Raw genomic sequence first — 205,565 nt, forward strand, 5'->3', positions numbered from 1 at the left:
GATATACTTGTACAAATTAAAATTTCAATGATTTTCTTATCCATAAAATTATATGTCATAAATCACTCGTTTAACCACATGAAATATTCACACATGATTCGGTTTGAAAATTGAACAGCATGTTAATTTAACTTTTTATTTTTAAAATTTATACATGATGATAAATCCATAAATCTGATGCATATAAAAGTAGAAAAAGATTTCAATTCCAGCCAATAAATGAGGATCAGGATGGGGTCCTTCATTTCTGTATTCTTCCATTTTTTATTTATTTTTTCTCTTATTCTTTATATTTTCTACCAATTATTTCCTTATTCTTAATATTTTCTTATCCTATTATCCTCTATTCTTTATTTTTTCAGTCTGTTTTTCCGAGTCTATTCTTTATGTTTTTATATCTTTATTCTACACTTTTTGTCTATTATGCTCTATTCTGTAAGCCCCATCCAAACCCTCATAAATTGGTTTGATATCATACTTTTTTAATTGTAGTTATCACGATTTCGGCAGGTAACGAATTATTTAAAAGTACTGGTCAATTCTATTTAATTATTCTATATATCCTGGGAGATGATATATTATTATCTTCTCCCTAGAGTATTGGAAAACTGGATGAAATGATCGGCGAATTTCATATATTTTACACGAAATCTTGCAAAATGACTCCTACTAGTGTTTCATCCTAGAAACCCTACACGCACAAATTACACACTACATCCCATAGATTACAAGTTGGCTGATATCTGTTCGGTAAGTATAGTTTATGAATTGGTTCCAATTCATTATCTTATAGACACACGGACGTGCGCGCATCACGAATACTACATATATATATACTGATCTGAAACTGATCGGATCGGAAATCCATTAAAAATTCAAAATAAAAACAAATGTACTGGTGTACAGAATTGATTAAATTTTTGATCATTTGATACATATTTAATTTAGGACGGGTATCTTTTTCCTTGCTGGCTGTTCAGTTTTAAACATTTGACCTTGGCGTAAAACAAAATTAAAAAAAAAAAACCAGACACGGCCTAAAATGACGCCTTTACAAAACCTTTATTACCGTATCTCTTTTGAAACATTTTGTGCAATTGTTAGAACTTAAGAGTAATAGTCAATAATCATATCAAAGCGCAAAACTTTAATAATTGTTTGATATCGAATTTTGATCTTTTAATAAATTCATAAAATTGTATAACTGTAGTTTATTCAATATTCATTTGAATTAAACTGTTTAAAATAACTGATTTGAAACGAATGTTTAAAGTGGTTACAATTTAGATTTTTTTTCCCTTCAAACTGTGCTTTCCATCAATCGTCTACTGGAAATTAATTACAGAGCGGTTTTTTATTGGGGCTCCTTTTAGGATTAATGGTTCCTATACACATTTACTTTTTTCTTTGGTATTCGCATTGGGATAAAAAGATAAGATTAGTTTTAAATAATTAATATAAAATGTGACAAATAAAAGTTCCGAAACAATTTATTTTAATCATTAAGTATTTTAAATTGTAATAACCTAATTTTGAATTATCAGGCGTTTAAAATTACATTATCTAAAAACCCTTTGCAAGCGCCTTTTTACTTAAAGTTGGTCTCGATATATAGAACTATACCATATGAAGGCGTTAAATTAGTTTTCTAGCTTTGGTCTTTCCAGTGGTCTTTCAAAATAGTTTGAAATAAACCTTGGTGACCTATAGGTGAGCACTTACTTCTAAGTCATTTGGTGATGAGTTGTCTCATTGGCAATCATAAGGGTCTGGATGGGTGTTTACAGAATAGAGAATAATGGGCGAAAATAATAAAGAATAGAGAAAAATGGACCAAAAAATTAAAGAACAGAGAATAATGGAGTGCTAAAATATAAAGAATAGAGACTAATGGGCAAAAGTTATAAAGATTCGAGAAAAATGGCCTAAACTAGAGGCTCTAAAGAGCCTGTGTCGCTCACCTTGGTCTATGTGCATATCAAACAAAGGACACTCTCCAACATTGTAAACGAGAATAGACTTCATGACAAAAATCTCTATTTTGTTGATCTTGCATTTCTGATCTTTTAGTCTGTTTAGTTTCTCTCTATCTTCTTTAGTTTTTGCTCAAAACACAAAAGAAGGTAAAAAAAATCCTCATTTAAGGGCAATCACTCCTATGAAGAGTGACAGTCTACTAACTATATCGGCAAAATTTGACTTTTTAATAGATCTTTACTTTTGTGATTTAAAGTGTTTATTTATCTATTATAATTTTTGCTCCTTTCAGATTTTCTCTATTTATAACGGTTCAAAAAATAATAGACAAAACTTGCATTTTACTCCTATGTTCTATTTTTAGCCATGTCGACCATGTTGGTTGGTAGGCGGTGTCATCGGACACACTTTTTAATCTAGATACCCTAATGATGATTGTGGCCAAGTTTGGTTAAATTTGTCTCAGTAGTTTCAGAGGAGAAGATTTTTGTAAAAGATTACAAAAAAATTACAAAAAAATCTTAAAAATTGACTATAAAGGGCAATAACTCCTTAAGGGGTCAATTGACAATTTTGGTCATGTTGACTTATTTGTAGATCTTACTTTGCTGAACATTATTGCTTTTACAGTTTATCTCCATCTATAATAATATTGAAGATAATAACCAAAAACTGCAAAGTTTTCTTAAAATTACCAATTCAAGGGCAGCAACCCAACAATGGGTTGTCTCATTTGTATGAAAATTTCAGGGCAGATAGATCCTGACCTGATGAACAATTTTAAATTTTTGTCAAATTTGCTCTAAATGCTTTGGTTTCAGAGATATAAGCCAAAATCTGCATTTTACCCCTATGTTCTATTTTTAGCCATGACGGCCATCTTGGTTGGCGGGCCGGGTCATCGGACATATTTTTTAAACTAGATACCCAAATGATGATTGTGGACAATTTTGGTAAAAGTTAACGACGACGGACGACAGACGCCAAGTGATGAGAAAAGCTCTAGGCCAGGTGAGCTAAAAATAAAGAATACAGAAATGAAGGACCCCAGCATACAGACCCTCAATCATACCACATCTTCTTATTTTTATACTTAAATCTTTGCTCGTTTCAACTGAATTGTTTTTGCTTTATTTTGTTTACTCCAATAACCTCCAATCATTTTCATCTAAATCCAGCACTAATTATACAGAAAGCGAAACATTTATGCATGCTACACTAATGTAAAGTTGCAAATTTAAGACATTTAAAACGTGCGGAACAAGAACTGCTCACCCTTCCGGAACCGGAACTGATCACCCTTCTGGAGCACTCGAGTTCACCATCTTCGTATTTGATTTTTAGCCTTCCAAATGTTTTAGTTCGGGCACCACTAATGAGATTTATGTAGTCCGGCATATCAAATTAAAAGCCAGGGTTCTTTGATGAGTTTTTGTTGGACTTATGATTTTTAATTGCCCCTTTGGTGGCCCCTCTCTCTTTTTTGTTTATTTGTAAAAAAGTAAAAATAATGTTATTTGAATTTTAGAAGCGTACATACAAAATTGTTAGTAGGATGGCGCCACTGAACCTTTTTTTTTGGACATATTTCTAATCGATACAGACACGGATATAAATACGACCGAGTTTTTTTAAGTTACGTATCCTGCATAATCCCGTATTCTTCTCTTTCTTCTTTTCTGGTACCTGTCCTTTTCGGACTGTACCATATGTGATGCATGAAATTAGCAATTCTTTTGTCACTATTTTTCTGGTATTTTCACGGGTTGCTGTTTGTTTGGGAAAAAACAACTTTACATTGAAATAAAAACATATTGGCATTGAAAAACAAATCTTTACATTGAAAAACCAATACTTTACATTAAAGAAACCCATATACTTTGTATTGAAATAAAAACATATTGATATTGAAAAACAAATTTTCACGTTGAAAAAAGACTTTACATTTCCTGGAAAAAGTTTTACAGATCATAACATGTGGATTCTTGTGGATCAAAATTTATTGAATGGAATGGCAGACACCTAACAATTACAAGAAAACAGATTATGTCAGTCCCGCAGTACAATTGAAGACGAGAAACATTTCATTTTGTTTTGCATAAAAATATCTTAACAATAAGCAAGCTTTTATACACTGAAAACTATTCGTAAAAAATTCTATAGAAGATTTAATAACTTGCGGGATAATTGAAAAATAAAGTATATCACGTGTCCAACTCCTTAAAAAATACCGATTAAAACCAAAGTTGTATTTTTTATTTTTTATTTAAACAAAAGGAATCGGGTCCGTTATTAAATTACTACCTTATGATTAGTTTGTTTAATCATACACATGCGCGGACCAGCCATTTTTAACGGGGTTCCAACACATGCAAGTCATATAAACAGGGGGATTCCAACAATATGTCCCCATACAAAAGCATAAGTTGTCAAATAAAAAGGGGGTTCAAACCCCCGGAACCCCCCCCCCCCCCCCACCCCCCTCCCCTGGATCCGCCACTGATACATGCTTTATTCTTTTCATTAATCCACTATAAAGTGTGTTTTGGTTTTCTATTTCTATTTTGTTTTTTATTTGTCACAAAAATATCAGTTGATTTATATAAAAAAGATGTGGTATGATTGCGAATGAGACAAATAAAAATGAGAATGTGTCAAAGAGACAACAACCCGACCAAAGAGGAGAAAACAGCCCATGGCCACCAACTCTCCACTTAAGTCAAAATGACCTGAACGTAAGCAGATTCAAGATTCAAGATTCAATATTTTATTAGAGTCTCACCACATACAAACATAAAATAAGATTCACAGAATAACACATAAAACAGTTACAACATTTGCAATGCATGCACCAATCTTAAAAAGATTTATGAAAGACTTTTAAGACACAATATATATATATACATATTAACATTTTTGCACATTTACATTTGAAATTTACAATGAAGTTTATCAATACTACATGTATGTAAACAATTTTGTTTCTTTTAATATTAGTGAAATAAAATACTATTTCTCCTCAATAAAATGTTGTTGCAACATTCTCATTATTTAATAAAAAAAAATGTTCACTATCTGATGGTAGGTTAAAGCGTTCTTTAAATTTATAGCTTCATGTTTTATTATTTGTCCTAAATCTACATATAATGAGCATTTTAAAATGACATGAAGTTCATCTTCAATAATAGAGTTACAGTTAAACCATGTCCTCTCATAAACTTCTTTTCTTTCATACCTGGGGGCCTCAGTGGCCGAGTGGTCTAAGTAGTCGAACTACTGTATCACTAGCCAGTCAACACTGAGGTTGTGAGTTCGAATCCTGCACGGGGCAGGTTCACTCGACTCCAATCTAAATTGACTAGGATCGTCAGTTTTCCTACCGAAGGTCGGTGGTTCTTTCCGGGCACTCTGGCTTCCTCCACCAATAAAAAGTGACCGCCACGAAATAGCACAAAAGTGTTGAAAGTGGCGTTAAACACCAATCAATCAATCAATCTTTTATACCTTCCAGTTTCTATTTTAAGGGGAACTACCGCACATCTAAAGCGTGCAATAGCACTTCTGTGTTTAATTGACAGATTTTTTTTCAAATAAATGTCAGTATATTTTGTATTTTTAAACAATTTGTAGGTCCTCAATTAACTTCCATCTGCACAAACAGCAACTCTTGTACACCAGACTGACTTGAACTTATTACATACAGCTTCCTCAATTTGTTTAATGTTATATTTTTGTTCAATACATTTAATACGCAACTATAACCCATCGTATTACTTTCAACAGTGAGGAAACACCAGATCGTAAAGTCAGCTAGAACAAGCCCCAAATTACAAAAACCAACGAACTGATTTATGAATAAATAATTAGACAAATACGACAGACAGCAACCAACGACAGCTATTAAAATACAGGCTCCTGACTTGAGACCTTGAGACAGACACAAAAAGAATGTGAGAGCTCAACCACCATTATATTACATATACACCTTGTTTATTTAATAATACAGCAGAATTGTCTGATTTTTTACTAAAACATGCACAAGTCAGTCTTTGTTTAATACCATAAATTTTAAAATTAACGTACTTCAATTTAAAACCTATTATTCATTTTACATGTCAAATTTAAACAGTTTGTTTACCTAATTAAATCAATTTATCCTGTCATCAATATATTACATACAGTACATTGTTCAACTCAACACGCAACTGTCTGGAACCAACTGCAATACTGAAGTATATCTTGAAACCATAAAATTATAGTTCATTCTTCTTAAAGCTTTCAGATTAATGAATAAAAGATTTGGAGTTAAGCACCTGTCTTTCATCTCTTGGGGGAGGGGGTATTTTTGTTTTTAATAAATAGTTTGTTTTTAAATTCCTTGAAAAGGGAACTGAAAAGTAGTTTGTTTCCATTGAAAATCAGGGGGGAAATTAATACGACATTGGGTGATTAAAAAGTTCGTGTACCTATGTATAACTGAAACTGAAAATTATTCTAGAATAAAGCCGAGGGAAAAAACATTCCCCTTCAAGAAAAGATGAATGATTCGCGCCTAAACGTAGATACAGTAACACAGAATAAGTATTTAAACTTACAATTCTTGTTTGAAAAAGATTTATGTATTCGTGAATGTGCAAGATAACCAGGCATGGGGCGAATTACATTGCGATGTAATGCATTATATTACAATTACTTTGAAAAAACATGCATTAAATTACAATTACAATTACATGCATTTATCAAAGTAATGCATTATATCACAATTACTTTTGTAAAAAAAATTATCAAGTGAAAGGAAAAATCAAACTTTTTGAAAAACAACATTTAGTCACAAAAGATGCTAGCATTTGTATTAAATTAAAGTAGACATGTAAAAGCTCTATTCAATGTGAATATAACATTTTTAAATGATAAGGATTTCAAAAGGTTTCATCCTTCATGCACATTCTGTCAGGCCTGAAAACTTTCAAATAATATTTCTGAGTACCCTACTGTTTCACAAAACATATCTAAGTTGATTGCTCTTCAATCTTTGGTTTTAAGGTATTCGTCTCGGTGTTTTCTCTAAAAAGAAATATCAGAGATGAAGTTTAATGCTTATTTTACCTTAATGTTAACTTAACTATTATAAATATACATTTTTGTTTATTTCAATCAAAATATTTACTAAGAATTTCTTTACTAATTAAATTACAAAAATTATATAATAAAAACATAGAGCTTAATCTGTGCAAACCAAGTGTCAAAGTGGTGAAAAGATTAATTGTAAAACAAACTAATTAGTGTTTTATGTCAATGTTCAATTATCTTTTATTTAATCAAGAAAAGGTATTCATTGATCTTTTAACAACATTGGAACACTTTTACAGTGATGATTTCTATTATATTTTTTTTATGCTGGAAAATGTATGAATTAAAATGAAATACAAAAATACTTAATCTGATATACAGTATTGTGTTATTCCAGCTAGTGATTTATGTAAAGTGTGAAAAATAAATAGAAAATCAATATTCATATGATAATGTTTTTCAATAGTTAATCAAGAAATCTTAAATACAGTTTGAGTTAGATATCCAACAATCTGTTAAAGAGTATGTGAAAAAGTAATGCCATGTAATGCTATGTAATGCATGAAATTACATAACTTTTTGTTAAAGTAATGCATTAAATTACAATTACATGTAATGCAAAAATTGCTGCATTACACATTTCATGCAATTACTTAGAAAAATGTAATGCATTACCCTGCATTACAATTACAAATTTGCATTACCCCATGCCTGAAGATAACCAGTATGTATTTTTATTTGATGAGTTTCCTATATTCTATCTATATAAAAAAATAGGGTGGAATCGCAACCCTAGCGACATGTTTCAGGGTAAGCTTTGATAAGACAGTAAACCTTCAGTTTAAACGACATTTAGATCAACATCTAATCTCCCACCACTGACAAATGTCTCTACCATATGTCTGACATCTAGGTCACATCCAGTCTTCTATCACTGACAAATGTCTCTACCATATGTCTGACATCTAGGTCACATACATGTCTTCTACCACTGACAAATGACTGTTCTATATGTCAGACATCTAGGTCACATCCAGTCTTCTACCACTGACAAATGACTGTACTATATGTCTGACATCTAGGTCACATACATGTCTTCTACCACTGACAAATGACTGTTCTATATGTCAGACATCTAGGTCACATCCAGTCTTCTACCACTGACAAATGACTGTACCATATGTCCGACATCTAGGTTACATCCATGTCTTCTACCATTGATAAATGAGTGTACCACATCTCCGATATCTAGATCAAACCCTTCATCGATCGATCTAAAAGACAAGCAGTTTATTCAATATTATCCATGGCTTAGTATATTTCTCGGATTTTCATTGGCTTATGCACGTCGTTAAAAAAACCCATAGCCCCAGGTGTTGCTAACCCATATATTACCCGGGTGTTGCTACACATAACCCCGAGTAACTCCAAGCGTGTTTTCCTGTGTTCCACTAGCGATTTTATCTTTTTATGCCGATTATTGGCATTCATTTTAGTAAATGCATCACTTATATTATTTAGTTACCACATCGTCAATGAACGGGACTACTGACCTAGTTATGCAAATGACCCACGTTTACGTCCCGCCGTCTATGACGTAATGCTCGCGATATTAAGCGCAAAATTTGATTAACTCTAGTTTCTCTGTCTCTGAATTAAAAACGTCTTATACATGTATTTGTATTTGAATACATGTAGGGTTCTACCATAGAGTACCCTACACCCCGTAAAAATATGTCAAATTTCCAAGTTTCAATAAAACTTTTTTAAATAATAAAAAATACGTTGCTTTCACGTTACACTTTGTGTCCGAATTTCCCCCAAAATCGCTCGATTCGGACTAAGACCGTGGATAAATTCGTTATCTACGTCCATATCCGTAGATATCGGTATTTTAACACCCTTCAGTACCCTGTGCGCCCTTCGGCTTCGCCTCAGGATAAACTGGGGTACTTCAGAGTGTTGAAATACCCATATCTACGGATATGAACGTATATAGTACTATTGAAGATCTATACATTCCACAATGAAGATCTAAAATTATTATCAACAGGCGCTTGAGTAATGGACCCCCTTTTTATCAACTTTTTTTAATGTGTTTTTATTTTGTTCAAGATTATTTCTTTAATATTTTAGATTTATTTGGTGTGTTCTTGCTCTTGTCCATACGATATGACAATAACAGTAGTTTATATATGATGCCCTCTATCTTTATTTCCCACTGTCCATGCATTCATTCCCCAAGCGCCTGTGTTATTATCTACACTGAAGATCTTAACCACCCACACCAGATTCCATATATTATGGACATTGATTTGTCAATTATCTGCGATTCATTTCACTGTCTACTTAGTATGTTTGCCAGAAAGCTCAGGGGCGGATCCAGCCATTTATAAAAGGGGGGGTTCCTAACCCAGGATAAAGGGGGGGGGGGTCAACTATATGTCCCGATTCAAATGCATTGATCGTAAAAAAAAGGGGGGGTCCAACCCCCGGAACCCCCCCCCCCCCCCTTTTGGATCCGCCACTCGAGCTCTTCTACAGTTTAACCCCCATACTGTTTGTCTTTTGGAAGACGTGATTGACAAAATTGAGTCTACATCCGGGGTCTACATATTTGCTATTTGTTGTTACATAACATTAATTACACAACGAAATCTTTAATATTTTCTTAAACTGTTATTTCATATTGACAAATAGCTTTGCCATTCCAGAAACTAAAACGAATGTTTATTATAGCATAACATCGACTATTTGAATAAGCGGTCAATTTTCAGTATTACTATACTTGTTATTGGACTGGAGCCTGGGTACATGAGGGTCCGGATGGGGGTCCTTCATTTATGTATTCTTTTAGTCATTTTCTCTTTTCTTTATATTTTTTTTGCCCATTAGTCTCTATTCTTTTTATCATTAGCACCCAATTATTCTCCATTCATGCTTTTTTTTTTACCCTCTTTTTCTCTTTTCTCTTTTTTTTGTCATTTTTTCTGTATATTTGGCCCATTATTCTGTATTCTGTAAACCCCATCCAGATCATCTAACATGGTAACTAAACTACAACTTATAATAATCATCTGCCAGTTTAAAAATAGTAGCAACAAAATAAGTCAGAGCTATTACATGGGAATGTATTTTTTTAAAGGGGTTTGAACGTTAGTTTATAAAACATTTACACCAAAGAGACTTTTTATACCGTAACGGGTCTACACCGGAGTTAAATCCGTACATCCTGCCAAGATTTAAAAAAAAATACAACACTATGTTTGTAGATAAAAGAGTGGATAAAAGCTTTTTAGACTTTTGAAGTTCACAAAGAATAGACTATGTACATTTAGGGGAAGTATCGTATTAATTTTTAATTATAATACTTTAAATTTCGTCCTTTTGCAAATATTAGAGCAATATACACACAATTTAAATATTTTCTTATTCAAAATAATATTTGACATCTTATTTACTTTAAACATCTGTCCAATATACCTTAAAGTGTCGTATGTAGCAACAGTACTTTATATAAGTAAAAGTGCGTGTTTATAAATATTTGTTTAAAAGATTGTAATTTTCTTATACACGTACCAAACGGTATCCTTCACTTAATGTTTGGCCAGTATAACTGCTTACATTTTACGCCAAATAATTTAGATAGCGGGTTTTTAAGTTACTTATTTATAGTGTTCAATTTTTCCCACAAAAGTTTATGATATTAGTCAAAACACAATAGTTTGACACTTTAATCATGTTAATGCCAATTTTTTATTTGTTGATTTACTTTTCACATAAACTAGCTCATTGTCAATAACTCCTTTTTAATCTTTTCAGTATTGTAATCTGTATTTTAATAAATCGTACAGACAGCGGATAAATCAGTTTATAAAGCCCATCGAAAAATACATATTGTTAAACATGTTGAATGGAGAAAATTTCATGTCAGTTTGACTCGTGTCTTGTCCAATTTGTGTTTATGCAAATAGAATATGTTTGATTTAAACTACACATATACAATATACTAGTAAATTACTTAGCAGCCTTTTTCTGCTTTGTTGTCGGTTTGCTGTCTCGTATACGTAAGGTTGGTTCACTTATGCCTTCGGAATATTCAAATAAAACCTGTCGAAGTGGCTGGATACCAGTCTACATATACGTATTATGTTAAAAGTTGAAGTTCAAATATTTGCGTGACTGTCTATAAATGCACAAATCAATATTTCACAAACCACAAGTCTCTTAGTTTCTTAAGGGGGTCATCACGAATTTTCGGAAAAATAAACGCTGAATCCTGAATTTCCGATAAGGTAGCAATACACATAAATTTTTTTAAATACTACTCATAATTTTAAACCACCCTCTTTCCCTTGCTTTCTAACAAATAAGGCTTACTGTTTGTGTTGTGTATGTGCATACGTATGGAAATAATATCTTCCATAGATTTGATTTCTAATAGTTAAAATGGTGAAAAATAATCTCTTCTTGGTGTATCCATGACTACAATCTGCATTTTTTTTATACAAAATATTGCAAAAAAGGGGGGTGAAAATGTCACAATCTAGTCCCAATCCCGATGCCCCGAAAAAAAGGTCTTTCCGCTCCATTCTATGGAAGAAAATCACTAATTCATACCTCCAACACTTTCTATGTTAAATTCTGCAATTTAATGTCTGAAGTTGAAATAAAGTGACAGTCATATCGTGTCAAAACTATACCTTATCTTGACTCGTGCTGAAAAATTCAACATACTATTAATTGCATATCCCCGGAATTTTGAAAATATACAAACAGGTACTTCTGGTATGGGCAACAGGGCAAATATGCCCGCTTTTTTAATTTAATACATTTGTTTTATTATTTAAGAGGTTCTTTCAACAAGGAGTCTCTAGTGATCCCAAGTCCTAAAGCTTTCATTTGGTACTAAAATAACTCAAATGTTTTATACTTTTTGACAAAGTTACAGCAATGCATAGGAACTATTTTCTTTAAAATATGTATTACTTTCTTGTGACCCGAACCGAATTAATGGTTCTATATCTTATAAGTTAACTAGATATAAGAAGCTATGGTTTGAGTGCCAATGAGACAACTCTCAATCCAAGTCACAATTTGTAAAAGTAAACCATTATAGGCCAAAGTACGGTCTTCAACACGTAGCCTTGGCTCACACCGTACAGCAAGCTATAAAGGGCCCCAAAATTACAAGTGTAAAACCATTTAAACGGGGGAACCAGCGGTCTAATCTATATAAAAAACGAGAAACGAGAAACACTTATGAACCACATCAACAAACGACAACTACTGAACATCAGATGAATATATATGAAAAAAGATTTAATATGTACTAATTTTTGCGATCTTTATTTTTTGTAAGACTTTCTACAAACTGTCATGTAAAATAGGTATGTCTATGTTCCAGTTAACTTCTCTATGTACTCCAAAGAATAACAAATTATTCATTCAATTAACATAAGTCTAGTCTGTAATTGTTTCCCATACGTAAAAAAAGATAGTTGCATATCCTATCTTGTTTCGTCACAAAAATATCTGGACATGAGGGACTGGATGGGGTTTACAGAAAATAGAATAATTGACAAAAGTTACAGAATAAAGGGGAAAAATACAGAATAGAGAAAAATAGGCCAAAAATATAAAATAGAGAATAATGGGGTGTTTAAGTATAAAGAATAGAGAAAAATATGGGGGGAAAATAAAGAATAGAGAAAATTGGTCTAAAAATTTAATGATAAAGAAATGAAGGACCCCCCATCCAGACCCGGGACATGGTTCCACATACTAGATATTTAACGTTATTGTTAACAACTTGATTATATAAAGTAGTCTCCAGGTCTACGTGTTTTATTGACGTTTAATTATGATTCGAGAATGATATAATTTTGATATCATTATGTTGTAAATTATTGGACGTTAATCCCTCGTAATCCTTCGAAATCTTTCAAAATTGGATTAAACTATAATGAAATGTAATAATGCGACACAAAAAGAATTATGTTAATCCGTAACTGTCTCCAACTCGTTCGCTACTGCACTTTTAATATACTTTATTTATATGCAGTGCAAATTTATTTGTGCTTTCACAACATATGAGAAGGTTCATAGAAAAATCTAGGCTTTTCGTATTTTTTGAACATTTGAACATTTCTGTTTACTGAGTTTAACTTTAAGTTATAATTGACAACAATGTTGAAAAGGGCGGGACAACGTGTAATGGCAGGTCGGAAGACAGTACGCATTATGTAAGTCAATAAATCATATAATTCTATTGTATTTTTGTAGAGATTAGAAAAAATTACATATCTTATATTTTTCCGGTCTGTAATAGGCACTGGTGGATCTAGAGGACTGTTGTGGCTAGTTAGCTAGTAAATAAGTTAGTAAGTAAATATTTTATTTTAATGAAACATCGCGTTCCTCGGAAAGGAAAAGGTACTGCGAGACTCAAAATGATACTTAATTCTGGCTAAAATTTCAACACTTAAAAATGAAAATAACACTTTATTAATGTCATGCGTCAGAAGCGCTTTTCAGGATTTACCTTTATCACAACCGAATATTTGAAGGTCAAGGATGTATAAGAACCGAAGCAGTTGTTGACATGTATGCCATAAAAGGTCCTAAAACTAATAGCCAAATCCCTCTGAAAAATTAAATTCCACTTTATGAATTTCATGCTTCCGAAGCGCTTTTTCTGGATTTACCTTCATCAAAAACGCTCAAAGCCGAATATTCGAAAGTAAATTAGGATTTCAATGATCTTAATCTCAATCAATTGATAAAATAATGACCACTTAGGAAAAGGGTCCATTTGAAAATTTGTGCGTAACAGCGCTCTTTTTATGACGTCAAAATAAGCGTAAATTTCAAGGATGTATAAGAACCGAAGCAGTTGTCGACATATATAACTTAAAAGAACCAAAAACCAATTTTATATCTAGATCCAAAAAACATACCAATTCTATTTTTAGACCAAAGAAAGATCTTCTATAATTATGTTTGTTGTAACTAGTACGTACTATTATAGACTTAATTATTTATTTTGCGGAACATTGCATCTAAGTTGTAAGTGGCCTAGCTAGGTCTAAATGTGATGGAAACTCTTACCAAATGTCTATGTTTTGCGCACTTGGGTTGTATATTGAAATCAACATTGTTTAAAGCGCTGTACTGCGAATTGTGCGAGTTTTGATTTCTGTAGGTACAATCATTCTTTCATGATGATGACTATATATGTGTTTCCTGTATTTGTCCCCCCAAAAGTTAAACAAATACATTTTTATGTTCTTTTGTTTGTTTTGCGGCCGCACTTTTAGATTGTCATATTTTAGCATGTGAAAAAAACTCTGTCAACAACTTTTAAATGGGGTTTCCAGTGTCATTTTTGAAGTCTTATCATGAACAAATGCGATTACGTCCCCTTTGTATCTTCCGCCTCTTTTTATAAGAGATAGGTTGCAACTCAACTCCAGTAAATTATGTATTCATTATATAAACATACAGTCATTTAATTTTGAATGAAACACGACTTCTGATTGCATGGCTGAAAGTTTTTTGTCTATCAGATTATGTGACCGTGACGTCATCAACCTTTTTTTTTCATGATTTACTCCTTAAAAACGAAATTTAGAATTAAATTATAAGGAATGACTGTAATATTGTTTCTGTCCTTTCGAAATAACGCGGGTTATTCAGTGTGCACCACGTTTTTGATGTTATTTCTTCATAGACAGAAAAATATTACAGTCTTTTATATCTTAACTGTCGTGAATTTTGTTGTTAATACCACAGGCTCTTCATGAATGGACATCTCACAACTCTATTATTTTCGAGCAGCGACATTATCATTAAAATATCCTTATAATTTGATTCTTTCTTGCTCATACCAAAGCAATTTTGCAATTTAAACAGTTTATATACGATGCCCTTGTCATATTTTCCCAAATTATTCATGATTTAAAAAAAAGTTAGGACAGAACTCACCGTATAATTCAGAGACTGCGTTATAACGGGTGTATTCTTTGCACTGATCGTGTCAATAATAGTTCTAGATCAGAGTGCTTGGGTTCGGCCCCGACTTCGCTTGTTGAACCTCAGTAATTCCCCCACATCACACGTAAGGCTCATGATCATAAGTCTCCATTACAGTAAATATACTTCCTGTCTATTGATAGATTTGTACCACCCATGAAACAGAACTTCTCATAAAAGACCAGACTTTTGTGTTATATAACGCAACGTTGTTCAAGTACGTGTTACTGTATTCATTCTGATGATTAATTTTCTTCCGAAAAACAATTAAAAAAGATCAAAATTCTGATATTTTACACTCCTTTTAAAGGTTATGGTGGTGTAATGTTTAATTTAGCTTTGTTTAATGAACTGAATTCTATGTTAGGTAAAATATATAAACAAATACGATAATTGTTTATTTAATTGAGTAAAAATTCTTGGTCTTTAAAAGATGTTCCGTTGGTCACGTGATTTAGATTCGATATTTAAAATAAGTTGATGCAAATTCTTATCACATTGATTCAGAAGTTTGTTTTAAATCTAGCAGAGTATTTGAGAGGACATTTTTAATTCACCACTAGATAGATAGTAAGTTTGTACATATATACATTATGTTTAAATCTTTACTGACAAATTTTAGCTAAATCGTTTTATTGATTAAAATATGAAGAAGTTAGACAACTGGCAAAATTCACAAAATAATGCATTTTCTTCTTATCTCATTTTCTTGTATTTTTTTTCAATTTCACTTAGTTTTTCAGATTTTGTAAACTATGTATTGTTTTTGTTGATATTAGGAGTGTAATCAATTTATTCAATGTCAAATGGGACACATAAATGCAATAGTTTAAAATAAATATCAAAAGTAATGCAGCTGAAGTGAGGTGAATTAGAGTATATGTATTGGATTGGAACTTCGTTACATTATATGCTATATTGTTTTATTTTCGTGGTACGCTCTCAAATTTTAATCCGTTATGTCCAAAATAAAGGTCCGACGATTTCTTAAGTTATTTCATACCTAATTTTACTCTATTGTATATGTTTAAGTTCTTGTGATATATGCAAAACGAATGTTTTAAGTTCGGGAGCTGGCAAAAAAAAACCCAAAAAAACGATGATGTTAAGAGTTATGAATTTGAAAATTGAATTTAAACGAAGAGCACAAATATGTAGATCATTAAACGTGAGTTGATAAACGTGTTTTTAATTCGTTATTTTATTATACCAAAAATATATACATTTGCAAAGGGACCGTGGCGAAAATACTTTAAATGGAAAATTTAAATATTTCAAATAAGTCAATTTAAAGACGTCACTGATATGATTTGAGTCTGCGAATCACTAACTTTCTCAAACGTGAAAGTATCACAGACACCTTTGATTTAAAACATTGGACTAAGTTCAAAAATGTGTTAAATAAATGAATTGCACTTCAACACAAATGATAATCTATATGCATATCTAATGGTTTTAAACAGATACATAACAATTTCATTATCTCCGCTGACATTTTACTTCTAGCAATTAACGATCAATGAATATTAAAGCAGATTTGATACGAATGAAAAAATATCATACATGTCATATACACCGGTCTCAAAAATGCCATTGAAACTTCGTCATTTGATTAACTGTAATGTAAAAACAAAAGATTTTACTCTCGATCGATCGTGACCGTTGAAAGAGTCATCTAGTTGTTTTTGTACGCCAGTAATTCATAAGTGCATGACAATCTCCGTACTGCGCTCGTTTCCGTTCTGTATACTCAGTACACTACACTACAAATACAATGTCATATCCAGTGTAGTGATACGAAGTAAGTACGGAACGGATGTGAGCTCTGCGCCGGAGATTGATTGCATGACTGATCGGAGAAAATTAGTAAAATGGACGACTTTCAATGGTAATTTTGAACGCGATGTATGTAAATTTTAAAATCCAACATAGACAGATACCAAACTATGATAGATTTTAATCTTAAATCGATCTTTATGGATATATATCTCAGCCTAGTTTACGTCTTATATTTACAAAAGTATTTAAATATAGTTCGATAAATATTAAGTTGTTTTCTTTTAATACTTTTCAAAGCTGATTTCTTTATCCCTGAATTATTGATGTTTGCTTCTCAGAACCGGATTCTTTTAAAACTATTTGTATCTGTTTGGGACTTAAAAACTCATTATAGTTAATAATGGAAATGGAAAAATATTACCAGGAAACAATTTTTCTACAGCACATTATTTAAAAAAAATCAATCTATTCTTGAACGGAAAATGCACAGCTATAGTTCATATAACTTGAACATGGAATATAATTTATACATATAGATAACGGCATAGATTTGTACCACTGAAGATACTTTTTATAAAGATTTGCCACAGCGGACTAATATATTAGTAAGAAAAAAAGCGATTTTACAGGTGAATAAATAAAAAAAATCATATATATAAAAATAAGAAGATGTGGTATGATTGTTAATGACAACTCTCCACAAGAGACCAAATGACACAGAATTTAACAACTATAGGTCACTGTACGACCTTCAACAATGAGTAAAACCCATACAAGCATGTAAACACATACTAGTACTGAAAACCTTTGAACGCAAATAGACTATAAAAAATCTACAAAAACAATAGACGAGAAATAGAACTGAAAGTCTACACTAATCTTAGACTGAAATCAAACAATCAGCTGATTAAATGTCGAAACGGGAGAGCGAATCCATTTATATTCCGATAAAGAGGCGTTTTCCTAAAATATAATTCCCCATATTTGATTTCAATTCGTATAAAGTTCCGCAACCCTCAGTGTATAGGAACATTTAAATGAACTTATTTTAGGACTGAGAAACGAGACAGTGATTAATAACCGTTTGTTGTGTTAGTGAATTACTACATTGTAGACAAGAGGCAATATTTTATGTTATTGGCTTTAGTGACCGTTAAACAAAATGGATACGTGTCTTTCTAGGAAGTTACAGAAACCGGAGAAAAAGATGGAAAGTTGGGAAAAAGAGGAAGACGATGCATCTTTACCGTTCTTTAACAGACAGGAAGGTAACAATTATTTCATTTACGTAGAAGATATCACTGCGAAGGCAGAGGCGGATTAGGGGGCGGGGCAGGGGCCCAGGCACCCCTTATGGATCTACATTTATGGTCAATGTATACATAGACTTTTTCACATGTCCCAATCCAAACGTTGACTGGTTTTGGGGCTCCGGGCCCCTTTTTCATTTTCCAGGATCCGCAGCTGGAAGGTTTTTTTATTTTTTATTTTTGTGACGTTGGGTCAATGTCTCATTGTAGTATACCCTACATCTACTTTTTTCTTAAACACGGTCTTCACTCAGAGGCAATGGCGTTTTATGTGAAGTGTATGTCATTGTCTTGTCTGCCATTTGATTTACGACATAGCATTTCCAGTCTAATAGTTAATATAGTACAGCAAAAAGTAAAATAACAAAAATACCGAACTTCAAGGAAAATTCAAAACGGAAAGTCCCTTATCAAATGGCAAAATCAAAAGATCAAACGAATGGAAAACAACTGTCATATTCTTGACTTGGTATAGGCAACACAAAGAGATTTATTTTATAAGCACAGCCTTCACTTTTGGGGTTGTTGACGTTGTTGTTTTTGTGGTGTTTTTTTTTAGTAGTCTTGTCTGCCCTTTGGCATAGTTCAGTGGTGGATTCAGATAGCGGCGAAGAGGGCATACTCTCCCGCCAGCTCTGGATTTGCAAAAATTTAGTTTTCGACATAAAATCGTCAAAACAAAATTGCCCTAGCTATTCTAGCCTCTATTTCTTACCATTACACACTATTCCCCAAAAATGAAATTTCTGGGATAAAGAAACAAATATCTTAGATAAAGCCAAGGAGTACAAATTACCGTAACTATTTTTTGCATGGTATAGTTTAGATGACGTCTTCTGTTACCCTGCCCACGTTAGGTCAAGGCCTATTTTGTCTACAGTTTCTGTTTCCAGAACAACCACATCTTTACATGTTTGGATAACAACCTTGTCAAACACAAATGACAGACAGTTAAACTGTTTTACAATAAGACACGAATCATATAAAAAAAACCATACAGACAGGAATTTATAATTAATTTATTTTTCACATCCCCACATTGAAGATCTTAATACATACATGTACAATAAAACACAATTTATATTTTAACATACTTTGACTTTTGATCAAGATCACTTTTTAAATGCTTGTTTAAAATATTGAAAATTGTTTGATATATATATCTTATCATTTGCTATATGCGCAGTGATTTGCGTGCTTCCATGCAATTTGAATCATAAAGATTGGCTTTAACAATAGTATTTGTGACCAGAGGAAAATTTGTCAAGATTGATATATTTTTTTTTTCTCAATGATGACGTGTCTATTAGAATGCACGTCCAACAGCTACTATTTTGGTCCAGATTTCTTCTTTCTTTTTTCGTCTTTATTACTATTACAGACTAAAACGACCACATCTTACTAGCATTTAGATTTTGATACACTTTGATAATGTTTCCCTCATTCTCAAGAGATTTAGTTTTAGATAAAATCTTTGGATAACAAGTCCAGATACGTAGCAACCAAAGTGTTAGTGAAAAATAATATCATTTTTTCTTTCTAAATTCCATAAATTAAACTAGTGAATCTGTAGCTGGTTCTCAATTATTTCAGTTGTTTTATAAATTCTCTTATCAATTTAGTGATTATACAAAATTCCTGAAATTTCAGGGATTTTACAAAATCCATAATTTTACAAATTCACTGTAACATATATGCCGGGAATTTGTCTTTAATACAATTCATTGTTTTTATATTTTTATTTTTTCTGTTTAGTGTTAAGCTTTCATTGATGCTATTTTTCATAGCTTGGTATTTTGCACTGGTTAACTTGACAAGTGTATTTAGTGTCTCATGTTTTTGACAAGACTAAGTGCACGATCCAAACCTGTTTTTAAGTCTTTAAACCAATATTTTCTATTTAACATTATGAAAAAGTTTAAGTAAAAAGTATTCTTCAATTTTAGTAATTGAAGTATTTTAACCCTTACGCTTCATTTGTTTTCAAAATTTGTTAAAACTTTTTATAAATTTAATAGTCTTGTTTTGGTGTAATAGGCCATTTAAAGTCAATAAAGATTCTATACATAAAATCAAAGTGTTTATTCATTCCGGTAACGGTTGGATATGACAGGCTTTTCATTACTATAATGTAATTTAAAGGATTTTAGTATATGTCTACCGTGACATGTAATTACAAATTGGATACATCTTGAACATGCAACTTAAAGTATTTATATTCAAAGTGCAATTGTTATAAAGGTGCATGCATGTCGAAGTGAGATTAAATTTCCATGTTTAATATAAGTATTGAAGCTTACAAACTTCAAAAACTTTACAACCCAACAATTATGGGTCAATTGGGGCTATATACGAGGGTGAGGATGGGGGTTTACAGAATAGAGAATAATGGGCAAAAAATATAATGAATAGAGAAAAATGTACCAAAAAATAAAGAATAGAGAATAATGAGGTGCTAAAATATAAAGAATAGAGACTAATTAGGTGCTTAGTTATAAAGAATAGAGAATAATGGGGTGCTAAAATATAAAGAATAGATAATAATGAGCAAAAAGTATAAAGAATAGAGAAAGATGTCTAAAAAATTAAAGAATATAGAAATGAAGGACCCCTATCCAGAGACTTATATATAATACGTCATTATATGAATGGAATGAATTCATTCCAGTACATTTCAACAAAAGTGTTTTCTTCTGATGATAGTTTTAACCAAAATTATCTAAAGCATACTAAATGAAAATGTAATGCTTCCCGGCGAAGCGATTGCTTAAGTACTTCCTGAATAAAAAGAAATAATTTCATTTAAATATTTCAACCGAAAAATTAGAAAGGACTAAGTATAGCCGTCAGTAGGTGGACTTTGCAAGACACAATTACTGCCCCTATCCAGCATATCCTTATTTCCAGTGGCAGTCCAATTTCCCCCCTCTTTCGTCCTGGTTGTCCGGATACCTTGCAGAACATACTAATTGCTCTATATTGATTATTTGTGCTCGTCCTGAATGAGGGTATGGGAGGGGTCCTCCATTTTCTTTATTCGTTATACTTGTTGCCCATTATTGTCTATATTCTTTATATTTTAGCACCTCGTTATTCTCTATTCTTTAATTTTTTTGGTCCATTTTTCTCTATTCTGTAAACCCCCATCCACACCCTCCTGAATATACTTGAAATATTTGCCACTGAACGTTAAACAAGTAACAACCAATCAATCAACCGATGTATGTATAGCCTTGTGACTATAATCCTTCGTTGTCGCCTACATTTAAAACCCATGGGTAGGGTGTGTCTGTTTCTTATTCTTCAATCTTAACTAATTACAAAACCTATAATAACAGGTTATCTATAGGTTAATTGCTAACTTTTAAAAACGTTAAATAAGAATTACTTTTAAAAGGAAAACAAGTTTGCACAAGATGTGGCAATACAAAAGTCAATTTGTAATTTACAGAGTACAATGCGATATATCAAAATATAAACATAATTAAGAATTGTATTGGGGTATTTCAAACCGATACAATCGCCAAGTTTAAAGATCTGACTGAGATCTTTCAGCAAATAAATTGTCAGTCATTTTTAAATTTCAAATTATTTTAATGTTCTAAGATGTGTCATCTTGTTACCCGATATTTGATGTATATACTATTTATTTTGTGGCAAAATGAATAATATATTATCCTGGTTGATAGAATTTTAAAGTGACACATTCTATTTCTAATCGACCTAAAAATTTACAAAAAATATTGACTTTCTTCACTTTTTACATTTGTTTAGTGATTTTTTGTTTCATCAAAGAAGAATATTGTTGTTAATATTTTCAATTTTATTGTTGAAAAAAAAACTTTTTTTAATATTATATCTTAACAAGAAATATCTTTAAAACTTTTCATTTTCACAACCAAATAACAAATATATATATAGAAGGCATGATTACTTTAGAATTAACACGCTGACAAATCACTATCCTGGCGATGAAGATCTCAGTTTGTCGAACCACCACCGTCACCACCCTACTATATGGGCATATTTCAATTAGTTTATACTGCTTTTGATAATCTCAATTTTGAAATGTGGGTAGCCCTTTTTTTTATATCTGTTATATTTGTTTGTCGTAAATTGTTTTATTATAAATTAGGCTGTTAATTTTTTAAATTCAATTGTTTCATATTTTTCATTTCGGGGCCTTTATAGCCGACTATATGGAATGGGTTTTTCTCATTGTTGAAGGCCGTACGGTTTCATGCCTATAATTGCTTACATCCTCTTCATTTGAACTTTAGTAGATAGTTGTCTCATGGGCAATCATGCCGTGGCACATCTCCTTATTTTTTTATTTTTCCAATCAGTGATTAGACGAAAACTAAATGATATAGACAAACCCTATGGCTTTGACCATAGACAATATTTATTATTTTGCTCTGAGTTCGATGGCAATCCAGATCTAGGATTTGATATCAATTGAAAGTCGACTTTGACATCACCTTTCTATAGATGTAAAGTTTGAGCCAATTTAGGATTATTTCTTTCCTCTTACGACAAAGCAACTAGTACCATTAAGAGTCTTAAACATGTTTTTTTTTCAGGTGAAGTTGGAATATACATGACCATTTACGATGCCAAAGCAGAAAATCCGAAGTCTTATGGATCTGAAAGATTTTATTACATGGATTTGACAGATAGGTTATTCGACCACCTATCGTCGGCCGACGTCGTCAAGCTTAGAGAAGACTTGGAAAAGAAGGGCGCTCTTCATGGAGCTTATATTGAACGTTTTTCTAGGGGTAATTATTCATTTTATAAACTAAGAAGTTTTTTTAAATTAGTACAAGGCATCTTGAACATCACAGGTGCGGATCCAGGATTTTGAAAAAAAGGAGGAGGGCCGTAGTTAGCCAACGTTTGGACTGATGCTTGTAAAAAGTATATGCATTTATCATATATTTAGCTCCATAAGGGGGGCCCGGGCCCCCTGCCCCCTCCCCCTAAATCCGCTTCTACATCATTGTCATATATCATTAAAGATCGGAATTACAATAAGCAGATAGTCTTTTTGTTATCTATAGCTCTTTACGTACGTACGTAAGTTTTTTATGCATACTTGGCTTACAATCGTTTTGGGGTTGGAGCGTTCCTCATGAAGATAAATCCGCAAATCGCTACGAACTCAAGAAAATTATAAAGACACGATATAATCATTTTCCGAGGTAGTCCTAAAATCAGCTTGCTTTTAATTTCACTAAAAGACAAATAGTTCCAAGAGAGTTAAAGAAGTTGAAACAGTTGATTTCAGCATAAATTTCAACTATTCGCATACACAGGATGCCAATTATTTAATAGGAGTAATAGAAAACTAAGTCAATCCGCTGTCATTTGATACCAGGTTTTCTACAATATCTTTCAAAGTTTAAAATTTTATGACGGTATAATACTAAACCCCTAACACAGGAGGGATTGTGCCTGATATTCATATGATGAAGACATAATCTTTCAATCAGTTTAATTGAGGTCTGGGGCTGGCATGTCAGTAACTGCTAGTAGTCTGTTGTTATTTATGTATTATTGTCATTTTGTTTATTTTCTTTTGTTTCCTTTTCTGACATCGGACTCGGACTTCTCTTATACTGAGTTTTACTGTGCGTACTGTTGTGCGTTTGTTTTTTCTACATTGGCTATAGGTATAGGGGGAGGGTTGAGATCTCAAAAAACATGTTTAACCCCGCCGCATTTTTGCGCCTGTCCCAAGTCAGGAGCCTCTGGCCTTTGTTAGTCTTGTATCATTTTTAATTTTAGTTTCCTGTATATAATTTGGAGTTTAGTATGACGTCCATTATCACTGAACTAGTATACTTATTTGTTTAGGGGCCAGCTGAAGGACGCCTCCGGGTACGGGAGTTTCTCGCTGCATTGAAGATCCATTGGTGGCCTTCGGCTGTTGTCTGCTCTATGGTCGGGTTGTTGTCTCTTTGACACATTCCCCATTTCCATTCTCAATTTTATTAAAATATTTACCAAAAGGAAAGTAATACTTTATATCAAAAGATACTTTATAGTGGGTTTACCTCAATGCGATAAAAGCACTTTATCCAATAATATCGGCATTATAGCACGAACAAAAAAGACACACAAATATACTTTTTTCCTCTTATGAATAAACAATTGTCATAATTTTTTTTATATACAACAGTGAAAAAAATTCTACTCGTTGAACTGTTTTGTAGTTGTTAAAAGCTATAATTTGCAATTGCAATTGTAAATGCAACCTGCAATTAATTGAACAGTACTCTATAACCGTAGACAATATATAATCGATTTAACTTTTAATGAAGTCTTTTGTCATGAACAAACAAATATCTCTGAAACCATCAGAAATGAAATCAGATTTCGTGTGAACCATATTTGTCAATGTTATCTAGAATGTCAAAAATACGAGTGAAATCGACATGATTAGCGCCGTTATCAAATGGAATTCAAATATAACCGATTTTATCAGATACTAAAGTGATCCATCAAAACACACTATAACGGCAACACACGGATTCTGGAGAAACTGAGGGTAGAAAAGGGACTGTTTGACATGCCTTTATATATTTTATCATCATGGTGGGTTTTTAACCCGAATAATTCAGTCGTTATATTTCGCTTCTCATAGATTACGGGGAGGTACTGAATTATTCGGGTTAGTTGGATTTAAGGATTTGAAATTGTAACCTTTTCCACCAATGATGAAAATGAAAACATTGCCGTTAAACGAATGTAGGGAAGTAACAACTAGGAATTTGGCACTCCACGTGACTTATTATGCAAATAAACTCATCAAAGATTCCAGGATTATAATTTAGTATGCCAGACGCGCGTTTTGTATACAAAAGACTCATCAATGACACTCGAATTATAAAAGTAGAAAAGGCCAAATAAACTACGAAGTTGAAGAGCATCCATCTTATTAATTTTTACATTATGCATATACCGGTATTTGAAGGTTTGTGATAGAATGGCACTGAGAAAATAATTGAGAGATGAATGTGTGGTCATTGCTTCTAAGATAACAAGAGAGACAGCATTCTAATATTTTATTTCTACTATAAGATCGTAAACCAGAATCAGACATACATAACTATAGCTGCTCGCATCCGTTTGCGTTGGCGGAACCCCCTTTTTTCGATTTTTTTTTAATTATGTGAACGTTTCATGGTGTTCCGGGGGTTAGAACCCCCTTTTCAAAATGGCTGGACCCGCGCCTGATTGAGAACTATAAAGTCTGTGCGAATTGAGTTGAATCTTGGAAAAAAAGCCTTTAGAATTATGAGCAATCCCATTTAATTTAATGATGCATGGTCAATATTTGTTCTGCTAATTAAAGTCACTTCAAAGAAACTCAATACAGACACATTCGTTAGCAAAACAACCATCAATTGAAGACATTAAATGGGAAAATAATTTAATTTCTTCATTTTATAACCCTTTCAAAGGCCCTCCCTCGATTCCTGGTGACAATTAATACTAAATAATTATCAATATTTGAATCAAATCACTTCATTAGTGCCATAACACCCAGATAAACAGAGCTAAATTGTCGATTTTACCGCCATTAAACAGTATCAAATCTATATATTCCATCAGAGATTGAAAACAAAAGAATAGATTTGATTGAAATTATAGAATACTAGATTAATTCTTATTTAGAAATAATTGTAAAACAACCTTCAGAATACTTCCTGTTTTTGTTTTGATTTCTTGTACCAGTTAACGGGCGAAACCGTCGGTCTTGAATCATTTAAACGAAAATTAAAAAAAAATACGTAGGATATATAATGCAGCAGTGGAACTTGTTATCATTTTAAATCTTTTTTTTTTTAATTCACGCAGATTTTTATGGGGGTGTTGAAAATCTTGCAAAAATCCACTCACACCAACTAAAGAAAAAACATATACTATTAAACATACACTGCTTTCGCCAAATGTGAAAAATGAGTGGTAGGCACGTAGCTCTTATCAGAGTGAGACAAACTTCATATATCTGTCATATTTTTTTCGTAAATTGTTTTGTTAAAAATTAGGTATTAGGTCGTTAGTTTTCTCAATTGAATTGTTTTATGATAATTGTTTTTCATGTCGGGGTCTTTTATAGCCGACTATAAGGTATGGATTTTTCTCATTGTTGAAGGCAGTAAGGTTGCCTATAGTTGCTTACGTCCACTTCATTTTTAACTTTGGTGGATAGTTGTCTCATTGGCAATCATACCACACCTTTAAAGTGCCTTATAAGTTTGAAAGAGTTTTCCTTCGATCTCTTGCGTAATTGATAGACAGGCGATCTAGCGACGGCTATGTGTAACGTGGTTTGCTAGAAAATCCGTCGATCAAAGACGAATAAAACAAATCACCCATGTTAAAAATGAGTGGAAATGAGTAAAATGTAGTCACGTGGATTTTTATGAGACAAACTTTCAATGGTATTTTTAAACGCGTTGTGAAATCTACGACCAGTTTTATTATCAATTTCTTACAATTTCAGGAATAGTTTTAGCTGTAGGATTTGATGATATAGGAGCATTAGACTCACTCTGGGGTCTACATCAGAGAGGGAAACTGAGTATGACCTTCCAGGACGTTATCATCAATAGCACTGTATTAAAGAAGCTAAAAACGTCCAAGATTGTACTCAGATCTAAAATCTTGGAATCTGAATACAACAATTGTACAAACGAACTGTTAAGTAGAAAAATGAAAAGACTGGAAATTAAAACTAGAGGTAAATATCTTAATTTGACCAATTTCCGTGGTAGCGACATGGAATACCACGTTTAAAGATTCCGTTGAATAATATATTAATACAGATTACAAATAATTCTTGAATTTCCCATGCCAAGAGTTATGGCTATGGCAAAAGATTATGATTGCATTGTATTAATATAATAACTTTAATCGCATTGTATGTCCGAAACATATTGCCTATGAAGAGCCCTCCATTGGAGCATCAAACATTTTTTTTATTTATTTATTTGAAACGCAGTGTGCCGGATTCGTGTCCACAATGTAGATTTATTGCGATTTTGACCAAAGTAAGTACAATAAACCACAATTAACTGTAATGTCAAACAAATGAAGGGTCAAAGTGAATGAGTATTTCATTGTAAAAAGATATCCTATACGACACGTCCGTTATATTTGAGGTGTACGTTAGATATATACTTTTCATCTGAATAATTCAAATTCTTTTATTTTTTTTTTGTCAGAAAAGACTTTGTGTACATGTTTGAATGGTATTTTAAACATGCATATAAATCTGTACTATAATATTTCCAGAAGTAGACAAGAAAATGGTTCTAAGATTGACAGAACAACAAAAAAGTTTCACCGATAATGTGCAATCCTTGAAGGATACTGAAGAAGACATAGAATTATCGTTAGGAGAATTTGCTCTTACAATGAAACAGATTCTACCACAAGGTGTACTCGAATTAAAAACTATACGAGAGTTCGAAACAAATTACAAAATGGCCAAAGGAACATCACGTGTCAAAAACACCAAAATTATTGACCAGTTCATAGACATGTTAGGGAAGTTACGAACCACGTTCACAGAAGCGTTTACACAATTATATGTACCATTGCTTCAAGTTCATTCCATTTGTGAAAGCGAAAAACAAAAACAAATAAAAAGAGACATACGCAAGAAAATTAATAATGGACAAGAATTAATGAAACCGGAAGCTCCGCTCAAAATTGTGATTCATCCCGTCTGGGCAAGAAAGATACTTCCTCGAGAGCAGTCATTATTCCGTGGACTTGTGTGCGTACTCCCGCTTGCCGTTGAAGCTCTCAAAGACATCGACTTCATGATTGATGAATATATTAACGATTTTGTATTGTAATATGTATTTATTTCATATCATTAGTCCATCCATATAACATTAAATAATAAAATATACCAGCCAAAATTAATTCAAACCCCTGCCCTTGACAATGTTCAAAGAGACCATATAAATCTCTCGAGCATCTGCATGGCATAGTTCTTTCTCTTTCTTCTAATCTTGGTTCATCTCTCAACAAGTTCGTCAAATATACACATACAGTGTACAACATTTCATAAATAACATAAATTATGGCTGATATAGTGATAGAGCAATCGTTACCCCGAGAATAACATTTTCAACCCTGGCTTCGTCTCGTCAATATGTCTTTTGCCAGTTTTTATGCCCCACCTACGATAGTAGAGGGGCATTATGTTTCCTGGTCTGTGGGTCCGTTCGTTCGTCCGTCCGTTCGTCTGTCCCGCTTCAGGTTAAAGTTTTTGGTCAAGGTAGTTTTTGATGAAGTTGAAGTCCGAACAACTTGAAACTTAGACTAGTACACATGTTCCCTATGATAGGATCTTTCTAATTTTAATGCCAAATGAGAGTTTTTATCCCAATTTCACGGTCCACTGAACACAGAAATGATAGTGCGAGTGGGGCATCCGTGTACTAAGGACACATTCTTTTTATTGTTTGATATAATAGGGTAACACTAGGAAGAAATCAAACCACTAAGCTACATGTATGTGTGAAAGTATATATAGATAGCTGAATGTTACTATCTCCAATAAAAACCTTGCTTTGAAAATAAAGTATTCGGTATTCTTTTCTATTCCTATTTGATTTTTGGGACTTTACTAAGTTATAGCTACTAAAGTGTGAAACTTTGTTATTTCTGGATAGCTGAGTGATTGCTCATAAAACCACCAACACTACCGAAAAAGTAAATCTGTGTTTAGTTGATGCTTGTATCATTTAATGGAAATATGGTAGTTAAAATATGTCGGAGGCGAGCAGATATACGATATTAAGATTTCCGATCTTTCCTTGCCACGTGGAAAATGATAATAGAGGGGCATCATATAAAATCTACTGTTCTTGTAAAATCGTATGGAAAACAACATAGTCAAATTTAAAAAGTGAAAAATTTTAAAACATAAGAATATTCACCAAAAAATCAAATCGCTAAAAAAAATTATAGAAAAAGAGGTCTATTCACCAAGCGCCTGTGTTTGAAGTTATATTTAGAAACTAACTAATTAACATCATTTAATATCTTCTTATGACTCTATACTACAGAAAAGGTTTGTCTGATTTATTGTCAGGGCGAATATTTTTTTTTTATAAAACACACAAACAATTCTATACACATATTACTCGGAAGGGCAGAAAACGGGGAACTCACAAAAAAGTCGCAATGGATTTCCCCAAAAATGTAAGTGAAACAACTATATTCAAAGAGGGACAACTCAATTTGTTAAAATATAAATCTGCACCCAGAACCCATTGTATACGCTGTCATTAATTATACAATATCTATACATAATATATTTACGTAATTTTCAACAAATAAGAATAGTATTTATGACTGTAAACAAATGGACTAATCAGAAATAATGTATAAACGACCAATTCACAAATTGATGACCCAGATTTTATTGGATAAATCTTAATTTTTCAACATTGTATTTAATTTTAAAAATTCAATTTTTGATATTCAAATAATTTACATAGACAAAGTCAAATTAAACTTGAAATATGTGTCAATAACATTTACAATGACTATTTGATTGTCTGTTGAAACATTTTCTTCATATCCACGTTAACTTGCTTTTAAATTTATATTTTTGAACTTCGACTAATCAAAATAGTGATTTTATTTTACCAATGAGTTAATCAAAAATAATTATCCATGTCTTATGTAAATTAAGGATATAGAAGCTCTAGGATGTGGTTTAAAGAGGAGGTGTGTGGTATGCGTCACTGTAAGAGAAGCACTTTCTTAAGCCTAGACAAACCCCTTCACCTGCATATTTTGACTGTCTGCTCTACAACATGATAGAGAGATGTATGTTACGCTGCTTGGCGTCTAATTATTCATATACATACATCGTACACTATTTCAAAGAAACTGAAACAACTTTTAAAGCGTTGTTTACTCTCAGCCACGTCTAGTTTTAGAACAATAAAATTTGTTTTCATTTATATTATTACACATTGAAGTTTGATGATACTCATTTTAGCGACAAGTTTTGTTGTTGCGATGTCCTAATCGTTTTTCTGTAAACAAAACTATTTTTTTTTGTAATAGAAGACAACATAATCAGGTACATTTTAATATGATCCCTAAACAGCTATTTATAGAAGAAGTAAAACCTTGAAAGAATTTCCATTATCTGTAATAATTGTAAGAAAGTGATTTAACCTCCTAAGTGCATCACACATTTATGGTAAAACAGGGTTTGAAAAATATGTGGGTATAGAAGAAAACTTTACATCTGACAAAAAAAAACAATTTCCATAAATACAGAAACACAATCTATTTCAATTTGTAGGTGTCTCCTTTTACCAAATGTTAGTAGATCTTGATTTTTTTTAACATTATGGATGTCCATTTGATATTCTGTGGGGTAGGGGAGGTGTGGAAATATTTTGGAAATGATTATTCTGGCCTAGTAACTTCGTCCAAGAAAGGATGAAAATGAATCTGTCCAAAAAAATTGCTGGACAATGCAGGAAATATTTGTACTAACGAATGAACATAAACTTTCGCGCGAAATAAACAACCCATAACAGTAAAAATTGAAAAATGAAAATTCCATCCGGGAAAAACTAAAATAATGGTCCTTCTCTTAGAATATTACTTGCATTTTACCGTTATAAAAATAAGAAGATGTGGTATAATTGCCAATGAGACAACTCTCCACCAGAGACCAAATGACAGAGAAGTTAACAGCTATAGGTCACCGTACGGTCGTCAACAATGAGCAAAACCCATACCGCATTGTCAGCTATAAAAGGCCTCGAAATGACAAATGTAAAACAATTTAAACGAGAAAACTAACGGCCTGATTTATGTACAAAATAATGAAAGAATAACAAATATAATATACAGCAAAATTCGACAACCACTGAATTACAGGCTCTTGAGGGACAGGCACATATAGAATGTGGCGGGGTTAAACTAGTTTAAAAGCGCCAACCCTCCAACCTTGGAAGTAGTGTAACAGTACAACATAAGAACAAACTATAAAAAATGTTCTATTTAAATCATGGCGGCCATATTGGTTGATTGGCAGAACTAAACAACACAAATTGTGTTCTCGAATACCGAAAAATCATTCAGCCCAAGTTTGCATGGTTTGGTAGAAACTGTTTTAGAGGGCAAGATTTTTGAAAATATTCCACTGACGACGACGGACGCGAAGTGCTAGCAATTTCTAATGAGGTGAGCTAAAAAGCATTTTATACAAGTAATCACTGTATCCTAAGCGACTTCAAAATATCCGTAAATGTTCCGTTTGGTTTACAGAGAACATGTCAATTAATACGGATAAATTCAACAAGCTTCGTTTTTTTTCTGTTTATATAAAAAATGTAGTTTCTATATGAATATTTTTCATTGCTTTATTATTGGTGGAGAAAGTCGGAGCACCCGGAGAGAGAATCACCGACCAATTAAGATAGGAAGCGAATGCACCTGCCAAGAGCGGGGTCCCAACTCTCAACCTCTGTGTTGACAGGCTAGTGTTTGCTGATGAAGTACATCTATACCACCATGACCACTTGGCTACAGAATATCCTTTTATAAGTATATATGCATATGCATGTAGTGTGGCACGGACGTTATCGACCATCTCTGATTTACTTTAAATTCAGGAATTATTGCGAGTTTTTTTTTTTTTATTATTTGAGAATTATACGACCGACCGTCGATCCGCGCAATAATTAAACCTCGCATTCTTACTTTCTTTTTTCCTGGTCAGTTTGTGATTGATTTATCTCCCCTTGTTTACAGATTTCCATTTAATTACTATATTTGTTGTTTCGTTGTCTTCCAGTGATAATTTTATCTTAATTGAAATTGCCTAAGTGTGCAATATTTAACTATTGTTAACTGTGTGTCTATAAGATCTCATCATATTTTACGGTCCATTTCCCCAGTTTATATTTATAGACATGTAAAGCTGTAAACCCAACTACATTGTGTATAGTTATAAATATAGACATTGTAATTTTAATCCACTTTCTGAAAGTGGTCACATGTATCTTTTAATATAAAACTGCACCTCAATTTCAATACTTCGTGGATTTTGTACAATGTAGGACATTTAAGTGTTTATATTTACCGATAAAGACCGTATTAGTTTTAGTGTATTCATTATGCAGGTAAGATAATTGTAAATGATATTGCAGAAATGATCAAATTAGCTAACATAATTAGAGTGTAAATGATTTATGATAAAATAAAAGAAGTTTGAGCGTATACACAGTTTGGCACTACACATCGATAACAACTATAAACATAAGAAGACACGCACACCTAATATTGGAAAAATGGCAAAAAATGAGACCTTCGTATATATGTTGTGATGTATGTCTCATTGTGTGTAATAATCGGTAAATCAATTCTGCGTCTTGCTTTTTTGCTTGACCCCGCCTCAAGATGAAAATAGATATTACCCCATTTGGAAAACCTTAAACTATTAGAGAACAGCTAGGTATCCATTGTCTTTGAGGTTTTAACAATATCACAGCTCTATGTGTTGTCTTTGAGGTTTTAACAATTTAATGGCTTCTTTCTAATAAAATGACCAAATTATGAACGCCTTAAGGTACTCCAATACCTCTATTTTGACAGATTTTGAGTACTTACAATTCTTCCACCAAAAGAAAAAGAATGTTATAAGAATACAGATGAATTCATTTTGAAGAAAGATTTCCTTCGATGAAAAATTTTACAAAACAACATCTAACATTTGCAGTTATGCATGATGCCTTCAACAGCAATTTGCATCGTTTGACAATTTTTCAATATCATGGTATGATGTTAAATTGTTGTAAAAGGTTTAATTATATGATGTGAACTCTTATTATATAATATATATATTTTTCAGTTAACAGATGAACAGTTTCGATATAATTTTAATGAATAATGATGTATAAGATATTTTATTTCCAATTATGGGCCCCAAAGGGCATAAACATTACAACATCAATAATTTTTCATAATACAATACAAACAATGAGATAAAAAAAAAAAAGTTAAACGAGAACTATTTAAGTTCTTAAAGAATACGTAGATAAAGAATCTATAGTATGTTGTTTTTTTTTTTAATACTAATGCATTTTATTGCAAGTGTGGTTGATATAGATAACAAACAAGCAGCCCAAAAAGAAAAAAAGAAAAATAGATATCCACATATGTATAGTACACAAAAAGTTGGATCAATTAAATATATAATAATTAGCCAAAAAGAAAGTAGAAATTAAACATGTCCATGACTCATCCTGTGTCAGCAGCAAATAGGAAAGCATTATGGTTTCCTAAAGGCAGCTGACACCAGGGGGCGATACCTTATGGGCCATAGGCATGTAAAATGTGTGTAAATGTCTCTTTCCTACCTGTATCAAAAGCAAACAAGGAAGCATCATAGGTAACTTGAATGCAGTTGATACCAGGGGACGATGCCTCAAGGATATAAGAGAACATTTGAATAAATAATATATCTTAACAATTATTTTTTTTTTCAATCGGCTAGTATGTTTGTGATATTCAGATGAATATAATTTTCTATGTCCAATCAAATGTATATACACACATAGATTTCCTTTAACTAATCTTCACTAAGGAAGATGTTTGTATATAAAATTACATATTATTTTAAGTAACTCAACATTTTCTACACTAAATAACCAGATAAGTTTGCTTTGACTGCTCATATGATTAAAATAAGAATTATATTGTGCAATACTAGCTAACATACAATTTCTATCATCCTCAAATTTGTTACAATCAAATAGAAAATGAGCCTCATCTTCGACAGTATTGGAAGAACATTTATTACATATTCTGTTAATTCGGGGAATACCCTGATATCTACCTAATTCTATTTGTAATCTATGAGAAGATACACGTAATTTAGTAAAACTTCTTCTAAGTTCAAAATTCTTGATCAATGTTAGATATTTTTCAAAACCAAAATTTGTTTTATATAAAAGGTAGGTTTTCAGTTTACTGTCTGAAAATTTATCTATTTGTATATAAACTGAGTTATTAATTCATTTATATAGTGACCTTTAAATTGACTTAAGTTAATATAGTTGAGTTATGAAATTTACAGGTCAGTATAAAAATAAGGAGATAAGGTATGATTGTCAATGAGACAACTATCCACCAAATTTCAAATAAAGTGGATGTAAGCAATTATAAGCAACCGTACGGCATTCAACAATGAGAAAAACCCATACCGTAGAGTCGGCTATGAAGGCCCCGACATGAAAAATATGAAACAATTCAATTAAGAAAACTAACGGCCTAATTTATAACAAAACAATTAATGAAAAACAAATATGGCAGACATGAACCAATGTATTATTATATCACCTGGGATATTGTTCTGCATCTTGACTTTTCAATTGACATTACATTGCGATTAATAATAGCATTGATAAATATTTTATCTGATTAAAGATAATTATAACTGAACTTGTCATCTCGACCGCTCGCGATCATAGTGTTACTGGACGAGTTGCCTTAGTCCATAATTATAGTTGTTATATATAAATAAGAAGATGTGGTGTGAGTGCCAATGCGACAACTCTCCATCGAGTCACAATGTATAAAAAGTTAATAATTATAGGTCAAAGTACGACCTTCAACACGGAGCCTTGGCTCACACCTAACAGCAAGCTATAAAGGGCCCCAAAATGACTAGTGTAAAACAATTCAAACAGGAAAACCAACGGTCTAATCTATATAAAAAACGAGAAACGAGAAACACCTATGAACCACACCAACAAACGACAACGACTGAACAACAGGCTCCTCCTGACTTAGGACAGGTGCATAAAAATAAGCATGTTCTAGTAAGCTACTTATGTAATCTAGCTCGTTACCTAAGCAGCTATTAATTAAAAGTTTATCTTCAATTACAGACCCTCTGTTTCTAAATTTAGCAAAAGCAAACAACTCCTAAGTAGGACAAAGGGTATTCATGGCCTCTACAAAGCAAGTGTTATATTTGTTGGATCTGAGAACATTGAGGATATTTAACACTTGACAACTTCCAAAGTAAGGAAGTCGGCTTTCCGAACAGGCATCTCCATTGGTTGCCGAGTATGCGAACTTTGAACCTTGCTTTCATGTTTTAAATGTTGCCTTTTAGAATATGTTGGTTTCTTGATATTAAAGTATAGACTGTTAATAATTGTAGATGCCATAGAGGCACTAATCAGTATAATTAACTATTCAACAATGGCAGATCTTGAAAACGATTATATAGGTGCACAAGTACAAATATCCACTCCTATGAGTATAAAGCAGTTGAAACCTGTCTTAAAGACAAACTTAGCCGTACCTATACCTTTGGATGGTTGTGTTAAAATAACTGGCTGTCAAGTACTCTCCGATGAGCAGTTTTTACTACTTGACCAAATAAACCGACGTCTACTGAACTTCAACGCAGATGGAGTCCATACTAGAGATGTTATAACGTTTAATGGAATTCCATTTGACATTTGTTTGTTTGGAGATCAAACGGTCGTTGTTTCTATTTTGGATAAGAATCAAATACTGGTGGTAGATATTGAAAATAGTATCATTCTTAAGTCATTTCCAGTAGAAGGTTCATGTTATGGGTTGGACAGCGATGGCGAAACATTGATTGTTCGGTTACAAGATAAAGACATAGTGATCATTACAGATATTGATGGAAGTATTCAAATAAAGGTTAAGATACCAGGATACTATCTTATTCGAGTGGCTTTATTCAAGGACAAAATATACAGTACAAATGTGAATGAAAACACAGTATCCTGTTACACAAGAGAAGGTCAACATATTTGGACAATCAGAAACAATGACATCAATAGACCATTTGGTCTTTCCGTTGATATAAATGGAATGGTATATGTGGCATGCAATCCGACAAACACAGTTGTAGCTATTTCCCCTGATGGTATCTCAAGTAGGGTTATTTTATCCGCCAAGGACGGATTGGACAAGCCTTATGCTGTTCACGTTGATAAGAAATCATCAACTTTATTAATTTGCAATGAAGACAATGCCAGAGCTTTAGTTTATAGCATAAGGAAATGAAACTTCGTTCAATATAGTACCGTTTCTGAAAGGCATTATTTAACTTGTGGTAACATATATTGTTTAAAGTCCCTGCATGACTTGTGTATTTGGAGTTGGCACCACTTTTTTTATCAAAGGTCTAGACAAAGAGTAGAAAAAGCAATTATCTTACCTCCTATACGCTTCTAGAAATATCATTGGTTGAAAACGAACACGTGGAGAACTTGTATATTTAATATTCTGTCAGTGAGCGTGTTTTATTTTAATACACGGTTAGTAGTGGTGTTACGTTTCGTTATAAAAACAACTTAAAGAAAAATCTGAAACGTTTCGCCCAAACAACAAATAAAGAAACAGATAATTACCAATTGAAAATAAATGCAGAAAACACACCAAAAGCTAAAATATTGTTAACGTCGGCATTTTTTTTTGTATAGACTGAATGTATGTTCTTAATATTGCACACTTGATCATTTTAATAGGGGACATATTTAAACATCGTGTCCAGGGCTCATAAAGGGTATATACTATATTGTATTATATAAAGTATACTATAATGTTGGTATGGAGTTCTAAACTAGATGATATGAAGCGTCAATGTTTTTTTTTTTATATATAATCTAGAACAGCATGGATTTAAAGTAGCTTTGGTGTCAGTGAAAGATCATCCTCCGGCCTCCGGCCATCGGGTTGATCTTACACTGACACACCGCGTCACCATGAGATAACTATAACATTAAATGTATATCTTGATGAATAATTGTTATTACATCAAAACCAAGCTGTTTTAGAAGTGGTCATCTACAAATGATCACATTTTTTCTCTGTGTGCTTTATTTGAGCATTTGTGGATTAAGAGAAGGCGCTTGTCCATATATCTATACCCCAGTCAACATGGTCAACCCTTGAGGTGTTTTTAGCAATGACACAGCATTATGTGCAATAATGTTTACTTCGCATCTGTAAACATTACAATGGTTTTTATACGACCGCAAAAAAATTTTGTGGTCGTATATTGGTATGACGTTGGCGTCGTCGTCGTCGTCGTCGTCGTCGTCGTCGTCGTCCGGCGTCGTCGTCCGAATACACAATGGTTTTCGCACTCTAACTTTAGTTTAAGTGAATGGATCTCTATGAAATTTTACCATAAGGTTCAATACCACAATAGGAAGGTGGGGATTGATTTTGGGGGTTATGGTACCAACAGTTAAATAATTAGGGGCCAAAAAGGGGCCGAAAATAAGCATTTTTGTAACTTCCAGACATAACTTGTGTGTTATTGTATGGATCTCTTTGACATTGTACTACAAGATTCCATATCACAAAGGGTCGATGATGGGATTGATGTTGGGGTTAATTTCTTCAAAATTTTAGGAATAAGGGGCCAAAAGGGGGCAAAAAACAAGCATTTTTCTAGTTTCATGACAATAACTTGTGTGTAAGTGTATGGATCTTTCTGAAATTTTACTACAAGGTTCCATTTCGCAAAGGGAAAGCTGGAATTGAGTTTTGTGGTAATTGCCCAAAACGTTTAGTAATCAGGGGCCTAAAAAGGGGTGAAAAATAAGCATTTTTTAGTTTCTAGACAATAACTTGTGTTCAAGTGTATGGATCTCTCTAAAATTGTATTACAAGGTACCATACCACAAAGGCAAGGCTGTTATTGAGCTTGGTTTGGGGGGGAAGGGGGGGTGATGAATCATAGAGGGGGGGGGGGGGGGTCAAAAAAGGGGTAATTATTTTTTTTCGTTTAAGGAATAAGGGGAAAAAAGGTTAAAAAACTAGGGTTTCCATTTTAATAGACAAATAATTGAGTAAAGAACATTATTTAAAAGCAGTGTAAGGTTGGTAATTCAAACTCATTTAAATATCTCACCTGCACTATGTTTGAATTATGTAAATTGGAAATTTGCCAATTATTTTAGTATAATAAACTTCATTGGAAATTTGCCAATATAAAATTTTGCTGATGAAGGTTTTTTGTTTACCTTTAGTCTGACTATGATGTCATTTTCTATTTTAATAGCCTTATGATGTAGTTAAATTTTTTTTAATACTTTTATGATGTATTTTAATGCGCTTTTATGGTTGCAAATTTATTGTTTTAATATAATAAACTCCATTGGAAATTTACCAATAGTTTGTTTATTTTTAGCTATGACTATGATGTCATTTTCTATTTAATTTTAAGGTTACAAATTAATTTCAGTTTTAAATATTATTGTAAAATGTTTGCCCAAAACATTTATTAATAAGTGGCCAAAAAAGGGGGCAAAAATAAGCATTTTTTTAGTTTCCAGACATTAACTTGTGTTCAAGTGTATGGATTTCTCTGAAATTGTACTTAAAGGTACCATACCACAAAGGGAAGTGGGTCAAAAAATTTGGGGGGGGGGGGGGGATTTTTTTTCCTTTTTTTTTTCTTTAAAATTTTCCATTTTTAGTTGGTTAATTCTGATCACAAAGAGAAAGTTGGAATTGAGTTTGGGGGATAATTGCTCAAATGTTTAGGAATAAGGGGCTAAAAAAGGGGTTAAAAATAGGCATTTTTTTTTAGTTTCCAACAATTAATTGTGTTTAAGTAATTGGATCTCTGTGAAATTGTACTGCAATGTACCATACCACAAACTGAAGGCTGGGATTGAGTTTGGGGGGGCGTGATGTGTGAAAATTTTCCACTTAAAGTTGGTTAATTATTTCTGATTTAGATATAAAAGCAAATAATAATGATGTGGTTTGATTTTATCAAAAACTTAAATTGAAGTTATGTATATTGTAAATTTAGGTTACATTGGAATTTAAGAATTGGCTTTGGGGTAGGGTTATGGCTCAAACCTTTAAATAATAAGGGAAAAAAAGGTGAAAAAACAAGGGTTTCCAGGTTAATAGATAAATAAGTACAAAACATTATTTAAAAACAGTGTAAGGTTGGTAATTCAAACTCATTTAAATATCTCACTTACACTGCTTTTAAATTATGTAAATTGGAAATTTGCCAATAACTTTATTGTTAATAAATGCATTGGAAATTTGCCAACAATTTTAGTATAATAAACTTCATTGGAAATTTGCCAATATAAAATTTTGCTGATGAAGGTTTTTTGTTTACCTTTAGCCTTGACTATGAAGTCATTTTCTATTTTTATAGCCTTATGATGTAGTTGAATTATTTAATACTTTTATGATGTGTTTAAATGGGGTTTTATGGTTGCAAATTTATTGTTTTAGTTTAATAAACTCCATTTAAAATTTGGTAATAAAAAAAATTTTAGTTTATTTTTAGCTATGATTATGATGTCATTTTCTATTTTACTTTTATGGTTGCAAAGAAATTTTTATTTTTAGATATTACTGTTAAATGATGCTGATTAAGGTTTTTGCTATGTTTAGCCATGACTATGATGTCATTTTCTATTTTAATATCTGTCATGATGTATTTAAATGGGCTTTTATGGTTACAAAGGAATTTTATTTTTAGATATTACTGTAAAATGTTGCTGATTAAGGATTTTGTTTATTTTTAGCCATGACTATGATGTCATTTTCTATTTTAATACCTTTATTATGTAATTTCCATTTTTAGATATTACTGTTAAATGATGCTGATTGAGGGTTTGAATGCTGGGATTGATTTTGGGGGTAATTGCCTCCAAATTTTAGGAATTAGGGGGCAAAAAACAAGCATTTTTCTAGTTTCATGACAATAACTTGTGTGTAAGTGTATGGATATTTATGAAATTGTACTACAAGGTTCCATATCACAAAGGGAAAGCTGGAATTGAGTTTGGGGGTACTTGCCCAAACGTTTAGGAATAAGGGGCCAAAAATAAGCATTTTCTAGTTTCCAGACAATAACTTGTGTTCAAGTGTATGGATCTCTCTGAAATTGTACTGCAAGGTACCATACCACAAAGGGAAGGCTGGGATTGTTTTTGGGGGTAATTGTCTCAAAATGTTAGGAATTAGGGGCCATAAAGGGGAAAAAAACAAGCATTTTTCTAGTTTCATGACAATAACTTGTGTGTAAGTGTATGGATCTTTATGACATTGTACTGCAAGGTTCCATATCACAAAGGGAAAGCTTGGTTTGAGTTTGGGGGTAATTGCCTTAAACTTTAAGGAATTTGGGGCCAAAAAGGTGCAAAAAACCCAAGCATTTTTCTAGTTTCCAGACAATAATTTGTGTTCAAGTGTATGGATCTCTCTGAAATTGTACTGCAAGGTACCATACCACAAAGGGAAGGCTGGGATTGAGTTTGGGGGTGATGAATCATAAGGGGGTTTCAAAAAATTTGGGGGGGGGGATTTTTTTTTCCTTTTTTTTCTTTAAAATTTTCCATTTTAAATTGGTTATTTCTGATTTATATATAAAAGCAAATAATAATGATATGGTTTGAATAGGTAAATTAAAATTTTTTAAGTTCTTAGACTACTTTCATTCTGTGTGAGAAACCTATGCTGTGTCAAATATTTAATTACAATCCAAATTCAGTGCTGTATCAAGCTTGAATGTTGTGTCCATACTTGCCCCAACTGTTCAGGGTTCGACCTCTGCGGTCGTATCAAGCTGCACCCCAGCGGAGCATTTTATTTAAAGTTATAATAATAATTTCTAATTCTTGAACTAGTAGTTTAGTTGTTATTTTATTTAGAAAACCTGGCTAAGGTATTTCGAAAAGCTATTGAATAGAATAAATATCTAGAGACTAAAAGTATTGTAAGAAAGATTGAGAACAATCTTTACAACTAGAAAAAAAAAATGACAAAATTAATGGTCATGACACTTTTGGAATAATTTATAAAAACAACATCATCGTAGGTGTCATAATTTTATGAATATACCTGACATTACATCAAAAATATTACTTTGAATGGTGGGGAAAAAATCAGCACAAGAAAATAAATTTCTTGTTGCCTAATTTATGCGTGCATTGTTTTTTAACCGGATTTTCGAAGTAAAAATAGGTTATTGATTTGGGGATGTATGGCGGGCGGGCGGCTGCCAAACAGTGTCTGTTCATTTACATGAATAAGCTTTGAAGAAATTTATTCAAATTTAGATAGGTTGTTTTTTCATGATTTTAGCTTTTCTTGTTGTTCAGTTATAGCCCTTTCCCAAGAATTCAATTTTTGATGAATTAATCCATTTCTGTACAAAGGGAACTAACTCATTTTTTAAAAGATTTTTAAAAGACATTGTATTAATGATAAATGATAAATGACATTTTGGATTTTTTTTCTTTTCTTTGGTAAATTGTTTGAAGAATTTTGTGGTAGGTTTGTTTGTAATTCTGTATAAACTAATTTTCTGAATGCTATATATATAAATTTTTTTTTATGAAGTGAACTCCTTTAATTAGATAATAATCTATTTTTATTAAAGGACATATTACATTACATTGTGTAGGTGAAGTTGATAGATAAGTTGCAGATCTATATTAGTTTGTGACAAATGAATGAAAAAATATTTTGAACTATTAATTATATTTGATTATAATTTGAAAATAGATATATATTGTGTTACATCATATCTAATTTTAGAGAACTATTTTTAGTGAAATCATATCTAATGTTAGAGTACTATGTTAAACCATATTTCTGTTCAAAGAGAAATAACTCAAACTTATTCCATGAACCAGTAATAATAACATCCAAATTTCTTTGAATATTTGCATAACTTACATGTTAAAGTATTGCTATTTTAATTTCAACATTTGCATTATCAAAATTACAAAAAGGCGAGATAACAGTTTATTTCATTATCTTTTTCATGTGGAATATATGATTTTAAACAAATGATTGTTTCAACTTTTTTGTTTTGCATATATGCAGCTTTCAGACTAATATATCGGACCATGTGAACTTTAGCTATAACTTTGCATCCATTGTCCGTACATGTATGTCTGTTTACAGTAATTTTTTCTTTTTGAAATTTTCACCTCTAAAAATGCTCAATGGATTGATATTTATTTATAGCAGGTCTTGGCTATTGTGTCAAATACTATAGGAGCTATGTTAAAATTGACCTGAAAAGTTTCAGAAAAACCTGAAGACCCTATATGGTTTTTACCAATTTTCAGAATTTTTGTTATCTATTAAACTATATATATATATATATATATATATATATATACATAGGAGCTAACAATAGTTTAAACCTTGAAATTGAAGAAATGATCAGCACAACAAAATGTATCAACCCTGAAAATCGAAAAAAATTCCATCAGCCATTTTTGGGGTTATTGCCCCTGAAATATCCATTTTTATACGACCGCAAAAATTAAAAATTTTTTGGTCGTATATTGGTATGACGTTGGCGTCGTCGTCGTCGTCGTCGTCGTCGTCTGGCGTCGTCCGGCGTCGTCCGAAGACACATTGGTTTTGCACTCTAACTTTAGTTTAAGTGAATGGATCTCCGTGAAATTTTACCATAAGGTTCAATACCACAAAAGGAAGGTTATGATTGATTTTGGGGGTTATGGTACCAACAGTTAAGGAATTAGGGGCCAAAAAGGGGCCAAAAATAAGCATTTTTGTAACTTCCAGACATAACTTGTGTGTTAGTGTATGGATCTCTCTGACATTGTACCACAAGTTTCCATATCACAAAGGAAATGCTGTGATTGGTTTTGGGGGTAATTGCCTCAAAATTTTAGGAATTAGGGGCCAAAAAAGGGGCAAAAAACAAGCATTTTTCTAGTTTCATGATAATAACTTGTGTGTAAGTGTATGGATCTTTCTGAAATTGAACTACAAAGTTCCATATCACAAAGGGAAAGCTGGAATTGAGTTTGGGGGTAATTGCCCAAAACATTTAGGAATAAGGGGCCAAAATGGGGGAAAAAATAGCATTTTTATAGTTTCCAGACAATTACTTGTGTTCAAGTGTATGGATCTCTCTGAAATTGTACTGCAAGGTACCATACCACAAAGGGAAGGCTGGGATTGATTTTGGGGGTAATTCCCTCAAAATTTTAGGAATAAGGGGCCAAAAAGGGAAAAAAACAAGCATTTTTCTAGTTTCAGGACAATAACTTGTGTTCAAGTGTATGGATCTCTCTGAAATTGTACTGCAAGGTACCATACCACAAAGGGAAGGCTGGGATTGAGTTTGGGGGTGATGAATCATAAGGGGTTTCAAAAAATTGGGGGGGGGTTTCCTTTTTTTTCTTTTTTTCCTTTTTTTTTCTTTTAAAATTTTCCATTTTAAGTTGGTTATTTCTGATTTATATTTAAAAGCAAATAATAATGATATGGTAGGAGATACACACCAAACAGGATGTGTAAATTATTATATAATAAGTATTGTGCTATAGCAAGAAATTTTCAATTGCACAGTATTGCACAATAGCAAGAAATCTTTCATTGCACAGTATTGCGCAATAGCAAGAAATCTTCAATTGCACAGTATTGCGCAATAGCAAGAAATATCCAATAGCACAATATTGCGCAATAGCAAGAAATTGTCAATTGTACAGTATTGCGCAATAGCAAGAAATATTCAATTGCACAGTATTAATTGCTTATATCTTGACCAATTTCAATGGGGTTTTATTCTTGAATTCTTGGGGTTCTTTAATATGCTGAATCTAACCGTGTATTAAGTTTTTGGATTTTGGGCCCCGATTTTAAATTGGTCCACATTGAGGTCCAAAGGGTCCAAAATTAAACTTTGTTTGATTTCATCAAAAATTGAATTATTGGGGTTCTTTGATATGCCGAATCTAACCGTGTATTTAGATTCTTAATTTTTGGTTCCGTTTTCAAATTGGTCTACATTAAGGTCCAAAGGGTTCAAAATTAAACTTAGTTTGATTTTAACAAAAATTGAATTCTTAGGGTTCTTTGATATGCTGAATCTAAACATGTATTTAGATTTTTGATTATGGGCCCAGTTTTCAAGTTGGTCCAAATCGGGGTCCAAAATTAAACTTTGTTTGATTCAACAAAAATTGAATATATGGGGTTCTTTGATATGCTGAATCTAACCATGTATTTAGATTTTTGATTTTTGGGCCCCGTTATCAACTTTGTCCACATTGAGGTCAAAAGGGTCCTAAATTAAACTTTGTTTGATTTCATCAAAAATTGAATTCTTGGAGTTCTTTGATATGCCGAATCTAACCGTGTAGTTAGATTCTTAATTTTTGGTTCCGTTTTCAAATTGGTCTACATTAAGGTCCAAAGGGTTCAAAATTAAACTTAGTTTGATTTTAACAAAAATTGAATTCTTAGGGTTCTTTGATATGCTGAATCTAAACATGTATTTAGATTTTTGATTATGGGCTCAGTTTTCAAGTTGGTCCAAATCGGGGTCCAAAATTAAACTTTGTTTGATTTCAACAAAAATTGAATATATGAGGTTCTTTGATATGCTGAATCTAACCATGTATTTAGATTTTTGATTTTTGGGCCCCGTTATCAACTTTGTCCACATTGAGGTCAAAAGGGTCCTAAATTAAACTTTGTTTGATTTCATAAAAACTTGAATTCTTGGGGTTCTTTGATATGCTTAATCTAACCATGTATTTAGATTTTGGATATTGGACCATAATAGGTGAATGTCCAATTTAATAAAAAAAAATTAAGTTCTTAGACCACATTCATTCTGTGTCAGTAACCTATGCTGTGTCAAATATTTAATCACAATCCAAATTCAGAGCTGTATCAAGCTTGAATGTTGTGTCCATACTTGCCCCAACTGTTCAGGGTTTGACCTCTGCGGTCGTATCAAGCTGCGCCCTGCGGAGCATTTTATTTTTTTATATAATCTAGAACAGCATGGATTTAAAGTAGTTATCCCATTCGGACTTGGTGTCAGTGAAAGATCATCCTCCGGCCTCCGGCCATCGGGTTGATCTTACACGGACACACCGCGTCACCATGGGATAACTATAACATTAACAGTTTATCTTGATGAATACTTGTTATTACCAAGCTGTTTTAGAAGTGGTAATCTACAAATGATCACATTTTTTCTCTGTGTGCTTTATTTGAGCTATTGCCTTTTAAAAAGAAAAAAACTTCATTGTGCATTTGTGGATTAAGAGAAGGCGCTTGACTTTATAAAAATTCGTTAGTTTGTAAACTTTTACAAAATAATATAAATGGTAGATTTTTACTCATTATACAAAATATGTATGAAGGGATTAAATCATATATCAGACATAATGATGAATGTTCAGGTTTTTTTTTATATAAATGTGAACTAGGAGTTAGACAAGGAGAAAATCTATCTCCTGTTCTATTTTAATTGTATCTTAATGATCTTCAATCATATTTAGAAGAAAATGATATATAAGGTGTAGAATCTATCAGTTGCGATATAGGAAATGAGTTAATGGTTTCTCTTAAAATTCTATTGGTTTGTATGCAGACGTAGAGGTAGATAAATTCTATTTTGTAATAAAAAAAGATTGAAATTGTTACAAGTATCTTAGTGCATTTTTTGCTAGAAGCAGATCTTTTTGCCCCCCGCGCAATGCGATGCGGGAGTACATAGATATACCAGGCATCCGTTCGTCCGTCTGGTCTTGTTAGCGCTCTCACGTATACAATTCTTGTCGGATTTTTATGAAATTATATCATAGGTTTATAGAAGTAATGTCTTGGACGAGTTCGAAAATCAGTGCCGATTAATTATTTTCAAAAGAGGTATGCCCCTTGGAAACATTACTTATAAAGAAAATTGTATCATTAGCGCTCTTTTTTGTACAATTCTTGTCAGATTTTTATGAAACTTATATCATAGGTTTATATTAGCAATGTCTTAGGCGAGTTCGAAAATCAGTGCCGGTCAATTATTTTCAAAAGAGTTATGCCCCTTGGAAACATTACTTATAAGGAAAATTGCATCATTAGCGCTCTTAATTGTACAATTCTTGTCAGACTTTTATGAAACTTATATCATAGGTTAGGCTTACATCAGCAATGTCTTTAACGAGTTCGAAAATCAATGCCGATCAATTACTTTTAAAAGAGTTATGCCCCTTGGAAACATTGATTTTATGAAAAATTGCATTGTAAGTATTCTCGCATGTACAAATTTTGTCAGATTATGTTATCAAATTCATATCAAAGGTACATAACAGCAATGTCTTAGATAATTTCAAAAATAAGTCTTGATCAAATATGTTTAATGAGTTTCCCTTGGTAATATTAAATATATCGGAAATTGCTCTCTAGTAAGATCATTTTAAAAAGTTTAAAAAATCATTTTTTTTAGTTATTGTCCTTGGACAGAACATATAAAATATGTGCAACGCGGGGCGGGGGACATTGGAACTTTTATTAACAGCTAAAAATATTATTAGATCAGGGAACAGAAGCAAAGTATTGTCGAAAACATAATTTATCAATTGAATGTCAATAAGTTATGTTTGATGAAGCCATTTTACCAGTTTTACTCTAGGTCAGAGGTCTGGAGTTTTGAAAATCTAGATATATTACCAAATTACATTTGCGATTTTGCAAGATCATATTAAACTTAAAGCAGACAACACCAAATAGCATTATTTATTAAGAACTCGGACGATTTCGGATTTCACTCACAGTTGAAATACGAATAATAAAATTCTGATGCAGATTAATAAATGGTGAAGGGGGAAAGTTCTCTTTAATTTTTCATAAATTTCTGTTGTATATATTGATAATCGGCATGGCTTTGAAAGCAAATAGTTGAAATTTTTTAAAAGTATTTTTGATAATTGTGGTCTATCAAATGTATGGAGATCCCAGTGTCATTTTTTCTCGGATTGGGTAGAAAATTATGTAGAAGTTAGACTTAAATACCAATAGATGATTAATTATCAAAAGGTCAAATGTGGACTGAAAAACCAAAGAACATCGTTTAAGTTCAGAATAAAGCAAGCCAAGTCAAATATGTATATATGGGTCTAAAATATTTCTTTTATTGCTTAGGATTTTTCAAGCAACTCTTGGATTCAATTTAAAACGAATACTAATACACCTAAAGAAGAATATTTTTTCATAATATTTATTTTTGGCCAATGCTGCTACAGATTATTTATGTTTCTTCCCTTTGGAATCCGAATATTTTTTCTTTCAAAAATACATATGTTGGTAGGGGCGGATCGAGCCATTTTTAGAAGGGGGGTTCCAACCCAGGAGAAAGGGAGGGGGTTACAAATATATGTCCCCATTCAAATGCATTGATCGTCCAACAAAGGGGGGTTCCAACCAACGGATCTCCCCCTGGATCCGCCACTGGTTGGGCAGAATTTAAGTCATGCAACAGGTCACATACGGACCCCTTAAGAAGTTGCTTCAAGGGTTATTCAATGTGCAGAGATCCATTTTGCTTTCTCTACACGAGGCATCGAATTGAACATCCCAATTCCGTCCGGATGTGGCTGTGTAATTATACATACGGTCGCTTCACTTCAGCAAGGGTTCAAGTTTCTACCGGAACAGGCGAAGTCCACGTGTCCATATATCTATACCCCAGTCAACATGGAGGGGCCTGGTGGGTTATTTTCGTTCTTCGTGATCGGCGCATTTTCGCTATCGTGATCCGTTTTTCTACAGATTTATTTTCTGTGAATCGTGATGAGACCCCCCCCCCCCCCCCCCATCAGGCCCCTCAACATGGTCAACCCTTGAGGTGTTTTTAGCAATGACACAGCATTATGTGCAATAATGTTTACTTCGCATACACTATGAGTGGTGGTTATAACACAAGAGATTTTATTGCAGAAAGTGTTGAATATATACATAATTAAAGCAGACCCCTTTTTTTTTGAAATTCATGGCTACAGGATTTAATAAACTATGTATCCATAATCTCTACTTTTATAAGTAAGTAAGTAAATCATTTATTATAGTGACGTGTAAAAATGTAAAAATTATAAAGATATAATATACGAGAGATATTGATATATGCTTTTTAATCATGCCCTCGATCTCTGAATTGGGTCAATAAACACATATTCATATTAAATACCCGTATGTAAAAATGACGTGGTGACAATCGGCTATATCTCTGTGATTTTATATGAAACGAAAGTGGAAATTCCTCTTAACCAAGCGGACAACTTTTTTTTTAAATTTAAAAGGTAATTTTAATTTATTTCTGTTATATTCCTTATTCAGACAGCAATTTAAGTACCGTTTAATCTATATTTATGTGTTACATTAGTAATTTATGATCTTTATGATAAAAATATAATATTGTAGATTCGTAAACATGGGCGTATCAGCCGGGAAGCACCTTGTGGCCGAAAATTGTATTTTAGTGCATTTTCAGTTTCTCACCTGCTGGTCCCCTGGTTTTTATAATGTGGTACATTAATAATATATGATATGTATGAGAAGAATATAATATTGTAGGTTCGTAAACATGGGTCTCAGGGAAACACCTTATGGCCGAAAATTGTGTTTTAGTGCATTTTCTGCTTTTGACTGCCGGGTTCCCTGGTTTTTATAATGTGCCCCTCTTGGACCACTCCCTTTTCCAAAGTCCTTGATCCACCTTTACGGTGAAAGTATCATATGTTACACGTTTATGCCCTCTTTGAGGGCCTCATTCAAAAATTATTCAGTAAACATGCTGCATTGTATAAAGTATTTGTAACAAGCATTCTCCTCTTTTTGATGATCTTTTGGGCGTAAAAGGTTTTTTTTTTTAGTTTTTGAGTACATTTTTTTTCAGATTAATGACAGCCGGATCCCCTGGGTTTTTTAATGTGCTCCTCTGGCCAACCCCCTTTTCAAAAGTCCTAGACCCGTCCCTAGTGAAAGGTATCGTAGGTTTAACATTTCCCCCTGTCCTATGTATGGGGACCTAATACGGAAATTATATAAAAAATATTGTATTGTATATGGTATTTGCAACAAGTAATTAAGCATACTCTTTTGGCCAACTGTCTTTTAATAGTTGAACATTGCTACATGTACCTGGTTGTTAGGGCCTACGTCCTTGTCACCATATCTCTCTCCTTGGTATACAAAAAAAAATCCTATTTATTATCGAAGACAACTGCCAAGACTAATTGGCCAGTAGGACAACTTATCAAGTAAGTATTTTTCAAAATGATTTAATTCAACACATTGTAAACAAAATAAAAAAAACTGAACTTTATAATACAAGCTTATTTGTGAGATGCACTTATTAGTTATTTGCTTAAAATATATAACCGGTTTATAAACTAGTCCCAACAGGTTTTGAAGTCGTCTTTGGTTACCGTCCCGTTAAATGATTTGTTTGGCCAAAAATAGCTATAAAGTAGCTAACATAGGTACATATCTTTAAAGGTCCATCTAACAAAGAAGTAAACATATCTTCCTTATTCATTTTACATGCACAAGCATCATTGATTATAATATTTAAATGATCCAGTCAAGTCGCATAGACAGAAATTATAAACTTTTTTTGCATGACAAAACACCTGCATTACGCAACAAGTAAAACTGATCAAAACTTTGGACACAAATCATTCGTCTCTTTCTGAGAGTAAGGAATGAAAAAAAAAAGTTTGTTAAATAAAAATGATTAAAATAAGGTAAACAACACAGAAACAACATAGTAAGCTTAGTAAATATGTTTAGAAAATCAGCAACCTGAGTGTTGTATGTCATTAATCTTATCATATGTATTTGGGGACAGAACATTTTTTGCCCCCCTCCTCCCCCCCCCCCCCTTCCAAAATTCGTTATTTCTTGTGTTTTTTTTAGTTTCGATTATTTTCGAAAGCTTCTATTTTTTATTTACATTAATATACTACATCATTTGTTTACACATTGTTATCAATTGCTAGTTTATCATGTTTATTATCCACAGCAGTTACTGATAAAAAGTAGTAGTAGAGACTATCCCGGTTTATCTGCAATTATTAATATTCCGAAAAATATCCTGCATCATCAACAAATTTCCAAATTAATGAAAGATAGTAATATAATCCGGGATCAAACAGAGAACAATCATATTTTAAGTCAGACAAACTAGGATTAATAATAAAAGTGGTTATGACGTGCATGTCTATGACATCTTTATATTATATTGTTGTCTGCCTTCATATGGTACCTTATGCTACCAGTCTTGTATTACAATTGCAGTTTGCGGTCCATGGAGTGAAATGAAATACTCCATTTGTTCAGATTTTTTCCTGGACTTGATATGTTCAGCTTGATAAAATTTTTTGGTGAATTGAAACATATCTAGTTGAATGTAAAACAGAGCTCCAGATAAGAATTCACGGATCCGCCTATGCATTGCAGTCTTTAATGTAACAATAACGCAATGTAACCGTAGACCCAAATATTATTGTTACATTCGTAATTAATCGGTTCCTTACCCAACCCTGCATTCCGGTAATTAGTCTCCAATGTAACAATAATTTTTACATTCTTTTATTTGTTTTTGAAGATTAGCTGTTAGCGGAGCTAACTAACTCATCTAAACCGTTGCCCTGCATCCGCCACTGTGACCACAACCTTTACTCATCATAAAAAAACCCGGAAACAAGTCCTGAAACGAGTTGAATATTATATGCATTAGTTTCCCGCCCTTTCAAATTATGTTTCCTGTAACAAATGGCAAAAACAGACGTGTTTTGGTGAAACACACTCAAAAATATATCCAAGATGTTGTGACTACACAAACAAAGTAAGGCGTGCATTTTGAAAATATCATGATTTACCAGTATATGACCAGAGATACTAAGATAGGCACAACATGTGCGAGAAGTTTTCATATCAAGACTACATTTATATGAGTTGTCTCCCCATAAGGGTGTTAGGGTGATCATGACTGATGAAGTTTTTTACTGGTCCAAGACAGGGACTTAGTATAGAAAGTCCCTGCCCAACACAGTTATTTCATAGTGCATTTCTTTTAGTCCGAGATTACTCTGACGTCCAACGGCTGTTTTGCCAGACAAGCTAGGGCCATGGGACGTCAGAGCTCGTCCCATATCAAAAAGTGGATATTTGCCCGTCCAAAATCGATGCGCTGCTTCGTCGCTTCTAGTGCCAAAGTACGGCCTTGGAATTATATGAATCGGGTATCAATTTGTTCATTTTTCATTTATCTCTTCATTTATGTAAGTTTTACCTACCTGCCACCCTTTATTTTCTCATATTTAGACAGTTTTCACAGTGACCCACCAATTCTGGCATTTTGATACCCGATTTATATAATTCCAAGGCCGTCCTACGGCACCAGAAGCGACGAAGCAGCGCATCTATTTTGGACGGGCAAATATCCACTTTTTGATATGGGACGAGCTCTGACGTCCCACGGCCCCAGCTTGTCTGGCAAAACAGCCGTTGGACGTCAGAGTAATCTCGGACTAATTTCTTTAAGACGATAATCGCGCCAGCACTTGCTCTATATTTACTATAATATTTTTACAGTATGGTCAGATATGTTTTCGTACGTCATATGAACTCGTACTATGCATGCTTTTTCAATGGAAATTGTGACGTCAAGATGCATTCTTAATAGCACAAAAACCTATTAAGAGTCCTCGTCTCGTGGGTTTTTGTGCTATTAAGAATCCTCGTCTTACGGGTTTTCATGATGACCCAAGCCCCCTCCCCTAACACCCTAATTTGCACCAATGACCATAACTCAAAAGACCTAAACAGACGGATCATGAGTACTCCCCAGGCCGATATGACGCTGTGGTCCGGTAGTGCCAATAAAAGAGAAGAATGGTCTATTTAAACACGACTAATGAACATGACAAATACACGTGATAAATTTGAATACACGTTACTAAAGAAAGTTATGATGAAATTTATGAATGAGCGTATTTGTACGTCAAAAAAGTAAAAAAAACTTTTATTAAAGATATTAACAAGGAGTGATTTATTTTATTAGAAAGTGAAAAATTGTTGCTTGTAAGTAAAATTCGTCTGTCAACTGTCACGTTTTAGAAATAAAATAATTTTTTTAACATCAATCGTTAATTTGTCCATCGGCATCAGGAAATACATGTATATGTACGGAATCGCTGCAGCATTCGCATTTGTATAATGTCACTAGTAAAGGAATTTCACTGGTTTTAACTTTGACGAATTTGTCAAGTTTCGTTTATACCTAACATTACCTGACAAAAGAAACGTTTTGACAATTATACACTCGTAAGCGTAATGTCAAACTACGGAAAGTGGTCAGCTGGTGCATTACAATTTTTTTGTTTTAAAAAGTTGTATTCCAAACATCTTAAACATAATCAATTTTAATGCTGAATAAGTCAAAATGTTCTTTGCAAAGAAAAAATGGGTTAAGCGAAAGGCAGGTGATGTTTTCAAACCTAAAGAGTATAAAGACTGAGGAACAGGCTGTCCAACAAAATTACAAACTGTCTTGTTACTATATCTCTAGAAGGAACATAGAGTAAAGAAATAAATATTTCTGAAGCTGTCCAGAAATGGAATGCCCAGAAGAACATGAGGATTTTTCTTGAACTATATATACATTTTGACTTATTTAATTGACTGTGATATAAATGCTTTTTGTGTTTAAAATGAATTTATTTCATATATATATTCTTATTCTTTATCATGTTTATTAATACTGTGCATTATTGCATGTAATGATTTATGACCGATTGCTTCAGGTCACAATAGTTCACTCTGAAATAGAGTTACGCGCCCTTGAAATTTTGCGCCTTAAAAAATTTCTGGGGAGAACACTGAGTAGGTACATGTATTCAGGAACATATATATTGACGGGACTTGACACTACCTGATTGTAGTCGATTTTATCGTCGTGCCATAGTTAATAAAGATACAATACAGAAACGGATATGTGTTAAAAACGGACTTGCTATTATCCTAATAATTTCTGATATTATCAATAAAATGTCATTCAAATTAGTTTTAAAGTGATGCTAGTGTATCAAACTTGTATTCTTTCACTTCAAATTTGTTAAAATCGCAAGCATTTTATCACAGAATTGGGCAGAATGCAAACCAGGTAATAAAAAAATGGCGGCCATTGCCGTGATGATTTACAAATTCCCAAACTATTATAAAACACTTCACATCAAATAAATCAAACTTATTTTGGTAATTTTATATGACAAAATATATCTACTAAATGATAAAACTTGTATTTATTTACAATTAGAGTTATGTGGTTTATTTGTTGAGCAGTTCTGGTAGTTTTTCAGTCAGACGCTACCAAAATCCGTAAATCTCGGGAAGTCTCGGGGAGTCCGAGATTTTATCAATTTATACTGAAAAGCGTATCAGATTCATTTCCCGTTAGATATACTGTTCCCAGATGTATTTCAATACTAGGAAACATTATAATTGAGTTATCTTTCTTGTATTCGATGTGCTCCAACTCTTCCGAGGAATATACACAGTAGAAGCACATACAGTTAAAATGGCCGCCTGTTTTGTTATTCTATATAGATATTCAAAGTGAGGGCAGGCAAAGACGAAATACGTCTGAATTTAACATTTTTAAAGGAATTCAAGAAAAACAATGTGTTTGAATAGCCTTTAGGTTCATTATGGTTTTCGTCTGTCTGTCTGTCAATAACGTTTTCTTTATGAAACTACGGTAAAAGTGTGTCATGAACAATTTCATACAGAATCGAAATGACAACTGACCAATTCTATGATATTTCAGGGGTGTGCTGAAATTTATTTTTATCTTAGTGATCTACTTCATGGTTCATTAATAGTACAGCGTGTCAGATAACAATTTTTATGGATGCTTTTTGTCGAGGTCCGCGTTCGTCATATTAACGCATGTGGTTGTCAACGTTGCTAAACCAAAAGTTTGTTTCGCTTTAGCGACACATCTTCTAAGAGAAAAATGGAAGAGGCAGATGAAATTCTGACTACTTCGGGTGTAGCTAAACAAAAGAAGTCCAACAACGAAGCCATGAAAGTTTAAACTAACATGACTAAAGCACTAAGAGCAAATGACAAGCGGTAAACATATTCATCAGGTTAAGATCAATCTGTCCTGAAATTTTCAGACGAATCAGACAACCCGTTGTTGGGTTGCTGCCCCTTGAATTGGTAATTTTAAGGAAATTTTGCAGTTTTTGGTACATGTACATGTAATTATCTTGAATATTATCATAGATATCAGAGAAATGCTCTCTTTTAGACTGACACCAAATTTATTTTGCTTTCTCGGCTATGGTTTGTAGTGCCCATAAAATGAAGCATATGCATTGGTATGCAACACAAGTATTATGAGTACAGAGTGAAATGAAAACTCAACCTGTGTTGAAAATACTAGGGTTTATATGCTTTTAAGATTCTTATGCAAGGTGCAAATATAATTACAATGTGGAACATGAACTTAACCAAAAAGAAGAAGTTGTTTATTGACTCTATTGGGGGCTGGGGACAGAGGGTGTTTGCTGTTTGTCGACAAAAAAAAAAACGACAGCCTAGGGGTAATTCTAAGGGCTTGCTACAATAAATTTTGTACGTTGACCAACTTTTTGTACTCAATATACGGTCATACATCGCACAAGTTCGTGCTTGTGTCAATTTCTTTTTTCCAGTAATGTTTTTTGTACTAATGTGTTCCACAATTCTTGCGCTTTGGATATCATTCACAGTCCAAATTTCCTGACACAAAGTCACTGTATAATTAAAAAAATCCACCGGTTTTTCTAATCACAGAAATTTGTGACATATCGCGATTTGCGTTCTTGGACACCGCCTATTACTCGTAAACCGAATATTTCATGCCCTTCTCGTATTCAATCTCTATTCTCGGAAGATAATGTTGCCATCATAGAGCAGCAGAATATGTTGTCTTAATCATTTTGGTTAAATTACTCGAAGAAATACGAAACCCGAAATTTTCCGAAATTATCAGCGGTTACCGGTAACGGAAATGAACAAAATCCGGAAATCGTAAATTTTTTAAAATAAAAAAAATCTGGGCGGAACGAATTCAGAGGGGCGGGTGGGGATGAAAATCTTATCAATTAATTTTAATTGGTAAGTGAAAAAGTCATCCTATCTTCTTTTCTTGAATTCTTAGGACTTCTTTGCTCTAATAGAATTTTAAATTGTCTGTCCTTTGCAGATGTCTTAACTTATAATTTAAGTGTAATTTCATGGACAATGAAAATCTCATTTGTCTGTTATCTTCAGAATACTGCTCATTTACAAGCCCCCAAAGAGCAATTTTTGAAGGCCTTGCGCAAATACTTAAGATCTTTGCACAATCAGTTTCTTTGTTGAATTAATGAGATGAAACATTGAACTCTAATCAAAAATTATGAGCTTACCTGGGAAAAATCATTAAAGGCATGTTTTTACATCTCAAAACTTGAGAATTTTTGTGGGATTGTAAAAGAAATTTACTTATACAAGTGAATTTTTGAGAAAATTAAGGGGAGATTATTCAATCATTATAATTAACTTATATAAGTATATTTTTTTTACTTCTTCAAGTGAATAAAGATTACTTGTACAAGTAGTACCCCTGACTGATCAATGGACTATCAACATAAAATCAATTATTGTAAGTTACGCAGGCAAGACATTTAAGCGTGTGCACTCTTCATTTAAATCAATAATTTAGTGACAAGAAAACAAATTTAGCTTCAAGAAATCTAAATTATTTCAAATAAATTATTTTAAAGAAACTTGCATTAAAGCCACAAATAATTGTTTAATATGATTGTCCTGCTTGTTTGTGGACAGTTTAAATTTTCAGAGGCTGAAAAATTTATGAATTTAATATTGTGCATATGTTTGTCTTAATACTTGTACATAAAACTTATAATTTTTAGGTCTGCGGAAGTGCAATTGATGTTTTGGTGTTTAATGGAAAAAGATCACACCCTGTTTGTAGAATACTTCATTTAGGTGTGTAATCAGACAAATATACAAGGTTTTGAGTTTATTTTTTAGCTCACCTGGCCTAAAAAGCCATGTGAGCTTTTGTCATCCCTTTGCGTCCATGGTCTGTCCGTCTTCCAGTTAAAACTTTTTGAGAGATCTACTCCTCTGAAAATACTGGACCAATTTCAACCAAACTTGGACTGAATGATCCTTAGGGTCTCTAGTATAAAGTTTGTGTTTTTTTTTCTATCAAGTAACATCACCACCATGACAAAAAATAGAAAATGATGGAAAGGGGGGGGGGGGGGGTGCAGTTTTTTGTGTATACTAGTATCTGAAAAAATAAAGCAGTTCAAGCAAAACTGACATGGATCAAAGTGATAATATAAAGATAAGAAGATGTGGTATGATTGCCAATGAGACAACTCTCCACAAGAGACCAAATGACACAGAAATTAACAACTATAGGTCATGTATGGCCTTCAACAATGAGCAAAGCCCATACTGCATAGTCAGCCATAAAAGGCCCCGAAATGACAAATGTAAAACTATTCAAAAGAGAAAACTAACGGCCTGATTTATGTACAAAATAATGAACGAAAAACAAATATGATCTACAGCAACAAACGACAACCACTGGATTACAGGCTCCTGACTTGGGACAGGCACATACAGAATGTTACGGGGTTAAACATGTTAGCGGGCACCCAACCCTCCCCTAACCTGGGGCAGTGGGGTAAAAGTACAACATTTGAACAAACTATAAAAATCAGTTAAAAAGGGCTTAACTCATCAGATAGATACAAAGCAAAAACAAGTAACAAAAACACAGAGTGGATGTGGCAGGGTACTTATACATCCTCACAACAAAAAGACACTAAGTTCAGATCTGAGAGTACTCGCAGTTGCTGACAGCTAGTTCTAAGCCAATAACAACTAATAAAAAAATCATGCATCTAAGACTAAAATAAGGATGTAATTATTAATCTGCCATGAAATTTTAAGACCAATTGTACATGTTGTACAACCCTATAGCTATTTGGAGTTGTTAGCCCTGAAAAAATGAACTTTTCTGTTTTTGGTTATAATCTTGAAAAGCAAGTCAAGTTCTGCATATAAGTTTACTGACCAAAATTGTAAATTGATCCCTTAAATGAGTTGTTTCCCTTAAAAGACACTTTTTGATAAATTTTCAAGTTTTTTGTAGAAACTGTGATAGATAGATAGAAACTTTAAGTGGCAAAAATGTTCCACAGAGTAAGATATATACGAAAATGTTACCATGATCAAAATGGCGATTGATCCTTTATAGCAGGTATTTCCCTTGAAAGATTAATTTTACCAAATTTGTTTTTGTTTTTTGTAGACACTATGATAGATACCAATAAACTTTAAATGGCAAAGGTTAGACCTACAAATAAGTCAACGTGGTTGAAATTGTCAATCGACCTCTTAAGAGTTTGAATATCCCTGTGATATCTTTTGCTTCTTTTGTAGGAGTTATTTCCCTTGTTTGGCATTTCCTTGCCATTGTTTTAATATTATAGAAACTGGGTTAATGGGTGCTATAAACAGTTTCATATAAAAAACTAGGGGTTATTCCCCCGACTAAAAATAACGATTTTTATTTACATAATTGGTGAAACAGTATCATGCTTTTTGTATTTGATGGTAAAAATTTGTTGATTAGCTTTCAATTTTTCAATTAAAACAGGTTGAATGATTAAAATAATTTCATAAATAAAATTAGATTGAATACACATGTTTTAAGGGGAGACAACACAATAAATTTCCTGTTTTTTTGGTTGTGAAATTTGAAAACTTTTTTGTAATTACTGTACATGTAGCTCTATTAAGCAGGAGAACTTACCCTGAAGCGAGATTTGTTTTAAGACCAAGTAAAAATCTATGAAATTCATATGTACAGTTTTGATTATCTGAAATGGGTGCGAGACAAGTCGGCCCGAGACAACTTGGACTGTCTATGAAGACAACTCTGACCGTCAATAAGTCAACTCACACCATCTATAAATCAACTCAGACCGTCTATAATTACATCTCAGACTAAATATAAAATTAAAGTTTTGACCAAATACATGATTCAATGAAATAGACTGTCTGAAGAGAAGTCTCTGATAAAGTTTTGGTGTGATTTTGAGGCCTTTATGATTAATTTCTCAACAACCTGTAATCATGGTAATCAGCTTGTGTAATTTGATTATCACTTTCTTGGTCATTTAATTAGAATAATTAAGTTTACATTATTGATTGTTGATAAAATTTAATTTAATCATTATGACCAAAGAAAGAATTTAATCAACAGATTAATTTTAAAAGTTTGTTTAATGAATTATGAAGATTTTATTCAAAATGTAGAATCACCATGAGGTAGTAGAAATGATAATCTACACTAAAGGGATACTTTGATGTAAAATATAACATGTTATCATAGAAATAGCACACACTATGTTTATATTTTATTGGCACTATAGACGGCCCGAGTTGACTTTAAAATAATAAAATAAAGAATTCAACAAATTAATAAAACGAATTTAACCTATCATTATAATAAGACGTGGTATAATTGTCAATGAAACAACTCTACACCTAGGCTTTTTTTGCCCCAATTAAGTTTTAAAATAAATTATAAAGATAAGTAAAAATTTGAATTCACATTAAACAACATTTTTTTTTATTATGTTTTGCAAATTCAGCAACATACAAATGATATTGTCACGTAAAACATAACATTTAATAATTTATAATCATTTATATAGTTCAAATCCTCTTTTGTTTGAGTTGTCTTTATAGACGGTCCACGTTTACTTATTGACGGTCCGGGCCAAGTTGTCCTGCTTTCTCTGAAATGTGCCTGTACCATGCCTACATGGGTATGCACATGACCTGATTTCAGGTTTTTAAAGGCAGTGCCTTTAGTGGTATCGGGCAATAACCATTTTGTTTCTACGTGGGGGTAAATACGTCATCACAAATTACCCGAAAAGTGGAATTCTTTCTTCTTCTATTCTGTGTTTTTTAGCTCACCTGGCCCAAAGGGCCAAGTGAGCTTTTCTCATCACTTGGCGTCTGTCGTCCGTCGTCGTTAACTTTTACAAAAATCTTCTCCTCTGAAACTACTTTTTACCAAATTAAACCAAACTTGGCCACAATCATCATTTGGGTATCTAGTTTAAAAAATGTGTCCGGTGAACCAGCCAACCAACCAAGATGGCCGCCATGGCTAAAAATAGAACATAGGGGTAAAATGTAGATTTTGGCTTATATCTCTGAAACCAAAGCATTTAGAGCAAATCTGACTTGGGGTAAAATTGTTAATCAGGTCAAGATCTATCTGCCCTGAAATTTTCAGATGAAACTGACAACCCGTTGTTGGGTTGCTGCCCCTGAATTGGTTATTTTAAGGAAATTTTGCCGTTTTTAGCTCACCTGACCTGAAAGGTCAAGTGAGCTTTTCTCATCACTTTGCGTCCGTCATCCGTAAACTTTTACAAAAATCTTCTCCTCTGAAACTACTGGGCCAAATGCACCCAAACTTAAACACAATCATCATTCAAGTATCTAGTTTAAAAAAAGTGTCCGGTGACCCGGCCAACCAACCAAGATGGCCGCCATGGCTAAAAATAGAACATAGGGGTAAAATGTAGATTTTGGCTTATATCTCTGAAACCAAAGCATTTAGAGCAAATCTGACATGGGGGTAAAATTGTTTATCAGGTCAAGATCTATCTGCCCTGCAATTTTCAGATGAATCGGACAACCCGTTGTTGGGTTGCTGCCCCTGAATTGGTAATTTTAAGGAAATTTTGCCGTTTTTGGTTATTATCTTGAATATTATTATAGATAGAGATAAACTGTAAACAGCAATAATGTTCAGCAAAGTAAGATCTACAAATAAGTCAACTTGACCAAAAAGGTCAGTTGACCCCTTAAGGAGTTATTGCCCTTTATAGTCAATTTTTAACCATTTTTCGTAAATTTTTGTAATCTTTTACAAAAATCTTCTCCTCTGAAACTACTAAGACAAATTTAACCAAACTTGTCCACAATCATCATTAGGGTATCTAGTTTAAAAAATGTGTCCGATGACCCCGCCCGCAAACCAAGATGGCCGACATGGCTAAAAAATAGTACATAGGGTAAAAAGCAGTTTTTGGCTAATATCTCTGAAACCAAAGCATTGAGAGCAAATCTGACAAGGATAAAATTGTTCATTAGGTCAAGATCTATCTGCCCTGAAATTTTCAGACCAATCAGGCAACACGTTGTTGGGTTGCTGCCCTTGAATTGGTAATTTTAAGAAAATTTTGCAGCTTTTGGTTATTATCTTGAATATTATTATAGATAGAGATAAACTGTGAACAACAATAATGTACAGCAAAGTAAGATCTACAAATAAGTCGACATGACCAAAATTGTCAATTGACCCCTTAAGGAGTTATTGCCCTTTATAGTCAATTTTTTACAATTTTCATAAATTTTGTAAATTTTTGTAAATTTTTGCAAAATATTTTCCACTGTAACTACTGGGCCAAGTTCATTATAGATAGAGATAATAGTAAGGAGCAAGAATGTTCAGTAAAGTAAGATCTACAAACACATCACCAAAACACAATTTTGTCATGAATCCATCTGTGTCCTTTGTTTAATATGCACATAGACCAAGGTGAGCGACACAGGCTCTTTAGAGCCTCTAGTTGGTTATTATCTTGAATATTATTATAGATAGAGATAAACTGTAAACAGCAATAATGTTCAGCAAAGTAAGATCAACAAATAGGTCAACATGACCAAAATGGTCAGTTGACCCCTTAAGGAGTTATTGCCCTTTATAGTCAATTTTTAACCATTTTTTGTAAATTTTTGTAATCTTTTACAAAAATCTTCTCCTCTGAAACTACTTAGACAAGTTTAACCAAACTTGTCCACAATCATCATTAGGGTATCTAGTTTAAATAATGTGTCCGGTGACCCGGCCAACCAACCAAGATGGCCGCCATGGCTAAAAATAGAACATAGGGGTAAAATGTAGATTTTGGCTTATATCTCTGAAACCAAAGCATTTAGAGCAAATCTGACATGGGGGTAAAACTGTTAATCAGGTCAAGATCTATCTGCCCTGAAATTTTCAGATGAATTGGACAACCTGTTGTTGGGTTGCTGCCCCTGAATTGGTTATTTTAAGGAAATTTTGCCATTTTTGGTTATTATCTTGAATATTATTATAGATAGAGATAAACTGTAAACAGCAATAATGTTCAGCAAAGTAAGATCTACAAATAAGTCAACATGACCAAAATGGTCAGTTGACCCCTTAAGGAGATATTGCCCTTTATAGTCAATTTTTAACCATTTTTCGTAAATTTTTGTAATCTTTTACAAAAATCTTCTCCTCTGAAACTAATAAGACAAATTTAACCAAACTTGTCCACAATCATCATTAGGGTATCTAGTTTAAAAAATGTGTCCGATGACCCCGCCCGCAAACCAAGATGGCCGACCTGGCTAAAAAATAGTACATAGGGTAAAATGCAGTTTTTGGCTCATATCTCTGAAACCAAAGTGTTTAGAGCAAATCTGACATGGGGGATAAAATTGTTCATTAGGTCAAGATCTATCTGCCCTGAAAATTTCAGACCAATCAGGCAACACGTAGTTGGGTTGCTGCCCCTGAATTGGTAATTTTAAGAAAATTTTGTACAGCAAAGTAAGATCTACAAATAAGTCAACATGACCAAAATTGTCAATTGACCCCTTAAGGAGTTATTGCCCTTTATAGTCAATTTTTTACAATTTTCATAAATTTTGTAAATTTTTGTAAATTTTTACAAAATATTTTCCACTGTAACTACTGGGCCTCGTTCATTATAGATAGAGATAATTGTAAGCAGCAAGAATGTTCAGTAAAGTAAGATCGACAAACACATCACCATCACCAAAACACAATTTTGTCATGAATCCATCTGTGTCCTTTGCTTAATATGAACATAGACCAAGGTGAGCGACACAGGCTCTAGCCTCTAGTTATTGTAATTCAGTGACATTTGGAAGTAAGAAATCAAACGGTGTTGTCTGTCTTGCGGGTATCTGACCTTGACCTCATTTACATGGTTCATTGGTCAATGATAAGTTTTTGTGTTTTGTCTGTATTTGATGCCCCACCTAGGGGCATTATGTTTTTCGGTCTGTGCGTCCGTTCGTATGTTTGTCTGTCCGTTCGTCCATCTGTCCGCTTTAGGTTAAAGTTTTTGGTCGAGGTAGTTTTTGTAGGAGCTAGGTTAATCGTGTAAATTGCAAAAATTTTCAGCAACACAAAGACTTACTGTAGTATGTGCATATATATTTATATATAAACCATAAATAGCAAACTGGTGATATTTTTACCAGGTGAGCGATACAGGCATAGATGTGCCTCTCGTATAATTTCAAACAGCACAATAGTGCAGAAAAGTTAAGATTTAAGTCTTTTTAAATGCTAGTACTACCGGTACATGTATTTGAATTAGATTAATATCTGAAAATTTTAGGTCAGTAATTTACAAGTCCATAAGAATCATGTAATTTAAATTGGCAGTAACAAAAATAACTTAATGATAACTCAACCGTATATATTTGAAAAAGCTTTTTTTTTCTATTTATAGGATATATTAGTAATGGAAAATTGGAATAAGGTAAGATTAACTTTTAAGTCCAGTTGTCATGTGACCTTTTGTTTTCCATTTTTGTCGAGCCTGCCACTTCTGTCGCAGAAAGCTTGACATAGGGATAGTGACCTGGCGGCCGTGGCGTTAACTAACTTCTTAAAAGCTAAATATTTTAGAAGATAGAAGACCTGGATCCTTCATACTTTGTATATAGATGCCTTATGTTATGAAGTTTCTATCTGTCATATGTCCATTGTCCTTGACCTCATTTTCATTGTTCATTGACTACTTGAAAAAAAAAGTTCAGATTTTTAGTATTCTTAATTTCTCTCTTATTATGAGTAATAGGATAACTAAATTTGGTATGTGCGTACCTTGCAATGTCCTCATGCCCATCAGACAGTTTTCAATTGACTTCAATCTCATTTCATGGATCAGTGAACAAGGTTAAGTTTTCGTGGTCAAGTCCATATCTCAGATACTATAAGCAATAGGTCTAGTATATTTGGTGTATGTAATGATTGTAAGGTGTACATGTCCAACCTACAGGTGTCATCTGACCTTGACCTCATTTTCATGGTTCAGTGGTTAAAGTTAAGTTTTTGTGTTTTGGTCTGTTTTTCTTATACTGTATGCAATAGGTCAACTATATTTGGTGTATGTAAATATTTTATCATGTATATTTAAGTCTGGTATGTTTTATTTGACCTTGACCTCATTTTTACCGTTCATTGCTCAATGTTAAGTTTTTGTTTTTTGGTCTGTCTGTCTGGCAATTATCAATTGACCATGACCACATTTTCATGGTTCATTGGTCAATCTTAAGTTTTCCTGGTTAAGTTTGTTTCTTTAATAGATACTATATGCAAAAGGTCAACTATATTTAAAGCATGTAATGATTGTACGGTGTACATGTCTGTCTGGCAGGGTTCATCTGACCTTGACCTCATTTTCATGGTTCTTTGATCATTGTTAAGTTTTCCTAATTAAGTTTGTTTCTTAGATGTGCAATAGTTCAACTATATTTAAAGCATATTTAGTGTATGGAATGATTGTAAGGTGCACATGTACTTTCAGTTTGGTTATCAGACCTTTGACCTCATTTTTCTTGGATCATGTTAAGTTTATGTGATAGTTGTTGTAAAGCTTTATATTTAGAACTATCAACATAATATCATTGGTTAGTAAAGAAGGCGAGACATTTCAGCGTGTTCACTCTTGTCTTACAGAAAATACAAGTAAGTGATAAAAACTCGTAGAATTCTACGTGAACTCCAAAAATAGATATTCCAAGAACACACATCAAACAAATATTATACAAGACTTGGACAAAGAAAGGTCTGCTACAAAGTCTTACGTGTTAAGGGACTTTCCATTTTGAATTTTCCTTGGAGTTCAGTATTTTTGTTGTTTTACTTTCTACTACAAACATTTGTCAAACTAAGATGTTGCTAATAACAAATCATAGCGAAGATAGGCATGAACTACATGAAATTTATTACCTGTTTATGTTTTGTTGTTTATAAATCATTAGCAACTTGCCAGAAATCCTCTTGAGTTCATGGTGTCAGTGAACTTGGAGCTGATTTTCATACATAATTTAGCGGCAGTTTAGTTACCCAAAAAGCAATTGAATCAGTATTTAGTAACTAATGACAAGCAAAAATGCAATTTAGGTTTTTTCAGTTTCAGAAATTTATCAAATGCTTTTCAAATATAAGTGTTTAATTGGTACCGGTACATATCCTCTCTTCATGAATGATATTTGAGGGGTGGATACTACTTATTTATATAGTCATTTCCAATACAAGAGAATATATATACTTATTGCCAGACTTAATAGTTATTTCATTTATTTTTCATTACAATCTATTAAATGTAAAAAAAAATTTTTTACTTACAGAAACTTATTACAGCTGCTCGGTATGGAAATGTAAAAGATCTGAAAATATGCCTAGAGAATAAAGCAGAAATTGATTATCAAGATGTAAGTAAAATAGTCTCATTCGAAACAGTAGTAACATCCAAACCATTAGTTCTAGAGCAAAATACTTATGTACAGAAAAAAAACATACTATAGATAACTTCAGAACATAGTAGATCTTACTTAAGGAATATAAATAAAATAACTACAAGTTACTTCAAAGTACTGCTAATTGTAACAGAATAAAACACAACTACATGTAACTGACCGTTGAACATAAACAATATAAAACACACACTTTAAATAACATCAAAGTAGATTGTTACAGTATAAAATCATAACTACAAGTTACTTCAAGTTGCAGTTGTACATATAAAGTATAAAACACACAACTACAAGGTTGTACATATAAAGTATAAAACACACAACTACAAGGTTGTACATATAAAGTATAAAACACACAACTACAAGGTTGTACATATAAAGTATAAAACACACAACTACATGGTTGTACATATAAAGTATAAAACACACAACTACAAGGTTGTACATATAAAGTATAAAACACACAACTACAAGGTTGTACATATAAAGTATAAAACACACAACTACAAGGTTGTACATATAAAGTATAAAACACACAACTACAAGGTTGTACATATAAAGTATAAAACACACAACTACATGGTTGTACATATAAAGTATAAAACACACAACTACAAGGTTGTACATATAAAGTATAAAACACACAACTACAAGGTTGTACATATAAAGTATAAAACACACAACTACAAGGTTGTACAAATAAAGTATAAAACACACAACTACAAGGTTGTACATATAAAGTATAAAACACACAACTACAAGGTTGTACATATAAAGTATAAAACACACAACTACAAGGTTGTACAAATAAAGTATAAAACACACAACTACATGGTTGTACATATAAAGTATAAAACACACAACTACAAGGTTGTACATATAAAGAATAAAACACACAACTACAAGGTTGTACATATAAAGTATAAAACACACAACTACATGGTTGTACATATAAAGTATAAAACACACAACTACAAGGTTGTACATATAAAACACATAACTACAAGGTTGTAAATATAAAGTATAAAACACACAACTACAAGGTTGTACAAATAAAGTATAAAACACACAACTACAAGGTTGTACATATAAAGTATAAAACACACAACTACAAGGTTGTACAAATAAAGTATAAAACACACAACTACATGGTTGTACATATAAAGTATAAAACACACAACTACAAGGTTGTACATATAAAGAATAAAACACACAACTACAAGATTGTACATATAATGTATAAAACACACAACTACATGGTTGTAGATATAAAGTATAAAACACACAACTACAAGGTTGTACATATAAAGTATAAAACACACAACTACAAGTTTGTACATATAAAGTATAAAACACACAACTACAAGGTTGTACAAATAAAGTATAAAACACACAACTACAAGGTTGTACATATAAAGAATAAAACACAACTACAAGGTTGTACATATAAAGTATAAAACACACAACTACAAGGTTGTACATATAAAGTATAAAACACACAACTACATGGTTGTACATATAAAGTATAAAACACACAACTACATGGTTGTACATATAAAGTATAAAACACACAACTACATGGTTGTACATATAAAGTGTAAAACACACAACTACAGGGTTGTACAAATAAAGTATAAAACACACAACTACAAGGTTGTACATATAAAGTATAAAACACACAACTACAAGGTTGTACAAAAAATGTATAAAACACACAACTACATGGTTGTACATATAAAGTATAAAACACACAACTACATGGTTGTACATATAAAGTATAAAACACACAACTACATGGTTGTACATATAAAGTATAAAACACACAACTACAAGGTTGTACATATAAAGTATAAAACACACAACTACAAGTTTGTACATATAAAGTAAAAAACACACAACTAAGTTTGTACATATAAAGTATAAAACACACAACTACAAGGTTGTAAAAATAAAGTGTAAAACACACAACTACAAGGTTGTACATATAAAGTATAAAACACACAACTACATGGTTGTACATATAAAGTATAAAACACACAACTACATGGTTGTACATATAAAGTATAAAACACACAACTACAAGGTTGTACATATAAAGTATAAAACACACAACTACAAGTTTGTACATATAAAGTATAAAACACAAAACTACAAGTTTGTACATATAAAGTATAAAACACACAACTACAAGGTTGTACATATAAAGTATAAAACACACAACTACAAGGTTGTACATATAAGTATAAAACACACAACTACATGGTTGTACATATAAAGTATAAAACCTGTAATCAAAGCACATCACTAAATGTGAAACACTGTAATCGAAGTACAACACTGAATATGAAACACTGTAATCAAAGCACATCACTGAATGGGAAACACTGATATTAAAGTTAAACACTGAATGTGAAACACTTATATCAAAGTAAAACACTGAATGTGAAACATATCTGATATCAAAGCACATCACTGAATGTGAAACACTGTAATCAAAGTACAACACTGAATGTGAAACATACCTGTTTTCAAAGCACATCACTGAATGTGCAACATACCTGTTTTCAAAGCACATCATTAAATGTGAAACACTGTAATCAAAGTACAACACTGAATGTGAAACATACATGTTATAAAAAACATCACTGAATGTGAAACATACATGTTATCAAAGCACATCACTGAATGTGAAACATACATGTTATCAAAGCACATCTCTGAATGGGAAACATTGTAATCAAAGTAAAACACTGAATGTGAAACATACCTGTTATCAAAGCACATCACTGAATGTGAAACATACATGTTATAAAAGCACATCACTAAATGTGAAACATACCTGTAATCAAAGTACAACACTGAATGTGAAATATACCTGTAATCAAAGCACATCACTGAATGTGAAACATACCTGTTATCAAAGCACATCACTAAATGTTAAACACTGTAATCAAAGCACATCACTAAATGTTAAACACTGTAATCAAAGTACAACACTGGATCTGAAACGTACCTGTAATCTAAGCACATCACTGAGTGTGAAACATACATGTTATCAAAGCACAACACTGAATGTGAAACACTGTTATCAAAGTACAACACTGAATGTGAAACATGCATGTTATTAAAAAACATCACTGAATGTGAAACATACCCGTAATCAAATCACATCACTGAATGTGAAACATACATGTTATCAAAGCACATCTGAATGGGAAACATTGTAATCAAAGTAAAACACTGAATGTGAAACATACCTGTTATCAAAGCACATCACTGAATGTGAAACATACATATTTTAAAAGCACATCACTAAATGTGAAACACTGTAATCAAAGTACAACACTGAATGTGAAACATACCTGTAATCAAAGCACATCACTGAATGTGAAACATACCTGTTATCAAAGCACATCACTAAATGTGAAACACTGATATCAAAGTACAACACTGGATCTGAAACGTACCTGTAATCTAAGCACATCACTGAGTGTGAAACATACATGTTATCAAAGCACAACACTGAATGTGAAACACTGTTATCAAAGTACAACACTGAATGTGAAACATACATGTTATTAAAAACATCACTGAATGTGAAACATACCTGTAATCAAAGCACATCACTGAATGGGAAACACTGATATTAAAGTATAAAACACACAACTACATGGTTGTACATATAAAGTATAAAACACACAACTACATGGTTGTACATATAAAGTGTAAAACACACAACTACAGGGTTATACAAATAAAGTATAAAACACACAACTACAAGGTTGTACATATAAAGTATAAAACACACAACTACAAGGTTGTACATATAAAGTATAAAACACATAACTACATGGTTGTACATATAAAGTATAAAACACACTACTACAAGGTTGTACAAAAAACGTATAAAACACACAACTACATGGTTGTACATATAAAGTATAAAACACACAACTACATGGTTGTAGATATAAAGTATAAAACACACAACTACAAGGTTGTACATATAAAGTATAAAACACAACTACAAGGTTGTACAAAAAACGTATAAAACACACAACTACATGGTTGTACATATAAAGTATAAAACACACAACAACATGGTTGTAGATATAAAGTATAAAACACACAACTACAAGGTTGTACATATAAAGTATAAAACACACAAATACAAGGTTGTACAAATAAAGTATAAAACACATAACTACAAGGTTTTACATATAGAGTATAAAACACACAACTATAAGGTTGTACAAAAAACGTATAAAACACACAACTACATGGTTGTACATATAAAGTATAAAACACACTACTACAAGGTTGTACAAAAAACGTATAAAACACACAACTACATGGTTGTACATATAAAGTATAAAACACACAACCACATGGTTGTAGATATAAAGTATAAAACACACAACTACAAGGTTGTACATATAAAGTATAAAACACAACTACAAGGTTGTACAAAAAACGTATAAAACACACAACTACATGGTTGTACATATAAAGTATAAAACACACAACAACATGGTTGTAGATATAAAGTATAAAACACACAACTACAAGGTTGTACATATAAAGTATAAAACACACAAATACAAGGTTGTACAAATAAAGTATAAAACACATAACTACAAGGTTATACATATAGAGTATAAAACACACAACTATAAGGTTGTACAAAAAACGTATAAAACACACAACTACATGGTTGTACATATAAAGTATAAAACACACAACTACAAGATTGTAGATATAAAGTATAAAACACACAACTACAATGTTGTACATATAAAGTATAAAACACACAACTACAAGGTTGTACACATAAAGTATAAAACACACAACTACATGGTTGTACATATAAAATATAAAACACGCAACTACAAGCTTGTACAAAAAAAGTATAAAACACACAACTACATGGTTGTACATATAAAGTATAAAACATATACCTACATGGTTGTACTAATAAAGTATAAAACACACAACTACATGGTTGTACATATAAAATATAAAACACGCAACTACAAGCTTGTACAAAAAAAGTATAAAACACACAACTACATGGTTGTACATATAAAGTATAAAACATATAACTACATGGTTTTACTTATAAAGTATTAAACACACAACTACAAGGTTGTACATATAAAGTAAAAAACACACAACTACAAGTTTGTACATATAAAGTAAAAAACACACAACTACAAGTTTGTACATATAAAGTATAAAACACACAACTACAAGGTTGTAAAAATAAAGTGTAAAACACACAACTACAAGGTTGTACATATAAAGTATAAAACACACAGCTATATGGTTGTACATATAAAGTCTAAAACACACAACTACAAGCTTGTACATATAAAGTATAAAACACACAACTACAAGGTTGTACATATAAAGTATAAAACACACAACTACATGGTTGTACATATAAAGTCTAAAACACACAACTACAAGTTTGTACATATAAAGTATAAAACACACAACTACAAGTTTGTACGTATAAAGTAAAAAACACACAACTACAAGTTTGTACATATAAAGTATAAAACACACAACTACAAGGTTGTACATATAAAGTCTAAAACACACAACTACAAGTTTGTACATATAAAGTATAAAACACACAACTACAAGTTTGTACGTATAAAGTAAAAAACACACAACTACAAGTTTGTACATATAAAGTATAAAACACACAACTACAAGGTTGTAAAAATAAATTGTAAAACACACAACTACAAGGTTGTACATATAAAGTATAAAACACACAACTACATGGTTGTACATATAAAGTATAAAACACACAACTACATGGTTGTACATATAAAGTATAAAACACACAACTACAAGTTTGTACATATAAAGTATAAAACACACAACTACAAGTTTGTACATATAAAGTATAAAACACAAAACTACAAGTTTGTACATATAAAGTATAAAACACACAACTACAAGGTTGTACATATAAAGTATAAAACACACAACTACAAGGTTGTACATATAAAGTATAAAACACACAACTACAAGGTTGTACATATAAAGTATAAAACACACAACTACAAGGTTGTACATATAAAGTATAAAACACACAACTACATGGTCGTACATATAAAGTATAAAACCTGTAATCAAAGCACATCACTAAATGTGAAACACTGTAATCTAAGTACAACACTGAATATGAAACACTGTAATCAAAGCACATCACTGAATGGTAAACACTGATATTAAAGTTAAACACTGAATGTGAAACACTTATATCAAAGTAAAACACTAAATGTGAAACATATCTGATATCAAAGCACATCACTGAATGTGAAACATATCTGATATCAAAGCACATCACTGAATGTGAAACACTGTAATCAAAGTACAACACTGAATGTGAAACATACCTGTAATCAAAGCACATCACTGAATGTGAAACATACCTGTTTTCAAAGCACATCATTAAATGTGAAACACTGTAATCAAAGTACAACACTGAATGTGAAACATACATGTTATAAAAAACATCACTGAATGTGAAACATACATGTTATCAAAGCACATCACTGAATGTGAAACATACATGTTATCAAAGCACATCTCTGAATGGGAAACATTGTAATCAAAGTAAAACACTGAATGTGAAACATACCTGTTATCAAAGCACATCACTGAATGTGAAACATACATGTTATAAAAGCACATCACTAAATGTGAAACATACCTGTAATCAAAGTACAACACTGAATGTGAAATATACCTGTAATCAAAGCACATCACTGAATGTGAAACATACCTGTTATCAAAGAACATCACTAAATGTTAAACACTGTAATCAAAGCACATCACTAAATGTTAAACACTGTAATCAAAGTACAACACTGGATCTGAAACGTACCTGTAATCTAAGCACATCACTGAGTGTGAAACATACATGTTATCAAAGCACAACACTGAATGTGAAACACTGTTATCAAAGCACAACACTGAATGTGAAACACTGTTATCAAAGTACAACACTGAATGTGAAACATACATGTTATTAAAAAACATCACTGAATGTGAAACATACCCGTAATCAAATCACATCACTGAATGTGAAACATACATGTTATCAAAGCACATCTGAATGGGAAACATTGTAATCAAAGTAAAACACTGAATGTGAAACATACCTGTTATCAAAGCACATCACTGAATGTGAAACATACATATTATAAAAGCACATCACTAAATGTGAAACACTGTAATCAAAGTACAACACTGAATGTGAAACATACCTGTAATCAAAGCACATCACTGAATGTGAAACATACCTGTTATCAAAGCACATCACTAAATGTGAAACACTGATTTCAAAGTACAACACTGGATCTGAAACGTACCTGTAATCTAAACAAATCACTGAGTGTGAAACATACATGTTATCAAAGCACAACACTGAATGTGAAACACTGTTATCAAAGTACAACACTGAATGTGAAAGATACATGTTATTAAAAAACATCACTGAATGTGAAACATACCTGTAATCAAAGCACATCACTGAATGGGAAACACTGATATTAAAGTATAAAACACACAACTACATGGTTGTACATATAAAGTATAAAACACACAACTACATGGTTGTACATATAAAGTGTAAAACACACAACTACAGGGTTGTACAAATAAAGTATAAAACACACAACTACAAGGTTGTACATATAAAGTATAAAACACACAACTACAAGGTTGTACATATAAAGTATAAAACACACAACTACATGGTTGTACATATAAAGTATAAAACACACAACTACAAGGTTGTACATATAAAGTATAAAACACATAACTACAAGGTTGTACAAAAAACGTATAAAACACACAACTACATGGTTGTACAAATAAAGTATAAAACACACTACTACAAGTTTGTACATATAAAGTATAAAACACACAACTACAAGGTTGTACATATAAAGTATAAAACACATAACTACATGGTTGTACATATAAAGTATAAAACACACAACTACAAGGTTGTACATATAAAGTATAAAACACATAACTACAAGGTTGTACAAAAAACGTATAAAACACACAACTACAAGGTTGTACATATAAAGTATAAAACACACAACTACATGGTTGTACATATAAAGTATAAAACACACAACTACAAGTTTGTACATATAAAGTATAAAACACACAACTACAAGTTTGTACATATAAAGTAAAAAACACACAACTACAAGTTTGTACATATAAAGTAAAAAACACACAACTACAAGTTTGTACATATAAAGTATAAAACACACAACTACAAGGTTGTAAAAATAAATTGTAAAACACACAACTACAAGGTTGTACATATAAAGTATAAAACACACAACTACAAGGTTGTACATATAAAGTATAAAACACACAACTACATGGTTGTACATATAAAGTATCAAACACACAACTACAAGTTTGTACATATAAAGTAAAAAACACACAACTACAAGTTTGTACATATAAAGTGTAAAACACACAACTACAAGGTTGTAAAAGTAAAGTGTAAAACACACAACTACAAGGTTGTACATATAAAGTGTAAAACACACAACTACAAGGTTGTACATATAAAGTATAAAACACACAACAACAAGGTTGTACATATAAAGTATAAAACACACAACTACAAGGTTGTACATATAAAGTATAAAACACACAACTACATGGTTGTACATATAAAGTATAAAACACACAACTACAAGGTTGTACATATAAAGTATAAAACACACAACTACAAGGTTGTACATATAAAGTATAAAACACACAACTACATGGTTGTACATATAAAGTATAAAACACACAACTACATGGTTGTACATATAAAGTATAAAACACACAACTAGAAGGTTGTACATATAAAGTATAAAACACATAACTACATGGTTGTACATATAAAGTATAAAACACACTACTACAAGGTTGTACAAAAAACTTATAAAACACACAACTACATGGTTGTACATATAAAGTATAAAACACACAACTACATGGTTGTACATATAAAGTATAAAACACACAACTACATGGTTGTACATATAAAGTATAAAACACACAACTACATGGTTGTACATATAAAGTATAAAACACACAACTACATGGTTGTAGATATAAAGTATAAAACACACAACTATAAGGTTGTACAAAAAACGTATAAAACACACAACTACATGGTTGTACATATAAAGTATAAAACACACAACTACAAGATTGTAGATATAAAGTATAAAACACACAACTACAATGTTGTACATATAAAGTATAAAACACACAACTACAAGGTTGTACACATAAAGTATAAAACACACAACTACATGGTTGTACATATAAAATATAAAACACGCAACTACAAGCTTGTACAAAAAAAGTATAAAACACACAACTACATGGTTGTACATATAAAGTATAAAACATATACCTACATGGTTGTACTTATAAAGTATAAAACACACAACTACATGGTTGTACATATAAAATATAAAACACGCAACTACAAGCTTGTACAAAAAAAGTATAAAACACACAACTACATGGTTGTACATATAAAGTATAAAACATATAACTACATGGTTGTACTTATAAAGTATTAAACACACAACTACAAGGTTGTACATATAAAGTAAAAAACACACAACTACAAGTTTGTACATATAAAGTAAAAAACACACAACTACAAGTTTGTACATATAAAGTATAAAACACACAACTACAAGGTTGTAAAAATAAAGTCTAAAACACACAACTACAAGGTTGTACATATAAAGTATAAAACACACAACTACATGGTTGTACATATAAAGTATAAAACATATAACTACATGGTTGTACATATAAAGTATAAAACACACAACTACAAGGTTGTACATATAAAGTATAAAACACATAACTACAAGGTTGTACATATAAAGTCTAAAACACACAACTACAAGTTTGTACATATAAAGTATAAAACACACAACTACAAGTTTGTACGTATAAAGTAAAAAACACACAACTACAAGTTTGTACATATAAAGTAAAAAACACACAACTACAAGTTTGTACATATAAAGTATAAAACACACAACTACAAGGTTGTAAAAATAAATTGTAAAACACACAACTACAAGGTTGTACATATAAAGTATAAAACACACAACTACAAGGTTGTACATATAAAGTATAAAACACACAACTACAAGTTTGTACATATAAAGTATAAAACACAAAACTACAAGTTTGTACATATAAAGTATAAAACACACAACTACAAGGTTGTACATATAAAGTATAAAACACACAACTACAAGGTTGTACATATAAAGTATCAAACACACAACTACAAGGTTGTACATATAAAGTATAAAACACATAACTACAAGGTTGTACATATAAAGTATAAAACACACAACTACAAGGTTGTACATATAAAGTATAAAACACACAGCTACAAGGTTGTACATATAAAGTATAAAACACACAACTACAAGGTTGTACATATAAAGTATAAAACACACAACTACATGGTCGTACATATAAAGTATAAAACATCTAATCAAAGCACATCACTAAATGTGAAACACTGTAATCTAAGTACAACACTGAATATGAAACACTGTAATCAAAGCACACCACTGAATGGTAAACACTGATATTAAAGTTAAACACTGAATGTGAAACACTTATATCAAAGTAAAACACTGAATGTGAAACATATCTGATATCAAAGCACATCACTGAATGTGAAACATATCTGATATCAAAGCACATCACTGAATGTGAAACACTGTAATCAAAGTACAACACTGAATGTGAAACATACCTGTAATCAAAGCACATCACTGAATGTGAAACATACCTGTTTCAAAGCACATCATTAAATGTGAAACACTGTAATCAAAGTACAACACTGAGTGTGAAACATACATGTTATAAAAAACATCACTGAATGTGAAACATACATGTTATCAAAGCACATCTCTGAATGGGAAACATTGTAATCAAAGTAAAACACTGAATGTGAAACATACCTGTTATCAAAGCACATCACTGAATGTGAAACATACATGTTATAAAAGCACATCACTAAATGTGAAACATACCTGTAATCAAAGTACAACACTGAATGTGAAATATACCTGTAATCAAAGCACATCACTGAATGTGAAACATACCTGTTATCAAAGCACATCACTAAATGTTAAACACTGTAATCAAAGCACATCACTAAATGTTAAACACTGTAATCAAAGTACAACACTGGATCTGAAACGTACCTGTAATCTAAGCACATCACTGAGTGTGAAACATACATGTTATCAAAGCACAACACTGAATGTGAAACACTGTTATCAAAGCACAACACTGAATGTGAAACACTGTTATCAAAGTACAACACTGAATGTGAAACATACATGTTATTAAAAAACATCACTGAATGTGAAACATACCCGTAATCAAATCACATCACTGAATGTGAAACATACATGTTATCAAAGCACATCTGAATGGGAAACATTGTAATCAAAGTAAAACACTGAATGTGAAACATACCTGTTATCAAAGCACATCACTGAATGTGAAACATACATATTATAAAAGCACATCACTAAATGTGAAACACTGTAATCAAAGTACAACACTGAATGTGAAACATACCTGTAATCAAAGCACATCACTGAATGTGAAACATACCTGTTTTCAAAGCACATCACTAAATGTGAAACACTGATTTCAAAGTACAACACTGGATCTGAAACGTACCTGTAATCTAAGCACATCACTGAGTGTGAAACATGCATGTTATCAAAGCACAACACTGAATGTGAAACACTGTTATCAAAGTACAACACTGAATGTGAAGGATACATGTTATTAAAAATCATCACTGAATGTGAAACATACCTGTAATCAAAGCACATCACTGAATGGGAAACACTGATATTAAAGTATAAAACACACAACTACATGGTTGTACATATAAAGTATAAAACACACAACTACATGGTTGTACATATAAAGTGTAAAACACACAACTACAGGGTTGTACAAATAAAGTATAAAACACACAACTACAAGGTTGTACATATAAAGTATAAAACACACAACTACAAGGTTGTACATATAAAGTATAAAACACATAACTACATGGTTGTACATATAAAGTATAAAACACACAACTACAAGGTTGTACATATAAAGTATAAAACACATAACAACAAGGTTGTACAAAAAACGTATAAAACACACAACTACATGGTTGTACAAATAAAGTATAAAACACACTACTACAAGTTTGTACATATAAAGTATAAAACACACAACTACAAGGTTGTACATATAAAGTATAAAACACATAACTACATGGTTGTACATATAAAGTATAAAACACACAACTACAAGGTTGTACATATAAAGTATAAAACACATAACTACAAGGTTGTACAAAAAACGTATAAAACACACAACTACAAGGTTGTACATATAAAGTATAAAACACACAACTACATGGTTGTACATATAAAGTATAAAACACACAACTACAAGTTTGTACATATAAAGTATAAAACACACAACTACAAGTTTGTACATATAAAGTAAAAAACACACAACTACAAGTTTGTACATATAAAGTAAAAAACACACAACTACAAGTTTGTACATATAAAGTATAAAACACACAACTACAAGGTTGTAAAAATAAATTGTAAAACACACAACTACAAGGTTGTACATATAAAGTATAAAACACACAACTACAAGGTTGTACATATAAAGTATAAAACACACAACTACATGGTTGTACATATAAAGTATCAAACACACAACTACAAGTTTGTACATATAAAGTGTAAAACACACAACTACAAGGTTGTAAAAGTAAAGTGTAAAACACACAACTACAAGGTTGTACATATAAAGTGTAAAACACACAACTACAAGGTTGTACATATAAAGTATAAAACACACAACAACAAGGTTGTACATATAAAGTATAAAACACACAACTACAAGGTTGTACATATAAAGTATAAAACACACAACTACATGGTTGTACATATAAAGTATAAAACACACAACTACAAGGTTGTACATATAAAGTATAAAACACACAACTACAAGGTTGTACATATAAAGTATAAAACACACAACTACATGGTTGTACATATAAAGTATAAAACACACAACTACATGGTTGTACATATAAAGTATAAAACACACAACTAGAAGGTTGTACATATAAAGTATAAAACACATAACTACATGGTTGTACATATAAAGTATAAAACACACTACTACAAGGTTGTACAAAAAACTTATAAAACACACAACTACATGGTTGTACATATAAAGTATAAAACACACAACTACATGGTTGTACATATAAAGTATAAAACACACAACTACATGGTTGTACATATAAAGTATAAAACACACAACTACATGGTTGTACATATAAAGTATAAAACACACAACTACATGGTTGTAGATATAAAGTATAAAACACACAACTACATGGTTGTACATATAAAGTATAAAACACACAACTACATGGTTGTAGATATAAAGTATAAAACACACAACTATAAGGTTGTACAAAAAACGTATAAAACACACAACTACATGGTTGTACATATAAAGTATAAAACACACAACTACAAGATTGTAGATATAAAGTATAAAACACACAACTACAATGTTGTACATATAAAGTATAAAACACACAACTACAAGGTTGTACACATAAAGTATAAAACACACAACTACATGGTTGTACATATAAAATATAAAACACGCAACTACAAGCTTGTACAAAAAAAGTATAAAACACACAACTACATGGTTGTACATATAAAGTATAAAACATATACCTACATGGTTGTACTTATAAAGTATAAAACACACAACTACATGGTTGTACATATAAAATATAAAACACGCAACTACAAGCTTGTACAAAAAAAGTATAAAACACACAACTACATGGTTGTACATATAAAGTATAAAACATATAACTACATGGTTGTACTTATAAAGTATTAAACACACAACTACAAGGTTGTACATATAAAGTAAAAAACACACAACTACAAGTTTGTACATATAAAGTAAAAAACACACAACTACAAGTTTGTACATATAAAGTATAAAACACACAACTACAAGGTTGTAAAAATAAAGTCTAAAACACACAACTACAAGGTTGTACATATAAAGTATAAAACACACAACTACATGGTTGTACATATAAAGTATAAAACATATAACTACATGGTTGTACATATAAAGTATAAAACACACAACTACAAGGTTGTACATATAAAGTATAAAACACATAACTACAAGGTTGTACATATAAAGTCTAAAACACACAACTACAAGTTTGTACATATAAAGTATAAAACACACAACTACAAGTTTGTACGTATAAAGTAAAAAACACACAACTACAAGTTTGTACATATAAAGTAAAAAACACACAACTACAAGTTTGTACATATAAAGTATAAAACACACAACTACAAGGTTGTAAAAATAAATTGTAAAACACACAACTACAAGGTTGTACATATAAAGTATAAAACACACAACTACAAGGTTGTACATATAAAGTATAAAACACACAACTACAAGTTTGTACATATAAAGTATAAAACACAAAACTACAAGTTTGTACATATAAAGTATAAAACACACAACTACAAGGTTGTACATATAAAGTATAAAACACACAACTACAAGGTTGTACATATAAAGTATCAAACACACAACTACAAGGTTGTACATATAAAGTATAAAACACATAACTACAAGGTTGTACATATAAAGTATAAAACACACAACTACAAGGTTGTACATATAAAGTATAAAACACACAGCTACAAGGTTGTACATATAAAGTATAAAACACACAACTACAAGGTTGTACATATAAAGTATAAAACACACAACTACATGGTCGTACATATAAAGTATAAAACATCTAATCAAAGCACATCACTAAATGTGAAACACTGTAATCTAAGTACAACACTGAATATGAAACACTGTAATCAAAGCACACCACTGAATGGTAAACACTGATATTAAAGTTAAACACTGAATGTGAAACACTTATATCAAAGTAAAACACTGAATGTGAAACATATCTGATATCAAAGCACATCACTGAATGTGAAACATATCTGATATCAAAGCACATCACTGAATGTGAAACACTGTAATCAAAGTACAACACTGAATGTGAAACATACCTGTAATCAAAGCACATCACTGAATGTGAAACATACCTGTTTCAAAGCACATCATTAAATGTGAAACACTGTAATCAAAGTACAACACTGAGTGTGAAACATACATGTTATAAAAAACATCACTGAATGTGAAACATACATGTTATCAAAGCACATCTCTGAATGGGAAACATTGTAATCAAAGTAAAACACTGAATGTGAAACATACCTGTTATCAAAGCACATCACTGAATGTGAAACATACATGTTATAAAAGCACATCACTAAATGTGAAACATACCTGTAATCAAAGTACAACACTGAATGTGAAATATACCTGTAATCAAAGCACATCACTGAATGTGAAACATACCTGTTATCAAAGCACATCACTAAATGTTAAACACTGTAATCAAAGCACATCACTAAATGTTAAACACTGTAATCAAAGTACAACACTGGATCTGAAACGTACCTGTAATCTAAGCACATCACTGAGTGTGAAACATACATGTTATCAAAGCACAACACTGAATGTGAAACACTGTTATCAAAGCACAACACTGAATGTGAAACACTGTTATCAAAGTACAACACTGAATGTGAAACATACATGTTATTAAAAAACATCACTGAATGTGAAACATACCCGTAATCAAATCACATCACTGAATGTGAAACATACATGTTATCAAAGCACATCTGAATGGGAAACATTGTAATCAAAGTAAAACACTGAATGTGAAACATACCTGTTATCAAAGCACATCACTGAATGTGAAACATACATATTATAAAAGCACATCACTAAATGTGAAACACTGTAATCAAAGTACAACACTGAATGTGAAACATACCTGTAATCAAAGCACATCACTGAATGTGAAACATACCTGTTTTCAAAGCACATCACTAAATGTGAAACACTGATTTCAAAGTACAACACTGGATCTGAAACGTACCTGTAATCTAAGCACATCACTGAGTGTGAAACATGCATGTTATCAAAGCACAACACTGAATGTGAAACACTGTTATCAAAGTACAACACTGAATGTGAAGGATACATGTTATTAAAAATCATCACTGAATGTGAAACATACCTGTAATCAAAGCACATCACTGAATGGGAAACACTGATATTAAAGTATAAAACACACAACTACATGGTTGTACATATAAAGTATAAAACACACAACTACATGGTTGTACATATAAAGTGTAAAACACACAACTACAGGGTTGTACAAATAAAGTATAAAACACACAACTACAAGGTTGTACATATAAAGTATAAAACACACAACTACAAGGTTGTACATATAAAGTATAAAACACATAACTACATGGTTGTACATATAAAGTATAAAACACACAACTACAAGGTTGTACATATAAAGTATAAAACACATAACAACAAGGTTGTACAAAAAACGTATAAAACACACAACTACATGGTTGTACAAATAAAGTATAAAACACACTACTACAAGTTTGTACATATAAAGTATAAAACACACAACTACAAGGTTGTACATATAAAGTATAAAACACACAACTACATGGTTGTACATATAAAATATAAAACACGCAACTACAAGCTTGTACAAAAAAAGTATAAAACACACAACTACATGGTTGTACATATAAAGTATAAAACATATACCTACATGGTTGTACTTATAAAGTATAAAACACACAACTACATGGTTGTACATATAAAATATAAAACACGCAACTACAAGCTTGTACAAAAAAAGTATAAAACACACAACTACATGGTTGTACATATAAAGTATAAAACATATAACTACATGGTTGTACTTATAAAGTATTAAACACACAACTACAAGGTTGTACATATAAAGTAAAAAACACACAACTACAAGTTTGTACATATAAAGTAAAAAACACACAACTACAAGTTTGTACATATAAAGTATAAAACACACAACTACAAGGTTGTAAAAATAAAGTCTAAAACACACAACTACAAGGTTGTACATATAAAGTATAAAACACACAACTACATGGTTGTACATATAAAGTCTAAAACACACAACTACAAGTTTGTACATATAAAGTATAAAACACACAACTACAAGTTTGTACGTATAAAGTAAAAAACACACAACTACAAGTTTGTACATATAAAGTAAAAAACACACAACTACAAGTTTGTACATATAAAGTATAAAACACACAACTACAAGGTTGTAAAAATAAATTGTAAAACACACAACTACAAGGTTGTACATATAAAGTATAAAACACACAACTACAAGGTTGTACATATAAAGTATAAAACACACAACTACAAGTTTGTACATATAAAGTATAAAACACACAACTACAAGTTTGTACATATAAAGTATAAAACACAAAACTACAAGTTTGTACATATAAAGTATAAAACACACAACTACAAGGTTGTACATATAAAGTATAAAACACACAACTACAAGGTTGTACATATAAAGTATCAAACACACAACTACAAGGTTGTACATATAAAGTATAAAACACATAACTACAAGGTTGTACATATAAAGTATAAAACACACAACTACAAGGTTGTACATATAAAGTATAAAACACACAACTACATGGTTGTACATATAAAGTATAAAACACACAACTACAAGGTTGTACATATAAAGTATAAAACACACAACTACATGGTTGAACATATAAAGTATAAAACACACAACTACATGGTCGTACATATAAAGTATAAAACCTGTAATCAAAGCACATCACTAAATGTGAAACACTGTAATCTAAGTACAACACTGAATATGAAACACTGTAATCAAAGCACACCACTGAATGGTAAACACTGATATTAAAGTTAAACACTGAATGTGAAACACTTATATCAAAGTAAAACACTGAATGTGAAACATATCTGATATCAAAGCACATCACTGAATGTGAAACATATCTGATATCAAAGCACATCACTGAATGTGAAACACTGTAATCAAAGTACAACACTGAATGTGAAACATACCTGTAATCAAAGCACATCATTAAATGTGAAACACTGTAATCAAAGTACAACACTGAGTGTGAAACATACATGTTATAAAAAACATCACTGAATGTGAAACATACATGTTATCAAAGCACATCTCTGAATGGGAAACATTGTAATCAAAGTAAAACACTGAATGTGAAACATACCTGTTATCAAAGCACATCACTGAATGTGAAACATACCTGTTATAAAAGCACATCACTAAATGTGAAACATACCTGTAATCAAAGTACAACACTGAATGTGAAATATACCTGTAATCAAAGCACATCACTGAATGTGAAACATACCTGTTATCAAAGCACATCACTAAATGTTAAACACTGTAATCAAAGCACATCACTAAATGTTAAACACTGTAATCAAAGTACAACACTGGATCTGAAACGTACCTGTAATCTAAGCACATCACTGAGTGTGAAACATACATGTTATCAAAGCACAACACTGAATGTGAAACACTGTTATCAAAGCACAACACTGAATGTGAAACACTGTTATCAAAGTACAACACTGAATGTGAAACATACATGTTATTAAAAAACATCACTGAATGTGAAACATACCCGTAATCAAATCACATCACTGAATGTGAAACATACATGTTATCAAAGCACATCTGAATGGGAAACATTGTAATCAAAGTAAAACACTGAATGTGAAACATACCTGTTATCAAAGCACATCACTGAATGTGAAACATACATATTATAAAAGCACATCACTAAATGTGAAACACTGTAATCAAAGTACAACACTGAATGTGAAACATACCTGTAATCAAAGCACATCACTGAATGTGAAACATACCTGTTTTCAAAGCACATCACTAAATGTGAAACACTGATTTCAAAGTACAACACTGGATCTGAAACGTACCTGTAATCTAAGCACATCACTGAGTGTGAAACATACATGTTATCAAAGCACAACACTGAATGTGAAACACTGTTATCAAAGTACAACACTGAATGTGAAAGATACATGTTATTAAAAAACATCACTGAATGTGAAACATACCTGTAATCAAAGCACATCACTGAATGGGAAACACTGATATTAAAGTATAAAACACACAACTACATGGTTGTACATATAAAGTATAAAACACACAACTACATGGTTGTACATATAAAGTATAAAACACACAACTACATGGTTGTACATATAAAGTGTAAAACACACAACTACAGGGTTGTACAAATAAAGTATAAAACACACAACTACAAGGTTGTACATATAAAGTATAAAACACACAACTACAAGGTTGTACATATAAAGTATAAAACACATAACTACATGGTTGTACATATAAAGTATAAAACACACAACTACAAGGTTGTACATATAAAGTATAAAACACATAACAACAAGGTTGTACAAAAAACGTATAAAACACACAACTACATGGTTGTACAAATAAAGTATAAAACACACTACTACAAGTTTGTACATATAAAGTATAAAACACACAACTACAAGGTTGTACATATAAAGTATAAAACACATAACTACATGGTTGTACATATAAAGTATAAAACACACAACTACAAGGTTGTACATATAAAGTATAAAACACATAACTACAAGGTTGTACAAAAAACGTATAAAACACACAACTACATGGTTGTACAAATAAAGTATAAAACACACTACTACAAGGTTGTACATATAAAGTATATAACACACAACTACAAGGTTGTAAAAATAAATTGTAAAACACACAACTACATGGTTGTACAAATAAAGTATAAAACACACAACTATAAGGTTGTACATATAAAGTATAAAACACACAACTACAAGGTTGTACATATAAAGTATAAAACCCACAAATACAAGGTTGTACAAATAAAGTATAAAACACATAACTACAAGGTTGTACATATAGAGTATAAAACACACAACTATAAGGTTGTACATATAAAGTATAAAACACACAACTACATGGTTGTTCATATATAGTATAAAACACACAACTACAAGGTTGTACACATAAAGTATAAAACACACAACTACATGGTTGTACATATAAAATATAAAACACGCAACTACAAGCTTGTACAAAAAAAGTATAAAACACACAACTACATGGTTGTACATATAAAGTATAAAACACACAACTACAAGGTTGTACATATAAAATATAAAACACACAACTACAAGGTTGTACACATAAAGTATAAAACACACAACTACAAGGTTGTACATATAAAGTATAAAACACATAACTACAAGGTTGTACATATAAAGTATAAAACACACAACTACAAGGTTGTACATATAAAGTATAAAACATATAACTACATGGTTGTACATATAAAGTATAAAACACACAACTACAAGGTTGTACATATAAAGTATAAAACCTGTAATCAAAGCACATCACTAAATGTGAAACACTGTAATCGAAGTACAACACTGAATATGAAAGACTGTAATCAAAGCACATCACTGAATGGGAAACACTGATATTAAAGTTAAACACTGAATGTGAAACACTTGTATCAAAGTAAAACACTGAATGTGAAACATACCTGATATCAAAGCACATATAAAGTATAAAACACACAACTACAAGTTTGTACATATAAAGTAAAAAACACACAACTACAAGTTTGTACATATAAAGTATAAAACACACAACTACAAGTTTGTACATATAAAGTATAAAACACACAACTACAAGTTTGTACATATAAAGTATAAAACACACAACTACAATGTTGTACATATAAAGTATAAAACACAAAACTACAAGTTTGTACATATAAAGTATAAAACACACAACTACAAGGTTGTATATATAAGTATAAAACACACAACTACAAGGTTGTACATATAAAGTATAAAACACATAACTACAAGGTTGTACATATAAAGTATAAAACCTGTAATCAAAGCACATCACTAAATGTGAAACACTGTAATCGAAGTACAACACTGAATATGAAACACTGTAATCAAAGCACATCACTGAATGGGAAACACTGATATTAAAGTTAAACACTGAATGTGAAACACTTGTATCAAAGTAAAACACTGAATGTGAAACATACCTGATATCAAAGCACATCACTGAATGTGAAACACTGTAATCAAAGTACAACACTGAATGTGAAACATACCTGTAATCAAAGCACATCACTGAATATGAAACATACCTGTTTTAAAAGCACATCATTAAATGTGAAACACTGTAATCAAAGTACAACACTGAATGTGAGACACTGTTATCAAAAAACAACACTGAATGTGAAACATACATGTTATTAAAAACATCACTGAATGTGAAACATACATGTTATCAAAGCACATCACTGAATGTGAAACATACATGTTATCAAAGCACATCTCTGAATGGGAAACATTGTAATCAAAGTAAAACACTGAATGTGAAACATACCTGTTATCAAAGCACATCACTGAATGTGAAACATACCTGTTATCAAAGCACATCACTAAATGTTAAACACTGTAATCAAAGCACATCACTAAATGTTAAACACTGTAATCAAAGTACAACACTGGATCTGAAACGTACCTGTAATCTAAGCACATCACTGAGTGTGAAACATACATGTTATCAAAGCACAACACTGAATGTGAAACACTGTTATCAAAGTACAACACTGAATGTGAAACATACATGTTATTAAAAAACATCACTGAATGTGAAACATACCCGTAATCAAATCACATCACTGAATGTGAAACATACATGTTATCAAAGCACATCTGAATGGGAAACATTGTAATCAAAGTAAAACACTGAATGTGAAACATACCTGTTATCAAAGCACATCACTGAATGTGAAACATACATATTATCAAAGCACATCACTAAATGTGAAACACTGTAATCAAAGTACAACACTGAATGTGAAACATACCTGTAATCAAAGCACATCACTGAATGTGAAACATACCTGTTATCAAAGCACATCACTAAATGTGAAACACTGTAATCAAAGTACAACACTGGATCTGAAACGTACCTGTAATCTAAGCACATCACTGAGTTAGAAACATACATGTTATCAAAGCACAACACTGAATGTGAAACACTGTTATCAAAGTACAACACTGAATGTGAAACATACATGTTATTAAAAAACATCACTGAATGTGAAACATACCTGTTATCAAAGCATATCACTGAATGTGAAACACTGAAATCAAAGCACATCACTGAATGGGAAACACTGATATCAAAGTAGAACACTGAATGTGAAACATACCTGTTATCAAAGCATATCACTGAATGTGAAACACTGAAATCAAAGCACATCACTGAATGGGAAACACTGATATCAAAGTAGAACACTGAATGTGAAACATACATGTTATCAAAGGACAACACTGAATGTGAAACACTGTTATCAAAGTACAACACTGAATGTGAAAAATACATGTTATAAAAAATCATCATTGAATGTGAAACACTGTAATCAAAGTACAACACTGAATGTGAAACATACCTGTAATCAAAGCACATCACTGAATGTGAAACACTGTAATCAAAGTACAACACTGAATGTGAAACATACCTGTAATCAAAGCACATCACTGAATGTGAAACACTGTAATCAAAGTACAACACTGAATGTGAAACATACCTTTAATCAAAGCACATCACTGAATGTGAAACATACCTGTAATCAAAGCACATCACTGAATGTGAAACATACCTGTAATCAAAGCACATCACTAAATGTGAAACACTGTAATCAAAGCACAACACTGAATGTAAAACATACCTGTAATCAAAGCTGTACTCAAATCACATCACTGAATGTGAAATATTCCTGTAATCACAAAGCATCACTGAATGTGAAACCTACCTGTAATCAAAGTACAACACTAAATGTGAAACATACATGTTATCAAAGTACATCACTGAATGTGAAACACTGATATCAAAGTACAACACTGCATGTGAAACCTACATGTTATCACAGTACAACACTGAATGTGAAACATACCTGTGATCAAATGACAACAGCGTAATCTACTTCCTATAATCCAACATTATTAAAAATAACACTCAAAATGAGTTTGATTTTCTTGAAAACGTTATAATTTTGATAATTCATAAATATGTATTAACAGGAATTGCCTAAAATATAGGATACAGGCCTCTACAATAACTTTTTTTTCAACTTGTCCAGTAGGACAAGTACAACCCAAAACTTACTTGTCCGAATGAAATTGTAACTTGTCCAAAATAAATCTTAATAATAACCTTTTTTGCCTTATAAGTTGATTCAAGGAACAAAATGAATTAAAACAATAGAACAGAATTTGATTTATATCTTTTGAAATACTTTTCAAAAATATGAGTCGAGAACAACTGAATCTAGTCATGTCACAGGGTTTAGGTTCTAGTTTTCATCAATGCCAAAGTCTCATCAGACTCTGCACATGAGGCACCGTCTGATAGGCCTGTCAATGTACACTCATTGGATTTGCATCCTGGTTGTTTAAGTTGAAAAAAGATTATTCAAATGCAATCAATAAAAAAAAGAAGATGATGTATGATTGCCAATGAGACAACTCTCTGCAAGAGACCAAATGACACAGAAATTAACAACTATAGGTCACCGTATTGCAAGTATTGTTTCTTTCTACATATGATCAAATATGATTTTGTGAATTTCATGGTAAATAATTTCTTCATTTTTATTTAAAAAATATTTTTGTTAAAAAAATTACCGGTATGGTATTTATTATAAAGCAACAGAATAAGGTGGGAAACCAGGTACTGATTTGTCTTGGTCCCGAATGTCTCCTGCGTTGCCAAACTGTCTATTAATCATATCTATTAAATATGTCTCCTACGGTGCCAAACTGTCTATTAAACTTAGGAGCCGAATCGTTTCCGAGCTGGTGAAGAACTGTCTTGTAAAGTTACCTTTTTTTACAAAGCGCATCGCTGATTCGGATCAGTAAAACTGGTTTCCGAGAATAGTATGCCTTTTACCTATTAAAAAGTACCTGACAAAGAACCAGTTTAATATTATCGGTTTGCAAGTAAACATGTCAAATTAATACTTGTTTTTATCTTGTTTTCTTGTTTTTTGTTTATAATTACTTTGTTAATCAAAGTTGGATTAAATTTATTTTCATGCAGAATAATTTTACTTGTCCCGTCGGACAAGCTTAATATAGCTTTTACTTGTCCGACAATTTTTTCCTCTGGTACCGGACAATCGGACAAGCGTTATTGTTGAGGCCTGGGATACAACAGATCACAACAACCACAAACACCTTACTACTACTCAGAGTAAATAGACAAACAAGTAACTAACAATTCATGGCCTGGGTTGTCTTATCTGGTACCAGCACTTAATGGGGAGGGGTTAAACCATATTTGCTATGCACAATCCACCTATCTAGACTATTGGTAATAAGAGTAAAAATCTAAACAAAAGCCTGCAAAGTTCAACTACCATAGGTCTGTATAGAAACTGATAATTATATCATTATACTGAATCAACATTAAATCAAAATTCTGTTTTTAATCAGACAGTTTTATTGGGAAAATATGCATGAAGGGATTCTCTTTAAAATATTTATCTTTTTGTTCTGAATAATAGATGGTAAAGTTCTTATTTGGCTTCTTAACAAGAAACAATTTTTTACACTAAGGTTTTACTTGGATTTGTTAACTACTTTAGTCAGATAGTTATATTTATAAAGATCTAATATAGAAACATCTTATAAAAATTATAAATAGTCAGTAGTATTTGTAATAACTATATCAAGTGGGGTCTCATTTTACTCATATTATTGTTCTGAATCAGAAAATATTACTTTTTTTCATGTTTCTTTAAAAAAATTATTTTATTACAATGAATGATTATACTGAATCTACACTTAATCCTGATGTTAATCAGACAGGTTTAATGAACAAATATTTGTCAGAATCATATAAAGTGGGGTCTCATTTTACTTGTTTTGTTCTACTGAATCCATTGATATAATTATTTTACACATTTCTTGAAATTTTTTTTTTTTTTAAGATATCAGGTTTAATGGAAGTTTTGACATTTCACAACAAAACATGTTTATTTATTGTTTATATAGAATATAAATACAAGTGTGACTGGTCATTGTATTCAGTTTTGACCACTGATTCATGTGATATATATTTTGTTTATATTTATTACACAACATTGTCCAGTTTATCAGACAAGTTTTGATGTCAGTTGTATTATTCCAGGTTAATGGAGTGACAGCATTAATGTTTGCTGCCCAGGAAGGACACCTGGAGGTCTGTAGACTTCTCATTGATACAGGATGTAAGATCGACAACACAGATGTATGTTATCTACTTAGTCTGATCACATTACTATTAATCAACACTAAATCATGTTGTTAATCAGACAGGTTTAATGAACAAATATTTGTAATAATTATATCAAGTGGGGTCTCATTTTACTCGTATTAATGTTCTGAATCAGAAAATATTACTCCTTTTCATGTTTCTTTAAAAAAATTATTTTATTAAAATGAATGATTATACTGAATCTACACTAAATCATGTTGTTAATAAGACAGTTTTAATGAACAAATATGTGTAAGAATCATATAAAGTGGGGTCTCATTTTGCTTGTTTTGTTCTACTGAATCCATTGATATAATTATTTTACACATTTCTTGAAAAAAAATTTTTTTTTAAGATATCAGGTTTAATGGAAGTTTTGACATTTCACAACAAAATATGTTTATTTATTGTTTATATAGAATATAAATACAAGTGTGACTGGTCATTTTATTCAGTTTTGACCACTGATTCATGTGATATATATTTTGTTTATATTTATTACACAACATTGTCCAGTTTATCAGACAAGTTTTGATGTCAGTTGTATTATTCCAGGAGTATGGAGAGACAGCATTAATGTATGCTGCCGAGAGAGGACACCTGGAGGTCTGTAGACTTCTCATTGATACAGGATGTAAGATCGACAACACAGATGTATGTTATCTACTTAGTCTGATCACATTACTATTAATCAACACTAAATCATGTTGTTAATCAGACAGGTTTAATGAACAAATATTTGTAATAATTATATCAAGTGGGGTCTCATTTTACTCGTATTAATGTTCTGAATCAGAAAATATTACTCCTTTTCATGTTTCTTTAAAAAAATTATTTTATTAAAATGAATGATTATACTGAATCTACACTAAATCATGTTGTTAATAAGACAGTTTTAATGAACAAATATGTGTAAGAATCATATAAAGTGGGGTCTCATTTTGCTTGTTTTGTTCTACTGAATCCATTGATATAATTATTTTACACATTTCTTGAAAAAAAATTTTTTTTTAAGATATCAGGTTTAATGAAAGTTTTGACATTTCACAACAAAATATGTTTATTTATTGTTTATATAGAATATAAATACAAGTGTGACTGGTCATTTTATTCAGTTTTGACCACTGATTCATGTGATATATATTTTGTTTATATTTATTACACAACATTGTCCAGTTTATCAGACAAGTTTTGATGTCAGTTGTATTATTCCAGGAGGATGGATGGACAGCATTAATGTTTGCTGCCAGTAGAGGACACCTGGAGGTCTGTAGACTTCTCATTGATACAGGATGTAAGATCGACACCACAGCAGTATGTTATCTACTTAGTCTGATCACATTACTATTAATCAACACAAAATCATGTTGTTAATCAGACAGGTTTAATGAAGAAATATTTGTAATAATTATATCAAGTGGGGTCTCATTTTACTCATATTATTGTTCTGAATCAGAAAATATAGCTTCTTTTATGTTTCTTTAAAAAAAATATTTTATTCAAATGAATGATTATACTGAATCTACACTAAATCCTGTTGATAATTAGACAGTTTTAATGAACAAATATTTGTAAGAATCATATAAAGTGGGGTCTCATTTTGCTTGTTTTGTTCTACTGAATCCTTTGATATAATTATTTTACACATTTCTTGAAAAAAATTTTTTTTTAAGATATCAGGTTTAATGGAAGTTTTGACATTTCACAACAAAACATGTTTATTTATTGTTTATATTGAACATAAATACAAGTGTGACTGGTCATTTTATTCAGTTTTGGCCACTGATTCATGTGATATATATTTTGTTTATATTTATTACACAACATTGTCCAGTTTATCAGTTTTAATGTCAGTTGTAGGATATGTTGTATATTATTGATATTGATAACAAAGTATTGTCCATAATATTTACATGTTATTTGGTTATATTATAGAGAGACGGAGAAACAGCTTTACACCTGGCTGCTCAGTCTGGACATCTTCAGGTCACAAGATATCTTGTAGAACAAGGAGGTATCAGTCCCTTGGTTACAACACCTGAGGTAATATTTTATAGTATATGCCCAGTGTTCAATTAATTTATGGATCACTTAGATGATGTGTAAAATCTGTTTGGTACAAGGTTTTTATTGTTATAAATGTTAACCAAGATACAACACTTAAGTGATATTTCTGGCAAATTTGAGTTAAGATATTATGGACCTGTCTAGATACATTGCTTTAAATTCAGAAATTATTGCGTGCATTTATTATTGCGATTTTTCAGGAATGGACAAAAATGCGAGTTGAATTATTGTGATTTCCAAAAAATTTGCATACAGGTCTATGTTTCAGTTATCAGAATACGAGTTCATATTAATGCGATACTCACCCGGTCGCATTATTTGCATTAATAAAAACTCGCAATAATTTCTGAATTTACAGTATAACATTGCTGTTTGTATAGAATTCAGTTACTGGTGAACTCAGGTGTGTAAATAAATGTCCTTCTGCCAATTCTACATCATTTAGGGAAAAAAGCTTAGACTCTTTGGCTCAGAGTCAGAATAATATATCAGAGTATGATGACATTTATTCTTGTAAACTGGGGCTATTTGAGCTAGCTCGCTTGAGTTAACATGTCAGTCGAATACAAAGTCCAGAATAATGGTGGTACTGTAACATTTACAATCCTTAATATGCATTTAATATTTGCCGCTGGACGATACACAGCAATCAACACAGAGACACTAATTTACATGAATATAAAATGTTTATCACTTTTTTTTTCTCAGCAACTGCAATTTTTTGCTTGTTGAAATATGTAACTAAGTTCAAGAAGTAATAATCAGATCTGAGGGGTCACAAAATAAAATAAAATTCCACATGGCTGTTACTGGTATGAAGTGATGATTAGAGCTGAGGGGTCACAAAATAAAATAAAAATTCCACCCAGCTGTTACTGGTATGAAGTGATGATCAGATCTGAGGGGTCACAAAATAAAATTAAATTAAACCCAGCTGTTACTGGTGTGAAGTGATGATTAGAGCTGAGGGGGTCACAAAATAAAATAAAATTTCACTCAGCTGTTATTGGTATGAAGTGATAATCAGAGCTGAGGGGTCACAAAATAAAATAAAATTAAACCCAGCTGTTACTGGTGTGAAGTGATGATTAGAACTGAGGGGGTCACAAAATAAAATAAAATTTCACTCAGCTGTTATTGGTATGAAGTGATGACCAGAGCTGAGGGGTCACGAAATGAAATAAAATTCCACCCAGCTGTTACTGGTATGAAGTGATGATAAAAGTTGAGGGGGTCACAAAATGAAATAAAATACCACCCAGCTTTTACTGGTATGCAGCGATGACCAGAGCTGAGGGGTCACAAAATGAAATAAAATACCACCCAGCTTTTACTGGTATGAAGTGATGATCAGAGCTGAGGGGTCACAAAATGAAATAAAATACCACCCAGCTTTTACTCGTATGCAGCAATGACCAGAGCTGAGGGGTCACAAAATGAAATAAAATACCACCCAGCTTTTACTGGGATGAAGTGATGATCAGAGCTGAGGGGTCACAAAATGAAAAAAATACCACCGTGCTTTTACTGGTATGAAGTGATGATCAGAGCTGAGGGGTCACAACATGAAATAAAATACCACTCAGCTGTTTAATGGCAAATAGATGTTGCAAAATAGATCTGTTTGATAAATATAAATATATATTAATATTTTTCACTGATTTCAGGGTGAAACTCCATATGATCTTGCAGCATCAAACCTGAAGGAATATCCAGATATGTATAAAAGTAACAAAAAAGTAATGGAATACTTGCAGGTACGTATATTACCGTACAAGTTCTTACTTTTAAACAGAATAACCTGAAATCAATATTTATTGATGCACCATACATAAAATAAGAAGATGTGGTATGATTGCCAATGAGACAACTCTCCACAAGAGACCAAATGACACAGAAATTAACAACTATAGGTCACCATACAACCTTCAACAATGAGCAAACCCATGCCACATAGTCAGGATATGGACATTTAAAACAACAATATCACTTTGTGCATTCACAATAAAATTTTCAAAATATCAAAGTGTAAAGAGTTATAACACCAAATAAAGCCAAAAGGAGGACACTGAAAGCAATTGTTTTTCATTATTTAGTCCTGTTTATTTCTCAAATTAAAAGTAAACTCAGACAGTTGAGTAGGATTTGCTGCAAGGTTCAAGGTATTCATGGGGACTCGTACCCAACTGAAAGTGTCCAGTCAAACTGAAGAAGTAAACAAAATAACGGCATACTGATATCAAACCGGTCTTTAATATTTTCTTCTTGGCTTTCGTGAAAAACACTAAACACTGTCTACTGGATAAATAGGTTTTCTTACGTGCCGTGGTACAAAACACTGTCTACTGGATACATGGGTTTTCTTACGGGCAGTGGTACTAAACACAGTTTACTGGATAAATGATTTTTTTTACGGGCAGTTGTAAAAAATACTGTCTACTGGATACATGGGTTTTCTTACGAGCCTTGATACTAAACACTGTCTACTGTCTACTTGGGTTTTCTTACGGGCAGTGGCACTAAACACTGTCTACTGGATACATGGGTTTTCTTACAGGCAGTGGTTCTAAACACTATCTACTGGATACATGGGTTTTCTTACGGGCAGTGGTTCTAAACACTGTCTACTGGATACATGGGTTTTCTTACGGGCAGTGGTTCTAAACACTGTCTACTGGATACATGGGTTTGCCTACGGGTAGTGGTACTAAACACTGTCTACTGGATACATGGGTTTGCCTAAGGGCAGTGGTACTAAACACTGTCTACTGGATAAATGGGTTTGCCTAAGGGCAGTGGTACTAAACACTGTCTACTGGATACATGGGTTTGCCTAAGAGCAGTGGTACTAAACATTGTCTACTGGATACATGGGTTTGCCTAAGGGCAGTGGTACTAAACACTGTCTACTGGATAAATGGGTTCGCTTACGGGCAGTGGTACTAAACACTGTCTACTGGATTAATGGGTTTTCTTAAGGGCAGTGGTACTAAACACTTTCTACTGGATACATGGGTTTGCCTAAGGGCAGTGGTACTAAACACTGTCTATTGGATAAATGGGTTTGCCTAAGGGCAGTGGTTCTAAACACTGTCTACTGGATAAATGGGTTTGCCTAAGGGCAATGGTACTAAACACTGTCTACTGGATAAATGGGTTTTCTTAAGGGCAATGGCACTAAACACTGTCTACTGGATAAATGGGTTTCCTATGGGCAGTGGTATAAAACACTTGTCTACTAGATACATGGGTTTCCTATGGGCAGTGGTGCTAAACACTGGATACTGGATACATGGGTTTTCTTATGAGCCATGTACTAAACACTGTCTACTGGATACATTGGTTTTCCTACGGGCTGTGTTACTAAACACTGTCTACTGGATAAATGGATTTTCTTATGGGCAGTGGTACTAAACACTGTCTACTGGATACATTGGTTTTCTTAAGGATGTTTGCTACTCTGTTTCAAAATAACAAGCTTTGTAAAAGACTGTTATAAATTAATAGTATATAAATAAAGGAACTAAAAAAGCAGAAAAAAATTAAGGGTCCGTGTGCTTGTTTTCGAGATATAAGCCATTGAAAATTTGGCAGGAAATAATTCTCTCTAGACTTTTCATACATTTAACATTGGCACCCTTTTTCTTTAAAAAATTATGAAAAAATAACAAGGATTTTATAGCATTTTCAAATATGGCTATTTAAACTATATGTAATAAGATTATGAAAAGAAAATTAGGGGTTAGCGGGCAACATTTTTATTGGTACTAACATGGATAAAACTAGAGGATTCCGAATATCTGACAAAAAGTCAAAAACAAGAGTAGCGAACATCCTTAAGGGCCGTGGTACTCAACACTGTCTACTGGATAAATGGGTTTGCCTACGGGCAATGGTACTCAACACTGTCTACTTGATAAATGGGTTTTCTTACGTACGGGCAGTGCTACTAAACACTGTCTACTGGATACATGGGTTTTCTTACGGGCAGTGGTACTAAACACTATCTACTGGATAAATGGGTTTTCTTACGGGCAGTGGTTCTTAACACTGTCTTCTGGATACATGGCTTTTCTTACGGGCAGTGGTTCTAAACACTGTTCTTACGGGCAGTGGTTCTAAACACTATCTACTGGATAAATGGGTTTTGCTACGGGCAGTGGTTCTAAACACTGTCTACTGGATAAATGGGTTTTCTTACTAGCAGTGGTACTAAACACTGTCTACTGTATACATTGTAAATGAGTTTGCTTACGGGCAGTGGAACTATACACTAGCTAATGAGTAGATGGTACTCTTGGGTACCTTAACCACAATGGGAATAAACACATTAAAGTACCCTAACAAGAAGTAGTACTGATACTTGTCCACTGGTCAGAGTTGTACCCTTTACAGCAGTGGTACTAAACACTGTCTACTGTGTAGGTGGTAGACTTGGATACCTTTATAGCAGTGCTACTAACACTGTTTACTGAGTAGGTGGTAGATTGGGATACCCTTACAGGTAGTGGTACTTAACACTGTCTACTGGGTAGATGGTACACTTGGATACCCCTACCAGCAGTGGTACTAAACACTGTCTACTGTGTAGGTGGTAGACTTGGATACCCTTTACAGCAGTGCTACTAACACTGTTTACTGGGTAGGTGGTAGACTGGGATACCCTTACAGGTAGTGGTACTAAACACTGTCTACTGGGTAGTTGGTAGACTTGGATACCCTTACCAGCAGTGGTACTAAACACTGTCTACTGGGTAGGTGGTAAACTTGGATACCCTTACAGGTAGTTGTAATAAACACTGTCTACTGGGTATGTGGTAGACTTGGATACCCTTACAGGTAGTGGTACTAAACACTGTCTACTGGGTAGATGGTAGACTTGGATACCCCTACCAGCAGTGGTACTAAACACTGTCTACTGGGTAGGTGGTAGACTTGGATACCCCTACCAGCAGTGCTACTAACACCATACTGGGTAGATGATACACTTTTAACCAGTAGTGGTACTAAATAGCGGTTACATTTGGTTAGGATTACCGGCAGTGGTTCTAAACAATTATCTTTTAAGTTGGAATAACCAGCCTGTACTGGGTAGAGTGTAAACTTGGATAACCATACTGGCAGTGGTACTAAACAGCATCTACTGGGTAGACAGGTTCCCTTTCTTGCAGTGGTACTAAACACTGTCTACTTGGTAGATGGTACATTGGGGTATCCTTACCAGCAGTGGTGCTAAACACTGTCTACTGGGAGTAAGGGTACCCTTACCAGCAGTGGTACTGAAAACTGTCTACTAGGTAAATGGATAATCTTAACAGCAGTGGTGCTTAACACTCTCTAGTTGATAAATTGAACATTTAGGTACCCATATCAGCATTGGTACTAAACACTGTCTTCTGAGTACATGGGTACCCTTACCAGCAGTGATGCTTAACAATGTCTACTTGGCATATTGGACTTTTGGATACCCTTAGTAGCACTTGTCAGCAGTGATACTAAACACTGTCTGCTTGGTTGATGTTACAATTGGATACCCTTATCAGTGCTTATCACTGTCTTCTGAGTACATGGGTACTCTTACCTGCAGTGGTGCTTTACATTGTCTACTTGGAAGATGGTACATCTGGGTACCCTCACCAGCCGTCTACTTGATAGATAATACACTTCAATACCCTTACCATCTACCAAGTAGACAGTGTTAAGCACCACTGCTCGTAAGGATACCCAATTATATCACATATCCTGGACTGTGCTCAGCAACACTGCTGGGGTAGATATCCAAGTATATCATATACCTAAGAGACAGTTTTAAGCACTACTGCTGGTAAAGTTATCTACATGTAGTGTCTTGGGGGTACACAGTGTTTACCACTGCTGGTAAGGACAAGGTCAAAAATCGGGAAATACTGGCAAATACTGGTCAATACTGGTAAATACTGGTGGTACTTACACTGTCTCCTTGGTAGATGATAAATGTGTAGACCTTTACCAGTGGTGGTACTTAAACTGTCTCCTTGGTAGATGATACAGTTGTATACCTTTACCAGTGGTGGTACTTACACTGTCTGCTTGGTAGATGATACAGTTGTATACCTTTACCAGTGATGGAACTTACACTGTCTCCTTGGTAGATGATACAGTTGTATACCTTTACCAGTGGTGGTACTTACACTGTCTGCTTGGTAGATGATACAGTTGTATACCTTTACCAGTGGTGGTACTTACACTGTCTCCTTGGTAGATGATACAGTTGTATACCTTTACCAGCAGTGGTACTTTAACTGTCTCCTTGGTAGATGATACAGAACTTTAAATACCTTTACTAGCAGTGGTACTTAAACTGTCTCCTTGGTAGATGATACAGTTGTATACCTTTACTAGCAGTGGTACTCAAACTGTCTTCTTGGTAGATGATACAGGTGTAGACCTTTACCAGTGGTGGTACTTAAACTGTCTCCTTGGTAGATTATACAGATGTGTACCTTTACCAGCGATGGTACTTAAACTGTCTCCTTGGTAGATGATACAGTTATATACCTTTACCAGTGGTGGTACTTAAACTGTCTCCTTGGTAGATGATACAGTTGTATACCTTTACCAGCTGTGGTACTTACACTGTCTCCTTGGTAGATGATACACTTGTATACCTTAAATTTACCAGCTGTGGTACTTACACTGTCTCCTTGGTAGATGATGCAGGTGTATACCTTTACCTGTGGTGGTACTTTAACTTTCTCCTTGGTAGATGATACAGTTGTAAACCTTTACCAGTAGTGGTAGTGAAACTGTCTCCTTGGTAGATGATACAGTTGTATACCTTTACCAGTGGTGGTACTTACACTGTCTCCTTGGTAGATGATACTGTTGTATACCTTTACCAGTGGTGGTACTTACTCTGTCTCCTTGGTAGATGATACTGTTGTATACCTTTACCAGTGGTGGTACATAAACTGTCTCCTTGGTAGATGATACTGTTGTATACCTTTACCAGTGATGGTACATAAACTGTCTCCTTGGTAGTTGATACAGTTGTATACCTTTACCAGTGATGGTACATAAACTGTCTCCTTGGTAGTTGATACAGTTGTATACCTTTACCAGCAGTGGTACTTACACTATCTCCTTGGTAGATGATACAGTTGTATACCTTTACCAGCATTGATACTTAAACTGTCTCCTTGGTAGTTGATACAGTTGTATACCTTTACCAGTGGTGGTACACAAGCTGTCTCCTTGGTAGATGATACAGTTGTATACCTTTACCAGCAGTGATACTTAAACTGTGTCCTTGGTAGATGATACAGTTGTATACCTTTACCAGCAGTGATACTTAAACTGTCTCCTTGGTAGATGATACTGTTGTATACCTTTACCAGTGGTGGTACTTACTCTGTCTCCTTGGTAGATGATACTGTTGTATACCTTTACCAGTGGTGGTACATAAACTGTCTCCTTGGTAGTTGATACAGTTGTATACCTTTACCAGCAGTGGTACTTACACTATCTCCTTGGTAGATGATACAGTTGTATACCTTTACCAGCAGTGATACTTAAACTGTCTCCTTGGTAGATGATACAGTTGTATACCTTTACCAGCAGTGATACTTAAACTGTGTCCTTGGTAGATGATACAGTTGTATACCTTTACCAGCAGTGGTACTTACACTATCTCCTTGGTAGATGATACAGTTGTATACCTTTACCAGCAGTGATACTTAAACTGTCTCCTTGGTAGATGATACAGTTGTATTCCTTTACCAGCAGTGATACATAAACTGTCTCCTTGGTAGATGATACAGTTGTATACCTTTACCTGCAGTGGTACTTAAACTGTCTCCTTGGTAGATGATACAGTTGTATACCTTCACCAATGGTGGTACTTAAACTGTCTCCTTGGTAGATGGTACAGTTATATACCTTTACTAGCGGTGGTACTTAAACTGTCTCCTTGGTAGATGATACAGTTGTATACCTTTACCAGTGGTGGTACTTAAACTGTCTCCTTGGTAGATGATACTGTTGTATACCTTTACCAATGGTGGTACTTACACTGTCTCCTTGATAGATAATACAGTTGTATACCTTTACCAGTGGTGGTACTCAAACTGTCTCCTTGGTAGTTGATACAGTTGTATACCTTTACCAGCAGTGGTACTTACACTGTCTCCTTGGTAGATGATACAGTTATATACCTTTACCAGTGGTGGTACTTAAACTGTCTGCTTGGTAGATGATACAGTTGTATACCTTTACCAGCAGTAGTACTTAAACTGTCTCCTTGGTAGATGATATTGTTGTATACCTTTACCAGTGACGGTACTAACACTGTCTCCTTAGTAGATGATACAGTTGTATACCTTAACCAGCAGTGGTACTTAAACTGTCTCCTTGGTAGATGATATAGGTGTATACCTTTACCAGTGGTGGTACTTACACTGTCTCCTTGGTAGATGATACAGTTGTATACCTTTACCAGCAGTGGTACTTAAACTGTCTCCTTGGTAGATGATACAGTTGTATACCTTTACCAGTGGTGGTACATAAACTGTCTCCTTGGTAGTTGATACAGTTGTAAACCTTTACCAGCAGTGGTACATAAACTGTCTCCTTGGTAGATGGTACAGTTGTATACCTTTACCAGCAGTGATACTTAAACTGTCTCCTTGGTAGATGATACAGTTGTATACCTTTACCAGTGGTGGTACATTAACTGTCTCATTGGTAGATGATACAGTTGTATACCTTTACCAGCAGTGATACTTAAACTGTCTCCTTGGTAGATGATACAGTTGTATACCTTTACCAGTGGTGGTACATTAACTGTCTCATTGGTAGATGATACAGTTGTATACCTTTACCAGCAGTGATACTTAAACTGTCTACTTGGTAGATGATACAGTTGTATACCTTTACCAGTGGTGGTACATAAACTGTCTCCTTGGTTGATGATACAGTTGTATACCTTTACCAGTGATGGTACATAAACTGTCTCCTTGGTAGATGATACAGTTGTATACCTTTACCAGTGGTGGAACTTACACTGTCTCCTTGGTAGATGATACAGGTGTAGACCTTTACCAGCAGTGATACTTAAACTGTCTCCTTGGTAGATGATACAGTTGTAAACCTTTACCAGTGGTGGTACTTAAACTGTCTCCTTGGTAGATGATACATTTGTGTACCTTTACCAGTGGTGGTACTTAAACTGTCTCCTTGGTAGATGATACAGTTGTATACCTTTACCAGTGGTGGTACTTACACTGTCTCCTTGGTAGATGATACAGTTGTATACCTTTACTAGCAGTGGTACTTAAACTGTCTCCTTGGTAGATGATACAGTTGTATACCTTTACCAGTGGTGGTACTTAAACTGTCTCCTTGGTAGATTATACAGATGTATACCTTTACCAGCGATGGTACTTAAACTGTCTCCTTGGTAGATGATACAGTTGTATACCTTTACCAGCAGTGGTACTTTAACTGTCTCCTTGGTAGATGATACAGAACTTTAAATACCTTTACTAGCAGTGGTACTTAAACTGTCTCCTTGGTAGATGATACAGTTGTATACCTTTACTAGCAGTGGTACTCAAACTGTCTTCTTGGTAGATGATACAGGTGTAGACCTTTACCAGTGGTGGTACTTAAACTGTCTCCTTGGTAGATTATACAGATGTATACCTTTTCCAGCGATGGTACTTAAACTGTCTCCTTGGTAGATGATACACTTGTTTACCTTTAATTTACCAGCTGTGGTACTTACACTGTCTCCTTGGTAGATGATGCAGGTGTATACCTTTACCAGTGGTGGTACTTAAACTGTCTCCTTGGTAGATGATACAGTTGTATACCTTTACCAGTAGTGGTACTTAAACTGTCTCCTTGGTAGATGATACAGTTGTATACCTTTACCAGTGGTGGTACTTACACTGTCTGCTTGGTAGATGATACAGTTGTATACCTTTACCAGTGGTGGTACTTACACTGTCTCCTTGGTAGATGATACAGTTGTATACCTTTACCAGTAGTGGTACTTAAACTGTCTCCTTGGTAGATGATACAGTTGTATACCTTTACCAGTGGTGGTACTTACACTGTCTGCTTGGTAGATAATGCTGTTGTAGACCTTTACCAGTGGTGGTACTTAAACTGTCTCCTTGGTAGATGATACAGTTGTATACCTTTACCAGTGGTGGTACTTAAACTGTCTCCTTGGTAGATTATACAGATGTATACTTTTACCAGCGATGGTACTTAAACTGTCTCCTTGGTAGATGATACAGTTGTATACCTTTACCAGTGGTGGTACTTACACTGTCTCCTTGGTAGATGATACTGTTGTATACCTTTACCAGCAGTGGTACTTTAACTGTCTCCTTGGTAGATGATACAGAACTTTAAATACCTTTACTAGCAGTGGTACTTAAACTGTCTCCTTGGTAGATGATACAGTTGTATACCTTTACTAGCAGTGGTACTCAAACTGTCTTCTTGGTCGATGATACAGGTGTAGACCTTTACCAGTGGTGGTACTTAAACTGTCTCCTTGGTAGATTATACAGATGTATACCTTTTCCAGCGATGGTACTTAAACTGTCTCCTTGGTAGATGATACACTTGTTTACCTTTAATTTACCAGCTGTGGTACTTACACTGTCTCCTTGGTAAATGATGCAGGTGTATACCTTTACCTGTGGTGGTACTTAAACTGTCTCCTAGGTAGATGCTACTGTTGTATACCTTTACCAGTGGTGGTACTTTAACTTTCTCCTTGGTAGATGATACAGTTGTAAACCTTTACCAGTAGTGGTACTGAAACTGTCTCCTTGGTAGATGATACAGTTGTATACCTTTACCAGTGGTGGTACTTACACTGTCTCCTTGGTAGATTATACTGTTGTATACCTTTACCAGTGGTGGTACTTGCACTGTCTCCTTGGTAGATGATACTGTAGTATACCTTTACCAGTGGTGGTACATAAACTGTCTCCTTGGTAGATGATACAGTTGTATACCTTTATCAGTGGTGGTACTTAAACTGTCTCCTTGGTAGATTATACAGATGTATACCTTTACCAGTGGTGGTACATAAACTGTCTCCTTGGTAGATTATACAGATTTATACCTTTACCAGCGATGGTACATAAACTGTCTCCTTGGTAGATGATACAGTTGTATACCTTTACCAGTGGTGGTACTTACACTGTCTCCTTGGTAGATGATACTGTTGTATACCTCTACCAGCAGTGGTACTTTAACTGTCTCCTTGGTAGATGATACAGAACTTTAAATACCTTTACTAGCAGTGGTACTTAAACTGTCTCCTTGGTAGATGATACAGTTGTATACCTTTACTAGCAGTGGTACTCAAACTGTCTTCTTGGTAGATGATACAGGTGTAGACCTTTACCAGTGGTGGTACTTAAACTGTCTCCTTGGTAGATTATACAGATGTGTACCTTTACCAGCGATGGTACTTAAACTGTCTCCTTGGTAGATGATACACTTGTATACCTTTACTAGCAGTGGTACTTTAACTGTCTCCTTGGTAGATGATACAGAACTTTAAATACCTTTACTAGCAGTGGTACTTAAACTGTCTCCTTGGTAGATGATACAGTTGTATACCTTTACTAGCAGTGGTACTCAAACTGTCTTCTTGGTAGATGATACAGTTTTATACCTTTACCAGTGGTGGTACTTAAACTGTCTCCTTGGTAGATGATACAGTTGTATACCTTTACCAGCTGTGGTACTTACACTGTCTCCTTGGTAGATGATACACTTGTATACCTTAAATTTACCAGCTGTGGTACTTACACTGTCTCCTTGGTAGATGATGCAGGTGTATACCTTTACCTGTGGTGGTACTTTAACTTTTTCCTTGGTAGATGATACAGTTGTAAACCTTTACCAGTAGTGGTAGTGAAACTGTCTCCTTGGTAGATGATACAGTTTTATACCTTTACCAGTGGTGGTACTTACACTGTCTCCTTGGTAGATGATACTGTTGTATACCTTTACCAGTGGTGGTACTTACTCTGTCTCCTTGGTAGATGATACTGTTGTATACCTTTACCAGTGGTGGTACATAAACTGTCTCCTTGGTAGATGATACATTTGTGTACCTTTACCAGTAGTGGTACTTAAACTGTCTCCTTGGTAGATTATACAGATGTATACCTTTACCAGCGATGGTACTTAAACTGTCTCCTTGGTAGATGATACAGTTGTATACCTTTACAAGTGGTGGTACTTAAACTGTCTCCTTGGTAGATGATACAGTTGTATACCTTTACCAGCAGTGGTACTTACTCTGTCTCCTTGGTAGATGATATTGTTGTATACCTTTACCAGTGGTGGTACTTACACTGTCGCCTTGGTAAATGATACAGTTGTATACCTTTACCAGCTGTGGTACTTACATCGTCTCCTTGGTAGATGATACTGTTGTATACCTTTACCAGTGCTGGTACTTAAACTGTCTCCTATGTAGATGATACAGTTGTATACCTTTACCAGCAGTGGTTCTTAAACTTTCTCCTTGGTAGATGATACAGGTGTAGACCTTTACCAGTGGTGGTACTTACACTGTCTCCTTGGTAGATGATACAGTTGTATACCTTTACCAGCAGTGGTACTTACACTGTCTCCTTGGTAGATGATACAGTTGTATACCTTTACTAGCAGTGGTACTTACACTGTCGCCTTGGTAGATGATACTGTTGTATACCTTTACCAGTGGTGGTACATAAACTGTCTCCTTGGTAGTTGATACAGTTGTATACCTTTACCAGCAGTGGTACTTACACTGTCTCCTTGGTAGATGATACAGTTGTATACCTTTACCAGCAGTGATACTTAAACTGTCTCCTTGGTAGATGATACAGTTGTATACCTTCACCAGTGGTGGTACACAAGCTGTCTCCTTGGTAGATGATACAGTTGTATACCTTTACCAGCAGTGGTACTTACACTGTCTCCTTGGTAGATGATACAGTTATATACCTTTACCAGTGGTGGTACTTAAACTGTCTGCTTGGTAGATGATACAGTTGTATACCTTTACCAGCAGTAGTACTTAAACTGTCTCCTTGGTAAATGATATTGTTGTATACCTTTACCAGTGACGGTACTAACACTGTCTCCTTGGTAGATGATACAGTTGTATACCTTAACCAGCAGTGGTACTTAAACTGTCTCCTTGGTAGATGATATAGGTGTATACCTTTACCAGTGGTGGTACTTACACTGTCTCCTTGGTAGATGATACAGTTGTATACCTTTACCAGCAGTGGTACTTAAACTGTCTCCTTGGTAGATGATACAGTTGTATACCTTTACCAGTGGTGGTACATAAACTGTCTCCTTGGTAGTTGATACAGTTGTAAACCTTTACCAGCAGTGGTACATAAACTGTCTCCTTGGTAGATGGTACAGTTGTATACCTTTACCAGTGATGGTACATAAACTGTCTCCTTGGTAGTTGATACAGTTGTATACCTTTACCAGCAGTGGTACTTACACTGTCTCCTTGGTAGATGATACAGTTGTATACCTTTACCAGCAGTGATACTTAAACTGTCTCCTTGGTAGATGATACAGTTGTAAACCTTTACCAGTGGTGGTACTTAAACTGTCTCCTTGGTAGATGATACATTTGTGTACCTTTACCAGTGGTGGTACTTAAACTGTCTCCTTGGTAGATGATACAGTTGTATACCTTTACCAGTGGTGGTACTTAAACTGTCTCCTTGGTAGATGATACATTTGTGTACCTTTACCAGCGGTGGTACTTAAACTGTCTCCTTGGTAGATGATACAGTTGTATACCTTTACCAGGGGTTGTACTTACACTGTCTCCTTAGTAAATGGTGAGGGTAGTGAAGTGTATGATTTATACACTAGACATTCTTAGTAGCACTGCTTGTAAGGGTAATTCAGTGTATCATCTACCCAATAGACAGAGGTCATCTTGGTAGATAATTCACTTAGATACACTTAATAGCAGTGGTACTCTTGAATACTCTTACCAGCACTGGTTTAAAACACTATCTACTGGGTATATGATACATTTGTATACCCTTACCAGCAGTCACTATTATTTTTATGCTCCTGCCTCTAAGTGCAGAAGCCATTAAGTGTTACCCTTTTCTTTCTGTCCTTTAATTTGTCCTTTCCTCCATCCCATTTTTGTTTCTGCACTGTTACTGAAGTTTTGCTCATCTTAATTTCATGAAACTCAACCCCAATGCTAAGAATCAAAACTCTCAGACAGAGTTTAAATTTTGGCAGTGAGTCATTTATCGTTCTGGAGTTATGTCCATTTATAACTTGGAAAATTCCAATATTTTTCATTTCCCCATTCTAACTTTAGTTTTCCTCATCCATATTTTATGAAACTCATTCACAATGTTAAAACCAAAACTCCCAGACAGAGTTTGATTTTGGGCAGTGAGTTACTTACCGTTTTAGAGTTATGCCCCTTTATAACTTGCAAAATTGCAAAAAAATTTCGTTTAATCCACACAATAACTTAAGTTTTCCTTATCAAAATTTTATGAAACTCATACACATTGTTAAGAACCAAAACTTGCAGACAGAGTTCGAATTAGGGCAGTGAGTCACTTACCATTCTAGAGTTATGCCCCTTTATAGCTTAGAAAGTTGCAAATTTTATGAAACTCATACATAATGATAAAGAACCAGTGTCCTCGGACACATTCTTCCCATATTTTTGTTTACAGCTTCTATCTATCTGTTATAGTTTATGAGATAATGGGCAAGCACTTCAAAAATTAATTAAATATCATCATTTCAGTGAAATAAATACTATAAGATGCCATCCAAAATGTTTGGTTATTTTGGCAATTTTGAAGATCTAGCATATTTGGTCTTTTCTGCTGTATACATTTTTTACTTTTCTATTGTTGTTTTTTTTTAGATAATATGCAAAAAACACTAAAATTTTTCAATAATTACCATGCAAGGTAAACAAAAACTCACAGTGCATATTCCTTCTTTATTTAGATAGTCATGTCAGAGAAATCCTCAAGTACTGCTGGACCAAGGATGGAAGGTATTATCTTATACATTATTTCATTATTAGAATTAACACATGTAAATATAATGAGAGGGAGATCCCTATTTATTTTTAGGTCACAAAGTCAAATGACAAGGTCAAAGTTATTTTGAATAGGCTGAAATCAGTTCAGAAACGGGTTGTCCAGATGCTAGGGTTCAAATTTTAATTAGGCAATGGAAGGGTCAGGACCTTTGACCAAAAAATACTAAAAGGTCCCTCCTTCATTCTTAGAAAGTATAATATTAATTGAAAACTCGAGCTAGAAAAACAGAATATGCTTACCCTTCCAAAGCACTCATCATATGTAAACCTCATTTGTTTCTGAATTTTAAAAAAAATGCCAACGCTAAATGCTGTGTTAAATAACACTGCGTACCTTTTTAGCTCACCAGGGCCCAAAGGACCCCATGTGAGCTTATGCCATCACTTGGCGTCCGTCTAAGTCCGTCGTCTGTCATCTTAAACTATTTCAAAAATCTTCTCCTCTGAAACTACTGGGCCAAATACCTTCAAACTTTAACTAAATGTTCCTTAATGGTATCTAGTTTATAAATTGTATCCGAAGTTTTGATCCATCGACAAACATGGCCGCCATGGCTAAAAATAGAACATAGGGGTCAAATGCAGTTTTTGGCTTATATCTCAAAAACTAAAGCTTTTAGAGCAAATCTGACATGGGGTAAAATTGGTCAATTGGTCAAGATCTATCAGCTCTGAAATTTTCAGACGAATCGAACAACCCATTGTTGGGTTGCTGCTCCCGAATTGGTAGTTTTAACAAAATTTTGCAGTTTTTTGTTATTATTTTGAATATAATTATAGATATATATAAACTGTAAGCAGCAATAATGTTCAGCAAAGTAAGATCTACAAAAAAGTTAATTTGACCATAATTCTCAATTGACCCCTTAAGGAGTTATTGCCCTTTAAAGACAATTTTACACAATTTGTTCATCAAGTTTGCTAACATTTAAAATTCTTCTCCTCTGAAACTACTGGGCCAATTACCTTCAAACTTTAACTAAATGTTCCTTAGGGTGTCTTGTTTATAAATTGTATCCGAAGTTTGTATCCATTGACAAACATGGCCGCCATGGCTAAAAATAGAACGTAAGGGTCAAATGCAGTTTTTGGCTTATATCTCAAAAACTAAATCTTTTAGAGCAAATGTGACATGGGGAAAAATTGTTTAATTGGTCAAGATCTATCGGCCCTGTCCTGAAATTTTCAGACGAATCGAACAACCCATTGTTGGGTTGCTGCTCCCGAATTGGTAGTTTTAACAAAATTTTGCAGTTTTTTGTTATTATTTTGAATATTATTATAGATATATATAAACTGTAAGCAGCAATAATGTTCAGCAAAGTAAGATCTACAAAACAGTTAATATGACCAAAATTGTCAATTGACCCCTTAAGGAGTTATTGCCCTTTAAAGACAATTTTACACAATTTGTTCATCAAGGTTTGCTAACATTTAAAAATCTTCTCCTCTGAAATACAGGTGAGCCTTTTAGGCTCTTGAGAGCCTCTTGTTAATTGTTCTGATTTCAATTGCTGCTTAAGAACACACTTGCCTAACTTGTCAGATAACAGCTCAACTTTGTTTTTAAGTTTCTTTTAACCACTGATTTTGGCAAGATAGATGCTGAGAGGTAGTTTCATGATTTTTTATGGGGTCAAGTTTTAAGTTTAGTGTCCAACAAACCAGAGCATTTTCTCTTTCAGTGTGTGAGGAATAAATCAGTTGAATCATCGAAATTCACCCAAGGATGATTCACCTTCCGTTGGGGCAAAAATTTACGTTTTTGCTTTTCCCTGTCATATCTTTTATCTTTAGCTGTCAGAACCTGTCTTTTAGGCTGCATTTCATCAATCAGCCCAGCTGTATCACCTGTTTCTTAAGATTTTCTTTATGTTTGTATACCCCGGTTATATATTCTCGAGTTTCCCGGTATCTTGTACGACTATCGGTCACATGACTGCACAGTGATATTGTTTGCCTCAAATTACATCCAAAATTCGGCTTTTTCCCCAAGAGAAAATTCCCAATTACTAAAAAAAAATGGCTTAAAATTCTTCCCAATAAGTTTTACATTTTTCCAAAAAGTGATGGCATTGGTATAAAATGAATGTAAATTTCGTATTCATGTTATTATTTTGATATTATGAAAGCGCTTTTGAGATCCAGGTTTCTGATCAGAATCATCATGGTGTGTGTAACACGTGGTTTTCAATGCATTAAGTACCATCATCATTGTTTCCATCTCTTTCCCCTCCCCAAAAAGTACCTTTCAGGTTTAAAATGTCTGACAATCAAAATATGTGATAAAACTGCAAAACAGACAGTAAAGTTTAGCAAAAAATCGGAGATGTGTTTAAAAAAAAAATAAACCAACTTCCCAATTTCAATAAAAATTATGCATTTTCCCAAAAAAAAAACGGTACAGGTAGTTTTGAAAAAAGACAACAATATCACTGCTGCACTTAAAATCAATTGTGAAGTATTTAAGCAAAAATATGTTTCCTTTTTATAGCAAGGTTACATATTGATTTTTTAATACTAGGTTTTTTATGACCGCAAAAAATTTTGTGGTCATATATTGGTATCACGTCTTCGTCAGCGTCATCCGATTACATTTGGTTTCCGGACAATAACTTTAGTAAATGTAAATAGAAATCTATGAATTTATGGATCTGTCTGAAATTATACCACAAGTTTCCATACCACAAACATGACAAAGGGATGGTTAGGATTGGCTTTAGGGGTTATGGCTCAAACCGTTTAGGAATTAGGCCTTAGGGGCAAAAAGGGGGGAAAACAAGGGTTTCCTTGTTAATGGACAATTAAAAAAAGTACAATGTTATGTTTTGATTACCTCCCTTACACTGCTTTTAAATTATGTATAAAGAAATGTTGTATTGTCTTGAGGTGATTAACTGTCAATTTATTTTTAGAAGTTACTATTTAAAAATGCTGATTAAGGAATATTAATTTTAGCCATGATTATGTATGTCATTTTCTATTTTAAGACTTTTATGATGTATTTAAATGGGTAATTATGGTTGCAAACTCCATTGGAAATTTGAATTGAAATTATGACCATATCTTGAGGGAAAAAATTTTTTTTGGAAAAAGGGGGGGGGGGGGGGGGTGGAGGTGAAAAAGAAATTGTGAGGGGGGGGGGACAGTTTTTTTCTCATTTCAGATTTCAGAAATTAAAAAGAAAATTTCCTCAAATATTTTTTTTTTGCAAAAAAAAGGGGGGGAGGGGGTACAACTTTTTTTTTTTTTGGGGGGGGGGGGGGGGGGTCAATTCGCAACAGCATATTGTATTGCACAAAAGCAAAAAATTGAATATAAATTCAAATCATATAACCAATTGTAAGTTCTTTGACTACAGTTATTCTGTGTCAGAAACCTATTATATGTCAAATATTTAATTACAATCCAAATTCAGACGTGTATCAAGCTCGAATATTGTGTCCATTTTTGACCCAACTGTTCAGGGTTGGACCTCTGCGGTTGTATCCAGCTGAGCTTGGCGAAGCAATTTATTATTTATTGTGTTTGAAATGCTTTTGTAATTTTTTCAACCTGCAACAATATGAAAGTTCAGGTATAACTAACTACAGAGGGGAAGATCAAACCTGTAAATGGAAGTCGTCTGTCGTCGTTAACTTTTACAAAAATCTTCTGCTCTGAAACTACTGGGCCAAATTTAACCAAACTTGGCCATAATCATCATTAAGGTATCTAGTTTAAAAAATGTGTCCGATGACACAACCTGCCAACCAACATGGCCGACATGGCTAAAAATAGAACATAGTGGTAAAATGCAGTTTTTGGCTTATATCTCTGAAAATAAAGCATTTAGAGCAAATCTGGGTAAAAATGTTCATCAGGTTAAGATCTATCTGCCCTGAAATTTTCAGACGAATCAGACAACCCGTTGTTGGGTTGCTACCCCTGAATTGGTAATTTTAAGGAAATTTTGCAGTTTTTGGTTATTATCTTAAATATTATTATAGATAAAGATAAACTGTAAACAGCAATAATGTTCAGCAAAGTAAGATTTACAAATAAGTCAACATGACCATAATTGTCAATTAACCCCTTAAGGAGTTATTGCCCTATATAGTCAATTTTTAACAATTTTTCATAAATTTTTGTAATCTTTTACAAAAATTTTCTCCTTTGAAACTACTGGGCCAAATTTAACCAAACTTGGCCACAATCATCATTAGGGTATCTAGTTTAAAAAATGTGTCCAATGACCCTGTCTGCCAACCAACATGGCTGACTTGACTAAAATTAGAACATAGGATGAAAATGCAGTTTTTGGCTTATATCTCTGAAACTAAAGCATTTAGAGCAAATCTGACATGGGGGTAGAAATGTTCATCAGGTTAAGATCTATCTGCCTTGAAATTTTTAGATGAATCAGACAACCTGTTGTTGGGTTGCTGCTCCTGAATTGGTAATTTTAAGAAAATTTTGCAGTTTTTGGTTATTACCCGGTATCTTAAATATTACTAGAACACACCTGCGAAATCGCGGGCATTTAGAGTGTGGTTGAAAGTATGTAAACTGTAGTAGGATGAATTTTTGTAAAAGATTTTCAGGAAAGGTATCAAAAGCCATAGGCACTGCGACAATATTTTCTAGCCCGCTCCCTTTTTTCCAAAACCTGTTATTTTTTTGTTTTTTGTTAATTTCAATTTTTTTCGCGTTTTCTGTATACTATGAACATACATAACTGTTTATCATAAATAAAGTGTATTTGCTATTTACTATCAATTCCAACTTTATCATCCACGGCGGTCACTGATATATTATATAGAGAGTCTCTATATTTCATAGTAGTATGATCATAGTATACATGCAGATAAACGCGAAAATAATTGTCCTGTCCCCGAGTACTTGTGAAAATTATGTGTAATTTTAAAACAGTCCTAAACGGAAGTCTTGTCTATGATTTAAAAGTCCGTCCGATGACGGAAACAATATCCGGACGACTTTATTTTCGTTTTTCTCCCAAAATAACCCAAACTGAATAATCATTAGAATAGATGACAAATGCGACTATGCATGGTACCTATAGGACACAGAGGCATGATGATTAATTTATTGTGGAAGGAAGAGAAGTGACACACAAAATGAGGTCTTTTCATTTAATACATGTAGTATAGATTATAGATTGAGATAAACTGTAAACAGCAATAATGTTTAACAAAGTATGATCTACAAATAAGTCGATATGACCAAAATTTTCAATTGACCCCCTTAAGAAGTTATTGCCCTTTATAGTCAATTTTTTCGTAAATTTTACAAAAATCTTCTCCACTTAATCTACTGGGCCAAATAGAAAAAAACTTAGCCACAATTTTCAATAGGGTATCTTGATTCAAAAATATATCCGATGACCCTGCCAACCAACCAACATGGCAGCAATGACTAAAAATAGAACATAGGGATTTACTATGGAAGTCTAAAGGAAAATTGTAAAACAACAAATTCAAAAGGTCACAACTTGAAAACTAATTTAAATATTGATAAGGGGTCTTCAGTAACTATTGTAAGTCTAGTTACTAGTGGGATGACCTGCTTTTAATTTAACTACTGTGCCAAATTTAACCAAACATGGCCTCAATCATTATTAGGGTATCTAATTCTATTTATTATGATTTAAACCTTATTTTACATGATTTCCAAAACCACAGTAGATACAGGTGAGCGACACAGGCTCTTGAGAGCCTCTAGTTTAAATTAAACCAATAAATTGCATAATTAAATGATTCTTTATTAGTCACCTGGTCTGAAAGGCTACGCGAGAAAAAACAATGTCTAAATATTCTTCCCTAGTACTAGTACTTTATGTTTGCTAGATAAATAGAATTGCATTAGCATAGATTAAGTACCTGGACTAGAAATCAGAAATCTCAACAATATAATTGACAAATCAATTCGTCATGACTGGGAAGAGGCAAGTTCAAATGACTGAAATGTGATTTTCTGTACCTACAATGTATATAAGAGGAAGTTTATTTTTTTAATCGAAGAATGTGTATCATATAAAAAAAGTCTTATGAGTTGGCTGTTTCTGTATCATCCCTTTTTGTCTCGCCTTGACGGAGTCAAAAAGCGAGTCATAGGTATGCTGTTTCCGGCAGCGTCAACAATGTATTAGTTTGTGCTTAGGTCTAGTTTATGGTGAACTACTAGTGGTAGGTCAATGATATTTGGTATGCAGTTGTATTAGCATTGGCACATCTCATTACCATGGAGATTATTTGGCCCTGCCCCCTCAGTCAGGGTCTATTGACTTCTAAACTTTGCTTCGTTTACATGTATTAGTTTGTGATTAGGTCAGTTTATGGGGAACCACTAGTGGTAGGTCAATTGTATTTGGTATGCAGTTGTATAAGCATTGGCATATCTCATTACCATGGACATTATTTGGCCCTGCCCCTTCAGTTATGGTCTATTGACTTCTAAATTTTGCTTAGTTTACAGGCATGTATTAGTTTGTGATTAGGTCAGTTTATTGGGAACCCCTAGTGGTAGGTCAAAGATATTTGGTATGCAGTTGTATAAGCATTGGCATATCTCATTACTATGGACATTATTTGGCCCTGCCCCTTCAGTTATGGTCTATTGACTTCTAAACTTTGCTTAGTTTACATGCATGTATTAGTTTGTGATTAGGTCAGTTTATTGGGAACCCCTAGTGGTAGGTCAATGATATTTGGTATGCAGTTGTATAAGCATTGGCATATCTCATTTCTATGGAGATTATTTGGCCCTGCCCCCTCAGTCATGGTCTATTGACTTTGAAACTTTTGCTTAGTTTACATATGTATTAGTTTGTGATTAGGTCCGTTTAAGATGAACCACTAATGTTAAGTCAATGATATTTTGTATGCAAATGTATTGGCATTTGCAAGTTTCATTTCCTTGGAGGTTATATAACCCCAACCCCTCATTATGGTTCATTGACTTTGAAACTTTTACATAGTTTACAAGTTAATGTTTGTGTTTAGGTTTGTTTAAAGGGAACGACTTATGAAAAGTCAATGGTATTTGGTTTGCAGTTGTATTAGCATTGGCACATCTCATTTCCATGGAGATTCTTTAGCCCTGTACCTTCAGTCATGGTTCATTGACTTTGAATATTTGCATAACTTACGTGTTAAAGTATTGCTATTTTAATTTCAACATTTGCAATAATTAACAAATAGGCGAGACATATCTCTGTGTTAACAGTTTATATATATTCATGATCATATGTATTGGCCCTCAATCCTTCGAGCAGTCAGGGGTACTACTTTTTAACTTGAAGAAGTAAATATTTATATACTTATGTAAGTAAATTTGTAGGATACTTATACAAGTGTATTTTATTTACTTGTATAGGTAAATTATTTTTTGGCTTAGTTATGTCCCTTAGACATTCAGATTTTTTTACTTATACAAGTAAAGTATAAGTAAAAAAAGTCATCCTATCTTCTTTTCTTGAATTTCTTAGGACTTCTTTACTCAAATAGAATTTTTAATTGTTTATACCTATTACTGTCAAACGGTAGATGTCTCCTTATAACACTGACAAGTCTCATATACCATACCACATAGAAACAGTAGAAGTCTCCTAATAAAACCTAACAAGTCTCATATACCATACCACAAAGAACAGTAGATGTGTCCTTATAGACAATAACTAGTCTCATATACCATACCACATTGAACAGTAGATGTCTCATTTTAGACAATAACTAGTCTCATGTATCATACCACGTTTATCTATACTGAGAGTAGAAAAGGAAATGTTGAATGGAACCCTTATCCTGCCATACTAGATACTTGATATCATACGCAAAACTTTATAATAACTATTCTAATTTTATTAACAAACTAATATACTAAGACACCATTGTATACACAGTATACTAGTATCATATTCACAATCAATTCTAAATCTATTATACTGAATACATATGAAAATAATAATAAATGTATCATTTGGCTTTCTAGGGGGCTACTCATTAAAACTTACAATAATACTAATTAAAATAACCAAATCAAAAACACTACCTACTCAACACAATTTAAAATTAATTAAAAAATAAATTGCCTAAATTATGCAATTTTAAGAACCTGCAGTAGAGCCCTGACAGGTGAAAAATTTATTTTAATACCTGACTGGTAGAACCCAGACAGGTATAAATTTGAAAAATGAGAATACCTGCGGTAGATCCCAACAGATACTTTTAGAACCTGAGTGGTAGAGCCCAGACAAGTATGAATTTTGAAAACTGAGAATTCCTGTGGTAGATCCCAACAGGTACTTTTAGAACCTGAGTGGTAGAGCCCAGACAAGTATGAATTTTGAAAACTGAGAATTCCTGTGGTAGATCCCAACAGGTACTTTTAGAACCTGAGTGGTAGAGCCCAGACAAGTATGAATTTTGAAAACTGAGAATTCCTGCGGTAGATCCCAACAGGTACTTTTAGAACCTGAGTGGTAGAGCCCAGACAAGTATGAATTTTGAAAACTGAGAATTCCTGCGGTAGATCCCAACAGGTACTATTAGAACCTGACTGGTAGAGCCCAGACGGGTATAAATTTGAAAAAAGAGAATTCCTGCGGTAGATCCCAACAGGTACAAAAACTAACTTAATTATCACCCTGAAATAAAACAAAGCCTTAATAATTTATAAGATGTATTAATGAATATAACCCCACCCCCTCATTATGGTTCATTGACTTTGAAACTTTTACATAGTTTACAAGTTAATGTTTGTGTTTAGGTTTGTTTAAAGGGAACGACTTATGAAAAGTCAATGGTATTTGGTTTGCAGTTGTATTAGCATTGGCACATCTCATTTCCATGGAGATTCTTTAGCCCTGTACCTTCAGTCATGGTTCATTGACTTTGAATATTTGCATAACTTACGTGTTAAAGTATTGCTATTTTAATTTCAACATTTGCAATAATTAACAAATAGGCGAGACATATCTCTGTGTTAACAGTTTATATATATTCATGATCATATGTATTGGCCCTCAATCCTTCGAGCAGTCAGGGGTACTACTTTTTAACTTGAAGAAGTAAATATTTATATACTTATGTAAGTAAATTTGTAGGATACTTATACAAGTGTATTTTATTTACTTGTATAGGTAAATTATTTTTTGGCTTAGTTATGTCCCTTAGACATTCAGATTTTTTTACTTATACAAGTAAAGTATAAGTAAAAAAAGTTTCTTGAATTTCTTAGGACTTCTTTACTCAAATAGAATTTTTAATTGTCTGTCCTTTGCAGATGTCTTTACTAATCATTTAAGTGTAACTTCATGGACAATGAAAATCTCATTTGTCTGTTATCTTCAGAACACTGCACATTTACAAGCTCTCAAGGGGCAATTTTTGAAGGCCTTGCGCAAATACTTAAGATCTTTGCACAATTAGTTTCTTTGTTGAATTAATGAGATGAAACATTGAACTCTAATCAAAAATTATGAGCTAACCTGAGAAAAATTGTTAAAGGTATGTTTTTACATCTCAAAACTTGAGAATTTTTCGGGATTGTAAAAAAAATTACTTATACAAGTACATTTTTGAGAAAATTAAGGGGAGCTTATTCAAACATTATAATTTACTTATATAAGTATATTATTATTTACTTCTTCAAGTAAATAAAGATTACTTGTACAAGTACCGTAGATACTCGCCTAATAGTCGATCCTACTATAAGTTGGGGTCCCTTTTCAGCTCCAAATTCTAAGGATTTAGTCTTGACCCTCGTATAAGTCGGACAAAATTTGGGCATTTTTTTTTCAGCTGACAGTAACTGAACGCCCGTAAAACCAATGCAAATCCAGGAATAATATTCATTTCTGCATTAATGTTTGTTTGGTTTGAATTTAGTTGATGCTCATCATGATAATTTATATTGCTGTTAATAATAAAGATGTATTCATTTCTCTTGTTTTGTTCACTGTTCAAATGTTAGATTAGCCATGTGTTGTTTACGTAATGCATCAATGATTTTGTAGGGTATGACTAACAACCTATTGTTTGAGAAAAGCGAATATAAACCAATATGAACCTGAAAAATTTAAAGTCAATCAACACTTGATGAAAATATTTTTCACAGCATACATAACTCGGTGTTAAATGAGCATGTACACTTCATAATTCTTATTATATTGTGATGATTAAAGGATTAAAAAAATTAAGTGAAGCTAATCAATATATTAAAATAACTAACTCCAACTCATTAGTGTCATCTGTTTACCTATCACTGATAGTTTTCACACCTTTAGTGAATACAACTCTTTGTCTCTTAATTGGGGTTATCAATGGATTATATTGGCTTGTCAATCAATGTTGTAATTTTTGTTTACCTGAGACACTATAATGAATAATATTTTGATTTTGGGAATGAATCTTAAAATTATTTTTTGATTATTATATGATTTATAAGCATTGAATTGATATCATGATATCACAATAATGACACAATAACTCCGCTGAAAACATCCTTTCACATATTTGGTACATTGTTATCTCCTTTTCATTTTTGGTTCTTGGCTCTTCTTTTGGGTTTATAGGAAAACCATGTGACCATGAAAATCAATACACAAACCGGAAACAGTAGAATTTCAACACGAATTTGCAGAAAATGTTTACCAAAGAACAAATAAAACACAAAGACAGTATTGAAGTCATTTATTTTCAACAAAAACTTTTTATTTATTGATTTATGTAGGTTTGGCAATCAAAAACGTAGTTTTGGCCAGGAAATTCACTCCTGACCACTTTTCTCAAGCTTGGATTTTTCCTCTGGTCGCTAGATCTCGTCTATTAGTCGGCCCTCCTCTCTGGATTATGAATTTTACTCCCAATTTTCCGACTAATAAGCGAGTAGGAACGGTAGTACCCCTGACTGTCGAGTCTCAGGGCCCATAAGCTAATATAACCTTGACAGTGATGTTCCTTTGGCACCATCATACGGTGTATATATATCACAACTCGTTCGCTATGCCTGTGTCTTTTGTGACGTTTTGGATTTCAATGAATGTAATCTATGAATTACTGGTATATTATTAAGTCAGGGATTTCATTACCTTAAATTTCTTAAAGTCTTTACTCAATTCTTCCATAGATATAAAGATTTGGTTTTGAAGTTTGGTTATACCTGTAGAAAACTTATTTCAAACTGGATAGCACATCCTAATTTTTACAGAGATGTTGTTTACCAAGCCCCGAAATTTAGAAACAATCTGGGTAAACTTATCGATCCTTTAGATAAACTAATTCTTAAAGGTTACCAAATCAACACTGTAATTAGATCTTTGAATATTGTTTCTATTGATGTTGATATTGTTTTTTTAATATCAGTGATGTCTTTAAACTAAATCCATAGGAAGTTGGATGTGTACTGATTGATATTTTAGTCTTAGATGCGTAATTTTTTTTATTAGTTGTTATTGGCTTTAAACTAGCTGTCAGTAACTGTGAGTACTCTCAGATCTGTACTTAATGTCTTTTTGTTGTGGGGATGTATAAGTAACCTCTGTGTTTTTGTTACTTGTTTTTGTGCTTTGTATCTATCTGATGAGTTAAGCCCTTTTAAACTGATTTTTATAGTTTGTTCATATCCTGTACTGTTCCACCACTGTCCCAAGTTAGGGGGAAGGTTGGGCGCCCGCTAACATGTTTAACCCCGCCACATTCTGTATGTGCCTGTTCCAGAGGAGCCTGTAATTCAGTGGTTGTCGTTTGTTGCTGTATATCAAATTTGTTTTTCGTTCATTATTTTATACATAAGTCAGGCCGTTAGTTTTCTCGTTTGAATTGTTTTACATTTGTCATATTGGAGCCTTTTATTGCTGACTATGGGCTTTGCCTATTGTTGAAGGCTGTACGGTGACCTATAGTTGTTAATTTCTGTGTCATTTGGTCTCTTGTGGAGAGTTGTCTCATGGGCAACTATACCAAATCTTCTTATTTTTATACTGAATCTATAACGGGGTCAATACAGAAACAGACAGTATTAAAGTATTGAGAAATTTGTCGGGAGTCCAGAGGGGTGTTGAAATATTCATGGTTTTTGGAAGAGGGTCTTGAATTTATTTTCCTTCAAGGTCCCCCCTATGAAATAAAATGATCAGTCTCTTAGATCATAAGTATATTATTCAATATTCATTATACCTTGATCTTTTTGTCTCACATGTGCAATCTTCCTGCTCAACCACAGGCCCACCAGCCCAGGCTTGTAAAACTTATGTCGGGCCTGTAAAAATCATCTCCACAGGCCAATATAATTTTAACTAAAATTTTCTTAAAATTCAGCTTTTAGATTCAAAAGTCTATTGTGAAGATTGCATTCGAAAGTCACAGAATGCAAGACATAGGGATTACAATCCAGCGGCAGCAACAGCATACACTATTTGTATATAAAGCACTGCATGAAAAGGTTGATTTGCATTTCTTTACTCGTGTATATAAAGGCAAGGCAAAGATAGGCACTTTGTTGCACCACATATCTCAATAACCATTATTTGGCGAATAAATACATGATAAGTTTGCATTCGTACATTATATATGCAAAGAAATTGCAAAAAATATTCTAATCTTTCCTTAACTTTCAAACAACGTTAAATGTAAGTAAAGTTAACGGTCTTATTTACTTACATTTATAAAGTATTGAAACGTATTTAAATGTTAACCTTAATTGGTTGTTTTGTCGTCCTATCTAAATATATGAAAGGCCGCCTTTTACATTAAATTTACAAACATCATAAACATAAGCAAAGTAGATACTTGTATTTGCGTTTTATTCGCATTGTGTGTTAGATATATGCAAAGCTTTTCCATGTCTTTGCAAATGTTCATATAGCTTCCGAAATATATTTAAATATTAATCTAAATTTGTTGTTTTGTCGTCCTATTTAAAGATATGAAAGGCTGCCTTTTACATTAAATTTACAAACATCGTAAAACATATGCAAAGTAGACACTTGTTTTTGCGTTTTATTCTCAAAGTGTGTTAGATATATGCAAAGCTTTCCCATGTCTTTGCAAATGTTCATATAGCTTTCGAAATATATTTAAATATTAATCTAAATTAGTTGTTTTGTCGTCCTATTTAAAGATATGAAAGGCTGCCTTTTACATTAAATTTACAAACATCGTAAAACATAAGCAAAGTAGACACTTGTATTTGCGTTTTATTCGCAAAGTGTGTTAGATATATGCAAAGCTTTCCCATGTCTTTGAAAGTGTTCATATAGCTTCCGAAATATATTTAAATATTAATCTAAATTAGTTGTTTTGTCGTCCTATTTTAAAGATATGAAAGGCCGTCTTTTTATAATAAAATTACAAACATCGTAAAACATATGCAAAGTAGACACTTGTATTTGCTTTCTATTCGCATAGTGTGTTAGATATATACAAAGCTTTCCCATATCTTTGCAAATGTTCAGAATAATGGACAAAATGTGCAGAATAAAGGGCAAAAAAAAATAAAGAAAAGAGAAAAAATGGCAAAAAAAAAAAAGAATAGAGAATAATGAGGTGCTAGAATATAAAGAATAGAGAATAACAGGCAAAATTTATAAAGAATAGAGAAAACTGGCATAAAATGTTTTACAGAAATGAAAAACCCCCAATCCAGACCCTCAAAATGTGTTTTACATTCTTGAATAAACATGCATAACCAAATCGTATGCAAGTTTTTAATACGTACATATTGATATTAAAGCCAAATACATGTAAAGTTTTTCAATTTGTTTGCATGTTTTAAGTACTAACTGATATTCACTCAGGCCAATTGACGTTTAGCGCGACGAACTTCACTTTTTTCAAATGAATGTGCTGTTTTATGCAAAATCCAGTTCATATAGAAAAACGTACTACAATAATACCAATTTAGAATAATCTATTATCAATTTTCATTTCTATATTTTATGCTCTTTTGGTCGATTATTCACTATTATGTTCTCATACATGACTTTTTATTACATGTAAAACTTTTGGTGTTTTTTCTATTTTCATGGTTTCCAAATATTGTCGTGCATTTCAACATGGAAGTATTATATTGACTTTCATTTTACTTCCATGATTTGAATAAATGGTATTTACTCCCAAAAATACACATTGCAGAGAAAACATTTTGACAATATTATAATTAGATAAAAATAGGGTTAACTATTAAGACAAAACTTCACTATAATTTTGAAATAAATCCACTTGTTTTGAGTTTTATTTACATGATATACAGAACCTAAAGGTATCAAGATTTCGTAAAAAGAAAGAAAATACAAGATATTCTTTAATTGATAAATCCGGGAACCAACTCACAACTTGGTCATCTAATTTCAAATGTTCATACGTTTTAAGCAGTTTTTGTATTGTTTATTCAATAATAGCAAGTCAAGAATAATTTTGCATGTAGGACAAATGTAAAATCACGATAAATATAGAGAAAAAGGAAGATATATATTTATAATGGAGACTTTAAAATCTTGTATTTCGTTCGTTGTGTCCATAAAACCATTTCTATTTTTCTGATATGGGCAATGTCATTACGTAACCAGACGACATGATTTTACTGACTGTTTCACACGGGTGTTAATTGTTAAGCATCTCTGCATGTTCTGATGAAAATTCAGTTTTAAGTTTTTGATGTTAGTATATAACAGTGGGATATCACTTTGTTGTTTTATGAAATTCACACCTCTGTGTACACAATCTTGTACGATTTAGAAGTTAACAAAAGATATTAACATAATTATGCGAAAAATCTTAATTGAGCCATGGAACTATTATAGTCAAAGTATAATGCTTCAATAATTGAACTTACTTGTCCTGCTGTGTAGAAAATATGGGCGAAAGAATAAGAGAATACAAAAATTGGAAATAAAAATGAAATAAGATGTTGTAATCTCCCTGTAATGTATTTGCATACATTTTTTTCTAAAAACTATATTGAAAAAGAAACTGAAGTAAAAGTAACCAATGCCGTGCTTTTGAGAACCCTGGTTTATATATGTGAGATATGAAACTGATCAGAGTGAATGTTACCATAAAATAAAAATTCAGAATAAATTGGCATTTCACATGATATGCATATAGATTCATACAGCTTAACTTTTATATAGAATAAATACTGGATAAGTGTTTAATGTCCAGTGCTAAAAATCACAGGCAGGGTTCCCTTCACACACACACCACATTATTATATAATAAGTATTTTATAACACTCGTTTTATTGTGTAAATCAACATAATATTTTCTAAAGAAGTAGGGCCAAATTCCCCTGATTTTATTTACACAATTGCCATTCTGAAAGTCTTTCAATCTTCACTTAAATACATAGAATCAAAGCCCAATGTATGAACTTTAAGGTTCTTATACTGTTATGGCTTATTCCTGAACAGGCTTCAAAACGCTGAAGACAAATTTTTAGCATTTTTTCCCAAAAATGTATATGTTAACCACTATAAAAATATGTTGGAAGTAAAGGTATCTATTGACTTTTGGATACACATATATTTGTTATGGATAGCGATGTCTTTCGATCGGCGCTTTGCATTTACGTCAATCGGCATTTCATTTGCGCCAAAAATCTTTAGGTGAAATAAAAAAAATCTAGAATTGATACTATAAGTCGGAAGAGCATTATTATGTAAGGAACAAAATAGGCTAAAAATATTGATAGGTTATGGAGCTCCTTTTCGAGATATTCTTTTTTAAATGGCAGGAAAAGGCTGACTTGGACTTTTACCTAATATTTACAATTTGGTATTATTTGGGTCTCAAATCGAAAAAAAAAAAAAAAGAAATCTAGAATCTGCTTAAATTTTGGTAAATGACCTTTTATGAGCTATTGAAGTCTTATATGAAAAGAAAAATGGGTGTTATGGGGCAAAATATTTACCCTGTATCGTAGAAAAAAAACAAGGAGTCCGAACATCTGACAAAAATTCCCAAACCTGACCTAAGTACATCCTTCAAACAGTATCTACAGATTTTTTTTGCATCATAAAACTATGTGCATCTTAATCTGTTGTCGCAAAAATTCTTTTTGGCATCTATGGTATACAAATAAGGAGATGTGGTATGATTGCCAACGAGACAACTATCCACCAAAGTTCAAATGAATTTGATGTAAGCAATTAAAGGCAACCATACGACCTTCAACAATGAGATAAACCCTTACTGAATAGTCGGCTTTAAAAGCATATGCATAGACTGTTTAATATTCAATTACCAGCAGAACTTGACAACTTATAGATTTTGACCTTGTGAATGAAACGCACTAAACAGCTATTTTTCAAATCTTGTTAACTATGCATAGGAAAAACCAACAGCATCCCGCACTCACGGCGAAATCGCTTCCAAGGGACTACCAAGTCGGTATAAACATGGAAGTATTATATTGACAATATAATACTTCCATGGTATAAACAACTCTCAGGAGAATAAAAGAAAAAGTAGACTGCTAGCAAACCAGAAACTGATTTTCTTAGAATATATTCCCAAATAGTTTCAATTGTATTGTATTTGCAATACAATCGACCAGAATAATTCTATAACTTATTTATAATCGACTGACCTTTCATGTATTGAATCATAGATTTTCTATAGTGATATAATGTTAATTAAGATTAGATTACTTTTTCTTATACCAATACTCTTTTTTATGATTAACGGGGATTTAGTGTTATCTGGCCTGTGTGTTCGTCCGTCCCGTAGCAGGTTACATTTTTTTTTGTGCATTTTTTTTTAACATGAAGGTATATTATCACATGTGTGTGTGGTGCTGGTGGGGGGTTGGGGGCATGGGGTTTTAAACAAATTATTTGGTTATACATGTCTTGAAGAAAATAATTTGTTTCAGGAGGGAGGAGAAAACAATAGAAAAACACAATATTGAGTGTCCCAAAAAAAATATTCTTGTTCCTGTATGTCATTGAAAAAAATAGTTTCATTTTGATTTTAGTTGAAAAGAATTGTTTGTCCCGAGAAAAAAACCAAGCCCCCCCCCCCCCCCCCCCCCGGATTTTGCCCGATTTTACGGTATACTAAACATGGACGTAAGAGAGTACCAGTTGGCCATGATGTTATATGGACAGATATATTTAATGTACATTTTAATGTACATGTAGTTTTATTTTAGTGTGAAAAGGTTTATTCCATCAAAGTATATTTTTATGAAGCAAGGAAGAGCTTTTACTTAAAATGTGCTTAGACTATTTTAAATTTGTGAACAGTAATCCAATTACTTAGTTTTTTTAGTTGAATCATGAAAATTGGATCAAATGGACACATGACAGACGGAAAGGTCGTAAAATAGGGCATCGATATACAAGGTATGAAGCATCCATGCCTTCAACCTTCTGACATATAAAGCTTTATACAAATAGTTTACGTTGCCTCCGCCGCAAGATAAGCATCCCTATGTCTCGCACTCTGTAACTTTCGTCGAAGGGGAGACAAAACGGCTAACTGAGTAAAATACTGTCGTATTTAAATAGTCTAAGATCTTGACCAAGACAATTGTAAAATATTGACCACACTTTAAGCTGTCTTTCTGCTCATGAAAAAACGGAAACAAGGGCTTTAAAACATTATAATATTTTGTGCATATGATATATACAGAACTAGATTAATTTGACTCCGAAGCAGTGCACAATTTATATATTACTACTCTAAGGGGCCTTTGATTGTGCCGGGTTATTTTGTTGAATAGGATGAATCTGAAAGTATGGAACGGAAAACAAATATGGCAGACATGAACCAACTATTATAGTTTTAAAGCTGGTTGTATATGACACAGTACAAATGTATCTTTGTCACTGCTCTGTTGCCTTTTCAGTAACAACTACATCTTAGAAAGAAAAATGGGACTGAGTGCACACACATGTTTAACCCTGCCAAATTATTAATGTCCGAAATCAGGAGTCCTTAATTCAGTGGTTTTCGCTGTTTGCTGTCTGTCATATATGTTTTTCGTTTATTTTTCTGTTTATAAATCAGGTCGTTGGTTTTCCCGTACATTTCAATTGTTAACATTTTGTCTTGTCGGGTCCTTTTAAAGCTTAATATTTTGAGTATATAAAATAACAAAGGAGAAAGAAAAACAAAATAATAAAAGTCAGATCAGTTGATATATTAATATCTCTACACTAGACCTAGAAAAAAGCTTACTTTAACATTATGTTTTATTAATTAATAGTGTATAGTTACTTAAAAGCGCATTTAAAGTAATGACCAGCTAATGTCCTACTCTTTAATATACTAATATAGGCTGCTTAACATTCTTCTGAGTTTATTTCATATGAGTACGCCAACAAAAAAGATCTTGCTCAAAGATTAAGTTATCTCTTGCCATCACGAATATAGCATAAGTAAACCATACACGTGATTTCAGTAGGTATTCTGTGATGGCCCTTTTAAATTTATTCATATGTGTATTAAGTGTTAGGTCTAATCAATGTGGTTCTAATCCTAATACAAACTTATTGGTCTCATTATTTACAAATATGGGTGTGACATAAAAAGATATAATTGGACAGACTTGCTGCTATTTTGACATCCATGTAGTCGTCTCTCTGTACATTTGCTTTTATTGGTATTTAGTGAACAAAGTACTGTATAATATTAAGTGTGCGACCCTACCCCATATGAGTCTAAAACTTAGATATTTAAGGAATGACTGTAATATTTTTTCTGTTTATGAAGAAATAACATCAAAAATGTGGTGCACACTGAATAACCTGCATAGCGGGTTATTTTAAAGTGTGCACCACATTTTTTATGTTATTTCGAATAGACAGAAAAAATATTACAGTCATTTCTTATAATTTAATTCTAAATTCCATTTTAAACCGGAGTAAACCATGAAAAAACGCTGATGACGCCACAGTCACATGTCAAAGTAATGTCTATGAGCTGATAAACAAAACAACGTCAGCCAATCAGAAGCTGCATTACATCCAAAATTAAATTATTCACAGATAAATTTTTTTTTTATGTTATTGGGTTGGTGGTTCTTTGGCACACTCACTCAAACACATATAATACATGAATGTTAAATAGCTATTTAGTATAGTTTGTCAAATCGAACAATTTTATCTAACCGCTAACTAGGACAATCTTTCGACCGATTAACCGGTTAACCGATATTAAAGTTGATGTTCATAGACTATGTCTACAGTATACTAGTATACTTTAAGAATCTATTTAGATTTATCGTGACATCCTTTACTAGATCATTCTGTATTGTCTGCATGTAAATGGTACGATTGATCGATTGATTATTTGGTTTTACGTCAAGTGGCAAATATTTCATATGAAAATAAGAAGATTTGGTATAATTGCCAATGAGACAACTCTCCACCAGAGACCAAATGACATAGAAGTTAACAGCTATAGGTCACCGTATGATCTTCAACAATGAGCAAAACCCATAGCTCATAGTCAGCTATGAAAGGCCCCGAAATAAAATGTAAAAGAATCTAAACTAGAAAACTAACGGACAGTGTTGTAATGACACAGACCAAGAGCAAACTATGCAAACCAATGAACGAAAAACAAATGAGAAACAGCAAAAAAGGACAACCACTCAATTACAGGCAATATAGAATGGACTAAACTAGTCTGAAGGCGCCCCCCCGCCCCTTAACCTGGGACAGTGGTGTAACAGTGCAACATAAGTACACACTATAAAAATCCGTTGAACAGGGATTAACTCATCAGATCAATACAAAGCAGAAATACATCTAACAAAAACACAGACCAAACGTGGCAGGGTACTTATCATATCATCCCCACAACAAAAAAGACACTATAAGTACAGATCTGAAAGTACTGGCAGTTACTGACAGCTAGTTCAAAGCCATTTACAACTAATAAAAACATCTTGCATGTTCAGGACGAAAACAAATTTTAAACAATGAATTCAATAAGGTGTTATTATCTTATTAGATAACCCTTTAATTATTGCTGATCATTCTTTAAAAATCTTCCGGCGACAACATATCAATATTAAAAAAAAATCTATGTTGCATTAGTAGTTTTGAGGATATGAGAAAATTCTAAAAGTGGGAGGCGGGAGGTGGGAGGGGGAGAAGGGAACCCCCCTGTCCACCGCCTCTTATAAGCAGCGTTACAGAAAAATTCAGATTGCATTAAGGGATTGATTTTTGTTTGCAAGACGTCGTTTGTCAAATTTTAGTGAATATTCAAAACAGAAATATAATGCATTTAAGGAACAACCCTTCATTTAAAAGGGGGGGGGGGGGGGGGGTTTGTATAGTATTTTGAAGAAAAAAAAAACGAATTCTTTAGGGAAGAAAAATAAATAAGCTGTCGCAGCATTGACCACACTATTCTGTTTTACAAAAAGAAATAATATTTTGTTTCAACTTGGGTTGAAGTTAAATCTTCTATTTAGCTAAAAATAAAACTGGTATTCAGTATATTCAAACCAGTAACCCCAAATGACCAATCTGACTTGCAATTTGTTAGCAAATATATCACAAACACAACCACTCAATAATGTTGATAACATATTTGACTCAATGAACCATAACAAGTTTTTACAAATTGATTTGCTCGCGTAATGTAATGTGAGTTATGCATTTTCTTACACAATTTAATGTTCTCACAAATATTCTTTCATGTACCATCGATACGTTCGAAAACGCTTTAAACGCTATAAAACCCCTTAGCAACATCTAGGACTAATATATTTAGTCAAAATGTCCCAGGTTAAACAACCAAAGACAAAGTAATAAAAAAATAATGGTTAAACTTGTTTCAGTTTCATGCAATTCATATAACTTCAAACTTAAAATTATCATATAAGACAAACCACAAAAAAAATTGCAAAAATTGTCATTATAGGGCAATAACTCCAATAAGGTGTCATCAGACGATTTCCTCCATATTGTCTTAATTGTAGATTTGTCTTGCTGGTCATTTTTGCTTATTAAAGTTTCTATCACAATTTTTAAGATATAAGGCAAAAACGCCAAAAAAGTGGTAAAATTGTCATCAAAGGATAATAACTCTAATAAGGAGTCGACTGACGATATTGACCATTAGACTTATTTTTAGAACTTGTCTTGCTGATTATTTTTGCAATTTAAAGTTTCTTTCTTTTTTTATTTTCAAAATAATAGCTAGGCAAAAATGAAAAAATGTTAAAATTTGTCGGCCATAACTCCTATAAGAAATCGTCTGACAGTTTTGATTTATACAAACAGCTGAACATTCTGAACATTTTTGCTCCTGTCAGATTTTTCTCTATTTATAACGGTTTTCAAAGTAATAGACAAAACTTTCATTTTATCCCTTTGCTCAATTTTTATACGCCCGTTTATGGGACGTATTATGGTATACCGTTGTCCGTCCATCCGTCGTCAACATGTCGGATATTAATTGTTTTGGTTTTTTATAAATTTTAGATTTTACGTTTCGGAGTTATGGGGTTTTATTCATTAAGAAAGGGGGATTTTCCAGTTGTCAGACAATAACTTAAAAATACTTTCACCGATTTGCAAGAAACTTTGGTGAATTGTTAATATCTATTGACATTAGCTTCCTTTCAATTTTTATAAATTTTACATTTTACGTTTCTGAGTTATGGAGTTTTATTCATTACAAAAAGGGGGATTTTCCAGTTTCGGACAATAACTCGAAAATGCTTTGAGCAGTTTTCATGAAACTTTGGTGAATTGTTTATATCTATTGACGTAAGCTCCCTTTAGATTTTTATAAATTTTAGATTTTACATTTCAGAGTTATGGGATTTTATTCATAAAAAGGGGTGATTTTCCAGTTTTCGGACAATATCCTTAAAGTGCTTTGAGCAGTGTTCATTAATAGTTATCAAAGGTACCAAGATTATAATTTAATACGCCAGACGCACGTTTTGTCTACATAAGACTCATCAGAGACGCTCAGATCAAAATAGTTATAAAGCCAAACAAGTACAAAGTACAAAGAGCATTGAGGACCCAAAATTCCAAAAAGTTGTGCCAAATACAGCTAAGGTAATCTATTCCTGGGATAAGAAAATCCTTAGTTTTCCGAAAAATTTAAAGTTTTGTAACAGGAAATTTATAAAAATAACCATATAATTGATATTCATGTCAACACCGAAGTGCTGACTACTGGGCTGGTGATACCCTCGGGGAAAAAACGTCATTAAACTTTGGTGACTGATTTATATCTATTAAGATAACCTCCCTTTAGTCTTTCATAAATTTCTGATATGACATTGAGAAGTTATTGAACTTTATTCTTTGAAAACGCGACGGTCGTATCATCATTTAATTTGGCCCAGTAGTTTCATGTAAAATTGTTGAGGACGGACAACGGTGGACGCCAAGTGATGAGAAAGCTCACTTGGCCCTTCAGGCCAGGTGAGCTAAAATGGGGCATTTTATCTACCATGGAAACATATTGACAATATATTGTACATTCATATATATTTTACTGAATATTAATTATTTTAGTTGAAAATTATGTCTGATTATGCTGATTCTTATAAATAAAAAAGATGTTTTGTAAAAGAAAATTAGTATAAAAATTTTGACATTTTTATTGCAATTCAAAAATTACTACCTCAACGTTCTATGATTCATTTAATACAATCATTGTATGCATAGAAGTGTCAGCAATACCTTGATACTAACAATAAAGATAAGCAATCGTATTGGATTGTAAGTATGCTTTAAATCTGACAGTCAGAAAGCTAAAATTTACAGTTTATCAAAATTGTCACATAATTTGAGTTATTTCCCTTTAGCTAGCAACAGTTTAACTAAAATGTAGGATAAAGATAAGAATATCCATGAATGCTGAGGAATGATACTATTTAGTCACTATTTATAAGGTGTAAGCACAGATTTCTTGAGACATCATCAGCAATACATCAATAATTGACCATTTGGAAAAAATTATTTCCAGATTCTGTCAGATCTGCCATGTTAAACAAATTGCTTGGCAGTGGAAGCTATGAATCATTTGACATGCGCTGCATGGTTACCGGGCAATTCGCAGTTGGGAAATCAAGTCTGGTCAAGCTTTTAGTAGGGGATAATGTTCCAGAAGGGAGACGTCCCACTGATGGCATTTCCCTCGTAGAAGGTCGCTGTGGACTTGATATTGAGACCAGAAATTGGATCATGATTGATCCAGGTAAGAATGCACAAATACACACATAGATTTATATCCGAGGAAGGTTCAGTGTTTGCCAAATGGCAATGTGGGGGAATGGGGTTTGTGGATGTGCTCACGAAGGTTCTGTCATTTTACATATTTATTGTCAGTCTTAAGTTTGAATCAATTCACATTATGAAATTTCTTTTTTTCATACATTGTGGTTGGTAAGTATTTAGAAACTAAATTTACACCTGGCAGATAATGAAAATAGACATTAACAAACTAAATATCAAATCATGACATACTTTAGTTCTTCTTATTTTCATGGATTTTTGTTTAGCATTTTGATGCCTTACTAATGCGCTTTGCAGGGATTTATTTTTTGTCTAGATTTGTTTAATTATTCACTTGAGATAACGAGGTTGCCTCTTTAGGAGCTAAATTTATTATAAAATTATTTGACAATTAAAATTGATTATGTTTTTATGCCCCCGCCATAGCGGTGGGGGCATTAAGTTTTACCCTTGTCCGTCTGTACGTACGACGTACGTCCGTACGTCCCAAAATTGGTTCCATTCTCTAACTTGAGTTTGCCTCAACCAAATGTTATGAAACTTATACACAATGCTTATTACCACAAAACACAGATCAAGTATGAATTTTTGAGGCGTCACTTTAACCGTTCTAGAGTTATGCCCCTTTATAAATGGAAAAATTGCAAAATTTTTAGTTTCCGTTCTCTAACTTGAATTTACCTCAACCAAATGATATGAAACTTATACACAATGCTTATTACCACAAAACACAGATCAAGTTTGAATTTTGGTGGCATCACTTTAACCGTTCTAGAGTTATGCTCCTTTATTAAGTTGAAAAATTGCAAAATTTCTAGTTTCTGTTCTGTAACTTTAATTTGCCTCAACCAAATGATATGAAACTTATACACAATGCTTATTACCACAAAACACAGATCATGTTTGAATTTTGGTGGTGTCACTTTAACCGTTCTAAAGTTATGCCCCTTTATAAATGGAAAAATTGCAAAATTTTTATTTTCTTCTAAATATCAAGTAATTTTTAAAATTGGAGTTATCTTCCTTTGTCCAGGATTACAGTTGAATCAACTACAATCAATGCTTTATACAATGCAGCGATTAATTATTTTGACTTCCAAAAACACAGATCAAGTTCAATTTGGGTAGTGTCACTTTAACCATTATTGAGTTATGCCCCTTTATAAATCGAAAGATTGCAAAATTTTTAGTTTCCCTTCTGTAACTTAAGTTTGCCCCAACCAAATATTATGAAACCTATACACAATATTCATTACCACAAAACTAAGATCAAGTACAAATTTTTTGTTTCCGTTTTCTAACTTTAGTTTGCCTCAACCAAATGTTATGAAACTTATACACAATGCTTATTACTACATAATACAGATTAAGTATGAAATTTGGTGAGAACACTTTTACCATTCTTGAGTTATGTCCCTTTATAAACATAAAAATTGCTGAATTTTTTTTCGTTTCTGTTCTCTCACTTTAGTTTGTCTCAACCAATGTTATAAAACTTATACACAACTGTTCTAGAGTTATGCGTGTTTACAAATAGAAAAATTGCTGAATTTTTAGTTTCTGTTCTCTACTTAAGTTAGCCTCAACCAAATGTTATGAGACTTACACACAATGCTTATTACCACAAAACTCAGATCAAGTTCAAATTTGGGTAGCGTCACTTTTACTGTTCTTCAGTAATGTCCCTTTATAACTATATGCTATGCAAGCGGGGGCATCATCTGTGTCCACATGTGGACACCATCCACATTTGTTTTTTTTTCATTTTGGACAAACCCTAGAAGGTGACTAGTGCTAAGGGGCTTTATTTAATAAGTAGGTAATTTAGTGTCAGTCTTTGGGTCATGTTAGTCGTTATTGCTATTTCTCGCTCAATTCTGACAAAAGAAGATGTAAAAAGAAACTGAAAGCAGTTTTTGTCGAGCCTGCGACTTTTGTCGCAGAAAGCTCGACATAGGGATAGTGATCCGGCGGCGGCGTTAGCTAACTTTTTAAAAGCTTTATATTTTAGAAGCTAGAAGACCTGGATGCTTCATACTTTGTATATAGATGCCTCATGTTACGAAGTTTCCGTCAGTCACATGTCCAATGTCCTTGACCTCATTTTCATGGTTCAGTGACTACTTGAAAAAAAAGTTCAGATTTTTTGTTACGTTTAATTCTCTCTTATTATAAGTAATAGGATAACTATATTTGGTATGTGCGTACCTTACAAGGTCCTCATCCCCATCAGACAGTTTTCACTTGACCTCGACCTCATTTCATGGATCAGTGAACAAGGTTAAGTTTTGGTGGTCAAGTCCATATCTCAGATACTATAAGCAATAGGTCTTGTATATTCGGTGTATGGAAGGACTATAAGGTGTACATGTCCAACTGGCAGGTGTCATCTGACCTTGACCCCATTTTCATGGTTCAGTGGTTATAGTTAAGTTTTTGTGTTTTGGTCTGTTTTTCTTATACTGTATGCAATAGGTCTACTATATTTGGTGTATGGAATGATAGTAAGGTGTACATGTCTAGCTGGCAGGTTTCATCTGACCTTGACCTCATTTTCATGGTTCAGTGGTCAAAGTTAAGTTTTTGAGTTTTGGTCTTTTTTTCTAATACTATATGCAATAAGTCAACTATATTTGGTATATGGAAATATTTTATGATCTATATGTCGGTCGCACAGGTTTTATTTGACCTTGACCTCATTTTCACGGTTCATTGCTCAGTGTTAAGTTTTTTTGTGTTGTGGTCTGTTTTTCTTAAACTATAAGCAATAGGTCAACTATATTTGTTGTATGGAAGAATTGTTAGCTGTACATGTCTGCCTGGCATGGTTCATCTGACCTTGACCTCATTTTCATGGTTCATTGGTCAATGTTTAGTTTTTTGGTTAATGTTAAGTTTATGTGACAGTTGTAATAAAGCTTTATATTTAGGACTATCAACATAATATCAATGATTAATAAAGAAGGCGAGACATTTCAGCGTGTGCACTCTTGTCCCAATGTGAACAAATAATATTGACATATTGTGACCAAAAGTCATCCCTGTATTGATTCTACATGTCATTAAAGTTACCGCTAATTTCAAAGTTTTATCTATTATGCATATATATATATTACCAATTAGAAATGTGTCCAGTTTTGCGATTTGATAACAACAAAGAGATGTCAGTATATATTCAGGAAACTTCTAGGGCATAATATATGATGTTTTTATCCCCAATTGGAACCTCATGAATGTTATTGTAACACATGTTACTATGTGGCGTAGTCTAAAGTTACAAAGAACACTACAAGAATGTCAGAGGCTCACAGAGGGAAAATAATAATGTGCATCCGTCAATAAAACATGTTTAATTTAAAATCACACTCGAAATACTTAAAATTAATGTTTTAAAGTGTTATTATAAATTATTACATACACGATAAAATAACAAAATCCTTCCATGTATGCGGAAAATATCAGGTTGGGTTTTTTCACTCTATTTGTTATGAAAAATTGTCAAACAAACATACAAACAGTAAACAAGAAATCTTAAAACTTATTTGAAAATATATTTGTATAAAAAAAGTGCATTTATAAGAATTACCCAAAACAATAAGAAGAAAAAAACCACGGTAATGAAGTTATATATATACTGCATTGTGAATGTTTAACAAATACCTTGTACTGAAAAAAAAACCAACATAAGGCAGGGGTAATCAGTAATATAATAGTAATTCAGGTCTCAGACAGGGTATATAATGTGACATTCCCGGCTTAGGGTTAATATCACCTTTGCCTACTGCTCAGGGAATATGAACTCTAAGCCGGGAATGTCACATTATATACCCTGTCTGAGACCTGAATAACATATACAAGTAATATATAGAAAAGATTATATCAGTTATTTGTTTTTTTATACAGCAACTTACAATGCCTTGGATGTTGTATACAATAAAGTGTTAATGACCTCCGTAGAAGAAGATGAAAGTAAACAAACAAAAACACCAGGAAAACATGAATCTGATGCCAAACCTGTTGATAGTCAAAATAAAGAAGATAATCGTTCTCAGAAGTCAGAAGTTACCAAGTCAACAGCTTCCCCTGTGAACCTCTCGGGTGAACCCTCTACACAGCCACAAGCAGCCCAATCTTTCTCACCACAGATGTCCTCTGGTGAGTCTAAAAAACAGCAAATGAAGAAGAAAATGACAACCAAAATGACCAAAAATGAAATACGAAAGAGAATGGAAAAAGTCCTCAAAAGTGGGAAATATAAGATGAAAGTTGGCAGACTCATCTTCTGGGACTTTGGTGGACAGTATGTCTATTATACAACGCACCAGACATTTATGACTTTCAGGGCTTTGTTTCTAGTAGTTTTTGACGGAAGTAAAGGATTGAATGAAGTAGTCCCTGATGTACTGTGTTTTCCTGGGCAGCACATGACACCAACCCCAGCAGGTAATTTATGTTAATCAAAATTGTAACATCTCTATTACTGAACTTTGTCATGTTTATATGAAAATGCTTTAAAATATATTACTTGAAGGCAGACTACAGTATTTTTAATGTTTTCACTTTTAACGGAGATTGTTAGCAGTTAAAAAAATACAAATCCGTATGTACTTCACATCTTTGTTCATTTACATGAGACATATCAATGTAATAAGAAAAAGGATTGGTGCCAATATCGGGACATGCTTACCATCCACACAGGAGAACACTAGTCCACACCCTGTTTTAGTGGTAATCGTGTTGATCAATCTATAATTTTCTGTGAAGTGCTTGTTGACTGCTGGTTTGTCTTGTTGTCATTTTTATTTTGGAACATGGTGTTTGTATTCTATTATTGAACTTCTAGTTTTTGATTGCTTCTGTTTTTAGCTCACCTGGCCCAAAGGGCCAAGTGAGCTTTTCTCATCACTTGGCGTCCGTCGTCCGGCGTCGTCCGTCGTCGGCGTTAACTTTTTACATTTTGAACTTCTTCTAGAGAACCACTGAATGGAATGAAACCAAACATGGCATGAATGTTCCTTATGAGGTGCTGACCAAGTGTTGTTACTTTGTAGCCGATCCATCATCCAAGATGGCCGCCAGCGGGGGACTTAGTTTAACATAGGACCCTATGGGAAATGCATACAAATGACTTCTTTTAGAGAACCACTGAATGGAATAAAACCAAACATGGCATGAATGTTCCTTATGAGGTGCTGACCAAGTGTTGTTACTTTGTAGCCGATCCATCATCCAAGATGGCCGCCAGCGGGGGACTTAGTTTAACATAGGACCCTATGGGAAATGCATACAAATGACTTCTTTTAGAGAACCACTGAATGGATTGAAACCAAACATGGCATGAATGTTCCTTATGAGGTGCTGACCAAGTGTTGTTACTTTGTAGCCGATCCATCATCCAAGATGGCCGCCATCGGGGGACTTAGTTTAACATAGGACCCTATGGGAAATGCATACAACTGACTTCTTTTAGAGAACCACTGAATGAAATAAAACCAAACATGGCATGAATGTTCCTTATGAGGTGCTCACCAAGTGTTGTTACTTTGTAGCCGATCCATCATCCAAGATGGCCGCCAGCGGGGGACTTAGTTTAACATAGGACCCTATGGGAAATGCATACAAATGACTTCTTTTAGAGAACCACTGAATGGAATAAAACCAAACATGTCTTGAATGTTCCTTATGAGGTGTTGACCATGTGTTGTTACTTTGTAGCCGATCCATCATCCAAGATGGCCGCCATCGGGGAACTTAGTTTAACATAGGACCCTATGGGAAATACATACAAATGTCTTCTTTTAGAGAACCACTGAATGGAATGAAACCAAACATGGCATGAATGTTCCTTATGAGGTGCTGACCAAGTGTTGTTACTTTGTAGCCGATCCATCATCCAAGATGGCCGCCAGCGGGGGACTTAGTTTAACATAGGACCCTATGGGAAATGCATACAAATGACTTCTTTTAGAGAACCACTGAATGGAATAAAACCAAACATGGCATGAATGTTCCTTATGAGGTGCTCACCAAGTGTTGTTACTTTGTAGCCGATCCATCATCCAAGATGGCCGCCAGCGGGGGACTTAGTTTAACATAGGACCCTATGGGAAATGCATACAAATGACTTCTTTTAGAGAACCACTGAATGGAATAAAACCAAACATGTCTTGAATGTTCCTTATGAGGTGTTGACCATGTGTTGTTACTTTGTAGCCGATCCATCATCCAAGATGGCCGCCATCGGGGAACTTAGTTTAACATAGGACCCTATGGGAAATACATACAAATGTCTTCTTTTAGAGAACCACTGAATGGAATGAAACCAAACATGGCATGAATGTTCCTTATGAGGTGCTGACTAAGTGTTGTTACTTTGTAGCCGATCCATCATCCAAGATGGCCTCCAGCGGGGGACTTAGTTTAACATAGGACCCTATGGGAAATACATAAAAATGTCTTCTTTTAGAGAACCACTGAATGGAATGGAACCAAACATGGCATGAATGTTCCTTATGAGATGCTGACCAAGTGTTGTTACTTTGCAGTCGGTCCATCATCCAAGATGGCCGCCAGCGGGGGACTTAGTTTAACATAGGACCCTATGGGAAATACATACAAATGTCTTCTTTTAGAGAACCACTGAATGGAATAAAACCAAACATGGCATGAATGTTCCTTATGAGGTTCTGACCAAGTGTTGTTACTTTGTAGCCAATCCATCATCCAAGATGGCCGCCAGCGGGGGACTTAGTTGAACATAGGACCCTATGGGAAATACATACAAATGTCTTCTTTTAGTGAACCACTGAATGGAATGAAACCAAACATGGCATGAATCTTCCTTATGAGATGCTGACCAAGTGTTGTTACTTTGTAGCCGATCCATCATCCAAGATGGCCCCCAGCGGGGGACTTAGTTTTACATAGGACCCTTTGGGAAATACATAAAAATGTCTTCTTTTAGAGAACCAATAAATGGAATGGAACCAAACATGGCATGAATGTTCCTTATGAGATGTTGACCAAGTGTTGTTACTTTGCAGCCGATCCATCATCCAAGATGGCCGACAGCGGGGGACTTAGTTTAACATAGGACCCTATGGGAAATACATACAATTGTCTTCTTTTAGAGAACCACTGAATGGAATTGAACCAAACATGGCATGAATGTTCCTTATGAGTTGCTGACCAAGTGTTGTTACTTTGCAGTCGATCCATCATCCAAGATGGCCGCTAGGGGGGGGGAGCTTAGTTTAACATAGGACCCTATGGGAAATACATACAAATGTCTTCTTTTAGAGTACCACTGAATGGAATGAATCCAAACATGGCATGAATGTTCCTTATGAAGTGCTGACCAAGTGTTGCTACTTTGTTGCCGATTTACTGTTCAAGATGGCCACCAGGATATTTTATTAAATAACGGGACCAATATTAATCAAAATTTGGCCTCAATCATTATTTGGGTATCTGTTATGATTTTTATCTATCTTTACATGATTTCTAAAACCAAAGTAGAGTCAGGTGAGCGACACAGGCTCTTGAGAGCCTCTAGTTTCAAAACTAATCAAATCTTACAAATAAAACCATTTACGTTATTAGGTAACAGGAATTAAAATATGATTGAGATGCATTACAACTCATATCACATATTATATTTTAGTTTTATTCTACTTTCAGTCTTCTTACTGCACTGGGTAAACTCAATCCTAACCTATTGTAAAGTGGTGTATGCTGGCATCCCTAAGATCTTGTTTGTTGCCACCCATAAGGACAAGGTACCAGTGGTAAGTGAAAAAGATATAGATAGGTCTTTTAGACAGGCATCCCTAAGATCTTGTTTGTTGCCACCCATAAGGACAAGGTACCAGTGGTAAGTGTAAAATATCTAGATAGGTCTTTTATACAGGCATTCCTAAGATCTTGTTTGTTACCACCCATAAGGACAAGGTACCAGTGGTAAGTAAAAATAAAATAAATAAATTGGACTTTTATACAGGCATTCCTAAGATCTTGTTTGTTACCACACATAAGTACAAAATACAAGTGGTAAGTAAAAAAGATATAAATAGGTCGATTATACAGGGCATTCCTTAGGAGATCTAGATATTTATCAATAGTATATTAAGTAATTTGTATATTAAAATGGTGTGGTAGACTTCTTTACATCTATCCATGTTTCCATTTGTTCCATGAAATTTTGATTTGGTATTAAGCTTCATGGTAATGATCTCCTTTGATTTTTTACGCATTTTTTATGTTGGGGGGGGGGGGGGGGGGGTTATTTCAGCATATACTCTATGGGTTTTTCTTACAGTTGTATGCCATACTTACATCTCCTTATTTTAATATAAGGCAATTTTTTTGAACAGATAACTCCCATCAACCTTACCATTATTTCGCTCCATGACATTATGTATCTTATGAATTTATTGCTTTTGAAATTATTTTTAAAAAAATGTATCCCTATATTTTGAGTAGACAAAATCTTACAATCAGAGACTATCGCCACAAGAAATACACGATAACTATATACAATAATTGTCCCGACATGTTGTGGGGGACATGGAAATTGCGGCGTCTGTTAGTCTTGTTAGTGCTCTGACATGTACACGTCTTGCCCATACCTGTCAACTGACCTGGATCCTGCGGGTGTGACCCGAGATTTTCACAATTCTGATGGGTCACCCGGGACATCCGCCGGGTGGCCAAATAACCCGGAAATTCAGAAAATGACCAGCTTTCACCCAGATTCCTAATCCTTCAGACTGATTTCATAAGTGATTTTCATTTGAAATACCGGCAAATTCGTAATTCTCCCTGGACATGAAGTTCAACTGGCTGTGTAAACTCAAATTAAGTGACCCATTTCAGTGCATGGGTTCACTTGACAGCTTTGGTGTCAAACACACTGTTAATTAAAACCAATTACCATAGCTTTAGGTCGTAAATAATTTGTGTATTCCAAAGTTGGTTTAAAAACAATTTGAGTTACTTCCCCTTTTTGTCACTGTTCACAATATACTCCTTAAACTTTTTGTAAAAAGATTAAATTTAAAATGAATTGAATGCAAAAACATATCAGAATAACATTTTTACTAATTTTTATACGACCGCAAAAATATTTTTGTGGTCGTATATTGGTATGACGTTGGCGTCGTCGTCGTCGTCCGAAGACACATTAGTTTTCGCACTCTAACTTTAGTTTAATTGAATGGATCTCAATGAAATTTTACCATAAGGTTCAATACCACAAAAGGAAGGTGGGAATTGATTTTGGGGGTTATGGTACCCACAGTTAAGGAATTAGGGGCCAAAAAAAAGCATTTTTGTAACTTCCAGACATAACTTGTGTGTAAGTGTATGGATCTCTCTGACATTGTACCACAAGGTTCCATATCACAAAGGGAATGCTGGGATTGATTTTGGGGGTAATTGTCTCCAAATTTTAGGAAAAAGGGGCAAAAAACAAGCATTTTTCTAGTTTCATGACAATAACTTGTGTGTTAGTGTATGGATCTCTCTGACATTGTATCACAAGTTTCCATATCACAAAGGGAATGCTAGGATTAATTTTGGGGGTAATTGCCTCCAAATTTTAGGAATTAGGGGCCAAAAAGGGGCAAAAAACAAGCATTTTTCTAGTTTCATGACAATAACTTGTGTGTAAGTGTATGGATCTTTATGAAATTGTACTACAAGGTTCCATATCACAAAGGGAAAGCTGGAATTGAGTTTGGGGGTAATTGCCCAAAATGTTTAGGAATAAGGGGCCTAAAAGGGGCCAAAAATAAGCATTTTTCTAGTTTCCAGACAATAACTTGTGTTCAAATGTATGGATCTCTCTGAAATTGTACTGCAAGGTACCATACCACAAAGGGAAGGCTGGGATTGATTTTGGGGGTAATTCCCTCAAAATTTTAGTAATAAGGGACCATAAAAAGGCAAAAAAAACAAGCATTTTTCTAGTTTCAGGACAATAACTTGTGTGCAAGTGTATGGATCTTTATGAAATTGTACTGCAAGGTTCCATATCACAAAGGGAAAGCTGGGTTTGAGTTTGGGGGTAATTGCCCTAAACATTTAGGAATTTGGGGCCAAAAAGGGGCAAAATAACAAGCAGTGGTGCGGTGGGTGGGAATAAAAAATTAGTTTCTGCATGAAACTTTGCTGCGTTCAACCACGCTAAATTTTCTAATTGAAGTGAGCGCACTACAATCACAAACCAATCAGCTAATTAGTCATGTGACTGGTCATCACTGGAAGCCCCCTTCCCATTGGTAATGCCAGTCTCTTGACCAAATAAGGACTGTCGTCCGAGGGCAGACGAGCACAGCGGCAATCCAACACCAGTCTGGCATGTAAAGATAATTATTGATCAATACTCCCCTATGATGCAACGGCAGAGTTAATTTTATTTTGATTAATAATATATTTAAAATAAATACCCCATTAATCTAATCATAACTCTTAACCCCCCACCCCCCTCCCCTTAACCCCACCCTTTTTTGCCCCCTGGTAAGATTTGCTGTGCTGCTACCATCTCTCAGACAAAATCCTACATGTATATTTAATGGCTATCTCTGCTTGTATTTTCCTAGTGTAAAAGTGTGAGTATACAACTTCTGTATGAGGAGTCTCAACCAGGTCCTGAACCAATTCAAATAACTAGTTCAGAGTCTAGTGAAGAAACCATTACATTTACTTGAGGCTGAATAAAAACTAAATACAGGTTTGGGCCAAGTAAATCCACAGTTTAATTATAATTCCAATTAGATGCAAACATAATTGGCAAATATAGCCAAAGACAAAATTACATAGATCTGCAAAACTGTGGTACTCCAAAAATTTGCCCAAACCTGTATAGTAGTGAGTAGAAATTATTTTAAGGAAGATGAGGTAAAGGCTGTAGCAAAAGCATGCATCACCTGATGACGGTAAGACAAGGATGGGTCCAAATAGGATTTGTAGGCATCGCTACACCAGTCTCCATGCGCTTGGATGACCTCACCTGGCAGGCCACACTCCAAGGCAAAGGAGGCCCCATCTCTGCGAAAACTATGACCTGAATATTGGCTGCTGTCAATACCTAAAAGGAGTAAAGCGTGTTTCAAACGAGCCAAAAAGGCTGGATATGTGAGTGGGGTAACTGAATGTTTGTGTAAATAAATGAATGCAGGACATGGTGTTGTATTATTTGGAACCATATTATGTAACAACAACAACGCCCCTGCTGGACAAAAAGGGGAATCAGGAATTCTGGGTAGAGGAATCTCAAGCACTCTTTGTGCATATTGAATGGTCTTGGTTTTGCGGATTCTCAAAACAACCCCTTTGGGTTGAAAAATAATATCCTGCCTGCTTAAGTGCACCTTTGGGTCAAACTGGGATGGAGACGGGATCAAAAGATTTGACTTCCTAAGAAATGAGAAAAATGCAACTAAACAGGCTGCCCAGAAAGCCAAGTCCCCGGTACATGACAGATTGATGGTGGTAAAAATTCGTCTCAGAATAGATGGGGTGATGGGTAACTTCCTATTGCTAACAGTTCCAAGTACTCTTTTTGCCCCCTGCAAAACAGAATGTACAAAATGACCAGCTAATGGATCTGGTAATCCTGTTTCAACATGAATTAATTTAATAATAATCAAATAATTTGAAATAGAGTTATATTGCAGCCTGCGAGATAAAAATGCAATGTAACGTGCGGCATTCTCATTTGATAAAGGAAATAGAGGTATTTCAAACATTTTACAAAACTGTACATAGGATTTTAAATAAGTCATGTATGTCTTTTTTGTTGATTCAGCAAATGTATTACCCCGAAAATGGAGGACCAGATCATCAAGTTCCTTTAGATCCCTGGTGCCCTGTATGCCTAAACAAAAGAAAAGAAAGGGCAGCATTAGACATATGTTCGTACAATTGGGAAATAAACAGGGGCTGGGGTAAACAATATCTCATAAAAAACTCAAATGAACTCGATTCATGGAGCCTTGAAATGTGGTCTGCTAACACATTGCTAGAGCCTGGGACATGAACAGCCTTAATGTGAAAATTGAATGAGGCTGACAACCAAAAAAGTTCCCTTAAAAAACCCTTTAAGATCTTGTTACGAGATGTACATTTATTAATGCAGGCAACTGTGGCCATATTATCACACAGAACAATAACTCTTTTATTTTCCCAACTACTAGACCAGCGTTTAGCAGCTAAAATAACTGAAAAAGCCTCAAGTTCATTGATATGGAAACTAGAACAACGAGGGAAATCTTGTTCCCAATTGACATAGAACCAGTCTAAATCATGGAAGCCGCCCCCTCCGCTTTTACAAGCATCTGTTATAACAGACGTAATTGGTATCTTATCTAAAATAAGGGATTTCCCATTGAAGGAAGCAATAAAATCCTGCCACCAAGTGATATCTGCTAGAAGTTCACCCTGGACGCGTATTTTGTGCCAGTCTTGCTTAAGACATGTAAAGCTATTAATGATCCAGCGAAGAAATACTCTTCCGCCATGAACCACTGCGGATGCCCAATTTAATTTGCCTGCTAAAGATTGGAGCTGCTTTTTTGATGCGCGCTGGCGCTGCTTAAACTCTGCTAAATCATTCTTCAAGGCAGAGAGTTTTTCATCAGGAAGGCGCAATTCCATAAGCGTGGAATCTATTTCAATCCCCAAAAAGGTTATTTTTTGACAAGGGCCTACAACTTTGGACCAGCTGATCAAAAAACCTAGAGAACACAATAGGCGAACTAGTGTGTTTAGCACTTCTAAACATCTTGCTTGTGTTGGTTCGCATATCAAGAAATCATCTAAATATGCGACAATAGTAAAGCCTCTACGTGACATCATACGTTTGACAGACTGAGACAATCTATGAAAAATATTAGGTGCTAATTTTGCACCAAAAGGTAATTTGCAATCATATAAAGTATGCTCAATGCCATTAGGAAAAACCCATTTAAATCCAGTAACTTGTTGACTTTGCTTACTAATTCGAACAGATCTATAGGCAGATTTTAAATCCACTTTTGCCAAAAAATAATTTGGAGCCACCAATTTAGCAGCATCATCAATAGTGTCAAAACCATTTTCAATACCGTTTAGTAAAAAGGATTTATCAAAGTCATTTTCCAGTTCCAGCTGCCAAACTTTTAGATTAAGATCACGTAGAGACTTTACCCTGAGTTTTTTGGAGGGCCACCAAATGAGTGTGATTGTGCTGAGTGATCCCGGTTACAACCTGGTACTGAACAGATGTGTTCAAATTTACAGAAGGTTGACTGACAACCCCTTCTCCCATTAAACCGTCTGCATATCTCCTTTCCTGCATGAGAATGGGATGCATACCCTGCAGGTTTTGAAGTGCCTTTCCCCCAAGACTTTGAATTATTTGACATATTTACATTGTTAGGTTGCTGGAATCTAGGGCGTAAGAACACTGTTTGAAGATGGGGAACATCATTGCACCAGCGAAATTTATGTTGATGTTGTAAACACCTGTACTCTCTGTCATAAAAGAAGACAGAGACCATGTCATAACAAGTAATTAATTGGTATATGCGCTTTGAATACGACATATAATCTAGATAATTTTGAGGGGTAAGAGCCCCAGTTTCCAGCAACTTGTACATAATAGAAATATTGGCCATTGACCACTGACAAAGTGTTATTGACTCCAATTTGGGTTTTACAGGGCCTGACTTGAACACCAATTTCCCCCCGTTAGCCTGAGAAATTAAACTTTCATTGTTATCAGATTGAAAAACATTGGAACAAACAAAGTCAATAATATCTAAATGTTTAGAGTCCACTATTGGCACCGATTTTAGGCATAATTGCGGGTCCTGCCACGAAAAAATGTCACTGACTCCAGGAACTGTACCTTTCTGTGTGTTGCTCTGGGAAGTTTCTGGTAATCCTGTCACACTCAGTTTATTGGTCTTTAGTTGATCCATCGATGCCCGGATATAAGGGTCCTCTCCGTCTCGTTGATGGGGATGCATTTCTAATCCACTTCTGGTTATTGAACTTCCGGCTCTGATATCGGATTGAGGCTCCGCGTCATTTGCCGCCATGTTTGTCGCTCCGTTAACTTGCGTTTCCTTCACAAATGTCTTCTCCACCGCACGCATTAACATCTTTTCTTGTCCTAGCGGAATATGGAAAGTTTTGAAGTCCTCTAATGTCAACAAGGACAACGATTCAATGCTGTTGAATCCATTCTTCAGCAATTCGTCAACGGTACTTTCGTCTAGTTTTTTGGCGGTTGCCCACGCTTGCACCTTTTCGATATCTTCCATTGCTGATTGCTAATGACAAAAATGCGTCTTTGTCGATTTTGTTCGAAATTTGATCAATTGAATAGTCTGAATCGTAAATGTCAGTTTACAGCGATAATCAATTCTAATCTGTGCGTGTACTTTTGCATGGTACACAAACGGGCACAACGGCAGAAAAGTTACAAAAAATACACCCACTGCAACATGCGGCACAATCCAATTTTAATGACCACAAAGCCCGATTGACATCGTTCTCGGTTTCAGACAAGTAAGAGTTCAAAGTAGAAATTTCTTCGTCCGACAGTTGGAACCACTCGGGAAATCCCAGTATAGCTTTAAATTGTTCAAAAACTGATGCCATAATAAGCAAGAAACGTGACTTACATATGTATGTTGATAAAGCACTCAATAAATAATCCAAGCGTTTATATAATAAAAAATTAGTTTCTGCATGAAACATTGCTGCGTTCAACCACGCTAAATTTTCTAATTGAAGTGAGCGCACTACAATCACAAACCAATCAGCTAATTAGTCATGTGACTGGTCATCACTGGAAGCCCCCTTCCCATTGGTAATGCCAGTCTCTTGACCAAATAAGGACTGTCGTCCGAGGGCAGACGAGCACAGCGGCAATCCAACACCAGTCTGGCATGTAAAGATAATTATTGATCAATACTCCCCTATGATGCAACGGCAGAGTTAATTTTATTTTGATTAATAATATATTTAAAATAAATACCCCAACATTTAGGAATTTGGGGCCAAAAAGGGGCCAAAAAACAAGCATTTTTCTAGTTTCCAGACAATAACTTGTGTTCAAGTGTATGGATCTCTCTGAAATTGTACTGCAAGGTACCATACCACAAAGGGAAAACTGGGATTGAGTTTGGGGGTGATGAATCATAAGGGGGTTCAAAAAATTGGGGGGGGATTTTTTTTTCCTTTTTTTTTCTTTAAAATTTTCCATTTTAAATTGGTTATTTCTGATTTATATATAAAAGCAAATAATAATGATATGGTTTGAATAGGTAAATTAAAATTTTTTAAGTTCTTAGACCACTTTCATTCTGTGTGAGAAACCTATGCTGTGTCAAATATTAAATTACAATCCAAATTCAGTGCTGTATCAAGCTTGAATGTTGTGTCCATACTTGCCCCAACTGTTCAGGGTTCGACCTCTGCGGTCGTATCAAGCTGCGCCCCAGCGGAGCATTTTATTCTACTTTAAAACAATTGAAAAATAAAAATTTTGAAAATTTATTTTTTCATCTATAAGTATTGACTGGGAGGTTTGAGATCTCAAAAAAACATGTTTGACCCCGCCGCATTTTTGCGCCTGTCCCAAGTCAGGAGCCTCTGGCCTTTGTTAGTCTTGTATCATTTTTAAAGGCAGTGCTTTAATGCCTTTCTAGTTGCCGTGTTAATCTTTCTTTCCGCGATATCCAACTCATCTACGTGGGGGGTCATTAGGCTCCAAGTAGATCCGGAAAATGTTGATTCTCTCCTCTTCTTATTGTGATATAAAATGTTTTTTGTTTCATTTCATTTACATTGGGAAATAGAGAAACGATCATCGTGTTTTGTTAGTTTTAAAAACTTTTGATATATTTGTATTTTACATTATAAGCAGTCAACCGATTGACAAACTAGAATTATTTGAATTCCGTGTGGAAAGAGGTCGGGTTAATTTCGAGTGTTATCTGCAATCTAGATGTTTATAAATCATTTCAGTCGTTGATATAATAATTAAAGGTCGACTGAACATGAATTATATTATACAATTTAAAGCGCATTTCTGTTTATGCACGCGAACCCGTCTAACGTTATTGTTATTTCGCAGTTATATAAAGTAGCAAATTATCGTTCCTGAATAGGTGGCGCCGTGGTAGCCTATCCTGTTCTTCAACTTCCGGTTTCTGCACTGTGCAACTATTACAGTTGCATTTTTAATTAACGATGCCAAGTACTTGTTGTTGTGTACCTGGATGTCATTTAAGAGGAGGACATGCATTTCCAAATGACTCAAAAAGAAGGAAAAGTTGGATCAACGCCATGGCCCATACGCAGATTGGACGAGAACACGATGAAATCGTTGAGTCCATCTCAATCAGCTGTTGTTTGCAAGGCACATTTTACTGAAAAAGACTACGTGCAGGAAACTATTCATGGTAAAACTCTATTTTCTTTTTAAGATATATAGTTATATATGTAATCGCCATGCGAATAAACCAAAGTCTGTTTACAACCGCAATTATCGTTTTAGAATAAAAGGGGGTGGTTAATTCAAGACGTCATAATTTTTTGGATTACGATTCAATGTGATCTGTTTGAGATTTTTTGGTGCTTGCTACAATTATAATGATTTCTTACAAGAGGTATATCATACTGAGAATTATTTTAGCAGTAATTATGCTAATGTAGGGATGACAGGAATGCATAAGCTATGCCTCATAGACTTTCTTGAAAAATATCAATGACAATGTTAACAGGAACAAAACAATGACATGCTCTCATCTATATTATAGCTATTTAGGTACAAACAATGTATGTTTGTTGCATATGTCTCTCATTGTTTGTCCTTTGGATTTACATAACATACATTTTGATGTACATTGAATCAGGCTAACATAGTTTTATCCAGATTGTTATGAATAAATCTAGTTAATATTTTGCCAGGTAGTACAAAGTATGCATTGCTAATGGAAGTTCATTTAATTATCAAAAAACTAATGTTTTATAACCTTTTTCAGGGCGCAAACCCACCATACAGAGACTTAAGTCTACTGCCATTCCTAGCCTATTTTCCTGGACCAAGCAAGAGACTGAATCGTTCGCAAAAAGAAAAATCAGGGCAGTTTCCTGTGAAAACAAAAGAACTAAACTTGATGAATAATGTAGTAGAAATCTAGAGGAAAGTTTTGATTGTAAAGTTGGTTTTCCTGAAGAAGTCATTCATACTGCAGACAGGATTTATGACTGTCCACCACCAACTGCCGAGCTAATGTTGAGCTTCACAGATGGAATTACGCAAACACCATCAATGCCTATATTTTCAGCAGAGAATTTTGAAATGAAGACACGTGACACAGCCATGCATTTTTATACCGGTTTAGAGTTGTATACTAAATTTTTATTTGTTTTGACCACACTTGGTCCAGCAGCACATTGTTTGAGATACATATATTTTCAAATTGATAGGGTGTCATTTGAAAATCAGTTTTTTATGACTTTGATGAAATTGAGGCATTATACAACCAACTTTGAACTGTCTAGATTCTAGATTGAAACTAGTGTTAAGAATATTGTGTAAACACGGATTGTTTTTATGTCTAAACAGTGGCGTGAGGCTAACACTTGGCCATTTAGTGGTTTAGTCATGTATTTTTCGCCATCCAACTTCAAATTAAAGTTTCCTACAACTTGGATTATTATCGACAGCACAGAATATCCCATGATAAAACCTAAAGCTCCTAGAGCTCAGGCAACCTTTTCATCATATAAAAACAGAAACACTGAAAATACTTGTATGTTCGACACCTGGTGGTTTAGTCAACTATGTCTCTAATGCATATGTTGGTTGTACCAGTGACTGTGAAATAGTTGAAAGATGTAGAATAGTTCAGTTATGTGATCCAGGTGACAGTGTGATGGCAGACAAAGGTTTAAATGTGCAAGATTTGTTTGCTCACTTTTTTCAAAAAAAGAAACAGAATTAGTTCCAAAACTCTTATACGGGATAAAAAAGTCTCCAATTAACACATGCACATAGAGCTAATTATTGGACTCGGCAAAACATACAAAATTCTAATAAATCCTATGAATGGAACTGAAACAAAACTTTCATCTGATATAACATTTAGTTGTTTTATGTTGTGTAATTTTAGAACTTGTATTGTGCCAAAGGATGCATAAATAAAAGTGACACAATGAAGTTTGTTCTAATATATATGTATAAATATTATTTACAATTACATGCACATGTAAATTGTAATGCATATAAAAATAAAGAGATGTGGTATGATATTCAGTGAGTTTATCTAACCAAAGTGCATAAGAAATGGGTTAAGCAGTTACAGGTGTTACTGTCACCGTACAATCTCCAACAATTAGAAAAACTTGTACCGTGTAAAAAATTTCAGAGATCTTACAACTAAGTTTTGTTGTCTCACCTTGACTTTGGTGAATTGTTTATATCTGTTGATGTAAATATAAAAAAGATGTGGTATGATTGCCAATGAGACAACTCTCCACAAGAGACCAAATGACACAGAAATTAACAGCTATAGGTCACAGTACGGCCTTCAACAATGAGCAAAGCACATACCGCACAATGAGCTATAAAGGCCCCGTAATGACAATGTAAAACAATTCAAACAAGAAAACTAACGGCCTAATTTATGTACAATAAATGAACGAATAACAAATATGCAACACATAAACAAACGACAACTACTGAATTACAGGCTCCTGACTTGGGACAGGCACATACATGTACATACAGAATGTGGCAGGTTAACCATGTTAGCGGGATCCCAACCCACCCCCTAACCTGGGACAGTGGTGTAACAGTATAATATAAGAATGAACTATAAAAATCAGTTGAAAGAGGCTTAACTCATCAGATGGATAAATACAAATACAAGTGGACGTGGCCGGGTAGTTGTACATCCAAACAACAAAAAGACACTAAGTACAGATCTGAGAGTACTCGCATTTACTGACAGCTAGTTCAAAGCCACTAACAACTGATAAAAAAATCTTGCATCTAAGACTAAATTATCAATCCGTAAGCTACCTTTAGAATTTTATAAATTTTAGATTTTACATTTCTGAGTTATGGGGTTTTATTCATTAAAAAAGGGGGGATTTTCCAGTTTTTGGACAACAACTCAAAAATGCTTTAAGCAGTTCGCATGAAACTTTGGTGAATTATTTATAGCTATTGATGTAATCTCCCTATTGATTTTCATAAATTTTAGATATGACATTGAGAAGAAATTGAACTTTATTTGTTTATAGTCTGGCAACAGATTTATTAAGTATTGCGCAACAGCACAGTGTATTGCACAACAGCAAGAAACCTTTAATTGAATATAAATTCAATTCATATAACCGATTTCAAGTTCTTTGACTACATTTATTCAGAAACTATAATATGTCAAATATTTAATTACAATCCAAATTCAGACCTGTATCAAGCTTGAATATTGTGTCCATTTTTGCCCCAACTGTTCAGGGTTGGACCTCTGCGGGTGTATCCAGCTGCGCTCAGCGAATCAGTTTATTTCTTAATTAAGAACTCCTTTTTGTCGAGCCTGCGACTTTTGTCGCAGAAAGCTCGACATAGGGATAGAGATCCGGCGCAACGTTAGGTAACTTCTTAAAAGCTTTATATTTTAGAAGGTGGAAGGTCTGGATGCTTCATACTTTGTATATGGATGCCTCATGTTACGAAGTTTCCGTCAGTCACATGTCCAATGTCCTTGACCTCATTTTCATGGTTCAGTGACTACTTGAAAAAAGATTTTTTGTAATGTTAAATTCTCTCTTATTATAAGTAATAGGATAACTATATTTGGTATGTGCGTACCTTGCAAGGTCCTCATGCCTGTCAGACAGTTTTCACTTGACCTCGACCTCATTTCATGGATCAGTGAAGAAGTTTAAGTTTTGGTGGTCAAGTCCATATCTCAGATACTATAAGCAATAGGTCTGGTCTAGTATATTCGATGTATGGAAGGACTGTCCAACTGGCAGGTGTTATCTGACCTTGACCTCATTTTCATGGTTCAGTGGTTATAGTTAAGTTTTTGTGTTTTGGTCTGTTTTTCTTATACTGTATGCAATAGGTCTACTATATTTGGTGTATGGAATGATTGTAAGGTGTACATGTCTAGCTGGCAGGTGTCATCTGACCTTGACCTCATTTTCATGGTTCAGTGGTCAAAGTTAAGTTTTTGAGTTTTGGTCTTTTTTTCTAATACTATATGCAATAGTTCAACTATATTTGGTGTATGGAAATATTTTATGATCTATTTGTTAGTCACACAGGTTTTTTTTTACCTTGACCTCATTTTCAAGGTTCATTGCTCAGTTTAAAGTTTTTGTGTTTTGGTCTGTTTTTCTTAAACTATAAGCAATAGGTCAACTATATTTGTTGTATGGAAGAATTGTTAGCTGTACATGCCTGCCTAGCATGGTTCATTTGACCTTGACCTAATTTTCTTGGTTCATTGGTCAATGTTTAGTTTACTTGGTTAATGTTAAGTTTATGTGACAGTTGTAATAAAGCTTTATATTTAGAACTATCAACATAATATCAATGATTAGTAAAGAAGGCGAGACATTTCAGCGTGTGCACTCTTGTTTTATTCATAAATTACTTTATACTTGGAAATATAATTTTGCTTGTAGTTATAATTTCTAAAAAAAAGTATTGTCATTGAAAGAGTTGACATGTTGCAATGTACATTTATTCTACATAGTTCTATGGTACCAAATCAAAAGTTTATATAAAAGAAGAAGTCAAAGGTTTCCCATCATAGTTTAGTTACATACATTTTTTTTGTACCTGAGGTCGTTGAATATAGATCATTATATAAATAAGGAGATGTGTTATGATTGCCAATGAAACAACTATCATCCATACATTGTACTAACCAGTAACAAACCACATTTGCAAAGTTGAATAAAATACAGTTGATAACATTTACTTATTACTAAAAAGAAAATGCCAAACTATTTTAAACAGTATTTGACTATAAACATAGATAAAAAAAGGTACAAACTGGACATAATGCACTAGTTCATAAACAAGTGAGAACAATCGCCTTCATATAGTGCTCAGAATATGACATTCATAAAACTTGTTCAATATCATTAGAGAACTCTAAATCTTAAATACTGAAAGCCACCTCTGGTAAGTACAATGTACTATGCAAGATAATGATATAACTGGACTAATAATACACACAACCTGTAATTAACTGCCTTTACAGCGCTTTCGCGCTTTGATTAATTTTAGTTTCCTGTGTATAATTTGGAGTTTAGTATGATGTCCATTATCACTGAACTAGTATACATATTTGTTTAGGGGCCAGCTGAAGGAGGCCTCAGGGTGCTGGAGTTTCTCGTTGCATTGAAGACCTATTGGTGGCCTTCAGCTGTTGTCTGCTCTATGGTCAGGTTGTTGTCTCTTTGACACATTCCCCATTTCCATTCTCAATTTTATCTCCTTTAAATGTTTAACTTTATTTTATTATAATCTAATTTCAATATCATATAATTTTTAATGGTTAAAAGTTGCACAATTGTATGAAAAGAACAAACAAATTAAATTGGCACATTGTATGTCATTGAATGAATATGAATAGGAATTAAGCCAGTGTAACACAAATCTATCAATGACCATGAAGTATGGTATGGTCTTGCCACAATTTTGTCGTGCCTGCGAAATTTAGAGAGACATAGCGATCCTAGATTCTGTTGGCGGCGGTGTCAACATTTAGGTTCAGTCTGTGGTTGAATGTTTTTTTTAGAAAAAAATTGCAGGTTATACACTGTCCACACTCTATAGACAACGAAAACCAAAGGACGATAACTGTTTTATATTGTTTTATATTTTTTTTATTTTGGGCTTTTATAGCCAACTATAAAGTAGGGGGTTTTCCCATTTTCAAAAAGCGGTTTGTCTGCTTATTATTACTTACATCCATGCCATATGAACTTTGGTGGATATTTGTCTCATTGGCAATCATACCTCATCATTAAGAAGATGTCCTGACTATACAAGGTATCAAAGGTCTTATATTAACACTTACAATACAGGCCTCTACATTATCATTTTTTCTAACTTGTCCCTTCGGACAAGTTGCAAGAAAATCAACTTGTCCGAACTTCTAACTCACTTGTCCGAATTCATAAATGAAAATCTTACATATTGATGATTTGCAATAATAACACTTGCGCTTTGATTGTACCTAATAAAGGGAGCATTTTGTTCATTTTATTATTTCAGACTGAAAGATTATTTGCAAGACTGAGTTGTCTGACTCACTGTCACTATCATGTGTCGATCATTAAATCATCATTTCTTCCCAAACCACTAGGTTGTCCTATGGACCTATTTATTCTGTAGTAGTGGTATGGGTTAAACCAAGGATTTAAATACACCTGGCCACCTTGTTAATAATTAAACCTTTTTAATTTATTGATGGTGTCAAAACAAGCTTTTACAATTTATTTTGATTTTTATATACATTGATATATGATCATGAAGCTAGTACATAAAATATTTCACTAAAAAATCTGCCTTTTTAGATTTTATTTAATTTTTACATCTTAAGCATTATTTTAATATATATAGATCTTATCAAATAAAACCTCTTTTAATGTATTGTTATGCATAAAAGCAAAATCAAATGAAACATACTTTAATTTAAAATTTTAAAGTTAAGGTAAAACTCCATATGGAGGTGCTCCTAATTCAAGGAGGCTTATACTAAGAAGAAGCATTAACATTGGTTTCTTTCCCCCTTACTTATATTCCCATGGTCAATGGCTGCCAGCATGTTCAAATACGTTCAATCAGAGACATATAATACAAGTATTATATGTCTCTGGTTCAATCAATGAATATTTATTTCATTTTGTATCAACAATAAAACAATCATTCATATTTTTGGGAATGTATAAGTCTTGAATTTGATCTATTTTACATATGACCTCGGTTGTTCGCTTGTCCCATCGGACAAGTAGTATGGTGAATCTACTTGCCCGACGCCTATGTCCACTTGTCCCGGACAATCGGACAAACGGTAATGTCGAGCCCTGCAATAGCTGTTTTAATCATAACTGTATTATTTGTTGTTTCGTATTCATTTAAAAAGAAATTAGATATAATAAAGTATGATGTCCACCATTTTTTTCGAGCCTTCAACTTTTGTCTAAAAAGCAAGACATAGCGATCCTACATTCCGTCGTCGGCGGCGTCCACAAATATTCACTCTGTGGTTAAAATTTTTAAAATTTTAATAACTTTCTTAAACTATCCTGGATTTCTACCAAACTTGGAAAAGAGCTTGTTTATGATCTTAAGATAGTATCCAGAAGTAAATTTTGTTAAAAAAAATTCCATTTTTTCCGTATTTTACTTATAAATGGACTTAGTTTTTCTGCCAGTTACTACATTCACTCTGTGGTTAAAATTTTAACAACTTTCTTAAACTATCCTGGATTTCTACCAAACTTGGACAGAAGCTTGTTTATGATTAAAAGCTAGTATCTAGAAGAAATTTTGTTACAATTTTGTTCCATTTTTTCCGTGTTTTACTTATAAATGGACTTAGTTTTTCTTTTAGTTAACATTGCATACAGTCTGCAGTTTAAGTTTTTAAAACTTTTATTAGATTCATAAACTATCCTGGATTTTTACCAAACTTGGACAGAAGCTACTTACAGTCAAAAGATAGTATAGAGAGGAATATTTTTATTAATTTTTTTTCTCATTTTTGTTGAGCCTGCGATTAACAGCAAAAGTAGGCGAGACACTGGGTTCCATGGAACCCTTACAAAATTTTTAAAACAACAACCTGTCACGTTTCAAAATTTGAAAACTAAAAAGTATATTGTAGTCCTACATATATATATATATATACATTAAATGTACTTCACACACGTGATTGTTCATGTTATTCCAATTTTACCTACAGATACTCTATGTGTTTACTTAAATATAATTTACAATATAACTAAAGTTTAATGTTATAGCTTTGCTTACCAAATACAACAATGACTGTGTTAATGAAACAAAGTGGTAACACAGGTAACATAGGTCATGATTAAAATAAGAAGACTAAAAATAAAGTAAAAAAAAATAAGAGCTTTAGCAGCTCAGCATTTATGTCTGTAGTCATTGTAAGCTGTACTCAGAATGAAATAACTGAATTTGGATGAGAATTATGTTGTGCCATTCCATGCAATGATTATTTCTTCATTTTAACATTTAGTTTGTTATTTTGCAGGAGGATGTGGAGACCAGACGTGCACTATTGTACGGTGAAGTAGAGGAATTGTTTAAGGACCATGAGGGACGAAATCATCTTGTTCTTGACAAACAAATATTTGTCAATGCAACTGATAAAGATGATCTAGAAATTGAAGCCCTGAAGAAAGCCATCACAGAGCTTACTTTCGACCATCCGTGTTGGGGGGAGAAGATGCCAAATGCCTGGGTCCCCCTTGAACTGGAGATGGCTGAGTTGGTTGCTGCTGGAAAACAAATCCTGTCATTGGAAGAATGTGAAGAATTAAATGCAGTCAGCACGGTGTCAGTTCTGGATTTAGAACAACTTCATGATTTCCTTCATTTCCAGCACTCCCTGGGGAAGATCATCTACTTTGATACCCAGCAGCTCAGAGATTATGTCATAATCAACCCACTACTCATGGTGGAGGTTATGAGGTCCTTTGTGACAGGTATTTATGTTAATACTTATTATGGAGGTTATGAAGTCCATTGAAACAGGTATTTATATCAATACTTATTATGGAGGTTATGAGATCCTTTGTGACATGTATTTATGTCAATACTTATTATGGAGGTTATGAGATCCTTTGTGACAGGTATATATGTCAATACTTATTATGGAGGATATGAGATCCTTTGTGACAGGTATATATGACAATACTTCTTAAGGAGGTTATGAAGTCCTTTGTGACAGGTATTTATGTCAATACTTATTATGGAGGTTATGAGATCCTTTGTGACAGGTTTTTATGTCAATACTTATTATGGAGGTTATGAGATCCTTTGTGACATGTATGTATGCCAATATGTATTATGGAGGTTATGAAATCCTTTGTGACAGATATTTATGTCAATACGTATTATGGAGGTTATGGAGTCCTTTGTGACAGGTATGTATGTCAATACGTATTATGGAGGTTATGAGATCCTTTGTGACAGGTATTTATGTCAATACGTATTATGGAGGTTATGGAGTCCTTTGTGACAGGTATTTATATCAATACTTATTATGGAGGTTATGAGATCCTTTGTGAGAGGTATTTATGTCAATACTTATTATGGAGGTTATGAGGTCCTTTGTGACAGGTATATATGTCAATACTTATTATGGAGGATATGAAATCCTTTGTGACAGATATTTATATCAATACTTATTATGGAGGTTATGAAATCCTTTGTGACAGGTATATATATCAATACTTATTATGGAGGTTATGAAATCCTTTGTGACAGATGTTTATGTCAATACTTATTATGGAGGTTATGAGATCCTTTGTGACAGGTATCTATATCAATACTTATTATGGAGGTTATGAGATCCATTGTGACAGGTATCTATATCAATACTTATTATGGAGGTTATGAGATCCTTTGTGACAGGTATTTATGTCAATACTTATTATGGAGGTTATGAGATCCTTTGTGACAGGTATTTATGTCAGTACTTATTATGGAGGTTATGAGATCCTTTGTGACAGGTATTTATGTCAATACTTATTATGGGGGTTATGAGATCCTTTGTGACATGTACTTAATAATGGAAAAATTATCTAAAAATCCTATTTGGCAAGATGTCATTAATTTTTACCATTGTTGTCATTTGTGACATCATAAATGTAAAAAGAGAGAAGACCAATAAAATTATACTTTGCATAATGTCAGCATATGTGAAATCTTTTAAATGATATATTAAATCATGAAATAGATTTTGTTAAGATAAAATATTTTGATTTAAGCAAAGAGTCCTTAAATTGTCATGTTTGCAAGTCCTTTTCCATTTCTATATTGAAATGACTTAAATGATACTCCGATATATGGTCAAATGAAATTTGAAATTTCCAAAAATTGGATATTTTGATTGCTTTTTTCTCAGAATGACAATTTTTAGCCATTAGCCACATAATCCTGATTGCAATGTTTTTTCAGTCGTAGAATTACAGCTAAGCATGGTTTGACATTAACGGCTGTCTTATTTGCCAGGACAAGTGAAAAACAGGTTATTTGGTAGTTTGTTCTTTTGCTGTCAAATTTAAAGATTAATTTTATAGATATCAATCTGAATTTAGTCCAAACTGAAAATTTTAGCTTTTTTTACCTATTAATTTAATCCTTTAAGTTCACAGCAATACACCAAACTACCAAACAACCTGGCATCCTGTAAGATCAATATATAATTGAGATAGCTGTATAGTTTTATAAAAAAAATTATAATTAAATCCTTATATTTGACTACCAAATAACCTGGAATTTTAGATGTAGATTTTGATGAAAATTCAAGTTGATTTGCAAAAGTTATAGAAATGTTTATAGGTGACTATCTGAATTTACTACGAGCTGAAAATTCCAGCTTTTTTTACCTACAAATTAAATCATAGAATTTGACAGAAATAAACCAAACTACCAAACAACCTGGCATTCTGTAAGATCAATATATAATTGAGATAGCTGTATGGTTTTATGAAAATTATAATTAAGTCCTTATATTTGACTACCAAATAACCTGGAATTTTGTATGGTCAATATATAATTGACATAAGTGGGCTGATTCAGACAAGTCTAGAAATTTAAAGGTCAAGACTGAGACAAGACAGGTCGAGACTGGTCGAGACCATATTCAGACTTTACCAAAATTATCAAATATTTAATTAGACTTATTGAGTCAAGTCGAGACCAAAGTCGAGTACAGTTAAGTACTGTTGAGATTATGTTGAGTCTTTGTCAAGTAAAATCTGTGCTTGACCTTTCTGGTCAAGCACAAAATATGGTCTTTTCAGTCTATTAGCAGTTTGAAGTGATGGTCACATGCAATTGGGCAAGTTGTTCAAAAGTTAATGTCAAACCCTGCTTAGTATTGTATTAATTTCAATCCAAATGACTCACGAACACATTATTTCATTATTTGACAATTTTTCATCAATGCTATCAACAATTTAAAAAGATTTAAACTGTAAAGAAAGATTTTCCCAAGTTGACCATTATATATACAATTATCATACCTGTCAACTTACCCCTATTTTGCGGGTCAAACCCGTTAATTCCCCTCTGACCTTGGATTTTTTTAATACCCTACGTGTGATCAACTAACCCACGAATTCAGAAAATGACCTGTTTTCAACCATATTTCTGACCGTTATTGTATTGGTATTCACCTTTCTCTTTCTCAGGTAAAGTAATCAATGAGTGATGGATTTCTCTTAGAAGAAATTTAAGGATATTAGTGAAAAAACAACACAGAGAACAATAGCTATTGTAATTATTCAATAGGACAATAGAACTGACAAAAGTTTTAATAGATTGACCAATAGGAGATGCATGAATCTGTATGAATGGTTCGCAATAATTAATGATGAATATTTATATAATGAACAAATACAGTAGTGAATAATTGTAGGAAATTATTGGTATATGTTATAGTATATATTATAAAAAAATCAACTGGAAATAGTTTGTACGCGTTATAAATGACCTGCATTTTCAGTTTCAGAGGTTGCCAAACATTTCTATCCTGTTTTTAGCGGAGTACAAAAAAAAATTATATTTCAAGACAGATGTGGTTATTGCTCTTAAACTATAACTCTTACAACTGCTTCAAATGAAATATTTTGGTTAAAAACCATCATTTTTGTCGAGCAGAAAGCTTGACATAGGAATAGTGATCCATTGGCGGCGTTAACTAACTTCTTAAAAGCTTTATATTTTAGAAGGTGGAAGACCTGGATGCTTCATACTTTGCATAAAAGCTTTATATTTTAGAAGGTGGAAGACCTGGATGCTTCATACTTTGCATAAAAGCTTTATATTTTAGAAGGTGGAAGACCTGGATGCTTCATACTTTGCATAAAAGCTTTATATTTTAGAAGGTGGAAGACCTGGATGCTTCATACTTTGCATAAAGATGCCTTATGTTACGAAGTTTCCGTCTGTCACATGTCCATTGTCCTTGACCTCATTTTCATGGTTCAGTGACTACTTGAAAAAGATTTTTTGTAATGTTAATTTCTCTCTTATTATGAATAATAGGATAACTATATTCGTTATGTGCATACTTTGCAAGGTCCTCATGCCCGTCAGACAGTTTTCACTTGACCTCGATCTCATTTCATGGATCAGTGAATAAGGTTAAGTTTTCGTGGTTAAGTCCATATCTCAGGTACTATAAGCAATAGGTCTAGTATATTTGGTGTATGGAAGGATTGTAAGGTGTACATGTCCAACTGGCAGGTGTCATCTGACCGTAACCTCATTTTCATTGTTCAGTGGTCAAAGTTAAGTTTTTGAGTTTTGGTCTATTTTTCTAATACTATGCAATAGGTCAACTATATTTGGTGTATGGAAATATTTTATGATGCACATGTCAGTCTTGCAGGCTTTATTTGACCTTTTCACGGTTCATTGCTCAGTGTTAAGTTTTTGTGTTTTGGTCTGTTTTTCTTAAACTTTAAGCAATAAGTCAACTATATTTTTTGTATAGAAGGATTGTAAGCTGTATATGTCTGTCTGGCAGGTATCATCTGACCTTGACCTCATTTTGTTGGTTCATTGGTCAATGTTAAGTTTTCATGGTTAAGTTTGTTTCTTAGATACTATAAGCAATAGGTCAACTATATTTAATGCATAGGTTGTTTGTAAGGTGTACATGTCTGCCTGGCATGGTTCATCTGACCTTGACCTCATTTTCATGGTTCATTGGTCAATGTTTAGTTTTCTTGGTTAAGTCTGTTTCTTAGAAACTATAAGCAATAGGTCAACTATATTTAGTGTATTGAATGATTGTAAGGTTGATAGTTGTAGTAAAGCTTTATATTTAGGACTATCAACATAATATCAATGGTTAGTAAAGAAGGCGAGACATTTCAGCGTGTGCGCTCTTGTTTTAATTTGAGGTGGATGACATACACATTCTGTGAGCCTGTATTGTGTTGCCGTCATAAATTAAACTCTACGGAAACACATTGTCAATGTAATAGACAAGGCGATATGGTTAAAGACTGTATATCACAAATGAATTTACAATCAATACAATTTGATGCCTAAATAGCACATTCGCAGTATATAAATTAGTTATTTATAGTTCATGTCCTTAAACTTATTTTGTGAACAGGATGCAGGTAGTAGTATTATTTGTAAGTCCAGTAGAATTATGTATCACTTGAAACAATCAGTAATGAAAATGGTACAAAAAGTTCATGTTAATATCCCCAGAAAGTATTTTACCTCTGTCTATTATCTTTTTCAGACAAATTATTTTGGCCAAAGAAAAGAAGAATGCAGGAAATTTTCAGGAGAATGTCAGACAGTGGGATAATATGCAGAGGAGACCTGTACAACATTTGGGAACAAAAGGACTTCCGGGCAATCCTTCCATACAGGGAGTTTATATTCAACATCCTCATTCATTTAGACATTCTTGCAGAGCAACGTAGGTATGATACAGCGACAGGAAGTCGGTTACCAGTAGAGAACTTCTTTGTTCCCTGTATGGTCACAGAAAGAAATACCACCAGCTTCATGGACAAAGAATGTACACCTGGGAGAGCAATATGTTTAGCGTTTGTTTTTAAAGGGACTGTCATACCACCAGCTTTGCCCAATCGTCTGATCAGTGCATGTCTGAGCATGTGGACTTTGAAGCAGTATGAAGGGAGAAAGCTCCTCTTTTCAGGATTTATTGTAGTATCATTTGACAAGGCACATGATATTGTAGTATGCGTTGAAGGCAACAAGATTATTCTATATGTAGTCCATAAAACCTCTGCTGGACTTATAGTACCAGATATAGCCACTGGAGTTAAGGAATGCTTGGTTATTACAATGGAAAGAATTTCAGACTTTTATCAGTCCACGATCCATGAAAAACGCAGCCAACAATTACCTTTCCATATTGAATATTCATGTTCCAAGTTAAAATGCTTCATCAGTGAAGAAGAAGCTTTGCAGACAAATGAATGGGTTTGTGACGAGCATAACCTAACACATAGAGCAGGAAACTACACTGTTTGGAACCAAGATAAGGTATATAATATGATATGGTATAGTCAGAAGGCAAATTACACATCAAAAGATAAAACGAAATAGAACAATGCAGATGCCATATGTTCCAAAATTTCTGTTAGTCATATGTCTATTGTCGAGTTCATTTTCATGGTTCAGCAACTGCTTGATAAAAATGTTTAGCTTTTGTCATATGACATTTTCACTTTAAGTTATTTAAAGGGTAACTATATTTAGTATATGGGATACTTGCAGAGTTCTTATATCCGTCATACAGGCTTCTTTCTACCTCAACCTCATTTAATGGATCAGTGATCAAGGTTAAGTTCTCATGGTGATGTTGGTATCTCAGATACTATAAACAATATATCAACTAAATTTGGTGTATGGATTAAGTGTAAGGTGTAGATGTCTGACTGGCAGTTTTTATTTGACCTTGACCTGATGTTTATGGTTCAATCATTGGTTAATGTTAAGTTATTGTGGTTTGGTCTATTTATCAGATTCAATAAGTGATGGGGCCATTATATTAAATGTATGAAATTATTGTAAGGTATATGTAATTTCTCAATTTTTTAGACTTTTTGACATGTTTAATTTGTATATGTTCTTGAATTCTAATGAAACTTGAAAAGAAACTAATCTGTAAGCTTGCGAAATAGCATATAAAAAAGTTTTTTTTTAAAATTATAAACAAGATGAAGATAAAAGGATTCACTTTGGCTGTCACTCTGGTATCTTTCGCCCCTCTTTTTAGCTCACCATTCCGAAGGAATGTTGAGCTTTAGCCATCACTTGGGGTCCGTCGTCGTCGTCCATCTGGTGTAAACTATTTCAAACATCTTCTCTGAAACCACTGAATCAATTCCAACTAAACTTAAACTGAATGATCCTTAGGGTATCTAGAATAAAGTTTGTTTTTTATTTTCTGTTTTGTCAAAAAAATGGCCGCCATGGCTAAAAATAGAACATAGGGGTAAAATGCAGTTTTTGGCTTATATCTCAAAAACCAAAGCAGTAAGAGCAAATCTGACACGGGATAAAAGTGTTCATAAGGTAAAGTTCTATCAGCCCTGAAAATTTCAGATGAATCTGATAACCCATTGTTGGGTTGCTGCCACTGAATTGGTAATTTTAAGGAAATTTTGCAGTTTTTGGTTATTATCTTGGAAAGTATTAATGATAAAGATAAACTGTAAACAGCTAATATGTTCAGCAAAGTAAGATCTACAAATAAGTTTAAAATGACCAAAATTGTCAATTGACCCCTTAAAGAGTTATTGCCCTTTAAGGACAATTTTACACAATTTGTTTATCATGTTTTCAAACTTTAAAAAAAATCTTCTTCTCTGAAACTACTGAACCAATTCCAACCAAACTTAAGCTGAATGATCCTTAGGGTATCTAGAATAAAGTTAACCCGAATAATTCAGTCCCACCCCGTGATCGACTCTCCCACTTGCGAGGGCCTGAATTCTTTATACAATAAAAACGCGTCACGAATCGAGGATTTTGATTGGTGCCCTCTGGGTGAGAGAGCCAATCAGCTAATAGCTCAATGTTATCGAGATAGGTAAATCCCGAGCTAATTCCGAATGATTATTTGACGATTTTTTATTGACAAGGCCTTCAGGCGTTAATGTAGCCATCGTAGAGCAGTGGAATATAACGACTGAATTATTCGGGTTAGAATAAAGTTTGTGTTTTATTTTCTGTTTCGTCAAAAACATGGCCGCCATGGCTAAAAATAGAACATAGGGATAAAATGCATTTTTTGGCTTATATCTAAAAAACCAAAGAAGTTAGAACAAATCTGAGGAGGTAAAAGTGTTCATTAGGTGAAGTTCTATCAGCCCTGAAATTTTCAGATGAATCTAATAACCCATTGTTGGGTTGCTGCCACTAAATTGATAATTTTAAGGAAATTTTGCAGTTTTTGGTTATTATCTTGAATAGTATTAATGATAAAGATAAACTGTAAATAGCAAATATGTTCAGCAAAGTAAGATCTACAAATAAGTTTAATATGACCAAAATTGTCAATTGACCCCTTAAAGAGTTATTGCCCTTTAAGGACAATTTAACACAATTTGTTTATCATGTTTTGTAACTTTAAAAAATCTTCTCCTCTGAAACCACTGAACCAATTCCAACCAAACTGAAGATGAATGATCCTTAGGGTATCTAGAATAAAGATTGTGTTTTATTTTCTGTTTCATCAAAATAACATGGCCACCATGGCTAAAAATAGAACATAGGATTAAAATGCAGTTTTTGGCTTATATCTAAAAACCAAAGGAGATAGAACAAATATGACATGAGGTAAACATTAGGTGAAGTTCTATCCGCCTTGAAATTTTCAGATGAATCTAATAACCCATTGTTGGGTTGCTGCCACTCAATTGGTAATTTTAAGGAAATTTTGCAGTTTTTGGTTATTATCTTGAATAGTATTAATGATAAATATAAACTGTAAACAGCAAATATGTTCAGCAAAGTAAGATCTACAATAAGTTTATATGACCAAAATTGACAATTGACCCCTTAAGGACTATTGCCCTTTGAGGACAATTTTACACAATTTGTTTATCATGTTTTCTAACTTAAAAAAATCTTCTCCTTTGAAACTGCTGAATCAATTTCAGCCAAACTTGAGCTGAATGAGTTTCAGAGTATCTAGTCTAAATTTTGTATTTTATTTTCTTGTACGTCAAGAAACATAGCCACTACGGGTAAAATGTATTTCTTTGCTTTTGGGGAAAATATGACAGATACAAAGAACATCTCAATGGAATTTTTAAGCCACTCATTAATATATACTAAAAAGCAGAAATAATCGTTGATGAAAGATTTAAGCAAAAAATTACAGGTGAGCGATTCAGGCTCTTGAGATCCTCTTGTTTTACATAGATATAGGAAGATGTGGTATCAGTGCCAATGAGACAACTCTCCATCCAAGTTACAATTTATAAAAGTAAACCATTATAGGTCAAGGTACGGCCTTCAACACGGAGCATTGGCTCACACCGAACAGCAAGCTATAAAGAGCCCAAAAAAATTACTAGTGTAAAACCATTCAAACGGAAAAAACAACGGTCTAATATATATAAAAACAAGAAACGAGAAACACGTATGAACTACATAAACAGACGACAACTACTGGACTTAGCAAGTCAACATTACACTTAACACTAAAAGCAGCCAAGACATAAAAAAAAAAAAATTGTGGAAAGACCTTCAATTGCTCTGTAAACTAATGTTTTTTTAATTTGTATATATTTTATTTCTACAGAAGAAGGAACAATGTGAGGAGAATTGTCCAGGTAAGTTTTCTATGGGTTTTAAACTATCATAGGCTAAAGTGTATGTTTTTGTAAAATTTGTAAATATTTTATTCTCTGTTGAAACGTTTGTCTAAGAGAAAGTGTACCATCATCCGACTTTTTGAAGTATTGAGACTTTTATTCATAAAAATAGTGGAGATTTTCCAGTTTTTTGGCAATAACTCAATAACACTGAGCAGATTCGTGAAACTTTGGGGACTTGTTTATATCTATTAAAATAAGCTCTCTTGTTTTTTTTTATAAATTTCTGAAATGATATTGCAGAGTTATGGAACTTTATTCTTTAAAGAGTCGTCAAAAACTGTCCATTTTTCACACTTTGGACAGTTCTAGAATTTTATTCGTTCAAAAATCATGGCCACAAATTATTCATATATCATGTATAATTTTTGTCAATAGGTACCACTTTGTGTGCATGTCTTTTTTTTTTTTTGGCGGGGGGTCAATTTGAGCAGTGCTCACAATATTTCTAGTTGATCATATACATATAGATTCATTTAAAGCATAAAGACAAGCTAAAAGAGAGACGGGCATAGCATGTGCTCATTGCACAGCTTTTTTTGGGGTCTGTTAGACACTTAATTTATGTCTTCTAATACTTTGAATTACAAGTGGGGGTATGCTAAGCACAACAATTATGTATACAATCTTATTGTGAATTGCATGTAATTATGCAACCAAGGACTACCAATCCAATATTTCTGTATAAATGTTACTGCATATTTTTTTTTCAAATTATCTCAAGTTGACTTCTTTTAAAATATCAGTTTTTTACTTTTTACCTTCTCCTTAGCAATGTTTAAGGTAAGATGGTACAAGATTGTTTTTCAGAAGTAATGTAGAACCGCACAGGTAAGATGGGGACAGGGAACCCTTATACGATTTTCCTTATACAATTTTTGTGTTGCCTTGACAGAGTCAAAAAGCGAGACACAGGTACTGTACATTCAGAAATTATTGCGATGTTTTAAATATGGCGAAAAATGCGACAGGATTATAGTCGCAATAATTTAAACTCGCATTTTGAAATTTTTTATATGAATTAAACAGGATTTGTCTCAATATCGCAAATATTAAAATCGTATTTAAGTCTTAAATGACAAAATCGCAATAATAAATGCATGCAATAATTTCTGAATTTACAGTATGCTGTTTCCGGCGGCGGCGGCGGCAACAATGTATTAGTTTGTGATTAGGTCTAGTTTATGGTGAACCACAAGTGGTAGGTCAATGATATTTGTTATGGAGTTGTATAAGCATTGGCATATCTCATTTCCATGGAGATTATTTGGCTCCACCCCCTTAGTCATGGTCTATTGACTTTGAAAATTTTGCTTAGTTTACATGTATTAGTTTGTGATTAGGTCAGTTCAAGGGGAACCATTAGTGGTAGGCCAATGTTAATTGGTATTCAGTTGTATAAGCATTAGCACATCTCATTTCCATGGAGAATATTTGGCCCCTTCCCCTCAGTCATGGTCTATTGACTTTGAAACTTTTGCTTAGTTTACATGTATTAGTTTGTGATTAGATCAGTTTAAGATGAACTGCTAATGTTAAGTCAGTGATATTTTATATGCAAATTTATTGGCATTTGCAAGTATCGTTTCCATGGAGATTATATAGCCCACCCCCTCATCATGGTTCATTGACTTTGAAACTTTTACATAGTTTACAAGTAAATGTTTGTGTTTAGGTTTGTTTAAAGGGAACAACTTATTATAAGTCAATGGTATTTGATATGCAGTTGTGTTAGCATTGGCACATCTCATTTTCAAGGAGATTTTTTAGCCATGTACCTTCAGTCATGGTTCATCGACTTTGAATATTTGCATAACTTATATGTTAAAGTATTGCTATTTTAATTTCAACATTTCCATTATCAAAATTACAAAAAGGCGAGACATATCTCTGTGATAACAGTTTCTGTTTTTTTCTAAGCATTTATTTATATGATTCCCACGTGTGGTGGTCTATGTAGACTTGCATCTTTTTGTTCTTTATTTCTCAAAACAAAAAAAGAATGAACGTTATGAAATTTAAAAAAAACAAAGCTGTCTTGGTTTTATCTTTTTTGATATCTTAAAGGCGAGATATCTCAGCATGTGCAATCTTGTTGAAATAATGAACAAATATAATATTGAAAATAGACAAGAAGCTGATATCTTATATGTAACTTTATGAATAAATGTTTTCGCAAGTCAATCAATTCCATCATGTTTTCTTTTTGATTAAACCTGTATGCAATAACTCATTTTCATCTAGGTCATAAGTCATAAGACCTGAAATTTTGTAGCTAGACAAATAATGCCACTAAATTAAATACACAAAACATTTGATAAACAAAACTTATTCTAATGCAACATCGTTTGTAACATTGATTTTGATTGGATAACGTCACCAATTTTCATGGCATCAATTCACAATTGATGCTATGAAAACATACACGCAAGCGCAGATGACGCATGACAGATTTCAAATGTATGTTTTAAAGTTGTTTTCTGTCAGCTTCATTAGAATTATGGAGATAACAATATTGTGTTTTAAGCTCCGACGGCATCAATTGGTGATTTGATGGTCGCAAATACCTGTTTACTGGCTTAGCTAACGTGTCACCAGTAAACTTAATTTGCAACCACCAAATCACCAATTGATGCCATTGGAGCTTAAAATACAATACAGTTATCTCCTAATTTTATATACTTTCAATTCTTTTATAGGACTAACTAAAACAATGTATTAAATGTTTTATGTCTGGCAATGTTTTTTCCAAACTTAACACAATCAGTCCAAATTTGGGAATCTTGGAAAAGTTCTTTTTGGATTCGGCTTCCTGTAATGAAAATAAAATAAACATGATAACAATTTTCATTTTCAGGTCTTAGTGATGATGCTTTGAACAACAGACCAAGTGATATTGAATTGTTGCGTTTTTCAAACAACTGTTCTCCAAGCCAAATGGATGAATTAGTAGTACATCTAGATATGTTTGAGAAATCAGAAAAGATAAAAAAAAATTATCCAACAGATACAGAGGTTGCAAGTTTTTTGGTATTAGCAAAATGGAAAGAGATAAAACATGAGTGCAATTTCAAAGCCTTGGCAGAAGCTCTGAGCAAAATGGATATATCAACACATGCTTTGTGCCAAGTAAGATTGTCAAACATTTTATAAAGATAAAAAAATTAGCTTTACTTTTAGAAAATGTTTTAGGTTACAAAATCCTTTTGATATCCCCACGCCGTAGGCATTTAGTGCCACCCTTGACTTTCCATATGTCCATACTTCCATCTGTTCTTCTTAAATTTAATGAAACTCGTTCACAGTGCTAAGAACCAAAATTCGCAGACAGAGTTTGAATTTGCATGGGCACTTACCGTACGAAATTTATGCACCCTTATATCTTGGAAAATTGCAATTTTTTGGTTTCACACTCTAACTTAAGTTTTACTCATACAAATTTTGTTTTGAAACTCATACACAATGCTAAGAACAACAACTTTTAGACAGAGTTAAAATTTGGGCATTGTGTAACTTACCGTTCTAAAGTTATGTCCATTTATAAATTAGAAAATTGCAAAATATTTTGTTTCCGCACTCTAACTTAAGTTTTTCTCATCCAGATTTTATGAAACTCATACACAATGCTAAGAACCAAAACTAGCAGACATAGTTGGAATTTGGGTTGTGTGTCATATAATTTACCGTTCTAGAGTTATGCCTCTTTTTAACTTTTGAAATTGTAAAGCTTGAGCCGGGGCATTAGTGTCCTCCTACACATTCTTCTTTTATTAAGTCTCCCAAACAAAGTTTGGGAAGACTTATTGGTTTTGCTCAGTTCTTATTATTATTATTATTATTATGTCACCCGATCGACAATGTCGGGTGACATTACTTTTCCTCTGTTTCTTTGTTATTATTATTATTCTTTCAATGATTTTTGTCCGGCAGTTTTTTTGGAGCCAATGGATCCAATCTTAATGATTGTCTACTATAATGAGGAACACAAAATTTCGAGTTGCAGTAGGTCTTAAGAACATAAAAAATGGCTGCCGTTACCATGGAAACAGAACAAATGTGAAAAAATCTAGTTTTTGGTTTTGGTGAACTATTTGGATATGCTTAAACTTAGAATCATTATATTTTAATACAATGTAGGTGCCCACTATATACTGGTGTTGGATGATTTTGGCAATCATTGGAACTACAATGTTGCCATGGAAACTACACCAAAAATTTCAAAAATATCAAATTGGTCCAAACTTAATGAAACTTCACAGTAACGATGAGCAACATTGGAAGATGTGGCATTTGGAGTTAGAATTTCCAAAATGGCTGCTGTTACCATGGAAACAATGCAAAAAGGTCAAAATGCTCCAAAAACTTCAGGGTTTGGTGAATAATTTTGGTATGCTTTAACTTAAAATCATCAAATTTTTATACAATATAGTTGTCCATTATATACAGGTTTTGAATGATTTTGACAATCATTGGAACTACTATGTTACCATGGATACAGGAGCAAAAATTTCAGAATGCTTCAAACTTAATGAAACTTCACAGTAATGTTGATTGTCATGTATGGAAGCGGCAATTGGTGTTGGAATTTCCAAAATGGCTGCCGTTACCATGGAAACGAGGCAAAAAAGGAAAAATTATGCGTAAAATTTGTAAATCCGCTAAATGTTCTAATAAAATTACGGAAAGATGTATAGCCATCAGTATATGTGCATTAACTGTTTAAAATTTTAAAACTGGCTGCAATCTAGTAGCAATGGGGGAAGGGTGACATCAGCTATTGCTTGCAATGGCAAATCTAGTTATTCTTCTTCTTCTTCTTCCTCCTCTTCCCCTGCTTTTAAATTTGAACTTGTCAGCACCTGTTCTCCAAAACCACTTGTCAGATTAACTTAAGAGTTTCACAATATGTTAGACTAACATGTCTAGTGGTGCAATCAGGGTTTTGTTTGTGCAATGGGGTTTATAAAGGGGTACTTTGAGGGGCAAAAAGAAAGGAGTGTTTTACTATAGAACCCTATGGGATTTTATTTTTTAAAATTTTCAAATGATTATAAATTGAAAACCGTTTGTGATAGACACAATCTTTTTACTGGAAAATGTTCTAAATGATAAAGCACATTAAATGAAATACAGGGTTAGTCCCCAGGGGTCACCCCCACCCCCTGCCATTTAAGAAAGTTCTAATATCTTGTAAGTGGTCAAGATCCCCACCCCTAAACCATATATATTCTGTTTTGTCATGCTAAGATGGTTTGAATGATATACAGGGTTAGTCCCCAGGGGTCATCCCGACCCCCTGCCATTTGAGAAAGGTCTAATATCTTGTAAGTGGTCAAGATCCCCACCCCTAAACCATATATATTCTTGTTTGTCATGTTAAAGCACATCAAATGAAATACAGGGTTAGTCCCCAGGCGTCACCCCCACCCCCTGCCATTTAAGAAAGTTCTAATATCTTGTAAGTGGTCGAGATCCCCACCCCTAAACCATATATATATTCTGGTTTGTCATGCAAAGATGGTTTGAATGATATACAGGGTTAGTCCCCAGGGGTCATCCCGACCCCCTGCGATGACCCCTGCCATTTGAGAAAGTTCTAATATCTTGTAAATGGTCGAGATCCCCACCCCTAAACCATATATATTCTGGTTTGTCATGATAAAGCACATCAAATGAAATACAGGGTTAGTCCCCAGGGGTCACCCCCACCCCCTGCAATTTAAGAAAGTTCTAATATCTTGTAAGTGGTCAAGATCCCCATCCCCAAACCATATATATTATGGTTTGTCATGCGAAGATGGTTTGAATGATATACAGGGTTAGTCCCCAGGGGTCATCCCGACCCCCTGCCTTTTGAGAATGTTCTAATATCTTGTAAGTGGTCAAGATCCCCACCCCTAAACCATATATATTCTGGTTTGTCATGCAAAGATGGTTTGAAAGATATACAGGGTTAGTCCCCAGGGGTCGTCCCGACCCCTGCCATTTGAGAAAGTTCAATTATCTTGTAAATGGTGGAGATCCCCACCCCTATACCATATATATTCCTGTTCGTCATGTCTCGAACATTTGAATGACGTATAGGGTCAGTCCCCAGGGGTTCCCCCCACCCCCAATGTTCTAGTATCTTGTAAATGGTTGAGATCCCCACCCCTAAACCATATATATTCTGGTTTGTCATGCCAAGATGATTTGAATGATATACAGGGTTAGTCCCCAGGCATCCTTAATGCATATAACTTTACTGGACCAAACCAATTTTCACTGGACTTTGCCCAATGTCAGGCGACCCTGGGAATTACGAATTATGGGAGCTTCGTTTGGGAGACTTCGTAACAGCATCCTGTTACAATCATTTCTTGTTTAGTTGTGTAATCATGGTTATGGAAACATTACTTGACTTGTTTAATAATCCGAAAATCAAAAAAAACATTTCCTAACTTAGAACGAATTGACTTTAATACTATATAGATGTTTGTCAGTTTTGTAAAAGTTTGTCTTAAGATTTCCTTGTTTTTTTTTGTCTCACTTGATACAAATGTCACAGAATGAAAGGCATAGTGATGCCTATCCAGTGAAGTCAGCATCAGCTCTGTCAATGAAGCAGTATGTATAAGAAGGTTTAAGTAGATATAAGAAGATGTGGTATGGGACAACTCTCCTTCCAAGTCACAATTTGTAAAAGAAAAACCATTATAGGTCAAAGTATGGCCTTCAACAGGGAGCCTTGGTTCACACCGAACAGTAAGCTATAAAGGGCCCCAAAAATGACTAGTGTAAAACAATTCAAACTGGAAAACCAACGGTCTAATCTATATGAAAAACGAGAAAAGAGAAACACTTATGAACCACATCAACAAACAACAACTACTGAAGGCCTGGATACTTCATATCCTGTATACACATGCCTTATGTTCTGAAGTTTCTGTCTGGCATATGTCTTCTTGTCCTTTACCTTATTTTCATTTTAAAAACTCCATATTTTTCAAGTAACTTTTTTACTCTCATCTAAGACTGCACATATTTGGTATATTGAAGTCTGCTAGTCCGTCCATTTGTGCATTTGTATGTTGAAACTTAGTAAAATAGCTCAAATTTGCTTTAACTTATTCTGATGAAATTTTAGTACAACATTTAATTTGACGTAAGAAAGCTCCTTTTGATTTTGACGATTTCATGATTTTATTTTCCAACAGTAAATCTGACCTTCGTCTTATTTTTATGGTACTATAACCAGTATATTCTAGATGCCAGCATGTTAAAATGTGGAATTCTAATGATTCTAATATTTCAGTATAAGTTAAAGTTATTTAGCATCTAAAATATACTGGTTATACCCTTTTCCTCGTCGCCAAGATTGCTCCTGCAATCTTCAGTTAAAATACAAAATGTATTATGAAAAAAAAATCCAAAATATTATACACATATCATGAGGCAACAATTAAAATACTGATTTCTGTCAATAAAACATTACAATCTATTGTGAAAACAATTGAATAACTGATTCCTGTAAATAAAACATTACTATATATACATTTTCTTTTGGAATGGTCAAGTTTAGATTGTCCATATCAGAAAGTTCTCTGAAGTTCACTGATCATGATATTGACAAGTTCAACTTTCATATAATCAATGAGCTCATTGACATACTTTATGAAGTATTTCTTGGTGCATAAAGGGGTATAAAAATAGCAATATATAACTGAAATATTAGAATAATATATTATCCCTATTGGTCATCAGCTGCAATTTAAAAACATTGGTTATCAAATCATACATTATTCATAAAAATAAAATTACTTTATACCTAATACATTGGTATATAACTAGGGCCTCGCCGAAAGGCGGACACCCTATAGTGATCAGTCTGTCCGTCCGTCTGTCCTTAACAAATTGTGTCCGCTCTATATCTAGAGAACCGTTATGATTTCAACGTTTATACTTGACATGTATATTAACCAACACCAGAGGGTGTGTCATAATGTATGTACAACTTCATATGTCAAAGGTCAAGGTCAAAAACTCTCTGTTTTAGTTGACAACCCCATGTCCTATGGTAAAGATCGTGTCCGCTCTATATCTTGAGAACCGTTATGATTTCAAAGTTTATACTTGACATGTATATTAACCACCACCAGAGGGTGTGTCATAATGTATGTACAACTTCCTATGTCAAAGGTCAAGGTCAAAAACTTTGGTTTTAGTTGACAACCCCATGTCCTATGGTAAAGATCTTGAAAACCACTTTAGAAAAAGAAAATCTGACTGAACAAAAAATTAAGAATATTTAATTTCTACTTTTTAGTTCACCTGGCCCAAAGGGCCAAGTGAGCTTTTCTCATCACTTGTCGTCCAGCGTCGTCCGTCGTCGGCGTTAACTTTTTACATTTTGAACTTCTTCTAGAGAACCACTGAATGGAATGAAACCAAACATGGCATGAATGTTCCTTATGAGGTGCTGACCAAGTGCTGTTACTTTGTAGCGGATCCATCATCCAAGATGGCCGCCAGCGGGGGACTTAGTTTAACATGGGACCCTATGGAAAATACATACAAATGTCTTCTTTTAGAAAACCACTGAATGGAATGAAACCAAACATGGCATGAATGTTTCTTATGAGGTGCTGACCGAGTGTTGTTACTTTGAAGCCGATCCATAATCCAAGATGGCCGCAAGCTGGGGACTTAGTTTAACATAGGACCCTATGGGAAATACATACAAATGTCTTCTTTTAGAGAACCACTGAATGGAATGAAACCAAACATGGCATGAATGTTCCTTATGAGGTGCTGACCAAGTGTTGTTACTTTGAAGCCGATCCATAATCCAAGATGGCCGCCAGCGGGGGACTTAGTTTAACATGGGACCCTATGGGAAATACATACAAATGTCTTCTTTTAGAGAACCACTGAATGGAATGAAACCAAACATGGCATGAATGTTTCTTATGAGGTGCTGACCGAGTGTTGTTAATTTGAAGCCGATCCATAATCCAAGGTGGCCGCCAGCTGGGGACTTAGTTTAACATAGGACCCTATGGGAAATACATACAAATGTCTTCTTTTAGAGAACCACTGAATGGAATGAAACCAAACATGGTATGAATGTTCCTTATGAGGTGCTGACCAAGTGTTGTTACTTTGAAGCTGATCCCTAATCCAAGATGGCCGCCAGCGGGGGACTTAGTTTAACATGGGACCCTATGGGAAATACATTCAAATGTCTTCTTTTAGAGAACCGCTGAATGGAATGAAACCAAACATGGCATGAATGTTCCTTATGAGGTGCTGACCAAGTGTTGTTACTATGAAGCTGATCCATAATCCAAGATGGCCGCCAGCAGGGGACTTAGTTTAACATTGGACCCTATAGGAAATACATACAAATGTCTTCTTTTAGAGAACCACTGAATGGAATGAAACCAAACATGGCATGAATGTTCCTTATGAGGTGCTGACCGAGTGTTGTTACTTTGAGGCAATCCATAATCCAAGATGGCCGCCTGCAGGGGACTTAGTTTAACATGGGACCCTATGGGAAATACATACAAATGTCTTCTTTTAGAGAACCACTGAATGGAATGAAACCAAACATGGCATGAATGTTCCTTATGAGGTGCTGACCAAGTGTTGTTACTATGAAGCTGATCCATAATCCAAGATGGCCGCCAGCAGGGGACTTAGTTTAACATTGGACCCTATAGGAAATACATACAAATGTCTTCTTTTAGAGAACCACTGAATGGAATGAAACCAAACATGGCATGAATGTTCCTTATGAGGTGCTGACCGAGTGTTGTTACTTTGAGGCGATCCATAATCCAAGATGGCCGCCTGCAGGGGACTTAGTTTAACATGGGACCCTATGAGAAATACATACAAATGTCTTCTTTTAGAGAACCACTGAATGGAATGAAACCAAACATGGCATGAATGTTCCTTATGAGGTGTTGACCGAGTGTTGTTACTTTGAAGCCGATCCATAATCTAAGATGGCCGCCAGCGGGGGACTTAGTTTAACATGGGACCCTATGGGAAATACATACAAACGTCTTCTTTTAGAGAACCACTGAATGGAATGAAACCAAACATGGCAAGAATGTTCCTTATGAGGTGCTGACCAAGTGTTGTTACTTTGAAGCTGATCCATCATCCAAGATGGCAGCCAGCGGGGGACTTAGTTTAACATAGGACCCTATGGGAAATACATAAAAATGTCTTCTTTTAGAGAACCACTAAATGCAATGAAACCAAACATGGCATGAATGTTCCTTATGAGGTGCTGACCAAGTGTTGTTACTATGAAGCAGATCCATAATCTAAGATGGCCGCCAGCGGAGGACTTAGTTAAACATAGGACCCTATGAGAAATACGTACAAATGTTTTCTTTTAGAGAACCATTGAATGGAATGAAACCAAACATGGCATGCATGTTCCTTTTGAGGTGCTGACCAAGTGTTGTTACTTTGAAGCTGATCCTTCATCCATGATGGCTGCCAGATGGGGGCAATGTTTAACAAAGGACCCTATGGACAATACATACAAATGACTTCTTTTAGAGAACCACATACTGAATGGATTGAAAACAAACATGGCATGAATGTTCCTTATGAGGTGCTGACTTAGTTTTGTTACTTTGAAGCTGATCCTTCATCCATGATGGCCGCCAATGGGGGGACTTCCTTTAACATAAGACCCTATGGGAAATACATACAAATGCTTCTTCTAGAGGTGCACTGAATGGAATGAAACCAAAACATGGCATAAATGTTTCTTATGAGGTGCTGATTAAGTGTTGCTACTTTGTTGCCGATTTACTGTTCAAGATGGCCACCAGGATTTTTTATTAAATTACAGGACCAATATTAAACCAAATTTGGCCTCACTCATTATTAGGGTATCTGTTATGATTTTAATCTATTCTTACATGATTTCCAAAACCAAAGTAGAATCAGGTGAGCGACACAGGCTCTTGAGAGCCTCTAGTTATGTACACCAAAACTGTCAGAAGTCTCTATGTAGGAGTTATTGAATTTGAATTACTAATTCTTTTTATTTTTAAGCGGATTTGCGAAGGAAAAATAGGTTATTGATTTGGGGATGTACGGTGGGCGGTTGAGTGGTCATCCGGACTGGGCTGCCAAACAGTATCATTGCATTTACGGTTCATCCAAAGCTTTTCAAATTTTAATGTTGTTACTGATGACACAATGGAGGTCAAGTTCGATATTGACGATTTTCACTTTCACAGTTCAGGAGTTATGGTTCTTGAAAGACGTAAAATGGTGTATCCAGTTGTGTCCGTGCTTTAACTCATGAACCGTTCAACCAAAGCTTTTCAAATTTTAATATGTAGTTACTGATGTTACAAAATGGAGGTCAAGTGCACTATTGGTGATTTTCACTTTTACTGTTCAGGAGTTATGGTCCTTGGGATTTTGAAAAATGCCAGGACAAAAATCAATGTTAAAAAATCCACTTTGCTGTCACTCTGACAGTCTTTTGTTGCATATTATCTTGAAAACCATAAAAAATAGAGAGAAATGTCGAATGGGCAAGACAAGATCTACATAAACGTCAAGATGATCGAAATTTTCATTTGTCTCCTGATAGAAGACTAGCAAACATATCCAGCAGGAATAGATCTACAAAGACAAACATATCCAGCAGGAATAGATCTACAAATAAGACAATAAGTCCACTTCGTATAAAAGTTATTGCCATTGAATAAGATTTATTTTGTATTTTGGGCAACAACTCTAGTAGATAGCTATAGGGTTAAACTGAAAACAGAAGAAATGATCATCTAAAATTTAAAAAAAAAGAAATCTAAGTGATAAATTATTTAGTCTAGTCTTGCAGAGTGGGCATGGTTGAAAATACACATGGATCCAGGTGAACGACTCAGTCTGTATTTTTTTTGGTGGTTAGTTTTTTTTTTGTTTTTTTTTTTCATTGAGAACTTGACTATACATAACTATCTTTGTAATTAATAAGTAGTGAAATAAACTTCAATGTTAATTTTGTTACTTTCTGAGAGAGTACCCTAGGACAAAGACTTATCTTAACCTTTGTTCTATTGAAGGTTAAGGTTATTTTCATGTCCCTCAATTGATGTGGGAAAAGGGGAATATATGTATTCCACTGTAATTTTTAGTCCCCTACCGACGAAGTGGAAGGGGACTTTAGGTTTGCACTCCGTCCATCCATCAGTCAGGCAAATCAGTTTTCCAAACTTTTTTTCTTCATGCTTGAAGATATTGATTTGATATTTGGTATATAGTTTTATCATGACCAGTTACAGATAAAGTTTGAATTTTGTTTCGGTCTGATGATTTTGTGCAGAGTTATGGTCCTTGGACTTCGACAATTTTTGCAAGTAATCAGTTTTCCCCACTTTTTAGCTCACCTAGTGAGCTTTTCTCATCAATTGGCGTTCGTCATCCATCGTCGTCCGTCGTCGTCATTAACTCTTTACATTTTGAACTTCTTCTAGAGAACTACTGAATGGAATGAAACCAAACATGGCATGAATGTTGCTTATGAGGTGCTGACCAAGTGTTGTTACTTTGTAGTCGATCCATCATCCAAGATGGCCGCCAGCGGGGGACTATTTTAACATAGGACCCTATGGGAAATACATACAAATGTCTTCTTTTAGAGAACCTCTCAATGGAATGAAACAAAACATGGCATGAATGTTCCTTATGAGGTGCTGACCAAGTGTTGTTACTTTGCAGTCAATCCATCATCCAAGATGGCTGCCAGCAGGGGACTAAGTTTAACATAGGACCCTATGGGAAATACATACAAATGTCTTCTTTTAGAGAACCACTGAATGGAATGAAACAAAACATGGCATGAATGTTCCTTATGAAGTGCTGACCAAGTGTTGTTACTTTGCAGTCGGTCCATCATCCAAGCTGGCCGCCAGCAGGGGACTTAGTTTAACATAGGACCCTTTGGACAATACATACAAATGTCTTCTTTTAGAGAATCACTGAATGGAATGAAACCAAACATGGCATGAATATTCCTTATGAGGTGTTGACCAAGTGTTGTTACTTTGCAGTCAATCCATCATCCAAGATGACTGCCAGCGGGGGACTTAGTTTAACATAGGACCCTATGGGAAATACATACAAATGTCTTCATTTGGAGAACCACTGAATGGAATGGAACCAATCATGGCATGAATGTTCCTTATGAGGTGCTGACCAAGTGTTGTTACTTTTCAGTCGATCCATCATAAAAAATGGCCGCCAGCGGGGCTCTAAGTTTAATATAGGACCAATTGGAAATACATACAAATGTCTTCTTTTAGAGAACCTCTGAATGGAATGAAACAAAACATGGCATGAATGTTCCTTATTAGGTGCTGACCAAGTGTTGTTACTATTCAGTCGGTCCATCATCCACGATGGCCGCCAGCGGGGGACTTAGTTTAACATAGGACCCTATTGACAATACATACAAATGTCTTCTTTTAGAGAACCACTGAATGGAATGAAACCAAACATGGCATGAATGTTCCTTATGAGGTGTTGACCAAGTTTTGTTACTTTGCAGTCAATCCATCATCCAAGATGGCTGCCAGCGGGGGACTTAGTTTAACATAGGACCCTAAGGGAAATACATACAAATGTCTTCTTTTGGAGAACCACTGAATGGAATGAAACCAAACATGGCATGAATGTTCCTTATGAGGTGTTGACCAAGTTTTATTACTTTGCAGTTAATCCATTATCCAAGATGGCTGCCAGTGGGGGACTTAGTTTAACATAGGACCCTATGGGAAATACAAACAAATGTCTTCTTTTGGAGAACCACTGAATGGAATGGAACCAATCATGGCATGAATGTTCCTTATGAGGTGTTGACCAAGTGTTGTTTCTTTGCAGCCAATCCATTATCCAAGATGGCCACCAGCGGGGGACTTAGTTTAACATAGGACCTTATGGGAAATACATACAAATGTCTTCTTTTAGAGAACCACTGAATGGAATGAAACCAAACATGGCATGAATGTTCCTTATGAGGTGCTGACCAAGTGTTGTTACTTTGCAGTCGGTCCATCATCCAAGATGGCCACCGGGGGGGGGGTCACTTAGTTTAACATAGGACCCTATGGGAAATACATACAAATGTCTTCTTTTAGAGTACCATTGAATGGAATGAAAACAAACATGGCATGAATGTTCCTTATGAGGTGCTGACCAAGTGTTGCTACTTTGTTGCCGATTTACTGTTTAAGATGGCCATCAGGATATTTTATTAAATAATGGGACCAATATTAAACCAAATTTGTCCTCAATCATTATTTGGGTATCTGTTATGATTTTTATCTATCTTTAAATGATTTCTAAAACCAAAGTAGAGTCAGGTGAGCGACACAGGCTCTTGAGAGCCTCTAGTTTTCTCTTATGCTTGAAGATATTGATTTGATATTTGGTATATAGTTTTAACCATGATAAGTTACAGATCAAGGTTCAATTTTGTTCGGTTCAGATGATTATTTTGCAGAGTTATGGTCCTTGGACTTTGAAAATTCATGCAAATAATCAGTTTTCCACAATTTTTTCCGTCATACTTGAAGATATTGATTTGTTATTTTATATAAAGTTTACATCATGACAAGTTATAGATCAAGTTAGCATTTTGTTTCAGTACAATGAATTTTTAACCGGTAGGGGACTATATATTGCCATGCAATACTCTCAGAATGCTTGTTATAAGTTAAATAGGTATTTCTGAATTTTATGCCGACAGGCAGGACATATCTCTGTGTAAACAGTTTATTATTAATTACTGTAAATTCAGAAATTATTGCGTGCATTCATTATTGCGATTTTGTCTCTTTAGATTTTAATTTTTGCGATATTGAGAAAATCCTGTTAAATTCATATCAAAAATTTCAAAATGCGAGTTTAAATTATTGCGATTATGACCCTACTGCATTTTTCACAATAATAAAAACATCGCAATAATTTCTGAATTTACAGTAAATAGGTGTTTTAGGAAAATGCCTTCTTTATAAACTTAACGTGACCAAAACCTGAGTACATGTTTTGTAGAGCAGGATAACATGACCACTACTTTAACTGTCCTGATGTACTTTTGATCTCACTCGGTATTAATTATTTTTTGCAGGTAAGAAGAGTCAAAATAGCAGAAACAGGTATGTACTGGGTAATTGGGATCTGCTGAATGGTTACCAGGTATGTATTGGGTAATTAGGATCTGTTGAATGGTAAACAGGTAAGCACTGGGTAATTAGGATCTGTTGAATGGTAAACAGGTAAGTACTGGGTATTTGGGTCTGTTGAATGGCAAACAGGTATGTACTGGGTAATTAGCATCTGTTGGATGGTAAACAGGTATGTACTGGGTAATTAGGATCTGTTGAATGGTAAACAGGTATGTACTGGGTAATTAGGGACTGTCGTATGGTAAACAGGTATGTACTGGATGATTAGGATCTGTTCAATTGTAAACATAGCAGACACAGGTATGTACTGGATAATTAGGATCAGGTCAGTGGTAAACAGGTATTTACGGGGTAATCAGGATCTGTTGAATGGTAAACATAGCAGAAACAAGTTTGTACTGGGTAATAAGAATCTGTTGAATGGTAGCCATTGCTGTTGTTTGAAGGTATAAAACAGAAACATTTGGATGTGTCCTAAAGTGATGACAAGGGCTTTTTTTATGCCAAAAAAATCATCAAACTATTTATCTAAATATTGTTTAAATTTTTCCAAGTACAAGTAGTACATAATTATAATTCCTATTGTCTTATTATTTGCGGAGGACAAATGTGCATTAATTTTTGATAAAACATATATTCTAAAATTTTAATACAAATCCTCATGGGTTCATTAATAAGATGATAATACTTGAGATAATCATTTCATGGTTTATATATTTCCATCACCTGGGTTGCGTTCAATATCGTAGCTACTAAGTAGGAATACATAGATTGTGACTACTGAACGTGTAGCTAGCCTAGCTGCTAAATAAATCTAGATAGTCTAAAAAATTCATGCTATCTGGAGAATCGAAAATGGCGTCGAAAAGGTTATTAATCGTGAGGTTATTACTCGAGATGTCACTTTGATAGGCTAGATTCGTAGCATATTGTTCAACATAGTTAGATATCTAAGACATAGCGGCTATACTAGCTGCTACGATATTGATTGCAACCCTGTAGTCTGTTAGATTTTTTAAAAATCCTCTACTCAAAACTATATAACAAATTGAACAGAAGGTTCTCAACTATCATTGTGTGGACCAAGTGAGCTTTTCTCATTACTTGGCGTCTGTCGTCGTCGTCGTTGTTATTTTTTACAAAATTCTTCTCTGAAACTACTGCATGTTCTACCAATAAGTCTACAAGGTCGAAATCGTCAGTCCACTCCTTTTAAGAGTTATGGGGGGGCTAATGGGTTATTTTCGTCCTTCATGATTGTGGTATTTTGCTTTTCGTGATTCGTTTTTGCATTGATTTGTTGTCCATGATTCGTTTTTGCATTGATTTATTGTCCGTGACTCGTGATAAGTGCATTTTTCGTGACTCGTTTTCAATTCAATTTTATATACGTTCTGAGTGATGAATTTGTTAAATCGTCGTTTTTCGTGAACAGTTTAACTTTTGTGGTATTAAGATAGAAACCACCCTTATTTATCTTAAGAGTTGTCTTTTTTAAACTCTATTTATAAAGGACTGGTACTATTGGAAGCAATGTACGGAAACCAGTCTCTAAGGTAGCACTCCACAGTTAGGTGTGTAGTTTCGCATTTTGGCCCCTGTGGATTTTTCAAATATGATAGCTAGTGTAGAATAAAATTCATTTTTGGATAGCTGAAGATTAAAATAGCCTTCATAGTGGGTTTATAGGAACATCAAGATTATGTAATGTATGTAATATGGGCTGTTTTCTGTATGACAGTCCGTATTTTCATATCCATACCAAATATTGGTCCGGCAATTATTGTAATGTTTTTGTCGCACGAACTTTGCAATTAAATTTTACGAAAAAATGAGGCGAAAGACACCCATTTTTAGCTCACCTGGCCCGAAGGGCCAAGTGAGCTTTTCTCATCACTTGGCGTCCGTCGTCCGTCGTCGGCATTAACTTTTTACATTTTGAACTTCTTCTAAAGAACCACTGAATGGAATGAAACCAAACATGGCATGAATGTTCCTTATGAGGTGCTGACCAAGTGTTGTTACTTTGTAGCCGATCCATCATCCAAGATGGCCGCCAGCGGGGGACTTAGTTTAACATAGGACCCTATGGGAAATGCATACAAATGATTTCTTTTAGAGAACCACTGAATGGAATGAAACAAAACATGGCATGAATGTTCCTTATGAGGTGCTTACCAAGTGTTGTTACTTTGTAGCCGATCCATCATCCAAGATGGCCGCCAGCGGGGGACTTAGTTTAACATAGGACCCTATGGGAAATGCATACAAATGACTTCTTTTAGAGAACCACTGAATGGAATGAAACCAAACATGGCATGAATGTTCCTTATGAGGTTTTGACCAAGTGTTGTTACTTTGCAGTTGGTCCATCATCCAAGATGGCCGACAGCAGGGGACTTAGTTTAACATAGGACCTATGGGAAATACATACAAATGTCTTCTTTTAGAGAACCACTGAATGGAATGAAACCAAACATGGCATGAATGTTCCTTATGAGGTGCTGACCAAGTGTTGCTACTTTGTAGCCGATCCATCATCCAAGATGGCCGCCAGCGGGGGACTTAGTTTAACATAGGACCCTATGTGAAATGCATACAAATGACTTCTTTTAGAGAACCACTGAATGGAATGAAACAAAACATGGCATGAATGTTCCTTATGAGGTGCTCACCAAGTGTTGTTACTTTGTAGCCGATCCATCATCCAAGATGGCCGCCAGCGGGGGACTTAGTTTAACATAGGACCCTATGGGAAATGCATACAAATGACTTCTTTTAGAGAACCACTGAATGGAATGAAACCAAACATGGCATGAATGTTCCTTATGAGGTGCTGACCAAGTGTTGTTACTTTGTAGCCGATCCATCATCCAAGATGGCCGCCAGCGGGGGACTTAGTTTAACATAGGACCCTATGGGAAATGCATACAAATGACTCCTTTTAGAGAACCACTGAATGGAATAAAACCAAACATGGCATGAATGTTCCTAATGAGGTGCTGACCATGTGTTGTTACTTTGTAGCCGATCCATCATCCAAGATGGCCGCCATCGGGGAACTTAGTTTAACATAGGACCCTATGGGAAATACATACAAATGTCTTCTTTTAGAGAACCACTGAATGGAATGAAACCAAACATGGCATGAATGTTCCTTATGAGGTGCTGACCAAGTGTTGTTACTCTGTAGCCGATCCATCATCCAAGATGGCCGCCAGCGGGGGACTTAGTTTAACATGGGACCCTATGGGAAACACATAAAAATGTCTTCTTTTAGAGAACCACTGAATGGAATGGAACCAAACATGGCATGAATGTTCCTTATGAGATGCTGACCAAGTGTTGTTACTTTGCAGTCGGTCCATCATCCAAGATGGCCGCCAGCGGGGGACTTAGTTTAACATAGGACCCTATGGGATATACATACAAATGTCTTCATTTAGAGAGCCACTGAATGGAATGAAACCAAACATGGCATGAATGTTCCTTATGAGGTTTTGACCAAGTGTTGTTACTTTGCAGTTGGTCCATCATCCAAGATGGCCGACAGCAGGGGACTTAGTTTAACATAGGACCTATGGGAAATACATACAAATGTCTTCTTTTAGAGAACCACTGAATGGAATGGAACCAAACATGGCATGAATGTTCCTTATGAGATGCTGACCAAGTGTTGTTACTTTGTAGCGGATCCATCATCCAAGATGGCCGCCAGCGGGGGACTTAGTTTTACATAGGACCCTTTGGGAAATACATACAAATGACTTCTTTTAGAGAATCACTGAATGGAATGAAACAAAACATGGCATGAATGTTCCTTATGAGGTTTTGACCAAGTGTTGTCACTTTGCAGTTGGTCCATCATCCAAGATGGCCAACAGCAGGGGACTTAGTTTAACATAGGACCTATGGGAAATACATACAAATGTCTTCTTTTAGAGAACCACTGAATGGAATGAAACCAAACATGGCATGAATGTTCCTTATGAGGTGCTGACCAAGTGTTGTTACTTTGCAGTCGGTCCATTATCCAAGATGGCCGACAGCAGGGGACTTAGTTTAACATAGGACCTATGGGAAATACATACAAATGTCTTCTTTAATAGAACCACTAAATGGAATGAAACCAAACATGGCATGAATCTTCCTTATGAGATGCTGACCAAGTATTGTTACTTTGTAGCGGATCCATCATCCAAGATGGCCGCCAGAGGGGGACTTAGTTTTACATAGGACCCTTTGGGAAATACATAAAAATGTCTTCTTTTAGAGAACCAATAAATGGAATGGAACCAAACATGGCATGAATGTTCCTTATGAGATGTTGACCAAGTGTTGTTACTTTGCAGTCGGTCCATCATCCAAGATGGCCGCCAGCGGGGGGACTTAGTTGAACATAAGACCCTATGGGAAATACATACAAATGTCTTCTTTTAGAGAACCACTGAATGGAATGAAACAAAACATGGCATGAATGTTCCTTATAAGGTGCTGACCAAGTGTTGTAACTTTGCAGTCGGTCCATCATCCAGGATGGCCGACAGCGGGGGACTTAGTTTAACATTGGACCCTATGGGAAATACATACAAATGTCTTCTCTTAGAGAACCAGTGAATGGAATGAAACCAAACATGGCATGAATGTTCCTTATAAGGTGCTGACCAAGTGTTGTTACTTTGCAGCCGATCCATCATCCAAGATGGCTGCCAGTGGGTGACTTAGTTTAACATAGGACCCTACTGGAAATACATACAAAATGTCTTCTTTGAGAGAACCTCTGAATGGAATGGAACCAAACATGGCATGAATGTTCCTTATGAGGTGCTGTCCAAGTGTTGTTTCTTTGCAGACGATCCATCATCCAAGATGGCCGCCAGCGGGGGACTTAGTTTAACATAGGACCCTATGGGAAATACATACAAATGTCTTCTTTTAGAGAACCACTGAATGGAATGAAACCAAACATGGCATGAATGTTCCTAATGAGGTGCTGACCAAGTGTTGTTACTTTGCAGTCGGTTCATTCATCCAAGATGGCCGCCAGCGGGGGACTTAGTTTAACATAGGACCCTATGGGAAATACATACAATTGTCTTCTTTTAGAGAACCACTGAATGGAATGGAACCAAACATGGCATGAATGTTCCTTATGAGTTGCTGACCAAGTGTTGTTACTTTGCAGTCGATCCATCATCCAAGATGGCCGCTAGGGGGGGGGGGGGCTTAGTTTAACATAGGACCCTATGGGAAATACATACAAATGTCTACTTTTAGAGTACCACTGAATGGAATGAAACCAAACATGGCATGAATGTTCCTTATGAAGTGCTGACCAAGTGTTGCTACTTTGTTGCCGATTTACTGTTCAAGATGGCCACCAGGATATTTTATTAAATAACGGGACCAATAATAATCAAAATTTGGCCTCAATCATTATTTGGGTATCTGTTATAATTTTTATCTATCTTTACATGATTTCTAAAACCAAAGTAGAGTCAGGTGAGCGACACAGGCTCTTGAGAGCCTCTAGTTTATTTGATCATTTGGTAGATTTATATCAACAGTTTCTGAAAAGGTATCATTGAAAGGCATTGAAATTCTAGTTTGAACCAAATTTTTGGGAAATATGTGACATATTTACCTCCCTTTTTGCAATATTTTATGGTAAATAAATGCAGAATGTTGCCATGGATACACAAAAAAGGAATTATATTTCACCATTTTAACTTTTGAAAATCAAATCTATGGAAGATACTGATTACATACATATGCACATGTATAACACAGACAGTTAGGTTAATGTATTAGAAAGCCAGGAATAGAAGATGATAAAACATTTTGTGGTTTAATTTTAATGTTTTTTTCTAACTGTGGAGTGCTACCTTATGGCACATCAGAAAGAACAGAAATGCACTTTTTAAGATAAATTTTACCACAAATCTTTAGTCTGTTAGGTTCTTAATGTAGTTCTGAAGGGAAAAAAATTGCTAGGATTGCAATACATGTTAATTTTATTGTTTACTGTCCTTAGCAACCAAATATACACATTTTGACACTAAGACATGTTTCTGTCTTAAATTTGTACTCCATTAGCTTCGCCCTTCTAACCAAATATTGCGCTTTATATGATAGCCTCAGAATGTATCGCTTTATATTTTTTGATGCGAATAAGTCAAATAAACATTTTTAGCAGGATTTTATATAATAATTTGGCATGAATGAAATTTAATGATGCCAGTACTGTTAGATATTTATACCCTGCTTGAGAGTTTCTAAAACAAGGTTTGGTATGCTATTTACAGCAAAATTGACCTATAAATGCTTTCAAATACCTAAAAATTGTACATTTTTTCTTCTTTAAAGGTTATTTTATGATTTCAAACAGAAAAAAGGGAAAAGTTTTAGAAATTTACCCCAAAAATGTGACAGGATTGAGGTTTTACACTTTAATCAAGCATTTTTTTTAAATGACTTTTTGTCGCGTTTTAACATCAAATGCTAACCTTCATAAAATCTTTATTACTGAACCAATTTTAAAAACTAAGGTACCATTTTAATCGTTACAGCTAGTAGAACACAGGAAATGAATTTGAATTTGAGGCAGGGAAAAAAAATTTCATATTAAGGTAGCACTCCACAGTTAGGTGTGTAGTTTCGCATTTTGGCCCCTGTGGATTTTTCAAATATGATAGCTAGTGTAGAATAAAATTCATTTTTGGATAGCTGAAGATTAAAATAGCCTTCATAGTGGATTTATAGGAACATCAAGATTATGTAATGTATGTAATATGGGCTGTTTTCTGTATGACAGTCCGTATTTTCATATCCATACCAAATATTGGTCCGGCAATTATTGTAATGTTTTTTTCCAACTTTTTGTCGCACGAACTTTGCAATTAAATTTTACGAAAAAATGAGGCGAAAGACACCCATTTTTTATTTGATCATTTGGTAGATTTATATCAACAGTTTCTGAAAAGGTATCATTGAAAGGCATTGAAATTCTAGTTTGAACCAAATTTTTGGGAAATATGTGACATATTTACCTCCCTTTTTGCAATATTTTATGGTAAATAAATGCAGAATGTTGCCATGGATACACAAAAAAGGAATTATATTTCACCATTTTAACTTTTGAAAATCAAATCTATGGAAGATACTGATTACATACATATGCACATGTATAACACAGACAGTTAGGTTAATGTATTAGAAAGCCAGGAATAGAAGATGATAAAACATTTTGTGGTTCAATTTTAATGTTTTTTTCTAACTGTGGAGTGCTACCTAAAGTTTAAGTAGCGCGGAGCTGGTTCCTGGCAGTTTGATCAGGTTTCAGAGTTTGATTCTGACTCAGATGCTTACGTTGTGGCAACCAAGGCAACTAACTGAGGCAGTTAAAAATAATTAAAAAAATAAAAACAACTTTTCTTTATATTCTTTTAAACAATTTTCACAAAATGCAAAAGTCACTCCCTACTTAACGCTAATATACAGACTTCTTGTCGTTATTGATGATACCCTTTTTCGAGTTCAAGACTTGTGGAAACATTTATTCCCTCCCCTAATTGGAAATCCCGACCCCTTTACAGTAGTTTTTAGTAATCTGAATATGTCGGAGTCAAAGAAATCGACACAATGAAAGCTGACAAATTTCTATAGTCTATAAGCTACCACAAGCAAAATTATTATTTTTGTGTGAGAAAAATTTCTAGTATTTGAGGGTCTTGGTGAGGTTTACAGAATACACAAAAATGCCCAGAAATTAATTTAAACTTTAAAGAATAGAGATTTAAAATGGTGCTAAAATATAAAAGAAAGGAAAAAAATTATGGATAATAAGAATTAATAATAAATATTTGAAGACCCCCATTCAAACCCTCATATAAAAACCGGTAACGTCTAAAATTGAAACATCGTTGTGTGTTGACATTCACTACGTGTACACAGGTGTTTGTTACTATTTGCCGGGTTTACTATCCAGGGGAATCCCTAAAAAATCGCTAGCTGAGACCCAGAATATTTTTGATTCTTTAAGTCAGCTGTTATGGTTTCTTGGTGGATTCACAGATGTATTATTGACTTGCTGTGTCATTAAAGTATACCCCATATCCATCTCCTTCAATTCATAAAAAATTCAAAACCTGGGAAATTCACTGCAATTATCCGAACATTGAAAATAATGTAGGTACCAGTAATCAACTCATAAATCTGTAGTATAACTTAGTGTAAGACATTATTGACATTATTATGATGAAATAAAAAAAAAAAAAAAACTGCTATCTTAATAGATTCTTTTTGTCCTCTACAGCTAATTATGGGAGCTTCGCCCCTCAGACCATCTGCCTAGGTAATAACAGAAGGCAAGCTACGCGGCCTTAGGGAGGACAATAAAAATGTGTAGCAAATATTGCTAGATTCAACTCCGATATAAATATTGTGTATGCGTTAATATCATAGAAATGTGCCACCAGAAGAATAGCCATATATAATTTTAATACTAAAATTGTATATGTAAGACTCGGATCGACGATCCTCAAATTGACGTCCAATTTCAACGTCAAAGACCTATATCTCAGAACTATGTCCTTTTTCGAAGTTTTCAAAACGGCATCAGATTTTCAAATCTATGGCAGTTTCTCACTGTCTCAAATTGACTAACGTATGTTTACAAGAATCGTTAGAATTCGATAAGTCGGCTACTCAGGCCTTGAAATAACGAATAAACTAAACAGTTGATCTACATAAATTAATAAATGGAAAGCAATAGATAATAAAAATGTCGATGGTTTGTGAAGTTGCTGTACACAGATGCAATAGAATTTGATAAGGACGTCGATTTGATAATAAAGTTTATTCTGACCATGATTTCAGATGTTGACGTCAGTGGACACTGAATTGAAAATAGGACGCCGATTTGAGTCGATACGCTGATCTGAGTCAATCGTATAATCACAACATTAACAGGACATGCTTAACCTTATTTGTTTTCCTAAGTTTCACCCGAAAATTTTGCTAATAATTTATTTAATACTTATGGTTTCATCCAGAGCACCTAAGTGACACCAAACTTTTCGATGGGTCTGTGTAATTCAATTTCTAGTTATATGTGTCATGTTTTTTTCTTGTCTACTTTTAAACATTGCTATTGAAATTCAAAGTATTGTCTTTCCATCAGTTTTTGGTAGGCCTGCTGGTACCTTGAATCTTTTGTTATACCTATATGAATTTCAACGGTTTTAAAAACATTGCACTATGAAATGCTTGTATATTGAACACAAGTTATCACCGTGCATTTGCTTGGTCTTTGGGACTTGTGTTGGTTGTCCATTGCTTTATCGTGAAAAATAATCAAAGATTTTTTAGGTATATGGATGTGGATAGTATAATGCACCTTGATAGTAAATACTGAAATAAAGTCATAGATTGAAATCATTTGTTGAAAGAAAAAAAAATCTCCAATATTGCGAGTCTGTGTAGGTACACAAGTTCAAAGATGCCAAATGTACTCGGAGTACATTCAACTTTTGCAGTTTAAAGGCATACCACACAATTGCAGAATGGCACGTTTTCCCCAATATTTTAACACTTCCATGAGAATGTTCTTTCCCAACTGGCGGCTTCTCAGCCTTTCCAACAAAGACTCGTGTTATAGTAATAATTAACTTTAGTATGGTGATATCCCATGAAACTGATTTTAAATATAGTATACCTACTAAAACTTTCCCAGAAATGAGTGAACAATGTACTTAATGATTATCAAATTAGTTGTGAACTGTGATCAGGAAAATTATTTCCTGTGAACTGTGATCAGCAAATTTAACATTTTGTGAACTGTGATGAGACCCCCCCCCCCCCCCCCCATTACCCCCTCAGTTATTGCCCTCTGATGATGATTTTTTTAATTTTTTTTTTTGCTTTTTTGCTTAAAATGTTAAAAATATAATAGATAGAAGGAAACTTGAATAAGCAAAAATAATCAGCAAGACAAGATATACCATTAAGACAATATGGCAGAAATCGTCCGACGATTCCGTATTGGAGTTATTGCCCTTTAATGACAATTTTTACCCTTTTTTTGCGTTTTTGCAATATACGATAAAAATTAATATAGATAAATAGACACTTCAAATCACAAAAATTATCAGCAAGGCAAGATCTACTAAAAAGTCAAATTTTGCCTATATAGATAGTAGACTGTCACTCTTTAGAAGAGTGATTAACATTAAATGATGTTTTTTAGCTCACCTGACCTGAAAGGTCAAGTGAGCTTTTCTCATCACTTGGCGTCCGTCGTCCGTAAACTTTTACAAAAATCTTCTCCTCTGAAACTACTGGGCCAAATGCACCCAAACTTAAAAACAATCATCATTCAAGTATCTAGTTTAAAAAAAGTGTCCGATGACCCCGCCAACCTACCAAGATGGCTGCCATGGCTAAAAATAGAACATAGGGGTAAAATGTAGATTTTGGCTTATATCTCTGAAACCAAAGCATTTAGAGCAAATCTGACGAGGGGTAAAATTGTTAATCAGGTCAAGATCTATCAGCCCTGAAATTTTCAGATGAATCAGACGACCCGTTGTTGTTATTTTAAGGAAATTTTGCCGTTTTTGGTTATTATCTTGAATATTATTATAGATAGAGATAAACTGTAAACAGCAATAATGTTCAGCAAAGTAAGATCTACAAATAAGTCAACAAGACCAAAATGGTCAGTTGACCTCTTAAGGAGTTATTGCCCTTTATAGTCAATTTTTAACCATTTTTCGTAAATTTTTGTAATCTTTTACAAAAATCTTCTCCTCTGAAACTACTAAGACAAATTTAACCAAACTTGTCCACAATCATCATTAGGGTATCTAGTTTAAAAAATGTGTCCGATGACCACACCCGCGAACCAAGATGGCCGACATGGCTAAAAAATAGTACATAGGGTAAAATGCAGTTTTTGGCTCATATCTCTGAAACCAAAGCATTTAGAGCAAATCTGTGAACGATAAAATTGTTCATTAGGTCAAGATCTATCTGCCCTGAAATTTTCAGACCTATCAGGCAACACGTTGTTGGGTTGCTGCCCCTGAATTGGTAATTTTAAGAAAATTTTACAGCTTTTGGTTATTATCTTGAATATTATTATAGATAGAGATAAACTGTAAACAGCAATAATGTACAGCAAAGTAAGATCTACAAATAAGTCAACATGACCAAAATGGTCAATTGACCCCTTAAGGAGTTATTGCCCTTTATAGTCAATTTTTTACAATTTTCATAAATTTTGTAAATTTTTGTAAATTTTTACAAAATATCTTCCACTGTAACTACTGGGCCAAGTTCATTATAGATAGAGATAATTGTAAGCAGCAAGAATGTTCAGTAAAGTAAGATCTACAAACACATCACCATCACCAAAACACAATTTTGTCATGAATCCATCTGTGTCCTTTGCTTAATATGCACATAGACCAAGGTGAGCGACACAGGCTCTTTAGAGCCTCTAGTTTTTTACCCTCTTTATAGGAGTGATTGCCCTTAAATGATGATTTTTGTTACCCTCTTTTGTGACTATATTGAGGAAATTGTCCGACGACTCCTTATTTGAGTTATTGCTCTTTAAGCCATTTTTTTACCATTTTTATTTACGTTTTGCCTTGTATGATAAAAATTACAATAGAGAAATAGACACTTTAAATCACAAAAATGATCAGCAAGGCAAGATCTACTACATGTACTAACAAGTCAAATTTTGTTGATATAGTTTGTACACTGTTAAAATTAAATTAAAATACTTGTTTAATATCTTGAAAATTGTCAAACATTTTATGTACATAAAATCTGGCAGGGAGCTAAATTCTTACAAAGTCCAGATCTACCTTCTATCTATTTCACAATCAAATTTCTAGATGAATATATTATGATGACCCATTGATCTTTAATAAGGGTTTCATAAGACATAGGTTTGAAGCTTGTGTATTGTCAATGAAATGACTGAAGACTTATTTTACTAGCATTTGATCTGAATGTGCAATTTTAATCCTAATTGGCAATCACTTTTATTTGCATTGATCATATCAAAATGATTTAATTTAAAACCATTTCAGCTTTAATTTGAGCTATTCATCTTGAACATTTTAGTAGACTCTAAAGAAATAAAAACAGCAAGACCTGCGACTATTTTCACGAAAATTCTAATGAAAAAAATTGATCATAAGTTATACTGAATTGTTCATAACTAATGAGCGTTTTCAATTATCATTAATTTAATAAAAGTTTTTTAATGAAAAGAGTCACAGATCTCCTTAGGTTAAATAGGATTGAAATCCAATTGTCGACTCTCAATAGGAGTTATCCCCATTTTCATTTTTGTTGGCTACTATTCTGAAATATAAAAGTATATATATGTGAAACAGTTAACAGTTAGAGTTGAAACTTTGTCATAATCTTTAAGATTTTAATATTAGCAATGCAGTTTTCTCATGGCCTCTATTTTTCAAAATGCATCTGACACACAATATTTCATAACATGCTTTCTATCAATTCATTCTTATTTTCCAGACATTCCTTTAGATTATCTAGATTGTATTCCAACAGATGAGGTTTTGGATGCATTATCATCACGAATTGGTCAGGTATACTTTCAACTTGGTACTGAAGTTGGACTCTCTATTGCAAACTTGGAAAATATTCAGACCAATGTTCCAAGAGACTTAGAAGCTCAGAATCGGGAAGTCTTGTTCAAATGGAGAGAAGACCGAACAGTAACACCTACAATAAGGGTCCTTGTACAGGCACTAGTAAACATTGGGAGGGGAGCATATTGTTTACAGGAAATTCTTGAGAATGTGGATCTTAATACCCTCAGACTCTTTGAAGAAGAAAGAGATAAAGATAAAGGAGCAATTAGCAAGAAACATCAAAGTCGGCAAAATATGTCAAAAACATGTCAAATTTCTTGAAATGAGGCACCAGAACAACTATGTAATGTGAAGGAAAAGTAATGATAGACAATAACTGAGGTGAAAGCTATCAAGTTAAATCAAAACTCATTATTTTGAGATGTATTATTGTAAAGATTTTGAACTTTAAACACACATCTTAATCCTCACCGTGGCAGGAACAATTTCTTTGCAGTGTAGCAATTTTTTGCAGTTCTTTTAGATAAGAAGACTACATACATCTTGTTTTATGTAACATTAACTACTTTTAGTTTCAACTTTGTTTTTCAATCTAATCAGCTGTTTTGGTCGAAAGTTATCGCGGAAATAGAGACATAGGGATTGCTTTTCCAGTGTAATGACAACAGTGTTTACAATTGCTAAGTTTTCTGCTTTAGTTATTTTGAAAGGAACTACTTGTAATAGATCAGTGATATTTTATATGAAGTTGCATTACTATCAAAACGTATCAGATTGATGACTATTTCGAAACCCTGCTCCCTAAGTAATGGTCCAGTGACTTTAAGTTAATAACCAATTTTGAATGTTAAGTTTTCTGCTTAAGTTAGTTTGATAGGAACTATAAACTACTTGTCATAGATCAATGATGTTTTCTATAAAGTTGCATTACTATCAGTACATATCAGTTTGATGACTTTTTCGTCTCCCTGCCTCTGTATATCATGGTCCTGTGACTTTCAATTAATTACCAATTTTCAATGTTAAGTTTTCTGCTTGACAGCTTCAGTCAGTTTGATAGAAACTACTCACAATACACAACAATATATTCGATAAAGTTACATCACTGTCTGTACATCTCAGTTTGTTGACCATTTCCAGGCCCTGCCAACTAGTTCATGGTCCAGCTTCTTTTATTTAATTAACAATGTTGCTGTCCATCAGATTGGTTTTTTTTCTGAATTTTATGCCAACAGGCGAGACATATCTCTGTGTCAACAGTTTCTTTTAAATGTTCAGCTCTGATACACTATAATAAATCAGCAAAAGGAGGACTACTTATCACTTTCAGGTACTCCAATATGACCATTTATTAAGTAAGACAACAAACTACCCAGCAACAGTTGATGTATTTACAGTGTTTACTTTAGACCGTTATACAGAATGTGTAGTTTTACATTACAAAATGACTACCCTTTTAGATATTTTTGTTTTTTTCAAAGATTCAAATTTGAAAGGTTTGTGCTGTATGCTCAGATTCAGATAAAGATAATTGGTTAAGTGTACTTGTTTAAAGGTCTCCCCTCATATAGGACACCATAAAAAATGTAAATTATATATTATCACCATTATAAGAACATATTATTATTCTCAAACAAGTTATTTTTTTCATAGTATAAAAGTGTTATTGTATATTTGTCATGTATAGTATTACACATTTTATAAAGAGTTTTGTAATTATCATGTATAGTATTACAAAAATTTATAAAGAGTTTTGTAATAAAAATTATCAACATGTGAACATTTTTCCTTTACCTAGATATCCTTAATGCACCTTTGTTGCATAACAAAAAACCCACAGCTGCTTGATATGACCCTTTCAAATATACGGCCTGATTGAAGCTTATAACAAAACATAGATATAAGGGAGAGAACTCAATAATAATGTCAAGACTAGATTACACTACATACAGGTTTCTTATGTTTTCTAAATCTCGAATGGCAAATATTTTATGCATATGCAATATGAGAATAAATAAGAAATACATACATAAGATCTGTTCGTATATAAAGGATAGAGAAGATACTAATGGGTCAATAAAACAACCATAAGTGACATGGCTGCCAAGTCTCACACAATTCATGCATATTTGGCGGCATTTTCCTTTGATCTATTGTTTTTTTTCTTTGATCTTTACAATTTTGGCCAAATCTCACGCATTCAAGTTGCTTCATGAAAACTTGGCAGTACTGTAAGTCATAAAAAGACAGTACCATGGCTAAAAAGAAAAATGATAAAAAGACCGTGCAATGGCTAAAAAGAAAAATGATAAAAAGACAGTACCATGGCTAAAAAGAAAAATGATAAAAAGACTGTGCAATGGCTAAAAAGGAAACTGTTAAAAGAGACAACTGTCCACGAAACAATACACAAAAATCGAAGATTGATCCCTGGAAGTATAATCGATTTCATATCACCTATTGTGACTATTGTCACTCATGACAAGTAAGTTAATATGTGTATTCGGTGATGTCGCTGTGACTATAACATGTAAACTGTAGTATGACATGAACACGAAAGCAAGACATGTTGTTACAAAATTACTGAAATCCAAGGTCAATCTAAAAGATGGGGGAGTCCATTAAAACTGAAAACCAAACACTCGACTTTATCAACCAACAGATCAACTAGAACAGTTTCACATTTGTAATATTCCTAAACTAAGTTCAGGCATTTTATGAAGAAAACGGTGCATTAAACCTAGTTTATGAAGGTCAGGTAGGGGGATTTTTCTCTATTCTTTATATTTTAGACCCCCATTAATCTCTATTCTTTATTGTTTTGGCCCATTTTCTTTAACCTTTATGTCCTTTGGCTTTTATTTTTTATCCTGTAAACCACATCCAGACCATCATTTATAGTCCGCACTTTTGTGTTGGTATAGCATATCACTGGTATGCTCTTTTTCTGTAAATTTACTGTTTATGAAATGTTGAATTACTCAAGACTTTTAAGGTTTTTTGTCCCCTGATATATAAATTGCTTTGGCCATATTTGGCATAACTTTTCTGAATTTTCAGTTTCTAATGCTTTTCTACTTGGTATTAAATTTGGCCTTCAAACTGTTTTAATTCGAGGGCCACTGATTAGTCTTGTGTAGTAGAAATGTGCACCTGGTGTATCAAATTTATAAGCCCAGTATATTTGATCAGTTTTCCTTCACAGCTAGCTGAACCTTAACAGGCCTCCAGAAAGAGACATTGCAAGGGTTTTTTTTTCAAAGGCAAAGAGATTGGTGTTCCTACACATCATTGATTGATTGATGATTGCTAATTATAAACTCGCAAAAAAGGCTACATCACGACAAGTTATTATAATGCAGCCTAGGGTCCGAAAGGACATGGCAACTTCATATTTGTCTATCCATAACTGGACAACAAAATGATACTTTTTTTTTTCATCAGCTCTTAAACGTTTGTATAAGGTTTTGGACACTTTTTTTTGTAGTAATGCGCATCTGATAATATCAAATTTGAATAAAACAATATCCAAATTGTCATGCCAGTACCGAGTAAGCTGAGAATGAGTAAAAAAGTGCACAATTTTAAATGACGTAATACAACTTTCAATGGGATTATAAAATCTTTCCATTGAAGAAATTTAAGTTGGGAGTTATTTTACTTGGCTGATATGTTCGAGGAAAATCTGGTTGATTTTTGTTGAGGCTTCGACTTTAGTCGAAAAAGCGAGACATAGCGATCCTACATTCCGTCGGCGTCGTCGTCGTCGTCGTCGTCGGCGGCGGCGGCGTCCACAAATATTCACTCTGTGGTTAAAGTTTTTGAAATTTTAATAACTTTCTTAAACTATCCTGGATTTCTACCAAACTTGGACAGAAGCTTGTTTATGATCATAAGATAGTATCCAAAAGTAAATTTTGTAAAAATAAAATTCCATTTTTTCCGTATTTTACTTATAAATGGACTTAGTTTTTCTGCCGGGAAATATTACATTCACTCTGTGGTTAAAGTTTTTAAAATTTTAATAACTTTCTTAAACTATCCTGGGTTTGTACCAAACTTCAACAGAAGCTTGTTTATGATCATAAGATAGTATCCAGAAGTAAATTTTGTAAAAAAAAAAATCCATTTTCTCCTTATTTTATTTTTAAATGGACTTAGATTTTCTGCCAGGAAACAACACATTCACTCTGTGGTTAAAGTTTTTAAAACTTTAATAACTTTCTTATACTATTTTGGATTTGTACCAAACTTGGACAGAAGCTTGTTTATTATCAAAAGCTAGTATCTAGAAGGAAATTTTGTAAAAAAATAAATCCACTTTTTCTGTATTTTACTTTTAAATGGACTTGGATTTTCTGCCAGGAAACAACACATTCACTCTGTGGTTAAAGTTTTTAAAATTTTAATAACTTTCTTATACTATTTTGGATTTGTACCAAACTTGGACAGAAGCTTGTTTATGATCAAATGCTAGTATCTAGAAGGAAATTTTGTTTTCTTCCAGTTGACATTACATTCAGTCTGCAGTTAAAGTTTTTAAACATTTATTAGATTCATAAACTTTCCTGGATTTTTACCAAACTTGGACAGAAGCTTCTTACAATCAAAAGATAGTATCAAGTGGAATATTTTTATTGATTTACTTCCTCATTTTTGTTGAGCCTGCGATTAACAGCAAAAGTAGGCGAGATGACGAACAGGAATATATATGGTTTAGGGGTGGTGATCTCGACCGTTTACAAGATAAAAGCACATTCTCAAATTGAAGGGGGGTGGGGTAAGAATATAAGTGGGGTGATCCCCAGGGTACTCGCCCTTTATTTCATATGATTTGTTTTTTTGTTCCATACAAGAATATATATGGTTTAGGGGTGGGGATCTCGACCATTTACAAGTTTTCAAAAAGAAGGGGGTAGGGGGTTACCCTAGGAGATTTCCCCTATATTTCATTTGATTTGTTTTATTGTCCCATACAAGAATATATATGGTTTAGGGGTGGGGATCTCGACCGTTTGCAAGTTATCAAAAAGAAAATGGTGGGGGTTATCCCCATGGACTTCCCCTATATTTCATTTGATTTGTTTTATTGTCCCATACAAGAATATATATGGTTTAGGGGTGGGGATCTCGACCGTTTGCAAGATAATAGCACATTCTCAAATTGAAGGGGGTGGGGTGACCCCAGGCACTCACCCTATATTTCATCTGATTTGTTTTATTGTTCTGTGATCTTTTCTGAAGACTGCGTGTGTCTATCACTTACAATTTTCAAGTTATAGTCATTTGAAAATTTTAAAAAATAGTAAACCCCTCCCTTCTTTATGCCCCGTTAAAATACCCCTTAATAGACCCCAATGCACAAACGATTGGTTGATGGCTCCCCTAGACATGTTAATCTAACATTTTATGAAACCCTAAGTAAATCTGACAAGGGGTTTTGGAGAACCGCTGCGGACAAATTCATCCTTAAAGTGGCGGAAGAAGAAAAAGAAAAAGAACTAGATTTGCAATTGCAAGCAATAGCAGATGGCACCCTTCCCCCGTTGCCAGGTGAGTGACAGCCATTTAGAAAATTACAAAATCAAAGAGTGCATTTACACATGCAAATTATCCTTTTTGTAAAGTTTCATTAAGTTTGGAGCATTTTGAAATTTTGGACATTTTTGCTGTTTCCATGGTTACGGCGGCCATTTTGAAAATTCCAATTTCAAAATGCAACTCTTCCTATGCCAGTTACCATTTCTGTAAAGTTTCATCCAGTTTTTGCAGCATTTTGATTTTTTTTGTAATTTTTGACATTTATGCTGCAGCCATGGTTACAGTGGATAATTCCAAAATTCTAAAAGCAGACATCTCATTGCCACATGTCATGTTATATATCAATACAGTTTCATTGACTTTGGTGAAATACTCTTTTAGAAAATGCTGATTTTATGCATTTTCCCATAGGGTCAATGTTAAACTTAGCCCCAGTTTCCATGACAACAGCGGCCATTTTGGAGTATCCAAATATTGTCTTGGCATCTTGGCATACTGGATAACGTTTTCATTAAGTTTCATCCAGTTGGGTCTTATAACGGAAGAGTTAGAATTTTTGATATTTTAGCTGTTTCCATGGTAACGGCAGCCATATTGAAAATTCCAAAGTCAAACTGCAAATCAGCACATGCCAGTTACCATTCCTGTGGAGTTTCTTCCAGTTTGGAACACTTTGATTTTATTGGCCATTTTTTACCATTCCATAGCAAGGTGCACAACTTTACATGGGGTCCTCATTATAGTAGAGTTCCATCAACATTGGTCCATTGGAATCCAAGAACTCGCGCGGACAAAATTTGTGCAAGAAAGATAATAAGAAAAAAAAGAAACGTAGAATAACAGTATGTCACCCCAACTCCGTTGAGGGTGCCATAAAAAGAAGAAGAAGAAAAATAATAAGAACTGAGCAAAAACAATAAGTCTCCAAACTTTGTTTGGGAGACTTAATAAAATTCGTAAGGGTTCCGCGGAACCCAGTGTCTCGCCTACTTTTGCTGTTAATCGCAGGCTCAACAAAAATAAGGGAAGAAATTAGTAAAAAATATTCCTCTCTATACTATCTTTTGATTTTAAGTAGCTTCTGTCCAAGTTTAGTAAAAATCCAGGATAGTTTATGAATCTAATAAATGTTTAAAAACTTAAACTGCAGACTGTATGTAATGTTAACTGGAAGAAAAACTAAGTCCATTTATAAGTAAAATACGGAAAAAATGGATTTTTTTTTTACAAAATTTACTTTTGAATATTAGCTTCTGTCCAAGTTTGGTAGAAATCCATTATAGTTTCAGAAAGTTATTAAAATTTCAAAAACTTTAACCACAGAGTGAATATTTGTGGACGCCGCCGACGACGACGACGACGACGCCGACGGAATGTAGGATTGCTATGTCTCGCTTTTTCGACAAAAGTCGAAGGCTCGATAAAAACAATATCCAAATTGTCATGAGTACCGAGTAAGCTGAGAATGAGTAAAAAAGTGCACAATTTTAAATGACGTAATACAACTTTCAATGGAATTTGAAAATCTTTCCATTGAAGAGTTGGGAGTTATTTTACTTGGCTGATATGTTCGAGGAAAATCTGGTTGATTATGAAAATCAAATCTAATTTATGTTGTACATCGTGTATAAGCAAGTATGATACACGGTCCTTTAAAGATTGTGGTTTAAATAACATTACTGGTACCAATGTTTCTGCACCAGAGAAACGAATATGTTTCAGAAAGTAGTGATCAGTATTTATCATAAAAATGTTGAATCTGATTGAAGTATGATGGAATTTTGTTGACATTGTCCTACAATATTGCCACAAAGGGAAATAACTCTATTGTGTAAATCAACCTACAGTGCACGACAAAAATCGTCAATTCCATGTCCATTTTTTCTGTATATTTCATATAAAAGGTCATTTTTCAATAATAACTTTGGAGGCATTTATGGTTTAATTTTAACAAAAAATTGTGTTGAAAAACGCAGATTTATGTGTACTATACATGTATATGTTTATTCAGTCATACATTCTTTTGGGTTGTCTTTGTTCGTTTTTTTTTTTCCTTTTGTCAACTTTATCATAATTCGGGATAATCTTGTCTTATGCAATAAAAACTAAGATTGAGGTTTACAAGTTTATTTATACTTTTTTCGGTTTCGTACAAGGAAACTGAGTAAAATTTTATATTGTAAAACATACACAACCACTGCTAATGAGTAGTAACGATGCACGTAAGAAAAACATAGTAAATGTGGTATGGCTTCAATTTTTATTTACAAGCATTTATGACCCAAGCTTTGACCCAAGCTAAGTACGTCATTATTCTTTTGATGAATTCATAAACAACTATTATGTGCATATCATTGAAATACAATAATCAATTATAATGATAACGATTTCCTTGAAAATCACACTAGTTAGTACTTTATTCAGATTTAAAATATTAAATTGTCATGAAATACTAACCTAATATCATTCCCAATATATTTTTCTTCCCAATTAATAAACCGTAGAATTTTTTTTAGATAACTATTTCTATACATTTTATATAAATGCAGCATTAAAAATTAAAATAATAAGGCTATTTAAATGGTTAATATTGTTTAATACTGTTCTTGAAAAAGTTGGAACGAACTGACCAAGCAACTTGGGACGAATTGGTTGGTACGAATCGGAGTTGGAACGAATCATCCAGATACCCTATTATTTTTCAAATAATGTCAACAGAAACTGACTTATACAAAAGAGAGAAATTGAGATAATCACTGCATAATCCAGTTTGTATCCTGATTTATAACATGAGAAAACATGAAATAGTCAACATCATGAACTGGTTGACAAATGTGATGTGTCAGTGTCTCAACTCACTAGCGACATGTTTTCACTGTCTTAGATCTTGAGATTCCAGTATAGTTATCCGATTTGTAAATTTACTGATTGGGACATTTTGACTTTGTGTGAATTTGGTTAGAGGGTGATGCATGCATAGCAAGAGGCAATTATCCTTTCAACTTACCAGGTCTCACTCCTTTTGGTGTTCATTGGATTCCCTCAGTTTTTGTTTGTTAAGTTGATTTGTCTTTTCCAAATCAATTTACAAGATTTGATAAAATAGAGAATGGAAACGGGGAATGTGTCAAAGAGACAACAACCCGATAAAGAGCAGAAAACAGCCAAAGGCCACCCATGGGTCTTCAACACAGCAAGAAAATCCCGCACCCAGAGGTGGGCTTCAGCTGGCCCTTAAAAAATGTATAATAGTTCAGTGAAAATGGGGGGCCTCGGTGGCCAAGTGGTCTAGGAAGTTCTACTACTGTAATCACTAGCCAGTCAACACTGAGGTTGTAAGTTCGAACCCCGCTCGTGCGGGTGCACTCGACTCCAATCTTAATTGACTAGGATTGTCAGTTTTCCTATCGAAGGTCTGTGGTTTTCTCCGGGCACTCCGGCTTCCTCCACCAATAAAAACTGGCCTGCCACGAAATAGCCCAAAAGTGGCGCTTAAAAGTGGCGTTAAAACACCAACAATCAATCAATCAGTGAAAATGGACGTCACACTAAACTCCCAAACATAAATGAACTAAAATAAAATAAATGGGGAATGTGCATGGGACACAGATGATGCCCCCGCTTGCATATCATATAAAGTTATAAAGGGACATAACTGAAGAATGGTAAAAGTGACGCTTCCCAAATTTGTACATGATCTGAGTTTTGTAGTAATAAGTATTGTGTATAAGTTTCATAACATTTGGTTGAGGCCAACTTAAGTTAGAGAACAGAAACAAAAAAAATTCAGCAATTTTTCCATTTGTAAAGGGCATAACTCTAGAACGGTTAAAGTGACACCACCAAAATTCAAACTTGATCTGTGTTTTGTGGTAATAAGCATTGTGTATAAGTTTCATAACATTTGGGCAAACTAAAGTTAGAGAATGGAAACCAACTTTGGGACGTACGGACAAATGTAAAACTTAATGCCCCCTCTGCTACGGCTGGAGCATAAAAAAACATACAAGACTCAAAAAAGCCTGAGGTTCCCGACTTGGGACAGGCGCAAAAATGTGGTGGGGTTAAACATGTTTTGTGAGATCTCAAACCCCCCCCCCCCACCTATACATCTAGCCAATGTGGAATAAAAAAAGCACACAGCAATATGCACAGTAAAACTCAATTTAAAACAAGTCAGACTTACATCGGTTAACTACTGTTACCTTAATTTGAAAGCAGAATTTAAGCTTGAAACCACAAATCAGCAAATGACCTATCCAACATTTTTATTCAGTGAACAGATATAAATATTCAATCGAAAATATACAAAGACATTAATATGAACAATTAATCAAATAAAAATATATATTTTATGTACATTAAATAAGTCATTACAGTATTTCACTTGACAAAAAACTATTTTTTGCATGCAGTCGTTGAACCATGAAAATGAGTTCAAGGACAATGAACATATGGCAGACCAAGTTCGACTTGAATATATTCTGTTAGGAAAATAACAAGAGGCTCATGAGAGCCTGATAACGCTCACCTGTAATTTCAGTTTCAGGCATTTGACTTTTTTGTAGATCTTACTTTGCTGAACAATTTTGTCATTTACACTTTCTCTCTTTCTATAATAATATTAAAGATAATACATAACCAAAAACTGTAAAATGTCCTAAAAATTAACTATTTCTGGACAGTAACCCAACAAGAAGTTGTCCTTTTGGTCTGAAGATTACTTGACAGGTAGATCTAAACCTGTTTAACACTTTCACCTATGTCAGTTTTGCTCTTACTGCTTTAGTTTTTGAGATGAAAACCAAAAACTTCATTTGACCCCTATGTTCTATTTTTAAAAAACTGCCGTCATGTTTTTGAATGGATCAAATCCCTGAATAAAATCTATAAACTAGATACCCTAAGGAACATTCAATTAAAGTTTTTAAGTATTTGGCCAAGTAGTTTCAGAGAAGAAGATTTTTGAAAAAATAATTCGACTTTCACAAAAAATGTAAAAAAAAAAAAACGTTTTAAGGGCAATTACTTCAGAGAAGAAGATTTTTTAAAAAGTAATAGACTTGCACGAAAAAATGTAAAAAATATATGTTTCAAGGGCAATAACTCCGTAAGGAGTCAATTGACTATTTTCATCATTTGAATTATTTGTAGATCCTACTTAGCTGAACATTTTTGCCATTTACACTTTCTTTCTATCTATTATAATATTAAAGATAACCAAAAACAGTAAAATTCCATAAAAATAAACTATTTCGAACAGTAACCCTACAATGGGTGGTCCAATTGGTCTGAAAATTTCATAGCAGATAGATCTTGACTTATTCATCACTTTAACTCCTGTCACTTTTGCTCTAACTGCTATAGTTTTTGAGATAAAAGCCAAAAACTGCATTTGACCGCTATGTTCTATTCTTAGCCATGGTGGTCATGTTTGTTAATGGATCAAAACTTCAGATACATTTTATAAACCAGTTACCCTAAGGAAAATTCATTTAAAGTTTAGAAGTATTAGGCCCAGTAGTTTCAGAGGAGAAGATTTTTAAATGTTAGCAAACATGATGAACAAATTGTGTAAAATTGTCTTTAAAGGGCAATAACTCCTTTAGGGGTCAATTGACAATTTTGGTCATATTGACTTTTTTGTAGATCTTACTTTGTTGAACATTTTGCTATTTACAGTTTATCTTTATCTTCAAAAATATTCAAGATAATAACCAAAAACTGCAAAATTTCCTTAAAATTACCAATTTAGTGGCAGCAACCCAACAATAGGTTGTTTGGTTCTTCTGAAAATTTCAGGGCTGATAGATCTATACCTATTCAACATTTTTAAACCCTGTCAGATTTGCTCTAAATGCTTTAGTTTTTGAGATACAAGCCAAAAACTGCATTTGACCCCTATGTTCTATTTTTAGCCATGGTGGCCATGTTTGTTGATGAATCAAAACTTCAGATACAATTTATAAACTAAATACCATAAGGAACATTCAGTTAAAGTTTGAAGGTATTTGGCCCAGTAGTTTCAGAGGAGAAGATTCTTGAAATAGTTTACAAAGACGACGGACTCCAAATGATGGCATAAGCTCACATGGGGCCCTTTGGGCCCGGTGAGCTAAAATGCATTACACTTGTTTAAGAAATGAATAAGTAAAAAGTGACAAACATGACAAAGGTAAACATCTATAAGAACTCTATAAAGTAAAAAAAATAAGACATCTAGTTATCAATACAACATGCCAAGAAATACCAGTGGCGGATCCAGAAATTTTCATAAGAGGGGGCCCACTGACTGCTTAAGAGGGGGCCCGCTCCAGTCATGCTTCAGTGATTCCCTATATAATCAACCAAATTTTTCCCACAAAAGGGGGGGTCCGGGCCCCCTGAAAAACCCTCTAAATCCGCCTCTGAATACATAATCCTGAACTAGTACAATTTGTTCAGGAATCCAACTTACAAATGTTAATTACTGGTTTGTGTTTTTGTTAGTTGTTTTTCTGCTTTGTATCGATCTGATGAGTAAAGCCCTTTTTAGCTGATTTTTATAGTTTGTTCTTATGATGTACTGTTACACCACTGTCCTGGGTTAGGGGGAGGGTTTGATGCCAGCAAAAATGTTTAACCCCACCACATTCTGTATGTGCCTGTCCCAAGTCATGAGCCTGTAACTCAGTGGTTGTCATTTGTTGCTGTATATCATATTTGTTTTTCATTTATTGTTTTGTACATAAATCATGCAGCTAGTTTTCTCGTTTGTCCTTTGGGGCCTTTTATAGCTTACTATGTGGTATGGGTTTTGCTCATTGTTGAAGGCCGTACAGTGACTTACAGTTGTCTACTTGTACTTCATTTGGTCTCTAGTTGAAGAGTTGTCTCATTGGCAATCATACCACTGTGGGACATCTTCTTATTTTCATATTAACAGTAATCTGCTATCTAAATGATTTATCTTTGCAAGTTTCTGTTCAATTCAAGACGAGAAAAAAAAACAAAGAATTATCTGCCACTGCCATTTTTTAAATTAAAATTATGAGACAATTGCCTGATAATTATATAAAGATTCTGGCTTGAAAACTGTAGGAGGAATTAGTCTGACAAACCATGTAGCCTGCATGTATAATATCATCCCAAAATGACAAAGGTCAAGATCATATCATTTTAGTGAAATTTAAAAAGAAGCAAAATCCTGATAAAAAATGAAAACAACACTTTATACATTCATTAAATGCACACATATACTATAGTATATGTACTTACCACATGCTGTATTTGAAAGTTCTAGCGGAGTTCACTTGATAAGTAATGTATTCTTTGTAAGCAGGATGGATGGACAGAGAGGGATAAGGGTAAAAGTTCTAGCCGAGTTCACAAGATAAGTAATGTACTCTTTGTTGGCAGGATAGATGGACAGAGAGGGATAAGGGTAAAATTCTAGCCGAGTTCACAAGATAAGTAATGTACTCTTTGTTGGCAGGATAGATGGACAGAGAGGGATAAGGGTAAAAGTTCTAGCGGAGTTCACAAGATAAGTAATGTACTCTTTGTTGGCAGGATAGATGGACAGAGAGGGATAAAGGTAAAAGTTCTAGCAGAGTTCACAAGATAAGTAATGTACTCTTTGTAGGCAGGATAGATGGACAGAGAGGGATAAGGGTAAAAGTTCTAGCGGAGTTCACAAGATAAGTAATGTACTCTTTGTAGGCAGG

At 33.6% G+C, this 205,565-nt stretch overlaps 2 protein-coding genes and 5 long non-coding RNA genes across 30 annotated transcripts; 6 read left to right on the plus strand and 1 right to left on the minus strand.

The window, feature by feature from the left end:
• The first annotated feature begins 15,502 nt into the window (after positions 1-15,502).
• LOC127732174 (uncharacterized) lies at positions 15,503-28,101 on the plus strand. Of its 2 annotated transcripts, XM_052241236.1 has the most exons (5): positions 15,503-15,651; positions 18,043-18,128; positions 22,754-22,951; positions 26,686-26,922; positions 27,477-28,101. In XM_052241236.1, exons 2-5 carry the CDS (start codon positions 18,068-18,070, stop codon positions 28,043-28,045), a joined length of 1,065 nt encoding a protein of 354 aa, XP_052097196.1. In that variant the 5' UTR covers positions 15,503-15,651; positions 18,043-18,067; the 3' UTR covers positions 28,046-28,101. The 2 variants fall into 2 exon arrangements, with proteins under 2 accessions (XP_052097196.1, XP_052097195.1); XM_052241235.1 differs by lacking the exon at positions 15,503-15,651 and having other exon boundaries at positions 17,866-18,128.
• Positions 28,102-32,152: 4,051 nt separating this feature from the next.
• Positions 32,153-36,557, plus strand: LOC127732175 (uncharacterized). The gene is made up of 2 exons (XR_007996104.1): positions 32,153-32,356; positions 35,147-36,557. It is a non-coding gene; the product is annotated as an uncharacterized LOC127732175 (long non-coding RNA).
• Positions 36,558-43,116: 6,559 nt separating this feature from the next.
• Positions 43,117-45,700, plus strand: LOC127732176 (uncharacterized). Its single transcript, XR_007996105.1, has 2 exons — positions 43,117-44,505; positions 44,632-45,700. It is a non-coding gene; the product is annotated as an uncharacterized LOC127732176 (long non-coding RNA).
• Positions 45,701-48,233: 2,533 nt separating this feature from the next.
• Positions 48,234-194,098, plus strand: LOC127732177 (uncharacterized). Of its 19 annotated transcripts, none has more exons than XM_052241246.1 (17): positions 48,234-48,343; positions 62,726-62,755; positions 64,632-64,715; positions 90,940-91,038; positions 91,600-91,698; positions 92,320-92,427; positions 94,119-94,208; positions 107,482-107,530; positions 130,531-130,761; positions 134,703-135,242; positions 138,480-138,586; positions 155,111-155,564; positions 160,352-161,127; positions 164,399-164,429; positions 167,329-167,600; positions 179,623-179,650; positions 192,239-194,098. In XM_052241246.1, the coding sequence occupies exons 2-17, from the start codon at positions 62,738-62,740 to the stop codon at positions 192,637-192,639; spliced, it is 3,387 nt and encodes a 1,128-aa protein (XP_052097206.1). In that variant the 5' UTR covers positions 48,234-48,343; positions 62,726-62,737; the 3' UTR covers positions 192,640-194,098. The 19 variants fall into 19 exon arrangements, 13 of the variants coding, with proteins under 13 accessions (XP_052097206.1, XP_052097207.1, XP_052097209.1 ...); XM_052241247.1 differs by lacking the exon at positions 48,234-48,343 and adding an exon at positions 48,922-49,303; XM_052241240.1 differs by lacking the exons at positions 48,234-48,343; positions 62,726-62,755; positions 64,632-64,715 and adding exons at positions 90,012-90,378; positions 155,690-155,711 and having other exon boundaries at positions 155,111-155,542.
• LOC127732180 (uncharacterized) lies at positions 135,665-138,353 on the plus strand. Its single transcript, XR_007996113.1, has 3 exons — positions 135,665-135,988; positions 136,321-136,818; positions 136,985-138,353. It is a non-coding gene; the product is annotated as an uncharacterized LOC127732180 (long non-coding RNA).
• On the plus strand, positions 145,211-149,019 carry LOC127732182 (uncharacterized). The gene is made up of 2 exons (XR_007996120.1): positions 145,211-147,256; positions 147,839-149,019. It is a non-coding gene; the product is annotated as an uncharacterized LOC127732182 (long non-coding RNA).
• Positions 176,418-183,737, minus strand: LOC127732181 (uncharacterized). Of its 5 annotated transcripts, XR_007996119.1 has the most exons (4): positions 183,590-183,734; positions 181,971-183,093; positions 177,637-177,801; positions 176,418-177,138 (listed from the first exon to the last, which is right to left on the minus strand). It is a non-coding gene; the product is annotated as an uncharacterized LOC127732181 (long non-coding RNA). The 5 variants fall into 5 exon arrangements; XR_007996117.1 differs by lacking the exon at positions 177,637-177,801 and having other exon boundaries at positions 176,420-177,138; positions 181,805-182,595; positions 183,590-183,737; XR_007996118.1 differs by lacking the exon at positions 177,637-177,801 and having other exon boundaries at positions 176,421-177,138.
• Positions 194,099-205,565: the final 11,467 nt, after the last annotated feature.

This window comes from Mytilus californianus, unplaced genomic scaffold (genome assembly GCF_021869535.1).
Source record: "Mytilus californianus isolate M0D057914Y unplaced genomic scaffold, xbMytCali1.0.p SCAF_22, whole genome shotgun sequence".
Taxonomy (NCBI): Eukaryota; Metazoa; Mollusca; class Bivalvia; order Mytilida; family Mytilidae; genus Mytilus; species Mytilus californianus.

Coding starts and splice junctions, on each gene's coding strand:
- LOC127732174 (XM_052241235.1), top strand. CDS start 18,023: ATGGATACGTGTCTTTCTAGGAAGTTACAGAAACCGGAGAAAAAGATG. Junction 22,952..26,685: donor TATTGAACGTTTTTCTAGGG/GTAATTATTCAT, acceptor TTACAATTTCAG/GAATAGTTTTAGCTGTAGGA. Junction 26,923..27,476: donor ACTGGAAATTAAAACTAGAG/GTAAATATCTTA, acceptor TAATATTTCCAG/AAGTAGACAAGAAAATGGTT.
- LOC127732177 (XM_052241240.1), top strand. CDS start 90,259: ATGTCAGTTGTATTATTCCAGGTTAATGGAGTGACAGCATTAATGTTT. Junction 130,762..134,702: donor TTGGATCATGATTGATCCAG/GTAAGAATGCAC, acceptor TTTTTTATACAG/CAACTTACAATGCCTTGGAT. Junction 164,430..167,328: donor ATGTGAGGAGAATTGTCCAG/GTAAGTTTTCTA, acceptor TTTCATTTTCAG/GTCTTAGTGATGATGCTTTG.